The sequence below is a fragment of the Onychostoma macrolepis genome, chromosome 14, assembly GCF_012432095.1.
Source record: "Onychostoma macrolepis isolate SWU-2019 chromosome 14, ASM1243209v1, whole genome shotgun sequence".
Taxonomy (NCBI): Eukaryota; Metazoa; Chordata; class Actinopteri; order Cypriniformes; family Cyprinidae; genus Onychostoma; species Onychostoma macrolepis.
Window position 1 is genome coordinate 18,609,676 of NC_081168.1, and position 288,358 is coordinate 18,898,033.

The 288,358-nt window shown below is 36.8% G+C and overlaps 3 protein-coding genes across 17 annotated transcripts; 1 reads left to right on the plus strand and 2 right to left on the minus strand.

Annotated features, from left to right (window-relative positions):
- Positions 1-804: 804 nt before the first annotated feature.
- nfkb1 (nuclear factor of kappa light polypeptide gene enhancer in B-cells 1) lies at positions 805-28,246 on the minus strand. The gene is given in 25 exon segments (XM_058797460.1): positions 805-2,781; positions 7,548-7,674; positions 7,947-8,113; positions 8,911-8,971; positions 9,070-9,206; positions 9,794-9,896; positions 10,557-10,726; positions 10,839-11,040; positions 11,146-11,260; positions 11,812-11,953; positions 12,089-12,256; positions 12,344-12,439; positions 12,553-12,588; positions 12,591-12,695; positions 13,394-13,532; positions 14,299-14,390; positions 16,411-16,515; positions 18,226-18,384; positions 18,849-19,012; positions 19,137-19,285; positions 23,328-23,426; positions 23,656-23,696; positions 26,005-26,104; positions 26,865-26,899; positions 27,876-28,246. Coding segments are annotated over 24 exon segments (2,802 nt in total). The 5' UTR covers positions 26,895-26,899; positions 27,876-28,246; the 3' UTR covers positions 805-2,686.
- A 781-nt stretch (positions 28,247-29,027) lies between these two features.
- Positions 29,028-39,204, minus strand: ube2d2l (ubiquitin-conjugating enzyme E2D 2 (UBC4/5 homolog, yeast), like). 2 transcript variants are annotated; one of them, XM_058797461.1, is made up of 8 exons: positions 38,837-39,204; positions 32,713-32,776; positions 32,590-32,621; positions 32,380-32,457; positions 32,071-32,176; positions 31,852-31,945; positions 31,692-31,748; positions 29,028-29,909 (listed from the first exon to the last, which is right to left on the minus strand). In XM_058797461.1, exons 1-7 carry the CDS (start codon positions 38,858-38,860, stop codon positions 31,700-31,702), a joined length of 447 nt encoding a protein of 148 aa, XP_058653444.1. In that variant the 5' UTR covers positions 38,861-39,204; the 3' UTR covers positions 29,028-29,909; positions 31,692-31,699. The 2 variants fall into 2 exon arrangements, with proteins under 2 accessions (XP_058653444.1, XP_058653445.1); XM_058797462.1 differs by lacking the exon at positions 31,692-31,748 and having other exon boundaries at positions 38,837-39,166.
- A 5,663-nt stretch (positions 39,205-44,867) lies between these two features.
- Positions 44,868-167,428, plus strand: LOC131553612 (transcription factor COE3). 14 transcript variants are annotated; one of them, XM_058798381.1, is made up of 20 exons: positions 44,868-45,023; positions 45,090-45,264; positions 46,556-46,670; positions 51,768-51,810; positions 52,534-52,670; positions 71,388-71,544; positions 73,802-73,865; positions 75,128-75,183; positions 77,831-77,904; positions 83,157-83,225; positions 132,498-132,579; positions 132,662-132,779; positions 134,391-134,524; positions 135,140-135,266; positions 146,937-147,025; positions 157,815-157,880; positions 158,382-158,556; positions 161,674-161,859; positions 163,641-163,856; positions 164,736-167,428. In XM_058798381.1, the coding sequence occupies exons 4-20, from the start codon at positions 51,793-51,795 to the stop codon at positions 164,765-164,767; spliced, it is 1,800 nt and encodes a 599-aa protein (XP_058654364.1). In that variant the 5' UTR covers positions 44,868-45,023; positions 45,090-45,264; positions 46,556-46,670; positions 51,768-51,792; the 3' UTR covers positions 164,768-167,428. The 14 variants fall into 14 exon arrangements, with proteins under 14 accessions (XP_058654364.1, XP_058654363.1, XP_058654365.1 ...); XM_058798380.1 differs by lacking the exon at positions 46,556-46,670; XM_058798382.1 differs by lacking the exon at positions 46,556-46,670 and having other exon boundaries at positions 134,394-134,524.
- Positions 167,429-288,358: the final 120,930 nt, after the last annotated feature.

The following is a 288,358-nucleotide window of genomic DNA, read 5'->3' on the forward strand; positions in this document are numbered from 1 at the left end:
CATTCAAGATGTAGATAAGTTTGTTTCCTATGAAAAATTTAGCATTGCATCACTTGCTCACCAATATCAGATCCTCTTCAGTGAATGGGTGCCGTCAGAACAAGAGTCCACAAATAATCCACACAACTCCAGTCCATCAATTAACATTATGTGAAGTGAAAAGCTGTGTTTGAAATCAACAAATCCATCAAGATGTTTTAACTTTAAACTATTTCTAAAATATGACGACTCTATCCATAATATTCTTTCCTTAGTGAAACAGTCATCTTGTCTGAATCAAGAGAGAAGTATGCACAGATCCAGCACTGTTTACAAGCGAAAAAAGTTCAAAACGGTTCTAAGCAAATATGTTGTTAGATTCTGATGTAAAAAGACAACAAATGGACATTTTCACTGGAGGAAATGTTATTACGGACTTAAAAATGCCTTGGTGGATTTGTTTCAACATGCAGCATTTTGCTTCACAATACATTAATTGGACTGTCGTGTGGATTGTGAGGTTTTTACTTGCATTCTGATGGCACCCATTCATTGCAAAGGATCCAGTGTGTGTTTAGCTATACTTATTCTTACAGTCTTATACAGTTTAGTAGTTTAAGTTGAAGAAAAGTTGACATTTTGAAAAATAACAATAGGAAACTACAATATAAATGTGTAAAGACAGGTACTGTATATGAGAATTCAAAGAACCGAATGCGTTTAAAAAGGTACGTTTGGACACCATCTGCTGGTGGTTTTACAGAAGACAACACAATTATGGAATGAAAACAAATGTGTGTGCAATATGGAATGTTAAAGCAGCAGTACACAATTAATTGTTTTATTATAAAAGTATTACAATAAAACCAGTTACAAAGCACACATTTTCCCCTCTATACAACACTGTTTCACAGGGTACAGACATAAATACCAATTTACAGCCAAAAAACAAAAAACAAAAACACTTTATATAGTGCCTGTCAAACCTTTAGTTTGGGGTTTCAGATGGTTTTGTTGCTTCTTAAACACTATTCACTATAGTATGAAAAAATTACGGCAGCTAAACACATTTTGGTGACACGAGTCCCCAAGTCAGTTCAAAGGTCGGAGGCCATGTTTAGAAAATTTCACAGAGCAAAAAAAGAAAAAACTGTTAATCCAGGGTCAGTTCTAAATGAACTGAACTGATCCTAGATCAGCATATTATCGGAGTGATATTTTGTCTTATACAGCCTGAGTTCACACAGCAGAAGGGAATGAGATTCATTTTTCAACAGAAAGATACAAATGTAACCAAAGGGCATTTGAGGCATCTGGTTATTACAATCCTCATACACACATACTGTAAAGCTCCTCAAAGTCACATACACGCACATACACGCACACAGTTAAAATCTAGTCAAACACACGCCAATCACTGCACAGGACTGACCCTCCTGTTTTTTAATCAATCAAAAGTGTGGAAGAGAAGGATAATCTCTCAGAGCTTATAATTTTTTTTTTTTTTTAAAGGGGACATCGGATGCCCATTTTCCACAAGTTGGTATGATTTTTTACTGTCTTCATGAAATGTATGTAACATACTTAAAATTCCTCAATGGTCAATCTACGTAGAAACCGGCTACAAATTGAAACCGCTTACTGGATGACAGACTCAGACAGCCAATAACAAACTGGCTGTGTGTTTTCTTTTGAGCTTTTCTGAGCTGGCAGACATGCCAGAATTCTAACTAAATACAAAAAAGGCTCATTTTTTTGGTTTTAAATTTCATCCGATGTCCCCTTTAACAGAACCTGTGAGCAAAAAAATAGGAATTATAGGTAGCACCACTAAATCCAAAATAAATTCCCCCAAATAATGCTGTTTATCACAGCTGAAGGGGTGAGGGACAACAGTAGAAAAGGTCTTTTATAAAGGGAAGAGCTTTTTCCATCATCCAACAGATCCGATTGGTCCAGAGGGTCATAATAATCCAGTAGACCTCCTCTTCCTCTCCTTCTTTTCCCGTACGTCATTGTATTGCCGCTCCAGATGAAAACTCTTTGTAAGCAAATGACTACAGAACAAGGTTTGAATAATAATTTATATAAATTGAGGGTGCTGTTGTTAAACCGGATTATTTATTAAAATATATTAACAAAAAGAAACAAATAGCTAAGGCCAGACTTACCAAACCAGACAAATTTTGTATTTATAAAAAATTGAGGCAATAAACGTTTTAGCAAATCAAGCTTGAGAACGTAAAATGTGAAGTCCGAGACACCATAAACCTAAATATTGAGTTTCTTAATGTAACTATAGGTGTTACATATGGTCTCTGGATGTCAACTGCTGCCTCAGATTAAGCACAATTGAAACTAGCCACTTGGAAATTAAAAATGACCAAGAAAATATAGCTCTTATAAAAGGACAAAATAAAACGTTAAAATAAGTGCTTTTTGGTATTATTCATATTAAAAGCTAAAAAAATCAAATAAAATAGAATAGAAGACAATCCCTGTGACCAGAAAGCTTAAGGACTCCTCAAAGTTCCCTCATTTGCAATTTTGGGTGGAGCATCCACAGTGGGCTGGTGGCCAATCAAAGAGTTTGGAGGCGTGTCCTGAGTGGCGCTGCTGCTGTAGTGAGGAGGGAGAAGCTGGTTTTTAGGGTCAGGCCTCAGTTTGTGAGATTGTGTTTGGAGTCGGCGAGACTGAGGCTTGGGCTCTAGAAAGAGGTCTCCACCCCGCTGTCGCATATGCCACTCTCCTCCTGATGATGGCCCAGTGTCAAACCCTGAATGGACTTACAGAGTCCTGGACCTGAGAAATTGTCCGTTTTAAGAAAAAGAAGGGTGATTATTAATATTACCGTAAAAGCATATCAAATATATTTTTCCTAATAACATACACTATATGGACAAAAGTATTGGGACACCCCCTTCTTTAGAACAGAAAAATGCATTCCCAAAACTGTGGCAACAAATATGGAAACATAATTCATGTGTTCAAAAACTGTATTACCATCTCTGTTGCAACTGTTTTGGAAGTGTCTAAAATGACTCTACCCACATGTACTAGTCATTGGAGTTTGGTGATGAGTTTTTGGCTCAAGGTCTGCATTTTAAGTCACACCAGGGGTGTTCTGATTAGGACTTGGCTTTCTGCAGACCAGTCAAGTTCTTCCACACTGACTGAATCAATCATTTCATTTTGAACCTTGCCTAATACATTGTAGGCATTGTCATGTTAGAATAGAAAAGGGTCCTGTCCAAACTGTTGCTATAAAATTAGAAGCACACAATTCCCTAGAATATCATTATATGCTTAAACATTAAGATTTGTACTCATGGAAATTACTAAAGTATAGTCAAACCTATTCATTAGAAGGGGTTGTCCCAATACTTTTGGCAATATAGTGTATATATGAAAAATAAACATTTATACAGAATAAAATACTTTTATATAGATAAAAAATGAGATTTTCCTTCATAAAAAGAATATTATATATTCTTATATACAGTACTGCCGTTCCCTATATGCAGAGTACGGAGTATGCGTAGGGCACCAACTCCCAGGGGGCACCATCCCGGTTCCTCAAAACAAAACAAAAAAAGAAACCTGCCGCGCCCCACATCCACGCCCGGGACTGCTCACACCTCATGTTTGTGGCTGAATGCAAATGATCATAACTGATGGACAACTATGCCCGTGAAAAGACATCAGCAACCCGGCGCCAAGAAAAAAAAAAAAAAAAAAAAAGATGAAAACGAAGCCCGTGCGTCACATTCAGGTAGGCTATATTCATAATCTTGTGAAGCTTTTTTGGGTGTTGAGGTTAATAACGTGTTTTAATGTCTGTAATAATTTCACCACCACCAACACATCTAATATTCTCTCCGAGTTTCCATGTTCACTTACGAAAGTTAGCCATGGTTTTAACACGAATAAAAATTAAAAATAAGACAAAAATCATGGTTCTTGTAGCCATGGTAACCGCAAATTAAACATGGTTTTGCTACTTCAAATAATAATATACAAAGAAGTATTAAGATAATATTTTTTGTGGTCATAAAAACAAACCTAAGCCAACAACATCGGCCTTTAAAATGACTTAAAATGCATTACATAAAAACATTGAGGCAACCCTGCTGAAAAAAAAAAAATGGACCATCGCAGAAAATTCTAATGTCATCACAAATAACTCACAAATACCATTTAAAAAAAAAAAAAAAAAAAACCGTAACACTTTCTATGAAGCCCGTATTTATAACATATTATAATGGTATTCTTAAGGCATTCTAATGAATGCATAATGCATTGTAAAAAACCTTATAATGTGTTATAAAATCTCATGAATAATCATAACAATTCTAATACATTATAGTACTTCCGTATTTGTGGTTATAACTTTTAAGAGTATGATTATTCATAACACACAATGAACACCATATTAAATTTACTTCATTTATAATGGACTATATCATAGCTTGACATTGTTTATTTATGATCTGCACAGTACCTTACTACATCTCTTGAGTGCAATCTTAGCTGGCTTATATATATATATATATATATATAAAAAATTGTATTAGTACACTTAGGTAGGGTAGGTAGAATGTTCACATACTTGCAAAGTTTCCTATACTCAGTGTGTCTGTTGAGGAACCATCAAAATTATGTTAGCATAAAGTATATTCAGCAGACACACTACTAATACTCTCATGACTGCTAGTTGACATGTAGTTGCAGAGTTACTTATCAACAGCTTTCTAAAGGGTACCATCAAAATAATCAAACTGATATGAAAAAAAAAAAAAAGTTCATAGCAAATGTGTCATTACACATTCATATGATCTGATATCTGATCTTATGGCTGTTTGAGAGAAAGAAAAAAAACATTGTCATTATTATTACTTATAAGTGGTCTTTGTCTGCTTTAAGTAAAGTAACATAAGTAACGTGGCAAGATATGAGACTTACAATACATTATAACTATGAGAAATACAATCCATTGTAACTTAAGCAGATGGATCGTGTTCGTGTGTTATAAATCATCATACTCTTAAAAGCTATAACCACAAATAAGTAACTATTATAATACATTAAAACTGTTCTTATGAATATTCATGAGATGATACAACATATTATAAAGTTATTTATAATGCATTATAATACCTTAAGAATACCTTTATAAATGTAGTATAAATACGGGCTTCATAGAATGTGTTACCAAAAAAACTTTTAACCATTAAAAAATGGTTTTCTTCAGTGTGTTTTGGGATATATTGCATTAGGATTTATTGGTTTTAACAAGCCACCAATAGAAGGTGACCAATTACCAGTAGAGACCAGGGTCCATTACAGTTTCCATTCAAACCAATACAAGTCCCATTATAACCAGTAAAACCACTACAAATTTTGTGATGGTGTTTGTTTTTTTTTCAACATTACATGTTATTACAAATGCCTGCAAAGGGCCCCAAAGATGTTTTTAGACTCTCTTATGCTCATCAAGGCTGTATTTATTTGATCACAAATACAGAAAAGAAAAAAAAAAAACAGTAATATTGTGAGATATTATTGCAATTTCTAATATTGGATTCCTATTTTAATATACTTTAAAATATAATTTATTTGTGTGACACAGCGCTGAATTTTCATCAGCCATTACTCCAGTCTTCAGTGTCACATGATCCTTCAGAATTCATTCTAATATGCTGATTTATTATCAGTTAAAATGAACAGCATTTATTCAAGATATAAAATATTTTCTAATAATATAAGTCTTTACTATCACTTTTTATCCATTTAACACCTCCTTGCTGAATAAAAGTATTAATTTCTTAAAAAAGACAATTTTTTTTTTTTACCAATCCCAAACTTTTGAAAAGTAGCATATTGTAACAACATTTTCATTTTGAATAAACACTGTTGTTTTTTACTTTTTATTGATCAAAGTATCCTGAAAAAAAAGTATCACAGGTCCCAAAAAAATATTAAGCAGGACAACTGTTTCCAATATTGATTATAAATCAGCATATTAGAAGGATCATGTGACACCGAAGACTGGCGTAATGATGCTGAAAATTCAGCTTTGCTTCACAGAAAAAAAATATATTTTGTGGTATATTAAAATAGAAAACCTATTTTAGATTGCAATAATATTTGGCAAAATTACAGTTTTTCCTTGATGATCCTAAACATTTGACATCATAACATTTCCTAAATCCTTTTGTTTCAGGTTTAAAATAGTTTATGACTTTCGGATCCCACTATATTTCTTGAAACATCGATGTGTTTTCATCATACTGCTGTTACAGACGTTTATTAATCTCTAAAACATGGCACAACAATACAGATAACCACGAGAAGGAAACTGAGAAATAAAAACTGAACTTTCCCCTGGTGGCTCACACACGCTCACTCGACCCTGACAATGACTGTGTCAACCCTTCAAATCAAACAGCAAGGTGGAAATACTGGTTTCAAAGAAACTGCTCCAGAGTCAAAAACCAGAAGTGCCATATCTTGCTTTCACTTCTGTTCCTGGGAATCCCCCTCTCTATTGTCCGCTTCCCCTGAAACACGGCCATCACTGCAGAGTCTATATGTGAACACTACCACAGTGTGACGGGTCACCCTGAGACCGAGGGGAACTCCCTCAGAATGCAGTGGCTGTGCAGTTTTGTTGACATCATGCTCAAGTTCACATGAGGTAATGTCAGGGAGAACCACAACATCATACCATTGTTAAGGAGAGGGGGGCAGGGGACCGAGACTGGCAGTGATTTAATCTGGGGGTTTTACAAACCATATTGTGGGACAAAAAAAAAAAGCCCCAACAGAACAGTACAGTTCAATTCTCACTCATACTACGAAATACCACAGTGATGATGTGCTCTTGGGAAAAGAACAAAAATGCTACACCGATGAGCAAAAAAAACATGATTTGTGAAGATGGTTGAGGTTTACAGTATGTTCTGGTACGCAGAGCAAAGGAAATATTAAAAACGGTCATCTAGCCTTTAGAAATAAAAAGCAAAAAGCCACTCAAGACCATGCGTTACTGTGATTTTACCACAGTTGAATCTTTTATAAAATACATAAACGGTTTTATAAAATAGTGACAACTGAAATGTGATTGAAATATGATCATAATAAAATCATAATAAAATTCGCTTTTGCCATCACAGGAATTAAATACATTGCTATTTTAAATTGTATTAGTATTTCTCAATATTACCGTTTTTACTGAATTTTTGATCAATTCGGTGAGAATAATTCAACTGAAGTTGTCACATGGTTGTGTAAATGTTACAACGGCTTTGAACTCAATTTATCTAATCTGAAATAGCATTCAAATTATTTTTTTTAAAAGCAATTTGACTACTTACTCCTTTACAGAATTTAAAGTGCACTTACTACAGGGAAAGTCCCTGTGATCAACCGGTGGTTATGCATACCAGAGCACAATGGTAATGTTTCATGGATCACTCTTTTTGGGGGGGCTAGAACCAACAACTTTTTTGCTTTTGTTCAACTACCTAGGCCACATCACCCAGAAAGCATGTATCAATTAATATTACCTGTGAGCTGAGTTGTGGTGTGGACAGCTTCAGGCTCCTTACACACGGCCTGGAGTAAACTGACAGCACTGCTGTTCCCAACATGCTTCAGTCCCTCCACCAGCTCACGCACCGTTCCTCCAGACACCTGCAGAGGAGACAGATCATCAGCAGCTCAAACCAGAGCAACTACAGGATACACAAAACAAAATAAATGTTCAGCCTACTGATACAGTAAATGTTAGAGCAATTCATCTATTTAATGTCGATCTGAGAAACATGGGTTGAACTAAACTAGACCCCGTAATTCTGGACATTTAAATCAATTATAATATAATACAGAATTTTTTTATTCTCTGGTGTTTATTTAAGAATTGTGCAAAAATAATTTGTAGTCAAAAAGGCAGTAAATTAGTTGACCTCATAGCTGTCCAGCAGCTTTCCAGCAGGGCAGGAGCTGAGTCTGAAGGCACTGGTCAGGATGCCAAGCCCCAGAGCAAGAGCCAGACTCTCCCAGCCTCCCGTCTGTTCTTCCAGTGCTTGGCACAACTCCTGCTTTGTGTCAGAGCTCAAGCTCTTCATGTCACCTGCCAACACAAGCCAAACACGCATTTAAATGCACACAAACACAAAATCGTTACCTGTTCTTAACAAATTTAGTGGTTAAAAAGTTTAAGGGTTTGTACACCTTTCAGGTTTAAAAAAATAATAATAAAAATAAATAAATTAAAAAAAAGATTTATACAGTGACTGCACTTATCAAGAGTAATTCCTAGTTGATTAAATATTTAGAAAAGGGCATAACTTAAATAAATATTTTTCCAAGTTTTTCACAAAAGTGGAAACCCTGAACAATACAAAAAAAAGTATAATTCAGAAGGAGGATAAAAACTGATTTTTTTGTTTTTTTTGTTTTGTAGAGCCTACTACACATTTTGGGTCAGTAAACCAAAACGGAAATTTTGTAGGATTCTCTGATAAACAGAAAGTTTAAAAGAACAGCATTTATTTGAAAAATATATATTTTTTAACATTATAAAATGTCTTAACTGTCACTTTTCAATTCAATGTGAAGAGTTCAGATGTAAAAGCCTCTAAGTGCCATCTGAAATTTTCTCAGGATCTCATGTGTAGGTTCAGTAATTTCACTTTAATGGCAATGTATAGGTTCTTTTCATTGCCATTAAAGTGAAATAACTGAACATAAATATAGGAGCCTGAGAAAAACGCTAATTTTAGAAGAAAATTTTAGATGGCACTTGCATCTGAACTCTTCATGTGTTCTTGTAAATAAAAGTTTTTTTTTTTTTTTTTTATGTATTTTTAGTATCTTATTGACCCCAGACTTTTGAATGGAAGTTTACATTTATCTCAGAGTTCATACCTTGTGGTGGAACGACAATGGTGGCGGGTTGGTACTCTTCTCCATTAAGAATATCATAAACCTGACAACACAGATACATTATATACAGAACCAATCACAACCTGCAATTACATTACATAACACAAAAATTTATCTGAAGAAATGGTTCTCTATCCTTACCTCTGGGGAGGTTGCCATGTTCAGAGGAGTTGTCCCAGGAATATAGCCTTCGTCTTCCTCTTCTTCTTCACATGTACCACACAACTCATCATCTTTGAAGAACAGTGGTTCAAAATTTTCTTTATGAGGATCTGCTCCTAAAAGCAATGTACACAACACTAATTGGTAACCTCAAGTCGTTGTTGGCTATCATGAAAAGTATATGAACGGTGGCAATACCGGCGTATTTAAGAAGAATAGTGTATGCAGCTCTACACACCCACATGAAAACAGCGGCGCAACCAGTGTTTATATAGAAAAGGCAACATATCAGATGAATTCCGTGAGCAGAGGACAGGAGCGCCGGAGTTTATGGCTGATAGAATAATTCTCTAGCATTAATTCTGCTCATAGCTTGTCTTGAAAAAAACGGAGACAGTTTGACATTCGTCGAAGGGGTAGTCATACTGCAGGACTGTGCGCCAAATATTCTGACACTGCCAGAATTTCGTCGGAGGTGAAATTTGATCGCAACAGCCATTAATCAGCTGTCGGTGAACATGTCAAACCAGTGATCAAAGATTACAGACTTTAGCCTAGGATTATAGGAATCTTTTAGGATTTTCAAAATTTGTCTCAGACGACCAAATGGTGGCCAAAATCGCACAGTGTGAGCCAGGCTTAAGTCATAAATCTTTCAGCACAACTCTCATTAGTGACGCCTGTATTAAACACACTTCCTCACCTGCAGCCATCAGGAGCGCGCACAGTTTGGTTGAGTCCCGTCCTGCAGCAATGTGCAGAGGAGTTGAACCGTTATAGGTGACACTGTCTACATATGCGTTACCCTGTACAGAGAGAATGTTACACACATAAAGTGTCATTCAACAAGACACAATTAATGATTAAAACTTCATAAGAACATTATTTTAGCATTTCAAGTAATTACTTTTATTCTGCAAGGATCCATTAAACCGATCAAAAGTGATAAGGACATTTATAATGTTAAAAAAATTTTTTCAAACCTCAAAAATTTCTACTAATCAAAAAATATTGAAAAAAAATCTATCACATTTCCACAAAAATGTTAAGTAGTTCATTAGTTTTCTAAATTGATAATAAATGTTTCTTGAGCAAATCAGCATATTAGAATGATTTGTGAAGGATCATGTGACACTGAAGACTGGAATAATGATGCTGAAAATTCGGCTTTGCATCATAGGAATACATTACATTTTAAAATATATTAAAATAGAAAAGAGTTATTTTAAATTGTAAATATATCACAACATCACTGTTTTTACTGTATTTTTGATCAAATAAATGCAGCCTTTGTGAGCATAGAAGACTTATTACAAAAAAATGTAAACATGAAAACATAAAAGATTGAATTATGGTGGGCTTCATGCGAAAAAATGCAAAGGTTAAGAGTATGTGGAGCAACACTTTACAATTTTAGGAATATGTAATATTCACTAAAGCAACATCCTTCACACCCTTCATTGTACCTCCAGCAACAGGCAGCCGGCGAGGGAAAGGTTTCCCAGTTCTGTGGCCAGATGAAGTGCTGTGCGGCCACATGAGAGCTCCTGGAGCTCCACATCTGCCCCTCCATCCAGCAGGGCCCGCACACAGCTCAAACTGTTTGTCTGTACAGCCAGGTGAAGCGGACAGACACCTGAACACACACACACACACACACACACACACACACACACGTAAACACACCTGAGCATACAGGACAGCTTCAAATCATCTTAAATGGATCTCACGTAGTCAGCCCGCCGTACCTGCTGTGTTGGGGATGCTGGTTAATTGTGCCATTGATTTGTGCTTCAGCAGCAATCGCAGCACGCTATCCTCTTTCTGCTGAGCCGCCAGGTGAAGTGCCGTGTTTCCATGGCGATCTGTGAGCGTGAAGTCCACCTCGGCCTCCAACAAGGCCTCGACTGCCTCTTTTTGCTGCGTCAACACTGCTAGGTGCAAAGGAGTCTGGAACAGATGTATCAGATGTATCTGTTTTTGGAAATGTCAAGTTTTGGTTGCAATGAAAAACAGAGATCCCATTCTAAGGTATAGTGCGAGTTTGTAGTATACCTGGTAAAGATCATTCCTAATGTTAAGTAAATCCTCTCCGGGGAGAGCCGAGATGACTTGTGCTAGATTTCGCACGGCATCTGTCTGACTATGGATCACTCCCAGATGTAAACCCCTAAAAGTCAAATCCAAAACAGAACATTTAAAGGGGTGGTTGATTGCGAATTCACTTTTTTAATGTTAGTTAGTGTGCAATGTTGCCGTTTGAGCATAAACAATACCTGCAAAGTTGCAGCGCTGAAAGTTCAATGCAAACGAAGATATTTTAAAATTCTGGCTGTTTAATGCCTACAAAAACGGTTCGTAGGGACTACAACGAATTACTTCCCGGGTCCGTTATGTCACGAACCCAGATAAACCCCGATTGGTCACCTTCTATTGGTGGAAGGGACAGAGCGGTGTGGAAAAAAGGTAAATTATGTGAAAAATAATGCGTTTTTTTTTTTAAACGAAGCATTAACATGTTAGACTGCACCCCATAAACAATCAAGCCTAGAAAAAAACCAGTCAACCACCCCTTTAAGTAAGTAAATCTTTGATCTTTGGGAAACAAAGACAAAACAACATCTGATATCATTTATTTATACTGACGTGTTTTGGTGAGAAGTGGGAATTTTATGAAAATGGAACTTCTACAGAAATATGAGGTTGGTTTTCCTGACTTACGTGTCTCCGTTCTCGTCTTGAGTGGTCATGAGGGGGCGCTGTGGAGCCAGAAGCATTCTAGCATCACCGCTTACTGCGTAATGAAACAGAGCTTGAGCCTGTCTTCCAGCAAACTCAGCCAAATGAGGCTCTAACACGCAGCCTAAAGAGAGCAGACGCACAAATGTACACATTTACACAGATATCTACATGCATTATGAAGCTTGTCTGGATTTTAGCCCAGTTTGACCAGAGCTGGAAAACCTTAAACGAGCTCAGGTTTCAAATGAAGTCTAACCTGTGGAGTTTAACTCTAGATCTTCTGTAGGATCTGTGTCCTCACTTGCCACTCCCAAACCAACAGTTTCCGGTTGGGCACAGATTCGCACCGCACCACCTGCTGCCGGATCATCATCGTTATCACTGTCACTGTCCTCATCACTGTCTTCCACTGGTTCTTGATACGCTGTAAGATGAAGTGTGTATGTATGTGTGATTATACAGTCAAAACTGCTGTAATAATAGCAGCCTGATTGACAGCTTGGACACCCACTATGCTTGATGGCGGTCCCGCCTCCTCCCATGCCTGAGGAGAAGTTGTATCCAGACCCGTAATTGTTATAGGTTGAATATCCCTGGAAGAAATGTCCTAGACAACAAAGAATGTTTAGCTAACATCACTGACATTTTATGCATGGTGGGATTTTCAGGCTTCTAATAAAAAAGTACTGATATGTGAAGTGTAATGCTATATTAATATACCTCCTCCTCCTCCGCTGGGACCACCCCCTGCTGTTGACCCACCCCTCCTCCTCTAAACATGCCCCCAGCTCCGCCTCCTGCTCCACTGTAGTCCTGGAAGTTTGGCAGAGTCTTCTGTCTCTTTCTCTGGACTTCTTCTTTGTCTAAAAACAGTTTAGAAGAGAAATTCCATGACAAGAGTAAACATAGGGTGTAGGGCTGTCACTAATGTTTATTTTGGTAATTGAGTAATTGGTCAATAATTCTGGCAATTAATCGAGTAATCGGATAATTACAATTAATTTTTTGTGGTAATAAAAATAGATCTAAGTGAAAAAAAATAGCCTTTAAAATGACTTAATTTACATAGGCAAAATGCAATTAAGTATTTTTTTAAAATCGAGTACTTGAAATGAATCGAGGAATCATGACAGCCTTAATATGTATGTGGACAGACTTTGGACCTTTCACTCAATAGTTATGTAGTAAAAAAATATATATTTTAAAACATTTACATACAGTATTCATGTGTGTGTGTGTATTAGTATAAGGTATATATATATATATATATATATATATATTAGTGCTGTCAATCGATTAAAAAAAAATTATTAATTGCACATTTTTTCTGAAATTAAATCGCGAAACAGCAGTTATGAGTGGGGTGGCCAACCCTAGGCTAGGAAGAAATGTCCGTTAACGCCCTGCATTAACGGCGTTAAATAATTTACATTTTGACAGCACTATTATACATAGTATATAAGCTTTCAAAAAATAAAAATAAAATAAATAAATCCTAAAAAAGAAAGTTTATGTTGCACAGTCACAATCAAAGCTTTATAGAGTTGGTTAAAGACTATACCTATAATCTGTGGATGGTAGGTGAAAGGCTTGGGTTCGCTTGTTTCATTGTCTGACTTTCTTTTCAGCTGCACAAACACAGAGATGGGCTTCTGGAGGTTCTGGTCCCGATATTTAGGCGTCTTGAAGACGATGGCAAACTAAAGGATGGAATTGAAAAGTGGATTATTCATTCAACCAGATTTAATTTTTTTTTTTAATAATACCATAAAATCACAGTCATCTAAAGTCAAGATGTAACAGTAACTTGTCTTGATGAATTAATATTTTTATTCAGCAAGGATGCATTAAATTGATCAAAAGTGAAGGCATTTATAATGTTACAAATTATTTCTATTTCAAATTAAGGGTGTTCTTTAAAACGTTCTATTAAACTTCTGAGAAATAAGTGTTACAGTTTCCACAAAAATATTAAGAAGCACAACTCTTTTCAACATTGGTAATGATAAGAAATGTTTCTTGAAAAGCAAATCAGCATATTAGAATGATTTCTGCAGGTTCATGTTCACTATAGACTGTAGCCTTTGGCATCACAGGAGTAAATTACATTTTAAAATATATTCAAATAGAAATCAATTATTAAAAATTTGAATAATATTTCACAGTATTACTGTTTGTACTGTATTTCAATCAAATAAATGCAAATTTAAAAAGTGGCGTATAAAGAAAGTAAATAGGGTCAGTTTTGATTTAATTTTGACTTAATAAATCCCCAGTAGCTGTGCTTTACCAACTATTTACCCAGAGAAGTTAGGATTTATCCATAAGAAAACAGACCAAAGAGATCATTAAACCAGAAAGCAAGTCACTGAACATAAAGGATCACGTTTCGACTAGCAGGGTCAAACTGTGGCTGCAGAAGTACAGTGTAGCCATATGTGGCGGCAGACTAGTTCTTGTGCTGACCTGTCTGTGGACGTCAGTGGGGGAGAAATCCCCGTAGGCCTCCCAGGTCAGACCTGACTCATCATCTTCATAAAACCGCACCTGGATATCATCTGTCACAACAACAAAAACAAACAATGACATCACATACAGTACAAGGAAAATAAAGAAAATGAAATTATTGTGAACCGGTGGGGAAAGAAAGAGGAAATGATTGTCACCACACACACAGAGTACAATTTGAATATCTGTCATCAGCATGCAACACCGTTGTTACTTCTGCAAAAGTCATGATTTACCACAGTACAAACTTCATGTAGTGGTGCAACTGATATGCACATTGTGGACACATGATCTAAAAACATATCCATACTAGGTATCAGATGGAAATACCCTGGTATATATACCATGATACCAAATGATTCAATAACCATGTAACACTGTATTTACAAAGAATATCGTTGGCTGGTATCGTCGCTATATGATTCACTCTATATGATTGTCATTTAATGTGTTGCAATTTATGTTACAATATCATAGGTGGGTCAAAAATGAAACTGTGATATTTTAAACCACTAATTTTAAACCACTCAAGAGCTTGCTGTAAATGTTTCAGAGGATTTAGCGCATAGTAATGGTGAATGATGATCATTTTGTATTTTAAGATCATCTATTTATCCTACATGACCTGCCCATGAAGATCCAGTTTTCATTGTGAGCGAAGGGAGGAGAAAACAATATAACAGAAATGGCGAGCGAGTTGTTGAAAAACAGTCGTATAGTGAACTTTCTTTTGCCGCATAATTTGCATATGAAAAGGGGAATTCCCTATAGCTGGAAAACTGCAGTGAAAACTTCCTTCAAGAGTGGCAATGTGTGTCCAGCATCTATCACACGAGAACAAGGTGGCTTATCAGCTGTAGGTTAAAGGGTAAACTGTTCGAAGGTGGCTACATTCAGAAAAATGTATAACACGGCTTGTTCAAATTTTCCTGATCCCTAAATCATCATTATACCCTTTTCTCCTGAAATCAAGAATTCTTGTACCAAAAACAGTCACTTTTTAGTTTCAAAAGACCATTCTCCACACTCTCTTTCTGACCCTTAGCAAAGTCCTCTTGAAAACAATTCAGTTCCCTTTGGTGGCCATCTTGGTAATGCCCCCGGGCAGCTTTTTCCAGCCAAGCAGGTACAGCTCTTGCCTGCTTGAATGCTAAGAGACTGAAATCTCTGAAACTGTTTGTCAATATTATGCTTAAAAAGCATATTTCAAACCAGAAATACAATTGGACAACAATAAGATCATAACCTTACTCCTTTAATTGAAATCATGCACATTAATACCATTTTATCAAGCTGGTCCAGCTAATTTCAAGAATAAAACAAACAGGTGATGGCTCTGTCAAAAAGGACGACTGGCCCATAAGGTGGGACTTCCTGTTATTTACCAAAAAGGTGATTGGCTCTGCAAAATTGAGCATTACAAGTTATCCTATTCACTTTTATGCAAGTGCATGCATTTCCTACTCTTAAAATGTCTCTGTTCTGTTTTTGCTACTTTACTTTTAAGATATAATATTGTTCAAAAGTTTGGGATTGGTAAGATTTCATAATGTTTTGAAAAGAAGTCTCTTTTGCTTACCAAGACTGCATTTATTTGATTAAAAATGAGTAAAAACAGTCATATTGTAAATATTATTACAATGTAAAATAACCATGTTCTATATTAATGCATTATAAAATGCATTTTATTCCTGTGATGGCAAAGCTGTTATTTCAAACATTTATTTTTATTATTATTATTATCAAATGTAAAACAGTCATGCTTTTTATTAATTTTGTGAAAACAGCAAAAATTCAATGCATCCTTTCTGGAAAATAAAAAAAATCTTACTGACCCCAAACTTTTGAATGGTAGTGTATATGCAAATGATCTGTAAATCTAGGAATTTGTATGTTAATGCCATAGTAATTTCTGAATGACCCTTTAATATCTCCACTGTGAACGTCATCAAACCCTTTATTTCAAAGCAGCATGGAAAATTCATGCTCTTCACTTGTGTCCTTCATTCTGTTCAGCAATAGCAGACAGGCGGAGCATGCAGTGACTGTTAATTAATATTGCTTTCTGACCTTTCTGGACTTTGTCACACAGCAGATAGACCTCCTCTCCTCCTGTCACACAGCCAGCAGTCCGATCCATCCGCACTATTTTCAGATTGGAGGCATTTGGGGCCTCTAAAAAGCCACAAGAGAGACAAAGACATTAGAAATCTTTCTGTTTTTCATTTTTGTGGAGTTTCCTCATTTTCCCTTTCCTTTCTGTAGCAGTCTCGTTTTACAAACATGAACTCTGACAGCGCTAAGAAAAGAGGTAGAAATGGAAACAGAGAGAAGTACAAAAGGGAGGGGAAATCGAAAGTGTAGGCCTAGTTTCAAAGAGGAAGCAATACCCGATAGTTCTCTGTCAGAGAGTGCGAGTAAGAGTGAGACAAATGGAAGAAGAAAATGAGACAAAAATATCAATAATTAGCCCCAAAACGCAAAATCATGTGACAATTCTGTTGACAAACTTCTCTTCCTCTTCTTAGTCACGGCAGTTTCTGTTGCTAAATTATACAGATCGGGCTAAAAACCATAATTTCTAATGACTATAAATTAGAATTGCCAAACTATAACTAAACCCATTAAATGAACCTATTTCGTTACTTTACAAAAAAATAAAAGAAGACCGTAAAAAAAAAAAAAAAAAAAAGTTAATAAAAATGTTAATAAAAGCTATATTAGTAGGGGTGTAACAGTTCACAAAATTCACGGCTCGGTTCGATACGACATAGTGATGTCACGGTTCGGTATGTTTTCGATACAGGGGGCGGGGCAATTGGTTACATCGCAATGTTGGAAATATTTCTGTTTTAAACCATGAAGTGAGCCAATGGATATCACATTAGCACGCGTTTGCAACAGGGTTTGCACACGTGCAAACTTTGCTCAAGATTTATGCCGGTAAACGTCTTAATCTCAGTCAATTCACTATAAGCAGAAAGTGAAAGTAAAAACAGAATGACGGAGTAATGACGCCACATATTCTCTCAGAGACAAAGAGAGACAAATCTACTTCAACATGCTGATAACGGTATAGCCTACAGCTGTTTTCATTGATTTCCTTTATATTTCTCTTGTGGCCCATACATACTGGGAAAAAAAATAAGAAACGTATTTCGTGTTAAACAGGTTGTTTTTGAAAGTCGGTGCTTGAAATAAAAGCTTTTTATTTCATTGATTTTTACTGATGACTGCAGTGTTAATATTTTAATTATAGGACTATAATTCATTATAGGTAGCCTATAGCCTAATAGACCCGTTTTAAAAGACCTTTTTTAAAAACATTTTAATTGAGGAGTGAATATATCCTAATCTTATCCTCGCAACGCGTCAGTTATGCGTTAATTATTGCAAATTAATTGCACTTTTAATTTAATAATAAAAGTAACTTCATAATAATAATAATAATAATAATAATAATAATAATAAGCCTAATAAAAATAAGAATGTAACAGGCCTACATTAATTGGAAATGCCAAATAAGTTAACAATATCTCTGGCTATCGTCGATACAAGATCATCGTCTGTCGACGCACCCCAGCAAGGGGAGGTCACGGGGCAGACAGCACGTTGCCTGTTACGTCGTTTGGGCTGCCTTGTTGAGCACAGTGGCACTGATATTTCACACACTTTAAGCTTTTATTTTCCAAATGTAATAGGATTAGTCCAACGAATCGTTCAGTTTGTAATGCGTACCGAACCGAAAGCATCGTACCGAACGGTTCAATACGAATACGCGTATCGTTACACACCTATATATTAGTATCTCAATTATACTAAAATAACACTGCTATGAATGCTTTTGATCGGAATGGTCAGTATATCAAAGAGGACAACACTCACTGCTGTCAAAGATGGGGTCCGAAATGACCGGATCCAGTCGGCGGGAGAACCCTCCATCACTGTCAGGCAGCAAGGCTGTGAACATGAGCCGTACCACGCTCAGATCCATCTCCTTCGACTGATGAATAGATGCACTGCTAATCAGGTTCCTCTCAGCATCTAAAATACATGAACACAGAGTCACAATATGCTGAGGTTATTTATATTCAACACCTCAGGCATTCTCTTAAACCTCTCTGTTAACCAAAGCATTCTTAGATCATCAGGAGAATTATATCCATAGTGACTTACAGTACAGTTTTTATAGGGTCAGTGCCCATGTACCAAACTGTCTTGGCACAAAGTGAAAAGTGATTGCTCCTTGTAGAGTCTGAACCAACAACCTATTGGTTACTATCCCAGATCTTCAACTTTTAAGCTACAATGACCATAAGCTCATCAGGGCTCTACAATTAGGATGGTCACTTGTATTTTTGGCTTGAAAAGTACAAACCAATTGTAATGCATCCCATTGCATACCATCATTTTCGCTGTGGTGAGGCAGGAATAAATGGATGGATATCCTGAATAGAGACATAATCTGTCAGGAAAATTTCATGCACATATAAACACACTTCTCCTACCTGTGAGTTCTCTGGGCATGCGGACCTCTCCTTGTAGGGCATCTATCTCAGGATGGATAAATATACCGTAGTTATACCCCAACCTGTAGGCCTCTATCATCCTCTCTTCCAAAACTTTGCTTACGTTCTTCTTTGTCACATGTAAAATGCCCAAGTTAGGAAAACTGTAAAACAATTGCAAGTGAACATTAATTAGGAGCCTCACTGTTATCGTTGCATGTACCAAGAGTGCTGTTGCTCAGAAAAAAAGCATTCTGAATAACTGGATGTTGAGGGACAAATTCAGACCTGATGCTTGAATCTTTGGGCAGCAAGTCGGCAATGCAGATTCCTTTATCACACTGCTTGCCCACCAGGCTGTGAGCATGAAGATGGGCTTGCTCAGTGTTGGTCACCAGCTGAACTACCACTCGCGCTGCACCCTGGTAGTTACAGATCTGTTGCCCCAAAAACAAACAGAACAAAAACATTAAAAAAAAAAAAAAAAAAGGCTAATGCAACTTTAATCTGCTAAATACCTATATACTGTATATATCATTTATTTCAAAGTTAAAAAATTAAAATTCTTTATATAATTATAATAAACGTTATAATAATATTCATATTAATAACAATCATCATCATCATCATCATCATGTATAAATAAACAGCATTATTTTTGATAGATTGTCATTATTATTTCACAATAAATATATCATTAACCATTTATATAATTTACTGTTATATAATAACGATCATCAACATTTATCAATAAAAACAATTATTCTTGAAAAATCATCATTATAAATATAATATATATAATTTAATGTGAAAAAATAATCTAATCAAAATCAATTACTTATAGATTTTATTTTGCGCTAAATACATTCATTTATACAATTTACTGTGAAATAACAATATTTATTAATATTATTAAACAATAAATATACACTTAAATTATTGTATATTGTTCAAGTAGGTAGACTATATACAATTTGACGTATTTGTGTAGCAGTTCCGCAAATACTTCACAAAGTCTACTTCAGAAGACATTAACGGCAAAGGAATGTCACAGGTATGTTAATCTCATTTTGGTGGGGGAAATCCCAGCATTCAAAGTGGGCGGATCATTTATGGACTTTTCCACAACATAATTTGGCCATTCTTATCAACAACGTCCTCAACACACAGAAAGAGCTCAAATGAAAACAAAAAATGCCACAGTAGACTGAATTACAAGCAAATCCCAAACATTAATAAGAAAAGACTTAAAACAGTCTCTTCTTGACTCATATGACAAGGTGTGTGGTTTGACTGTTTCTATAGGCCAACTTCAAATATGGTTCAGAAGACACTTTCTTTGGAGACAAAATGACTCATCGTCATAGCAATATCAACCCCCAGAAAAAAATACCCAGCAAATATCAAAGAATATGAACATGAGCCCCTCTAGAAAAATCGTTTGATGATAACATGAAAGCAGTGATGCCATGCATGAAAATGCATGTGCACCCATACATGAATAATGATCCTCCGTTTCACCCTTTCAGATCCGGCTGAGAGTCAAACAACTGAACAGTTGACGTGCTGTATGGGCAACAGCTGAGCTAATTTCCTCCTACCGTGAGCAATGATATAAAAATTCATCAACCCAGAAATCCCTACAATAAACCTGTATTATGTACATAGCAGAGCGATAAACGAAACGCCCTTATAGTAGACCACAACTTAAATACCAACATGAAAAACATAGGGAATTCCAGCGCTTGTGTTGAAATAACCAGTACTGACCATTTAAAACAATAGACTGCATATACAGTACAGGTTGTGGTTACAGTGGTAAATCCAAATACATCTTTGAGAAGTTTTCACTTTTTTTTTCAACAATAGCACCACTAGCAATGGAAATTCATGAAATATTTTATGTTTCCTTATGAACCATTGTATTTTTATTAACTAACATTAGCAAAGTTTAATAAATATTCTAACAAATTTATTGCTCGTTGTAGGGGTGTCCTCGAATAATCGACGATTCGACACTTCGATTCGAGGAGCCTGATTCGACTCCCAATCTCACTGTCGAATATTTGCGGGGTGTTATGATCGTGCCATTTTGGCTATATGGGGGTGCTCAAATGTCTTATTTCACAACGAACTACTGGTTTTCTCCCAATAAATGAATATACAGCCTATTATGATAATCCTGTAAATAAGAATCTTAAAAGAAAGAAGCTTTAAATAAATATTTTAACGTGCGCGAATAAATCCAACTTCCCATATAGATTAAAATTTTGCTTTCTAATCCGTCACCGACAGAGGAGCATCTTGGCGGCAGGGATTTAAATCTTTAACAAGACTCAAATTGACACAGGCAGAGTGGAAGACTTCATTTTTTTTCGATCAGGTAGGGTACAACAAGTCATTTCAAAACTTTTTTGTGCAGTTAGCCTAGTCCAGATAGTTGTAATATTAACGTTATGTTATATAAATAACGAAGCGTATTCTATGTGAGATGAGTTAAATCCCATTGATTAAAAACCTGCTATCATATGCTTCATTCTACTGGTCATCTTCAGCGTGCGCAGCTCAAAACAGAAATGCAGAACGTTATAACTACGATCATATACATAACGTTATAATGAGAGCACTATTGTAAAACAAATTTGGTGAATTCTTAAGGGTTTCGCCCCGCCCCCAAATATATGATTCGACTATCAGTCGACTATCGGCATGATTCGAAAATTCCGACTCGACTATGGAAATCCTTAGTCGGGGACACCCCTAGCTCATTGTTATAGTTACTGTTACTTCGTGCATTAACTAATGTTAACTAATGGTTAACTAACAGAGGAGAGGAGAGGAAACAACAAATAACTACAAAATCTGTACACAGAATTGGTTTTCAGCAACTTTAGTGCTTGGGGTTCTAATGTAATACATTTTAATATAACAGTCAGATATAATGCAACATTTACTTTTGATTAAACTCAAGTTTCAAAAATCTATTTTAATTTTTGACCCTTTGTATTAAAAGGTTTGGGCAACTCGATTTACACCAAATGAAAGAAATTTGATCAAGAACTTGGAGCCTTAGTAAAGCCCACACTTACTTGGAGGTGTATGCACACACAAACACACACACACACATCTCTTTAATGTGTGTTTGTGTGCGCTGCATGTCAGAGTGTGTCTGTGCAAGAGGGGGCGAGCTGCTGCACACTTCGTTTCCCATCTCTGACACCACATTACATAGAACGAGTCTTCCCACTAATTACCCCAGTGACACACTGAGGAAATTCCCAAACGGACTGCCGTCATGAAGGTAACAGAGAACAGTGTCCTTCTTTCATTTCTCTCCTTGTTTTGTTTCACTCACTTTCTCAACCTTCAGCCACTGTGATCCTAAAATAAGTGACCTGGCGCAGAACGGCAGTTGTAAGAGCCAGCAGCTACTATTTTTAGTTGAGTGCTCCAGCAAATATTGCATCATTGGTATTTATCATCTGATGAAAGAGCTGCCACATCAAACAGCTCTCTCTCTAGATCTCATAAATATGCAAACTAGTTTCCCTGAAGGAAATATCAGTGTTTGCAAGCTGGCAAAAATTGTATTATTTACTCATGAATGGTGACCACGGGCTATGAACCTTAACAAAATTATGATTATTCCAAGTCTTCTGACGCCATACATGCTTTTTGTGAAAAACAGTCCAAAATGTAAATGATTCTGGAGCTTGACAGCCTCTGGTTGACATTTACAGTCATTGTACAAAAAGTGGAAGCATGAACATACTGCAAGACATCTTTTGTGTTCCACTTAAGAAAGATAGATAAACAGGCTTAGAAAGCATCAAAATTAGGTAAACTATTCTTTTAAAGCTTTAGGTTAGCATACGTTCTATAAGTAAGCAGACAGATCACAATTCACTATGCTAAATATTAAAGAAAGTATTCATAATTCAGTTTGCAAATGCCATGATGACATCATTGCTGTCAGTTACACAATGTTAAGTCTCTTATACTCACCAAGCTTGCATTTATTCTATCAAAAATAGAGTAAAAACAGAAATATTGTGAAATATTATTATAATTTAAATGAACTCTTTTCTATTTTAATATATTTTAAAGTGTAATTTAATCCTGTGATGGCAAAGCTGAATTTTCAGCCGTCACATGATCCTTATTATTATTTAATGCACCCTTGCCTTTTAAAATTATTAATAAAAATAAAAAAATAAAAAATGTACACATTTGAATGGCAGTGTTAAGTCAAAGGGAGATTTTTAAGCTTTATTTTTTCATTTCATTAAAGAGGATAAAGTCTGCCAAGACCAAAAAATAAATAACAGCCTGTTCTGTTTGATTAGCACTTGGAAAGGAAACAGAAGAAAATATGTTTATTCTCTTAATCTAAATCCTTCTGCCCAACCAGAAGCGAACTGTGAGAGAATGGTTTGTTTATCACCGGGAATAAGCAGAGCTCTATCTTGCTGAACCTACCTTCACTTGTGGGTAAGACTTCCTGTTCTTCTCACTGGAGGCCCCTGGGAGTCCTCCGTGGGAGGGGCCTTCACATCCATAGCGGAACCTGAAGCCCCTCTGGAAATGACAATGTCAGACTTAATATTTTGCTATAATGAGTTTGTTATTGTCACTGCCTGCTGCCAGAGTTACCAGTCTCTTCTGAGCCGTTGTGCCATTACAGTGTGTTTAGCTTGCCACATTAGGGAAATTTACTTGCAAAAGCAAGAGAACATTTCATTGCTGTCTTATTTAACTAGTTCAAATCATTTAACAAGAGCATTTGCAAAAATATTATGTGCATTACCTGTTTTGGTTGTTCGACGATTCGTAGATAAGGTCCGTCGACTGCAAAAGAAGAGATGCAAAAAACTTGAATTCAACTGTTAAATGAATTTCCCTCGTCAGTTCTTCTGTTAATTTTCCACTCAGCAGTCACTCTCAAGTATCATTCATACTTTCACATCTTTACGCTTGCTAGATCACGATTGGTTTTGAAACAGAAAACCAATGACATCCAATGTCGTTTAGCATCATTTTATGCCAAAATTGATCCGAAATGTTTGAATGTGTCATATTTTGAATGAAATTTGTGAACGGCAGTGAATACCAACTCAAATCTGTTCTTCACACAAAGCAATCAAAAGGCAAAAGGGCAGTGTGAACATTGTTCCGAATATCTCCTTTTGTATTTTATGACAAAAAGGAACTCACTGCATTGCAAACAGAAATAAGCAAACATGACTAGCTGACCAGGTGTTGGAAAATCAGAAGGATTAGAATTCAATCTCTCCATGCAGACTTTCTGGCCATCAAGCATATCAGAGCATTCGCTGAGAGGCGGGTGTTCTGCAGATATTTCAGAGCCAAAGCTCTTGCTGCACCACGTGTTTCCACAGAAGCGCAAGCCTCTTCCTCTTCCTGTGCACTACAAGGACTGAGACCACATCCTTGTTGAAGAGCAGCTAAATCAATCAGCTGCTAAAACTGCAGAATTTAACCTCTTATAGCACAACTTCTGTGTGTCCACTTCTCCCATTACACTGACATAATGAAAAGGTCCAGATCTATGAGCGTAACAGGGACAGGCACTTTATTTGGTCAGATATAACTTGGTTGTATTTCCAACATTACTCATCGTTTCTTTACTAGATGAGGTGTCTCAGGTCTAAAGCAGATGTCAAAACCACAGGTGCACTGAACTCAAAATAGCAATACATTATTCAATTGTCAGATTGAACACACCATATCAAAACACAGTAATAACTGTAATGCTTGAATAAACCGCATAATTGAATAAAGATGAACTCTGTTCGAAAATTTCTGTTGCTCATGTCACCTAATTACCACCTCACACTGAGAGAAAAAAAAAAAAAAAAAATGATGCTAGTTGCTTTCTTGCTGCTAATGTGAAGACCCCCCTCCCCCATAATAACCCCATGTACTAAAAACCTAAATGAACAGTTCACCCCAAAATGGCAGACAATTTGGTGAAAATTTACTCACTACTCAAGCTATTCAAGATGAGTAGATGTAGATGAGTTTGTTTCTTCAAATGTAGCATTACATCACATGCTGATCAATGGATCCTCTGCAGTGAATGGGTGCCGTCAAAATGAGAGTCCAAACAACCGATAAAACATCACAATAATCCACACGACTCCAGTCCATCGATTAACATCTTGTAAAGTGAAAAGCTGCATGTTTGTAATAAACAAATTTCTCTATCTCAAGTCCTCTATCCATAATATTGCTTTCTTCAGAGAAAAAAAGGCATCTCGTCTGAATCAGGAGAGAAATTGACCATTCTTAACAAATATGTTGATGGATTTTGATGTGGAAGGACAACAGGGTACCTGGAACAAGTGTTATTATGGACTCACATTTTAGCCAGAAGGACCAATTTAAAGTTAAAACAACAAGATGTTGGACTGATTGATGGACTGTCATGTTGATTACTTGTGGATTATTGTGATGTATTAATTAAAGGTTTGCCCTCTAATTTTGATAACATCCATTTATTTCATGAGATCAACTGGTGAGAAAGTGATGTAATGCTAAATTTTTAATTCACACGGTGACATTTTTCTAAATATCTTCTGTATTCCACAGAAGAAAGAATGCCATACAGGTTTGGAATTTTTATTTTTGGGTGAACTATCCCTTTAAGTAGAGGAACATCTTGATTTACACAGTTTTACTGTGCTCAGGTAATCAAGCACACGTGTTCAAAGGTGGCAGCCCCAAAACTTCACTCATCTCAGAGAGGTTTCTGATGCAACCACATGGCGGTGAAGAGCTGTTCATGGTTTTCAGTCATGTCTCTGCAATCCAATGAGGAAGTGAAAAGTGTGGGGGGAAAAAATAGATCAGCTCCTGTAGTGCCATCACACACAATATACGAATGACTGTGTGTGACATCACTGAACCAAGGAATGAGATGTTTCTGGGATTTTCTGTCTCCACTTCTTTAGTTTAGTTTATTGGATTTAGACCTCTTTCTGCAGGGTGACTGTTTTCTTAAAGGTATACAACAAGAAGAAAAGGGGAAATGAAGGCTCGTCTTACCGCATCCATTCTGCAAAGTTCAGCAAGCTATCTCATTGTCAAGACCTTGATTTAACGACAAATCTGAAAACTCAAAGAAGACTCTTACCTGTCCTCATAACATTATTGTTGTGCATGGCCGGAAACGGTGTCGGGTCCATGGTCATCCATATCGTCTCGTCTCTAAATGGGTCAATTTGTCCTATATACTTCAGTGACAGAATAGAAACAAAAACAATGAGACACACATGCAATTGCATACAATTATGACTATTTTGAATGCTTTACATTTAATTTTAGCAACCGTGTACTTTATAAACAGCTCCATGACTTTGTGTCATAAACACAGAGGGTTTTTTCAGCGTTGCATAAGGACAGAGTTTGAATTTAGGAGTCAAGATTACTAGCACAGGTGTAAGATGCATCACTGTAGTCAGTGTAGACAGACAGGCAGTAATATGATTTTGCGATATACGTGGATACAAAATTGAACAAACAGTAATGTGTATAGCTTCATTTGGTGCTGTGTTAAGGGTGAATCGCAACCACAGAAGGCAGGAAAAAGGAAAACCTCCTCAGCTTTCTAAGAGACACTTCCTGTGTGATGCTGTGGTATTTACACAAATTAATATGTCCTGTTTCAAATGTAATCATTTACTATCAGGCTTACATGCCTTCAAAGGCCTAAATCTGTTACAAGCAACACAAAAAAGAACTCTGAGGTCTGTGTTTATCTTATGAAGATAATTACAAGGCATGAGCTTCTCTATCTGTCTGCTATCAGCTATCATGATAATAAACATTTTCATAAAATAAATTAGCAGCTAGCAACAGAAGCTTATAAAGTCATCAAAACTGACCCGATTTACTTCATGGTCTTACAGTTGGCGCCAAAAACTCTCAGAAATATGTAAAATTGGTTTCGAATCCCAATTGTTACTTTAGATATTTTAGGAAACATTTCCTCACCTCTGCATGGTATGGATCCTCTCCAGCCATGATTCCTGTGGAGAATATTAAAACAAATTAATTCACATTTCATATTCAGATAGTCTCCAAAAGTAGTCAAACACTGGAAACAGAAAATATGAAGGGAAGTGAAAAGCTAATTCGTTATTAGTTACACAATTACTATAGGTGTCTTGTTCATTAGAGAATCCGTGTTTTAAACGAATCTTTTAAGTGAATCGTTCTCGTTCACTTCCATGCTCTAAACTTAAAATTTCGTTACATGAAGAAGTAACTCCGCATTTCTGCCTTCAAAGATTGAATACAGTGCAAGAAATAGTATTCAAGTGCGGTGTTTGAATATACGCCTTTTAATTAGCGCTTTTTGAGTCTGAACAAAGCTGGAGACTTTGGAGTGAATCACTCACAGAACAAACAACAACAAAAAATCGCATTGTCTCGCCACCTGTGGTGAGACTTGAGACCTGCAGAAACGAATCAGTGAGCAAATCATTTAAAACATTTGCGTTATTGGAATGAATCAGAATCCCAACCACTTCTACACGTCTCAAACACTGAATGACAACAAACTCAGACATCTATTTAAAAGATGCCCGCTAATCTAAAACAAACTAGATGCATCACTTCGCGTTTGGAACATCAGAAAAGTACTGTTCGAACAGAACTTCTATTTTAAACAACTCCGGATGTTCGGACCGAACGCGCCTTGATTCCCAATATAATGTATTTGTACATTGTGACAAACAGTCAGCATAATACTTAGGCTATCAGTTACTCAAACTTTCTAATACCAAATTCCACCATAAAACACATTAATGTGCATCACGAAGTGTTAGTACTCACCCAAACCAGCTTATCAAAAGTCCTTGATAGCTGAAATGTGCATTTGGCCTCTGAGGCAGAAGTAGGAAGTTCAGCAGAAGCACTTGATACAAAGTATCACAACAACCTTTAGATGGCAACATGGGCAACTCGGACAACAAGCATGGCTGGATCTACGAGGCTGCTTACCTTTCCTGATAGATATCCGAGATTCAGAATCAACATCAAACAGCTGGGATTTGGGATTCAGAGTCAAGTTTTCTTATTCCTTACAACTTATTTCTCCATGTTGCGCTGAAGTCAACTAACGTAAGCTGATAGAAAGTCAGTTCAAAGCAGGTTCCTTATTCAGATGATTGTTGCGTCTGCTAGACATGGATATGCAGAACATCCACTAAGGTTAAACGGCAGATCGAGAGATCGATCAATTAATCGATTTTAATCGCCTGTCGCGAGTGGTCACAGTAAATCATTTCGAGATCAACGCGATCGTTTGAATAGACAGCTTGACTTCCTTACTGGAAATTCCCTGTGACGTAACATACGTTCAACATATCTTGCTCTCAAACACGTCCTCTTGCGCCCACTTCTGGACAACGGTGCAAGAACCCAGTGCTATAGGCCCATTTCAACATGAAAACAAAAGAGAGGGTAAAATGGTTTACAGGTCTGGCCAGTTGATTCTAAAGGGGCTACGGGCACATTTAAGATCAAGACCGTCTAAGATCAGCAAACAAAGAAACAAATAAAAATGTATATTAAGCAGCAATGACTAGTAAATATAGCCTACTGTAAAAATATCCCATGTAATTGGATTCTGTGATTAGATCATTTAAAAAAAACTTACAGTCAGATTACAGTTACTTCTTACTGATTACACAAACATATATTCATGTACTACCATCAAGCCTTCTAGTGTAAAGGTATACTGGTAATATAATTATGTTTAACAATAAGTTTTAAAATAGTAAGGTAAAGTAAGGGGATTAAAAATCTCAAACTGTGCTTATTGAACATGGTCACTCCTCTATACATTTGTCCAAATATACATCAATGACAGTATCATTGGTAGCGGGGGGTTCAAGCTGCTATTCACCTCACAAATGGGGGTTCCTCCTTCAGAGAGCTAATAATAGTCCAGCAGTTGTTGGGAGATCTAGAAACATGTGTCGAACAACTACAGTGTCAAATTCAGTTCATTCACTTAATGTTATTGTACCAGATTAATACATTTTAAGCTAAATTGGCTTGCTATGACACACTGAATACAGTGAACTGAATCAAGTACAATTGTGATAAGCAAGAACTTCTCTCAGTGGCACTGCAGAAGGAAACAACAAATGATAGTTTAGCAACTTTATTGAGCAAACAAAATGAACAGCTAGTAGAGCTATTAGTTGATCGGTCATCCATTGAGAGCTTCCAATCACATATATTCAGTGCAATGAGAGAACAGTGTTTAGGAGGATAGACAAACTAATAGCTCCCCACTCTAAAAACATCAAAAAGAGGAGAGGAAAAGGAGTAACAAAATAAGTTCTCAGACTCTAAAAGTGGACATGTATTCGCTTAACATTGTCTGCAGATATTCATTTTTGGCAGACCACAGACCAATTACTTTAATTGTTCCATTAACATGCAAAATATATATTTTTTCGTAACTGCTGATACAATGACATGACTGATTTGGTAAGAAACAGTCAGTTATAAGCAAGAATATATTTCACAGACCATAGTTCTCATTGCTATTGTAAAAGCATATAAAAACATGAAGGCCAACCGAGCAACAGATCGACTTTTCGAGGTACGCTGGCACCTGCAGCATCGCTGTTTCTTTTTCTTAAGTAGCACCTCTAGCCAGTGGCGTGAGTCAGAAGCGTTCGATGGTTTCACCTTAGTTATGTTTTTTTTTTCTTTTTCTTATCTCAATAAAAAATGGGTGAGCTCGTAGTTAAAACATGCTTCTTTGACACGAGCATTTTTCTGAACATAAAGTTGGTGATCTTTGCAATGTCGTGGTCTTTTTACAGCATGTGAATGGAGGTTGAAGGGGGTCAAAATAACCAAGCAGAACTGATATGGTCTGAATACACGGGGAACTGTCAATTCATTGAGGGGAAGAAAAAAAAAGTTTTTTTTCCAGCTGTACTGCAGATTGGTCTGATGTTCTTCAGGTATCACATGGCATACTTTTGAGTCCATTCCCGAGCTATTCTGTTGTACCTGTGTGAGAGAAAGAGAAAGAAAGAGAAATTAAGTGTGGCATTGGCGCAAACGCTGTTGCAGAGGCAGTGTCACACATGCTGGGTAAGCGGACCGTCTGCCAACTTGGCTCACGCCAACATAAACACAGTGCAAACAGCTCAAGGTCAAACACAGTGGCATCCTCTTCACATCTACACTGCAACTCCAAACATTACTTCTGTTGTTTACTTTGGTGAGAGTTAAAGCCTGAACTGTTCACCTCAACTAAACATTTGTCATTAATCCTATGATAAAACCATACAAATAATAATAATAAAAAAAAAAAACATAAACTGACTATAACTGGCTGGTATGTGTCACAGAATTTCTATAGAATTTTTCATAGAAATTAAGTCATGGAAATGAATTAAATCGCAACCAAATTAATAAATGCAGAAATAAAGATTATGCAGGAAAAACTAATTTTTTGAGCCATGAATCACACCAGTTTATTTGCAATCATGTCCCATGCACAATATTAATTTTAGTAAACAAAAATTTGGGGTCACTGAGATTTTTTGTTTTGAGAGAAGTCTATTATGCTTGGCAAGACTGAATGATAGTGTTTGTTTTATGTAGGGATGTTCATTTCGGTTATTTTTCCTAACCGACAACCGACGTGTTTCCTAACCGATTATTAACCGTTAACCGACAAGATTATTTTAAATTAGAACTAAAATTTAATTAGAAAGAATAAGTGTCTGTGACCCGTTAAAAATACTAACAACCCTAACCCTTTTACAATTCCGATTATCTTCATGACTAAAAGGAGTGCTTCCACTGTTAGAAGGGAAAAAAAATAAATAAAAAAAATCAACATATCTCCAGCGACGCACACAGTTTAGCATTCTACCTTGACAATGCAGCCTGTTAATTATCATTATTAAAAAAAACAATCAGTCAAACATATGAAGAAAAAAAAAAAACACTGCTCAGTTTAAATATGTAGTAAAATCTGTGCCGTTACGCGTTATCACCGTACCGCCGTGAAGTTATGCAAAACATTTTGTTTTACGTGGATATTGGAACGCGAGTGAAGTAGGCCTATAGCTACATAAAAGGTAAATAATATTTTGGCATTCAAATACATCGCGAATACGGAAACATTTGATTTTGTGTCGAACAAGAGACCCAACATTGGTTTCAGTTTCGTTTTAGTCTTAATTCGTTTTGGTTTGGTCGCTATAGCTTCTTACATGTTTAATTCTTGTTCTTTTCTAAATAGCCTACTGTTAATTGAAAGGATCTGTTGTGGAGTGAGGGGAACTAAAATAGCATAGCTATGTTTACAGTGTTTATTATAATATTTGTAATTCGCGTCAGCCTATTTCTGAATGAAATAATAAAATGCGACTTATGTTTTTTTTTTCTCTCTCTCTAAAAAACGTTTTTTTTATTTTCTTTTTTTTTATATGCGTAGCTTATTTTAACCATGCATTAAACCTTTTAAAGTAACTTGATAAATTACTGAAAAAAATAAATAAATAAAATAAATAAGTGACTTTAAACCATTTAACTGATTGTATTAATCGGTCAAAATTCTTAACGGTTGGTTAACGGTTAAACGGTTAAAATGAACATCCCCATGTATAATACAATTTTAAAAAGCTGCATCCAGTAATGAAGACTATCAATAACATTAGTGCATCCAGTAGTAGGAATGCCAACCAGTGACCAACAGTGCTGCAACCTGGTGACGTCTAAAGATTAGTAAACCTTTCATGCTCACACAAAGACACTCTCCCATGATGCCTTGCTCACCTTAACCCCTATAACATGGCATATTTCTCTGTCCATTCCCTGGCTAGTTTATTATACCTGATAAAGAATAATCAGCCTAGATTAAAACTGTCTTTGTTGTTTGTTTAATATATAATTTTAAACATTTTATTTATGATGACTAAGACACAAATATACTTACTTTTCATTGTCTGTTTTATAGATACGTGCTATCTCTGGCACTAATGGATCATCTGGGTTTGGATCACATAACAGTGAGCAGATGGACAATAGAACTGCAACAGAAAGAAGAGAGAGGTTGGCACATGGCATAAACATTATCAGTGCACATCTTGGCGATCCCATAAAAAGACTCTTAAGAAAAAGGTACATTCAATGCTCTTGTTTTTTGTTGGCTCACCTTTAGAGATAGTTAACGCAGGAGACCACTGCGACCTTAGAATATCCAAACAGATGCTGCCATTACTGTTAATATTTGGGTGATAAATTCTTGTGGTGAATGCAACCTATAAATTAGAGGGTGAAACAAACGATCAGACCACATACATTTCATTTTACTGTACATCTTCAGAATATAAGCAGGTTTCGGTTGTGGCGTCTGACTACAGTATGTGCAAAACATCTGCTGGGAATACAAAATATCATGAAACAATCTCAATCTTACAGCCAGAATAACCCATAGGTTGTTTAAATAGTTAATTATTCTTGCCTTAGGTGGTTTGAAAGGGTAGTCTGTAGGAAAATGAATGGTCAAGAAAAACACCCCCCCTTGATATGGACTGTCATTCTGTAAGGAAACAACAAAGCAAAATTACTTGATAGTGAATGCAGTGGTAAAACAATGCAAACGTCACATGCAAATAAATGTCACAATTCATCATTAATATGTATATGCAAATAAGAACATATATCCACTTACAGGTCCCATAATTGTTGCTTGCCAGTGAAACACTGCAAATAAAGAATAAGAAACATCTCATTAAGTTGAGTTCAGTGACATGCTTTGAGGCAGGTAATGAAAACAAAGAGCAAAATAACTCACAGTCATCTCCAACCGGTCCTGCTGAGCACTGTGCTGGAGGGTCCCGGCCCAGATCAGTCAGTTCCTAAAGAGAGAGAGAGAGAGAGGATGCATCAGTAGTGCACAGAATTTTTCAAAATAAATGTCGTCTTTCATCCATCCATCCAGTTTCTATACATTTCATTCTTGAAACAAAACATCAAAATGAAACACTCTTTGCATTGCTTCTATAATCTGTTTTCTATAGGCCTATATCTTAATATATAAAAGATTTTAGTTACAGTAAAAAAACTGACATACAAATTATTGACAGCATTACATAATGCAGGATACATCAGATTCCAAAAGTAATTTCACGTCACCTAGCTTTGTGACATTCTATACTCAACTAAAACTATTTTAAAGGGAATTCTGTCTTTAAAATTATCATGTGTTTTTATCATTCTTTTACATGCAGTTTCATAACCTTAAAAAAAAAAAAGTCAAAATTTTGTCATCACTGGGCCATTGAAAACCTTGTATATCCAAATTTTATAAAATATAATATAAAAATATAAAAACAGAACTGTGAGATGTAACTCAAAATGTAGAGAGAAAAAATCTAGGTTTACAATTGTGAGATTTCAGAGGAGGAAATGGACAGAACTGCAAGATACACACACACACACACACTTTTTTTTTTAAACAGGCTTCTACAAGACACTCAGTACAAACATTCAGTCATCATGGTGGGTATCAAACAGCTGGTTCATAATGTTACCTAGAAAATGACTAATTTAAAAATGTAGAATTTTACAATAAGTCTTATGCCACTATCAGGGCATAAGTGAGACATGACACCAGTTATAATGCCCCAATTGTACCACACTCTGATGGATAGACTCTTTTAATTTGCTGGATGAACAATCTGATTTTGACTCTCAGTACATTATCAGTCATTTTGTCATTTAACTGGTTCTATTAAAATCCACATTTAGACACTTAAGCAGCTGAAATCTAGGATGTCTCTGTAGGAAATAGACTTGATGAGCCTTTCATTTTAATCCAGATTTTACACTGATGCATTCACCTCCCTGACAGATTACGCAATTTATAAACTGTCACAAGAAGGCTCGTCTGTCCCAGAGGCCCAAACTGTTGATTCTGGAGAACAATCAAAGCAGAGACTCATGTGTCATCAGGATTAGATGGGAACAGTGGACAGATTATCCTATAATTTCACTCACTCTCACTGATCTGAATACTGACAGCTTTCTCCACTCTGGAAAAACCACAGGCAGGAAACAACAGTACTGTCATCTTCTTAATGCAATCAACAGAGGCTGATTGAGCAAAATGTACTTTTGGATTCTTCACAGTCACCTAAAAGCCACAAACAGCAAAAAAAAAAAACTATAGTTCAAACTATTTTAAGTCTGTTGTGACATAGGATATGGTCCGGTAATAATTCCTTTTTTATTTATTTTAATTAACGACTTTATTCAACAATACACCTCCTCCGGGTCACCCTAGCGCTACGGTGACGCAGAGGAGATGATAATTGTTGAATAAAAAACAATTTTTTGCATACAAAAAGTATTCTCGTAGCTTCGAAAAATTACAGTTGAACCCCTGATGTCACATGGATCATTTTACTGATCTCCTTGCTACGTTTCTGGACGTTGATCGTGTTAATTCCATTGCCGTCTATGGGAGGGTCAGACAGCTCTCAGAATGCATCAAAAATATCTTAATTTGTGTTTCGAAGATAAACGGAGGTCTTACGGGTTTGGAACGACATGAGGGTGAGTAATTAATGACAAAATTTTCATTTTAGGGTGGAGTAACCCTTTAAGCAGCAAATCACTATATTAGAATGATTTCTGAAGAATTGTTTTACACTGAAGACTGCTGAAAATTCTGGAATAAATAACATTTTTAAATATATTAAAATACAAAAGAGTTATTTTAAATTGTAAGAATAATTTCACATTACAGTTTTACTGTTTGTTTGTGCTTTTTTTTTTTTTTGATAAATTAAATGCAGCCCAGACGCTTCCTTTTACAACCTAAATGTTATTTTAGTGGTATTTTTATTATTATGATTTTTTTTTATTTACGATTTTAAAATCAATTGTTTTAAAATACAAGAATCAATATTAATTCATATTAAATACATTGTTTATTTTAGTCCTTGCTCATATATATATCTCTTTTATTTCAGCAGAGGGCGATGTGTTGTATCGGTAAATATTACATGACGTCATATCTCTTACTAGTGAACACATGAAAGTGAAAAATGGCGGATGGAAAGACAGCTAGAGATATACGACCTGCACCATCACTCTTTAAATGCAAAGTGTGGAAACACTTCAGATTTCACAAATTACCAGGGAATGAACAGTTAGACATGTCTAAAGCAGTGTGCAAAATCTGTCGTCTACTGGTATCCTACTGTAGTAACACAACTAACATGAGCGCGCATCTTGCTCCACATCATCCAGAGCTAAACGCTAAAGAACCTGTGAAAGCAGAAGCACCTGCATGCCAACGAACTCTGAATGAGACATTGAATAAGCTACCCAGCATTTCAGATAAGGCAAGGCGGATCACTAAGTCAATTACTATGTTTATATGTAAAGACATTTGACCGTATGCCGTAGTAGAGAATGATGAATTCAGAAACACGATTCACACTTTGGAGTCGCGTTACGTCATACTGTCAAGAAAGTTCTCAAAAACAGTCTCACCTCAGAACACGCTGACCAGCTTTAGTTTTTGCAAAAGAATCTTGACGTTTCCAAGCAATAGGTTTGATTAACAAGAACAGCCATGTAGAAGTTGCTCAGAAAGAAGCATTTTGTTTTATTGTTATTAATTATATTATATATTTTATTTAATGCAGTCCAGTATTTAAAAGAATGGCTTTCAAGTTAAGTTTGATGTTAAAGAAAGCTTTCACGGACTCTTCATTTTATTTTATTTCAAAAAGTATTTTTCTATTGGACTTTTTGTGGCTGTTACTGAAAACTGAAATAAAACGGGAAAAATGACTGCTAAGATGTGTGTGTTTTTTTTAAATTGTGACAGTCTGTATATTAAGTGCATCATTTAACTTTTCCCATGGTCTAGAGTTAAAAAAATAAAAATAAAATATCGCAACACAGAAATATTCAATACTTGTAGAATCGAAACTCTTAATTTTATTATTTTTTAAATCGCAATACATATCGTATCGGCACCCAAGTATCATAATAGTGTCGAATCGGGAGGTAGGTGTATCTTCCCATCCCTATTAATCATGCATATTAGTGTAATGCTGATTACATTGTTGTAGCCTAGTAATCACTGCTGTGTCAAAAAAGAAACATACCAAAATAATCTTTATCAGAAATTCAAAATTATCATAAAAAAAAAAAAATAGCAATAATGGCCACTCAACTCCTACATATCAGCACTTGACCAAGGTCTTCAGGCAACAGTGTAGGTTTCAATGTTTGTGCTTTGGCTACATTGCTAGGTGAAATGGGTCAAATGGGTGTTCACAATAAGGTAAGTGCTGGTTTAGGTAATAATGACAAATGTCGGCACAATAAACCGGTCCTCTGATCTCTAGCCACACCTAGGAATTAAGACAACAAGGAAATAACTACCGTTCTAGAGCTTTCGGTCGCTCTTTATGAGAAAATACAGTGACTATATAAACCACTTCTGAGAAAATAGCACATTTCTGAGAATTCATGTATGGGAAGTGCAGACAACCCTCTGACGGCACTTGCCTGTGCATGTAAGCATGTGAGCAGACAGGAAATAGAGGTCAGAGGTTTTTTTGATGATGAGGGTATCTAAGGTGGAAACATCAAAACAAACACAGGTAGACTGTTTAGTTAATAATATTGTTGACAGGCTGCACATCTCTGAATATAAAACCAGCTGATACCACACATTTCTATTCTTTATAGCTGAATTGACTGTGTTGCATGATTAACACATTTTGCAACATCAATAGAACTGAATTGAATCAACACTGAACTAACTTGATCTGAAGATCAACAATATTGTCTTCTGTAGAGCTCTTATAACTAAATTAAATTTGTTTCATAAACTAACATCTTGTTAGACCCACTTTTTAAAATTAGTCATATTTTGATTGTATCACTGACTGTTATTTTGTGTTTATTACTGTGAATCTGTGAAAGGTGACTTATGAGAACATCAGTCGCTCAAACCTGAGGGATTATTAAAAATTAAACCACAGATATTATTTTTTTCCAGCTGATACCAGTACTGATTATTTTCCTCCATCAACAAAATGAAGAACCAAATTTATTTCTACTTTGTCACATTAGACTGCAACACTAAAAATATTAAACACTTTATTCAATAACAATTACATACGTTATTAAGAACAAAAAAAAATATGATTATTATTCTCGCTGTAGTTTTAAGAAAACTGAATCTGAATTCTTCTAGCCAAGCTCGACAGAAATGGCATAATTTAGCTTTATAAAGTGAAAAATCTGTATTAAAGTCTAAGATTCGCTTAGATCTCTGAGCTACTAATGAGGAACCAACCAAACTAGGAACTAAACAGTGTCACAATCCACATGAGAAGAACAACAGGGTTGGAAAGTAAAATCAAGGCCATTCTTCATTTGTAAACAACATTTCAGCTAATTGTTATATGGCACACAAATCAACAACAACAAAACAACACCACACAGAAAACCAAATTACAAGCGTTTCAAAAAGTATGGTTAACTTCATTCTCGGCCATCCTTAAAGCAGCGTGGATGACGTGGAGGTGAGCCTTCTTGGGAATCAATGTATGACACCAATTCAGCTAACCGATATAGGACAGTGTGAACATCAGCACTAGTGGCAGCTATTTTTACATCTGCATACTTCAAATGAGGGTGTGGGGAATAAACCAGCCCTGCCATCACTTTAGAGATACACGGCTGGTATTTCCAACCAGACGTCTGTGTGCCAACCTAGCATAAACGCTGTCCTAAAATTCTCAGTTCGATTTTCAGTTTCTGCCATACTTCACATTTCCCTATTAAACAAGCCAAAGCCCTGAAAACTGCTTAATATGGGTGTAACGAGACACACAAGTATTTGGCCATCAGCCCACAAACAATCTGCTGTGTCGGTCTAATTCATAGAAGCTCTCAAAGTCAGCGAAAGAGGAAAAAATCATCCTGTCGCCAAGTTCAACAACTATTGTGCAACTACTTCACACTAGTACGGGCCGGATATTTCTAAATGGAGTATTGAGCACTTGTAGTAGCTTTCCAGGAAAAACTTCTAGCAATGACGCAAAGTTGTTGCCTTTACCAAAATGAAAGAACATCACTAATACAAGGGACAATATTATTAACCCATAAGAACTGATAAGAAGCCAGTGTTACATGCCCATAATATGTATTCTAAACCAGTTAAGGCAAATCCTGTCCCAACAAGTAATGTTTGTGACTGAGATGATTCATAAATATTATTCATCTGAATCAACACCATGAGTCCAAGCATGAGAAATCACATAAGGTTCTGTTTAACTGGATGTGACTCACAGAGGAAACACATCCACTTAAATTCTCCTTATCCACCTTGTAAAATCTGATTCCAGTATTTCCTCTTTCTTGATATAAGAAATGTTGTAAATAGCTATATTAGACTGAAATGCTGTAAAGCTATTTATTACAATGTGGCACCTGTTATTATGGGGTATAAATGTAGATAGATAAGACTGATAAAAAGGTAGATGCATAGACAAACAGATAGATAGATATATAGATGGATAGACAAACAGATAGATATATAGATGGATAGACAAACAGATAGATATATAGATGGATAGACAAACAGTTGGATGGATAGATAGATAGATGATAGATAGATAGATGGATAGACAAACAGATAGATAGATAGAATAACAATGTCAGCATTTAAATTTTAATGAAATAATACAGAAAACAACATTTAAACGAACAACAACAACAACAAAGACAACAATAATAATAAAAACAAAAACAGCCAAGCTTCATAAACAAGTCTGCTATACTCATAGCATTTGCTAACGTCTTTATCTTTTACACATCAAGCAAAAACCAAAAGGGTTTAGGTAGCGAATTTAAAACAAATATCATAAAATATAACGATTTACCTTGTGAATTCGTTTTAATGCCATTCTGTGTGTGTAATGGGCTCCTAAGGCCGAGGAAAGAGATTTATCCGGCTAGCTGCGGTTAGCTATGCTCGCTAGCCAGCCACTAAAGATCCAACAGAAACCCGACGAGTCCGAAGCGGAAACGAACGAAATAAGCCGTTAAAATGGACCAACAGAATCCCAGCTGTCCGACAGACAATAATCCTGACGAGAATGAAAGTTATATTGAGCATGAAAGGGAAAGCCTGCGTTTCAACACTGAACACTTGTATAGGTATGTGTGTGTGTCTCCACCTCCTCTCTCTCTCTCTCTCTCTCTCTCTCTCTCTTTACAAAATGTCCTCTTTCTCATTCACTCCCTCTGTCCTGACGTCTATGCACAGCATCGGTTTACGGAAATGTTGTGTTAAATGCTGGAAGCAGTGACTAACATTGAGGAAAAGACATTACGAAACAGTCCTACAAAATATGAGGATTTGTGCCAGGGTTACTTTCTCTTATTTTAGTAGTTGTGTCTCAAAACCTTGTGAACTGTCTAGTTCCTAGAGAGAAAGTCAAAGTCACATGTATTGTTCCACCACAGGAACAATTTCATCTTGGGAATTTAAATTTATTATGAGCTAAATGATGGCTGTAACTCTTCTGAGCTATAAAACCATTAGTAATAATTCACCCAAAAATTAAAATTAGTTGAAATTTAGCTTTTACCATCTAAGATGCAATTGAGTTTGTTTCTTCAATAGAACAGATCTGGAGAAATTTAACCTTCACTTTTAATCAATGGATCCTCTGCAGTGAATATAGGTGCCATCAGAAGTAATTCACGACTACTGTCCATCAATCAACGTCTTTTAAAGTGAAAGGCTGCTTGTAGGAAACAAGTGCATCATTAAGACCATTTTAACTTCAAAATGTTGCTTCTAAAAAAAAAATACAGGTCCTCTAATATTGCTTTCTACAGTAAAAAGGTTGTCTCGCCTGAATCAGGAGAGAAATATGTATAGATTAACCACCCTTTACTAACGAAAACATTCAAAACAGTTTTAAATAAATATGTTGATGGATTTTTAAAGTGAAAGGACAACAGGGGATGGATTCTTTCACTGAGGAAGCGTTATTAGAAGTATTTTGGCCAGCAGTTGCAGTTTAAAGTTAAAAAAAAATTGTTTCTTAAAAAGACATTCATTGATGGACTAATCATATATAGAATTTTGATGTTTTTATCAGCTATTTGGAGTTGAACTCTCATTCTGATGGCACCCATTCACTGCAGAGGATCCATTGGTGAGCAAGTAATGTTACATTTCTCCAAATTTGTTCAGATCAAGAAATCTACATCTTGGCTGAACTGAGGGTATTGGTAAATTTTCATTTTTGTATGAACTGTTCCTTTAAAACCAGTAGAATAATTGCATCCTCCTCTTCTATCTTTGGGTTTAGGCCTAAATGAAAATTGCATTCATCTTGATACACGATTTTAAGCTTTTTGCATGCTTTCATTAGCCTTTATAGCCTGCACCCACATTATATCAAAATAATTGATAATAGTACAGTGTTTCTTAGTATCTTACTTTTCAAAAAAAATTTTAAAAAACATAAGACAATGTCTTGATTTTCCATTTTTACATTCAGGGGTAGCAAATGGACAAACAGCTTGAATGTTGGATTTCCACATGTGGGAGGGAATTAAATGCCCCTTTTCACTGATTGGTCATGCCAAAAATGAAACTGTGCTGTCGTCTTCAGTACTGTGCAACAGAATAAGAGTCCTCAGCTGTTAAAGTGTTTATTGCAACTCCTGCATGTCGTCTCTCTCTCTCATCAAACAACCAGACTAACAATTGAACAGGGTTTACTTCTGTGTAGGCATATAGATTCTCCATGGCAATTATTAGGTGCTTATTGTCGGGCTGTGCAATTAATCGAATTCGATTCATATTAACTGCCGCTCCATCTGAAAGCAGGCGATGGCGATCTGCTAATCACGAAACCGGCTTTACTGACGAAATATTTAATAATTTGCACTTAGTGCAAATAGCCACTGCCTTTCTTATGTTAAGCTATCCTCTGTCATGGTTCTTGTTTATTTATTTATTTAGTATAATTCTGGACATTTTTCTTTTGCTTTGGCAATTCTGCATGTGAAATAGCCTATTTAAGCCAATAAAGTAGTTTTAAGTTCAATTGACTACATACAGTATATTTTCAGTGTCTGCATCCCATTGTATGCATGGTGCCTCCAAAAAACCAAACTGATAACAGTGATCTTTTTTTTATTATTATTTCAAAGAACAAAACAGAAAATATAATTGTATATACAAATATAGATTAAGACTATAGACTATAAACATGACACATGAGACAGAAAAAAAAAAAAATTGCATCTACTCATTCTGAAATTCACCTCCATCACTGATAAAACAATCAACCTAGCAGTAGCTCTCAAATTCTTTGAATGAATAAAACCCACACAGGACTCCCCTCCTGCCATTCCTGACATATCCAGGTGGGCAGTTTTTTAAATATCTCACTGCACCGTAGTCACTGGGTCAGTGAATACGGCACCTGGAACTCCGGTCTGTATTGTTCAGAAAATGCACTCCAGTTCACGACACCTAATTTACATAAAGGAACAAACAATATTAAAGCAATATTAAATCATTTTGAAGAAAGGCAAAAGAGCCATACAAGGAAAATATTTTAAATGTATTTTTAAATATGTGACCCTGATTCACAAAACCAGTCATAAGGGTCAATTTTTCGAAATTGAGATTTACACATCATCTGAAAGCTGAATAAATAGCTGTAGGAATCTGAAACCAAAATGAAGATTCATTATTTATGAAAGACTGTAACCACTTAAGTTTGATGACCCAGTTCATAATATCAAAGTCAATTGTTTTAAGACCACCCTCTTCGTAATCTTTAATCATATCACTTTTACGTATATAATCACTTTTCATTTTCCATATGAGATCAAAATTTAACTTATTTATTGCCTTTATCTTTTTAGCAGACACTGCTAAAGAAAAACATGGATAGATGAATCTAGAAAGACTTTCAACTTTAATAAGATTCTACAAAAGATTGTTATGTCTCTCTGCAACCAACTGTTCATTATTACATTTCTCTAGATTTTTATCAACATTTAAGTTTTCTAAATTATCTGTTTTCTTAGATAACCAAATACCTAAGTATTTAATTTCATTGTTTACTGGGATATTATATAATGATATACTAGTGTGATCATGGATAGCCAATAGCTCTCATTTTGACATATTCAACCATAAACCTGAAGCTTTTGAAAAAATCATTATAGACTGGAGTGCTAAGGGAATTTGCTGTTCATTATTTAGAAAAAGAGTCGTATCATCAGCAAATTGACTGATAATAAAATTATTCCCTTCTAAGTTGATGCCCGATATGTTGCCCAATTTGATTAAAATAGACAACATTTCTGCAACCATCATAAAAAGTAAAGGTGTACCTTGTCTAATACCTCTTTTGACCGAGAATCTTGAACATGTACCTTGAGTAAGAGCTACAGAACTGTTTATGTCTTTATAGCATTCTAACAATATTCATAAATCTGGGCCAAAACCAAAGTGTTTAAGAGTTTGAAAAATAAAAGAGTGTTCCACCATGTCAAACCCATCTTCTTCAATTAAATGATTATATTCAATCAAATAAAAAATTAACCTAATATTATTATGGATTGATCTATCCTTTAAAAATCCTGATTGTGTCACACTGATAATTTGTGATATTCCAGTTTTCAAGAAGCCAAAGTCATAGTACATACTTTGTAATTTAGAAGTGTTATGGGGCGCAAGTTATCTAATAATCTCTTATCTTTCCCTGATTTTGGTAACAAAATTATAAGGCCTTGTTTCATAGTTGGTAAAAGTTCATTATTCCTTATACACTCCTGTAAAGCTTCCAACAAAATAAATTTTAGATCCTCCCAAAAATGTTATAAAATTCTGTGGTTAAACTATCAGGACCTGGTGATTTACCGTGTTTGCTCTGTTTAACAGCTGCATTAAGTTCTTGTATGGTTATGTCTGATTCACACACTTCTTTAAACACTATCAATCGACGGGATATTATTTTTTATAATTTGAAAAAAAAAAGAATTAGAATTACTAGGGGAAAATGATGACGAATATAATTTAGAGTAGAATTTAAACACCTCATTTTGATCTGAATGTTCTACTTGATTCACAATTAAACAATTAATTGAATTTCTTTCTTGACGTCTTTTTTCCAGATTGATAAAATATGAACTATTTTTCCCCCCTCTTCCAGACACTTAGCCCTGGATCTCACATACGCCCCTTTTGCCTTTTTAATATAAAATTCATCTAAAATGGAATGTAGATTAATACGTTTTTGTCTCTCCTCTTCTGACATATTAGGTTGACAACAACATTTATTAATCTCTTGAATCAACTGAAATTATTTTTCTCGTTTCTTCTTTATCCGATTTTTGCTAAATGTAATTGAATACTCTCTGAATTTATGTTTTAAGTATTCCCATTTAATACCACTCGGCATTCTTTTTACTTTAAATTCAGCTATTATTTTTTTAATATAAGCACAAAAGTCATTATGATTTAGTAAATCTGCATTAAATTTCCAATACCCTTTAGTTTTAGAAGATTTCTCATTTTGTTCTAAGATTAAATTGATTACACTATGATCTGTTAAGGGGGCACCTGAAATAGCCTACTACATTTAGTTGCATAAAGAGTATCAGATCCTAGCCAATAATCGATTCTCGATTTTGAAGTGGCATTTGGTTTGAACCACGAAAAGTGTCTGGAAGTGGGGTTTAATTTGCTCCATATATCAGTTAATGAATTTGATAAAACAGAAATCTTGAATAATATAGTTCATATGAGAACTACTAAATTTAGAAGGATGTCTGAAGTAAATTCGTCTGGTGTCATGTTAAAATCTCCAATTAAAACATATTCTGTAGGATATATAGATTTGAGGTCATTTATGACATCTGTTACTGTCTCCAGAAGATCCTTATTCTGGGAGCGGACATTATATCCATACACATTAACCAAGATGAAAAATATTTCGTCTAATTGTAAGACTACTGCGAGCCAATGACCATCTATATCGGCCTTGTGAGTAATAATTTTACCAGGGCATTTATTCACGCAAACACCTGCAGATCCAGTACTTGTGCATAGATTTGGAAGAAAGAAATACAAAACGCAGCGTTATTCTATGTGTTGACGTCATTTTAACTGAAACAGGAAGACAGGGCGGGACATATCAAGCAGCCCCGCCCCTTTTTAAAATTGCCGTTCGTTTATATCACAGCTTGGGCTAAAGCCGTTCAGAGCCGTTGAGCTCCGTAAAGCCGCATTTCCCTGCTGAAAAACAACAACAACAATAGAACCCTGCCCAAAACACAATAAAAAATGTAATGGATTTAATGGTTATAATGGGAATTGTATTGGTTTTAATGGAAACTATAATGGTGTCTACTGGTAGGCTATGTGATGGATTCTGTTGGTGGGATGTTAAATCCTATTGGAAAAATGCCCAAAACACACTACAAAAAGGAATTTTGTAATGGCTTTACTGGAAAAAGCTAATTGTTTATAATGGCATTTTAATGGAAACCACTGGAATTTATGTGATGGTTTCTATTGAGCTTCTATTGTTTTTTTTAGCACGTGCTATCCTGTCTCGACCGGAGCAGAGTGTGCCACAACGCGAAACCAGACTTATTTTTTTCCTCAATGGAAAGCATATTTACCCTGTCTGAGTTGTTCCCTGTCCCCTATATAGCGCGCTACGTGCCATTCACCGTACAGAAAATACTAATTGTGTGAACAAGGGATTATTTCAGATGCAGCTTCAGCGTCTATTTATAGTGTAGGGGGCGAGCGCTTCGAATTCTAGAGAGCATTTGATATAAAGAGACTATGATTTGATTGGACAGAAAGTTTGATGAGAAGATGAAGTACGATGTGACGTCACAAAATCGTTGCGCCGTTTTGGCGGAAGTGAAGAACTGCAAGTTTTGAATGTTTATATCTTCTAAATGCGAATTGTGATACTGTTTTTGGAGCACACTGGCATACAGATAACCTTGAGACTAACATATTGATACTAACACCCAAAAAACTTACATTTTGATTTCATGGGACCTTTAACGGTTAGTAGCCTAAATGTGTTTCTGACTGTTTGCGCGGTTTCAAAAGCCTATATTTCTTGTGTTAAGGTTTGGGGTTTGCCAAGCTGATTTAAACCGGCCAACCGCGTATTGTTTGAGAAGGGCGGGTCGCGAGAGGTCGTCACAAGTGTGAAGCGCGCCTCGGTGTTGAGTGTTGGTGTAGTGGTCAGTTTGTCCGCAGGAGGAGTGACTGAACAGGAATAGAGGAACACCCGACACACAGGTAAACGATAATAGGTGAAGTACAGAACAGTGTGAATTATACAGTGACTTTTAAGCCCAAAGTATACTTCAATTTTTACGTGAGGGACAGCGTACAGTACGTGTGACGCGAATTGCGTCATCAGAACAGTATGCGCGTACGCGCACCACCAGATTTTTGTAAATTCTTCAGGTCGCACATGTGCATTTAAGTTATTTTGCAGTAATCAGTTTTTCCACATGGTGGCAACACTGTCCCCAGCCATTGTTACTAAAGAGACAGAACAAGAACAACAGAATAACAGAGAGTGCAACAACAACAGACGCTCCAGAGGGTATTAGACAACTCAGCTTTGGTTTAAAAGAGTTATTTATAAAATACTTGTTATCAGTCATAACTGGGGAAAAATAGAGCAGACACGGATGGATGAAACTTTCTAGTGCGCATGTGTCGACCGCCTGCGTTCGCTTCGCGCACAACGCATACGCTAGCATACGCCTACAAAAATGAAGTAGGCCTAGGCCTTTAGGGAGGGAATATTCATTGAATATGCACATCATTTGACACAGTCAATGAAATGCCAATCACTACACACACACACACACACACACACACACCTATAGTCTATATTGACAGTATACTGTTTTTTTAACATATTGCAAAAGCTACAACTGTCAAAAAAATAAATTGTGCAAAAATTGTACCTTTAGGGGTACAACAGCTTGTCACTGGGGCAGTAATCTCAAAGCGACATCTTTTTACCTCCTTTACCCCTAAAGGGTTCATTAGTACGGTACCGTAACATATTATTCAATATTATTTTGAACCCTTTAGGGGTACAGAAGTTACAAAGGTGTCCCTTTGAGGGTACTGCCTTTTTTGTTGATAAATAGCCTATACAGTGCACAGCATAAATGAGGACCCCCCTCTGAAGCTTAAAGGGTTACTCCACCCCAAAATGAAGATTTTGTCATTAATCACTTACCCATATGTTGTTCCAAACCCGTAAAAGCTTTGTTCGTCTTCGGAACACAATTTAAGATATTTTAGATGAAAACCGGGAGGTATACGTCTTCTACATTTGTTTACGTTTTGATTTGAACAAAAACAGCGTATCCTTATGGTGCAGCTGACACAGAACAGCGTATGCTGCTTGCTACGCTGACACAGAGGAGACGAATTTTTGAATAAAGTCGTTTTTTTTTCTTTGCATACAAAAGTATTCTCGTAGCTTCATAAAGTTACTGTTGAACCACTGATGGCAGATGGACTATTCTGATGATGTTTTTTATACTTTTCTGTGCCTTGACAGTGTAATTGTTTGGCAGTCAATGGGACAGTCACAAGCCTCCCGGTTTTCATCCAAAATATCTTAAATTGTGTTCCGAAGACGAACAAAGCTTTTACGGGTTTGGCACTACATGGGGGTAAGTGATTAATGACAAAATCTTCATTTTGGGGTGGAGTAACCCTTTAACAAATTCAGCAGATACTTGCAATTAAAAAAATTACAGCAATTAAAAAACACGTTAGGGTTGTTTGTAGATATATTGTTCCAGCAAGTCTGCCTGATCAATTACTAAAGAAGCATGTAAAAATTATTCTTAAAAATAAAATTTTCTTATCAAAGTGATAAAATGTTGTTGCAAAATTATAAAATGTTGTGTTGCAAAGTCCCTTTAAGGTACTTTTAAAGTCTTTGGTATAGTGTTGTCACGGTACCAAAATTTCAGTATTCGGTACCGATACCAGTCAAAATCCACGGTTCTCGGTACCAATTTCGTACCACATGCTAATTAAAAACACACTATTTTTAATAAAGTCAAACAAAAATAAAATGTACAAAAATCAATGCCATTCTTTATACTTTATTTAAATTGTGTTTCAAGTTTTTCCATAGTAATAAAAGTATGAAAAACAGTAAACAAGTTTCACCCAAATTTAATTTGTCTTTTAATTAATTAAATTTAAACACATTGTATTGTTTTGGTAAATAAAGGGGATTTACTATTAAAATTAAACTATGGAAGAAATATTGTGACTTCTTTAAAAAATAAAAATAAAAAATAAATTTAAAAAAATTATATATATGTAAAATTATATTTCTGGCACAATGTCTTTAAGATGAACTTTTATTTTGACGGGTTGCCGTGAATACCTTTACATTTCTGTGTAGCTATATGATATGACGCTGGTTTTACTCAATGAAACGGTAAAATGCCCGCGAGGGGACTCTCAGAGCAGTTCTGTAGATGTTGTTTATGTATTTATGTCCTCATTGAGACGGCAGATGATGAATCACCGCGAGCATCAGGCGCGCTTCAGTGTATGTAGTAAAAAAAAGAAAAAACCGCGCGTCTCTGCCATTCATTCACTCACACAGAGACTCGCAGAACATGCGGGATTCATATTTGAATCGACTTTTGCGGCTTAATATTTACAGATACTAGTCCACGTCGCGATTTGATTTAAGTGCAATGACCTACTTTTGATTAATTCATCCAAACTTTGACAAACTCCGTGACATTCCGTGCTAAACTGTAAATTCCGTTTTTATAACTGGATTCCGAGATTCCGTCCGCGTTTTCTGCATCGCGGAAATCATCGGGCCGTACGAGTCAAGAACCCGGGTTGACCGGGTACTCGGTACCACCGGTACTTAAAAAAACCTGGTACCGTGACGTTTTCACTTTTTTAGTACCGACTTGGTACCGAAGTACCGGGTCTTTTGACAACACTACTTTGGTACACCATTCTGAAAGTCATCCAAAATAAAACTGAAATAATAATAATAATAATTATTATTATTATAAAAAATAAAACATAAGTAAGTCTGGTGTAAGTTTAAGGCATTTGTTGATCAACAGATAAGTGTGTTGAACCAAAACTTATAAAGAGAAGTAATGTTTTGACAATTAAAAGTGTTATATAGCCCACTGAAACATTCAGACTTGATGCTGACAACAATGGAAAAACTTGGAAGAAAATTGACTAAAGAGGACAATGGTACAATAAGAATACCAAATCATTGTTTTAAGTGTAAAAATATAGCAAAAGTAACACAGCAATTCAAAAACAATGGACTTGTGACAAGGCCCCTGAAATAATCAGACCTTCACCCTAAGCTTTCATTTAGTGATGGGAGATTTTTGCTAGAAAAAGAGCAGGAGAAATTCCAAGCAATGTCTCAGAGCTGGCAAAAGCTATGAGTGACTGTTTATCTCACAGAGTAAGATGCAGCCTGCAAAAGTGACTTGCATGATTGTTGTCCACACTGGAACTATACCTACTGTAGCACAATAAACTCATTTAACCTTTTCCAAGGTCTTTTTTATATACAGTATATAGAAAATATAGACTTCTGGGAATTCATATTCTGGTCTCATGAGACCAAGCCGATCATTTCAGATCTAAAAGCATCCAAAATGATGGAGACGTAGTGTCTGGTTCCCACAGTGAAGTTCAGTGGTAGGTAGTAAAGCTCTTATGGATGTATGCATGCTGAAGGTGTGAGGGAGTTGTGTTTTATCAGTGCTTTCATGAATTCACACCCCACTGTGTGATGTAATACAAAAACCTGAAACAGAAGATACTGTCCTCTCCTAGTTCCCTGCATTGTTGGCCATTTTTTTTCAACATGACAATGATGATATGTATTCTCCCAAGATAAAAAAAAAGCTGAAGGTACAAAAGCTGTCACTGGGGCGATACCTTTTCAAAAGGTACATGTTTGTACCTAAAGGGTCCATTTTGGTACTTTAAAGGTACATATTTGAACCTAATACAAGCTTTTGAAAAGGTACCGCCCCAGTGACAGCTTTTGTACCTTTATTTCTGAGGGCGGATTGAAGAATATGATGAATTTAAATGCATTTACATTGAAAAAAGTACTTGTTCATGAAAGAGGATAAATAAAATAAATTATCTTGCTTTATCAGTGCAGTCACAAGTGAAACTTAAATGAGTTTATATAGTTGGAAATATACAGCGATATAGACTCGAACATGTAAGGTCACATAGTAATTTTTAAAGCGTTATCTATTGATTCTACAGCTTATTTATATTATATACGATATGTATATATTAACATTCATTTTAAATAAATGATATATAATAACTGTTAAACTAAAATTGCTTGTGTGTAATGGGTTAATAATAATATAAATCATATAATTGTATAAATCATATAAAATAACTAAATTTTTGGTTTTGGACAGACAGTTTTTTTTTTTTTTTTTTTTTTTTGTATAGTGACCTTTAATTTGGAGCAAGAGAAACTGGGGAGTGACTTTTTGTGTCAGACATGTGACACTTTGCTCACATCTGATTGGTCCAATTTCAGTTTTAGATCTCTAATCCTGAACATAACCTGCCCAGGAGCAGGCTAGCAGTGGAGTGTAAGTTACTATGGCAATGAACGCAGCTAAAAGCCAAGTCACTTTCATGGTACCTAAAACCCAGAATTGTTGCAAACTAAACTGAAACTTACCTGGGGTCCGTTTCCCAAAAGCATCATTTGCTGACTATGGTCGTTAGTTCCAGTGAACTCTATTGGTAACGACGGAATTTGTGACCATAGTTGTTTTTGGGAAACGCACCCCTGGCTAGCCAGCTAATCCGGCTTCATGGTACAGGCCCCAGGGGCGAAAAGCCAATCACATGCCTTGCAACACAGAGCAAGCGTGATTCACTTCTCGCGGGAGACCCAGCAAGATTATAAAACTCTTTTGCTAAAAGTTAAGAGATTGAATAATATGAAGAATTTAAAGCCATTTACACTGAAGAAAGTACTTGAAAGAGGACAAATAAAAGAAATGATCTTGCTCTATCAGTGCAGTCACAAGTGAAACTTGTGAAGTTAGTTTAGTTAATATATAACAATAGAGACTCGAACATGCAAGGTCACATGTAGTCATTTTTAAAACATCTATTGATTCTACAGCTTATTTATATTACATATGATCTGTATATATTAATATGCTTTATAATAATTGTTAAACTAAAATTGCTTGTGTGTAATGGATAAATAATTATATAAATCATATAAAATAACTCTAAGTAATTATCATTAAAGCCAGACAATTTTGTTGCTATTTTATTATTATTATTTTTACTACATAGTGACCTTTAATTTGGAGGAAGAGAAATTGGGGGGTGTTTTTTTTTTTTGAGATGTATCACTTTGCTCACATCTGATTGGTCCAATTTCAGTTTGAGCTCTCTAACTCAGAATATAACCTGACCCAGAGCAGGTTAGCCGTGGAGTGTAAATTACTATGGCAATGAACACTGCTAAAAGCCATGGTACCTAAAACCCAGGATTGGTGCAAACTAAACTGAAACTTACCTGGCTAGCCAGCTAATCCGGCTTCATGGTACAGGCCCCAGACCCCCTCAGACTTGAGTTATCAGGCTCAGATAGTGAAAGAAAGTTTTATGTGATGATTATAAAACACAAGGCTGGAGGAAGAGGTGTTGGGACAGACCACACCTATATTCAAACTTGTTATACAGAGGTTTTGATCTACAGTAAAAACTTTGGTTTAAATTCTTTGGACAAAATAAAAAAAATTGATTTCTAATTTGTATGGGTTGTTGTATATTGTAGTATGTTACATGATTGCAGTCAATGCTGTCTTTCTTTCAGTACTGATTTTAGCATTAAATGAACATTTTTACAAGACTTAAAGAAACAATACAATATGATTTCACTTAAAATTTTTGAATGATATGTTTTGAGGCTGTTGGGATAGGAAGAAGTAAAGAAAGTGCAGAAATCAAGCTATTACACAAATCTGTATCACTCAAATTTATGTCATTATTAAGAAAATATCATGTTTGAATTAGTTAGTAGATTATGCTTATCAGAGTAATCATACATAAACTGCACAAAACTTCACAAATTGTTCATAAAATAGTTTTTGTCTTTTAATTACATATTTGCTTAATTACATACATGAACCAATATTCCAACACTTTAATTTAATTTTTTAAGTGTGACGTGTTAGATCTGTTTGTTTGCTCCGAGCAATTAAAACAGAACTCATGAAACACTTAATGAAACAAGTGACCATTTTCATTGGTCTCAGACAGTCATTCGCAATGACTTTATACTTCACACTAATTGTTCTCTATTACATGTTTTAAGTTAAGTAAGCTGTTCAGAGGTGAAAATATCTGTGCGTCCATTACAGCATATTAAATGAATCTTATTGACCAGTTTGTATTTTCAATACTTTTATTCTGTTAAATATACGGTTATTTTACAAAGTAATGTTTTCTTCAGCAGGTGAATGTTAAAGGTGAAAATAGAAAGCAGCACTTTTTCTGACAGGAGTTTTTTAGTTTTTTTGTTTAATGTTAGTTTGGAACAGTTAGAAATGTTCTTATTTACAAAATGTATAAACATTTATTCTAAAACGTTCAGGTAGTTTATGAATTGTATTTATAATCAAGGAAACATTTACAAGGTCAAACTGAACAGTAGCACAAATGTCTTCAGGTATATGCTTTCTGTTTTTTAGGAATTACAGTTGGAAACAGACTTGAATGCAACAAAGGACAGAGGTTTGTAACTTTCCTCATAATGAATTCACGTTCATGAGCTTGCAGCAGATTTTTAACACTAGATGGCGCTAAGAACCTATTCAAATCTCAGAAGTTCATGGCAATATATTCTATGCAGCTGAATGTACAGCAGTAAATCAGTCCTTGCGTTTAATCTGGTTTCAATATACGGTGTAATGCTTTTAATGTTTTGAAAGAGTTTACCAGTGTTGATACCCTTGTGACCCTGGCTGTAAAAACTTTTGTTTTTACTTTCTACTGTTGCTCAGGTAGATTGATGTTTCTGTTTGTAAAACCCATATATATTAGACATTATATAGTAGTCAACATTAGAAGTGGATCAGCAAAGTTCATCAAAGTTGTCCTAAGACAAGAACGCATTTTGGTTTTAGGTTTTAGAACAACTTTGATGAAAGGTTTTGATCCACTTCAAATGTTGACGATACTGCATATCAAAATAAAACACAGCCAAAATATCATTATGTTAAACTGTAGCAATTCTAAATGACAGAATATGATTTATGGGCTATACACACGCACAGAGATCAATTCATTGACTTTTTTTGTATTTTAAATATATACTTTTTATTTGGTATATTAAATTCTGTCTAATTACACAATGTATATTGCATAAAGAAGGTTGGATGCTTGCAAGATGCTTACATATTTACATTGTACATATTGTACATCTATGTAACTTTTGTATTTCAAAATGTATTTCAGGTTAGATTTATCACCCTCATAGCAGCTGAAGACTGCCTCAGACTCTACTACAATATATTTTACTGGTTACAGGCAAATTTCTCCATCGCAGACCTTCAGTCGGTGATGAGACACAGGCAGAGGTGGACAGTAACGAAGTAAATTTACTTGAGTATTGTACTTAAGTACACTTTTTGAGTATCTGTACTTTACTTGAGTATTATTTTTTCTGGAAACTTGCGACTTTAACTTCACTACATTTGAAAGACAAATATCGTACTTTTTACTCAACTACATTTATATCAAGCTCCCCAAGTAGAAAGTCGTTATATTTAGCAGTTTTTACAGTGTGTGCATTTTCAGATTCACCGAACCCTTTTTTCTGCGAAAATCCGGCCTGCGATCTGCCAGGACCTTCCTGTGTTGCCAAGTGTTACAGTATTTCTAAGCCTGAAGTTTTCCGCCTAGCTTTGAATGGACATTTGGCTGATTTTTTTTTTGCGCAAATCTGGGGATCCTCGGGATCTTCCCCGCTAAACTAATGTAAACGTCCGCGCTACTGCACAGCTAAAAGCACTCTAAAAAGGCATGTGTTAACTCTTTAAAGCCCTTTGGAAAATTAACCATGTTTTTACTATAGTAACCATAACTATGGTATTTGCAATTTTTGCACAGTATCCACAAATTTACTATTATCTCACTATAGTAACCATATGCTATTTGTAGTAAAACTTCAGTAACCACAAATTTACCATAGTTTCATTATATTAACTATAGTTTGATTTTTGTAGTTAAACTATGGCAATACAAATGGTAGGCTAATATATCTGTCAAAAATCGCTGCCCTCACTTTACTAATATATATATATATATATATATATATATATATATAGGCTATATATAAACTTAGGCCTACTGGTAAATTGCTGCTAAAAACTGGTCAGGGAAGTATATGAATCTGAACATTATTTTATTGTCAAAACACTGCACATAAATGCTTCTTTTTTTTTTTTTTTTTGTCTGTGCAAACAAATGATCAAAAAGTAGGTTAAATGAAAACTTTGGAATCTAAACTGGGAATCAATAAGAATTGAAATCAATAAGCAGAATCAGAATCGGAATGGATAAAATTCAAACAATACCCAACCCTAGCCACATGTTGTGAAGTTCACTGATTTCTGAGTATTTTATGAACACTGATCAGTTGATGGCAAAATTCAAAAAGACGGTTCTTTGGCGCAACCTGCACACCCATGGCCATACTGAGAGAGTATGATCCAGTTTTCTGAAGAGACTAAAGGTTTGTTTTCTTTTCAATGTTTGCTTTGTTTGCCTAAAATGAACCATATCATAGACTTCAATATCGCTTTGAAAAAGAACTTTGTAACTTTTAAAAATATTAAAATGAGTTCAATGTAGTTAACACTCCTGGTGTTAAATAAAAAAATAAAGATGATTATCTTCATTCAGTTGTTCCATTTCTATAGGTTTGGTAACATAAAAGCTCTTAATTCCAAAGATAATACAAGCTAATCAGTGTATTCAGTAGGTTGCATTAGTGGCATAAGGTATTGTAAGTATACAACAATGCGACAATAAAACAATGCATTTACTTTTTACTTTTGATACTTAAGTACTTTTAAAAACATGTACTTCCGTACTTTTACTTAAGTAAAAATTTGTCTTTACAACTTCATTTGTAGTGGAGTAGTATTTGACCAGTGGTATCTGTACTTTCACTCAAGTAAGGAAGTTGTGTACTTTGTCCGCCTCTGGACACAGGAAAACCAATAATGTTTCACAGTTGGTTCCAGGTTTGAATGCACTCAGTTTTTGAATAGACTATTTCTATAGAATATAGTATTTCATATTTGTTTAATTTGGTTACATTGGTATATATGATATATATATTTCAAACAGACTTTAAGATTTCTTTTTAAACAGGTTGGTTTAGTGAAGCACAAACAGAAAATGATTAATAGTGTGTAGAACTTTATTATTTTTTAAATGTCTATAATAAGTTATTTAATACATACACTTTAAAACATTCTATACTTTACTATCACTAGCATATTTAATTGATATCTTTTTTGATTTCAGAAAAAGCTTGCTGTGTTTACAGCCAAATTTTAAAAGTAAAATATTGGTAACCTAACAGTTACAGCACAGTAATACAGTATATTGCATAATAATTCGACAGTAATATGATAATATGAAAAGAGAGTGCAGAAATTATGGATTTCTTGGCAGGAAATATTGCTTGATTTTTTATTTATTTATTTATTTTTGATCTCGATGGCCACTAGGTGGAAACTACCGCTTGAATCTGACAGCATGATTTATGGGTTGATAATTTACAACTTCATTTAACCTGGAACAGTGAGCTTCTACAACTCTACAAAAATAAGTTTGTGTGTGTGTGTGTGTGTGTGTTTAAGATCAGTTTCAGAATCTTTTTTTCCCCTTAAATGTTCATTAATATTTGTAGCCTGTATAGGAGTGTACAAGAGGTTTTTGAAATGGTCGGATGTGCCCTATTTTTAAGGATGACCAAAGGTTCTCGAGTGAGTACAGGTGTGATGATCTAAGAAATTGTAAGATATGTTGCCTCAGATATGTTGTCAGTTTTAACAGTATCTCTTGCAGGTCATTATTGGAACACTAGGTGGAGCTCTTTACCTTGCAAACAATAGCATGATCCTGATCATGTTCAGCTGTTCTTTATTTACTGTTCACATGTCATGAGTTCTGATACACTTTACAATCTTAATCATTTAAACCTCATAATGATTCTGCTTGCTCAAATTATCACTTTTATTTCTGATGTCTAGTAGAGACTATGATCGTTTTGGCCTGTTTCTAAACAGTCAATTTTATTGAATGTCAGTTTTTCCAAAACAGAGTCTTGTGCTTTTATGAATGAGCAGCTGATTTGGTATAGTGATCGTCTAAGACACGTTTTCTGTTGTGCTTTATTTATTTAATTTATGACCCATATAAAGTGCTTGTGCAAGCTGCCTAATCTCTGATCCGAGAAAATACCAGTAATTTATATTTAAACTCTTGAGGTCCTAATTTAATATCAATCAGTCATTTCGCATTTAATGGATCTGAGATCCAAAAGATTGCAGGAGACCATCTTTTGAAGGGAGTGAGATAAAAAATGAAATTGATAATGAGAGATAACGACTTTCTCTTGAGAAAGAACACCATCAAGAAAGTTATAACTGCTCAAACTAATTTCATGATTATTTGATATGATGAATTTCCTGACAGGAAACATTGCTTGCTTTTTCTTTTTATTTATTTTAATATATTTTATTTTATTTATTGATGGCCACTAGGTGGAAACAACCGCTTGAATCTGACAGAAAGACTGATATATATACATATATATATATATATATATATATATATATATATATAGCCTACTTAGAACTTCAATTAACTTTGAAACTGTGTGCAAAGACAAGATATATTGTTTTTTTGTTGTTGTTGTTTTTTTTTCTCGGGTTTTTTTTTTTTTTTTGTCTTTAAGATAAATTTCAGTTGTAATATATTCAGTTATTAGACCTAATCCAAAATATCACTGCAGTTATTTCCCCCCCCCCCTAAATATGTTCTGGAATATTTGATCATTTGTGCGCTCCGAACTAGCCTACAATGCAAGTATATGCAAGTGTTTGTAAAAGTGTTATATTGGATCAATGAATATTACACTCCAATAGCAAGATACAGTCTTACAACCGGCCTGTGCTGTTAAAATAACTTACACGATGCTTTACAATGTGACGGCGTTCCTTTCCGCGGAATACAAAATATTAAAGAGTAAAATTTTTCCATGTTCTTGTCGCCATGGACATGGAGAACTGCCAAACAATCGAAAGTAACTGACCAAATACGGCTTTATATCGTTTTAAACATGTAGGGCTTCCGAGACATCAGATGTAGCAGAAATATTATATATCACGGTCCGGGAGAGTTGCGAAAAGCGCATCATGAGACATTTTAGTGAATCTTTATAGATGTTCTGGTCTTGTGTAACATAATATGTTAGTTTGGAAGTTAACATGATGTTGCAGATGCTGGGCTTTGGGAATTGACCCTTCAGCCTCTTCTAAAACATATAGAAAATATTTTAATAGGCATATGGACCTAAATAGTCTTGTATGTTTTAGTTTCAGCATGTTTCACAACGTAACACGTTTATCTCAAACCTCCTCTCAAAAACAGAACAAAATAGAATATTTTATTAGTGGATAGGGTCATGCTCATTTGTGTCCGTTCAGGGCAGACGGGGATCGTGTTGTTTTGGACTTTGTCTTTCAAAAACACCGGCCGCTTTTGTGCCGCTTCGAGTATTTTGTCTTTGAGTGTGAAGTGTGAACGCATGCTTTCGTTTTCAGCCTGCAAGATGATTAGTGAGGATGCTTTAGCAAAATAATTACAAACATAGGCTCACATAATTATTATTAATAATAATAAAGTAATAATGTGTGAAATTAAGAATCTGAGGGAAAAACTTCTGATAGCCTAAAAAACATAGATGACCGCATTGTTACGACAAGAGGACTGTTTGCTTTAGTCACCTTTTTTAAAAATTTTAATATGAAATTGAGTGTTTTTTTTTCTTTCTCCTATCTCATGGGGTCGTTTTCCCGCTCTGAGCTCTGTAATAAATATTTAATCCTGAGTCCATTTGGTGGAATTCAAAATAATGCCAAAGAACACTAGAAATCCTTGATAGAATGCGAGTTTGCACAGTTCAAATTTATTTGGGGGTTAGGTTATATTCTGTATGAGCAAAAACTCTAATTACTCGTTAAATTTGACTTAAATTATATAATAATTGTTTTTAATATAATTAATTTGATGTATTTTGTATTTGTCAGGCACGCTGTTAATAGCTAATAATTAATAATTATGATTTATCATTTTATTATCAGTTCATGCAGTTGCAAATAACCCCGTGGTTTGTCAAATTTGAATATTTCTTCCAGTTGATCAATTGAGTATAACAGGCAACATATTCCCTAGTCAGGAAGACAACTTGATTCCTCACTGTTTTACTCAAAGAAGATAATTATGTTTGACAGTGTTATGGAATATTACTGCGCTTTGTCATCTGTGGAAACACCACTGAGTTCCAGGGAACGTATAGTATAGTAGCCTACTTACTGTAAATGTTCAGTCATTGTTTAGAATCTCAAATCATACCCGGCTGAACTTTTAGACAGATTTGACTTTTGGAAAACGACATGCTATAGTCGATTACACTTTAATCATGCTAGGCATATGAAATGCATCGTGACTGTTCCTAGGTATTAATGGCATGTTTCAGGTTAAATCGGGAAAGCATGAGACCACTTCCACTGCCAGAGCGCTCAGTCCCTCTAACATCAGCTGAGTTTTTGCGGCGAATTTTGAAAATGACGCAAGGGATGACCGCGACCAATCAGAGCTCAGAACGGAGATTGGCATGTAAACGACTTTGCCTTTTAAGGGCAAGTCTCCGCCCTCGTCAAGTCCACGCTTGTCCCCCCCGAGAGTGCTGGAGCCGCGGAACCCGAGAGAAGGTGCGCTCCGCTGGGACAGAGGAGGCATAAAGAGACGGGGAGGGAGGGAATGAGATTTCTTGCTACCCAATCCCTCTTTTCCCCAGGGACAGCAAGCCTTCCCTGGTCCATCCCTCCCTCTTGTTTGGTAATCATTTCATTTTACTCCTTTTTGAAGCAGTCGCCCGTTTTATCCCACTTTTCATTTCACAATCCCGTGCGCGTCTGTTCGCCTTCTTCTTCAGAGCAAGTTCGCGTTCTCCCCTCTTTCTCCCCGCGACGAGAAGGTCTGCTTGATCCCGGCTGATCGTTTCCTTTGAGATGCTCCACAGCTCTTGCCTTCTCTCCACCCTCTTTTAACTAGAGACCGGTTAATCTTGAGTGAACTGAACTTGGGTTTGGAATCTAAAAGAAAGAGGAACACCCAAAGGGATACGGCAGCGCGTCTTTGGATAAGGACCTCTTTCCCCTTGTTGCACTTTGGGGAAGATTTTTTCCCTTTCAGTTGGTTTTTGTTAATCCAGGTGGTGCAGGAGGATTATTCCACTCGAGCTGGTGTAGAGAGACATCCCCCAGAAGGCTATTTTCATGTTCTCCATCCAGGACGGTCTCCCACGGGGAGCCTTGACCATGAAAGAAGAGCCCCTTACGAGTGGCATGACGCCGGTGCGCTCTTGGATGCAGAGCGCGGGGATACTGGATGCCAACACAGCTGCGCAAAGGTAAACACCACCAACAAGCTCCAAGTTGTTCGTATTCCAAGTAGTTGGGTGCGTGAAACGGAGCGTCCGATGCGCGTTAGCGGAAGCGCTTGGCCACAGTCAGAAGTGTTTCGAAATCAATTGTTTTGAATCTAGAAGTGCTAGCACAGGGACGTCGCACGTAACACGGTCGTTCTTAAATCAGTTTGTCAGCTGTTAGTTAGTTGTAGACGTGTTGAAAACTGATTGCGCATCGTTGCGCGCTGTAGAAAAAGCCACTCGTGCCGCTCCAGAAAGGCGTACTCTGGTTACGCTGCCTGTCACACATGAAAAAACATTGTTCTACCTGATTTCTTTGTGGGTGAAAGAGAGCTGGAGATCTTTCAGATTGTCTTGTGTAGGAATGTTCCGCTCATGCCATTTTGTTTACCTTGAAAATATCGATATTTCAAAATCGCACTCATCTAATGATGATTCACGTGCATCGCAGGGGACAGAGATGTCTAGTGAGAATCAATGACGAGCCTGAGTTTATAGTTTATGTTTGTAAATAAAATATGCAACAGCCTACATTGAGCGCTTTTGCAATTTCCTATAGGTGATTCAAATTCATCGTAAATCATTTATTCGGATTTATCTCATTTATGTGATGTTAAAGCATGCTCAAAGTGCAAACGTGCAATTTGTGAGGTTATTGCGCGGTCATAGACAAAACTATCAGGCCTGTTTTTTAAAAAAATAAAGAAAAGTCCAATTTACGTACCGCAGCGTGTCTTTCTATTTCACTATGGTGTAATGCAGACAAAATAAACCATTTGCGCTTGAAACAAAGTTTTTGGACAGAGTTCCTCCGCATTTACTCTCCCTTGGGCTCCTAGAATGATGTTTAAACACTGAGGAAATGTATACTGTTCTGTCTCACCCTTCAAATAGAGACCTGGGATTTTGAGAAATACGTGTAGGTTAGACTCAAGTTGGCTTGCAGAAGTTTTACGCAGAGGGACAAAAATTAGTTTGAGCATTTCATTTCCCCAAAACAGCTCAAAATTATTATTACATAGGCCGTGATACCATGTTATAATTGTTATAAAAATATAGAAGCAGAGAAAATGGGAGAGGAAAGAACAGGGAGCATCACACTAATTCTTTAAAAAGAATTGCATACTAATAGTATAATAAGTAAGGGACTTTTATTATTATTTTCTTTTAGAAAATACACGTGTGTTTTAGGGCTAACATTTCCGATTTTTTTGGTCACTTTATACACGCACAGAGAGAACCTAGCGAGAACTTGTGGAATATTGGATTTGCTAATTTAGTGTCTTTGTTTTTTGGGGGATATTTAAGTTCAATTAAAAACTTTGTGTATTTATTTATTATATAAATTGAATTTGCTGCATCAAGCATTACCAAACGCGTGGTCTAAAATAAATGAATAAATCATTGCGATTTTATGTTTATATGTAGCATATATATTTATAGCCTACTAAAGTGAGCAAAAACACACTTAATGAGAGGGGTTATTTTCTGCTAGTGTGTGAAAAAGGATGCATGCTGAAATCAAAACGTCTTCAGGACATGAGCTTGCAAGGCGTTTTTTAATGTACAAATAATTTTACTCTTCATTAAAACATGTAAACGCAGCAGATCATTACATGTTTTCGCGATTCCCTTAAATACGCTCGGAGATAAATCCCCTCGGTATATTAATATTGCATATTGTGTAGGCTGGATAAAGGAGATGTTTCAAACTTACAGCGGAGGTCAGCTGCCATGTGCAAGTGGCCAAAATCACCTGCCCATCCGCAGCCTTTAGTATCGCTAACATTGAGCACCTTGTAGCTCACCAGTATTTGCAGACCAAACTGCTGATGTTTTATTGTGATATTAATTAGAGACAAAAATTCAAAGTCTTTGGGCATCTAATTACCCTACATGAGATTAAAAACTCACATCCTGAATTTTTTATTTGGTGGAGAAAAAAAGTCGCGTTGCATATAAGTTGCACTGCATAGTGCATACAAAAAGTCCCTAACATATAAGCAATGTGACAAGAAAAAAAAACGTGTATTTATTTAATTATTAAAAAAATAAAAATCGCTCAAAATATCACGCGCATTTCATAGTCATTTCTCATGCAGAAAGTTATAAATGGAGTTTAATAAAGAGCAGCGTTTTTCATCATATAGCAGCGCTGCAGAAAAAAGTCATTTGCAAAACAGCTTCCCTCATAATAAATAATTTGCTCTAGCCAATTATCAGCCTCATACACAACACAAAATTCTCCCGCGCTCCTTACAAACGCAAACCAAGCGAACGTGTCGTGATGCCATCTTAAACTAAGACTAAAAGATTTAAAAAGGCGACTTAAATGATTAAAAAGTTTTCTTATTTATTTATCATTATTATTATTTTTATTTTGCCTAACAATTAGTTGCTATAATCCTTCATTTGTTAGTATTTTGCGTATATTGATTTAGTGAACTGTCACATGCACATCTTCTGCTACCTTAAATATATCCTCTTCCTCAGTTTCCTTCTCTCCCTTTCACACTCGTTTTAATACATCCTAGTGCATTTTTGCAACACATATTTGCTCTATTTTAATCTCAAATATACACTGATGGCAGGATATGGGTTTTATGGGTAGGGGTGCAGTAAAGTGTGTTCTCTTAAGAGACAATAAAGTGAGTGAATCTGGATGAAAGAAGCAAAAGTGAGAGCTTAATTTGATTTGAAACTTTCATGTGATCCTGTAAATAATACCATGTGTTGGCTGTGGTGGTGATAGGTAGGTGTCCAGGGCTGAGCTTGGTGGAAAAGTGCAAGCTTTTTTTGGATTAGTGCTGTCAGTGTAGAGAAGGAAAATCATTATTCGGACACATGCATTGAATTTTAGCTCTTCAGAAATGAGGATTTGTGCACAATCCCATACTTATTACCCACATTATTTTAATATCTAATCACAATTCAGTAACACTGTGCATATTTGTATTAGATTTGAACTTGTTTGCATTCCTACACAAACTGGATTGATGTAGATGGAGTTGGCTGAACAGGTTTGTGATGCTCAGGCAGCTCGGGGGTACGTTTGTGGGGTCCATCTCCCCCCGAGCATTTCTCTCGCTCTCTTTCTCTCTTTCGTTCTCTCTGGGCCTAGGGGTGAGTGAGAGGGCCGCACAGCTGGGGAACAGATTTCGATTGACCCTTTCACCGATTCCGTACCCCTACACTGTAAAACCTGGCAAAGTGAATTATGTCGCCTCTGTTTTGTCCACTGGGGTGGGGGTGAGAAGGGGGGTCAGACTAATGAAGTCCAGACCCCTATAAGCTTTAGGTAAAAAAAAAAAAACTCTCCAAACCATCCCAAAATCCCTTGCATGCAATGGTGTGATACATTCTATTTTTATATGTTGCAAATCTAACCAAATATGCAACGATGACATTGAACGATACAGGAATTGCACTTGGCCCCACAAAAAAAGTGCAAGTTAAAAACATTTCCACATTCGTAAATACACTAAAACACTCACCGTATCACAAAACACACCTGATTTATAGGGTCTTGCTCTGTTCTTTCTCAGTTGACGCCGGAATGTAACACAGAGAAACAAGTGTTTTAGAAACAGCTGCCCCATAACATGCTAGCGATTAGCGGCCGGCTGCAGGGCCACCTCGGTAATGACCCCATTAGAAACGTACAGGTGACCAGCTAATGATTTCAGCTGTAGGCCACTAACGATTTTAGAAATCACTGTAAGTTTTTTTTAGGACAGAGCTGTGAGAGTGCGAGCGACAGAAAGGAACGAGTGCTATAATTTGTAGTGTGTGTGTGCAGGTCTGGCAGGTGCAGTCGGGGCTAAACCTACAGCAAACATGCACAAGTGCAATACTAATAAAACACACACAGACGCCACAGTGCAGGGGCAGCACTTCACACACACAGCGCTGACTCTTATGTAGAGCTCAGCTGAGGAGAGACATGTGACCGGTGCATTGATCGAGGCATCCAAAGGAGATCAGTTACAATGAGGTCATGACTAATTTTCACTCACTTATGATGGAAAGAAAAACAAATATATAGCAATTTGGGGGGATGCAATAATCAAAAAGGAATCCACTGTGATTAAAGCAGAAAGACTCCATGTAACCAATGCAAATATCTGTTTTCACCACTTGATGCACTTCTGCGTTAGACAGGCAGCTCTATTCTTTGTCACATGTTCAATTAGAGTGTCCTAATCGCATGAAACATTTGCCTGTAATTTAGCCGTCCAGCTCCAGGAAATAACTTCTCACTGTGCAATGGTTTACTTGTCTCGGTGCAATTACGAACAAATTAGAAATTAGCTGGAAGCGTTTAGCACTGGCTGGTTATACGCTTTTACGATTAAAGAAGAAGTGTATTATGTTTCAGACGTGTTGCAGTGTCTGACAGTGCCGTCAGCTGTTTGAATTTGTTTGTGTGTGTGTGTGTGTTAATCTTCATTGTTAGTTAAAGTGGCTTTATATTACGATTACGATTGCAATCATTGTGTGAACAGTTGTTCTTTGCCATTATTTGCATGTAAGACATATTTTCTAAGATAAAGAAAATTCTAAGTTATAGAGACTTAAAACTATATCAGTTTTTTATCAACAACAACTAGGAAAACCTTATACAACCTATATCTCATGATACACATAGAACATTACTTTGCATTAAAAAAAGTCTTGGTTCATGAGCGTATGTGCATTATGTGATGTGTCCTCGTTTTGTCACAGCTGTGGAGCGTTCCATACTGACATCCACATAGCGAACGACAGCGAGCGATAAACACACGGGGCTGAATTTGATTAGATGTCTAATCTGTTAGTGAGCCGTGAGTCTATTGACTCAGATCCTCTTGCGCTGAGAGTCTCAATCAGTGAGCAATGATGGCACATCAACCCCCCTGACTACACGGAGCACCTTCTTTTTGGAGTAATATGTCAAAGAGATGTTCAGCTAAATTTTGATGGCAACGCAATGTTTTGTGTGTGTTAAAGGGAATGTCTTTACTGCTCATTGTTTTTTTTTTGTAAAAATTCAGATTTTGTTCAGTGCGTTTGTCTGAAACATGTTTAAGTGCTTTTAATTGGTAACTATTATTTCCATTTAGATTGAAATTATCCCAAATGAACAATGATAAAATATATAAATGATTAAATGGATGATTAATGACATAAAAGCCAATCTGGTATTTTTGTAGGTCTATTTATTTATTTTTTGAGAACCAAGCATTATACAAAAGTACATATAACCAAACATGTGATGGGTGTATAGAAAAAAAAAAAAAAAAAAGAGTAAAGGAAACCATTGTATATATTAAACAATTGCGTAGTTTTTACTTTTAAGTATTGTACTTTCACATACATTTCAATTTTAGTTTTAAATAGTCAAATGGCTTTTTGACTTTATTAATATAATAATGAACAAATAAAGAGTTTATTTGCAAAAACAGATAACTCCATTTTTTCAAATTTTCAAAAATCATGTTTTTTTATTATGATATCATGTTTTTATTGTGTTAGTTAGATGTATTTTTTAGTTTTTTTTTAACTTCATCAAAATAACCCAACTGTAGTTTGATTGAGATTAATTGGAATGCACAATGAAAAAACATGATTTTTGAAAATTGTTAAAAATGGAGTTATCTGTTTTTGCAAATGAACTCTACAAATATAATAATAAAAAATATAAATACTAATTTTTTATCAGCATTCAACAAGAAACACCTTAACATCATTGTACTTTTAGAAATGAACTCTCTGATGCATGAAGTCAAATAGCAGATTTTTTCAAAGTGTAAAGTTACGTGCAAACCAACTTAGGTTATAACTTTTGACCCTTACCCATAATTCTATGTGTTTAAATTTTTTTTTTTTTTTTTTACTTCTATTGAATTGCATATGCATATTTCAATGAAAATACATAATTTAGGGTTTATATATATTAATACATAAAAGAAAATATTTTTTTTTAAAGTAAAAAGAAACATTGATTCATTTTTTTCTTTAATAATTCATGCACCAAAGGTTAAGGGAGCACAGTCAGGAACAGAGAGGCATGGAAAGACACTGTCTACTTTTGGATGTCTGTAAAAGTGTTAGTATGTTTATATGTGTGTGTGTGTGTGTGTGTGTAAATAAACTGGTGAGCAGGCAGTGGCAGTGATGCAGGCAGCTGGTGATGTATGTGCCAGCTTATCGCTGGGAGACGTGACAGACAGGCCGTTTGTGTTTGTGTGGCAATAGAAATCATGGAGAAATGACAGGCCTTTCTTTATGCAAAGATCCTCTCCGACACGTTCGCTTTGACTTATGGCCACCCGTTACTGTGCAGTGGTGACAAATGCCTCTATTACTCTCTGCACTCCGTCATTCCAGGAAGGTTTTCCTATGATTCCTCGTCGTAACATCCAATTAGCGATAAAGAAACAAAGATGCCGACTATCCATAAACGCAATCAGCACATCTGGCGCAGCGCTTTTACCTCAGATAACAACCATGTAAAATACGCATTTTTATACTTTAGGGGGATCTAACTGCCCATTTTGACAATTTACAATGCACAAGGCTTGTGTCGAACAATTAAATCACCGCACACTTGAGTCGAGAGAGAACGAGAGCTACAGAGATGACAGGCCAAGTCAACCAAAAAAAAAAGAGACCTGGTTTGACCACAAGTGGGACTTGGGTTTCAAAACATCCTCGTCTTCTCTCTCTCTTCCTCTTCTCGTTCTGTTTCTGCTCTCCACTAATCCCAATATGCTGCCCGTGCTCCTACAGCGCTTTAGTCCTCAACTCATTAAATCTTATTACACAGCTAATAAGCGCTAACCAAACATACCGCTGCCATGCTGACTGCCCGATACCGCCCCCAACACCACACAGCACACACACACACACACACACTCGTAAGCATGAGCAAATGTATGCCACAGTAATTGTATCTTTCTGCATAAATTACTCCCCACGTAAACATAGAGTATGTGCATATCTTAGTATCCGCCGTCTTCAAAATAGTTGAGCACAGGAAGGCAAGCATGCTCCGTTTCTTCCCTTCTCTTCTCTCATTTGGTCGTTTATTAGAGTAAAGGTCAAATTAAATATGATTCCCTTATGATGGTTAATTTAGAGAATGATCTCCCTTTGCAGATCTCTGATGAAAGCGGTTGCATTATCGACCAAATCTCAGCTGATACCATCCAGCCTCGTAACCTTTGTTTTCGACGAGACCTTTCTGAGAGGGAAACCATCAGGACGGATGCAACAAATGAGAACAAGAAATTCTTAAAAAAGTTAAAATGAGGAAGGAAGAGCGTTAGAGAGAGAGAGAGAGGAGATTTACATTTACTTGTTGGATCAGCACGTTGGCTCCCAGCCAGGGCAGAGATGATTTTTCTGCGTCACATTTGTATAAACAGAGCGCTGCTGTACGGCTCATTAGTTCGATAGTGAGAGAGAGAGACGAGCTGTAGTTAAAGACTTCCCTCTGTCACAGTCCATCACAGGCGTGATTAATGTCACGGAGATGTGGGGCTCGGTCCGTGATGCCACCCATATGCCACACACACACACACACTGCTTGTGTCATATATCTTTGTTTCGCAGTCATTTTAACAGACACCTCATGGAAAACTAGTTAGAATACTGCTTAATACAGTTAATACAAAATTCATGCACTGCTGTTTTTGAAAGAAATCAATGCTTTTATTCAGCAAGGATGTATTCGAGTGATCTTAAGTGACAGTAAAGAGATTTATAATGTTACAAAAGATTTTCATTTTAAATAATTGTTGTTATTTTGAACTTTCTGTTCAACGGAGAATACTGAAAAAAATATGTATCATGGTTTACACAAATATAATAAGCAGTTGTTTTCAACACTGATAATAATGAGAAATGTTTCTTGAACACCAAATCAGCATGTTAAAATGATTTTTGAAGGATCGTGTAACTGAAGACTGAAAATTCAGCTTTGCATCACAAGAATAAATAAATTACATTTTAAAATATTAAAATAGAATTAAAAAAAAATTATTATATATATATATTTTTTGTTGTTGTTGTTGCATGAGAAAATACTTTCGAGAAAAAAAATCTTGAAACGCCAGTGTACTTCAAAGATATTATGAAATCAGAATGACCCTATTCATATTCTTTACTTTACTTTTTCATTGATGTAATTTTAGGGGCTGCAGAGACTCACAATATTAAATTATATAAATAATAATATTAATTCCTTTATTTTATTAATCTTAATCTTATCCTTTTTATTTATTTAATATGGTTTCCTGACCTAATCAAAATCTATTTGACAGGTATTAAATCTGTATTATTATATTTTTCAACTACACATTGAGAAAAATTTAATAAAACATATTTAAATCAACAGTTTGCAAGAGCGAGTGTGGAAAATCCTAGTAATGTATGTGAAAATTAATTCTATTTTATAGCTGGGATTCGTCAGAGCTCAATGTGTTATGACATTGTTCATGCAGGACTTGCATGTTATTAAAATTGATTTAGCATCAGCTCAAAAGTCATGCATTATAAACCTGATACTTTGATGTTAAGTATGCATCTTTTAATGATGGTTAATAACGTCATTGACCTCTGAAACATTTTCTGTTTTTGCTGACGTAACCTAGGCCAGGTGGGTGGGAAAAAATAGTTGTAACTAATAGTAATAAAAAAATCCTGATAGCTGATATGAATTTTTTTTAAGACTAAATATTCTGTTTTACTCATGTATGGGAGTTAAATGTGTTGTAAATGACATATTTGCAATGCTTTCTGTAAAATTGACAGATTTAACATTTTAATCAATCATTATGATCGATCATTATTTTTCACTGCGAGATGATTGTTTTATTGAGATGTACATGTGAAGGCATCACGCAGCTCACTTTTTTACTCACACACGCGTCAGCTAACTCCTCAATATCTCAGCAGATCCTGCTGTGTCCTGTGTATTGGCAGTTCTTCTCCTCTGCACGTTCATTAGCAGATGATTTCAGAGTTTGAGTCTCTGTGCTTAGTATCTATTTCCCTCAAGTGTTCAGGCCCTTGAGCTGTGAGGATTTTAGCCTGGGGTTACTTTTTTCATTTAACATAATTAGACTTTGCTGTATCGCATTAAGCCTGCAGTGTGCAAAGGGCCGCAGACTGAGCCACCGACTGGCGCTGCATAGAAAGACGGCGCTCTCGTATTCGGAAATGTCATCAGTACAAACCCTTCAGCTTCTGCTATGAGTGGTTTATTGTTAAAGCAGTTCTGTGAGACTGTATTTATTGAATCAAATAAAAGTGGAGGGTGTTTTTACGTCCAGAATTGTGTCAGAACTAGGGTTGTTTCTGGCTTGCATGCTTTTTTTTTTTTATTTCTCTCCTCTCTGTGACGAGAACATGTCAAACAGTGTGTTTAACGGAGACCGTTGTGAGACCGTGTGCTGTAGCCGTCTGTTAGCGACTGATTTACACAGCTCTGCTGTCTGTGTGTGTGTGTGTTTGTCACCTCGATAGCAGTTATTTCAATACAGAGCGAGTGAGAGCCGTCCAATCGTGCCTCTGCCTCTGACTCATAACTGCTGGAGTGGATATGGCAGCAATCAACATAATTAAAATAATAACACTAACAAGCTTTCCGAGTCGATCGCTTCCTGCGCGTAAAGATCCGTGCCTTTGCGAGAGCGTGCGGGAACACTGTCTCTCTCCCTCACCCCATCAGAAACATGATGCCTGGCCTTGTAACCGAGCTGATGGGGTAATGGAGAGGAGCTCATGATGCAATACGTGTGTGTTTAAGTGTGATACTGTGTTTTTTTCCCTCTTGCTCCCCCACAAATGTGTAATTTTGTAATTCTGTCTTCCTAAGCGAAGGTGATAATTTGTGTTTACATGTGCTTGTGCATTTCATGCAGTGCAGGATTTGGGCCCAGACTGTTGATGTATCCTGTTGTGTGGCGTACTATATTTAATATGCAATTATTATATATGTAAAATTAGCTAAAATTTGCTTTTTTAAATATTATTTTTTGTAGTGCAATACAATAAAAAAAAAAACTGAAAGTATATAAAAATAAATTGTATGTATATATATATATATATATATATATATATATATATTGTGTTGTATATATTGTAATTTTTATTTTTAATTATTTTGTAATTATTATGCTTGGTGCTAATTGTAAGGCTGTTTAAAAAACATCTATAAATTTGACCCTAAAATCTTGATGCTTTGATTTAAAAAAATTGTATGTATTGACTACCCAACATAAATAATTATTTAAAATGTTTTTGACAATATAATATAGATATATAATATAATTCTAATCTGTTTTACTATCTTATTTTGTATTTTTTTTTCTTATCGCATTTAGAGGGCATCTGTCAGACTTAGCACCGCCCTGACTGGTCAGACTGCTAAAGATCTTCACTGCGAATCAATTACTACAGATGAAGAAGATCATATTTCCCATTTACGTTGAAGTCATCCGCTTTAAAAGTGCTCCTCCCTGAATCCCCCTCCCACAGCCTCTTCTGTGAAAGCTGTTTTTGCCTTCAGTGTAGTAACCTCAACTTCACGAATGAGATTTCACCAGGCTCGGATACAAATGAAGCATTAAGCCCTGGTAATAGTACTGGGGAGGGGTCAGGCTTTATTAATGTCCTATCAGGGGAATATCTCAACGAGCGGAGACAGAGAGCAGGCCGCTTTCCAAAACACTGGCTCCCCACCCCGAGCTCAGCAGATGAACAAATATTTATGTATGAGCATATTTTTGAGATTCAAATGCATTTCGGCCCACCTCATCAGAGTAACGAGTAAATAATGAACAGACTTAACAATGACAGCTGCAATTTATGTATGTGAACGTTACACACTTTTTCATTTAATGATTTAGGGAATTATAAATATTATGGGCCACTTAGTTTGACTAGATGGCGATGTCATTTATTTTTATTTTTCTATTAATTATGTGACAAAACGTTCTTCTGTCCCAGCCTAGTATGAAGAAACATACATACAGACCACCGCCGTCAAGTTTGGGGTTGGAATGATGTTTTAGTGATTTTGAAAGAAGTCTGTTATTCTTAATTGAACGTTTAAAATAGCTGTTTCTATATTAATATATTTTAAGATGTTATTTATTCCATTGATGGCAAATGTGAATTTTCAGCAACCTTTATTCCAGTCTTTAGTGCTCAAGAAACATTTCTGATTATTATCAATGTTGAATACAGTTGTGCCGTTTAATATTTTTGTGGAAAACATGTTACCTTTTTTTAAGTATTATAAAAAAAACATTTATTTGAAAAATAAATCTTTTGTAACATTATAAATATATTTACTGTCACTTTTGATAAATTTGCATCCATGCAGAATAAAAGTTAGTAGTGCACATTAACTATTTGTAGGTTGATTTTATTTTTGTATAAAAAAAAAAAAAATATATATATATATATATATATATATATATCTCAACATTGACTCAACCAATAGTGTGCGTTTGGGGTGGAACTATCTGTTTGGCAGTTTGAAAGTGTTATTTTTTATGATTCTCGTACAACATCACCTTTAAATACATAAATGTTTAACTAAAAATTATATTATAATTTTTTTTTTAATATAAATTTAGTATTTTTAAAAGTATTCCTTTGTTAAATTGTAATGTGCTAAAATAAAGTGTCAGATTAAGTGCTTGACATCGGTTTCTGCTCGAGGAAAGGGATGCATGAATTACCACCCTATTAAAAATAGACCACCTGCATTTTAATCTTCCTTCCTTTACTTCAGGCCTCCATCTCTCTGAGGCCCCTGCGTCCACTGATCCAGGTATGGAAAGATGATCAAGCGTTTGCGTCAGTGGGCCAGGGCTGACGGTTTGATTGATAGGTGGATGTGTAGGGTTGGCGTGGAGGTGCGGGCCTCCTCCTCTCGGGCTGCGTGAAGCACCTCGGTCTCTGTCAGTCCGTCGTTTGCCACGCGTTCTAATCGATGCTCAAGTGCGAGAGTCAGGACGGAGGCTTCTATCGGCTGAACCCTGGGGAGGCCCGAGCGGGTTTGACTGACAGGTCAGGGAAAGAGGAACGCAGCAGTTGCCAAGGCGAGCCGTACCCAGTAGCGATTGGCAGCCGCAAAGGCAGACGGTGCCTTCTGGGGTCCCCCGCTCCGCGCCAGATTCCAATTGTTGAGGTGGCAGAGCAGAGAGGGGCAGACAATAGAGTTCATGGCACACACAGGGCATGAGAAAACATGCCAAATATCTCTCTTCTAACACCTCTCAGTTATTTCCTGTTATCAGTCTTTGTAACAGCTCTAATTTCCTGTTTGTGTTTCCTGTAGCCTTTATAATTTAACGTATTTTATTTGGAATTATTATACACTCTTTGTAGAAAAATGTTGTGATTCACATGCCGAATGTATGAAATTAGACACTGCGGTGGCTTGTTAATGTTATGTATTTATATGCAATGTGATAAGTTCATGTGAAACTGCCATTTCGTCTTTCTGCAAGCTCATATTTTGAATGATTATTTGGGTTACAGTACATTAATCTCTCCGTCTCTCTCTCTCTCTCTCTCGTAGTGGTGTGGGTTTGGCAAGAGCCCATTATGAGAAACAGCCTCCCTCGAACCTGCGCAAGTCAAACTTCTTTCACTTTGTTCTGGCCCTGTATGACCGGCAGGGACAGCCCGTCGAGATCGAGAGAACCTCCTACGTGGACTTTGTGGAAAAAGACAAAGTAAGCACTCTGTCACTAATAGACGCCACTACACAACGCAACAGGATTTGTGATATGCTGGGGTGCTGCATATTGAACTTAGAGAACATGCTAAGAATGTACCGTATAATGGTATAAAAAAAAAACGTAAAATGGTACAATAAAATTTGACCTCATCTCACACTTCAATTAGTTTCATTATTGTTGCACAGGTCAAATTCATTCTTTAAATATATTTTCGATGTGTATCTGATTCAAAAAAAAAAAAAAAAATATATATATATATATATATATATATATATATTTTTCAATTAATACTCATTGATCTTGCATACTGATTATTTGGAAAAAAAATTGGAACATTTTCCAAACCCTCTGCAACAATGTTTAATGTTTACATATTTTCAGATAAATTTAAGATAAATTTAACAATATATCTGAATGTAGTTTTTTTAGGTTAAGAAAAATCACTTTTTGATCACACACACATTCATTATTCTAAATGTTTCCTAAAATATATTTGCAACAGTTTTGAATGTATGTGTGTTTTATTTCATCAATAAAAAAAAAAACAATTAAATATGGTTAGAAATATTGGTAAGATATTCTATATTTTAAATCTATTCTATATTACATTATATCTTTTGCCTTCTTTATGCAGATGCATTGTGTATATGTGAGATCTAGTTCAGGGTATCAAACTCACATTATCACACAGAGTTGTGATTCTCAGTAGTAGCGGTACCAGGTAATACATCTAGGGGGCACTGATGAGACCACTTTTTTGTTTTTTTTTAATGAAATAAATTATAAAATACCCAGCGTTTCTAACAGCGGATTGTGGTTTGGCTTATTTTTGCCCCACGTTATTTTATTATTTGCTTATCCTTCGAGTGTGATTCTCAGGATCAGCATCATGGGAATAAATCTCGCTCTTTCCCAAAGTATTCCTCTAAAAATTGCCTTTTCACAGTACCGCTAGCTCCATTCTGGAGTGTAGTCATGTGTTTGTACCTGCTAGCCCTGTGGTGTGTGTCGGAGGGTAGTCCTGCTCACCCCGCGGTGTGTGTGTCGGGGGGTTGTTCTCAGTAAAAGGTTACAGAGAACAGCTCCGCCCACGGTCATACGGGACGGGGTCCAGCTGGCACGGTCAGCGCTCTGTCCTCGCTGTCCGCTCACCTCCGCCATAACCCCCCCACACACTCCTCCACTCCACCCTGGGTCGCTGCCAAGACGCTACCACTAAACTTGGCAGTGAGGAGATAGAGAAAGACTGACGACATGTGTGGGTGTGTCGTGTTCCTGCGTCTTATTGGATTGATGTCACATCAGGGTAAAATAACTCACCTGAAGCCTGGATGTGATGATGAAATGTAAACCTCACACTTAGTCCAAAGAGTGAAACCAAACTGGTCTTGTTCAGTTCAGTTTGCTGCGATTATTAGAAAGTGAATGATTTTGTAAAAATTCAAATTCTAGTTGGTTTCATAAAAGCACCCCTTTGGTAGCTATATATCAATTTACACTATTGTTCAAATGTTAGGTGTCAGTAATATTTAAAAAAAATAAAAATAAAAATTAATACTTTTATTCAGCAAGAATGCATTATATTGATCAAAATGGCAGTAAAGACATTTATAATGTCATAAAATATTTTTTATTTCAAATAAATGCTGTTCTTTTGTACTTTCTATTCATCAAAGAATCCTAAAAAATGTAACATGGTTTCCAGAAAAATATTAAGCAGCACGTTTTTATTCAACATTGATAATACTAAGAACTGTTTCTTGAGCAATAAATCAGCAAATAAGAATGATTTCTGAAAGATCATGTGACACTAAAGACTTAAGTAATGATGTTGAGAATTCAGCTTTGCCATCACAGGAATAAATTACTTCTTAAAATATTTTAAGATAAAAAAAATTGTAAAAATTGTACTGTTTTGCAAATTTACCATGTTTTTGATCAAATAAGTGTAGTCTTGGTGAGCATAAGAACAATTATTGTTCCGGTTGACCGGTTGTGTATAGATGACGTATAGAAAAAGTATATAGAAAAATGGATAGTCAAACCTCAATAAATAAAATATATAGTTGTGAATGACTTTAGTTGTAGTTTTTGCTAATATTGTCATCAGAGTCATTATCAGCAGTGAATCACAATTCAGATCTGAAGGTCAACATGCTGAGATTACCTGTCTTGATGGTCAGTGTTTTAATAGATGACAATTTCTTTTTCATTCTCATGACTTGACCTACTTGCTTGTGCATTTTTTTAGGAATACAATGGTGAGAAGACCAACAATGGCATCCACTACAGGTTACAGCTTCTCTACAGCAACGGTGAGACCCATACTGCTCCTGCAAACCCTTTCCATATCCCATCAATAACAAAGACATATTGCGAGGCAGAGCGGGGCCAACTGTAAACGATATGTAACCACAATCATGCAACATGTCTCATCACATCTGGGAGAGTATTTGAGAGCTCCATCTGTTTATCCTGAGAGGAGTTCATGCTGTTGAACACATTTGCCACCCTTTCACAGTTTACGCTCATGTCTAATGTCATTCCACGCTACTCACCCACACAGACACGTTAAACAAGGCCTCATTTGAGATCTTAGTTCTTAGTAAAGCACACACACACTGGCTACATTAAGATCAGGCATTATGTTACACTCGTCAATATTTTTGATTTAAATTGTTTATATGAAGAGTTCAGATGCAAAAGCCTCTAAGTGCCATCTGAAATTTTCATCTCAAATGAGTATTTTTATCAGGCTCCTATGTTTAGGTTCAGGAAATGTATTCTAATGGCAACGTATAGGTCCTTTTCTATTTTCTATGCAATTAAAGTGAAATAATTGAACATAAATATAGGAGCCTGATAAAAATGCTCATTTTAGAAGAAAATTTCAGATGGCACTTAGAGGCTTTTGCATCTGAACTCTTCATATATAAATTGTTTATAAACTGTTAATATAAATATATATATATATATATATATTACATTTTATGGGAGTATACATGCAGTATACTCCCATAAAATGAAATAGAGATATTCCTGCTCTAATGATAGCAGCCAGTGGTGAGTGATTTGTCTGTAGATGTGGATTCTCTGTCATCCACCAGACAGCAGGGCAGGAGAAAAGCGAGCTCTCACACTTTAAGGCGGGAAAATCATAAATAATAGAAAAACTCTGAAGCTGAGCCGAGTTTGTTTTTGCTAAGAAGCGTTAAAGGAATAGCTCAGTCAGCATGACAAGCATAACAGAATGTGCATAAATGTACTGTAGGGAAAAGAATAATAAAACAAATTAATTTCCAAGACTTTCCATAAGAAATGAGTCCCTTTATGTAGACTTTTCAAAACAATTGGGCTTTGCGTTTGGGACCGGCTTTCTGATCTGTTTGTTCCAAGAGCCTTTTAATTTGAACACACACTTGATTCTAGAAGTATTTATGTTGAAATATGGCACATTAGATTTTTTTTTTAATTATTATTGTGCAACTGAGCAGGATTTTATTATATGCAGAGCCTTTTGTTTACGAGATGCATGTTTTTGTGTCTAATACGTATTTATTCCATTTTAAACCTCCAGGTATCAGGACAGAACAGGATCTGTATGTTCGATTAATAGACTCCATGACTAAACAGGTGAGTACACTTTGAATTTTTTGTTTTTTCATTGAAAATCATTCTCTCAGAAAGTGTATAAAGTGTAAATATCACCATATAACAAATGTATAACTCTAATGAATTAAAAATGAATAATTGTACACCTACTATAGTATATTCAGCATTACAAATCTCAACCGCTTGATTGCTATATTGCCAAAAATGTAACCTATATTATTGCCTAGTGATGTATTAATATTTGTATATATTTATTTTGTCACAAAATGTAACTATATTGCCCTGCTATTTATATAAAGTTTGATATATATATATATATATATATAGTATGTACAGCTTTATCCACATACATGCAGTATATTCCCATAAAATGAAATAGAGATATAGCTTAAATGCTTGTTTTTTTTTGTCGCAAAATGCAACTATTATCACCCAGCTCTTTATGTAAAGGTGAATATATAGTACATCCTACTTAACTGCATGCTTACAGTATATTCACGGAAAGCAATGTATACTATATAGCAAATCTAAACTGCTTGATTGCTTGTATCATCACAAAATGTAAACTATATTATCATCCATCTCTAATCTGCTAAAAGGTATTAAGATATCTGTGAGAGGTGCTATACAAATAAATGTGACTTGACTAAAAGTGCATGTGATGAACCCCGCACGCAAATAAAAGTCCCATTAGAGATGCCTCTCATACTCTCGACTCAGTCCTGCACCTGCGTTCTTCGTTCGGTCATGAAATGGACCAGATTTCAACCCCCCCTGGTCTTCGTATGGCCTATCCTTTCCTCAGCCCAGCAGGTCCCACTGTCACTGTGTGTCAGCCTGTCTCAGATCAATATGGCAACCAGTTCCTCGACAAAGCATCAACCCTGGAGACCAATCAATAGGCCTTAATGTAGCTGCAGAGCCGACACGCTGGAGACAATAATCCTCCCGACGACAAAAAAGGGCTGTAGCTGTGTGCGCCCGTAAAATCCCCCCTACCCGCACATGCAGGCTTTACATATGTACATTAACAGCGAAGCTGCGAATATCGATTGAGAACAACACGCTTTTCTTCTAATTGCGAATACGAGAGAGAAGGATCTTGGTTGAGTTATGCCGCCTCCAATTTGAACGTTTCCCCAAAATTAATTTAGTGAAATAGTTATGAACTGCTAATCGAAATATTTCTTGTAAGGTGAGATGACTTAATTAAGGTACCAGGAAAGAGCGTGTTTGGAGTTCATGGAAGACTTGTAACACTATTCCATATCACTGGAGTCAGACATGCTTGAAGAACCGGGGTGGGGCCACTACTTTGGCGCCAGTGATGTGAATCAAGAACGATGATATATAAATATCGACCCGATCCACCTCCCGACCCCCTCCGATCCCAAATCCCCTCCCCCTTCGACAAAAATGGAGGATGGTGATGAAGAGGAAGAGACTTGCATAGGCAGCGAAGAGAAAGATCAATAATGTAGAAGTGGTCGTTATACTAAAAGTATTGTTCCCTAGGGCGTTGGGTCAACCCTGTCTGGCCGACTGACCAGAGTTGAGTAAGATGGAGGATAGTTTGAGGTGGATTGTGTTGTATGTGTGTGTGTTTATGATGGATTCGTCTTCACTGGTGATGGGGATGAGGTCTGGTAGGAAGGGGGGTGAGTCCTTTAACTTCCTTGATATGCACCGATCATCCGTCATTCAGGCCAGGCATGACAGCCCGATGACGGATGCCTGGGAGGAGGCTTCTCTTACGGGGCCTGGCTGGCCATCTGGCTGCTCGGGGTGGATGCTGATGGGGAGAACGGGAAGATTGTTACTCCACATGAGCCCCAGCAGAGTCTGGATCCCCCTCGGATCGCCGCATACGTCCAGCCGCCGATGACCAGATTTAGCTTTTAGCATATGTTAAAGTTGTCAGCATGCTTCGAACCAAAAACATGACTAATGACCAGTTGTCAGCATCCTGAACATCTTGAGCAATCACTGGTTTCAAAATGAGCTAAAGGAGGAGTTCCGCCAAGTCACAAGACAAGAGGACTGAATAGCAAGGACTGAATAAATTGATCAAATATGACAATGAAGACATTTATAAGGTTACAAATCATTTCCATTTCAAATAAATGTTCTCACTATGAATTTTCTGCTCATCACCATATCTTGAAACGGTTTTCACAAAAATATTAAGCAATATTAAACTGTTTTCAACATTGATGATAATAAATGTTTCTTGATCGCCAATTCAGCATATTAGAAGGATTTCTGAAGAATATGTGACACTGGACACTGGAGTAATAATGAAGAAAATTCAGCTTTGCCATCACATGAATAAATTATATTTTAAAATATATTAAAATAGAAAACAGTTGTTTTAAATTGTAATAATATTTCACAATATTAATGTTTTTAATGTATTTTTAATCAAATAAATACAGTCTTGGTGAAAACATTTTAAAAATCTTACCAACCCCAATCTTTTGAATGGGATTTTGAGGTAAACCAGTAAACACAATTAAAGCACTACTTTTTGTCCCCTAAACAATAATTGTGGAAGTTTTCATTAGTTTTGTTGTAGCCAACACACACACACACACACACACACACACACACACACACACACACACACACAGTAGAAATAACATGAATTTCTCCCTCTTTCTTCCTTTAGGCAATCCTTTATGAAGGCCAAGATAAAAACCCAGAGATGTGTCGCGTTCTCCTCACCCATGAGATCATGTGCAGGTCAGTTCATATTTACCTCTAATTTCTTATATAAGAACAACCTGAGACTTCTATTACAAACACAGCTCTGCTCATAATAGAAGCACTATCATATTGAAATCAAAATAACATGCAGTTTTTGCAGTATCTTTTAATGCCTTATTAATTCCTTTTTTATTATTTAACATGAAAAAAAAAAATTATTACGCCTCATATTACTGATCACAATTCAGTATCACTGTGTGAGAGAGGCTTCAGAAGAATATTAACATATGGTTTGGGAGTTCAGCTCACGGGTGTACTGCAGGGTTGCATAGGTGGGCCTACACGATTCTTCCCACTCCACTGTGAAGTCCTACAGGGCTTTCCTCATTACATTGACCTTAATGCAGTGTAATTATGGGTTCACAGTGGGCTCACGTGGCTGGAGGCCTGGATAGAGGTGTACTGTCCATGAATTTTTGCCTGATGGCCATTGAAGGGGGAAAAGGATCTGTAGGGAAGCAGGGCTGGGGGGTCGAGGAAGTTAAAGGGGCTCAGATGCTAGTGTCTTGGGTAACGGGGGGCAAACTTAGAGTTAATAATGTAGTGAGGGGAAATGATGGGGCTTCGTTGGGCACCCGAGGGCCAGTGGGAGATGCAAATCCTACAATAGAGTGCAGCAGTGATTATGTATTTTTGTAGGCCAACCCTAAAGTTATAGCATCACTCCAGCTCCCTCGACAAAAACCTTTCCTACACGTTTTGTTCATCATTATAATCTTCACAAATGAACACTTTTATGAATTCTGAAGCCTAAAAACAGTCACCAGAAGTAAAAGGCTAAACAAAGACTGAAAAATGGGCTAGTCCATTTTTAGATGTGTTTTCTTGTTCGGTGTGATTGTGTTTATTGTCCCCAACAACCCATTTAGCCACTTGCTAGCATCCACATTTTTCAACAAAATTCAAATCACAAGGGGGGTAATACTGATATGTTTTGTCCTTGTAGAATAAAATGTGAAAATATCTTGAGCTTGTGTTAACCAGAGACCTTATTTCAGGCATTTAACCAAAAATCCATTCAAAAACCCATTGACTTTAGGACAGTGGACCTGGAAGTGTTAAAATGCCAAGTTTTTTTCTGGGTTTTGGCTTACAAAAATACGTCATCCCTGCAGCACTCTATCTGGCGAGAAGGAAAAAAAAATTGACTACCGATGCACTTCACGTCCAATATTTTTTTTTTATGTTAAATGCTAATGTTTTTTGATTTGCCAAGAAAAGAGACAGTCAATTATTATGGGGAGCCTGTCGAGTTATTAAAGTGTTGATGGGAATTTCAACACATTCCGAATCATTAAGATGGACTTTGCTAATTATGTTCATCACAGAAGTGATTCCATCTGGCTGCCACCAGCACTACATAAATCTCACAAATGCTTCACCCTATAAAGTGGACATCATCACTTCTAGAAAACTCACCTGTTTTACACCACACAGCACTGGATGCTGGGTATTCTGTGCTATTTTCTCCCTCAAGGAACTGGGCTTTCTCTGAGATGATTTCGATACAGGTTCCATTTCCATAATGATGGCTCAGTTTGAGTCGGTCATTATGTGATTGAGTGTGATTATTAACTGCCTCCCCTGATGAATGGTGTGTTTCCATTCGCTAATGAGAGCGAGATGAGAGATATTTCCCCTGTCTCTCACTCCCAGGTGATAGAACTCTTTATCAGGGCCCTGACGGAGTCTGCCTCACCTGCAACACCCATCAACAGACTGAAAGCACAGCAGCTGTTCATGGCAAACTTGATGTTCTTGTCCCAGACGTGAGGATGAGTGTCCTATGGTCCCTTTCAGTTTTAATAAATAGCGTTTGTTTTGGAGATCGTTTCCTTTGTGTGGTAAATGAGCTTAGAAAACAACTGTGACAGATTAAGTGGCATCTCTTGTAAGCAGAGTTACAATATTGCCATGTGAACATCATACTCACAGTCACCAGAAACTTTAAGGAGAATTGTTTTCAGACTTAGCTGGTTAGCATGGCTTGTTTTGCCCCTGCTGGTAGACACTGTAACTACACTGTCTGCTAACAGGCACCTCTATTGGAAACCATTAAATTTAGATTATATTCAGGCAAAATTATATATATATATATATTACCAGTTTCTGATTATTTTGAGAGCATCTTAAATGAATTGATATTAATATTAGAATTGTTATTTATTACAATTTTCTTGTCAGCTGCTTTTGGCGTTATATGTAAATTAAATCAATTAACAGATAAATAAAAGTAAATCATAAATAATAGTTATATCCAATGTGTCTGCTTATTTTTAAATTTTTATAAATATTGTATATATATATATATATATATATATATATATATATATATATATATATATATATATATATATATATATATATATATATATATATATATACACGCGCACACACACACACACACACACACACACACACATAAATATATATTTTGAAGATATGCTATAATGTTAAAGGATTAATTAAATGTAAATTTTTTACATACAAATAACAGTTCTTTCTTTCTTTCTTTCTTTCTTATTTATTTATTTATTTTAGAAAAAAATACTCTCTTTAAAATCAGGGTGCAAATTTTGTCCCTGAATTAAAAAGTTTTGACTGCATGCTCTCTATAATGTACTGAAGTCATTTGTCATGGGACAGGACTTGGTCTGCGTTTAACCATTCAAGGTCCTTCCTGCTCATCCCAATGACTTGAAACTGGCACTTCAGAGTCTCCAAATAAGGCATCGCAGCAGTTAGTTGGCATGGCGCATCTACAAAATCATGGCGCGCGGTGCACAGTGGGCATGGACTGGTCTCTGTCCGCCAGTCTGGATGAGGATGTTGAGTTGGAGAGCTCTGCCACCGGCTCTCACCCTCCAGTCAGGCAGCCTGGTGCATATGATTAGCCCTGGCCGCATCCTCTATGTGCCTGGCTGGGTAATTACAACATTTGCCCTTTGAAAACAAGCCGTCTATTGACATCCATTCTCTCCGTCCTTCTCTATCGTTTCATGTCTTATCTTACTCCTTCAGCATGTTCCACTCTATCTGATGTTAGTCTTAAGATTCCCCAGGGAAGCTTTGAAGGCTGTTTTTTTATAAGCTCCGCTCTGATATTGCGCCCTCGTCTGATAAACCCACCTTTCTAGTTTTCAAGTGAATCTACTTCAGGATACCAGAGGTTCGTCTGGTGGACTAGTGAGGGCCATGGTGGAGATAGCAAGCTGAGTAGGTAGCTCTTAAAGCATCTGTTCCTCAATCTATGACTAATCAGTAGAAGCGGCTGGTGCCTCTTTACAGCAGCACAGCTTGTCCTGTGCTCATTTTAGGGGTTTGAGGTTAGAGAAGCCGCATTTGTTTTCGTGGTTTGGCCCTTCGTCATTAGCCAAGCCAGGGCTAGCCTGCTCAGACCCTGGAGGGAACACCATTAAGGCCACGTTACGGACGCTCCGCCAAGGTTTGTTTTTGCGAACTGGGGCCCGGGCCTCCCTCCGGACCTGGCTGTGCTCCTGGGGTCCAGTTTGTTTATAACACTTCTTTCGCAGTTTGAGGAGGTTGTCACCACAGCCTCACCATTGGGTTTCCAATACTAATTGGTCTCCTGGAAGTTTGCTAATGGTTCCAAGTAGCTGGGGGAATAAATTATGGTGGCGCGCTCTATGGCAACAGTCACACACACAAAGAACAGGAAAACAACGAACGGTTCATGTTTTTTCAGGTTCTTAAAGATCAAACAATGTGATAAATGATTTATAAAGTCAGATCGTTTTGCATTCAGTGGCTCTGAGTGAGGATTATTTGTCAAATGGCAATCTAATGCATGACAGCATGAAGCAAGTAGGATGAATATATCAGGAGTCTTAGTGGTCTGAAAAATCCATACAATATGATTTGAAGTTATTGCTTAGCTAATCTTAATCGAGGGTAATGATTTTTTTGTTTCAGCATCTACTTCATCATTTCATCAAACTGTTTAGTGAAAAATGGAGTAGATACTGCAACTCGGTGTCTCACACTCTGCTATTCAGGAGCAGCACTGCTTCATGATTAATTTTGACTATGCTTAGTCATTATGCATAAAAATACCATTTTTTTTCTTTAAATATTATATTATATTATACTGTATTATATTATATTATATTAATATAAACTATATATGTTTAAGAATATAAATGTAAATATTTTTTATTTAAATATTTAAGTACACTGTGATTATATTATATATTATATTATATTAAATTATATTAAGGACTATACAAATTATTTATGTTTTTTTAAGAATATAAATGTAAATATTTTTTATTTAAATGTATTATAAATACAAATATATTGTAAAAAAAATAAAAAATAAAAAACACTGTGAATTTTTTTTTCTTATATTTATAGCCCTAAGTTCCTAGGGGTATCTGTGTCTCTTGCTGTAAGAACTCAGTCCTGCAGGAAACACTACTGCAAAAATATTTCTCTTCTGACTGATGATCTCAAGCTGATGAGATTAAACTTAATTGGAACCATTTTCACAAAGCAGGCGGCACCAGTGGTCTCACCAGTTTGGTTGGCAAAGGGTGAATGGGCTAGGCGGGATGTATTTAGGGGAACCACATGCCACCAGATGAGGTGCCAGCCTGTGGCGAGGGCATGGGCAAGGGCAGAGGTGATGACAGTGTTGGAGAGGAGCATTTGGGAGAGAGCCGCTGCACCAGGACTTCTCTGGGTGCTGTCCAAACTGTCAGAGGCTGGCTGAGTGACCTTGGCGGGGGCCCAGCCCAGCTGGAGCACAGGGCGAGAGGAGAAAGAGGGCGACCTGTCAGGCAGCCACCAGCTTGAGAAAGACTTGCCGGTCACCACATAGCTCCATCCTTATCTCTAAAGGAACACAGCAGAGCATTTCTTCTAAGCATGAAAGCAAAGTGTTTTGTACACTCATACATAATTCTGTGGTCATTGAGCGCATTTTTGTCCTTTTTCTTTGGTTCCAATTCAAGTCACTGCTCTCAAATACTGCATTTACAAAATCTAAGTGAACATCAAGCAGCTTGACTAATGATACAGTCAATGTTGTATGTTGCTCTCTAAAACAATAGTAAATATAAATAAATATATAATTATATATGTAAAAAGAGAGAGATAGATATCTTTACGTATTGATATCAGTGCTGAGGTAGAAATTCCTAAAACATTCCAGTATCGATCCAACCCTATTAGATAGACATGTAACTTATGTCTTTTATCCATTTCAGCCGGTGTTGTGACAAGAAGAGCTGCGGGAACCGAAATGAGACGCCATCTGATCCTGTCATCATTGACAGGTAAGAACATCTTTCATCTTCCTCTTGCCCTCCAAAATGGAAAGACTCCTGCATCTACGGGCATCTGGATATTTTATTAATGTGCATTTTGGGGGGCAAATCCTGCATCCCACAGCAGGACACAGCCGCCAAGTGAGCGAAAGACAGTTTGTGTAGACATGCTCCTCTTGACAAACGCAGCTCTTGCAGCAACCACATTTGGGATTCTGAAACATTTAGAGATACTGAATATGATTCCAAACAATTTAGCTTTTTTTCCCCAATGGGTTAATGTTTTTAGTTTTAGGTTTGCTAACTGCTTATTCTGTTCTTAATACCTTCTCTCAAACTCTTTACCCTGTTGACTGGACTTCTACCCTCTAAAAGCGTCTGTAGGGAGGTTCTGTAATGACTGGAATGGAGTGGATGCAATTGTGTGAGAGAGTGTGCACTTCCAAACAGGACAGCAGTGAGAGTGTCCTCCTAGGGCACAGGGGTCATTACCAAATCCATGTTGGCTCGTTAGACTGGCCTTGGAGCGTATCCAGCGGACAGAAGTGAAGGGAGCCGGAAATCAGTGACCCTCCCTCTTTCTCAACACACACACACACACACACACTTACAAAAGCTCGTACACACTACCACACACAAAATCTTCTCACCTCTAGCTGCCATGGAGTGCATCTGATTGGTGTAAGGTCCGAACCTGCAGAGATGATGTCACCTTTTCATGCTCTCGGTGTCGTTTATGGAATGTACCATTATTTAGCCACTCAGTAAATGACAAAACCCTGCAGCCATTATTGCGGCCGCACCAGCAAACAAACTACCAATAATGCCAATTTACTAACAACCGACGGGGCGAGAGAACCATCAAAGGCGCAACAAAATACGACAAAAGCGTGCGCAAGAGCGTTTGAATTTTTCATCTCTCTACAATGAGGCTGATATTGCCATCTGAAATGTTTCCTCTGGGAGTAGTCGGAATGAATGGCGCTATGTGGGGGCTGAATCGCTGATGTCTAGCGTGTGTGTGTGTGTGTGTGTGTGTGTGCCAGCCACATCCCAACTCCTCATTACGCTGACCAAAACCCATTCTAAAGTGTTTACGGGTGACAGCGGATGCGTGTGATTTAAGACAGACCGGTCCATACGACTGCATTTTAGCGCCCTATTAAGATGGGCAGTATTTATAGGAGCGCCGCCCTGAGCTCCTTAAACCAACAGATAAATCAGTTCAGCGCGAGGGACGGCCGCCGGCCCGCCATGCAAATCAGCTGTAGCGCCCGTCACTGTAAAAGGCTTAATGACGGCCATTCATCCTGCCCTCCACAGTCTCTACCTTTGTTTCAAGCACAGATCTGCTCTGTAAATCAAGACCTGCTGCGCACGGCTGTTCGGCCCCATGCATCACAAATAAGAGCCATCGCATGTGCACGCTTGCATTAACACAACCAGACCTGGTGGCGTTCAAAGGAATCATTTTTCACGCCTGCCTCTCCGTTAGTTTGGTCTCATCAATTTTGCCCCATTGATCGTGATGTTTACTGCTAATGGGGGCGATAAACAACAACAAACAAAGAGCTTCACTTGATTCTTTTTGATTTCGGCCCATTATTGGCTGTCACGGGAGATAAGGCAATTACGGTGACACAGTCACTTCCTGTCCTGTTCCAGCTTCGCGAGTCTATTCTCGAGTCCACTTAGTTGGGGGTTAAGTATATGTCAGAAAGGTCAGGGGTTGTATCTCATGACTCCTTTACTTACACAAACCGGGAAGCACTTGCATTACATGCCATTTGCAGATCAAGAAGTGCTCAAGCAATGATGGGCTGGGTGAAATATCGCTCTGCAAGCTTTAAAACAGGTGTTAGTACAAGCTAATATTGCAATTAGATCGTCCAGAGAGTTCTCTTAGTTGGACAATAAATTGTGCGGTGCTGTCAGTGCTTAGAGCAGGATGGGGGAGTTTGGTCTAATTACCTCCTTTTGCCTCCCACCCATCCAGCCTTGAATGTTATGGTCATAATTCCCTTCTATGCTTTTCATTTCGAGTCATGCACAAGGAGTGAAGCATTGAAATGAGACTGTAGATAAGGGTTAACATCTATGTCCATGTGACCTTACTGACCTTTGCTCCATGTCTGTGTTTACAAAGTGTCTCTCCTCTTGTCTTTGTCAGGAAAGCATGTTTTCATGAAGGTCCTGTATGGCACAATGTAATATTATTTTATATGCAGTCAGAACCAAAAGTCTGGGACAACATTGGAAGTCTTGGAGTAGACAATACTTTCTACTCCAGAAAATACTAAATGTAAGGGTATTGATAAAATATTTTTGACATTGACTATATTCTTTTGTACAGGTCAGTCTCTTTTACAATTTAATGTTTTACACAAATTGTTACACTGATAATATGATTTGTAAAAAAAATTATATATATATATATATATATATATATATATATATATATATATATATATACACATACACATACTGTGTAGTTTCAGTTTCAAATTTATTTCAGGAATACATGGACACTCGGCCCATAGTTCCACAAAATCATAATGACATGGCATATAATCTTTTCTTCATTCCATGATATACAATGCCAATCTCCATGCATCCCCCGAATCACAAACACTTGACACGTCAATACATACATCACCAACAAGAACAAGATCACCGAAGTATTTCTTACGTAAATCCTCATACAAGGAGCAATCATACAAAAAATGCTTCTCATCTTCTATCACAGAAATATTTGATGTTAACTTACAATAACTACAGATTCTCTCTGCCATTGGTGTATTACTCCATCTGCCTGTTTCTATAGCAAGATGATGACTTGAACATCTAAAAAGGAACAATGATCGTACCAGTTGCATGTGTGTGTGTGTGTGTGTGTGTGTGTATATATATATATATATATATATATATACACACACACACACACACAGTATATATACAGTGGGTTCGGAAAGTATTCAGACCCCCTTAAATTTTTCACTCTTTGTTATATTGCAGCCATTTGCCAAAATCAATTAAGTTCTTTTTTTTTCCTCATTAATGTACACACAGCACCCCATATTGACAGAAAAACACAGAATTGTTGACATTTTTGCAGAATTATTAAAAAAGAAAAACTGAAATATTACATGGTCCTAAGTATTCAGACCCTTTGCTGTGACACTCATATATTTAACTCAGGTGCTGTCCATTTCTTTTGATCATTCTTGAGATGGTTCTACACCTTCATTTGAGTCCAGCTGTGTTTGATTATACTGATTGGACTTCATTAGGAAAGCCACACACCTGTCTATATAAGACCTTACATGTCAGAGCAAATGAGAATCATGAGGTCAAAGGAACTGCCTGAAGAGCTCAGAGACAGAATTGTGGCAAGGCACAGATCTGGCTAAGGTTACAAAAAAATGTTCATCACCTGTCCAATACAGTCCCAACAGTGAAGCATGGTGGTGGCAGCATCATGCTGTGGGGGTGTTTTTCAGCTGCAGGGACAGGACGACTGGTTGCAATCGAGGGAAAGATGAATGCGGCCAAGTACAGGGATATCCTGGACGAAAACCTTCTCCAGAGTGCTCAGGACCTCAGACTGGGCTGAAGGTTTACCTTCCAACAAGACAATGACCCTAAGCACACAGCTAAAATAACGAAGGAGTGGCTTCACAACAACTCCGTGACTGTTCTTGAATGGCCCAGCCAGAGCCCTGACTTAAACCCAATTGAGCATCTCTGGAGAGACCTAAAAATGGCTGTCCACCAACGTTTACCATCCAACCTGACAGAACTGGAGAGGATCTGCAAGGAGGAATGGCAGAGGATCCCCAAATCCAGGTGTGAAAAACTTGTTGCATCTTTCCCAAAAAGACTCATGGCTGTATTAGATCAAAGGGTGCTTCTACTAAATACTGAGCAAAGGGTCTGAATACTTAGGACCATGTGATATTTCAGTTTTTCTTTTTTAATAATTCTGCAAAAATGTCAACAATTCTGTGTTTTTTTCTGTCAATATGGGGTGCTGTGTGTACATTAATGAGGAAAAAAAATGAACTTGAATGATTTTAGCAAATGGCTGCAATATAACAAAGAGTGAAAAATTTAAGGGGGTCTGAATACTTTCCGTACTCACTGTATATATATACACACAGTATATATACAGTATATATATATATATATATATATATATATATATATATATACCATAAATAAACAAGTATTTATTCATATTAATGTTTTATATATATATATATTTTTTAATTAAATTATTTTATTTACACCTTTTTAAAAATATACAATATTAAATATATTTCTTTTTATATGAAATGCATATATAAATTTAAAAAATGAAAAAGAAAATGTGTATGTGTGTGCCAGAACATAACCCTATGTATGTTTAACCGTCTGTATAGGATTTTGTCTTCATGTATATACAAATGTGCATGTGTGTAACTTAATCTTAACCCTTAGTTTGACTGTTTGTATGCGTTAGAGCTGTGTGCGGTTGTACATATATGTGCATGTCTATGTCAGTGCTTAACCCTGTGGGGGTGGCTGCTGGTTTTTGGTTATCAGCCTCTCTGGACTCTTCCCAGCAATCGGGTTCTATTGATCGAGCTGCGCGCCCATCGGTGCCGGCCAGATTAAGAGTATAGATTTGCAATAAAAGAAGGACATTACTGGGCAGCCTGGGTAAAATTGAAAAAAATGATGAGCTCTTGGAAGTGGAGATGAGTCAGAGGTAGAAGAGAAGGGTGTTAAAGAGGCAGATTTTATGTACGTGTGTGTTAGAGACACATTACAGGCGGATACTGTACATGTATGACATTATACACTCAGGACTGGGAAGTCTTTAATGTGCTTTAATGTGGAATATCAAGAGGAGTGATGCAACTATTTTATTGATTAATAATTTTTAGAGTAATAATTTCCAGTCACTTTTAGTCGTCACAAAAGGATAATTTTATTGTCACATGAAATGCTTCTTAAAGGAATAGTTCAACCAAAAATGTAAATTCTGTCATCGATTTATCATCCTCCACTTGTTCCAGCTGACGGTAGCCTTTAACTTCCATAATATTTTTTTCCATACTATGTAAGTCAATGGCTTCCGTCAACTGCTTGGTCACCAACATTCTTTAGAATATTTTTCAACAGCTAAAGAAACTCATCCAACTTTGAGGTTTGCTATGCTGTATATTGTTTTAGGTTGAATTCATACTAGGTCTGTCCGTAATGCAGGTATGTTTTAGTGCGTGTGTATGTGTGAAATATGAATGATCATGGTGTGTTGTAGGGGCAGGTGGCCCGTTTGGCTGGTTCAATAATTCAGTATATCCTGTCCCTCACAGGGGGACCTGCCTTGCTCCCGATTCCGCTCTCGTACACACTTCTGTGGAATAGAGAAGAAACAAAAGTCTGAATAGAAAACGAGAGCGATTTTTGAGCATTCTGCAGTGGCACGGCTGTAGCCCTGGTGGTGGCACTCTGATAAAAACAGTGACAGATGCAGGTGAAATGAGGCCAGTCGCATGACGATGTGGAGCGTAAAGTTCCCATTGCGATTCTAGAATGGTCATCTCTCATTAACCCTGAATCTATTGAGCCATTTTTACCCAAAGCACCCCCATCAACTGAACACAATCATTGCTGCGCTTTCAGCCTACACTCTAAAAGATATTATGTTTTTGTGCTTTTTTCGTATAGTAAATGTAGAAAGATGAAGGGAGAATGGGATAATGACGTGTTGCAGGCCTGATTCAAACCTATACCGCCACAGAAGCACCACAGCTGAGTGTGTCTTGGGAAATGACTCTGATACATATCATATCTGATCGTTTCAACACTAATCTCGCAGCCACAACCTAATGCAAACGTGTGTTTTTATCTTAGCCATAACGCGATGATGACCTTGAGTGGCCGACTGAGAGGATTGAAGGGAAATACGGCAGGCGCTGTTTGTGCTATAGACCTCTCCTCTTTCATGCGGGCTATCTGTTTCAACTCTCGCTACACCAGCTACACAGCCAGGCCTGCAAATAGAAAGCCACACAACCACAAGCACCTTCCCTCTCAGTTCTGTTGTTACAGTCTCACCCTCTGCTGCACAGAAGCCTCCAACAGAAGGTTAACTCACTGTAACTTATCTGGAGCACCAACGTCCTCATGGACTTGGATGTTTACTGGCTTGTTGTTGCAGTATCATCCATGTGTGCCACATATGAAGACTTGCTTTTAAAGCTGCAGAATTGTTAGTTTGTTCAATCCTAAATGCATCCTATATTCATAGCCACCCTTATGTGTGAGCAGCACCTTTTTAAAACATTTGTAGTTTGGCCAGACCATGACCTGCATATAGACCCATGCTGATCATGTCCTCTATAGGAAAACAAGACCCTTCCAGCTTCATGTGGTAACATGAAATAAGCCGGTTTAAATACCCCCCCCCCCTAAAAACAAACAAAAACAAATATATAATATATAATATAAAACACACACACAAATACATACAGTTGTGCTCAGAATTATTCATACCCAAGGTAAATATGATCAAAGGCAGCTGTGAAAATAAATCTGTATCATTAATCCTTTTCGATCTTTTATTTTAAAAAAATTACAAAAATCTAACCTTTCATTGGAGAATAACAATTCAAACTCTCCTCCTCACCGTGCATTAGGACGATATAGACATACGTCATCTTCCAGACAGATTTGTAATGTCTTTAGTTGATTGAAACCTCTTAATTATTGCCCTGATGGGGGAAATGGGGATTTTTAATGCTTTAGCTCTCTTCTTATAGCCACTTTCTAAATTTGTGAAGTTCAACAATCTTTTGCTGCACATCAGAAATATATTATTTGGTTTTACTCGTTGTGAACAGTGATTAAGGGAATTTGGCCTTTGTGTTTCTCATATTTAGAATCCTGTGAAACAGGGTGGACAATTTAATGCTCCTAGTCACCCTGGTGTGATAAAAAATGTAAATATGAATAGGAATATACTTCAGAGATATTTTACTCATAGGAATGTCTAGGGGTGTCAATAATGGTAGCTAACATGCATTGGAGAAAAACATTTATTTCATAATGTGATTTTCCCCCACTTTCACTTTCACTTTTTTATTTATTTATTTTTTTTTTTTACTTCAATTAAAGGTTAGACTTTAAGAAATTTTTAAATGAAAGATCTAATGGATAAACAATGCAGACTGATTTTCACAGCCTTCTTTGATCATATTTACCAAGGGTATGAATAATTTTGAGCACAACTGCTCATATATATATATATATTACCAAAAACCTTTTCATGTTTTTTTCATTATGTTATCATGTATTTATTGTGTTTTATTATGTTTATTGTGCTGTTTTTTAAAGTTATTTTTTAACCTAGTCAAAATAACCCAGCTGCATTTCGATTGAGATTAATTGGAATGCACAATTAAAAAAATGTGATTTCTGTATATGTATATTCTTTCTTATTTCTTTTTTTCATAATATATCTCAAATAACTCATATTCTCATAATTTGTTTTAGCAATTTTGTTCTTATGATTTGTTTTATCCTTTAATGTTTTTACATTCCTCACTGATTTAATCATTTCATGTATTTAAAATATTTTTAAACGTTTTCATTTTTTTATTTGACTCAAAAAAACAAAAAATAAAATATTCATAAAATATTTCATATATTATTTTTCTCACTGATTTTTATTTTATTTTATTTTTTACAATTTGTTTTTTTATCAAATCTATTTTTTTTAAATCTTTTAGTGTTTTTGCATTCCTTACTGATTTAATCAATTCACTTATTTAAAATATTTAAAAATGTTTCAATTTTTTTTAAGTTTTGTAAATAAATTTATTTGACTAAATCAGGGGTGTAGAAATTATCTGAAAAGTTGGAGAACATATTATAAACCATATCATCCTGGCTAATACATGGCTCATGAATATTATCTTTAACAGCACTTTTAATTTGACACAGCATCTTAAAAATATGGATATCATGGCTTAAGCCAATGCCTAAAAAAGCCTTGACGAAAATTCCACCTCCTTGCTTATAAAGTTGTCATTTTGTACATCCGGCTACAATTGTTTCTTCACACTGTGGTCACCTTGGTCATTTAAGCTATTCACTACATTAAATTACGCCAACTAAAGTAATTTTAATGGTCAGATCAGGTAGAAATGGATAACAAGTGCTTATTTTTCAGTGTGCTTTTTTTGTGGTGAATCATACCTATATCTGTTCTTCGTTGCTGCTACAAGACACAAAAAGCTATGTGCAAAAGGTCTGCACTTCTACTCACTTAAAAACAGATGAAGCAGTCGGTGAGGCTGGCAGGAGTTACAGCAGAGCGAGGGGCATCTGTAGTGCCTGTTTACAGCTCTCTATGGGGAAGAGTGTGTTGTGTTTGCATCCAGAGCCTGAGGTTAGATGTGTCTGGGAGCCTGTGGGGCCGACAACATTAGGCTCAGGCTTAGTCACAGCCTGCAGAACGGCCCCGGGCCCTGCAGGGATGGATGTGCTCCTGAGGGCCCGCTCTGATGGAGAAAGAGAGAAGCAGAAAGGCAGGAATAGAAGGAGGAGGAACTCAAACAAAACAACAACTACGCATCTGTCAGTTCTTACACCATTATGCAGTGTTTCGTGCAACTTCTTCAGGGATGCTGATAGATGCTTGGAGCCAGATTCTCCAAACAGCCAGGTGAGCATCTCCTCCTTCCATTGAACGGCAGAGCATGTTTGGGGTCATGGGAATCTGATCGCACCCCCTCCAGCAAGCGTGGAAGTGTTGCAGCTAAATCCACCCCTCCAGTGCCTGTCACTAATGCTAGCATTATCCCTCGCTACCCCTCTGTGAGGGAAAAGCTATCGATCGCTTCTTCCTCATCCCTCTGTCGACATATTGCTGCCTCCTGCGGGTCTCAAAGAAGGAACGCTGGGTGCTGTGTAATCTGGGAAACTAAACACAGTCAGGGGCCCTCTTAGCCACACCCCAGTATTGACTAAGATCATGTTGACTTGTCTGAGATATCGCTGAACTGGGCCTGAACTCAGAGTCTAACCCATATTCTGATGCCAGAGAAGTACAGTATGTGATTTCAGACTAAAATCTGATAATTATGCTTTGTATTTTGCCTAAAATTGCCCCGTTACTGTGGTAAAATCACTGTAATGACTCATATAACATCTCTAGCAACAAATAGTTGATAAAATGTGAATGTTTTATTATCCAATATGTCCGGCCTGCTTTCTAGCTACTGTCTGATAAATTTGCCCAAATGTATTTACTGTATTTATTTTTTATTAAGTTTTTTTTGTTGTTGTTGTTCTCATAGAATGTCCAGATATTTTTTAATTGTCCAATGTCTTAAGCAACAACAACAAAAAAATTGATAACATTTGTAAATTTTAATATCTAATATGTCCAGCTTTATATCTATTTTCTGATAGCTTTACCCAAATTTTTTGTTGCAGTTTTTCTCATAGAATGTAGGTTTTATTTATTTATTTGCAGGTTGTTCTCTTAAAAATGAAAAATAAAGATCTTTCTACATATAGATACACAGTATCATCCACACAAATCCCCACACTATCATGGTAACAAACTTGTCACTAAAATAATGCAATGAACATTAATTTAACAACAGAAGATGCAACAAATAACTGATTAAAACACATAATTATTCAATAAAAAAAAAAAAAAAAGTGAAGTGTTACACAGGGAATTTTGGAAACATTAATTTATGGTTAATTTCCAAAAGTTTTCAGTTTAACAGTATTTTACAGCAAAATTAAATGAAACACCATTTTTTCTATTGAATATACAGTAATTATTTATTTTAGTATCCAAATATATTCTTTTCTCTTTTTTCATGAAATATTTCATATATTTTTTCTCAGATTTTTTTTTTTTTTTTAGAATTAAATTTTTTTTTTATTGTTTTTGCATTCCTTACTTGCTTAATCAATTCATTTATTTAAAATATTTTTTAAACATTTGATATTTTTAAACATTTGAAAAAATGTATAAAATTTGTAAATTTCAGTATCTTATACATCCAGCTTTATATCTGCTTATGTCTTTATATCTACTCTCTGATTTTTACAATATATAATAAGCAAACTGTTACCCTATTAACAGATTTTTTTACCATAGCATTTTTACAATTTTGTACTGGTAAAATTCTTATTTTTTCAGATCTGTAGCATCAAATAATTGATCAAATTTGTTAATTTCAGTGTCCGATACGTCCACACCACTTTTTATCTACTCTCTGATAACTTTACCCCCCTCTTACCTTAGTTACACGAACGTCTGTCCAATTAAAAACAGTCCTAACGAGGCCCTGCTGTTTTGCATCAGAGGGTACGGTGCCATGCTTCATTAAGGTGGCTCTATCCATGGTGCTGATTCTGGCTAGCAGATGTGAAGGGGGTTTGCTTGCTCCTCCTTAAGCTGCTGAAAGTGTAGAGCAGTCCTGTCGCCCCATGGAGATCCAGATCAGCGTGGGGCTCTGTGCAGGTCATGGTCCGGTCAAACTGCAGATGTTCTCGAGAGGTGCTCACGTATAAGAGTGGTTTTGAATACAGAATGCATATGCGGTTAAACATATCAAATTTAGTTCTGACCTAAATCTAAATCGTAGTTTATATTCTGTTTTTCTTTTAGGGTTTTGTCATTGTAGTAAGCATTTTAGTTGTATGTCATGGCCTAACCAGATGTAAAGCTTCTAGTATCGTAGTTTTTTGTTGTTGTTGTTGTTGTCCAAGGTAATCATTTTTCTAAATATTTTCCCCCTATTTTCACGTTGAATGTTTGAATATATTAGCATTTAGTAGTAAAATAGTATTTTAACCTTATTCAATATTCAATTATTTTCTCTCTCCTTTTTAATTTTTCTCAAAGAATTTCTCTTTTTGCATTTTATTCCCGTCTTTTAATATTTACATCTTTTCCCCTCATTGAACATCAATTTTTTTTTTCCAGTAAATAACTGGATATTTTGTTATTTTTCTCTTTTTTGGGGTTTTTTTTTTTCTTAATAAATAACTGAATATTTTAATTTCAATGAATCTTTTCATTGGATATCTGAATATTTTTCTCATTTATTTGTTTTCTATTTTATCATTTTTATAATATGTATTCAGTATTCAGTTTTCTTTTTTTCTTTTTCATCTTTCAATATTTACGTCTTTTTTCTCATTAATTTCTGATTTTTTCTTTGTATTTGTGTTTTCGTTTTCAGTGATTAACTGTATGTTTTGTATTTAATTAAATATTTTCTCCATTTTATTACATTTTTTGTTTAATGGAAATATAATTATGTATTTATTAAATTAATATTATTTATTTATTGGATTTTCTATCATTATATATCTGAATATTTTTCAAATTCTCATAGAATTTCCAGTCTCACTCTAAAATGTCACATCAAATGTCTTGTGAACTTAGTTTAATGCTAATATAGAACTGTGTGCCGTGGGATTTTAGACCATTGAGAATATACTATAACCTAACCAGAACAATGGGACAAAAATAAGAAACCAATGGACCGACAGAACATATAATAAAAAAACTTCAGTCAACATTGATAGGATTCACTATTTCTCTCTTTTTGTTTTGTCAGGTTGTCTATGATTAGGAAACAATGTTATGCAGTTGAACACAATAAACATACAGTAAACAATAACGAAAGCATAAGAAAGGTCATTCCACCTCTAGACTTCCCAACTGGATCAGGGAGTGATTTGTGAGCTGAACTCTACAGGTCCAAATCTAGTCAACCTCACCTCCGAAATCCCACACAGCTGAACAGCAGGAAAACACAGCGGTATAGAACGTCCTTGATGTGGTTTTGAATGAGTGCGATTTATCCTCCACCACTCCATCTATGCTTTCTTTTTCCTTTCCTCCCTACGTCCTCTGGGTCTCTCGCTGTCTCAGGGTGCAATCTGGCCTTGACATGCCCAGACCAGCATATAAGCGGAGAAAGAAGCACAGACCAAGGGAGAGGGGTGTGGAGGACAGAAGTGATGGTGTGGATGAGGGTAGAGGTGGGGTGGAGGGCAAACGAGAGAGAAAGGCAGGGGCTGGATGGAGGCAGGTGGAGAAATGGAAATGGAGTGAGAATGGAAGAGGGGGAGGGATGGCGGCCAGAGGAGATTGGAGAGAGAAAGAGGAGCAGATTAAGAGGGTATTGATTTCTATATAAAGATCCATAAATCTGATGTGGGCGACCGTGGCAGCGTAGTAGCCAGCCACAGGAGACTGCTTTAGGGACTGACCGTTACATAATCACAAACATACTGACAGACACACACAGATCCTTCCATTGAGATGTTATATTGTTTCAATGAACTGCTGATTGACTTCTATTGCAATTCAAAATGGTTATTTTCTCATACCAGTTCAAATCAGCCAACTACAATGAAATTACAACACAAAAACAGTTTCAGTACCATTCGAATGTTTTTGAAAGAAGTCTCTTATGTTCACCAAAGCTGCATTTCTTTGATGAAAAATACAGTAAAACATTTAAATATCATTCCTGTAATATATATGTAATGAATTCATCAGCTATTATTCCAATATTCAGTGTCACATGGTCATTCAGAAATCATTTTAATATGCTGATTTTTTTCTGATTTTCAATTTTGAGAACATTGCTTAATATTTTTTGTGAAAAAAATATATTTTTTTAAGATTCTTTGATGAATAGAAATTTCAAAAGAAAGAATATAATAGAAGTAGGAATAGGAATAGAAATATTTTGTAACAATTCAAAACTCTTTACTGTTACTTTTGATCAATGTATTGCACCTTTGCTAAATAAAAAGTGTTAATAAATAAAAATAATGACATTTTAAAAAATTACTAATAAAATAAACATTATAAAAAATCTCTTACTAATTCAAACTTTTAAACAGTATTGTTTAATATTTTATAGACAACAATTTACATGTAATTTACATTTAATGTTTTCGTGATTCAGTAAGTGATTCATGGTTGTTAAACTCCACGGTGTTTTTTTTTTTTTAGTCTGCTATGTGAAAACCCTAAATCTAAATGTTTTGAAAAGTAATAGCACACCCATCCTCAAAAAAAAACCCCACATGATTTAAAATGTTTGTTGCACGAGCAGTACATTTAATACTTGGTTAGAAGTGTGTTAAATCACAAACCCTAAGTATGAAGAATTGTAATACTGCTGTTTGCCTTAAGTGCCTTAGTAAACACCACTAATTAGTGTCCACCATTACATAGAGAGCTTTTCCCAGTGCAGGGATTGCTTGTGATGAAGCCTGGCTTGTGTCTGAGTTGTGGCGGTGTAGTTTATTGTGTTGGTGTTTGTCTGGGTTGGCCTTTGTTGTGTTATGTGCAACTGACATAGATCTCTAGAGCCAGAGGATCATGTATATTTGATGCTTTGTTGTTGTTAGTAAGACCCCATAGTTTAAACCTCACACACATGTACAGTATGTATGTGCACAGTTACAAATGCAAATACTTACGTTCATAGTATTATATACAGACATTCTTGCATAGGCATGTCAATTCTTATTCATACTCACACACAACTCTGTGCACACACTCGTTTGCCCACCTGAAGCTATATACACCTCTTGTTAGAATTTTATTGGCCCCGTAAAAACACACCGTCTCTCGCTTTCCAAACGAATACTGCCTCTACACGCAATTACACACACACTTTCTCTGTCTGTCTTTCTTACACACACACACGCCGTTTCTATATTTCTCAGTCTCTCCAACAAACACACACACACACACACACACACACACACTCACACAAAACACAACACAAATCAATACCAATTTATAATTCAGGATTGCTGGAGTTTGGGTTTTAGGGCAGGCCAGCATCCAGCCTTCATAAATATTACAGTGTTATTGACTGGATCCGAATGAATTGGAGATTTTTTTTCTTTCCCTCTCCCTCTCTCCTTGCCCCCTTTCTTGTTTCAGGGTGCCGAGCAATAAAGCTCGCTTTTATTTATTCCCTTTGAGTTGGAGATGAGAGGCCTAACTGGACAACAAATTTGATCCCAGGAATGAAATAAAGTGGCTAATGGTGGGCAGAAGGGGATGCCCCCCCAAATCTGCGGAGAGTAATGTAGCGTGTGCTGGGATTGGGATAAGTGGGGCGATTTGTCTGAGCCGTGTCCCCTCTGGTAGCCAGAACCGGGTGCACTTTCACATGGATTTATGCCCTAAGTAAAAACACATTGTCTTGTAATACATTGATCACTCGGACCGAAGCCAGGGGTGCAGTCTCCACCGCCAGAACGGAACGAGTTAGTGGCCAGTCAGATTGGGTTTTGATAACTTCAGTTAACTGTCATTTATTTTTACAACTTTTTTACTTTAAAAAAATTCAACATATTAAAATTAAATTATATTTGAAAAGAAAAATCAAAGCTTAAATTTGTAAATAAAATGATGTTTTTTTACCACTTTGAAAACTATCTTTTTAGAAATGTTAGAAATGATTTTGACAAGGATTATAAAAAATGTTATTCCGTAATGATGAAAGCAATGTTTACAGTAAAATTCTACTTTAAAATCTGATTGGACAAGCCATGTTCAAAGATGATGTAAAAGAGTACCATAATAAAATAAAACCATATAGGGCCTACAGTTATGCTAATGAGTTATACTGGTGGATTAATTTATTTTGAATTTTAATATCAGTGCATGATTATTGAACATTGGTGTCTTTTATTCATTCAATATCTTAATGTCAATATCTGAAAGCAATAAACCATTTGAGGTTGTGTCACAGTTAATTTACCATAATGAAGTTATGAAGATATATAAGATATAAGATATTTCTATATTTAATATTAATATTTCACAACTTTTTTAATATTAATAAATAAATATGTTAATATTTTACAGATTTGTACTATTAGTGATTCGAGGCCATAAAAATTCAGTGTTACTTGGGTGTTGTAAGCATTTGCAAGTGCATTGCTATGTGGTTGATAAGGTTTTTTGAGAGCTTTTTAGGGTGTTGCTTTGTGGTTACTAGGGTGTTCTGGGGGGTTGCTTGCTAATTGCTTGAGCGCTCTAAATCTCTAGGTATGGCTCCCTCCTTCAGTGTAAGTCTGGGACTTTTTGCATCATTTTATATGGACTGCCGGATGAAATATTCTGGTTAGGTTGTTAAGTACAAAAAAGGCTTGTAATATATACACTTGCCTTTATGCTTTATTGTATTTCCTCCAATTGCAGGTAATACATCTACTATTAATAATAATAAGTAATTTTTCATGACACTCTGAAGTGAATTTTTATGAAAAAATTATATTTTTCAGTGGAGTGTCTCCAGCTGTCATTTTCAACAGTTGGGGGGGTACAGAGCTGTCAGGCACATAGAGGTGAATAGACTGAGTGAGTGTGTGAGTGTGTTTGGGGAAGATGATGTCTCTAACCCTCTTCTGCTAGTGGTCCCTGGCATGTTGTATCCAGACACAGTGTGAAGCACTCAAGTTGTCCAACATACACGGAAAGAGCTGGTTGGTTAAGTCCGGTGAAAATACACACACATACACACACACATATATATACGCTTCAGTTTTCCCTGACCTACCCCTCCACCCACCCCCACCTCGCATCTCCTGGGGAGTCTCAGCCGATGAAAGAAAATCAATCATGTCATAAAACAGGGAGCAAAAAAAGAAAAGAAAAAGAAAAACCTGTTTTTACCTCTGCAAGTAAAACCACCAGCAGCTATAAACTTTCCTGATAAAACCCCAATGCCATGCTACACACATTCACACACAGTACAAATAAAGCACAGGCAAATTTAAGTCAGTTTGACTTGCTGTTTGCAACCCAGTTTACTTCTATAATTTGATTGATTTCAGAGAAAAAAATGAGGGCGGGTAATTTGTCCAATGGGAATTGATTGAATGTTAAAAGCCAAGCAGGTTTTAACATTCTTATTAGCGATTACAAAGTCAAATTATTTCTTTTTTCTTTGAAATAACATGCACTGATGAATAGTTCACAGTGAGACTGGGAATGGTATTTTGTTTTCCATATAATGCATATAAAATGTTTTTGATATATTATGGAACCATTTTGTTATATGTATTGCAATAATTTAATGCTTTTTCCTGTATGAAGCTTACACAGTTTTGAAACAACATAAGTAAATGATCAATTTCCATTTTTCAATGAACTTTCTGCTTAAGGCTTGTGCACTTTCACACAAAACTTACAGATTTACATATCTTCACTTGCACGCATTCAGAAGCATGCATTTTGCACATACACACACACTCTCACACTAGTCCAGAGGCCAGGTTGCAGGGCTACTGACTCCAGAGAGATGGGGGGATTTAGGTTTTCTCGTTCTCTTCTAGCAGTCAATACCGAGCTCATCAACCGGCCCGTTTTAATCCCTTAATCAACCACAGCGACTGACGCTTAATTGGGCCAGGAGTCCAGTAAAGATCCCTTCCTTCACCTCTGATCCTGTCAACACTTTACATAAGGGCCACCGCTCACCCCTCACGCATCTTAACCGTGCTGCGGATTCTACCAGTAAGACCAATAGTCAGCTGAGAATAAGAGTTTCTCGATCAGGGCTTTACCTTCTGTGTGATTGACTGCAGTTTTAGACATTGCTGCAATACTAACAAGCTTACTAAGATATCTCCACATGAGTTAAGCTAGACCTTAGAGACATTTAAGCCAGGCTTGGTAAATGTACCTGCTGTTTTGTATCGCTCATTTAAGGGCAGGTTTTCTCAAAGTTCCTTAATGATAAAGGATACATGCAGAAGCCCAAGTAAAACCATCTGTTTTTCGCACACCACGGCTTGAGCTGTGAGGTACCATCTATGGCGTCTCCAGCACACATCCCTACAATACTCTTGCAAACTGCCCAACAAAAAATGAATTTATTGATTTCTTTCTGACCACATGCATGATTTTTCCTATTTTTCCCCCTCACCTGAGCCGAGTGATCTATATGTCCCCTGACCTGGGGTAATGGCCAGGCTGACCATACATACTGGCTCTGAAAATACCACCAGACAGGTTGCAGTTGGTGTTATTGATCATTCTATCTACAGTCAAACCAAAATGTACATTTCTCACATTATCACAGTTTATTCGCTAATAAACAGTTAAACTGTGTCAGAACAAATTCATCTTGATAATGTCAGATAACTGTAATAGAAAGGTATGTAATGAGTTAGGCTGAATAGCTGCAGCTGTTAAATTTAAGTACACAATTAGATAATACCAATTTAGGTCAACCAATGCTCAATTTTGTTCAGTCTGTGGCGTAAAAAGGTTGCATTAGCAAGTAAAGAAAAACACTTAAGCAAAACATGGTCAGGTCAAAGTGTCTGAATAATTTTTGGTCCCAAATTTTTATCAGTTTTACTGGTAGTCCACTGTATGAAGAATTGTTGGGTATAATATGTCACAGTTTACTTTATTTTGCTATCCTCACTTACATAAGTGAACTATAGTGTCCTGCACCCATTGGTAAAAAAAATAAATAATAAATCCGGTGTTTGACTGTATCTATCACTCTATATTCAAAACTAAAAGACTTTTTAAAACATTTTTAGTACGTGAAAACACCTTTTTTTTTCTACCGCCAGTAGGGTCTAACTGTTGAAGTTAATGAGCCAAACCTTGACCCTGGAACGAGCAGCTAAAAGCCATTCAAGCTAGCATTAGGTACCAATGCACTGTGGGAGATTTTTCATGTTTTAGAGAGTGGCTTGATTTTGTCAGATGTTTTTGCTTATTTTCATTCTTCACCCCATTATACCTAATCATTTAAATGCGATCGCTTTGATAAGTTAGCGTTGGAGGGCCAGTAACACTTTTTAGCTTCGCCATGTGGGCCAACTGTGACCGACCATAAGCCATTGTGGGAAAACAAATCCAGTGCTTTATCAGGCAAATTCAGGGGTTGGTTCTCATCAGGCACAGTCTGTAGGCAGTTAACGGCAGCTTTATGACGGGAGCAGAGAGATCAGTCTCTGTAGACGAGTCCGAGTAATGAAAGGCAGGCCGTTTGTCTCTCTCTTTTTCGTCTTTACGCTAAAGGCTCTGGCTGCATGGAACTGTTCAGCAGGCCCTGGTGGATGCTAAAGGATTGTTTGTTGCCTGCTAATCATGACCGCCGTGTCTGCTGAAGGAGCATTTGGCAGTGGCAAACGAGGAAGAGAGAGAGAGAGTGGGCACCGCTGCTGCCCAGGCGTCTTTAGCGGCAGTAAAACCCTCTTAGTGGGTAGTGCCATCTGGCCGAGCCCCTTGTGGGGGCGTAATGTGCCCGAATCGCGGGGTCGAGATGCTTTACTACCCAAGCCTGCCGGCTGCAGATGGCACGGGCAGAGCCACTAGAAAACGCCAAGGTCGGGCACGCGCTGTGGCGTGGGATTCACGGCGCTAAATGGCATGGAAAGCATTTGATGGTGCGCTGGACAGACAGCGAGGCATCTGAGGGCCCAGAATGCATCTCCCAGCATCCATCAGCACAGAAGCTCAACGCCTCGGTGCGCAGAAGCAGACCTAAATGAACATCAGGGCCACTGCTGCTTTATTAGACAAAAATGAAGCACTGAAGTGTTGTTTAAATGCCGCTGAACGATTGCAGCACAGAAGTTTCAGGTCAGAAAATCTTAAAGATTTTAAAGTTCTCTATGTCTGTTCTTTCTGGTTTATTAGACAAAACTGAAGCACAGAAGTGTTGTTTAAATGCAGAGTTGGGTATAACACATTCAATAGTAAAACAGTAACACAGTCAATAAATTATGTTACTTAAGTTACAAATGCAGTGTTAAAAAATCTGAAGTAAAAATCATGTTTTGTGTGTCAGTATGCCCTTTAATAAATCACTCGAGAATGCGAGCTAAAATGTAGGCCTTTAAATGTTTATATGTTTGCGCTTCTCAAGCTTGGTTTCACGTGGATGGTTATCGTATAAAGTGTGATGTGCGTGGGTGTGACCACATTACAGATAATGAACTCGCGTCGGTTTTATACGGATTACTTTGTCAGAGAATATTTGTTTTCGACATGACTTTGTTTAAAAATAGACACTTCAAGCTTTCTTTAGATATATTTCTCATGTCTGTGTGTCAAGTAGTTGCTGAGTTTTCTTTCATTTTAGTGACGCATTTCAGGAAGATATTCGCGGAGACTGAGAATGCAGAAAGTTCACTCTATTTGTTTTCTTTATTTTACAAAGGCACAATGTTTTGTTGATATGATATGAGTGTACACAAATAAAAGTAGACCATTTACAGTTTCAAATGATGTATTACTTTTCTCTGTGCGATCAAAAATTACTAAACATTTTAAGTTCTTTTCGCTGTTATCAGAAAAAGTGCAAGTGATAGTTCAAGTTGCTGTTTTGATACTTATGTTATTTTTTCGGTCAATATTAAATTACTGAAAGAACTATGAGTTTAACTTTGTAGCGCATTTTTTAGGTTTGATAACTTGAAAAGTAAAGTAAACTTAAAAGTAACTCGAAATAAAGTAATTAGTAATCTGATAACTTTTCAAATGCAGTAATCAGTAATGCAATCAAACTACAATTTTAAAGAAGTAATTCGTAATTTGTAGTGGATTACTCTTTTTGAGTAACTTACCCAACACTGTTTAAATGCTGACTGATGACATGTAAATTTCAGGCCGCAGAAAATTTGTGTCTCTGCCATAAAAATGTGATATAGTGGCTGTGTGCATAAGTGTGTGTATTTAGGTATTTGTGCATGTGTGAGTGGGTTCTGGGCCCACTCCAGAAATCCCACGTCACCCGTGAGGTTCTTAGGGACTCTTTATGTTGTAGTGGGTGGCAGCTGGCAAAATGAATAGCCATTTTAAGAGCAGTGAGACAAGAACGGGCACAACGCACAAAGGAATTTAATAACTATGCAGTCACCATCAAGCAGAAATGAAATAGAGAGAAGAAAAGGTATTGGGAGAAGTAATGTTTTTATTTATTTTAGCCTGTTTTCCCTTCACCCTCCATCCAGACCTCCACAAATGGGCCGGGGGTCCCAGAACTCACACTGCTCCCGGCCAGAGATGAGACTGAAAATTAATTTTGGGCAGGGTGGGGGTTTCATTAAATTCTTTTTTTGGCTCATTTCCCTGAGTGGTCCCTGAGCTGAACACCCTGGCATCAGTGGCGTCTGTGCCAAACCAGCCCCCAACGCCCAGCACCTATAAGAGAATAACCAGGCCCACGGTGCACAACAAAGACAAGACGGAAAGTTGATGCTCAGATGTCCAGACACAAGTCTTAAAATGTCCCATTATTGATACTAATTTAACATCATCCTTTGTGTTGTATATGGTACACATTATATAAACAGCATGATGTGGCTAATTCAAAGTTTAGAATAGTGTCATGCCACTTTCCAGCACACTTGACTATTTCCTTTTATATTTTATATTTTTATATTATGAAATGTAGCAGTATAAATTGACTGATTTTTGTTATTTTATATATTTATTACATTTTTAACATTTGCTCAGTGAGATACTTCTAAATATATTTGACTTTTTTTTAAATTGTTTCAAATTATAATTGATTAATTAACCTTTTAAATTATTATTATTTTTATTTTTTTCAGTAATTTTATTTTTATCTTTTAAAATTTAAAACAGTATTTTTGTTTCATTCTAGCTGATCAACAGGATATTTTTTTTAGTTAATGTTCTGTTATTGCACTTTTTATTCCAATAAATATGCTGTAGCAATAAATCATATTTTTGTGAATGTTTCTGAGAAAACAAATATTTACATCTCTCTAATAACGGCCAATTAGGTCATTTTAGTAAATAGATACTTCCGTGGCCTCTTGTGCGCGCATTTGGTGTGTGAAGCCTCTTTCGTGCGCTTTATACTGACACTTTCTGAAAAGCTATCAGAAACCATCTAGCCATGCTTTTGTTATTTTTTGCGATATATTTTAGAGCAAATTCCTACCTTTTCTCTCAGTTGGACTCAGGAAAATTGAGTTTTCAAGGTGAACATCCCATTACTGGAGAAGGTTGACAAATTAATTTGGTGTGCGCCTTGTTGCAGTGTGGGTAGTGATAGAGACCAGCCTGTCAATTTGAGAAATGAGGGCCTGCTCAGGCAGCCAGATGGGAGTGAAATTGAACAGCACATTAGCTAATTACTTATGCAAATCACCCGGTCTTGCACCTTAACTTAAGCACGGTGGATGATACTCAGGGCGGCTGGAGAGTTTTAGATAATACTAATCCTACTCCCATCACCCACACGAGCACATCTTTACCTGCTGAGAAAGCTCTATGAGGAATTGCTCACAAATAGCTGAATGCACAAACATACGCACACACGCAGCTTTCCCACTCTCGTGAGCGCACGTGCGCACACACATACATGCAAAAACAAAGAAACACTTGTGAACCCGAGAGAAAACAAAGAGCTACTGGCGTAAGGGGGAGAGAGTTTATTAAAACTGTTGAACTGGTCATATCTGCCCGCTTGCCAACAGTTACTGTTTGCGCAAGTGCTGTCTGTTGCTTTTTTTAAGTGTAAAGGCTCTTTCGATGCCACACGTCAGCGTTGTTCAATGCAATTGAACTCTATGGAGTGAAGCGTTAGCTATGGCTTTACCTTCGGCTATTATTTAATACTTTCTCATCTTGGGTTTGCTGTTTGGTTTTCATGCTTTTATGTTAGTAGATTTTTTCCATTCAGTGGTACATTGAATCACATTAAAGAGCCTTAAAGAAATTGTTCAGTTGTTGTTGTTGTGGGGAAATTCAGTACAAGCTCAGTTGACAGTTGTTATTATGGCATAATGTTGATTACCACAAAAATTATTTCTGCTTGTCCCTCCTTTTCTTTAAAAAAGCAAAATCTGGATTATCGTGAGGCACTACCAATGGAAGTAAATGGGGTCATTGTACAATCCTATATATATACCTGAAATAAAATAAGTTTTTCATATTTGATTTTATTTCAGTTATCATATATAATGGCCAAGGCAACATTTCTTAAATAACTAAAATAACTAAAACTAAAATAATTATGAGTAAAAATTATATACACATATGTAAAAATAAAAAAACACAACAATAATCAATTTAACAATAATTAATAAAACTTTAGCAAAAATGAAAAAGAAAACAGGAAATTTAAACTATAAATGCCACTGCCAATATGCAAATGATAATATATATATATATATATATATATATATATATATATATATATACTCTGTTTCAAAACGTTTGTATACGGTATACGGTAGCCAACCAGTGTGTGTTAATATGCTTTTAGTGTGGGGAAAAAATGCCTGTTAACCTTTTCTCTGGAGTAAGATTCAGTTTTACAACTTTGTTGATACAAAAATTATTATTTTTATTTTTATTACAGCTTTATAGCTTAAATAACTCAATAAATACCAATTAATGTAAGTGCTCCAAAGTCTTGCCCCATTCACCATCATTATAAGTTTTAGTTAAAATTATGTTTTGTTGTAATAAACTGTTGATTGAGCTTAACTTGTACTGAGGTCAGAATATTCTTTTAAAAGTCCAAGAAGGCTGTTTGTCAAAAGTCAGGTGTTTTCTTAACACATTCAGACAGGACAGGTTGCAGATGGGGCGAAATCTCAGCTTTTAAGGGTGTCAATCACAAATCGCCCACCCCCTCCTCCTTCTCAAAACCAGCAGTGGGTATTCAGGGGTCTGCATGCATTGCATCACTCCTCGTGTCGGCGAGGGGCTTACGGAGGGCTTAACCACTTCGCCGTGCCCTCTCCCCTAATCACAGTTCGCTAAGCCCACCTGTCAAAACACGCCGCCACACCAGCTACAGATCTGCCTCAGTCCCCCTTAATTAGCTAATCTAGCTCGGGCTGCGCGCTGGGAAAACGGACTCGGAGGGAGAGAAAGAGACTGGCAGCAGTCGGAGACTTCCAGCCCGATTCAGCCAGAACTCTCTCTAATACCGAGCTGCATGTGTGTGTGTGTGTTTAAATGGACGTCGACTTATGCTGTACAGTGGAAACTGTCGATCTATTGATTTGAGTGCGGCTGACAGGCCCAAGGCACAAGCTTAAGTATTATTAGCGATTTTGCAGTTTGGCAGCTGGTCATTAATTAATGCTCGATTTCTTTGACAAACAGACACTTTCTCAGGCTGTTATTACTGTAGACCTTCTTCATCAGACCTCTGGGTTCTCTGAAATTCAAATACCATCAAGCCCACAGTTATTCACATTTCTCTGATGTCTCTGTACGTTTTGTTTTTCCAAAAGAAATGGAAGTGATAGCCTTTGTGACTCTTGGCTCCAGAGCTGGAAGTTTGCGTCAGGGGTTCGTCCGCCCACAATCTTTGTTACTCGTGAGCCATATCCTGTTTGATTGAAAAAAAGAAGAGTTGCTTTCAAAATTCATTTCAGTTTGATAGTGTTAACCGCCCTAATGCTTTCCATGTTGCCATTGTAGATTGTTAGTACAAATCGTGGGTGTGTTTTGCTCATCTTTGCATAAGATTGCATGTCCAGATGTTTCAGGCTCTATTCTTGTGTCTCGGGTCTGTGCTACAGTGTAGGTTGTGTTTTTAATTTAAACATTGAGAGTTGTGCAATTATGTATGTGTTTCACCTTCACCTTTGGTGGAAGTCATAAAGCTACAGTGTAGAAAAAGGATACATATAATGCTAATTGTATTTCTTTGTGTTCTTTTTTTTAAAAACAGTTTTTATCTTCTGTCGCAAATGTCATTTAATATAATATAATATAATATTCTGTCAATATTTTGTCATTTATTAATTTTAGTCTATTTGATTGGCATATAATTGTAGTCAACAAATTATTCTTGATAATGTACAAACAGACCAAACAAAAAAATCTGATTTCAAAAAATATAATATTTTACGTTTCTGTAAATCTTCATGCTTTATTAGATATTGTTATTAATTTGTATTTTTTATTTTTTTTTCAGTGATTTTCATTGACAAGATTGTTAAGATCGGCTAGATTTATGGTACTTGCATAAATTTTCAGAAATTCTCAGAACTAGTAACATCCTTGTTTTATGTAGTTGGAAAAGTTTATATGTGTAACTGTTACTGACGAGAGACACTCCCATTCCCAGAGGAAATGCAAACAGAGAAATAGAAGAAGGAAGTTGCTGTTCATTCCCAAGGGAAGGACTGGACAGTTTTAGTGGAGTTTCATGGACACCCTGACGTTCACACAGTCAGAGCCAAGGCTGCTGTCTGATTCAGCAGTGATTTTCATCCCGGTACACTCAGCTAACCTCTGACCCCTTCACTCTGCACTTTAACCCTCTCATGCCTGACAGACACTCGCCTCTTAAGAAGCAGCCCTGAGAAACCCAATATAACTTCCTCCTCCAAACAAAACGTCTAAAATCCCATGCGTTTCGCAATCATGACGAATCGAGAACTTTAATTAAAAGCAGTTGTGTGAACAAGTTTCAATCGTAAGTACAATAATAAGTTTGTGAATTGGACGTACAGAATATTCCCAGAGAGTGGTCATCAGTAACAGATACCAAGACGCTGGCAAAGTGTGGTGTTTTTTTGAGACTTTTCAACATGAAACAGACATTAGGAGAGAACAGCAGAAATATGAGGAGGGCAGCATCTGTGGCGCGCTGTCTAAAGCTTTAAAGACCATTTTGCTTGAAGTGAACTCCAACATAAATAATCCAAATGTGTGAGAAATAGGAGTGTGGAATAGGTGTGCAGATCCTGGGGGGAAAACAAATCATTATTCAGAACGAAAGAAAACCATGATCAGTTTACAGCTCGGAGATGTGCTTTTGAGATTATCTTTTTTATTTCAAAGAAGTTGTGTTTACTTTGACTGAGAAATATAAGAGTGCTTCATACTAGATTTTTGGTGCAGACCCAACATTTCGATGTTGTGAAAGTTGCACTTGAAAAGGAAGTTTGAGGTTCGATATATGTGAACGCTGGTCTGGTACTATTTTGCATCCACACCAAATGAACATGTGAATGCAATCTGTCCTAAGTCATGGAGGCAAACTTCTGATGATAATGTATCAGTTACAACATGATATGTTTATTTATGTATTTTTTAAATTTGAATAATAATAATGATAATGATATTATTATTATTATTATTATTATTATTATTATTGTTGTTGTTGTTGTGATTTAATGTGTATGGAAGTAAAATATTTATAATAATGATAATAATAATAATAATAATAATAATAATAATAATAACAACAACAATAACAATAATAATAATATATTATTGTTGTTATTATTAGTAGTAGTAGTTGTAGTATTGTGCTTTTATGTGTGGAAGTAAAATGTTTATAATTATAAATATTTATAATAATAATAATAATTGTTATTATAATAATTTATTGTTATACTTATATTAACTGTTATGATTAATCATTATTATTTTCTATATGTTTAAAAAACAACAACAGCAACAGCAACAACAACAATAATAATAATAATAATATTATAATTATCATTATATTAATTATTATGATTAATAATTATTGTTGTTTTTCTGTATGTTTAAAATGGGGGTTAAAAACACAAAATTGACAAAAACATGTATGTGAATATGTGAATGTGAACGTTTGAAAAAAGACCAGTCGGGGAAGAGGGAATCTGATGAAATCGAGCTTGAATTCTGACCCAGCTTTTCAACCAAAATAATGTGTTTCATTTGGATAAGATCCCCAAAGTGTTTCTGTCTCAAACAATACAGAAATTCAGCCTATTAAATGTAAAACCTTATTATTCAGTGGAGGAGATCAGATTCTGATCGGTCTGTTTATGAATGTTGTCATAATACCTATTAAGTGTATTTATGGTGCAAACAAGCATAACATTGTCATTGGAAGTTGGCAGAAATGGAAATGGCAGTGAGCGAGTGAGAAAATGCTTTTGGCAGAGCAGCGCAGCGACTGGGCAGCGCACAAGAGCCTTGGCAGCGTTCTGTGTTTTCCTTCAGTGGTGAAGTTGCAATGCCACCAGGGAGGAAAAGGAGTTTTACTGGCACTGAGTGCTCAGGTGCATCCACAACACAAACACACACCAACATCCATCTGGGCATCATTAGATATCATACCAGCACAGAATATTATGTGTTGCATGCGGTGATATATGATTATTATTAAAATCCATACACACAGCTGAGGGAAAAACATGAAAATAGGCTGTAAAGTGTGATGTCTTTATTTGAAATAAGCATCAAAAGGGATTTTGATTAAATCTGCAGGCTTGTACTATACTGATATTTTCCATTCTCGAGCATTAGAAGCATTAGCATTTTTTTTTTCATCCTGAGCTGCTTCACTTGCTCATAATTAGAATGGCATGTTTTATTGACTGTAATAAGGGATCATATTTGAGCACTAATTCAGAGCTGCTCTTATGGGAGGAAATAACTGTCATTAAGCAGGCTGAGAGCTGCCTCTAAATCACCCGGTCAGGCTACACGTACAGAAAAATGCCAAACAAATGGGTGTCGGGTAAACATCGGTAGCTTAACGGCAATGAAGCGAAGCTGTTATGTGCCGCGTGCGCATTTGAATTAATATTTACTTGTTTTGAATGTCGAATGAACTACATGCGAGAGCTTTTTAGAAACGAGCAATATATGTCAAGTGTCCTCAGTCGTAACTGACTAGAAAGTGAGCATAATGTTACCGTTGGCAAACAGTGAGCAGTTCTGGCCTGACATCAGTGGTTAGTGTACACTTCTGAGATCCAGCCGCCCATCTGTCCAGGGTCCTTCTCCAGGAGCAATGTGTCCTTGGACGGACCCCCCGTCCTGGGCATGCTGCGGTAGTGGACTCCAGTATTCACAGACTAGCGGAGCCAAAGCTTCTCTCGGGCCTGCCAGCTCACACTTACCCATGGCTGGGCTTGAGTACGCTGCTGGCGGCCATGACGGTGGCGCCCTGAGGGACTGCTGGCTTTAATAGAGGAGAGATAGAAATAATTCCTGTGATGAGATGATTTCAAATGCAATATAGAGGATTTATGTATTCTTTGATTTAGGTTCAACATATTTACCTTATTTTAGCTAAAGATAGGAAATGATGCCAGACTCAGCCTTGTGTTGCTAACTCTTTACATTTAAGTTTACATTTGCATTTACATTTAGTCATTTAGCAGATGCTTTTATTTAAAGTTAGCTGCATTTCCAAGTAGCAATGACAACACCGGTATTTTTTCCAGCAATAAACTACTTTATCCAACAAATAGCGGTGTAGCAAAATACTAAATCGCTGTTTTTATATTGTTTAGCTGATCAACGATTCAAGTAAATCAAATGGATCACAAATGTGCTGCATTTTTTGTCTTCTATGTAGCAAAATCTTTTATATTTCCTTTAATAGCTTCAGTGTAGTTATCTATTTTAGTTTGCAAGCATTGTAACATACAATAGATATTATTTTATTTTATTTTATTATTTTTTGAGAGAGAATTGAATACTTTCAGCGTGGAATCATTAAATTGATCAAAATTGGCAGTAAAGACTTTTACATTGCTACAGAAAATGTCTATTTCATATAAATTCTGTCCTCTTTAAGTTTCTATTCTTAAAGGAGTCTTGAAAAATTATAATTATTTCCAAAAAAGCAAAACTGTTTTCAACATTTATAATAATAAGAAATGTTCATCAGCTTATTAGAATGATTTTTGAAGGATCATGTGACACTGAACAAAACAGTTAATTTGATTTAATATTGTAATAATATTAAAAAATATTAGTTCTAACTGTTTCGATCAAATAACTGCATTTTTGATGAACAAGAGAACTTTCAAAAACATTAAAAAAATCGAACTGACCCCGAAATTTTACACAGTAGTGTAGCTAAGTTTGACTTTAGATGTTAACTTTTTAAAATTATGAAAATGATGTCATTAATTACTCACCCTCATGTCGTTCTAAACCCGTAAGACCTTTGTTCATCTTCGCAACAAAAATTAAGATATTTTTGATTAATTCTGAGAGCTCTCTGACCCTCCATAGACAGCAAGGATACTACCACGATCAAGGTCCAGAAACGTAGTAAGGACATCGGTAAAATAGTCCATGTGACATCAGTGGTTCAGTCGTAATTTTACGAAGCTACGAGAATACTGGCTGCTGATTACGTTCTGGGGTACTCTCCAAAATGGCAGAAGATGGTACCTTGGGGACAAGAATTGTTGAATAAATTATGTTATTATTGTTTTCTTTGCGCACAAAAAGTATTCTCGTAGCTTCGTAAAATTACAACTGAACCACTGTGTCACATATACTATTTTACCGATGTTCTTGCTACGTTTCTGGACCTGGGAACATTACATTTGCTTTGCCGTCTATGGGAGGGTCAGAGAGCTCTCAGAATTCATCAAAAATATCTTAATTTGTGCTCTGAAGATGAACAAAGGTCTTCCGGGTTTGGAACGGCATGTTTCATTTTTGGGTGAATTAACCCTTTAAGCTTATGTAGCTAGAGTTTTAAAGTACTTTCTCTAACACAACTCACCCTTGGAAGTCTTCCATTATTGTTCTAACCTTTCATACTTCAAGACTTGTCTTTATTTGTTGATGTCTTCTTTTGTTTGCGTGTCTAATTTATGTATGCAATCTGTTCTTCAGAATGAGGGTGTGTCTGAATTGATAGATCAGCCTGGTTTCTTAAAGCAGCGTGCGTACGGTGTTGGACAGGTGAATATGCGCTGGTGTGAACATGTTTAAAGCCTGTGACAGCGTAGTGTACGGTGCTTAATAAAGGCCGTCCTGTATAACGGAGATGGAATGCTGGTAACTGTGATCTCAGCTCATTAAGAGTGCTGTCATCATCCCTCACGCAGACACACACGCGCTGTTCGTCACCTCACCTCAGCCTGTAATTAATCTTTACCTTTAAAGGGTCTTACCAGCCCCTCCTCTTCCAGTCCAAGGTGCATTAACACCTCCGCAACAGCTCTAAAGAACACGTCAGTTTGTGCCAAACTGTTTTAAAAGGTAAAAACAGCTTGATGAAGATGCACTTCAGAAAAATCAATAAGCGTTATACAAGAGACTTCAGACTGACACTTCGAATGGGGTCCGAGCCTATATCTCGTCTCTCTGTGAGTGTTGGTGTGTGTTCTCAGTGAAAGGAAAATGAGATTTGTACCTGAAACTACAGGGATGCAGTTTGTGATTCTCACTAATGCAATTCGGCCGACTCTCCCTGTACGTGCAACTGGGTAATGTTGCGTCAAGTTCAAACAGCATAGAGTAATTTTAAATAAACGAAGTTCAATTTCCCGAACCACATCATTGTTCTGCTCTCTCCACGGCGAAAAACGCTCCTTTCATCTCCTTTTGAAGAATCACTCCATTTTTCGTCAGAAAACTGACTTGGGACCGGGCCAGACGGTAACACAGAAGCTGATACCCATTTACACGTCTATCTTGTTTTAAACTGATTCCAATAAAACAGCTTGCAAATTTAATGACAGTTGAGATGCAGCCTGGGCTCCTGGAGTCTTTGTATTCCGGTTCAACTGGAGCATCAGTTTTCACTCCTGCCTGTACCTGGATCCCCCACCTGAATCAGTTACACACTGCGGTTAGCAGTGGAGGGGAAAGCAGTTTTTTTTAAGTAACAAGTTACAATGTTGCATTACCCATTATAACTGTAATTAAAATACCAGTAACTTTTGTAGTACTTCTTCCTCATCACGGTCTATTTTTTACACTGAAAGTGATTTTTTTTTTAAATGGGAAGAGTATAACATAGGCTGTTAACCATGCTAGAGTTAATTGTGTATTGTCCATATAACCAAGAAAAATTTGATTTTAAGACTTGCTTTCAGTTATAAATTAGTGAAAAAACAAGTGAAATTAAAAAAAAAAAAAAAATAGTAAGCCAAAACACGTATATTCAAGAAACAATCTATTCTTAATATCTTATGCCATGTTGCTTCTCAAGTAAAATTAGTATATTTCCTATGCAAATGTATTATATTATATTATATTGTATTGTATTTTACATCTTTATATGCCTATAGATTTTTACTGGAAAAAAAATTAGGGTCAGTATGATTTTAAAAAAATGTATTCATACTTTTATTCCACAAGGGTGCATTAAATTGACCAAAACTGACAGTAAAGACCTTTACAGTGTGTAAATAAATAAATGCTGTTCTTTTGATCTTTCTATTAATGAAATAAAAAAAAAAAAAAACATTGAAAAAAATTATCAAGGTTTCCACAAAAATATTAATGATTTTATCATTGACAATAATAGGAAATGTTTCTTGAGCACCAAATCAGTATATTAGAAAAATTGCATTAATATATTAAAATAGAAAACAGTTATCTTAAATTGTCATAATATAAAAAAAAATATATATATATATATATATATATATATATATATATATATATATATATATATATATATATATATATATATATATATATATATATATATATAGTATTGTTTTTGCTGTATCTTTGTTCAAATAAATGCAGACTTGGTAAACATAAGAGACTTTGATAAAAAAATTTACCAACCCCAAAACATTTGAACACTATTGTATGTAGGTTACATATTAAATAACATAGAGCTGCAGTGTTAAATATGACCCAGCATGAGGTTTCCAATTGTATTTTTATTAAACAGTGTTATTTATTTGAGAGCGTAACGCCTGTTACTCTCACTGTGAGAATTTAGTTTTGAAGTGTAGCTCATTACGGCTAGACATGATCTGAAGAACTCTAAGCCGTTATAGTGTGTAATGCAATATTCTCTGAGCGCGTGGTTTGTGTCTGGCTCAGATTTTGCGGACGCTGCTCATTGTCTGGGATAATGCAGACTGCCACGATGGCCACATGGCAGGAGACGTCCACCCCTGGCAGGGCAGAACTGCTGACGGGGTGGCTCTGATATAGCCTAGAAGAGATGAATCGGACCCAGCGACAACAAAAGCCAAATGACACGAAAAGAGTCGGACGCATGGGACTTCCTGTTTCCTGTACAGGCGCACGTCAGAGTTTGTTTACCGGTGGCTGCGCTGCCGGCTGTAATCAAAAGAAGGGTCGGGAAAACAGAAAAAAAAACAAAGATTGACACCGACCATACAGCCCTTGACAAGCCGCCTCGACGCGTTTGTTCAGCAAAATTAAACACTCCGGACTTTTTTCACCTGCTCTGGCAAGCAGCGGCGCATATGGCCCGCGAGTTAAAAATAAAGACAATGCGCATATATTATCATACATAATGCAGAACGACCCCCATTTAATATGCAAATTCCCTGAAATATTACTGAACACCTTCTGTTCAGAGCGAATACATTTGAATTTGCAATTAGAATTATCCTGTATAATTAATGAAAAGCGTCAATTTTTGGCTGCTTACTAATTTGATTAAACATGTTGATGAGGCATTTAGCAGGCCGACTGAATGGAGACTGAAACCGGACTAAAGCGGAGGAGAGAAAAATCCAGAATCGGTCCAGTTCCCCCGCGACCTTTCTGACCTGACTGCCTGGCTCGAATGTGCATGCATTTGCATGTGTGTTTGTTTGTGTGTGTGTGTGAGGTGGCTTTGGAAAAGGGTGGGGGTTACAGGCAGAGCAATTAGTAGGGCTGCGTTTCGTCTGGCCATGTGTCGTAGATGGCAAAGAACAAATTGCTTCAATTGCGCCATGGCTTCCCCTACAAATCAGGGCTGTGTAAGTGTGTGCGTGCACTTCCCTCTCTCTCTTTCTGCTCACTTCCCATGTTTCCTTTCTCTGCGAGAACATGGTGACATCATAAAACGTTGCAATAAGGAGAAACAGGTGACTTGAACAACAGCAACTCTGCTCTGAAAAAGGCCCGGTGACGTGTTTACAACAGAACGAGGGGTGCAGCTAAAACTTTAGCTTTCTACTTTAGTTTTTATTCACAGTAAGCACAAATCGCAGCTTTGAAAAGCATTCCACAATGTTCCTAAAATATCATTGTCTATTTTTGCTGCTGAATAAAGAGTTTTATTTATCTTTCAGGTACATGTTTCCAGCTATGGAAGATTATTTCTGCCGTTATTCTGTATTTAAAGAAATAGAATTAAAAAAAAAAAAAAACTTTTTATCGCACAATGTTTTTTGTTTTGTTTTGCAATTGTAAGTGCAATTAACAAGCTTGTTTTAGCCAAGGGATAAAAATCAAAAGGTAAATGGGATGCTCAACTCTGATTTTTTTTTTCCTTTTGCAATTGTGAGTTTATGTATATCTCACAAATCTTTTTATATCACACAATTCTGATTTGTGAGAGATAAGTCAAAATTGTGTGATAAAAAGTCGCAATTCTTTTTTTTATATCCTGGCAAAAACAAGCTTGTTAATTGTGACTTTTTAATCTCACAATTCAGACTTTTTTTACTTGAAACTTTTTTAAGTTTTCTGTTCAGATTTGCGAGTTTATATCTTGCGAATTTATGTTTATGTCCCACAATTCTAAGTTTTTATCTTAGAATTTGCAGTTTTTTTTTTTTTTTTTTTAAATCCGAACTCTGAATTGTGAGAAAAAAGTCAGAATCGAAAGATAAGTCGCAATTCCTTTTTTATTTATTTATTTATTTTTTTATTCCATGTCGGAAGCTTCCATAGCCGGCAGTCCCCGATGAGTCACTTATTCCATTCGGAAGACCAAGAAATCTTAAAAACAAACAAAACGCTTTTATAATGCCATGGCAGTAAAATGACATTTACTCTCTGAAAGGCTCCAGAATTCCAAGATGTATAATTTCTCATGCGCTCTACTGCTTTTCAACCATCACATTCATCCAGTATCCAAAATTCAGCCAATCAGATCGGGGCGATAAGCCTGTTCCCAGGGAATTCTGGTGTTGTGCGTGCGAGTGTGCGCGTGTTTGTTTATGCTGACCGTTTTGATCTTGACTCAGCCTCCTGTTGCTATTTGTTACGGCTCTGTTTGTTTTGCGCTGTATACAGTATCCATATTATACATACACAAACTCAGTTGCTAAGATGACACCGGACTGGCTGAAGATCTTGAGAATGAGAGAATGAGAGAATGCGAGTGAGCACGCCCAGCAGCTGATGCTGAGATAATTCCTTTGTCATGAGAGGTATTTGGCGAGATCAGTGCGGTGGAGGGTGTGTTGGTTTGTGACCTGCGTGATTGAGTGCGTATGCGCGAATGGAGTGTGTGGGGCTGGGACGCGTCCAAGATTCGCACCTGCACTGCTCTCTTTGGGCCCCTTCTTCCTGTTCTTTTTTGCTCTCCATCCCTCTCTGTCCCTCGGCACGCTGCCATGCTGAAATATTGGTTGTTTTTATAGCAGTTCGGTTCCACTTACGCAGAACTTTTCCCTCCTTAGAGTTTCATTGATTATTTGAATATTGAAATGCAGGGCGTTTTTCCTCCTCAGCTGTTCTTTTAGGAAAGAACTTAATATCTCAATAGTTTCTCATAGACAACAGTCAGGAGAGAAACTTTGTAGTCTCCTGCTTCTCCGATTTTTCTCCTGTGAAAAAAATCTTTTCAAGAGTGAGTGGTTTTTGTGACACAAAAATTAGTTGCAGGTCTTTCAGCAATTTGAGTACGGAGCTTTTTCATCAAATTAGCTATGCAATTCACAATTGAATTCCTTTTTTTTACTATTATTTATTTTTAATTTAATCAAAAAATTCTAAAGTAATTTAAATTAATGTAATGAATACATTTATATTTACATTTATTATTCTTTACATTTAATTCACAAAAAAAAATTACTTAAAATGTTTAAAATTTATTTATATATTTTTATTTATATATTTTTCATTTAATTAAGACAATTATAATTATTCTTTAGCTTTCTTACCATGTGTCAAAAACATGGTGACATCATAAAATAAAAAATAAAAAGATATATATATATATGCATATACACACACACACATCTTAATTTTAACTTTCTATAATTATTTTGTAATTTAATTTAATTTAAATTGCTTTCATTTAAATAGTTATTAAATTGCCTTTTTTACCTTGTATGTCGAGCACTGTGTTATTTTTTTTGTGTCTCTTTTAATTATTATTTTATTTTTGGAGATACAAAGTTTTAATGAAACATTAATGAGATCTACAATATGTCTCTTGAGCTTTGTAAGAGCAACGTCTGAGCAGTACAATTTTTCCTCTGGGTGATGAAGTCCTCCACAGGCATGTGGGCTCTGTTAACTCCTCTCAGACTGCTGAGGAGGTGCTGTCACACCATAGGGCCTCGGGCCTCCTCGTCATTTTCCTCAGCCCCTCACTCTGTGTTATTAGTGCCAGAGAGACCAGCTGCTCCCACAGCTGTAAGGGAGGAGGTGATTTATTAATTGAGTGGCAGCTTTTTTTAATCTCACACGTTCTGACGGGACGTGACAGGAGTTGTTCTCTCTGTTTGTCCTCCTTGGAAAGTGGCACCGTCCCCATGCTGCTCTTTTGTGATATGGGAACTTGTGTGGAACAGTCCTGAAAAGGAGATCCCAGCCGTTGTCCTCTTAATAACGCAATACATCACGCATGACGGGACGAAAGTCTAATAGACTATATAGGAGAGTGTAAATCTCACTGGACACCGCTAACATCACTTATCAGATCTTCCAGAACTTATCAACACATCCGCACAAATGAAATACGCTACAACCTGGATCCAGTGCCGCACCAGGATCAATATGTTGACTTGTCTGATCAAATTCATTCTCTGAGATCTTTTTATTTTCTATTTCCTCTCTAAATTACTCTGGCCACTTTTATCACACCAGAAAAAAGAAAAAGTTCTGTTTGTGCCGCAGTGATGAGAGTATATACTCCTGACACATCTGAGGGCAATTCATATTTAAATCCAGGCATTCTCAGTATATTTCATTATAAAATAACCTATATTGTCTATTATTAATTTATTCATTCTTTACATTTATTCATTCTATCTCATATAGATTTAGATTTTTTTATTTATAAAATTCTATTTCATTCATTCATTCATTCTATATCATATAGGTTTAGATTTTTTATTACTAATAAAATTATATTTATTTATTTATTATAAATGTATTATAAAAATAATGTGCAGATTGTATAGATTTATTGGAGACCGATTATTTGGGATTGTAGATTAATTGATAAATTATTATATAAATATCATTAAATAATAATAATAATAATCATCATCATCATTATTATTATTATTAATATGTTTAATACATGCAAATTATTGTTTTTAGAAATTATATTTAGCTTCTGATAAGAATATGAAGGTTAAGCCAGTTTAAAATAATTACATCTTATTAAATAACAATAATCATACAACAAATTAAAGACTCAGACAATGAACACCATATAAAATCTACTTTTACATTTATAATGGACTATATATCTTGACATTGACATTGACATCTTGCAAGTGGTTAGGTGTGGAGTGTTATTTGAGTGTTCCCTGTGAGGCTAATATTAATTTTGATGTGAGCTAATTAATAATTAATTATTAAAAAAGTTAATAATTTCAACTGAAAAAAAAAAATGCAATTTTTGCAACTACATGTCAACTAACTCTCATTAGAGTATTAGTAGGCTTAGGTTAAGGTTAGGGTAGAATGTTGACGTACTTGCAAAGTTACTTATAGTCAGTTTGTCTGTTGGGGAACCATCAAAATAAAGTGTTAGCATATATTTAGCAGATATACTACTAATACTACAATGACTGCTAGTTGACATGTAGTTGCAGATGAAAATAATCAAACTGATATTACAATAAAAATAGTTCAAAGCACATGTGTCATATTACACATTCATCTGATCTGATATCTGATCTTATGGCTGTTTGAGAAAAAAATTATTATTATTATTATTACTATACTTATAAGTGGTCTTTGATTGCTTTAAGTAGCATAAGTGCTTTAAGACTTATAATGCATTATAACTAAGAGACATATAATCCATTGTAGCTTAAGTGGATACAACATGTTCACTGTGTGTTATAAATCATCTTTCTCTTAAAAGCTATAACCACAAATAAGTAAATATTATAATACATTAAAACTGTTCTTACGAATATTCATAAGATGATATGACATGTTATAAGGTTTTTATAATGCATTATGCATTCATTATAATGCCTTAAGAATGCTATTATAATGTATTTTAAATATGGGCTTCATAGAAAGTGTTACCACAATTTTTTTCTGTTATCTCTTACTGTACAGATAGTGGTGTCCCCTTCTGACAGCATGTTTTCTTCTATAACCACTAATAAGCACACAGCACTTGTATGCCAGCACAGACCAAACAGTCTACCTCAGTCACGCTGGATTTAATGGCGCACAAATCACATAACCCCGAACCCCACAGCACGCTACAGTTTAAATCTACGATCCCAAGTGACCGGCCTCCGATAAATCAATACGCTATCTGAGCGTAACCGCCCGGACGAGTACATAGACTAAATCCATTCTGCTGTTTAACAAACAAGAGCGTTTGTGTTCAGCAGGTGTAGGTTTGCAATCTGGAGGCAGCCGTGGATAAACGCTTGACCTCTCTCTTTCCCAGCATTGGCAGCTTTCTATCATTGTCATACTGTTACTCGTTCACGTCTGAGCTCACTCATCACTCAGGGCTTTTCTGGCAACTTTGAGCCTCACCAGACGAGATGCTGATTTGAGAACACGGGGAAAAAAGAGTGGCATTCATCAAATTTCCGCGGAATGTAAATCAAAACATAAAGTCTTCACCTGCAGGCCTGGATTCCAAGCAGCACTGTTGAACAGATTCTCATTAAGTCAAACTCACCCCAGCTGTGTACACTCATAGTCCGCCTGAGCGAACAAGAACCCCAACTTTCCTCTCGCTTTGGAATCCTCTCCGGGGACTGGAACCAACGACCTATTTCTGATTGGCAAGCCGTACCCTGGTTCAATGTGTTCTTCCAAACAAAGCCCCATCAGGAAGAAAAGAGGAAACTTGCATACGATTGAAAAGATTCGGAGAAGATGTTGGCGATTGTGTGTGTCTGTGTGTGTGTTTCTCTGGAGTGTGTAACTGTCCTCAGTTCTGTCCAGGCCAGCACACAGCCAGATGGTGATGCTGGGTTCACCTTGTCCATGACCGTCTCCTCAATGCAGCAGAGAATGAGGTGTGCCAAACAGATGGATAATATCTGCTCTGTGATTTTAAAACCTGCATCTGGATTTTTTTCTCTCTTTATCTCTTTCTCACTCACACTCTTTTCACCCTGAATGAAGAGCGAACTTTCATCTTTTCTGGCAGCCCAGCCCCGTTTGTGGTAATTCGATTTTGTTTTCGGTGGTGTTCGCGTTCAGAATAAGTTCTCTCCCTCCATTATTTGTGTTCCCGTCGTGTTTAATTAAACCCAGTGTCTGATGCTCCCCAAAATGGCTGCTGCTCTCTAAACACTTCAAAGCTCGTGCAAATTACATTTACTATGTAAGCATTGCATCATGTGTGCATTTCAAATCAACATACTTTATCTAGGGCTGATACGTCGGCTCTTCTTCGTTTTGACTTTGTCTTTTCTTCTGCCCCACTTCAAAAACAAAGCAAAACACAGTCGAAAAACAGCCCGACTAACCTGGAGGTGTTTGTGTTCCTTGTTTACGAGGTTACGAACACACACGGTTTTGTAAAGCTGTTTGAGAACGGCTCAAGTTGCACGTGTGTATGTGTTTGTGCGGATTTTTCTCGATTGACAAACAAACGACGGACGCGGTGCTTGAAAAGGTTAAAGTGGTATGAGTGATATTAAAATGAGGCGGATGAGAGGCAAGCCCTAGGCGTTATTCAAATGGAGGAGTTATTTTTAATTTTGGTTCAATAAAGCAAGACGTTCAGCCATCCCTACCCAGATACTTAATTAAATACTTCACACACTATATTAGTTTTGTGTTGCCTGCCGCCGGTTCGGAATGGTAATAGCCATAAAGAGAAACATTTGTCTGACAGATAAAGTGAGGTATAAATCACTTTTCCCCCGAAGAACGATTTTGGAATAATAAAATACTCCTGTTTGCTGGCGTGAGAGAAATTATATTAGTTTCTACTTAAAGAGGCAGAGGCTATTTCACTGGCTGACTCTTTTATTCTCCCGGTCTTAAAGGACTCTCATATGTATTGTGGTGCACTCACTTAGCCCTCTGATTTACCTCGCGTTTGGCTTTGGTTCAAACGCTGGAACATCTGACTGTGGAACTGGATTTCAATCCAGCATATCTCATATATTTCACTAAGTGTTAAGATTTTTCTGATTGTTTAAAAGGGGTGGGAATACTGTCATCATTGGCTTTTTCATGTTGTTCCAAACCCATGTGAATTTAGTTGTAGGAGATGTAGGGGCTTCATACTTCTTGGAATTTTGGGCTTAATTTTGACAGTGAATTATCATCATTTACCCTCATTGTATGAACATTTTGAGAAAATGATAATGGGAATGAATTGGACTGGCCAAATTTGAATGTGAAAGGATGATTTCTGCAAAAGCATTATAGACATATAAACCTTTTTAAGATTTTTTTTTTTTGCCTTTATTGTGATAGAACAGATCAGAGCTGACAGGAAGTGAAGTGGGAGAGAGAGGAGGGGGGGATTGGGAAAGGTCCTCGAGTTGGGATTCAAACTCGGGACACCCGTAGCGCAACAGTGCACTGTAAAAAAAATTCTGTAAAATTTACGGTAAAAAAATGGTAGCTGTGGTTGCCGGAATTCTACCGTAAAAAAAACGGTAACAACATTTTAGATTTTACGGTTTTAACTTAAATTTACAGTTAAATACCGTAATTTCATTAACTGATATAATGTTAATATACCAACCTATTGAAGTACTGAAATCTGTTTTGGACCTTTGAAATACACTGATAACCACCAAATGCAGGTGGTGATGAGAAAGTCACATGATGAACCAAAGCCCATCACAAACAGCTTTTAAATAATAACATATATAGAAGGTGCACAGTGTCATTCACACAAGCACTAAACACCATCATGGTGAGACTCATTAAACTGAAATATGCAATAAACATTAATTTAATTAGATGTAACATACAACCCTAATAAACATAACTGATAAGAAAAAGCTAAGAAGAAACATAGTTATTTCAAAGAAAAAACATCAAATTCAAACAAAATTTGAAATGCAATGCAGGGAATTCTGGCAACGTCAGTTTACGTTTTTTCCCTGTAAATTTTACAGGAACTTACCATTAACTATTTAACAGGTTTTTACTGTAGCATTTTCACAGTTTTTTACTGTTAAAATCACAATCATTTTTTACAGTGTGCTGTATGTCGGCGTACTGCCCTCGAGGCTATTGACATCGACATATACACTTTTTTTTTTTCTTTACATGCATGCAATTATGAAATACATGAATAGTATTTTATTTGATTTATTATTTTTAAATATTTTTTATTATATTTAAATCATTTTTATTATTTTATTTTCAAAAAGAGTGACTGGAAACAGAGACTGTCTAGAATCTAGATAAAAATTATAAAAAGGCACCATAGCAGTGTCATATAAGTCCATTCATATGTCCTATAACTTTGTTTTAAGAAATAATGGTAACACTTTAGTACAGGGACCAATTGTCACTATTAACTAGTTACTTATTAGCATGCCTATTATTAAAATATTGACTTTAATAAGTAATAATAATGTATTCTGCATGACCATATTCTACATCCCTAATCCTACCCAATACCTAAACTTAACAACTACCTTACTAACTATTAATTAGCAGCAAATTAGGAGTTTATTGAGCAAGAGTTGTAGTTAATTGCGTGTCAATAGTGAGAATTGGACTTTGAAATAAAGTGTGACATAATAAAAATGTGTTATGTTTTAAAACCTGCAAATTGCAAAATGTTCTTGTTTCTCTATTTTTTATATTCCTTCTTTTTTATATTCTTTGTCCTTGATTTTGTTTAGATTCTGTGATATTTAATCTATACTCTACTTATGGCCTTTGATTAAGGATTTTTTTTCAGCAAACACTGATCATTTGATCTAACAGCTAACAGTGAAAGCACTGACAGTCGCTGTAGCGTGCAGTGACCTCACAGCTTCATTCACTCCCTCCCCTGAGTAAGATATCTCCCCACGGACAGCTTCCACCAGCCGAGCGGTGTCGGACGCCCATATTTCTCACTCTTTCTCCCATTCGGAGGGTTTTAACTGGTGGCATCTGGTTCACTGTTTCTCCCTCTGTTCCCCAATATGCTCCCAATCTGTCCACAGGGCCTTCACGCACTCTAATCTACAACTTCATCTTCAGTGAATATATCTGTTCGCTCGCTAGGCTTTGACAGGGCCGCTGCCGAGGATTAGTGCTGTCTGACAGCGCGGGATGTTCGGGATCCCATGGACTTTAGAGTAGTTCAGCCTAAAATGAAAATTCTGTCATTATTTACATAAGATCTGTATGAATTTCTTTCTTATGTTTTTGTTTTTGAATAATATATCATAATATAAAGCTTTTCAATATAATAAAGGTGCATGAGGAAGCGCCAAAATGACCAAAACGCACCATAAAAGTTTAATAAAATTGGCCTACAAAAAAAAAAAAGAAATAGTAAATAAAGACTATTGAAGCATGTTTTACTGCTTCAAAATTTCATGTTTGCTGTTCCTTTGTAATAGTTTGTGAAATTTACTAGCAATTTCTGAAGATAAAAAAGTTTTGTGCCTTCATTAAAGAAGTTGCTTAACAAATCATTCTTGCTTTCAGTGAATTGTTTGATCCAGTTCACAAAACTTTTCTGAATGATTCATTCATGAATCAGACTCATCCAGTGCTCATGTTCAACTCGCTGACTCAATGATTCAGTCACAGTGGTTAATGGCCCACTGAAAAAAAAAGTGGAAAGACGTGGGTGAGTAAATAATGACAGAATTGGGTGAGCTAATTTTTTAGAACAATCTTTTTACATTATGCTGTTTATTTTCCTCAGTTGTAATGATGCATGGGAAAGAATGCCACTAAGAAACCGCTCAGCATGCTGTACGCTGGTGTTTTGGCAGTGAGAGAGAGACTTACTGTAGGCTTCCACGGAATATCTGTTTCTGCTGTGCTTTAATGAGGGAATATTCCCGAAATTAATACTGCATGACAAAAACTCTTTTTAAGTCTTTATGGCTCTTCCTGAGATTAAGTGGCCTCAGAAAACACCTACCATTTCTCCTCGTCTTTCCACCCACAAAAAATCCTTCCACGCTTCCTCCCTCTCTCCTTCCCCATCCGTAGCGGTTCCCTCTGTCTGAGTAGAAAAATCCAGCAGGCCTGTGGGTGAAAAATGGGGCCATTTGGGCTTGTTTGTAAGTTCTGTCAAGAAGCAGCACCCCTGGCCTGGCCCGGTTAACAAATTGGATGTTTAATCTGGTGACATTCCTATCTGGGCCAAGGGCTAATGTATGTGTCTAAGAATAACCGGCCAGCAGGCCTGATAGATGGGAAGCTATTATAGGCAGTATTTAAATCTGAGCGCACAATTCCTCTATTTCCATGGTGGAAGAGTGACAGCTTGATTTCAACACTGGGGGGCTTGGATAGAGCTGTCAGCCTACACACATCAAGGAGGGATTTTCTTTGTTTTCTTTTCTTTTCCTCCATCGTCTCTTCCTTCTTCGGCTTGATTGACTGGACAGGCTGTTAACCGTGATGGTTGAGATGGAAGACAGTGTTGTAACGGGATTCGGGAAGTAGATATACTGCTTACAGGCTTACCACTTCAGTTCTTGACTCGGGGAAGGATGAGGAGATGGTCAGTTGGATCAGTGAAGGAGATTCTGTTTTCATAGTCATTTTATATGTGTGTGTGTGTGTGTGTGTATGTGTGTGCATTTTTGTGACAAAGGAGGACATAAATTTGTATAATGACAAGGGTATGACATACGTAGGTATTACAAGGAGAAAGTGACTTTTCAGGACATTACCCCATGTCCCCACTTTTCAAAACGCTTATAAATCACACAGAATGGAGTGTATTGAAAATCTGAAATAGCAGAAAGTTTCCTGTAAGGGGTAGGGTTTGGTGTAGGGTTGGTGTAGGGCAATAGCACATACAGTTTGTACAGTATAAAAACCATTACGCCTATGGGATGTCCCCACTTTTCACAAAAACAAACATGCGTGTGTGTGTGTGTGTGTATGTATGAATGAAACACTATATTTATGAAATCTGATTTACCTTATTAACATACAGTATATTTGCCTGATTTGCAAGTTTAGATTTTTTAAATTATGTTACAGATAATAATATTAATTAATAATTACATTTAGATATAAATATAAAATACAAAATACATATAAAATATAAATGCAATGCACGTATTACACACACACACACACACACACACACACACACACTCATGAGGAGATATGCTTATATAATACAATAAATGAATAAAGTCCATTTGTATTAAATATATTATACATCATATATGTTTATATAGTTTATATTTACATTTATTTAGAAAATAAAAATAATAACCTCTCCTCATAAATAAACAAATGAATAAAAACTCCTACAAAATGATAATAATAATAATTATATATATTTAGTAATAATAATAATAATAATATATATATATATATATATATATATATATATATATATATATATATATATATATATATATATATATATGTGTGTGTATATATATATATATTAGTGCTGTCAAACGATTAATCGCATTTTGTTTACATAATACATATGTGTATACTGTGTATATTTATTATATATATATATATATATATATATATATATATTTAATATATAAACATAACATATTTTTCTTAAATATATACATGCATGTGTTTGTATATATATATATATATATATATATATATATATATATATATATATATACAAACACATGCATGTATATATTTAAGAAAATATGTTATGTTTATATATTAAATATATTTATATATAATATAATAATACAAATATATAAATGTATATACATGTAAATATTTTCAAAATATATACTGTATGTGTGTGTCATTACATATACATAATAAATATACACAGTACACATACATATGTAATCAAAAACTTTTATTTTGGATGTGATTAATCAAGATTAATCGTTTGACAGCACTATATATATATAATTGTATTATTATTTTATAGGAGATCAGACCCGATGAATGATGGTGGTCAAGTTTTCATTATATATGAAAGTGCTTTCTTAGGAATCAGGTTGGATTCCCTTTCTCACCAATAATTTCCCTTTTCCTCTTCACTTACTATTTTAAAAAGTGTTTACAAATTGTAAAAAGCATTATACCCAAAATTTGAGTTTTGAGAATCTCTTTAACCCGTTAGTAACTTGATTTCTCAGTGTAAATCAGGTCTCAGACTGTTCTCAGAGCACAACACACCGTGTCGTCTCCCCTGCTGATCTACTGTCAAGTCTAACGTTTGATGTACAGCAAAATATTATCGTAACACATTCACCCAGTCTCAGATGCATCAGATGGTGACCAAATCATCTGTAAGATCTACTTCTGTTTCCCTGCAGTCTGTACAAAGTCACTTTTGACATTTGACAGTCAATTAAGGAGTATGTTGTTTCATAAAATATATATTTATTGGGCTGAGTATAATGATTCAGACTTCACAAGGAAATGTGGTTTCTGTTCACATAATGGGCCGTGTGAAAGTGTGGCAGGTTTCTGGGGTTTCGTTTATGGGCGTAATAAGTGACTGTGCTCTGTTCAGGAAGTGCAGCTTGCAGTAATTTCTGATCCATTCCTCCGTTGTGAGGTCAGCCGTGCTCACGTGTTTTACGCGCTCTCTCTTTACTGCATTATGTCATGGATTGATTTTGATTGGAGGTACAAATTTGTACTTTGCCATGGCAACAGAGGCCAAAATAATGCTTAGGAGGGTCTTGAGGAAATCTGATCGCAAAGGAGGAGCAATTGTGTGAGTGTGATTTGAGTTGCTTCATCTTCTGTCTCTGCCGTTAAGTACAAACAGACACAAGGACACTGTTCACTGATCCAAACAAACATCCCACCATCAGGGTTTTTGCAGGATCTTCTCATTTCTTATCTCTCTGTCTGTACCTCCTTCTTTCCCATTTTCCCAGAGTGCAGATGGTGAAGTCATGGATTCATTTTCCCATCCTTGTCTCTAGCAATTCAGCACTTTGTTATGAGATAGTTATGAGACAGTTGTGCTGCGTACTTAATATTTTTGAGGGAAACGGTGATGCATGTTTTTCTAATAGTCTTTAATGAATACAGCGTTCAAAAGAACAGCATTTATTTAACTTTTTTATTTTTTACTTTTGATCAAATGGTTCCATGCTAAATAAAATAATTTATTTATTTAAAAAAATCTTTCTGACCACAAACTTTTACATTTGAATTTATTTTAATAGATTTAAAATATTATTTAAGGGGATATTTGAATTTCACACAGAAATGAAAATTCTGTCATTATTTACACATGTATGACAAAATATTAATTTTATTTTTATTTTTCAGTGTTTGTTTGGTTTTGTCCATACAATGAAAGTCAGTGAGGTTCAAAGTTAATGTGCTGATCCCATTGACCTTCATTAAATATACAAAACCAGTTCTTCACAATGTCTTCTTTGTGTTACACAGAAAAAAAAAATGGAATAAGAGTGAGTAAATGATGACAGATTTTTTTTATTCTGGGTGAACTATCTCTTTAATCTGCCTTTTAACAGGCAGATGATTTTCCTATTCTTAAAAATCCACATACATTCCCTAATGTTCCCTTCATGTTTTACAAACTCCCCAGATGCATACAATATATATATATATTTCCTATTCATTCAAATGAAATGCGGAGGAGATGCTCATCTCTAATACGTGCAGGAGTCTGTGAGCTGTATAAACTGTTTTTGTACTCATAACAAAGGTAAGGTAGATGCAGTGTAAAGGATGAGACTAAGGAGAGAGAGACAAAGATCCGTTCTAGAGACTGTTTGAGTGCCTTATTAAATATTTAGTCTGATTGTACACGGTCCTGTAATTGCCATCTTGGCTAGTGAATAATTGATGACGTGTAGGAGAGCAAAGGAGGGCCCCAGTCTCTCTCACTCTCTCTCTCTTACGCACATATCCACACCTTGCCTTTTTTATACACCTTTATTGTTAATATAATCCTGTCCTCATTAACTAAAACCATCCTGAATTCAGGACATACTCAGTAAAATGATATTATAACCTCTGGTTCGCTTCCGGAACGTTCTCTTTGCTATTATACAAAATAAATTATTGGACTGCACTAAATTATTGCCAGAAATTCTATTACATGGCTTTAAAATAATTACACACGCCGTTAGCTACAACCAGGCCGTTCAGAGGGCTAGACAGAGCAAGCACAGTCAAATGGTTGTGCTTTGATTCCACCTTTTCTGACACAGCGAGTTAAATGGATATCAGTCAGTGTGTTGAGAGAACCGAACATTGTGAATGGGACAAAAAGCAGCATGCTAATGTAATGCAGAGACTACGAGAGCAATCGCCTCCCGTCTTAAGCATCCCAAAGAAAGAGCATCTTTTCATAGAAAGCAATGAGTGCTCGCAGCAAACGGTGGCCGAAAATTGGAGCCATGGCAGCTTTTAAAAATACCTCTGCTGAAATATTGATTTTTTTTTCTTCTTCTTCTTCTTGCCTAACGTAATAAGTGAGAGACTCCAGGGATGTGCGTATGTGTGTGTGAGATGATGGGTGAGCAGACAGAGATGCCCTTTTTCACACATCACGTGAGGATTTTTGTGTGTGTATATGTGTGTAAGACTCTTTCAACAAGATGTATTCTGAACTATAATTATAGTCACATACTCTTGGAAAGTGTGTCTGCATTGTAAAATTATTGTTTTTTTGAAGTTATAAATAAAATATGTTATTGGAGTATTTGAGTATTTGAGTTTTACAAGATAAAAAGTTATTCAACGTAAATTTCATTTTTGAATGAATATCCTTTTAGTTATTTCCGTTTTTTCCCCCCTCTTAGATACCAAGGATATTGAATGGTAATCTGCATTTTATGAGATTTTTCTCCAGTGGCACTAATAATCTCCCACGTGTCTCCTCTAGAGTTTTGGAAAAGATCTCAACAATATCTCAAACTGTGCTCAGATATGCCAAGACACCAAAGTCTGCAGTAAAATGTTTGAAATCTCCATATGAACTTATCAAATTCTTGAGAGACCAAATTATCTGAGCTGTACTACCCACAATAATCTTATACGGCTATACTCATACTGCGCCTCATTTCTTTGTATTTTTATTTCTCTTATGGAGTTTTAGGAGATACGAAGTTGAGACTTCAGTGAAACACAAAAGCAAACCCTATTAGGTGTCCTGAGCTTTGAAAGAGTAACAGTTTTCCTCTGGGACTTCTAATTCCATAATAATTTTGCTCAGATTTTACACTTTGCTCTTTTTTTTATTAACAAGCTCTCAGGTTTTGTCCATCAGAGTGACTAAAACATACCACCAAACATACCATTTGCTCACCAGCATCACCCATAAAACAACCCAAACTCCCTTTCTGCATGTATTGAAGACTTGTAAATAGTCAGGTGTTCAAGGTCAAGTCTAGATGAGGGGCTTTTCTCAGAGCTACAGGTGAGAGACCCTGGCCTTCACAGCCTTCTAGTCTCTTTATGGCCCCAGAGCCCCTTCCTTGCCAGTACCTCGAGTTAGAGACAGAGGGATGGGGAGAGAGAAGTGGAGAGGGTGCTGTAGACCAGCAGTAATTCCTGACTCGGAGTTGGAGGCACATTAGGGACTGACAGGGCCACACATCCCCCTGTAATTGATTGCAGGCCAGCGTAATGAGGTGACGGCTTACAACAGAGACGCCAACTCCCTCATTATCTTTACCCACTTTTTTAAGAGCAGAAAGAGAGAGAGACAGCAAAAGACAGAAAGAGAGACAGAGAGAAGGATGGAGAAAAAGAAACGTTGAGACTAATAACCGAGCCCTGGCTCTAGAAGGTCATTAATTATTTATGTTGTTTTAATAAGTTTTAGATGGGGAGGGAGAGGTTCAGCGTGAGAGTTAGTCTTTCCCTTCTCTCTCTGTCTTTCTCTGTCCACACCTCAATTTCGCCTGTTCTGTCATTCTGTCTTTTCCTATAGCCGTCTGTCCGTTTCATACTGGGGTCTTTGCATCACAGATACAATATCAGTCATTGCAAAGGCCTCGAGGGGACTTCAGGATGACATGTATCCACACTTGGAAATGAAAACGCTCTGTATTTCTGAAAGTGACAATGATATGATACGATTGTTGTATATGTGATTCCTTTTTTTTTTTTTTTTGCTTTTATTCTGTCATTCTGTGCTAATTAGCAAGGATAATGTATTTTAATTATTTATTTTCAATAGTCCAATGGCTGCTATAATGCTGATATGTCTTTTACCTGTATATATGATAGAATTTCTCAAATATAGTTATAAATATACATAAACATAAATATACCATAGAATTTTTGTATATAATTGTAATATTGACTTTTTTGTTAATTACGCAGTATAATGACATTTATTTTTATCGTTGCAAAATATTTGAGAATTGCAACATCTCTAGGGTGAGCATAGAAAAATGACCCCATAAACATGCATTTCTGTGCATTTCTTGATTTTAGTCTAAATATTTTATGTGGTTATGAACAACCGGTTCAAACTTGCTGTTGATACAGCTTAAATTGCATTTAACCCAGAATATTCCTTTAAAGTCTGCTGGTTACACTGGACTCTTTCAGAATCTGCCCTTCTTGTATCTTTCCACTCGCCCCCATTTTCCTGTCTGAGATCTCCGTTCCACCCCGAGCCTTGTCATCTAAAAGCAGCTCTTCCCCCCTCATCCCGCACACTTCCAAACACTGGGCTAGTCCTGCTCCGATCCGAAGGGAGCCGACCTGCTTTGAAGTGTTGCCGCTTTTCCAGGATGAGACCTGGAATCTCACATTCCCTGTCAACTCCTGCCCAGTGGCAGATGGAGAAGTCTAGACCTACGAGACTCTCTCCAGTCACGTGCTTCTCTCTCCCCCTCCACGCCCTCATCTCTCTCTCTTTCTCCCCCTCTTCTCTTCTGTGTTTCGCCACTCTGTTCCAGAACCGCCAAAGCGGGACGGGTTTCAGCCCACGATTCAGGCAGGATTCTCTACTTTCAGATGGTGACTGGGGCGGTGTATAAACACAGTACTCCTCTAATATCTGAGAAGAGCTTCACTTACAGCCCTTGTCTCCTGCTGTGTTTTAATTCAATCCTTATTGATCCATATCTCTCCTTCCAAGGACTCCAATATCATATGAATGGAGCTCAGGGATGGGTTCCCCATATTATTGTATTCCATGGCCATAAAGGGCATTAGCAGCCAACAGAGCAACCCAGATCAAGTATCAGTCGATACCAGCTAAAGAGAGCAGGCTTTCTCCCTTTCTCTCCGTCTTTCTCACCGGATTTCTCTCTTTCCTAGCTATCTCTCCATAAGAGCGCTGATGGGGTTAAAGTATATATGGTGATTATGTCATGCGGTAAAGTGTGGTTCTAAAAAATCGCTTGAGTTAGCACCGTGTGTTTTTAAAGATATTGTTACTGTCTTATTAGGGAGAAATCAATGGCGTCTGCAGATGCTGGCCATTTATATAGCAGACGGGGCTTCTCTCGCTGCTTTTTCTCCCAGCATCCTTCTCTCTGTGCGCTCCGTGGGGCGGCAGCGGCGGAGGTTATCCTGTGGTTAATGTGACATGGCTGTCTGCGACCTTGCTGGTTGTTAACTGCCCGGATTATTATTGTGATAATGTGGCAATTAAAAGGAAAGCACTCCATCAAAATAGTGGGGCTTATGGTCCTGGAGATGAATGCATAGAGATTACCAGCCAGGGGAAATGCATTAAGACTGCAATCCATTTCGTACTGTAGCCCACCTCCAGCAGCGGAGGCTATTACGGCTCATCTTCATTGATATCCATTCCCGATCAATAGCGCCAGGCTGAGGTAAAAATACGAGTAAATCAACAAAGCTAGAGTTGGTCTTCGATATAAAGGAAGAAAAATCAAACTTCAACTCTAATTGCATATCACACGTCTACACAGAGTGTCTTCAAAAGTGGGCTAAATCACTCATTGGCGGCTGTTTACATATGGATGCTGTTGTCCTTGAGTGTTTTCGTTGTGTTCGAGTTGCTTAAAAGTGTTTTTGTCTTTCTTTTGCAGATTTTTCCTGAAATTCTTTCTCAAGTGTAATCAGAACTGTTTGAAAAATGCAGGGAATCCCAGAGACATGAGGCGATTTCAGGTGAGAATGCACATGAACAGACAAAAAATGTGGTTTTACATGCACACAAACAGGTTGTAAAGATGCTTTGGTGTCTCCATAGGTGGTGGTGTCCACCACAGTCAATGTGGACGGCCATGTCCTGGCTGTGTCAGATAACATGTTCGTCCACAACAACTCCAAACATGGGCGGAGGGCGCGACGCCTGGACCCTTCTGAAGGTAAGACGTGAACTTCACCAAAATATGCACATTTAGTTTCCTGTGACGTTATTTATGTTAAATCCATCAAATAATATTACTGTGCCTTATATACACTTTTGTTCAAAAGTTTGGGGTCAGTAAGATTTTTTGAAAGGAATTAATACTTTTATTCAGCAAGGATGCATTAAAATGATCAAAAGTAACAGTAAAGATATTATAGTGATTTCTATTTCAAATAAATGCCAGTCTTTTAAACTTTGCTTATCAAAGAATCCACAATGTATGAATGATTTCTGAAGGATCATGTGACACTGAAGACTGGAGAAATGATGCTGAAAATTCAGCTTTGCTAACTTCGCTATTCATTTTAAAATATGTTAAAATAGAAAATGGTTATTTTGAATTGTAATAATGTTTTTTTTATGTGTGTTTTTGATTAAATAATTGCAGCCTTGGTGAGCATCTTTACTTGTTTTGAATACATCAGAAAATTGTACCGACCCCAGACGTTTGAATGCCAGTATAAGTTTGATATTCAAACCACATTTACTATAATGAAGAAAAAGTCAAGCTTGTTAGTGCTACTTGCTACTTCCTCACCTAGTTCTCAGAGTACAGGAAACCTCACATTTGACTATCTGAAGGGGCTGCACTGGGTAATGTCGCTTTGATATGAAATACTGAAAGTGTGTGTAGAGATTCACCTCCCAGCTGAACTCAGAACAGTCCCTGTATGTGGGAAATTGTGTGATTAGCTCTGTGACTGTTTTGTGTGAAAACCATCACTGTGGAATCACCGGCACTCCTGTGTCCCAATCGAGGAAAAGGAAAGTCGCTGCTCTACTTTTAGTTAGACTCTTCTGTAATTCTCCAAAGACCAACACATGAAGAGGTAGTCACTGATGGCAGTGCATTGTGGGAGATGGGCAGGCTTTCATCTTGAACACACTAGAATACCCATGCAGATATTGTGAAAGAGAACAGCTGTTCCATTACACCCCAACAGGTGAATGCAAATCACGCCCAACGGTTGTTTACTTTCATCTATTCATTTTCACAGGTATCAAAATTTCCAGAGATGTTTACTTGCGCAACAAAGAGAACTTTCAAAAGCAATCAGAAGTGATTTTGAGTCAAAAGTTTGGGAACTTTGCATTCCCGTGTTGATGTTGGAGGAAAGTGGCCGCTGGTGTACAGCACTATATGCAGTAATGTGGTCTGAAGTTGCACCAAGAGCCCCTCGGTTTGCCTGTTAGCTCACCGAGCTGCGACCAATCAATTCCCGTCCATAGCCAGTGGAGACTGGGCCAGTCGTTCAGTCAGCCTGTCTGTCTCCATACCGCCTGCTCAAAGACGGATTTACGATAAAAGACCAAAAAAAAAAGAACTTAATGGTTTTATTGAGCTGAGTGATGCACAGACACCAAAGAAAAAAAATCAAATGAGCTTTTACAGTCATCAGACTTCCTGTTTTTCAGTTTTTTCATTTGCATTTGGGGTATATGGAGAGTAGAGTAAAACACTGGTAAATGCTAATTAGTTTAATGATAACATTTCCCAAAAGTTGTGTGAACGTTGACGCTGACCCGCTCTAACTCAGTGCTTGTGTTGTGATATTGTTTTCCGAAGCAGCCACTCCATGCATTAAGGCCATCAGTCCCAGTGAAGGATGGACGACTGGGGGGGCCACCGTCATCATCATTGGGGACAACTTCTTTGACGGTTTACAAGTGGTCTTCGGCACAATGCTTGTTTGGAGTGAAGTAGGTTTTTTAAGAATATTTTGTATTATTATTATTATTATTATTTAATTATATTTTACTTAATATTATATATTATTAATTTATTTTTATTATATTATTAATTTATTTTAAAGATCCAATTTATTTTAATAATATAAATTAAATTAGTAATATTAAAATATATCTATTTTTAAACATTGGTCTTACAAATATATTACTTAGCCATACCTTTCGTACTTTTATTTTATTTTATTTTATTTTAAAAGAGCCAAATTATTTTACTAATAAAATTGTTAAAAAAATAATTATTGTTTAAATATTTATTATCTTTAAAATATTTATTCAAAAGAATACAGTGCCATCTCTATGCTTTGGATAAATCTAATGAGTTTAAATAACTTGAAAGCTCTGTAGTTTAATGTTTAATGTTACCAAAAAAATAAATAAAAAACATTTTTAGAGACAAACAAGACATTATAACATAACAGATCCTATTACAGTATATGGCTAAAATCTATAACTGTGTCCTTTGAGTAATGAATCACTCTTTAGCTTCAGCATTAACTGTGTTTACATTGAAGACAGTGCTTGTGTATTGAGTGCTGACCACTGAACGTGTGCTCTGATGGCTTCTAGCTCATCACACCTCACGCTATCCGGGTGCAGACGCCCCCTAGACACATCCCTGGGGTCGTGGAGGTCACACTCTCCTACAAGTCCAAGCAGTTCTGCAAAGGAGCTCCGGGACGTTTCGTCTACACAGGTATACAACACTTTGCAACTGCCTGGAGCCCTTGCCACCATCTCCAGCATCAGAATACATTTCTGTCATCTTTCTCAGAGGTCGATCTTTGCATGTCTTCTTTGTCCATTTTATCAAGTGCCTGCCTTTGTTAGCTTAAAATATTATTTGCAGTCCATAAAGACGCTTTCCCAAGATGGCATACCGTTAGCAGGTCATTTCTGACTCCACACTAGCGGTGGTGTCTTTACTTTTGGCTGTTCTCTTGTGTCCAACGGGCAGGACGAGTATCATTTAGTCAAATCGATGCTTTTCATACACCGATTATTCCATCAGAATAATCCAGATGCCAGTCAAAGTAGGCGAAAGGTCAGATCTAGGACTGTTTGGTGTGATAAGAAAATGTCACAGCGATGGTCATAAAAGAGAAAGAAAAAGAGGCCTGTGTTCAGGCTTTCTGTTATACATCAGCTTTATCTCAGTGTGTTTCCCACGTTCTTTGTTCAAAGCACCTCTCATTCAGATGCATTTGCCGTGTAAGCAGCAAAAAGAGACAACTTTACAATGGACAGGACGGCCCTGTCTTACCTTCGACCGTTCCTTTGCAATGCTAATGTCTGCTCGGACCGACAAGATGATTTGACTGACAGGTGTATGCCACGCCGCTTTTATGAATCCTGCATTGTGAATAGCTTGAATTTTTCTTAAAGTTCAAAAGAATATTCTCAGCGCGAAGGAAGCGTGTTGCAAATTGTAAGGATGAATGAAACAGGACCTGTATAATATCTCTGAATCAGAACACAGAGACAAAAGTGAACATAAGGTCATAGAAGATAGAGGATAAAGAGAATATATTCATACAAAATTGATTATACTTTATAAAATATATTTACTTTATTATTAAAAATACAATATAAAATGAATACATGCATATATATATACAGTTTGGAGACTGTATGCATGCATACTCTTGCTGTTTCTCAAAATCATTTTCATTGTACGCTGCAAATTAGATTCACGCATTCATATTTTAGTTTGTGGATTCACTGACGTACATCCAGCAACTTATTTACTGTGCCAGAGATGTGTGATATTCATGAATGTGAAATGAAGCGGGCTTTTAAATACTGAATAGGCAGACTGTGTATAATTGAAGAGGAATGAGAGTGCATCTAACCTCAGTGATGTCTTTCCCACCAGAGACTTCCCATAAGCCCCAGTGAGCTCAACTTTACACTGCATTCCAGCTCGAAAAAAAGCTCACTCCTTATCGTCAGACACTTCCAGATGAACACAAGCCAGTTTGAATATTTTGAAAGAGATACATTTAGGTCATCAGAAATTAAGCGTTCAGGCCGTAGGGAATGGGAGTGGGATACGTACATTGGCGAAGGAAACTGGCATCTCAGTGCAGACACAAATTATTTTTATCATATTCCTTTTATCTGCCTTTCATTAGCAGTAATGGACCCCAGAAATGCATCAAAGACGGTCAATGTGCCCATTCCACTGATTATAGGTTGACTGTCTTATCTGTGCTGAAGTGGAAAGCCAGAGCAGCAGTGTTCAAAGCATGTCTTCTCCGATATCACTGCCGTTAACACTGCCATCACAGGAAGTGATCTCACAGTCTTCAAACTGAAGCATCTGCGGCTAGAGAGATATTCCACTACGGCTTAGTAAAATTCAGAATTCAATTCAATTTTTCAGTAAAAATTTTGTTGGAATTTTTATTTAACAATTACCCTTGCACACCTGTAGGTAATCAATAGATGCGTAGGAAAAACGATCAAAAAAACAGATCCAACTTAAAAAAAGAATAAATCCCACACACTATCCGCAAACTTGCAAATGTGTCAAAATAAAAATTTGTTCACTCACAACGTATTGGTCCATGACATGAAGGCCTGATGAAGGTCATGGATTGAAACATTGTGAGTGAATAAATTTATATTTTGATACATTTGCAAGTGCGGATAGTGTGCGGGATTTATTCTTTTTTGTTTTGATGGAATTTATTTGGCCACTATCCACCACCATTACCAAGCTTGGAAGAGCCAGGATAAATTTTAAAACAACTCCGACTGTGTTCGTCTGAAAGAAGAAAGTCATATACACCTAGGATGGCTTGGGGGTGAGTAAATTATGGGGTAATTTTCATTTTTGGGTGAACTATTCCTTTAAATTGATCATTATTGACCATTCAAAAAAATCCATAGAATTTTAATTAAAAAAATTACATTCAATTTTTTTAAATGAAAAAATAAATTAAATATTTACTATTATTCATATATTGATTATATTAAAATAAAAATTAAACTATATAAAAATTGTACAAAATTACAACTTTATAATGTCATATTTCAACTGAAATTCTGATTATTTCTGATTTTCTGATTATCTGGTTATTGAATTGTAAATTAAAAGTCTAAATATCACACAAGTCTGCTCTGCACCTGCTAGCTGTGGCTTTTACCATTCCTAGCACTACAGGGAAATGTCAAAGACTGGCTCTGTCCAAATTCCCTGAAAGCATTTCACATGTGGCATGGGCTAGTTAGGACATCTTGTTAGATTAGCAGAATGTTAAGTCCATTCTCACTTTCAGTGTTGCAGCTGGTACCTGATAACTATTACGGCTCTGTTGCTTTCTCACATTTACTCTGTTCTCTGCCGCTCTCCCTTCGGAGAGATCTTCACTCTTATTCTGTTAGTTCTCCCTTCTGCCTGCATGCATCATTAAGTCCTTCAGTCCACCAGCTCTTGTCTCTCTCTCTCTCTCTCTCTCTGTCTCAGGGGGTTAAGACTCCCCAGGTGTTGGGTTAGAGGAAGGAGGGCGAGATGAGTGTGAAGAGCCTAAGGGTATTGACTTTCCTGGGAAAACACAGCTCTCTAAAATCAGTAGCCAAATACTGCAATAACTCAACAGCCATTGATCCTCTTTCCCCTACGGCCACATTGATCTATACATTACAAGCTCTGAGACTGGCGGCATGGATCCAGCCTACGCTAACACAACCCTCCCAATCGCCTGTAACTTACTGCCTCTGTCATTATAATCATAATAATAATACATGTGACCAGAAGTAATGTATTCAGTATGATACAGCTAAACGACAGCAAACCGTGCCTCTGGTTTGCAAGCATTCGAGCTGTATTTGGGGCATCAAAAAGTCAGCATTTGACTTGGCCTTTTGGGTATAGCGTTTTATTTGATTGCCTCAGTCAAGAAGATCCAGCAGAAATAAAACTTGTATCTGAAACATCCTCTTCACTTCCTGAAAGGGGAGGGCTTATATTCCCTTAGTGGTGCTGCATGCATTCCAAGCAATTGCACAATATCCTAGAAACAGAGGCTGAGAGGATACTGGAGGTGCGGGACTGTTAATATGAAGAGCACTGTTCTCCTGGGCACCAATGTGCCTGTCAGAACATGCCTGATGCCTTCCAGGCTGACAGCCTTTGGCATTGCAAACAAGAGCTGTAGCATCTTTGCTGGGTGAGACCTTTTGTTTAAAAAGCTCAGGGTTGCTTAAAGGGTGCTGGGTTACAAAATGGGCAGGGGCAGGGTGAACTTCCTCCCTGACCACCTGCTCAACCCATTTCCAGTACTATATTTTGGTTTGTTTAAGTATAAATTGTAGAAAAGGGGTTGTTTTGTGACGTTAATGGCTGTCATGGGGTTGTAGAGTAGGCTGGCGCAGTCCCAAAGGGTTTGGAAGGTAGGGTGTATATGTTTTTGGTCGCTCTAAGTGCACAAGTATATAGATTATACAATTGCCACAACCGACTGTACTATGAAACTGGAATTATTGGAAACTGAAAATTATTATTTTAAATTAGAATTATTTGTAAATTTGCATGTTTTTTTTCAACTAATTTAATTATTTTTTCCAATTATTTTTAGGCACAAAAACTGAATTTTGGGTAATATAGGCCCAGTTTCACAAACGGGGCTTACCTTAAGCCAGGACTAGGTCTTAGATAAATTAAAATACTTAAGCAACTTTTATAAAAATGCCTTAGAAGAAAACATTAAGGTGTGCATCTTGACACAGAACAATGACACTGACATATTTTAAGATATGTCAGAGCAAGATATTTTCAGCTGAGACAGCTCAAACATGTATTTTAGTCTGGGACTAGCTTAAGCTTTGTCTGTGAAACCGGGGGGGATAAACACATGTTTATTAGTGCTGTCAAATGATTAATCGCGATTAATCACATCCAAAATAAAAGTTTTTGTTTACATAATATATGTGTGTGTACTGTGTATATTTATTATGTATATATGAATACACACACATAGAGTATATATTTTGAAAATATTTTCATGTATTTACATGTATATATTTATATTATAATTTATATATATATATATATATATATATAATATATAAACAACATTTTTCTTAAATGTATACATGCATGTGTGTGTATTTATATATACATAACGCATATACACAGTACAGACACACATTATGAATACAAAAACTTTTATTTTGGATGTGGTTAATTGCGATTAATCGTTTGACAGCACAATTTTAATTATTTTTATTTATATCTTATAAAATTATTATTGTAATTATTTGAATGATTTTTAAAGTAACAGTTTCTGATAAAATTTTCAACTTTTTTATCTTTTGGTCAAAAACCTGTGTCATTTTCGGTGGCCGAAATTTTGGTTCATCCCGAATATTTGTATTTATCTTTGCACTCCTACCATGTCCGTGTTTTTGCATCCCTACCAATGCAAGTCAATAGGATCCAGTGTTGTAGTTTTTGACCCCATTGATTTCCATGTACAGACAAAAACGGTTGAAACATTCAAACATTCTTCAGAATATCTTTAGGTTCATAACAATGTGAGGAAGGGACTAAGAGACTTCTGGAAATGCGGGAATGTAGGGCTGGAACAGATGTTGGGAATCATTGTAAGGGTGGGATTGGATGTCAAAGCCATACAACAAAGATTTTCTCAATCTAGCTATGTAATTGCTGCAGCCTGAGGCCCAGGGAGTTGATTGGAAAACCACGGAGCACCCAGCTGGTATGCAACTTAAAATCATGGGCTGGTCTTGGAACCCGCTCGCTGTGTTCTCACATCAGCCAGAGGTTCTGGCGCCATCCTCTACATAAGCTCTTTAAAACTGGCACTAAAGCTTAATGGCACAGGCTATGTGGACGCGGTGGCTGATGTTTCTCAAAGACCGTTCCCATAGTCAGAGCTCGGAGAGGGACCAGGAGCAGTGCACTTGTTGCCCAGGCCGTGGAACAATGGGCCACTTTGTTACCTTTTCATCCTCAGCACAGGCAGATGGAACACATTAGCGGAACGTTCCACTGGATGAGCTCTGCGGGGCTGCCGAGCACGTAGAACAGGACCCGGCATGATGTCATCATTTCGTTCAGTTGTTTCACAGCTTGGACGCCGATGTGTTCGAGAGTCTCGCACTAGGAGGTGGTCTGTCAGCAGTATCCTGTCTGTGGCGTATGTTGGTGAGATACTTTCACAGTAGCTCCAGTGCAGCCTTTTAGTGGAATCCGTAACCTGTCTGCTTATATATTGTCAAATTTCAAAGGTTAGAGAAGCAGACATCATAACTTTTCTCTTTCCTGCAAGCCAAGAGTTTGTCAAGAGTATTTACTAATTGATGTTTTTGTATTTGCGTAAATCTTAGGGGTATGCTGAAACAATCACATAATAACACACACACACACACACACACACATATATATATATATATATATATATATATATATATATATATACACACACAGTATGTGTGTGGGTGACAATATTTGTTGGCTAGGCACCAAAATAAAAATTCTTGGCCAGAACAGCAAAATTATTATTTTAAATTATAATTATTAATAATAATCTTAAAAAATTTATTTAATTATTTAAAAATAATAATAATAATTTTAAATATTTGTTTTCTATAACTCTATAAATGCTTTTCTGAATTTTAAACTATACTGTTTCAGATCAAATTTTCCACTTCTGTTTGTCCACTTTTTTTTCTTTTGGTCAAAAACTAAAGATGGTATTTCACGGAATTTTCTCTGGCCAAAATTTTTCTTCATCTGTCTATGAGGCTCTATAAGGCCCAAGAGATATTAAAACCATATTGATGTATTGAATAATGATGTATGTATTCCAATCATATCGCGAGGTAGTTGGCGATTCCCAGCCCTATAATAACTACACAGCACCAACTCTCTGATATATGGAAATGTGTGCAGTGACTTGAATGTAGCGAACATTTCCAGTGTGGAAAGACTGAAGTGGAAGTGACATTAACACACCAAGCTTCTTCCGTTACTCCTCCTCTCTCTCTTTCTCTCTCCTCGGAGACCGAGCAGTGACGCAGCCATGCTGATTACCACTTGCATCCGTTTGCCTTACCGGCTAGATATGTTAATCATCTGCTGGGTAATTGCCTCTGTAGTGCCTTGATTAAGTTGAGTGACACGTCAAGGAAGTGTGCCTCAAAGCCATACTTCCCCCCACCTGAGGAGCCTGTTATTATTTTGGAGTCACAGCCTAAAGTGTCCCCTCATGAAACGACTAATTATCCAACATTGGTTCCACAGGTCTCCTCTTTAAAAGAAAAGTGACTCCTTTGATAGTGATATGATTCTCGGCTCTGTAGAGGAACGACCCATTCCCCTGGTGGAGAAAAGCCCTCAGCAGCTCATCAAATACTCAACCTCCTCTTTTATTCCACTGATCTTACTTCCCGCATACAAAATGACAGACACCCGTGAAGTGGTATAGAACACGTGCTTTCTGAACATCTTGCTCCGTTAATGTGACGTCTGACCAAAAGTGAGAATCATTTGTTGATTATTATCTGTCCCTAAAAAGCCAGACAGTTTTTCATAGTGCGGTGTCACACAGGGGTAAACCGAGGTTAGCTCAGCTTTCCTAATTGCTGCCATAACAGCAAAGCGCGTTCAAGCCGTAATTAAAAGTGTGTGGTTTTTTTAGTGCGAGCGAGTCTGTGTTGTCTGCGTGTTTGAAGAGGCTGGGGTGGGTTTCTCTTCATCTTCCCTGGTGGCTCTCCACTTTAAAGCAGCCTGCGCGCCCTGCCTCTACTGTCAATCACAGTTTAAAGTTCATGAAATTTCTATGAGTATCGATCCAGGGAGGAGGAGGAGGTAGGAGTGTTTGGGGGTTGCAGGGGTTAGGGATGGGGGAGTCGGGCCGTAATGATTGATCAGAACTTGCACTTTGAATCTCACTTCTTGTTTTATTCCTTCAGAGTGGTAAGAAGAAGCGCATTCCGATTTTTCCGTCAGTTGCGGAGCAATGCGTTTCCACGTGCCGCAACCTTTTTGACGTGAGGACAAAGAGGAGATGGATGGGTTGAAATCGATGGCACGCAACAGGGGGTCTTCAGACGTTTGTCAACAAGCCAGAACGGCGACCTCGCAGCGACAGAGTAGAACAAGAAAACAAATCGCTTCCTCTCACGTCGCCCCGTTGCGTGTCGGTAAATGTCTTCCCCCTAAAGAGTAGCGGGGCAATCTAAGTGTGAGATACCCATCTGCAGGTGAAAGAGCCGCTCGGAGCCATTCTCTCCCATATCAATCATGTAGCACATGAAAATGAGAAATTGAGGCATGTTGCGTCGGAATCTGAACCCGCATCAAATTCCCCATTCCATCAATGCGCCTCCCACGGACAGAGCAGGGCTTGATCAAGTGTTTTAGATGGGCCGAGGGCTCCATCTGAAATCGTTCAGTCTGCGTTAGAGGTAGACCACTGAAATAGCCTCTCTCTGAATGGCGCAGACACGCAGTTGCGATTATGGCCTAGGGGGGCATGACTAAGCTTACGATCGCTGCATCACAGGGGCTAAGGAGGAGAGAACGGGAATGGATATGGCACCTAAAAAGCCCCGCGTTGTAAAGACAGACGCCATCAGGGAGAGGGGAAACATGATCAGCCAGGGGGCCGGTTGGAAAGTGGGAACAAGAGAATGTAAATAGAAAAACAGAGGAGGGTAAATAGATGTAAGCCCATTGGAGAGCATGGATATAAACAAGCAGAGACTGAACGTATATACAGTTGGCAGGAGACAAGTTATTGGGGCTGGGCTGGGAAATTAGGCGCTGTGATAGCTTGTGGAGCAGGGTTGTGTGCCATTCAGAATAGTTTTTAAGTCCCAATTACAGTCCTGAATTGGAATTGAATTTGAACTCAGAATAGTTTTTAAATTCCAATTATATTCCTGAATTTGAATTTGAATTGAGGTAGTAAGTAGGATACAGCACTGCAATTCGAATTTGAATGTAAGGCAGTGAAATTAAATAAGGAAATTCAAATAAAGAAAAAAAAAACAGAAAATTTTAAGTATAAAAGCAAAGCTTGAGACTAAATGTTGCTTAACAAAGCCTGATTTTAAAGTTTAGAAAGATGTTTAAAAAGCATTGAAGCTTTAAATATGATGGATGGATGGTTAGATGGACGGACGGATGGACAAACAAATGAATGAACAAACAATGGATGGATGGATGGAACAAAAGATAGAACATAGATAGATAGATAGATAGATAGATAGATAGATGGATGGATGGATGGATGGATGGATGGATGGATGGATGGATGGATGGATGGATGGATGGATGGAATGAACAAATGAACGAACAGTTTAGAAAGATGTTTACAAATCATTGAAGCTATAAATATGATGTATGGATGGATGGATGGATGGACAAACAAATTAATGAACAAACAATGGCTGGATGGATGGAACAAAATATAGACAGAGATATCTAGATAAAGATAGATATCCATCCAAAAGAAATACAGTGGATGGATGGATGGATGGACTAAGAAGATATGTAGATACATAGATAGAATGATGGATGCATGGAGCAAACATAATAGATTAATATATTTATAATAAACTTAATGAATTTAACTGAATAAATTAGCAATTGTGGACAAGGGATTACATGTTGAATTATTTTGAATTGCAGTTCCTTTTCTTGTCATTCCAATTCAAATCCATGTGTGTTGTGTATGGAGCCATTTATTCATTTACATTCTCTGCTTTTTCTTTCTGGTTGTATGTCTTTTCCTCTCTTCTTTTATTTTCCTCCTTCTTTTATTAGTAAGCATTGCCCTCATTAGATCTGGCTATCATGAGTTGGTGTGTGTTGAGTGGGTTCCCAGTCAGCCCTATTTGACCTCTGACCTCTGCAGAGCGTGTAATAAGAACAGAGAGGTATGCTGGGATTGATTTTAGAGTTTCACGCACTACTTCTAATTTGCTAGATAGATAGCGCTCCGGCGAGCTCATATGTGAGGACAAACGCAGGTGTGCTGTGCGGGTTAACTGCATGTCAGAGGTCAAACGCTCAACGGTTTTGCTGATGTGCGTCGATGATGATGGGGGACACGATTCAGACTCGACCCTGCAGTGCTGATGATCAAAATCTTGCCAGTAATAGATGTAGTTATGCAAGCATATGAGGAAATGCTTTTTTTGTGTCTCTTATATGGTGGCTCATTGTGTTGTCCCGTCCCGCTGGACATCTGAAAGAGGAAATCATATTAATCTTTCGCTGTTACCTCACACTCCAAAGCAACCTTCTATTTAGCATCAGTAGATCTCAGTGGAGAGTGTGATAACCTTCAAACGAGAACGAGAGAGAGAGAAAAGAGATGTGCAGCCCCACAGCGCCTGCAATAAGGAGATGATTAAATTAATAATAAATATACATCCCTCTATTCGTCTCCTCCAACACACACACATACACACATACACTCGCCACCTCTTCAGCGAACTGCATTATCTTTCCCTTTTCGCAATCGCACGTCAGGCACAGCAAAGACGCGTGGATGGCTGAGAGGAAGGGAGAAAAAAATCAATACAAATTACGACGGAGAAAGTGGCACTGATGGCTAGAATTGCAGCATATGTTTACACTAAATCAGGCAATCTATCTTCATATGGGCTGTGTAATGCAGGCAGGGTCAGGGTTCGGCCCGCGCACACACACTCTCCAATTACTCCCACTTCTCCGCGGGAGGCAGCCGTATCGATTGGCTGAGAGGACAGAGGCCCTGCAGGCAGCCAATGGGGCGCTGGGGTCAAAGTTCAGGGGGATTTTAATAAGAGAAGTAATGGGCTTAATTTCTTGGGGGTGTGATAGAGAGACAAAGCCCTCCCTCTCATGTCCCCTGTCCGACGGTTCATTAAAGTGTAAGTTTTATGGGATTGCTTTGTGAAATTGTTCTCATGGATGCTCTTCTTCCGATGTTCCTGCATCTCATTCCTTACATTCTTCTTTCCTCCCTCATCTTTTGTTCTTTCAAGGTTTTTTTTTTGCTTATTCATTTATGTTTGTTTGTTTGTTCATGTCTTCATTCATTCATTTATTATTCATTCATGTTTGTTCATTTGTTTGTCCACTCCTTCCTTCTTTTCTTTCTGTTTTGCTTGTTTTTTTTGTTTACTTGTTCAATCATTTGTTCATGTGTTTGTTTACTCCTTTCCTTTACTACTTCTTTTGGTTCCATTTTTCCTTCCATTTTTACTTTCTTTCTTTCTTTCTTGATCTCTCCTTCTGTCTTACTCTCTTTTTTCCTGACACCTTATATCCAGATGGTGGTGATTAGTGCATAGCAGACTGTCCAAGAACGACACAACAAAACAACGGCACGTAGATCGCTTACTGAGTCTAATCACACTGCCGTTTGATCAAACCTCAGTTCTCCCGACTTGGAGAAGGAACGTGATCGTTTCCACAGAGCCTTTCTCAGAGCATCCAGAGAGACTGTTCCCTCACTTTCACGGGGGCATTGAGTAACAAAGACCCCCACACACCCCCTCCTCAGCTACCGCTGTCACTCCGCGAGCTCTTTTCTCCTCCTCACCGTGAAACCGGCTCAAACAAATTTGATTTAGCAGCTCGCCGAGACCCATTCCCGAGGAAAGAAAACAAATATTGTTATAATGGTAATAACATCTATTTGCCGCGCACGACAAACGGCACCGGGCCCTTTGAAAAGAGGCCCCTGCTCCTGCGCAGCCACCTTATTCTTATTCATGAAAGCACCGCTTATGCATATTAGTGCAAACTAGGTATTCTACTCGCTAGCATTTGGACTGTCAATCATCCTTACGGAATACAAGAGGCAACGGTGACAAAAGCGGACCGGGCAAGAAGGCTGACAAATTGTCCCCAAAGTCAAATTTGACAGCCTTTTATGATTAATGGGCTTGATTATGGAGAAATATCTCCCTAACTGCTTTCCGGGTGTTTCTTTCTGCCGTCGTATCGCGACAGAGATGGGAAAGAGGGGCTAAGCGGAGGTGCTGTTTGCGGCAAGAGAATGAAATAAACGTGAGCAGGGTTGAGTGAGAAGAAAAGAATTGAATTAGGCAGGAAAGGTTAGAGTTTGGGAATAAAGAAGTGTAAAGAGGGACAGGAAGGCCATAGGGCCTCACTAAACACTTCATAAAACAAATTCACACTGGGGGAGGCCTGGATTGATGCCACAAGGACGAACGTAAACAAATATACAGGGAGAAACCTACACAGACACACGCTGATATTTAACCCCATGGCAAAGAACTCTGGGAAATGGACAAGATGACATAACGGCCTGTTTCTGAGAGAATTGCAGTCTATTAAATCAAATAAACATCTTATTTTCGGTTTCTCCCGCAGCTCTGAACGAACCTACCATAGACTATGGCTTCCAGAGGCTACAAAAGGTCATCCCTCGTCACCCTGGAGACCCGGAGAGGTTACCTAAGGTAAGTGTGGTCGCCAGAAAATGCTTTCGCTGCTTTCAAAATCACCCATTTTGTTTTCCCTGGCCGTGCTTTGGATTTACACAGGCTCTCCTGCATTTGAAAGAAACGCTTGACATAAATTTGAAAATACGTGTAAAGCATTCGCTAGACGGGAGTTGAATATTTCAGCCTCAGATTTGGCGTTGCAACTTCGTTCTTGCTGAAAAGGACGCGTGTTTTCTTATGTCTGTGAAGCAAACCTTGATTCTGAAAGCCTGAGGGTCTTCTGTTTGATAGCGTAGAAGAGCAGCTCATACTGGCTTGTGAATGAAAAAACAACTGTTTGTGTGATGCTGGCTTTGAGAGGGTGAGATGGAGGTTAGATCGGCACTGTTATGCACGCTGGTGGCACATTGCAGCTTTGGGGCAGCAACAAGCAACAAATCAAAGAACAAAGCTGATATGCAACGGGTGCAGAATGTGTGTGTGTGTATATATATATATATATATATATATATATATATATATGTACAAAACACACATGTGTGCGCACACACATCGAGTCGAGCGCAAAAACTCAATGTGCCGTCAGGTGCCCTGGGCGGTTTGCCGCCTGGTTAGTATGAAAAGATTATTTTCCCCTAAAAAGGCAGGAAGCTAAGTGAGAGAGATTCTTTTGGGCAGGGTGCTGGTGTAGGAGGGGATCAGATCTGATGCGGACTGACACTTTAAAACAGCTGCCAAATTGAAACCATTTATCAAAATCTGACATCTGAGATCCAGTCACCAAAAAAGCAGTTTATTTGTAAATTGATACTAATAGTGAGCATACATTGTCTGGCCGCTTTGATGCTGCGATACGTGGCAAGGGGAGACCGCCAGCTATCACCTCTTATATACTTATACATTCAAGAGGAAAACTCAATAAGAATGTAGACAGATTTTTTTTTTCACGCCGTCTTTTTTCTGTTCCTGGTGCCTTGGTTTTTTGACACAGTCCTATAAATAAATAACCAAGCAAATACATAAAGCAGTAAGTAGGTAAATAAATAACTAAGAGAATGAATAAGTAATTCAGCATGCAAATAAGTAAATAAATAAACAAATAAAGTTTAGTAAATAACTATTCCAAGCTGTGCATGAACAACCTCGTTTGTCCGTTTATCACTGTTATAGCTTTGTGTATCATATGTGTACATATGCAATATTAATGATATGTGCAAAATGTATTATGATATATATACACATATATTTCTTTTTGCATAACAGATGCGTTTGACTGTGTTTTAGCATATACTTCCAAATCCTTGATCAGATCCGCAGTGTGTGTGCCAGTGATGGCCCCAGCATTTAGAAACCCAGCTGTGTTTGTCTGACGACCTTTGCTGGGGCCAGGCGTGTATCAGGTTTATCTATAATTTCATTTCCAGTCCCGGGTTTGGCCGTGAGCACACACCTCTCTGTCCAGATAGATCAGGAATATGGATGCGATTCAGGATGCTGCTCTGTCCCGCAGGCAGCTGTGTTTCTTGCTGGCATTCGGGACACAAGTTCACAGGCAGTCCCAGGTTAGCGTAAGGTTAACGACCTGTGAGATCCACTCTAATGGACACCTGGATTATGGCGTGTCTTATAAACTCAGAAGGGGTTTGAGTTTATAAGGGGTTTATAAACTCAGAAAAATGAATGCATATTAAATGAACCAAAAAAGTCTTGTTTGCATGCTGAAATATTTTTAAATGGGCTTTCTGCTCAGTCAGAGAGAATATGCACTTACGTGTCTGAGAGAATATGCACTTACGTGTGGCAGCTCTCAGAAGCCCTGGACAAAGCAGATATAGGAGACTGGGGCTAGTTGTCACAGTTTGTACTTGAGTGAATATTTCTCAGAGTGCAAATCTTCATCCTAAAACGCAATTAAACTTTACACACTGTTTAGACAAGCTGGTATTTTGTGACAACATGCCCCAATGGCAAGGCATATTGTTACACTATATGGGGTAGGTTAAAAGAATTTGATTAACAGCCATTAAACTATATTAGGTAACAAAAATAATAAAATAACAAAATGTAAAATGTAACAAAAATATAAAGCCACTGTTTTTTGTTAATAAACAGATATTTAAATTAATGCATTTCATAAAATTACAACATAAAATGTTGTGACTTGATCATTTTAATTTTAGTTTATGGAATACAATTCTAAATTCTAATTCTAATTCACATTAAAGAGTGTTTTACATGTGAAACCAAAATAAAAAGCTACTGATAAAATATACATTTGTGCAGTTGTGTTTTTCACTCAAAACCTTATACAGAAGTTATTCAGATATCGTCCTTGTGACTACGAGCCCCATCCTGTTCATACTACTATGTGCCCTCTTTAAGGAGGAAGTAGATTATTGACTTCCTCTGCCTTGTCATGATGGCACATTTTGCTTTATCAGTTGCTCTTTATTAGCACGATAAGCTTATATGTGTGTGTGCAAGTGGCAGGTTGCTGTTGTAATGTTGTATATGTATGTATGTGTGTGTGTGTGTGGTGGACCTCTGTTCACCAGGCTCAGTGTGTGTATGTGATTTATCATTGTTAGGGGACCTGTCGGATGGCTTGCTCTCCCGGGTCAGCTGATCTGCTCTCGCTGGGCGCTTGAGAACCATCCTCCCATAATTGAGCCCCTGGAAAGAAAGCAAGGGGAAAACACGAGGAAGAAAAGATAGGAGGAAGATAGAAACAGGCTTGTCGGGAGACAGCCTTCAGGGCTAGAGAGCCGAGAGCCGGGCCAATCTAGAGTCAAACAGACTCACCTTGTTACCTGTACTGAATGAACTGTAGAGCGTCTGAGCGACTCCTTGTGACCCATTCACCCACATACACTTCACACACACACAGACAGCGGGGGGCCGGGAGTGTTGAGATGGTTTCATGCTGTGAAGCTGTGCTGTGGAGGTCTGTGAAAAGGAGAAGGAGAGGAACACGGCATCTCGATGCGCCGTAACACGTGCTCTCTGCCTTTTGGCAGGTAGAGTGAAGAGATTAACATGCAGACATGAATCCAGCTCATCCAGAACACCTCTCAGGGGAGGGAGCCGCTCACATGCCTCCCTGAGCGAATCTCTCGCAGAGTCCAAACCCTTTCCGGCCTGTCTCTTAAAAATAAAGGTTCCATTTAGAACCGAAAAGAGTTTTACTGAACGGTGTTCCACGAAGCACTTTTTTATATTTCATAGTTGTCAGCTGATGCTAATGCTAAAAACAATGCTAAATGCAAATAATAAAATGCAACTGCGCATAATAGTGCACATAGTTAGGATATTAAAAAAGTGCTTTTTTAAAAGTGTGGGAGATATCTTTTGTTTTTGACATTAGGAATGCATCGAAACAAACTTTATGGTACTTTAGTGCAAATTTTACACATCACTTGGTAATATGGCCAATGCTAATACAATATTTGCCTAGGTGTTTGTTCCAGTGTTATTTTAATATTATCTATGTACTATTATAGTTTTATTAAAAATTTTTATTAGCTTTTATTTTAAGTTTTCATTATCAAAGTTTTTATCATTTTTATTTTGTGAATATGACTAACTAGGGATATTTTATTTCAGTTTCCGTTTTAGTTTAATTTTAGTTTACTTCCAGTTAGTGATTTTAGTGCTTCAGCATAAACATATTTCCATTTGTTTCCAAGGCATTTGTAATTTTCAATTAGTTTTAAAGTGTTATTTTATTTTAGCTTTGTTTCAATTAACAAAAAAGTTTTAGTAGTCATATTTCCGCTGTTGTTTATGAATTTTGCAAGTTTTCAATTTAACGTGTTAATGTTTGACTAACTGTCCAGAGGTTATTTGAGTTGCAAGACCAAAGAAAGTTGTGTACATGTGAAATTATCAATATATATATATATATATATATATATATATATTTTTTTTTTTTTTTTTTTTTTTTTGCTGACCCCACTGAAAGTCATTAAATTTGCATCCTGATCTGAAAAACATCAATTAAAATAATATTTATTAATTGTTAATACTGTAAGTACTATTTAGTGTCCCAAGAGCTAAATAGACAACTCAAGATACCTTTAAAAATTATTTATCATTTTAAGAGGGTCTTAAGAAGCTGCAAAGAAGAGTATATGGAGGAATCAGAGATCACAAAGTGGGCGGATTCCTCCAATCGCTGACCCTGCAGAGGATCACTCACGGTCCTCTTGGTAGCACAAGAGGGACTCCTGCCTCGTCCTTAACCTGTGACGCAAGGGACCCTCTGCAAGGTCCCATCACCTGATCCCCAGCATTGCCTGGGGCTCCCGGGTGAGGAAGAGAGGGTGTCAAATTGGGGCTTTGCTAAGAAAGACCACCACCCCAGAGTAATAAAGATCACAGGATGACTAATTGTATGCCTGGCAGGCGGCAGATCTTTACACCTCGACAGTCAGCTAATAAGACAAAAGGCCCAGCGCCTGTCTCTCTCAGGGCCAGGTGGCACACCTCTGAAGCCCAGAGCGGGGTCAGGTGCTCGGGCCGACCGGCTGTAATCATCAGCGGGTCTACTTCAGGGCAACTGCCACCTTATCAATCATTGATTGCATTTCATTAGGGGTTCAACAGAGTGAGTATTGAGCCTCGAAGTGATATTGAGGTTATAGTGCAGCTTGACTACAGGGAACGCAGCGCTGATTTGTGCTGGCAGACTTAATTTGAGAGTGAATGTGCCGGACTTTTTGTTTGGGCCAAGAAAGTGTGATGTGAAGTAGTTTGTAGAGATGTGAGAGGGGTGCGTGTGTAAAGTAGCCGCAGGTCGTTCTGTAGACGCCACATAAATAATAAAGTAAAGCTAAGTCCACTGAGCAGAACTGTGCAGTTTATTCACCTCGTGGCTGTTTGAAGTCATTTTATACCTCTCTCACTTGCTTTTTAGTTTTTCTACATACCTCACTTTCTTAGATTTCTCAAATAATGCATTTATTTTTATATTTTATACTTATGCACTTATATTTATTAATTTATTTATTTATTTTTTATCCAAAGTGACTTTTAAATGAGAAATACACAGCTTGTGAAACTAAATTAAATAGATTTTGTTACTATTAATATTATTGAATTGTATTGATTTCAATTCAAATAAAAACATTTTCAAAGCACTTTTTACTAATACGACTTTGCATTATTATTAATATTAATTTTAGCTGCTGCAGTATAATAAAATCAACAATAAAATACATAAAAATACTCAATTTTTACATTTCTCATGGAAATGTGTGTAATGGAGAGTGTTCTGGGTTGTTGCTCAAGTCTATGGGACTTTTTTTTTAACTTTTATTGTCCACCAGGCAAATATTGTTAAATCTGGTCACTTGCAAGCCTCAAAATGACTTAAGTTTATACTTAGGGTTAGTGGTTTGATCAGATCTCTAACCTGAAGTAAGACTCTTTTTTTTTTTCACCAAACCAATAAATCATGCTTGACCTTTAATAATTTCTTTATCAAAATGAAATTAATATTGCAAACTCAGAACATACAGACTAGCAACTATGTTGTATTTGTCGGCGTGTGTGAAGATGTGAATAGCTAAGCACGAATGAATGTGTGTGTGTTTTTACATAAGTGCTTGTGTGAGCGTTCATGTTGTGCCAAAGGGCCCGTGGCAGGGTGTCGTAGCCAGCGAGCATCAGAGACATTAACTAACTTCTGTTTTATAATGGAGATTAATGAACTGAGCCGTGGCCAGGGGGAAGACAGGACAGGAGAGGAGAGCAAAGGAGAAGGAGGGTATGAAAAAGAAAGAGAGAGAGAGGGGTGTGCTGCCAGTGCCAAGGCTGTGTTGGTGACAGATTGCCCACTGGGTGTGGATGGCAGAGCGCTGTTGAACCAGGGACAGGTTGGGCGACTGGGGCCGGACACAGGGAACTGCAGCGGGGAGGCAGCCTGGAACAAGAGCCCCATACCTGGACAGCATCAGGCATGAGAGCAGGGGAGAACCAAACCATGGAGACACGTACAGATGGGCAGAGGAGGGAGGGAGTACTGGCGTGTATAATAAAGAAATACCCACAGGAACACCATAAGAGAGAGACGACCAGACGTACAGTAAAACAAGAAATACTTTATGAACGGGTCCACGCACACACTTAAAACAAAGCACTCATTAACACAATAACAGTCATACAAAAAATGAATACATAATAAAAAGCATTAATACTGTTTTTCTATAACCTAATATAAACAGGTTGATTTTTGTCATTTGAAATAATATTTTTGAGTTTAATGTTTTTTTGTTTGTTTTTTACAGCGCAATAAAAAAAACTAACAATAATCGATACAGAAATACACTTAAATATGACACATAGCTCTTATTTTATAATTATTTCTTATTTTTATTATATTATTTTATTATTAAAATATTTTCATTTATCAATTTGGCAGATGCTTTAATGCAAAGTGACTTTTTAAAATGTTACGCTTTAAGCTAAGGAGATGTGGTGAAACGTTGGTGAAATTGTTATAATAATAATTCATTTTTTAACGATTTAGTGTGATTAATAGATTTGATTATAGCAGTGTTATTTTAGTATTATTGAGATACCGTTATTGTCCTTATTAATATTTTGAATCAGTTTATTTTATTTTTGAATAAGTAATTTTAAAATTTGTTATATATATATATATATATATATATATATATATATATATATATATATATATATAGTTCTTGTATCAATTGTTCTATATGTTAACGTTTATTTTATTTCTTTCTACTGTTGTTTTTTTTTTTTTTTTTTTACTGTTTTTGTTTTAGTTAACAATAATAACCCTGGATTAAAGTGAGTAAATGCTTCACAGGATGTGTCTTTATTATAGAAAATGGTACAGTAATGAGTAGTCTTGCTTTATTTGTGTTTCAAGGTGCTCTCTTGTTTTTGTTCTATTCTAATCATTTCTTTTTTCTTTTATTCAATTTGTTTTTTATTTATTTATTTTTTTTATAAAATGAGTCCCTACTCATCGCACTGTAACAAATGTAAAGGTTGAATAAATACATTAGACTGAATAATGCAAGAACAACAGAGCACAAGGTCTCAGCTGTAACAGGGACTCTCTCTCTCTCTCTCTCTCTCTCTCTCTCGCCCCATGTTTGTCATTGACTTGAGCCATCTGTGAGGATCGTTACTGCTCGTTGTTGATTGGCTGGGGGAGGACTGTTAGTTCTAAGGTCATATTTTGTCGTGGGAAATGCAAGTAAATGAGGATGACGAGGAGGAAGCTTAGTGCCCCTATCTCCATATGCCCCCCAATCCTCTCTTGCCTGCATGTTGTGCACTACCACGCAAACACAGTCCCAGATGAGCTCTTAAAGTTAAACTCCAAATAAATATCACAATATTCGGTGGTTTCCTGAGCCTGTTTCTGCCTCTCCGCCTGATCTGAAGGCCACTGTTGTTCTTCCTCGTACATGTAACAGTTTCCACACAGTGTGTTCAGAAACTCGGCCAGAAAGTGTTCAGTTTCAGGGCCTCGTGGCCTGGCATAAAACAGTCACTAAGAGCTGCACTTCACAGATGCAGGCCCGGCTAATGTTTGCATGACATAGATGTGGGAAATCCGAGAGCTTATGTTCCAGCATGAGCTCTGTATTTCTGCATGTATTAAGGTATATTTGTGTATTTTAGGTCCATTTGTGCTTGTATGTATGTGTGTGTTTGTGGCCTAGATACAGTTTTGAGGGACAAAACGTCTAAAAGTGCCCATGAAAAAAATTATTATTTTTTTTTTTGTATCTTCAGAAGGTGAAATGTTTGTAAAGAAATTAAATAATGTCTTTATTCAGTTCTAAAATTGTAAAATAAAAAGCTTTTAAAATAAAGCTCTAAAATCAAAGCTTAAGGTTTGTGTAAATTATAGTCAGTATTATTGATAAAATAGTTTATTATTTATATTATAAAATGATTTTAAAATTTATATTCAATTTATATTAAATAATATTTTTTACTTAAATGTATTTACGTATTACTTATTTGAGAGCTAATGTTCTTTATTCACTTCTAAATATTTTTTAAAGTTATGAATAGATTAGAGATAACAACAGTGCACAAAAAATAAGATTTACTTGCTTTTAACTTAAATTTATTTACTTATTATTTTAAAGTATGCTGTATTTAGTTTAATATAAATTTTTTCACACTTCGTTGGGAAGTCTGTAGCTTAATTTAAAAACAATACACTGAAAAGTGAGATTTTCTTAAAGATTTTAATTATTTTCTTAAAATGATTTATAATTTATTTAAAGTATGTCTTATTTAATTTAAAATTACTTTTTATGCTATTTATATATACTAACAATTTACTAAACGTCAACAATAACACTGGTAAGTAATGAAAATACACAACCTCATGAATTATTCATGTCCTGGTGCATGCTGGGAACGCCAGCATTGTAAAGCTAAGTGTATCTTACTTGATTTTATACCTTATATAAATATATACTGATATAATATACTGATATTTGTCAATAAATATTAGCAGGGTTTTCTTTGGGATTGATATAGTGCTTGATTGTAAATATAACAAACAAATTTACCTGAATTAGAGCTTGTATTTCAACATGCATAATATAGAATTAGTGCAATATTTCCAATGTGTGTGTGTGTGTGTGTGTGTGTGTACAGACACAGGCTGTTGTTCTCACAGTACAGTAATGATAGGTTTGCCAGCAGCCCCAGCTGCCTCTTACCTGGCAACTCTTGAGGGAGAAAAACAACTAGAACTTCCCCTCTTCATCTCTCTCTCTTTCTCTCTCTCCTCCTAACATACTCACTCACTCACTCGTTTCCACTTTATTTGTGCACATTTCCCTCACTTTGTCTTCTTCTGTCTTCTCTCCGTCCCTCGAGTCTTTTTTCCTTTGTTTTCTTCCAACCCTTTCCCCCTTTGCTCATCTTTCAGCGCTGTTTTCTGTCTGCATCTCTCTCTTTCACCTCTCGTCATGAGATTTACAATTACTCTGCCGTTTCCTCTCTTTGTCCTGCTCTCTGTAGCCAACCTGGGTTTTTTTTTTTTTCTATCGTTTTATCCTGATTTCATGAACTGCATCTGTAGTTCTTTGGGTCAATCTTTTTTCTCTTTGTCTGTGTTTACTCTATACTTTCATCTGTCTCTCTCTTTGTTTTCTGTTCTCTCCTCATACAGTCATGTGAAGTGTGTGCGTGTGTGTGTGTGTGTGTGTGTGTGTGTGTGTGGTAGGTTTCAATGTAATACCCCAGGGAGCTCCAGTAGAGGTTGCCATAATACCAGCTCTGGCTTCCTCTGTATCACCTCCACACCTCTCTGTCTGTCTCTGAACACTGTGTGTATGAGAGAAAGAGAGAGAGAGAAAGAGCGATCCTCCTCTTCAGCCTGATCATACAGGCTCAAATCTAAATGTATCTATATACCAGCCTTGTCATTATAAACATTTATGCTTTCTATCTTCTGTGGGACACAAAAATAGATGTTTCGCAGAATGTTTGAGCTGCTCTCTTCTCTTCAGTAGAAGTAGATGGTGACCAGAGTCTCTCAAGCTTCAAAAGTAGAAAAACACAAAGCATGGTCCATGTGTGCTTCATTAAAAAATTGTTCGGACAATTGTTCCTTTGTAAAAGAAACACTTTGTAAATAAACTCGTTATTCACAGAGCAACCTTGCATTAATAGCTGTGATCACTCTTCATTTCAATTTTTCTTTTTCTTTTATTTTGATTGAATTAGAGTCAGCAAGGTTATTTTTAATGATTAAATGGATCAAAAGTGACAGACATCTTTCGCAACAATATAAATGTCTTTATTATAAATTAAAATAATTCTCTTATTTTAAAATTTCTATAAATCAAAAAATTCCTTTAAAAAAAACAAAAAAAACTTTTTAATAGTTGTATATTTCTGAGCAACAAAATATTTTCTGCAGGACAACATGTAGTATTAAAGATCCCATGATTAGAATATATATATATATATATATATATATATATATATATATATATATATATTCATTATTTCTTTGCAATAATGTGTACTGATGAGCTCATAAAAACCTTACAAAATTATTGCAAAAAGTTAAATAGATAGAAACAATGTAATGGGCAAGAGTGATGATTTGATGCTTCCGCCTATATAGTGGAAAGGAGATGCCCTGGAGGTGAAGACAGGAGATAAAATGACGAAAAATTACACTACAATTCAGTGCAGATGTAGCAGATGGAAAATGATTATGCATAAGAAGCCATTGAAAGATGCTTGTGTCCTGTCTTGGTTTTGGTACTCTTAGTGAGACCAGAATGAGTCTGTGGGCCAGAGGAGATGTGTGACTTACACAGGAACACTACAGGATAACACGCACAAACACACACAGTCACACACGCCGTGTGAAGAATGACAGTGGAGCATATGTGTACAGTCTGAAAGGATCGCAGCCCTGGATCACTGCTTGTGTGATTTGGCACAGGTTGAGCGTGTGTTCTGTGTGTATTTGTGTGTGTGTGTCTATGTGTGTGACAGGTTGGTGTAAATGAGATTCCGACAGCTTCTTTTTCTGTCCGCCTCATCACATGTTTGATTTCTCTTTTTTGAACATGACTTGCTTATATATAGTAAATAACTGGTTAAATTTAAAGCATAAAAACTATTTAATTATTTATTATAATTATACTTTTTTATGGTGCTCCACTTTGCTGTTTATGGATTTACTGTGCTGTTTATGGATGCAAACCATGTTGATTTACAGAGGTGGAGTATTGGACTAAACTGTGTTTGTGTGTGTGTGTGTGTGTGTTATTAGGAGGTTCTTCTGAAAAGAGCCGCAGACCTGGTGGAGGCGCTGTATGGAATGCCTCATAACAATCAGGTATGAAAATTACTACAATGAGGCTGATGGTTTTATATGCAACCAGCTGATTTATTTTATTTCATTTTATATATATATATATATATATATATATATATATATATATAATGTACACACATAAAGTCAATAATATAATATGTAAATATTTTGTAATTATTATAATGTAAATAAAATGGTAATAATGTAACAATAAGAACATGATATTTATTTAACAACTTATAATTTTAAATAATTTTATATTTATATAAGGTAAATAAAATAATTTTATAAATATTATAATTTAAATAAGATTCTAATAATGATCAAAAATAATCCTTAAATTGCTTACAATGATAAAATATTCTGGGATTAATAACTAATAATTAATTGTATTATTAATTACATTTTTTCAGGACATTATTGTTTTCTTTCATGTAATGTAATATCTTGAATCAGAAACCAATGAGAAGCACTGTGTATCATAACACCTTTCTCTCTCTCTGTGTTCTCTGGATTGGCCAGGAGATCATTTTAAAGCGTGCTGCAGACCTGACGGAGGCGCTGTACAGTGTGCCGCGGAGCCATAACCAGTTGCCCTCGCTGACAGGCTCCGGCGCTCACTCGGGCATGATGGGAGTTAACTCTTTCAGCAGCCAGCTCGCCGTCAACATCTCTGAGGCCTCACAGGGAGACCAAGGTCAGTGTGTGCTGCTGTGAATCCCACATCACACATTCAAACACATGCATGCACGGCTGTCAAGCAATAAACAAAATGTATTGCATATATCAATATTTGGAAGTCAGTATATTGTTTGTTTTATATCGCTGAACACGAAGCCTGTCACTGCAAACAATTTTACAATCAAGACTCGAATTAAAAGCGGTACTTCATTTACATACAGATCAAGGGGCACGATTAATTGTGTTAATGTTTTTATCACACTATTTTCTTTCGAACTAATCACACTAATGTGTTGCGTTGACAGCCATACAAAGTGTTTGACTGGGTTTGATTGAGACATGACTTCACGAAACACAAAGCTACTCGACAACCTCAGCACTTAAATTCAGTCACACGGTCTGTCAGTCCTTGTCTGGATCTGTTCATCTGTCGTTTGTGAGCTTCACACCCACCCGCAGGCCTGGACCAGCAGCACTGTACATGACGATCGCGTGGCTGTGTTTTGGCAGGCCTGTCACCCACAGCGCTCAAAACTGCCACTCACACTCACCTGCCCATAGAAACGACACGTTCATCAGAGTGTGTCTGTGTGTGTAGACACTCCCTGTCACTCCTGAGAGAAGTGTGAGCGGCACAGGCTGCGAACGAGCTGAGAGACTCTGGTTGACAGCGCTACAAGAATGAAACACGTTATTTGCAAATGCAAACACAGTTTATGAGCACAGCATGCACACATTTTGGAATATCGGTGTATTAAAATCAAGATGCAATCATGGGTTTACAATTCTGAGAGTTGGCAAACATATAGCACTCATTAGCTGACTTCTAAAGCAGGATACAAGAAACATCATAAAGCATTTAAGCAACAATAAAATGAAATGTTACAAAAAATATCTCAAATACATGCAGTTCTTTTCTATTTTCAAAGAATACTTTAATACAAAAATATTAAGTGGCACAACTGTTTTCAACATTGATTATAATAAGAAATATTTCTTGAGGACCAAATCAGCATACTGGAATGATTTCAAAAGTATCATGTGACACTGACGACTAGAGTAATGGTGTTGAAAATTCAGCTTTGCATTACAAAGTAAACTCTGTACTTAAAATGTCTTATGTAATTTCCACACCGTTAGCGTCACTAAACAGAAATACCATTTCCTTTGGATTTGCATATATGTATCTCATGCCCTGTGTGTGAGCATTTCCATGCACAAGTGTGTTTTCAATATCACAGCGTCGGGCCATGTTTCTCTTCACCCACCAGCTCTGACACTCATAGACAGGAAGTGGGAATGGATGTGAGATGAACAGATCACTCTCCTTATATCAGGGAGAGAGAGAGAGAGAGAGAGAGAGAGACACACACACACACAGGAAGACAGAGGAACTCTCTCTCCCTTGACACCCTCTGCTTTCTCTCCTGCTAGCACTCATCCCGTTTTCCTCTCGTCTGTTTTCCTCATTCACGCAGGAAAGGAACACCTACAGGAATCCATGAGGTCATGGGAAAGGGCTGTTAGCCATTATAAAAATATTGCATTTCATACTTCATGCTTGTATGCAGTGAAACTTCAGCAGGATTTAATTCGGTTAGCCTGCTGCTCCGCTCGTTCATCCATCAAACTAATTATTGTTTCAAGTTCTAATTAAGTTGCAAACTGATTTACAGAAAACACTACCTCTTTCCTGCAGCTTATCAAACCACATAGGAGCACAGTTTGTTTAGGGAAGGTCTCGGATTAACCAGCATCGACTCTGCTGACGAGTGATATTTGTAGCTTATAATGGCAGTCATGTTGCCGCTCATGTGACTCTCACATGTTATAAAGGATGTTGATTTTGTCAGTTAGCAAAAAATATTTTTTTCTTGATCTGGATTGTTTAGTAAAACATATTTAAAACAAGATTCATTTGCTTTTTTACTAGTGAGCTTTATATATTTCAACAATTATTTAACAGTTTGGATCAGTAAAAAAGAATGACAGTAAAAAATGACAGTAAAGACCTTGTTACAAAAATATTTTATTGCAATAATTGATGTTCTTTTGAAGTTTGTATTGATAAATGGTCATTATTATAATTTAAAAAAATCAGCTTTGCCATCACAGGAATAAATGACATAAAAAATATTATTTTAAAATTATCTTAAATTGTAATAATAATTCATAATGTTACTGTTTTTACAGTATTTTAATTAAATAAACTACTGACCCCAAACTTCTGAATGGTAGTATCTATATGTGTGTGTGTGTGTGTTGGGAGGGTGTCTGTGTGACTTCAGAAATTTGGATTAATGCTTAAATGAATTTTTGCAGTGCACTTTTTAAAAATATTTTTATTTTATTTTTATTCATTTTATTTTTAGTATCATTTTATTTTATTTATCCCCCTTAAATTCATATTTTCTCTTCTTCCTCTTACTCTCTCGCCCTTTCTGTTCGATATGAGAATTAGGCTTAAGGCCCAGAGAGTGGACATAGATGGATGCCAAGTGGTATTCAAAGCTCCCTCTCTCTTCACTTCCTGTTTAGTTTTGGCTGACTGTGAATTGTACAGGAGGGGAAAAAAAAACAAGAATATGACGTTTCCTTAAGAAATGTCTTTTTAAAACTTACCGCCATGCTTGCAAGTATGTTGCGATGACTAACAGGCCTTTGTTATGCAGGGTTATTGCTGGGGTGTTTTTGGTGGTTGCTAGGGTTTCTTACTGGCTTAAGTCAACTCTCAAGTCTCTGTGATATCCATGTTTCTCAGTATGGCACGGGTCCTGTCTGTCTTATTGTCTGCCAGGCGAAAAGAGCCCAAAACACCCAATACACACACACACACACACACTGCTTTTATGGGAACATAGACAAAGTTTTGTTTGACTGCTGTACTGAGTGCTTTCTTAACAGCATCCGGACATCTTTAAAATGTTCTCACACTTACCGAGGGATCCCACCCACTAGAAACACAAACCCAGCATGTCACAGACACACATTTGCCCAACCGCAACATCTACAAATCACATCAAGCATCTTAATAAGCAGGCTCATAATAAATCCCAGCACTGACATGGTTTATATTTGAACTTCAGTCTACAAGAGTGTCCTCCTTAACCTGTCGCCATCTCTTACATTCCAGGTTACTCTCGTAACTCGAACAGCGTGTCTCCTCGCGGGTACGTGCCGAGCTCCACACCCCAGCAGTCCAACTACAACACCATCACCTCCACCATGAACGGATACGGAGCCGCAGGGATGACCAACCTGGGCGTTCCTGGATCCCCGAGTTTCCTCAACGGATCCGCCGCCAACTCTCCTTACGCAAGTGAGTGTTCTGTTGATCAGCTAACAGATCCTGACATTTCTGCTGAAAAGACCAGCATATTGGCCTTCTTGGCTAGTTTAACCAGCAATACTTTTTACTTTTAGCTAGTCTCAAGGCTTTAACAGCTAAGGGAGTTAATAGTATACACTGCAATGCCATGTATACTATTAAAGAAATGGTCTTTTAAGAACTGTTCACTGAAAGTTTCTTTGGGGAACCAGAATTGGTTTCTCTGTACTCTTAGAAATAAAGGTTCTTCATTGGCAATGGTTCCATGAAGAACCTTTAACATCCATGGAAACTTGCACTTTATAGTGTTCCTTGTATTGCAAATGTGTTCTTTAGATTAAAATGTTCTTCACACTAAGAAAAACATGGTTCTTTTAAGAACTGTTCACTGAAAGGTCCTTTGGGAAACCAAAAATGGTTCTTCTATAGCATCTCTGTGAAACCCCCCTTTTGGAACCTTATTTTTGTAGAGTGTAGAACTACTATTTATGGTAGAACAGGTATTTTCTTAGTGTGAAGAACACTTTAATATGAAGAACATGTTCCTACTATTAAGAACCTTTTCATGGAACCATCAATGCCAATAAGAACCTTTTAAAGAGTGTAGACCGATTCACCAACTACAACCCAGCCTGGAAATGTTAGATACTACATGCTAATCATTTCAGCAGGGTTGTTAACTCTTCACTGCATGTTTTGGATTCTGATTTGTTGGATTTAACCAGCTAAATTCGCCTATTGTGAGTCAAAAAAGCTTGCATTTTGTGATTTTGGTGATCACAACAGGCATATTTGGTCAGCGTCTAAATGCTAATCTGAAATACTAAGGTTGTTTGTTTGTCTATTCGTGTTCTTTGAGGGAAAGGTTGTTGTCTGTCTGCTGTTCCATGCACTGTGAACGTCTCCATCCGAACTAACTCCACAAACACTCATATTTTTTCATCTCCTTTCATGTCTAACACTTTAACGACTCCTCCATGCATCTCACTCCGTCACATGCTCGCTTTCTTGCTGCGGTCAGGATAGTGAGCTTTCTGTCTGCAGTTTCCTGTAGATACTTCTGCTGCTACTGTACGTTATTGGGGGGAAAAAATCACAATGCTGGAGGCCTGACAATTACAAATGAGGTTTTATATACCCAATACTGTTCATATATTCGATATATAGCAGCTGTATTTTGTGTGATTGGCACTTGTTTGGCAGGCCAAGCTTTGTGCAAAGCTGTTTCATGGCAGGTTTGCTTTCCATTCATTACAAAAATGGGAAACAAGTTGGCAAGAGTTTTCAATTGGAATTTCATTGAAGAAAATTCATTGTGGGTTTTGCTCCAATTTGGTGAGAAAGCTCAAGCTTTCTTCTCAAGATTCAGTGCCAAGATTGTTGGCTAGCGTACGATGGTTTTTATTACCTGTCTTTCTCTCAAAGCATGCAGATGACCGCATATTAGATGTCCTGATAATATCATCTTCTGGCATGCTTTACTTATACGTGTCAATACAAGAGCAATACGAGTTTTCATGTTGATGCTTCTGCAAAAGTGTGATTTGGCAGTCAAATGTGGACTATATTGACATAAATCCTCTTCAAGAGTTCTAAGTTATGGATCAACTTTGCCATGCAGGTAGCACACGGTTTCATTCCCATAATGCCTCACTCTGCCATAGCCCTTCCCCTTCAATTAACCCTCTAACAATCGGCATGACCCACCTCATAACGCTCATCTTTGTGTGTGTGCGGGTGTGTGTTTCTCTGTGTGTGTGTGTCTGTTTCAGTCACCCCTTCCAGTCCTCTATTGGAGCTTCATGCCTCCTCTTCCTCCTCTTCTTCATGCATCCCTACTTCCATCTCTCTGTCTGCGGGCCCTTTCTCATTCTCTCCTGTCCATATGATCTCTGCAGTCAAACAGAAGAGCGCCTTCGCGCCTGTCGTCCGGCCACAGACCTCCCCGCCCCCCACCTGCACCAGCACCAATGGGAGCAGTCTACAGGGTGAGCACCCCACCCCTCTCCTGCCTCTGAGCCAATCAGGAACGAGTCACAAAAAAAGGGCACTACATTTTTGAGGACAAAGTTGATCCATAACTTTCTACTTACAAGATTGGTTGCTTTTACAGCAAAAAATAATAAAATACAATGTAAATAATTTTCTCACACTGGTGGTGATGTCTGTTGGGGCAAATTAGTGTAAAATAGTATCAAAATTTAGTCAAAAACTTGAAAGAAAAAAAATGTATCACAGTTTTCACAAAAGTACTATCGATAGTCATAAGAAATGTTTCTTGAGCAGCAAATCAGTATATTAAAAAATGATTTCTGAAGGATCATGTGACACTTAAAACCGGAGTAATGATGCAGAAAATTCAGCTTTGCCATAATAGTACATTTTTGAGGTTGAAGTTGATCCATAAATTTCTACTTCTAAGATTGGTTGCTTTTACAACAAAGAAAATTACATTTCAATAAATAAATAATGAAGAAAAATGCTTTTGATTTGCATGCAGGTGGTGATGTCTGTGGGGGCAAATTAGTGTAAAATACTATCAAATGTCCCGATTTGCATGAAGTCAAAAACGTATTCGTAAAAGATGATCATTTCCCATGTTACTTGCATGTTATGAACCCACAATTCTGACTGCAGATTTATTTCTAGAAGGAAACTCTTACCTTTAAAGCGCTAAACTGTAGAAGCGTTTGCTTAACAACAGCTATTTGCTAAAAATATTCCTCCATCCAGACCGACTGTGGAATGAGCTGCAATATTGACCTTTAATAACCATAAACCATGCAGTCGTTTTATGGTTCAAACAGATCATGTGTTATTTGAACCGTCTCATTTATTGTCGACTGACCTCTTGTTGTCTCTTGCAGCTATGGCCGGTCTGATTGTCCCTCCCATGTGAAGCGGAACCTGATCTTCCTCTAAGGCTTCATTGAGCCCACAACAAACTCACTGGCTCACCAAATCTGTCTGACACTCTCTTATCGAACATCACCAGTCCTACGAGGAGCTGCCCGAAAAGAACATCTACACCTGGATCGCTAAAAGAAAAAAAATGAAAAGTGTACCTGGCCTGAAAATGTCCCATGTCCTGAAATGTCAATAGATGTGTTTGTTTTGCCCTCTATGACTTCATCCTTGGAGACTCGCCATAGCGGGTGGCATTTCGAACAGGAAGCATAAAAGCTGGATATTATCGCAATGTGAACGAGAAGCCGAGGTTTTGATACGTCCACGGCCGTAGGGGCTTCTTTGCATGGCTGACGTTGTCTGTAGACTGTCCGTTTCATACTGTATGTCTGTCCTGTTTCCACTGTGAGAAGAGAGACGCCACTCATCCAGATGGGACTGCGACAGCTCAAAACGCCATTCGGAAACCATTCATTCCTAATTACTAAATGCAGTGTGTTTGGTTTTCAACATCAAGCTGATTTTATTTCCTTTCGCTTTTGTTTTAAACCATCAAATGAGAACACAAACAAACACGAAATGATCCCAGACTGAAGAGCGTGATATTTAGTAATCATCAGGATGATGATGGATGTCAGTCATTTTTACTCATACTGTTTCTGTAGTTCCAGTATAGTTCCAGGTGTGTGGATAGGTAGATTTAAGCCAGGAATGCTTTCTGCAGTTTTAATCACATTTAGGTACCAGACTTATTGTTGAACTTCTTATTGTGCTTTTTTTTGTATGTATTTATAAAGTTTTTTTCGGGATTTCTTTGGTGAGTTAGGCCTGAATAATAGTATCAAATATCTATGTCAACACATTTGATGTCTTAATACCTTTTAGATATTGTAAAAAGAGTGAAAAATAAAAGGGATTACACTTTTTTTGTAAAAATAAAAATGACAATGACAAAAAAAAAAGGTCTGGACATGACCAGGACACCTGTTTTTTGAAAGCAGGTTGCAAAGCTCCACCACTTTTGTATAAAAAAAAAAAAAAAAAATCTTTTTTCAATCGTATATTTAATGTTTTCTTTTTGCAAAAAAAACATTTGTGTTCTTGTTCCCTCCTCTTGTCTCGTGTGTTCTCGTGAAACGTGTATGATCATAGTTATTTCCTAATGCACTATTTTTGTTGGGGCACTTACAAAAGCTATGTATGTTAGCAAGCAGATGAAAATAATAATAATAAAAAAAGAACAAAAAAAAATTGAAAACCTATACAAATATGCACCAGTATGTTTTCAGACGATTTTTTGAATCGATTACTCTTTGCTTTGGTCATGATAACTGAAATGGCTAATCGTTCATCATGTGATTTTGTTAATGTTTCTAAAATGTTTCCATAATACTTCTCTGTCCTTGTTGAGGTTTATTTTGCATTAGATATGCGTTGTTTCGACTGGTATAAAGTCAACATTTCTATCTAATGTGCTGATAAATATGCCACGTGTTTAATGTATCACATGCCCAGAAATGGATCAAATCAGAGAAGTCCAAACCTGTTGAAACGGAGAACATTTTGACGTGGAACCATTCATTGACGTCAGTGTTGCTGGTGATATTGTTAGCTGTTGCACACACATGCACAAGTTATGCAATTTGTATTTAAATGCAACTCGCAATCCACACTTCGGTGGATTAGCTGTGAAATTAATTAACGGAAGGAGATATAATGATGCCTTAAAATAGGATGTGCTCCAGGACAGTGGATCTCAAATCACAAATATTAAAAAAAAAACAGTCTGTGATACAATGCATTTAAATACTTATGGAACGGCAATGTTTTAGGTCTTAGTAGGGAAAAGGTGGAAAATTATTGTGGAAATATGACTTCGGTAATCATTGTATTGCGGGTTGTCATCTTCACAAAGGAGGTTTCTTAGTCATGTTTGGTTTTGTTTCTGTTTGTGATTAAATACCACAGACTGACCACTTGGAAACAATGTAATTTTAATATTCCAGTCATGATTCTTCTCTATTTCCCTGAAGTGAGTGAAGGTGTGTTTGCTAAGATGAAATGTGAAAGAAATTGTGGTTTCTGAAGACCTCTTTTAATTTCACAGGTGACCTAATTACTTCACATTCGTCCTTTTGGGGTTTAGACATAAATGGGGTAAAGAAAATACAATTTGACAGTGCCCTATTATATTAAAACAGCTGAATTCAATCTCAAAGTTCACTTGAAAACATCTCAGAGATCCAGCTTGGCTGGAAACACACACACACACTCACACACGTCCATCCATTTCACCCATGCATTCAGTTTCCTAATAGCTTGTGAAAGGTTTTTTTTTTTTTTGTCATAGATGTAAAGAACTGGCTTCTGCTTTCTTTTTCAAAACCTGTTTTCTTTGGAAATGTTAAACTCGAGGTGAAATGGAGAAAGGTACTGCATCTTTGTGAAATATGAAATATTATATCAAAATATATCAAAGCACAATGTTTAATTAATGTCTTTAGAATTCAGATAGGGAGATGTATTCTACTTTCCTTTTTTCTCTCTGACCATGCTGTAAATAATTGCATGTTTTTCCTTTGTTTTTATTTCAGTTTTTTTTTTTTCCTGTGATCCCGTGCTTTTTGTACAGAAACAGAAAATAAAGATTACATTTGGCTTGAAAATATTTTGTCAAGCATCTTTATTGTGTAAAAGCACAGTCTCTTTTTCACTTTCACAATGTTTTAAAACATCAACAGTCCATCGAGTTATAAAAGTCACTTTTTATGCTGTGCTTCTCAGCATGGGGTGAACCATCTCAGGCCAGAAATCTCTAGCTCCGCTCCAAACTTCACAGCGAGGCTCATCCTTCCAAGGTTTCGACCTTTTGGTCTGCTGAGCCTGCCAGCACTGCTCAGTTGATGGGATATATTTTTGAAACCTTATCCAAAGACCACATTCAATTTTTTTTTTTAGTTTTGGCCCTCAAACCCAATGCGCTGAACCTGTGTAAAGACACAGTGACCCATGCAGATCAGAATCAATCATTCCTGAAATCACTCCAGCGCAGTAATTTTCCTGAGCTTTCTGCTTGGATAAGACAGAATGAGGGAGATATTCCGAACGTGATTTGTGCTCATGTCAAAAGAAACATTTAAGGAAGGGGAAATATCTGAGACATGAAGCTGGTGGCCTTTTGATTACCTCTAGTATTTGACAGTCTCACAAATTGCACAGTCGACACTGGCTAGTTTACAGAACGTCTGTCTACACTTGAAATCATTCTTACTCTTATCAGCTACACCTCAAAGCAGAATTTCAATGGAAAAGTCTGAAGTGCGAACATAGCAAAAAGGGAAAAAATTTTACTAATAATAAGAGCGAGAGTTTTTAAATTTAACATCCTTAATACTTTTTTCCAAAAAATTAAAAATAAAATTTTAAAAAATTTAAAAAGTACAATTACTGTCAGTATAAATACATATTAATATGTTATATAAATGAAAGACTAGAGAGAGAACAGCAAATAAATAAAATAAAATTAATTAATTAATAAAAAGAAAATAAGCAAAATACTAATTTATATTTAGAGTTTTATACATACACATTTTTGGTAAAGCCAATTTTTTTCTGAGAAAATATATTTATTCATGTGGCACTAAACAAAAATATACATTCACATATACATGTATAGTATTGAGGGTTTTAATGCATGCATTAAATGATGTGTGCATTAAATGTGCGTGTTGATGTGAGCATGCTCACTACGATGTGTTTTTGCACATTTACAGTAAAGCGTCAGCGGGTCATTTGAAGTCTTGTATCTTTATCTTGTTGGTCTTCACTGAGCCTTTGATGCCATTGGGCAGCAGAGCTTGTATCAAAGCTTCAGCGCATGAACAGGAAATCTGCCTTCTATCTCCAAAACGTGTGGGAGTATCAGAGCTCCGTCTATCTCTCAGACCATGAGACCAGACACACGCCGCTTCCAGACTCCGCAGCCCTGAATGAGCACGTCTCAGCAAGAACCACGACCCTCCGATTGTTGCTCAATGAATATCCACTTGTCTGTGTGAGTGGGAGAGTGTCTTTCTTCACAGATGCAAGGCTGCTATCAGTGTCTGAGTTTTCCCATGGAGAGTTTTGTGTGTTAGACTGCCATCCATACATCAGCCCTACGATAACAGATCCACGCTTCCAATACCTTCACTAACAATCCGCTGCAAAATGACGGACATAGTGTAAAGGGAGAACATTTACAGCTGGTTTGTCAATGCTTAAAACCACCAGCACATTTAAAGACTCAGTATTTTGTGTATCATGTTGTTGTTTGATGGATATTTCAGAAGAAAAAAGGGGCCTTAGATGAAAATGATATTTGCTAGTAAAGACTGTGGTAAGGGAGTGGGAGACACTGTGTTTTAGTTTCTTAAAGTGGATGGCAACGAGAGAGTAAACAGTATGTAAAAGCCTTAGAAAATGTCATTTCAATGGGAAAACCTTCTGGCAGTTTTTTTTATTCGACTTGAGCAATGCACGGCTTTCCTCGCACACGCACTACCAGTCAAAAGTTTGGAGACACTTGACTGAGGTTCTCATGATCTTAAAGAAACAGATCACTCAAAAATTAAAAGTCATCATTCAACAAAAATCATTTAACTCATCATCCTGTCTTTCTTCAATGGAATACAAAAGCAGTTCTTTGTAAAAACAAAAACAAAAACAAAAAACCCCAAAAACAGTGCATATGAGCAACATCACACTTGTAGCCGTGCGATATGACTGTATAGCAGCACGGCTGTGATTTGGCCATAGGCTGCAGGCCGAGTGCTGTAGGTAATCACAGCGTGCCGATATACAGCCATATTGCACAGCTACAAGTGTGATATTGTGTTCATAACTGTTCAAACGCACAAGTGTGTAAATAAAAACAGATACAACAATGGACCGTTTAAAAGCTGAGCCCAAGCCTCCATTTCTAATTCAGAAAGGTCACTTTAGAACTAGTAACGAAGGAACATTGAGTTGCTTCATTGAAAATGTATTGTATTACTGTATTAAAAGCTGTGTATTATGTTTAGTAGAATATTATGAGTGAGAAATGGACTGAGTGTGATTACCTGCATCTGATACAACATTCATTCTTCATCTTATATTCACAATAAAACATTAGTTTGAATGTCCGCTGAGGAAAGCGATATCTTTTTCGTACCATTCTTTCATCTGTTAAGGGTGATTTCCAATGACAGCACTGCTCAGTGCATTTGTTGGCTGCATCAGCGCTCTGATATACAGCATTGATGTCACATACAATATAACGTGATGAGATTTTGCCCTCTGCGAAAACTATTTGCTCTTGACCAAATAATATATTAATGAGAACAAAGACTGCCCATTAAATTTTCCCAAAACGAATCTCATGTTTAACTGCTATAGAGACATAAGAGCCAGCAGCAAATTCCATCTACACTGTAAAAAAAAAAAAAAAAAGTTGAGCCAACTTAAAATTTTAAGGCTACCAGCTTCAGCAGATTTTTGGGTTTGCTCAACTTATTTTTGTGGGAGATTCTCCAATTTTTGTTGTATAAACTTAAAACGACAAGTTGAGAAAACTCAAAAATCTGCTGAAGCTGGTAGCCTTAAAATTTTAAGTTGGCTCAACTTTTTTTTTTTTTTTTACAGTGTAGACAAGGTAAGGCTGCTCTGCGATTAAAGCCCTGGAGCACACATCTCCGAAAACATCGAAGCAAATTTTCAAATAGACATCTTTATTAACACATCACATATTTGAAGTACATTCTAGCTTAAACGACTCTCAAAACTACATTCTATGACACAAAAACAGTATTATTTGTAAAATTGTAGTGTATTTGGGTGACCACCATGACATTCGTTGTGAGAAATACTACAAGTGGAGTGATACAAACGGTGAAATGGTTGGAGCTCTGGTATTACTAGAATATCGCATGCCTGGAAAAGGCTCTCAGCCAATCAGATTCGAGAACCAGAAAGAACTGTTGTATGTATATATATATATATATATATACACACATATAAACACACACACATACATACTTACATATATCACACACATGCACACTTATTTAGAAATGAAATAATTCATACAAATACAAATTATGATAAAAATTTATTGTAATAATACAAATTATAACTGAAATCTACATTTTTACTGGTTTTTACTATATACACACACATTTTTGTTTAAACAGCAACTATTTACTATTATTAAAAGAAATACAAATAGGTCTGTCCAAATGTTTAACTGATAATGTATCTTTTTCATTTTTATATGATTGTTGTTCACTGATATGCCCATAATATCTACAAATAACATAAGAAACAGTTCTCAAAGTCTTCCTTTCCAGGTGTGTGGGTGAGTCAGAGAACTTGATGCCGTCACTCCTCAAGTACGGCCCATCTGTGTATATGTTGAATAAGGAATGAGCACACTTCCTGTGTGCTGCTGATGTCATAGTGACAGTCCAGGCCGTGCTTGCTGCTTCTGCGAGGGGATGGGCGGCAATAAAACGGGCCCAGAGGACTGACAGAGAACTGTAAGTCATCTTAAACAGGAAGTGCCTGAGGCCTCAGGCTACGATGACATAGGAGCCCTCCACCAACTCTGCACAGTTCAGAAGGTGCATAAATCACCCGTGCAAAAGTTCACCTCCAGCCAGGGAATCCACAATCACTGAAGGAGCTCTGGAAATATCACATCGGACCATCAAAACCATGTGTTGCACTACAGACCGATGGAGCACATATTTAGGAGTATCTCCCGCAGTAGGTTGCAGTTCCCTCCTGGATTTGACGATTGTGTTACAGTGTGGCACAAGCAAATGGCCTCTGCAGGTGTGAGTTATTGAGAAGTGATCCATCATTCTTGTCAAAGCCAATCTCGGTTTTGATCGTGATTTTTGAGCTACGATTAAATGTCTGGTAGAGCTACTAGCAAATTCCATACAGAGCAGGAATGGGAAAGATCTCAGTGACATCGATGGGTCATACGGTGATCTAAAGTAAGAGGAATTGACGTCGTTTGATGTGCGTTTGGTTATGAAGTGAGACATGCATTGCTGAACACTTGTTACTTGCTTTTCCTCCACCTGTCATTGAGTATGACAAGTGTTACCGGATGGCTCTCGATGAATACTGCTTTAAAGATGCATGTCTTTCACAGCCTAGGTGGAGGCAAAAATCACCTGTCAGAAGAACTGTTTAAACCAAATCAGTTTATGGCCGGAGAAACTCTCAATTTAATTACAAGGCTTAGAAAAAGTGTGTGATCGCAGTGGTTTTTATTCCCGGTTAGTCCCTCCTTCCTGTCATCACCTCCACCTAAAACCACACCTCATTCTCTCACCACGATCGCTCCATCTCGAAAGCACTCGCGGTATCAGCTGAAGAAATATTATCATTTCCGTTGCCAATCGGGCCTTGTGTGGCCCTGAAACAAGAGGGGCGTGTGGAGAGTGTGACCGGGTCACCGAGACGAAGTGTCGCTGGATACGGTTGTGAGATCTGGTTGTAGAAGTGCTGTCACACCCCCCTTGGCGGGAAACTCGATCCTAGCGGCTAAGAGGCGAGCTGGAGAAAGCCCCATCACTCCTGCAACATCCCCGAGAGCTCGCGTCCCGGGAACCTTGTTTGTGTTGAAAGAAGAATAACATCCCATGTTTTGTTTTGCTATGTGTTTTTTCTTTTTTAGACAGGCTTCGTTTCGTTCGAAGACAACCTCGGCGTAAAACGCCTCCTTGAGAAAACATAAAGAAAAAAGTGCACTTTACACCTGTTTCCTTTTTTCATCTGTCTTCATTATTCTGTAGGAGGCAGGATGTTTGGTTTGGCTGCGAACTGCCTCATGACTTAATCCCTGGGTGCTATTGTTAAATTTTCGAGAAAAAGAATGAAAACCAAATGTGGTGTGGGACCGAGGATTGAGTTTCAAGCCTGCGCTTTAACAATGTTATATTTCCAGCCGTTCAAGCCAAATAATTCACGTATGTTTCCCTTGTAATATTATGCCAAACATGAGATCTTTGCTTTGTCAAATCTGGTAAATATCAAACCCACGGTATCAATAGGAAAACAGTTTTAATAAGCATTCCCAGAAGAGGTCGGAGAACACCTCTCACCTGGAAGCGATTAAACGGGACAGGAAATGGAGGCAGGGAGTGAGTGCTTCCCAATAACGCCAACCCCTGAAGAACAAAAATATGCAGAATCATCATAAACCATTATCTGAGAGGAGATAGAATTGCTCCAGACATCTGGGGCACAAGATATAGCCAAACAAATAATTTATACAATAAATATCTTTTCAATATGTGTCTTTATAAGTTGCAAACATAAACGCCTCATAAAACTCATGATGACATCATCATTCTCAAAAACCTGTAAAAAACATAAAAAATATATTAATTATAATACATTTAATAACACAGTTTTACAGTGATATTATAAAATAAAATATGTTTTAAAATAAAAAGTCTGTTAAAATAATTTTTGGTAATTGAAATAAAGCTGAAATAGAATAAAATATAAATATTAGATAAAAAAGAAAAGTAAAACACTTGGTAACTAACTGAAATAAATAAGTTGAAGTAATAACATTTCTAAAACTAAAACTGAAATAAAGCAAAAAAGTACATAACAAAAATTTATAAAACAAACTAAAATTAAAATGAAAACTGAAAATATGGAAATAAAAACTAATTAAAATATTAATTAATACTATAATAATATATAAATAATTATAAAATAAGAGTTTTGTATAATTTACCATGAAAAGTTCCGCTGCAATTATATTTTGAGTGGATACATTTCTTCTTATTTTGTTATCATTTATGTACATTGAAGTAAGTTAGTTTATTTTATTTTAACTCCACGATGGTAATTCTAAAGTTTAAAACAGAGAAATAGTTCAAGTAAGATGATATATTACAGCACCATTACATCCAGTAACAGTAAAACAGTAAAATATATAGGGGCCAAGTTGCCGTCCCAAATTTGACAGTAAATGTAACAGGAAAAGTATTAAAACTAAATTCAATTTTGTTATGTTAAGTCACCCCACGTCCAATGTAAAATGCGGGTCCTGCAGCAAAACTGGTTAGGAAAAGTTTTTTAGAAGAAGATTCTCGGTGAGCAGGGAAGCCCTTCCCGATTGAAATTCAAACAGCAGAGACACTGTGATCATCTCCCAGGTACAAATCAGAGTTAATAAATCAATCTGCAGCCTGGGTGTGCTCACAGTCACTCCCTCCGCTCCTCGCTAAACAAATGGATTCTGCATGCTTAATGAGAACACAGGGAGGAGGTGGAGGGGTGGAGGTAAAGTAACTAATACCTCTGATGGAATCAGCAGACGTGAGCTACAGACACCTGCCAAAAAAGCAAACAGCGCCGGCCAAGTCAGGGATTTGGCCAGCGAGGCCACGGCGGCATCCGCGTAGGAGAGATTCTCGCTCCGTGGCAGATTTACAGCGGACCATGAGACTTTTCTTGGAGAGACAATGGACTGTCGGAGCACCCAAAGGCACGCAGAGGATAACTACAACAGCAGATCGTAAAGAAAGTCTGATGATGATTCTAATCCAGGCCTTTCTATAGATGTCAGACTTATTTAGTTAATACAAGGTGATGAAATGAACAGATGAGCAGCAATCAGCACTGCAGCTGCAAAACACATCCTCTCACACATGTTTCAAACCTGCGTTCACTCACTTCAGGTGCTGGCTGGATCATTGCTGCATGTCTGCTGCAAGTTTTTGGTCTATAGGATCATGCTGTCCGAAGCAAATAGTTCAGGCAGTTTCTTGGGGAGATTTAAGATGTCTTTCTTGAGCACTGAAACAGTTTCTTAGATTTCAATCACAATATTTAGCATGACATTTTTAATGTATTATTTCTGGCTCTCAAAGAGGTTCACTTAAGGAAATGCAAAAATAAAGCTGAGCAGTGACAGCCCACTTTTTCAGCGGATTTGATTCCGGAAGTATTTTCCCCACTCATTTTCTCCTTAAGGATTTCAAATAATATGTCAATAACTTATGAGCCTTGAACCAACTCAACCAGCTACAAGATTAATCACAATGTGATCAGAAGCAAAAAGCATCTGAGAATCACAGGGGGAAAAGACTACTTAAATGGATTTTTCACCCACAAAAGAAAATTATTTTACTCACTCTCAAGTTTTTCCAAACCTGTATGAGTTTCTTTCTTCTGCTAAACAGAAAAGATATTTTATGGAGAGAGAGAGAGAAAACTGTGGAAGTCAATGGGGACCAGCAACTGTTTGGTTACCCACATTCTTCAAAATATCTTCTTTTGTAAGGTGAGAAAATTAGAATTTATTTTTTATTTTTAGGTGAACCATCCCTTTAAAGAAGCAATAAAATACACATCCTATGAAGCACTGATGCTGTAACTGAAAAAAAAGAAAGTATAAAAAATTATTGACTTGATTATAAAGGTAAAGGTTTACTGAAGTTTTCTTAAAAAGGCAAACAAGCACTGTAGGGATCCAACAGATTGATGGACCTAAGAATGTCTGTCTTGATACATTATTAAATATAATAGATTCAAATATATCCATTTCTCTATAGAAAATGAATGTTATTTCTCCTGTAACCTGCACTCAATACCAAACACTCACACACACTGCTCTGCCAAGGCCACCATATCTGATAATTGCTCAGAAACATCCTACCATACTATAGGTAAACCAGCATTCTCTCCAAGCATCATCTCTTTCTCCAACCATGAATATTTATCTATTTGACACTGTTCCAGGTGCCTTCTGGGTAAAAGCATTTGTGAATGTTGGTGACAGACTAAATGAAAGCGTGTTTGTGTCTAAGCAGAAATCCAGAGACTGAAATTAGACCAACTGCAAGAACATTAAAAGGATTCCCAGGGAATACATGAACCGATAAAATGTATACCTTGCAATGCAAGTCTCTTTGGATAAAAGCGTCTGCCAAATGTGTCATTGTGAATGAAAAACTTGACAATCACCAAATATCTTAAAAATCTATGATCTTTTAGAAGTTTTCACCTGGTCATATCATGGCTCGATGCACTTTAAATTTGATAGACAGAATAAAGGTATATATTTAACTCATGACTTTGTGTACCGTAATAAAACACATATGTGGAAAATGGTAGCGATATGCATCAATGTTGCAACAGCACATACATATGCATGAATGGCTGTTTCTATATAGAAAATATTCCATACAGTGCTGCGTCCCATGAGAGCTTTCATGGGTCATTGTGCATGTTTACACAGCAGCCCAAACTCTCAGCGAAGCACTGTCGTCGAAGCCGGCTCTCCGGTAACTATGTGAGGTAGCTCGTGGCGAGCAGTGCACTCATATATATTTCAGCTCAAGCAGATTGTTGAAGGACTTTTGAAACAGGAGATTTGAGATGACTCAACTTTCACTGCAGCCGTATAAACATTCACTGCCGCTCTGCCCGAGATCCATCAGTCTGCCCTTAGTGAAAGCGGCCATAAAAAAATCCCCTCCGGGAACAGTGAGAACGTATGAGAGTTCCAGCCTGGCAAGGACTAATATTAAAACAACAAAGCCCCATAATTATCATAGAATTCCAAAGAAGGCCGGCCCTTAATTAGGCCACACAGGATCCTCTTTATAAAGTATGGAAGTAATAAATAAGCCATTAGCTGGGCACTAAAGGCGCAAGAAATAAAACCCAGTGCAGGAGAAGGCAGAGATTGGCCTGAACTCAAAGACTGATGGTGAATGATATACTAAAGCCCCTGGGTCACAGATCTTCATCACTATTCTGAAACACAGCTCAGAGCTCGACTGGTTTCTTACTGCACTGTGATTTATGGGTCATGTGACCAGCTGAAGATGGGAGGCTCCGCCCACACCTGTTAGCTGATGTATGGCAATAGTAAACAAGTATGTAATACAAGCCATTGTATCGTTATTTACTGTTAGTCGTAACGCACCGCTGGTTTACTCGATGACTTCAGGATTATTTATCACTAATATCGCTCTCGTATCCAACATGCGGTCAAGCGCGGTCTTGTCAGGGCTGCTTTGGAGGTTGAGAAAAATCTCATATCTATGAAATTATGAAACCTCTCCTTTAGGAACCGTACAGTTTTATTAGTTTTACAACTGCTGCCGTTAACGAATGGCCGCCTTCACATAGCAAGTAAAAAACAGCAAAGTTAATGGCTAACAAAGGAAGTCAGGAGCAACGCTAGGCTGATTATGGCAATAACTCTCACAGATACTAATTACAAATGGCTGTAAAATAAGTCAAACTGGTCATCCTAATGAGCACACCAGAGACCTATTGCTAAATTCCATTAAAAAGATCTATTCTTTCTCCTTTTTCTTTCCATTTTTTTCTGCGGCATCAGTGTCATGTTATCAGACGTAACACAACAAATACGGCATGTCTCTTAAAGGTCATTATGCAGTAAAAAGTTTCCTTAGGTAAATTATTCATGTAATTATCCAATTTAAGATTAAAACAGATATGAAAGAGAGGAAGAAGGAACCACACAGTGTCAACATATATAAAAGCACGTCCACATATTTCAAAATGAGCTGTCTTAAGCTTTTGCTAATTACATATGTTTTAGACTGGATCAGAGAGATAGTTTTGCTAGCTCTACAAAAAAGGGAGAGATGAATGCATATGCATATAATAACATTCAAAAGTTTGATGCTAGTTGGGGTTAGTTTAAAAAAAAAAAAAAGTATACTTTTATTCAGCAAGGATACGTTAAATTAATCAAAAGTGACAGTAAATTATATTTCAAATAAATGCTGTTCTATTGAACTTTCTATTAATCTAAGGAGCCTAAAAAATGTTTCATGGTTTCCACAAAAAAATTTAGTGACACAACTATTGCAACTATTATCAACATTGAGCACCAAATCAGCAAACTATAATGATTTCTAAAGGATCATGTGATACTGAAAACTGGAACAATGGCAGATGGAAATTCAACTTTTTCATCACAGGAATAAATTACATGTGAACATATAATAGACATTGTAATCATTTTTCACAAAATGAGTTTTAATGATTGTTTTTTTTCCCCCCCGATCAAATAAGTGCAGCTTTGGTGAGCATCAGATACTTCTTTCAAGAACATTTGGAGTCTTTCTGACACCAAACTTTTGAATGGTAGTGAGTGATCACTTCATGTGTAAACAAGTTCAGAAAAGTATTTGGACATTCAAGACACACTTAAAGACACAAAAGATGCTAGAGAACTAGCTTCACTTTTGCATTGACTTTAAAACAACTAGCTTAAAGGTCATAGATTATATAATAGCACACACACTTTTCATATTCATTTTATATTCACCATTGTCCAAATAATTTTTTTTTTTTTTCATATAACATTATTCTGTCTGTAAAGTATGCTTGTACTTTTAATAAAATAAATTCCTCTTGGTTTGCTTTTTTTGTTGTTGTTAATGTATGCAATAATCATGATCATCATACATTTTTAATTGTCCCAATACTTCTAGGGGCCAATTTATGTCGTATTAACTCATTTGCATTCAGAGTTCAAATGCTACAGAATAAATTTCCCTTGTTGAGTGAAAATACAAGTCCATTCTCCTCCGTGTTGTCAGTGCACGACTACAGAGAACAGAGCAGCTCCTCACCACCTCCACTAATGTGGGTCACGCAGCAAATGAGCGATTGCCTTTGCAATCGCAGCACCGAAACCACGAACAATCCTTTCTGTAAAGCTCCAAGAGGCTTTGAGCGTTAAAGTAAACCGCTCTAGGGAGATGTGCTACAGGCCGGTGAAGAATAGGAGGATAGGTGGTAGATTAAACTTATCTGAGTACGAGCCAAATCGGCTGTTCTCCTCCAGCTGAAACTCTGACGGAACCCTTTTGCCGTGCCATCCTTCGACTGCCTGCAGTGGACTCCAGAGGACGCTGAGCTCCACAGGGTGGGCAGATTCTAATAAAAAGTAGTTGACATTTTAATTGCATTTTTCTCATCAAGGACTAATATGCAAGATGGGTCTGGCATCTCTTTGGAGAGCAATGTGGGTGATGTTATGATCAGTAATTTCTTTGATAAACACTCAGAACCCCCATTGATACGATCTCACTGCGAGCTGCTTTGTGTGGAAGCGTATCTCGGCTGCATTTGTTGCCAAGCCCAACTAATAGAGACATTTGATTGGAGCACAGTGCATGCAGAACGTTCTAGCTGTTTTAACAAAGACACTACAGTATGCAGATGCACAAACTAATGTGGAAAAGTTTTCAAATTCATATTGTTGTGCTAAAAGGATTTATAATATTAATCAAGGCCAAGGAGAGGGAGGTCAAAGACTCAATTTAGTTGTTTAGTATTATGCGCTAAAGCTTGTCACGCTAAATGAAACCATGTCCAAATCATGTAGCGCTGTAAAAATGAAGAGCTCTTAGCGTATATAATACCTTTATTGGATTATTTTGTTACACTAATCTGTGAAGAATATAAAGTCAGATTAGGCAGCTGCCCCCCAGTGTGACAGTCACCAAAGACCTCTAAGATCGTCTGTATTAGCGTTTCCCAGAAGGCCACACAGTGCCGTTTAAAGACATAATGGCTTTCAATTAGGAGTTTTATAAACATTGTAAACTAAATGTCTTTTTCCACTCGTACATTTTAGGCATTTTATTTTAGACGGAGAGAATGTCATTGCTGTGTTTACGCCGAAAAGTTCGAGAAGCAAGCAGCAAGCTTTTTCTCATGACAACTATCCAAGAAGCCACCTGGATTAGCTCCGTTTTCCGTTGGGCACAAACACACTCATACACTCAACTTCAACATTACCAAGTTGAAATGAATTGAGTAATTTACCATCTGGTTGATGCCATCATTTCCTGCAAGGTTGTTAATTGTTTCTCATTACACGCCTGCTCATATCCACTCGTTTCCGATTTGAAATATCAGTTTTCATTTAATCATTTGCATTTTTGCATCAATATATCCTTTTGAAAGAAGACATTAACTTTTTTGTTGTTTAACTGAGTGCAGCTCCTCTACGAAGGCGCGGAAAGTGATTTATCGTGGTTTCAGGGTTAAAGGTGTAAGCACTTTCCGAGGGGCTCCCAAACGGATTAAACGGCGGTAAAAAAGAGAGGTAATTGGAACTAGTCGGAATAGCTACAAACAAGAACTTCTTCCCTCAGAAGCTTTAAATTTACTGTTTGAATGGCAGAAAACTCAAAGATTTTTCAATTACCAATTTTCTGCGTACTTCTCTTTTCTTTTTCTCTTATGCATTTAAATTGGATATGATCTCGGAGGAAATGGTTATCATTTTAATGACACTCTCCATTCATTAAAGACTCCAGATCTCCAGCCTTCGCACTCTCAGGGGGAACCGCCGAATAAGAGCCAGACTCAGAGAAAGAGAGAGAGACGCTCCGTTCAATTACCTCTGTGTTGGCCCTTCCTCACGGGGCCCCTCTGTGTGGCCCTTAATCCTATCCTAAGGAGTCAGACCCAGGTGCAAAGAGAACCAGAAGGAAACAAAAGATTTTAAGTGCTTTTTGCGTTCACTTTTACAACAGGACAAGCACATAAGAATGAGATTTTCATTTAATGCTTTTATTTTCAGTTAATGTATCTAAACATCCTTAAGATCAACTTACTTGAAAACTAAAACTGCAAAGTATATTAAAAATATTAAAAATATATTTACATTTTTTTATTATTGTATTTAATAACAGTTGTATTTAATAATTCTTTTCCACAATCAGATTCGTGCTTATGCTTAAAACAAGGGGGATACATTTTAAAAGTAAATTTATATTGTGTTAAATATGTTGTGTTTGTTTTTTTACTCGAAAATACAGACAATAATACTTTCATTGGCAATGTTGTTTTTTTATACTGTTATAACTGTGTGAAATAGGAGGTATGATCATTTTGATAAAAATGAAATAATTGACTGAGTTACCTCATTGAGAGAAATGAGAATCATTTGGCTTTAGTCTTTGTGGGCCTCATTAATTGGGTTTAATCAGAGGATTTCAAAGAGAATATAAGATCAAATATCAAACATGTTCAGCTGTCGTGATACACACAAAACGCGTTCATTCGTTTGTTCCTCTAAATTTCCTCCTAACACAAGTTGAATAACATCAATGCAAAAAACACACGGCCTATCCTTTGTAATTTGCATTTTAAGGCATGTCTTTAAGTCTGCAAATGTGTTCTTTTTGTAAATAAACCTACACGCCAGATTTCCACCTCACCTCAGGGGCAACAAAGCAACGTGTTTTAAATGGGGAGAAGAAACAACATTTGATCAGGGACTAATCACAAATTTCACTCTACGATGCTTTTAATATTTCAAGTTCCTAAGCAATATGCAAATAAGAACCGCATTAATCGTCGGGCGCATTAGTAAGTCAAGGCACACAACGCAGCTTCGGAGATCGGCTTTATTCATTGTGTAATTAGGACCCAAATGTTAATGAATTATGCTAATTCAGTACAATTAGCATATAATATTGAAGACAATCAACAATTAGCATATGCTATTGGAAACAATCAAAAGGGCTGCATTCCCATATGGATCTCGCACCCTACATATAGGAAGAGGCCGTTATGGGGGACGCGGAGGGGGTAAGTGAATTATAGCACTTTCTTCCTCTCATTCTCTCTCTCTCTCGCCCCCCGCGTGGCAGACATGACCTCTATAACACAGTGAATATATGGTGTGTGTGAGAGAGCTAGCGGCTATGTCTGTTTGTGTTTGTGCACATACAGTGGGGCCTAAAATCTGAGTGAAAATAATTCTTTTTCACATTTTTCTATGCAATGTAGTGTGAAATAGAGTGAAAAGGACTGAAAACTGAAACGTTAATATACACTGCCATTTAGGTTTGAGGTTTTTTAATGTCTTTGAAAGAAGTCTCTTATGCTGACCGGGGTTGCATTTATGTGATTAAAGATATAAAAACTGTGATATTGGAAAATATTATTTTAATTTAAAATAGCTGTTTTCTATTTGGATATATTTTAAAACGTAATTTATTCCTGCGATGACAATGCTACATTTTTAGCATCATTACTCCAGTCTTCTGTCACATGATCCTTCAGAAATAAATTATAATTAGCTGATTTGGTGCTCCAGAAACATTTCTTATCAATGTTGAAATCTGTTGAAATCTTTTTTTTTTTTTTTCTCACCCCAAAAATTTTCTTACACAAAATTTGTGTAAACCCTAATGATCATATTTTCCAGTATGATTTGTGAATGATCCAAATACTAAGAAATACTACGAATACTAAGGACCTCTGAAATTTAAATGCTTCAATTCTTCAAGAATTTCTCACTCAATGCTGATAATGTAAACTGTACTGAAAAAATGTATGCAAAAGGAGTTCACATGATCATTAACAAATTTGTTTATTTGACCAAGAAATAGTACAAAATATGAAATTTCTTATTAATTTTCCATCATGTTAAATGTCCTAATACTTTCTAGATTTGAATGTATGATTTGACTGTATGCTTCTTTCACAAGGAGCCAGTTTATTGTTTTATTATTTTACCTGTCTTTTTAAAAATATTGCGACATAAAAAAGGCCAATTAAACACTTTCTTTCCACAGAATGTCCTAGTTATTTTTTAGCAGATAATTCAACCCTCAATGAATTTTCACCTACACTATTGTGTTTCACAGCTTGACCTGAGCCATAAAATTCACATAATATATCCATCATATGCTGCTCCAGTATGTTCCAGTTTAAGCCATTGCAGCAATCAAGACTCACTCCCATTAGAAAGCTCTGGTATTTCCTCTCTCGCTGAGATTTCTCCAGTGACCTTGGGCAGGTTGCTCCAGGTGCGCCAGCAAGCCTGTAGTCAGTGGACCCTGCCGAGGCCCCAGCGCTCTCATGCTCTGGGTGTGAAGGCGGCGAACAGCCTCCGAGATAGAGGTGGAGCCAGGTCGGCCATTTGGAACTTATTAAAACGGCGAGGCGGGGCGAGGCCCAGGTTCGGCAGGCCCCCGAGGGGCCCCGCACTGTCTGAGCTCATTTGCAGAGTGTCCTTTCCCACTGACAGCCTTCTAATTCGCATTTGAATTTAGGTCACATTGATCTGGGCCTGCGTCCAAAGCCGGCGCTCCCAACGGAACCTCCTCACACAGGCAGGACTTTTCTGTCCAGAGAGAGAGAGAGAGAGAGAGAGAGAGAGAGAGAAACTGCCTGCAGCGCTACGGGTGTGAGATCTGTCGGTGAGCGTTCCTTTCTCTGGACACAAGCAGGGACGGAGCGAGGGAAGAGGAGATGGATGGATGTATAGAGATGGAGAAAGGGTGTGTGTTAAACCAGCGACAAACTGTAGAGGGCCTACAGAGAGAAAGAGAGAAATTCTCAATGAAGAAGTGCTCTCTGAACCACTCCAGATGTTTAACAGGTCATTGGCTGTAAGGGTTATATATGGAGACATGTGTTATGATATAAAGCTGACTTCATACATAAAGAATATAGCTAGCAACTTGTCATCTTTAGTTGAAACATAAGGCAAGATGCAGAATCTGAGCTCTAGCTGAGCACACACGTGTATGTGCTTGTAAAGGCCACATTCATGATATCTAGCAAAAATATCTAGCAAAAAATATTCATAAATAGATTAAATGATGTCATTTAGAACTAAAAATCCTTTTTGTTTACATTGTGTTCTATTCATGCACAACGCAACAGCCAATCAGAACACTAGTTCTCAGCAAGAAAAGAAATTGTATTGTTAAGACTTCTATTACACTTATGCAGACTTATTATGATTTGTTTCACGAGTTTGCCTGCCCATTCAGCTCTGCCAGGTAATGGTAAATCTCGGCTTGAGCTCCGAGTAAGAAACCCCCCCTATGATGATACGGTGTGGATGGAAGAGAAGGGATTTAAAGGAGGAGAATGGGTGGTGGAGGGATGCCGGAAGAATAGTTGCTTGGACGGAACAATGACTGCTGCTTCTATACGGTCGAAACGATGATTGGCAGGACTGGATGGTTAAGCTCCTCCCGAACCTGCGTTGTGAACTTCATTTAATGATTTTTCTTGAGAATTATCCTGACAAGAAATGTATCATGGTTTTTACAAAAATATTAAGCAGCACAGCTGTTTTCATTATTAATAATAAGAAGAAATGTTTCTTGAGCAGCAAATCAGCATACTAGAATGAAATCTATCTATCTATCCTTCTATCCACCCTCTCAATTAAAAGTCTGCCCTGATAATTTATTTACAAAGCAGTGTTTCAGACTGCCTAAAAAACACTCTCCTAAGTCTTTTGTGCTGTTTACAGAGCCTAGGGCTGCCACAAAGACAGCTGTGATTTCTCAATGCACCTATTTCAGTGATATCTGTCAGGTATTAGGAACATTTTTTTGCATTCACTAAAAAAATAAATTGCTTACAGCACCTTTAATTTAAAACAGTAGAAGCTTTTAAACTGGGGGCTAGAGGAAGACTTTACACAGCATATGAAAGCACCAGAGCTTGAGAATTCTTGAGAAAAAAAGACTTTGTCACTTATGCAACTGCATATAACAAAATTTAAAATAACCCCCAGCAATCTCCTAATTGGTTCTAACTGCCTCATACACTCATATAAGCAATGAAATAGTCTCCTTATACAGTACAGACCGACAAAGTCTGGTTCTGGTGTCTAAAGGATGAATGAAGGTGATAGTCAAATTCAAGGCTGTATGGAGTGAGATCCTCACGGCAAGCATGAATCCGACTCTCTCCTCCTTTCTGCTGGGCTCCCCCTGGATAATTCACTGCACAGACTGTGCTGGGAGTTTTTTTTTTCTTTGTATCCATTACCATTTTTTTGCTTTTCTCATGAAATTCACAGATACGGAGGAGGCTCTGACCTCAGCAGCGCGGATGTCTCGCATTCCTCAAGAACTCAATTAATCACAGCATTTAAAATAAATAAATTAAGGCCGTCGTGTAGCAGTGCAGAAGCAGCTGCATCCTTACAAGTGCTCCTGAGAGACCAAATTAAGCCACAGAAATGTATATCTAATACACCGGCCCACTAATGATGCCCGTTAAAAGAGCGGGTATGTAGGCACAGCTTAAAAATTACACGGGTCATTACGGCAAATTGAAACCAAGATTTATCTGCTGCCAGAGGAGCGCATAATTTGTTTTACCTGGTAATCACAGAAGCCATATAATTAAACATGAAAACAAAAAGCACGAGAGCTGTGGAATGAGACAGTATGGAGTGATACTGTATGACAGGATGTCAAATGCAAACAAATTCTAGGTGGCAGCAAGTCATTGAGAATGGACTGAGCGTTAACTTACAGTACGTGGAGTGTGAAAATATAATTGTAGTATCCAGAAGTGCAGGATACCTGAAACGAAAAAAAGGCATGGTTGTTAATGTTTAGGGGATTGTTTGGGAATTTTCTGGCTCCAAGTGCGGGATTGAAAACCTGAGACACAAGAGAAATAGATTCCTTAAAAAATGATGAACAGAACAAATATTTCAGCTGTAAATCTGAAAGAAGCCTTATTGTGGATATAGAGTTTGTCATAGAGTTGGATACAGTAAATGCCTTTACATGCCTATTCTTATTTAGGAAACTTTGCCCATCCAGTCACTGCCAAGTAATAATGAGAAAGTGGGACAAATGCTATTATTCCTAAACACCAGAGGAACAAAATACTATACTCTACATGACCTTCTGAAGGATTCCAACACTGGAAATCAATTGATGTTCAGTCTATGAGCCTAATTATTTCAGACAGACTAAGGAAATCCTAAAATTCTATCATCATTTACTCACACTTGTGTCTTTTCAAACCTGTATGAATATACAGTTAGGCCTATATATACGTATATTGTATAATGTATATATAAATTATGAAATATATCATTATAAAATACTGCGGTCCCACTTTATATTAGATGGTCTTAACTACTATGTACTTACATTAAAAATGAGTACAATGTACTTATTGTGTTCATACTGTATTGCAAAACACTTTTGCTGCTATTGAGGTGGAATAGGGGTAAGGTTAGGGACAGGTTTGGTGGTATGTGGACAGTAGGTTTAAGTGTGGGTTAAGGTGTAAGGGATGGGTCAACAGTGTAATTATTAATGTAATTACTGAAATTAATTACAGATGTAATCACATGCTGGTATTTATTTTTATTTTTTTTAAATATAAGTACAATATACCAACATGTATGTACACAATAAGTGCATTGTTTTAAAAATAAGTACATAGTAGTTAAGGGCACCTAATATAAAGTGGGACCAATACTGAAGTTATATATTTATAAATAATAAATATACCAAAAAAGTTTTCAGATTCTTATATTACAGCTCTGTGTGCTGTCTACACTGGTTCACACCAGTGTGCAAAGCATGAAAAGTTCATTTATAAAGGGAAATAAAACATATTCATTTTGTGAATGAAAACATGATAGGAACGTACTTCTATTGCAATGAACAGTGGAATTACACTAAACAAATTATTGAGTAATCTCTTAACTTTGGTAGGGACTAAATCTACATCCATGACCTAAAAAACACAAAGACAATCAGAACAGATAACCTGAGGTTAATCCAATTGTAAAAGCCAGTGCTTCTCTGCTGCATTCATGGGTGCCATGCCTACAGTGTGGGATGGGAAAAGAAGGAAACATCTGCATTTTAATAGATTTTTTTCACCCCTGTCTTTCAACATCATTAACTTTATTACGCCGGACACTCCTGTTGCAAAAACAATTCAGCATAATCATTTGCGGTGCATCTCCCCTGTGAGGGCATATATCCTCCTCCTCCTCCTCCTCCTTCTCTCTGCCTGGCAATTACCGCCGAGCCACAGATGCATATCTCAGGCAGCACAAACTAGATGCAGCAGATAATGTGATTACTCAGTCATTACATATTGGAGTGCATTCATTACGGGCAAAGACCAAAAATCTGGGCATTGTTGACAATGCCTGGGCAATGCCCAAGATGTACAAGGTTGCAGAAAACATAATGTCCATAATTTCATGTCGGCAGTTCAAGATGATCAGGCCGAATCGCTGAGGAGATTCAAATGCATGCGATTAATTCATTATGCAAACCGAATTCTGATGGGATGTGAGGTTGTCGTTAAAAAACACAGGAGAGAGAGATGTTTGTTTTTTAGATGAAATGGTAATGTGTGAATGCAGACAATGACAGGGGGTCCCTTCGGTGGAGGCGGGAGGATTGTGGGTAAACAGGTTACAAAGATGGTAAATGGTTTTAGCAGCCACCTGCAGAACGTTCATTAAAGCGACCAAGCTTCTCCGAATCGTTTTCGGCTTAACGCTAATATCGCAAAAAGTTGTTAACAGAATCATGATCATAATCTAGGACATTATAATCCTATAATGGGGCTTACCAGTGAAGAACACACTACAGCCAAATCACTCTACAGAGAATCCCGGTTCCCCAAGACTGTCATAAAAAAGCAGTTGATGAAATCCTGCCAAATTGTCTCATTTAAGCAAGATTAAAAAAAAGTTGGTCAATCCATGAATCATTAAAGCTGTGGTGTTATTTACGCACAAACTTCAAGGCCCGAAATTATTTATTGTACAGTACATTATTGAGTGTGCGGTGTCGTATTTGTGTATGATGAAACCAGGGCAGCACTCTGCAGAGCGAAACAGAGCAGATGTTGATTATTTAAGCCCAACTGATACGATCTGCACATATTCAAATGGGAACGCCCGACTGTAAGGAGCAATTTCATTCAGCAATTTACTGCAATATGTTAATGCGGAAAGAAAGGGGGATTAATCCCTAAATGTATTCAGTCAAATGAAATGAAATAACATATATTTGAAAGTGTAATTTTTAACACACCTTATTATTTCAATCCCGGTAATTGAAACTGCAATCCCGGCAACTTGTGTTAAATTAATGTGTGGCAAACGGCACCTTTCGTTTGCCAAGCCTGAGTGAGTTCCTGCATGAATTGAATTTAATTATTCCTGTGGCCCAATATATTATTAATCATCTATATTGATTTCTGAACTCCCTTGCTGCTTGTGGATATGCAAATCGGACCGTGGCAATATTGGGGTGGGATCATTTGCATGGAAGCCCATTATTATTTTATAAGTAAATTTTAATGTGGACTCAATTAAAACTCAGTGAGTGGAACAGTTAAATTGGCCCAAGGTATAGGCTCCTCGCATACAGGCGCAGGACTAGGATGTATCAATTAGTGCAGATCAAACTTATACTCATCTGCAGAGAGATAGAGGGGGGAGCTGCAATCTAATCAGACCGGCTCTCAATGAAGGAGCCCTTTTAGTGATTTTCTCCGCAGAGCACGCCTAGGTTGCAATGAAACGAAATAGTATCTGTTGGTCATTTGGACTTACTCAAATAAGTCTTTGAAGTAAACTATAATTGAGATGTGATTAAATGTTGTAGCACATTTAATTTATTGATCACAAGGATCGTTAAGATGAAGGCTGGCGAGCTATTTGCAAGCCCGTCCGTGCCTCAAATCAGACAAGGCTGTGATTGTAAATATTATGTGTGGAACAGAAGAAGAATATGAAAGAACCAATGCAAGAATGACTGTGAAGACAATCTAATTTGTTAAAAAGATTGTTTTTATTGTTTACATTAAGGGAATAGTTCACCCAAAAATGTAAATTTGCTGAAAAATCGCTCTCTGACTATCCAAGATGATTCAAGATGTAGATGAGGTTGTTTCTTCATCTGAACAGATTTGGAGAAATTTTGCATTGCATCAGTTGCTAACAAATGGATCCTCTGCAGCGAATGGGTGCCGTCGGAATAGGAGTCCAAACAGCTGATAAAACCATCAAAATAATCCACACGACTCCAGTACATCAATAAAACGTCTTGTGACGCGAAAAGCTGCATTTGTTATAAACAAATTCATCATTAAGATGATTTAAACTATCTATACATAATATTGCTTTTTCACAGTAAAAAAGCCATTGTGCTTGAATTAGGAGAGAAATATGCACAGTTTAGAAAACAATTCTAAACAAATATGTTTGTTGAATTTTGATGCGAGAGGGCAACAGGGGATGATGGGCAAATGGACAAATTTTAATTTTTGGGTGAACTATTCCTTGAACATAACCATTTTCAATACATAAAAACATTGTTGCACTCACTTCTAAGAGTACTACATGTTTGGCAGAAGAAGACTGTATTAAAACATATTTTTCAAAGCAAAGGATATTTAAGGGTTTCTTTTGTGAACTTTGTTCTCTGGCTTGCGCTTGCTAACAAATCATAGCCAAGATGTTATTTATGATAAGAGGGCTTTTCAAATCCCTTAGCCAAAGTAATAGTGATCGTCTTAGCAATTAAATGACACCTGATTCTGAGGGACCTGAGCATATCTGCACAAATCAAATGATTTTAATAGTGCAAACGTGACCTTTGAAAAAGCACTCGGTGCATTAGATGAGCTCTTCACCTCTTAGTGTAGTTTCGTCACACATAGCCCAGGCTGGGAAGTTGGGAATAGAGGTGGACGGCTCTGCTACAGCGCTAATTGTGCACAGAAGAGAAAATAGATTAAAACACTGTTCAGGCTGATCTTTATCTGAGAGGTCAATGTGTGCACAAAGCTTTATTCTCCTTTTCCTGACCCTTCCTCAGAGGCTCGTTCATATTTATTTCTCTGTCACATTACAGCAAGGTCTCTCACTTTCTCTCTCATGTCTTGCACATTATTACTAAGCATTCAGTTCATCAGGATATCATTTTCACTTTCATTTTTAAAAATTCAAGAATAATTCATGACTAAAACAACAGAGTTGACTGCAGCGGGGTTAAAGCCCCCTCTTATGGAAAATTTGCCTTTTCTGGTTGACTGTTCCCAAAGTGTTTGAATGAATGAATAAGGTTAGGGTTAGGGATTATTATTATTATTATTATTATTAAATATAAAACAAAACAATATGTAAAGTCGGCAACACCATAATGAAGAGCCTGCGTGCTCGAAACGTCACACGCTATGCGAGTTTAAAAAAAAAAAAGATTTGGATACTTTTGGAGCTTTGGTGTTGCCGACTTTACATTTAATTTTTCTACTTGTTTTTGAATCGAGCACCCATTTGAGATTGATGTGAATGCTTTTGTTTGCTTTTTTAGCAAAAAAATATGTGAAATTACAAAAATAGAAAATGTAGTGCCTTACACACCTGAATCATTTGTAGGTGTGTTGGATCAAAGTCTAACATAAACATGAAAAATATATTTAAAATGTATTAAAAGAGTACAAAAACTATAAATCCAAAAATAAATGGTTGATTGACCAAAACACTACTAACAATTTTTTGTAATCATGCAAGTTTGAGTAGCATGGAGGATTTATAAAATTTATGTGAAATTGTGAAAGAAATTTTATTAAAAATTACAAAGACAGCAAGGGGTGGGGGTTGTTTTATCCCACACTTGGGGTAAAAAGTCCCCCATGGAACAACAAAAAAATAATAATAATAGTGTAGATACAATGACAATAGTAATTACTTTCAATTCCAATATTGCAAATACACATGTCCCAAAAACACATTTTTCCAAAGGGTATACTACCGATTTATTTCAAAAACTTGTGGCATTTAAAAACAAATCAAGTACTTCTGTATTGTTTAGTTACACTGTAAAGAGATTACTGTAAATTTTAATTTTAATGGCTGGATAAGTTACTGTAAAAATGGTTACAGTATGATTACTGTATTTTCATTTACAGTACTATAATGTCCTTGCTGTATTTCCATTTACAGTATCATTACCGTATTGCCCTTTACAGTATCAGTACTGTTTATTTTCATTTGGTTTAAACATTTTTTACCTGTAAAAAAAACAATCCAATTGCCTAACAGCACTGTAATCCATTATTTTTACCACCCCAACCCCATAAAAATCACAATAACTCATGAGAATTAGTTCTAACAATATTCTTTAATTGTTGAACATTTTCTTTTTAAAAATACAAATTACAAGTCTTGACCTCTAGGATGCACTAGCTGAGAAAAGGGCATCATCACAGTCCCCTGGGCAAAACATACACATACTGAAAAGCACAACAGGCCTTATAAAAAAATCCAAATTAATAAAATAAAATAAAATAAAAATTAGTTTGTATTGTTGCGTTAAATTTCAGTAATTTTGCCAGTCAAAGTTGAAAAGAATTCCGATGAGAAAAAGCAGGAGGGGATTCAGGCTGATGTTTTTTCTTTGCACCCGCTTTCCAGAATTCCATCTGATCTGTGACTTTCAGTGCATTTGGTTCCACAAAGGTTGATTGTGTGAATCTGCAAGCACAAGAAAAATAAAAAAGCATTTTTTTCAAAACAGTGTTTACAGAATTTGCCTCAACTGTCAAACCCGGTGCTGTATGCACTTTGACGTTAATAAAAATGTTACATACTACATCTGAACGCACCTACAAGGAAGGCACATTGATAATCCATCACATTCAAATTATTAAAGCTGCATTTTTTAAGATGTATTCTCAATCAGTAGGGCAAAGTACTAGAATACCAAACTAATGGGTTTGATTCCAGGGGCAGTGCTAGAGTGAGTGGATATCTGGGGTTTAGCTCAGAGATACACAGGATACACTTCAAATAAAATAGGCTATGCTGAAAAGTTTCATTGGCTAAGTGGCTTAATTTTTTTTCTTTAAGAGACAAGTATAATTAATTATAATTTGCACTTACAAATTTCATAAATAATATTATGAAATTAATGTTTTAAATATATAATTTAGAACACAGAAATATGAAATGACAAAAAAAAAAAAAAAAAAAAAAAAAAAATAGAATGATACTTTTAAAAATGATACTGAAATTACCAGTAAGTGGCAACAAACCACTACCTTAATGACTGAGTCTTCATTTATTCAGTCAATTCGTTCAAAACTGCTTATTCGTTCATTCAAGGAAGGAAGAAACTGTTTTTATGAATGGGTCAGTGAATGGCTGATTCAAGGTGTTCAAAAAAGGTTAATTCATTCAGTAATGAAACACCGCTGAGTGCAGAGATGCATAGCATGGCTTTGTTTAGAACAGTTTTCACGGAATAGAGCAAAAAGAAAATATTTTCTCTACGATTTAAATCACTTAATATTAACTTCTTGTTTATTGAATTTTGTTGGCCTGACACTAAGTAAAGTTTGCTACAGACCATGCTAAATGCTAACCAATCTGTTCATATAATCATTCTAAATGCATATGTGTGTCCTAGAAAGTCTGCTCAAATAATAGGCCTATTTATACCTATATTTGTTGCTATACAGAAACAATAATCTCATTTTGACAGATGGTGAGGTCGGTATTATCAATTTATAGGTTACAGTAAGTTTAAGATACCTGAAGCAGCTGCATTTTGCTGTTTAAAGGGGTTAGTTCACCCCAAAATTAAATTCTGTGATTAATTACTCACCCTCATGTTGTTCCAAACCCGTAAGACCTTCGTTCATCTTTGAAACACAAATTAAGATATTTTTGATGAAATCCGAGAACTTTCTAGCCCTGCATAGACAACAACACAACTGAAATGTTCCCAGGCCCAGAAACGTAGCAAGGACATCGGTAAAATAGTCCATGTGACAGTGGTTCAACCGTACTGATATGAAGCTACAAGAACACTTTTTGTGTGTAAAGAAAAGAAAACAACAACTTTACAACTATTCTTCTCCTCCTCATTCTGTCTGCAGCAGATGCGCATGCTAACGCATGTATGTTTAATGTAAGCAGCACCCTGCACATACGTTGTTTACATCAAGTGGAAGCAAGCGCATGCATCATGATACTCTCTCCACAATGGCGGCACGCCGCTGCAGACCTCATGAGGAGGAGAAGAATTGTTGAATAAAGTCGTTATTTTTGTTTTCTTTGCACACAAAAAGTATTCTCGTAGCTTTATATCAGTACGATTTAACCACTGTATCACTTGGACTATTTTGTCAATGTCCTTGCTACATTTCTGGGCCTGGGAACATTTGAGTTGTGTTGCTGTCTATGCAGGGAAATCTCAGATTTCATTAAAAATACCTTAATTTGTATTCCAAAAATGAACGAAGGTCTTACAGGGTTGGAACAACATGAGGGTGAGTAATTAATGACAGAATTTCCATTTTTGAGAGAACTATCCCTTTAAGTGCTGGTTTAATATAAAAAATTTTAATGCACATGAAAACTCAATCCTGATGCACACAAGACAAGGTAATAAAAACATTGGGGGCTTTAGCCCCCTTAGCCACCCAGCGCCGCCCCCGTTTGATTCCAAGGGAATGGATAACTCAATAAAATGTGTACTTTAAATAATGTAACTTGCTTTGGATAAAAACACCTGGCAAATTTATTTCAATAACACATTTAAAACAACTGCCATTGACCAAAGTGCTTTCCAGCATCATTACATAGTCATACAAACAAAATAAAACATAAAAAATGTAAAACCTGATCACTCTAATCAATAGAATTTACATTTATAATAAATGCATATTTATTAGCAAAACTTGCTATATTAATATATTGCTAGCCCGTTCCTCTCTTTAAAAAGTAAACCCTTTCTGTGAGTTAGTGGAGCTAATTTGGCTAATTTAGTAATTAAATTAGCAAAACACAATTGGAAAAACAGCTCCAATGCAGACGACATGACCACAAACTTAAAATACAAAAGATGTTCTTAACAGTGGTGTTCTTCACTCAGTATTTCATGTTAGCTCGCTGGTTTATATTATGTCTGTCAGTAAATTTAGGGATTGTCTCTAAAGTTGCATACGACATTGGTGTACACATTTCTAAATTAAATAGCATTTGAGGAGAATTACCTTACTTGCAATAAAGAGGCAGTGTAGAAACGTTATTATGCTTCCCTGTGTTCAACTAAGCTAGTTAACTTCGGCTAACTGACATTAACTTACCAGTTGATGTTATCATCGATAAAATGGCATTCACAAGAGGAGGATCCAAAATACACCTCCGATATTGCAGACAACATCCAGACTAGAAACTTGAAAATAACAAACAAAAAAGTATTTGAAAATACTGTTTAAAATCTCCACTGAAACAGTGGTGTTGCCTAACGTACAATTTACCTCAGTATTTCACGTAAGTTCGCTGTTAAGGTTAAGTAAGGTTATAAGGACTCGACAGATTAGATAACTTGCATTAAAGGGCAGCAGAATGTACAAACCTGTTTCTCGGTTTAACTAAAGTTGGCTGCACACAAGACGATTTTCAAATCTTAAACGATTTTATAACCATGGGAGACCACAAACATGAAAACAGTTCAACCGATTTTTAGCCTTATAATCATCTGAACGCACCCACCAGACAATTCAACCAGACCGCAAGACCACACACTTGAAGATTGTAGGAACGATTTCACAGTCACACGAGATCTCACTGACACTTGCGAGATCAAACGTGACTAGACAAGAGTTGTCAGCTGTCTCTCCTGGCGCGCGTTCTGTTTCACAATGAAAAACAAACTATAGAAAAGAATATGGGTGATATTCTCTGCTTATGTCATGTTTGTGGCTGCCAAGTTTCAGCTGTAGAAGCAAGCAACATCCGGTAGGTGACACTTGCTCACTCTCATTGGCTATCGCAGGTATCAAGTTAGAGGCAGCCCGATGACGAGTAAATATCAAACATGTCTGATATTTACGATTTGAGTTCGGCGACGCTCCGTCTCGATCGGGGACAGATAAATAATGGTAATTACACCACACAATAGAGGATTTCTGGAAAAGAAAAATGCTTGCGACAAGCCACAAATTGGGCTACACCCCCCGATCGTTCGGGGGTGCAAATCGGGTTTAAAATCACCCTTAAAATCCTCTAGTGTTTAGGTTTGTTTCGACTAGTACATATTACATATTACAGTAAAATACTGTTCAAATGACAAAAATCATTTACAGTTTACATCCATGTGGGTGCTTTTTTATCCAAAATTCTATCCTATTGCTCATTCAACACTCATTTGAAAGTTTAGTCATACTCATTAAAACTGAAAGTCATAGTCTTCGAATTCAGAATATATGTGATAATTTCTGTGATTTCTCAGTATCTATGTGCAAACACATGTTAGATCAAATTACCCCAAAATCGACAAACCCATTTCTCACAACAAGCTTATGTATCAGGAAAAAATTCTCAGCAATTTTTTGAGTAAATGCTGCAGTGGTGCTAATGAATAAAGAATATAAAAGGACCTACATCTTAGGGGAACAACAGGCCCTCACAGAGGAAGCCCCAGGTCAAGATTGATCAGAGGAAGTGATGTCACTGTTATCAATGAACACAGCTCCTGGCAGAGGAGGAAACAGATAAGGGCTGCAGTATCAGCCGGCATCATTAAAGAACATTTTGTCCTTTGTCAGTGAGGACCAGTGAAGGTGGAGCAATCTGTGACAGTGTGTTCGTGTTTGATTCAGTTGTCTGTGCACATCTTGGGTGGTGAGAGCAACAAAGACTTATCTGCAGCATAAAACATCGCTATCAATGTAGTGTGCAGCAGGCTAACTACACAATTAGTCAAAATAATGTTCTGCAAGACATGTGCTCATGAATGCTGATGCAATGCACATTAATTCATTACTTAATTGTGCATACATTCTTAATTTAGTAGAAGGAATTGTGTGTTCTGTGCAAAGAAAACATGACTCTGAAAAAACATTTTGAAATTTAAACTAGAGTTCAGAACACACACACACACACACATTAAAATAGCTACTGCCGTTGTCTTGAAAGAGCAAAGTTTGTTATTTTTCAAACGAAGTCAGTTGCACAAGAAGTTCGCCAGTGATATTGACAACATTAAACCTAATTGCTGAGCTTTCTCAAGTGGTTTATGGCCGATTACTGCCCTAAGTCATTTAACTTTCCTAATTTCATTTTCGTGCGCGTCTCCTGCTGTGTGTTCTGTTACGAGTGAAAGGTGCATGTGAAAATCACATCAGCTCTGAGCAATCAAGTTCATCATTTCCCATAAATCAGCAGTGTAACATCAACCGGTCAAGTTTTATAGAGATGCTGCAAATGCCAAAGCACTAAGCCAGAAATATCACAGAACAATAAATGGAAAACGCTTCAGTTATGGACTCTGTTGGGGATTTACTGAAATCTTTCATAGACAAAAGAATGTGAAAGTGATTGTAGATAGCATTATTTAACTTAAGGGTCAATATAGAATGTTCTGTGCTGAAATATATCATGCATTCACATTGCCTTCTAATTCACTATATTATGTATGTCGGCCAAAGACTAAAAGCATCAAAACAATAAAAGTTTACAGTAATACAGCTTCATTTTTTTTTTCTGAGCTCTATTTGATTTTATTTTTCTCTAAGAAAAAAAAAAAATCACTATCATAAATTTTTAAGAAGACACTAAAATGTTATTCAGTCTAACAATAGTTCATATAACAAAAAAAAAAAAAAAACTTGTCAGGCATATTTAGAACAAGAATCAGATGACATTAAAAGACCAATCTTTAATCATTTAAAATATAATACAATTTTGTATGATAATTTTTTCTTTTGTATATTTTAAAACATGTCATGTTGCTGAATTTTTACATAAATTTACACTGAATGATGGAACATCATTTCACCCATATTTTGAGATGTTACATTTCATCCACATTTTGTCACATTTTTTATTTTAATTAAGGCAAGTTGCCACATGTGTTTTAAAACATTATACATTTAAAACATTTATTTTTTACCATATTTGTTAGCCAGCAAATGTTGCCTTTTATATTTTAGCTTTTTTATTAAAGGGTGGTTTATTGCAATTTCACTTTTTTAATGTTAGTTAGTGTGTAATGTTGCTGTTTGAGCATAAACAACTTCTGCAAAGTTGCAGCGCTGAAAGTTCAATGCAAACAGAGATATTGTCTTTTAAAATTCTGGAAGTTTAATGCCTACAAAAATGGCTGGTAAGGGACTACAACGAACAACTTCCTGGGTCTGTTACGTCACTGACCCAGATAAACCCCGCCCTCAGGAACATGTAAGGAAGGGGGCGGGGCCATGCTGTGCTGCTTTAGAGAAGAGGAAGAGAAAACTAGGGGTGCACGTAAAAATCTATTCATATATGAATCGCAATTCTGTCTTCTAATGATTCTAATGGATTCACAAGTTTCAAAATTAATGTTCTAAAACAGCGGTTCTTAATACTGTTCCTCGCGTCGCCCTGCTCTGCATCTCTCTCTCTCTCTCTCTCATTCAGATCATCAGATCAGCTCCAACAAACTGTTCCAATTATACATTTTCACATAGCAACGAGAAGCGTTATACATGGATGCGTGCGGTTGCGGTACTGTATTAAAACTTTAATCAGAATAAAAACGTATATTAAAAGCTAACATAAGCAGTAGCATAATAACAGCGTATCTAAAGGTATGAGACAACAAACAAACAAACATACCATTAAGAGCCGTGCTTGCACAGGTTCTGCGTGATCCTCTTCACTAATATCCTCTGCGTCTCAATCGGGCTCAAAATGTTAAGCAATATAGATGTTTCTATATTGTTATAAATCATTGTTTACAATACAACCGGAGCACATGCCACTGAGCTGAGGGGCGGGACATTTAGACGCATGCTCGGCGGTTTAGTGAATCACAACACACTGAGCCAGCTAACCAATCAGAGCCCATCACATATTTCTGAGGGAGGGGCTTCATAAAAACAGGAAGTAATCGAGGCGTTTGTCAGAGAAGGGACAGAGCGGTGTGGAATAAAGGTAAATTATATGAAAAATAATGCGTTTTTAAAAAAATGAAGCATGAACACATGTTAGACTGCACCCCATAAACACAATCAAGCCTAGAAAAAAAAACAGTAAACCACCCCTTTAACTGTTTGTAATTCCTAAAATATTTCGCAGAGAGACCTAGGCTGTTTAATGGCAGATTCCACTGTGACGACATCCCCCACAATTGGGGTCAAAAGGTCAACAGACGCTCAATAAACGGCATAATTTCTCTGGGAAATAACTGTGGAAATATTCAATAAAAATATTTCAAATAGACTTTTTTCGGAGACAAGATTTTAAAAATAGGCAAACTGAAATATTACATTTAACTGCCAAAAAAAAAAAGTAAAAAATAAATAAATAGACAACCTTAGTCTCTTCTAAAGATATACAGTAAGGACCAAACAAAATATCACGTCATGTGGTGTAATGCATTGCAATGTTTTACTCTTTTGGTGTAACCATGAATAAGTATGTGAAATAACTATAACTGAGTTCAGAATTATTGCAACAGACACATTACTGTGGATAAACAAACAACTTCCTAAATGTCTCTCCTTCTATCTAATGCAACCACACACAAAACAGTATGTACCATTTTCTGACAGGCTGTAAAAAATCATATGTGTATTTGTCAGCAGTACCGAACATACTGGAAATCCACATGGAAATGCAAGCTTGCTGATATGATAGCGGAGTAATATATGACCCTTCTACTCAAGCCTTGGGGACCGTCTGCCATTGCAAATCAAAATGCAGGACCTGCTCTTGGCTTTCTGAATATCCCACAATGCCATTGGGCATTTCCCCCTCCTGCCCCTAAGGACTCAGGGAATTTCAGCCAGACCATCATTCCCACATCATTTGGAGCCGTAACGCTCAGATGGAGCCAGAAGTGTGTGGAGACCCCGTTACAATAAACCAGGAGCATCAGTGATCCCGGATACTCTGACCATCCTGGTCCCTCAGCTCCAAGCCAGTGATTTAAAACTTATACATGAATGCCCTCTAGCTCACATAAGCCCAGCAGGTCATTCATCCAGGACAGAGGTCAGTGAACCAGGACAAAAACAAATCCCTCACTCGGCCCAAGCTTTCCTACTAAGGAGAGGGAGTGTGCACATATGAAAGGAGGGAAAGAGAGAAAAGAGGGGAGTACAGTAAAGTGCATGGGTGGGATTGTTCCTCATGTAATGCTGGAATTCCGAGGCTCAATAAAGAAGTATATCCTAACGTGTTCCAGATGTGAGAAGCCGGTTCCCAGGTCTGGATGCTCACTGCTGTCCTTTCCCCTAGTATAGCTCTTGCTGTCGGAATATCGCAGGAATGGTTCTTGGCAGCGGGAGCAGGTTACATTACCCCTCTGGCTTTATTCTCTCATTTCTCAACCCCTGTCATAACACATCCAGTCAAATCAAATCTGCTCAGATCAGACAGCATTTATCTTTTTATGGGCATGTAATATGTTTTTTTGTTAATTTGTGTAACTGAATTTACCATCCAAAATATTTTATGTTGAATATCTTGGAGAGAAACGGACAGGTCCTTGATTCTTTTTTGCTGTGCATTTCCAAAATAAATATATTCTTCATGTTGATTGATTGTGTATACAAAACTCTGGTGCCTAATTCATACAGAGCCCACCCTGCCTTTAACAAAGCAATGAAGCTATTTTTTAGACATCCAGATCAGGATGTGGAAGTTTAGTGTGTGTGTGTGTACAGTTTTTCTTTCTGCACACAAGTCTGAAAATTGCATAATAGTACCTGTTGCTCTAACCAGCTGATTGAAAACAGATATTTAATCTTGAGTATAGAAGTGATATATTTGCTGACAAAATCAGTTACATATGCAATAAAATGTCAATTTAAAAAACTACAGTAAAACAGTCGTCTCTTTGAGTAGACACATCTTGCCAGGATTTTACTATATGTAATAATATTACAGGAGCAAGCAAGGTGTAGCCACAGAAATAACACTCTTGTATACAAGAGTTGGATAAACTTGATATTGAGCAACTTACATTTTGTTACAAAACTGCCAGCTTCTTTGTCTGTTTTCACTCAGCCAAAGAAAATAATTTGAAACAAAGTCACAACAGAACCTTTTCGCTTCTTCGAGAATCACGCAGCATTTGCTGTTTCATTGCTGAATGAATCACTGGTTTTGAACGAATCGCTTGAGTGAACAATTCAATGATTCATTCATTAAGACAATTACTTGTTTTGTTCCTGAATGAAACAGTTGTTTTAAAGTGAAGGGTTGAATAAATAACTTACACAGCCAGTCATTTGTTTGGTTGAATGAATCTGTGGTTTTAAATGAATCATTTGAGTGAATGGTTCAATGGTTCACTTATTGCAACAGTCATTTCCTTTTTTTTTTTTTGAATGATTGAATCAGTGGTTTTAAGAATCGGTTGGGTAAATAATTCAGTTCATTGCTTTTACAGTCAGTCTCTTAAAACATTCTTTAATTAATCAGTGTTAATAAATGAATCAGCTGATAATTAATTTAATATAATATAATTTAATGTGCCACCTACTGGCGTAACTGTGTAACAGCAGAAAGAGCAATTGAAAAACCCCAACCACTAATGCACAGTCTGAGGGACTGTCTGAAGCCTTGGTGATGACGCCCTAATTCAGGTCATAAAAAATAGCTCAAGAGTCATGTAGAGTAGCGCTGAGGTAAGCGATTGGGTTTTTAAATTGCACTTCATGTCAAAAAGGTTGCCTACCCCTTGTTTAGTAATTCTCACATTAGTGAACAGAGGTGTTCGTTGTCCATTAGTCACATTAAGATAACGGAACTACTGCCATAGTCTGCAAAGAAGTAAACAGTTCCTTCCATTTACAGTGCAAGTATAGAGTTCTCAATTAGCATTAACACAAACTGACTGCTTTCAGACCTGTTGCGGTTCTACTGACCTGTTACGGGTGCGACCCCTCACCTCTCAATCTCCCTGCTTAACAGTCTCATTTCAAATCACAATCACTCTGAAGTGAATATGCAATTTTCACTGGCCAAATGGCAATCCCAGAACACCTCTCCAAAAAAAGGAAAGCAGAAACAGTCAGTGTTCTTGGAACTTAGCGATTGAGTTTCACTGGACGCTTGCACACAGAGGACTGTCCCTGGCCCCTGTGGATACGCTTGGAAGTCAAAGCCCATGGACGAACAATACGGAAAAGCCCAGGCATAGTCCATTAATTTCACTTTTTTTTCAATAAGTAAACTTTAAGTATTCGTGAAATGAGTACTAAAGCCTCTTTAATGGTGTTTTCACAGCTGGCTGGAGCCCTCCTCCTGCTCGGCAATAAAGGTCCTTCCTGAATGAACATTAACATGGGAAGCCAGTAAGATCATACTTGGCTGACGTGCCTCACCACTAAACACCTTGTGAACCCAGCACTTATCCTGCACAGCCAGAGCAGAAATCTGCAAGCCATTCACGATCTGGGCCTGCGTTTGCACTAGTAGCCTCCAATCTTTAACTGGTGACATATGGGCTTTTAATCATGTTCCTCTCTTCCTTTTTCTTGTTCTCTCTTTTTCTCAATTCCTTCCAAATCCCTGATTTTTCAGTATCACTTTTGCTAATGCATAAAGGGGGGATTTACTCAGTTCAATCATTTTAGCACCCAGTTTACTAAAGGAATAGGGTAGAAGTCCAAACAGACTTTCAAGAATATGGTGTAATCTACCGTATAATAAGCCAACTTTACACAAAAATTAGTCACTAATTTGACTTCATTTAAATACTACCTGATTGAAATGGAAGACAGGTGATTAGTGAATAAGACTGTACTACAGTCTGCAAAAAGTTTATAAATTCAGCCCATAGTCTGTAGACTTCTTCCATTTCTTACCCATTTTCTCTCTCTCTCTCTCTCTCTCTCTCTGTGAAATGGTGGGACATTTGGACGTATTATCTGCTCCTAGACTGATGGTTTGGACTGTTAACATGTTAAACATGTCTGGGGATCACAGCACCTCAGACAGGCTATTCAAGTTCTCTGCATGTGAAACCCTCACACACACACTCACACACTTAAATATATAGACAAATACAAGAAAAAATATTTTTAGTTATTGTCTAATTAGATCAGTCAAGCTCTGTGAGAAAAGGCTTTAAAAGTGATCAGGGCTGAGCTGAATATCTTCAGCATTAGAGCGAGATTAACCATGAGAAATGGCTGACAGGCTGAACAACTCAAAACCTCCATTAACAAAATGTTTTGTCTAATGAAATCTGCAAAGAAAGCAGAAAACGATCCCAAAAATGTCACTCACGGAATGACATCATAATAAACAATGTGACCGAGGCTGGGGATAAACTTTATTTTTCTACACAGAATGACGTTATCTGATCTGAGCATAATTATGACATGAGAAAGGTGTGTTATGGGGAAAAATGAGCCTTTTCAAATATGTAACGTTTTTTCCTCTCTCTGTTTTGTACAAGTGTTTTTAGATGGCAGCAGTGATTATACCTAGTATCTTCAATATGTTTTTTGCACATGCTTTATCAAATACAGATTTTTAAGGAACGGTTCATTCAAAAATGGCCATTTTCTTGTAGAGGTTGAAGCGTCTAATCTGTGAAAGTACAGTAGTTCCATTACAGTAACAAGCTACTTTTTATCACAACAGAATGCTGCACCATTGCTTTGTCATACTGCAGTACCTCAAAGATATCCAAGACAAGTAATCAATTAATAAAATCTTAACTGTCATTTTGCATTGGGAAGTGGCATTCATTTTAGTAAATCAGTTTGTTCATTTGATTAAAAAAGTCCATGCATAGCAAAATATTTCATTAAATTATGTTGTTCATTATGTTTTTTTTTGTTTTGTTTTTTGCTTTTTGAATTGATGAATCAAATAAAATAACTCTTAAGTTTTACATTTGAAAAAAGTATATATTTTCTAAGGATTAATTCTAAAATAGATGCAGAGAGAAAGAATTCAAACTCCTTGGGTTTAAAATGGCATAAAGGTGGGAGAATGATGACAAAATTTTGAAATAACTGTGCCTTTAAACCCCATATCACTAAAAGCATTCAAGTTCTGTTTGTTTTGTTAGTTTAGTTTTTGTTTGATTGGTGAACATATAAAGTATTTTAAGGGTTTCGTTGTTGCACATTCTCTCTCACACACACACACACGTCATTATGTGCATAGTTGTTCTTCTCACCAACACAAACAGACGACGGAAATGACTTAGGCTGTGTAAAAAGTTTGCTGTTCACCACTCTGCCATTTGCCAATTAAAATGAAACATGAGTGTTCTGGATTGGACTGCAGTTCTGAGAGAGCGGCCAGGATCCAGCACCACAGTTTGGGCCTTGTTCAAAAAGAACAAGATAAAACACAAGATTTACACTTCAGTGGAACAAACGTCACCACATTTACGATGATGAGGTCTGACTTTATACGGAGGGAGAAAACAAGAAAGAGGCGGGTGCTTTTAAACTGAAAACATGATGATAAACCTGACAGCTGTTGGTGGTCATTCTGCGAAGGACACAGAATGACACCCGGCTGATGATGTCATATCGGCTGTGCCACTGTGACATCATGGACTGGACGTCATGGAAAGAAATGCTGGCTGTCATGCAGCTCATCAGATGTGGTTTTGCTGGAGTCGTAAATCAAGCCACTGGTGGAAACATTTGTGAGCCCAGAGCTGGGGAACACCTCAGGTGCTCTGTAAAAGGCCACCACACACATACACTTCTCTTTATACATGGCTTAAAAGAGGTGTCATTTTAAATGTGTCAGTTTCTTTATAAAACATTTTAAAGGAATAGTTCACCCAAAAATGAACATTTGCTCACCCTCGGGCTATCCAAGATGTTTCTTCATCTGAACAGATTTGGAGAAATTTAGCATTGCTTGCTCACCAATGGATCCTCTGCAGTGAATGGGTGCCGTCAGAATGAGAGTCCAAACTGCTGATAAAAACAGGCACAATAAAATCCACACAACTCCGGTCCATCAAATGATGTTTTATTAACAAAGTTTGGGAGGAGCACATTCCTAATTAACACGAGAGGAGCACAATCAGTAATCAGCCCAGTTAACAAGATAAGAGGTGTGTATATATACACAGCAGACTCACCTCTGTTCCTTGACAGTTTTCCAGCATCCCTCCGCCACCCCTTCTCCGCACTTACATCTATTCCTGTCCTAACCTGTAGGGGGGTACTCAGGGTTCGGGCCAAAGTTCCAAGCTCGGAGACCTCCCCTCGGACAGCACGCCAAATACGCATAAACTCTATTCTATTTATTATATGTAAGTGTGAACTCGTGAATTAAGAGAGTGTGAAGTTAAAAACTGCATGCTTGTAAGAAATAAATCCATCGTTAATATGTTTTAACTTTAAAACATCACTTCTGGACAAAATACAAGCACTTCCTTCAGTGAAAAAGTCCATCTCACATCAAAATCTACCAACAGATTTGTTTAGAATGGTTTTCACTTAAACAGTGATTGATTTAAAAAACAGTTTCAAGTTAAAAACGTATTAATGATGCATTTCATTAAAATTTTCATATTTTTAGTGAACTAATCCTTTAAACGCTAATGTATACTTCCTTTAAGGGGGGAAAAGTACAAAAAAAATCTAAAACTTAGATATAAATAAGAGTCAAAATATAAATGAGAGCAACACATCAAACAAACAAACAAACAAACAAAATCTTAAACATGTTTGGTTATACATTATGACATTCAATTAATATTTAATTTAAAACAAATAAAACAGCTCCATAAAATCACCAGTTACAAAGCATTATTGTTCAATAATTCAGGCTTCACACTCTGCAGGTATTTTTGAGTTTTTACCCATGATACAAGCCTTTCAAATACTTACAGTAATGACATACTGTGGTCACACTTTGTTGGACTTTTTTTTTACTACAGCTACAGTTAGAAAGTGAAAAAGGGAGCTTAAAAAGACATCATTAAAGTGGACTGTTTTTAAAAGAAAACATAACATTTAATGAATATGCTGTCAAGTTTTTTAAATATTCCCGTTGTAACAATTTTTATTGCACAGAATTAATTAGACCGAAGTTTAAGTGCTTTATTCGACGAGTCTTTCAAGTACATTTCCCTGCATTTGTCTTTAACCACTGTAAATAATACCATTCTCTCACTAAGTAATAAAACCTCTAAGAGCTGTGTAGCTGTAATTTTTCTTTTTAATACTTTTTGGATGTGTCCTCAGACTAAGAAGCAAGAAGTCTTTCCTGAGCCAGGTTCTGGGCATGAATCAAGGTGCAACCCTTTTCCTTAAACCAAATCTCATTATCTGTTCCTGGACTCCAAACGCATATCCAGTTCTGTCCTCACACTCATTAGCATGTCTGTTTACTTTGGATAACCATCATTCACTTGACTTAGGCTTTTGGACTTTTTTTCTAAACCAGAGTAAAAACATTTCAGGGAAAGTCATCTGCTGTGGTCACTGAAAAATAAACAGTAAAGGCTGATGAGAATGGGAAGTCCTCAACCTTCTTTTAGTTCGAAAATCAGTCAGATTATGTAAGGATCGAGTTTTATTTCCTTCCTTGAATTTCAAATTCCTAATTTCTCATCTAATTATAACATCACGCATCAGCATAATTAATAATTGCCATTAATCACCTGTTACAAAAACAATAAATTATGGTTCAGATATGCGGATGTGGGATTAAATGAAACTGCAGTTAATACTTAAATCAAAAATGATTTAGTGTGTATAAAAAGATTTTACACCATGATGCTAGTGAAGATCCAACGGGCGTGTTTCCAAAACTCCTTAATCATTCTAGAAGACTGCTAACTCTGTGTGTTGACAACACGAAAACTGAACCCGGGTAATTGTATAATCTTTTAAAATCCCTGATTTGTGAGGACATTTGTTTACATTCCGTTAGTGAGTTCATTTGGCAGCACATGCACTAGTCATAGTTTGAGAGGATTAGATTCTTTGTAACAGATTTTAGCTGGAGCTCTGCCATGTTGTATGTGACATTTGTAAATGAAAACCTATAAAATTACATCATTAAAAAAAAAATCACTGACATATAAATGTATTCCATTATAGGAGATTAGTGTTTTATCCAAAAAAGTGTCCTTAAAATTAAAGTCAATTACAATTACGTAGAAGCCAGCCACACAGAAAACACATTGTTGTAACTTAATCACATTTAATGTTGTCTTTTCAAACTTTGTATTAATGCTTGTTAGTGGTGACAAGTGACTTTATGAGTTAGTCATAATTAAATCAATCACTCAGCCAGTTTGTTCAAAAGCACAGATTCATTCAGTAACTAAAAAAGTGACTTTATGTGTCTCTGACTAATTCATTTAATCGATTTGTTCAAAACAAAAACAACTAAAAAAATAAAAATCATGAATGATGTGCACAACAATCAATCTGTTCAAAACAAATAGTGAATCTTAAACCATATACTGTACACAACCAATTTGTTCAAAGATGCTCATTCATTCAGGAATGAAGAAATGGCCTGTGTTCATGAATATCTCATACAATCATTTACCCAACTGATTTGTTCAACAACACCGAATCATCCAATAATGAAACACCACCAGCAACACCTTATTTTTTAACTGAATTGTTGCATAAATCACACAATCGTGCAGCCCATTTATTACCTCTACTTGCTGTCTATATACAGTTGCTTTTGCATCTAACTGTTACAAACTAAAGGAAAAAATAAAAGTGTCACAAGCAGCAACAACAACCTTTCCAAACAAAAAAAAAATCTTCACTGAGAAAAAAGTGCTGACCTTAAAACTAAAAAGTGAGTTTTAAACACTAATTAAAGGACCACCAAGTTCCTACACATCTACAGCGAACATTTGGTCGCAAATAAACGCCTTTAATTAACATCCAGATTTATGCCTTTGGAAATGTCCTGCTCCCGCTGTAAAAATAAAACATCAGCAAGGTGTTAAAATGGTTAAATGTTTTTGTAATAGCCATTTCAACGTCAATTCATTTGACAGAGGCATTCGTTATACTTGAGGCTCTTTCTGCACGATTTCTAGTGACATGGGAATTGTAATTCAAACATGGCCTTCCTGTGCATTTCTCAGGTTGAAATGAAGGCATGTTTTTCTGTGGTCAGTGAACTCAGCCTCAGAATCTCACTGCGCTCTGAATGGGAGAGAACGTAAGGGGCAGGTTATTGCCGAGCTTTCATGTGTCAGCAATCACGGGGTCGGTGATGTTATTGTGCTGGAGGGAGATTGGCACGCCGTTACAGTAGAAATGGGTTTGGAAAGATGCCCAGCGACACGAAACTTTAAACATATTAAGAAATCCGGGCTTTTCACTTTCCTCTTGTTAAGAAATAGGATTTATTTCGACAAATTTCGTGCTCAGTGTGCAAACTTGGAGTATATCTTGGGTCACAAAATTAAAACGTTCCTGTCTTTGTGGATAAAGAAAGGGGTAGAGCTAGCAACTTAGATTCTACAAACCAATAGATTCTACAAACCAAAATCTACAGTTTATTTTTTTCCAAATACACCAGTGTCCTATCCTGAATATTTGATTTAAACCAACACAGAATTGGTGGAAAAAGTCTCACACTGTCAACACATCAATTTATATTCAAGCTGCTCTGTTTTTCTCGCTCTGTTATTTATCAGCCTCAGCATTCAGATGTTTCACCAAACGCCAACAAGGTGAAGAGAAAAAAAAATCTGTCTAATCCGTATGTCAATCTCCCAGTTGATGCTTATGGGATTTCTCCCCAGGATTGTCTAACCTCCGTTCAGGGAAAGAACCATTGGACACACTAATTTGTCTCCAGCTCTCCTGATTCAGGCCACGTTCAGAGAGTAGTCCATTATTGACATATTGCCAATCAAACAGACTGACATCAAAGACTCACTCAGGCAGGTTCATGCAAAAGAAATCAACACTGTTACCTTGGGACGACAATACGCTGTGGAAACCCTGACGTCTGCATCTGCTCCGTTATCGAAAAGATGCTCTTTTCAACACACCTGGTCTATATGGATCCTCTGGACAAGTACTGCTGAGCAGTTGTTTATCTGGTTTTGTGTTTTACAGTTCAGGAAAGGTGATCAGTTTCTCACAGCAGGACAACTGCCCCTTATTAATCTTTCCCTACTGACAGCCAATCTGTATTTTATCCAGGGTTGTGCAAAATATTGAATTGAAAAAAAGGATCCTCTTCGGTTTGTGAGCGTGAATTTGAAATGGCCACAACCTACAGGAAGTAGAATTGGAATGACAGGAATAGCAATTCGGAGAAATTCAACATTGGTAATGCATTTTGGAAATAAATCCATCAGTCCATAAAGCTTACAAACATTCAAACTTCTTTCCCCCAAAAACTTTTAAACAAGATTAAAAACACTTATATACGGTTATTATTTCTTTGAATTTAAATGCATCATATCTACTTTCATTCAAATTTGAATGGCAATTCTACAGTCTGTTTACTACCTCAGTTCAAATTTAAAGGGATAGTTCACCCAAAACTGAAAATTACCCAATGATTTACTCGCCCTGAAGCCATCCTAGGTGTATATGACTTTCTTCTTTTAGATGAGTACAATCGGAGTTATATGTGACACTTGGGTCATAAGGGTCAGTTTTTGGAAATTGAGATTTATACATCATCTGAAAGCTGAATAAACTTACCATTGGTGTATGGTTTGTTAGGATAGGACAATATTTGGCCGAGATCTGGAATCTGAGATTCTGAGCCTTTAAATATGTCCAAATGAAGTTCTTAGTACTGCATATTACCAATCAAAAATTAAGTTTTAATATATTTACTGTAGGAAATTTACAAAATATCTTCATGGAACATGATCTTTACTTAATATCCTAATGATTTTTGGCATGAAAGAAAAATCAATAATTTTGACCCATACAATGTATTTTTGGCTATTGCTACAAATATACCTGTGCGACTTATGACTGGTTTCGTGGTCCAGGGTCAGATATTAAAAAAATGTCCTGGCTCTTCCAAGCTTTAGAAAGGAATTGAATGGTGTTCAAGATTTTGAAGCAAAATAAAGTGCGTCCATCCATCATAAAAAGTGCTCCACGCAGCTCCAGGGGGTTAATAAAGGCCTTCTGAAGTGAACTGATGCGTTTGTGTAAGAAAAATATCCATATTTAAAACTTCATAAACAAAAATCTCTAGCTTCCGCTAACTGCTGTACATGCATTAATAAGAGAGAGGTGTTCCATCGGATGACGTAGGATGTAGCATAAGCTCCGGGGAAGCGCAGAGGAGAGAGCAAAGCAAAACACCGGTCACAAATTCAAAGCGCAAAACAAGGATTTGTAAAGAAAAATGTCGGAGGATTTTGATATAAGCCAAGAGGAGAATGTTTTTAATTTGTTGTAAACAAAACTTGGTTCTCGCAACACTAGCATAATCTCACTGGAGCTTACTCTACGTTTACGTCATCTGCTGGAATGGCACTCTCATGAACGTGCGTATGATAGTTAGCGGAAACTAGATATTACACATTGCTACGCTTGAAATGCAGTGCTTCACTTCAGAAGGTCTTTATTAACCCCGTGGAGCCATGTGGAGTACTTTTTATCATGGTTTCATGCAATTTATTTTGCTTCAAAATCTCAAACACCATTCACTGACGTTAGAGCAGTGAAGCGATGATGAGCCAAGAAATGTTTTAATGTAACACCGATTGTATTCGTCTGAAAGAAGAAAGCCATATACACTTAGGATGGCTTGAGGGTGATTAAATCATGAGGTCATTTTCATTTTTGGGTGAACTATCCCTTTAACTCAAATTCTGAAATTAAAAAGTACTGTTTTCGGACAACATACTGTATATGTAGCTAATATTCTATATGTTGCTTGAAAAAGTAAGAAACTTTTGTGTGTGTATATACACGCACACACACACCAATCACAAACAAACACTAAGTTAACATATAGAAATATTACATTAATACTATTACTATTACTATTACAAAACACTCTGGTGCTGCTAATGATAAATGTCTAAAAATAGAATCATGGTAGAACCATTGCTCTTTTAAGTAAATTTCTTTAAGTGTAGTAATCCATACTCAAAGTCACAATAAGGTCACCATCCAGTTAGGCACATCAGCCATAACTCCTTCAAAAACAGCCAGAAACCTTTTAAGTGATTGATGATCTGCTGACTTTCTCAGATCACATTGCTAAAACTGCCCGGTCCTGCAGATTTGCTTTATTCAACATCAAGAAGATCAGGCCCTTTCTTTCGGAACATGCTTCACAACTCCTTGTTCAAGCTCTTGTTCTGACCAGGCTGGACTATTGCAATGCTCTCTTGGCAGGTCTTCCAGCCAGTTCTATCAAACCTTTACAATTAATCCAGAACGCGGCAGCAAGATTCATTTTTAATGAGCCGAAAAAGAATGCACATCACACCTCTGATTATCAATTTGCACTGGCTACCATCAATTTGCACTGGCTACGAATAGCTGCTCTCATAAAATTCAAGGCATTAATGTTTGCCTACAAAACCACCACTGGCTCTGCACCCCATTACCTAAATTAATTACTTCAGACTTATGTAGAAGCTTGCATTCTGCAAGTGAATGTCACTTTATTGTGCCATCCCAAAGAGGCACAAAATCACTTTCACGGACTTTTAAATTAAGTGTTCCCTCCTGGTGGAATGACTTGCCCAACTCAATCCGAGCAGCTGAATCCTTACCCATCTTCAAGAATCGGCTAAAAACACATCTCTTCCATCATTATTTGACCCTCTAACTCTAGCACTCTCTATTGTAATTTTATTCTTCAAAAAAAAAAAAATAGACTTTAATTAGACTTTATTCATTTACAGTTTGTTTTCTTAAAAAAATTTTTTTTTTATTTATTATACAATTAAAAAAAGCAAAAAAGGCCTCTAACACTAGCTTGTTCTATTCTTTTTTTATTCTATCTGTTTTCTTTTTATTTATTATAATAAAAAATAAACCTTGCTACATGTACTGGGTTAAGCTAACTGAGACTTGTTATAGCACTTGCATATCATTGCTCTTTTCTTGATTTTGATTGCTTCCATTATCCTCATTTGTAAGTCGCTTTGGATAAAAGCGTCTGCTAAATGACTAAATGTAAATGTAAGTTTGGATCTATTCAAGATGCTGAGCTACCATGCCAGATTGCATGGTCTCCATTGTGCTCGCATGAGCCATTCCAATACAGTTCAGCAGTTTCAGTGCACAGATTTAAAGGCCTGCAGTGAGGGACAAACTTTATGGAAGTTACAAGCCTGGACAGAGACAAACCCAGAGGCGAAGTGGCCTGCAATGAGAGGACTGCTGGGGGCCGTTCCGGGCAGTGGGGCTGCTCCCAGCTGCCCCCAAGATGTAAATGAGGCAGAATGTGGAGGTAGAATGAAAGCATCTCCCCTCCACTCTGTCCACTAGTGGAGCGTACCAGGGGAGAGAGATGGATGCAGTGTCAGCCGTTTGCAGATTCACCCTCATGATCAGAACGAATGCTTCCGAGCCCAGGGGTCTGCACTGAGAGAGCGTTAGTGTGATATACGAGTGCAGTGAGACGTCCACAGCCGACCCCTGATCGCCACTGCGGGTGTGTGGAGTGTTGACGGGTGTTTATTTAAGCTTTCTTGGCATACCATGCTCTCCCGCAAAACACATCTCCTGCGGGTTCACTCTCTCGGCAGCTTGTTTCTGCTGTTCTCTTGGCTGGAGGAGTAACTCGCCCTCTGTATCAGGTGGCTCTGTTCGGGTTGACAGAAACTAGATGGACCTGTGAGAGAAATATGGAAATAAAAGTTCCGTTCCAGATACTAGTAAACTGCTTTGCATTGCTACTGCCTGCTGTGGAAGCTTGTTTCCACGGTAATTGCAACATTTTATCTCATAGACTTTTTTCTTGTAATTCTAAGAAGAAAAGTCATAATTGCTAGATAAAGTCAGAAGTCAGAATCGAGGGATATAAACTCTGAATTGTGACAATTTTTTATTTTAACAAAAAAGACACAACTGCAAGATGTAGATGTCAGAATTCTAAAAACATCACGTAAATATTTAGTGTGATAATATCAAAATGAAATATTACATATAAAATCAGATTTTTTAATCAATACTTTTTAATGATAGCATATTGCTAAGCTTAATACACAATACTATAATAACCATACAAATGCATATAACAATAAAATTAGTGCTGTTAATCGATTAAAAAATTTAATCGCATTAATCACAGTCATGGACTGTGATTAATCATGATTAATCACAAATTTAAAATACTAGGATTTACCTGTAAATGTGTTGAAATAAAGAAATGCATGACAAACTAGTGTAAGGAAACAGAACCTTTCACTCCTCCGCCAGATATGAGACATAATCCTTATTATTCTTTTATCATTATTCTTTTGTTTTTATTCAGCCATTATCAGCCTTTATACTGGCAATAAAACGTTTACCAAGCCACATCGCTTCAATCCCAGTATACATTTACCCAACTATTATCAAAAGTATTTCTAAATAAATGCAAAAAAACATTCTTGCGACCTTACATGAAGTATTGTGACAAAATGCATTATGAAGAAGAATTGGACCTGTTCTGCACGTGCATTAGAGCTAACATTAGCATCATGCTACATAAGACAATTTATGAGATTAATAGTACACTTTTACTTGGAACTCACTTCAAACCACCATCGAGTGTTTGTAATAACGTCCTTTTACGATCACATGTGGAATTTGCTCGTTTACTGTTGTTAAAATATGCTATTTATAGCCTTTTATATGGCTGCACAAATTAGCATTTCAGATGTACACATTCACCTCAAGAAAATCACATACAAATATCCTATCGTAATCATGTGTTTATTATCATATATAATCTATAGTGGCTATTGTCATGTTTATTTCTGCTGTGTAAAAGCCTTAACATGTGCTCTGCTGAAACTCACGTTGTTTGTGATGTTACCGCCTCTCAGTTCTTAAGTTGCCAGGTATACATTCCAAGTATAATACACATTAGTAAAAGGATCTATTTTCATTTTTATTTGTCTATAAACACCTTGGGCAGCTGTGGTACGTTATAAAAGTAGCCCAAAAAACCGCAACCCACGGCTCTGTAATTTTTCCCGTGACTGTATTTTCAAAATAGCCCACTTGTGGCGTTACCCTGGCAACACTGGTTCGCTGTACCCTTATCACACAATGATAGATGACCTTCCGCGCTGCGATGACGGGAAGAAGTTGGAGTCAAACCTTATCAAACGATTAATTTGAGTTAAAAAAAATATTAGCGCATTAAAATTTTTAGATTAATCGCATGCGTTAACGCGTTAACGTTGACACCCCTAAATAAAATACATACATATCAATAAAACATCACATTGTAAATCGTTTAATTTGTTGATTATTTTTAGTGAAATAAACATATTTAATTGACAGTAATATAGTTAGTAATTGAGTAATCAAGTTAGTTGCAGTGCACCCAATGTATTATCATCAGAATCTAAAATTGTTTTACATTGGCAAATTAGTGGCTAATTCATGTGAATTCATACAATCTCATTTTCAAATTTTCGTAAGATCTGGTTACACCCCACTAACGGTTAGACTTAGGGGTGCACCTTCATGTATACTTTTTTTCACCAAAAATTGTGCATTTCCTTACATTTCATGTTATATGAATTCATACGAAATCACCAACTCGTAAAATAGTAAAAATTAGAACGTGGACTAAACAAGGTGTAGATAATAAAGACTTTAAAAGACCTGAACAGATAATATACATGTATTTGGTTGTAATTTAAAGTAGAATCCAGAGAGAGGAATTTAAAAAAATGTCTAAACAGTTAAATAAATCCCTAATCTTCTCTCAAATCTAGGGCCAAAACATTTCAAGTGTGAGTGTGTTTAAAATAGCTGACAACGGTTCACAGAGCAAAGAGAAAATATGCAGTAGGATGTCATTTAGTAGGAATGATGGGAGATAGGAGCTTTGTTCCTATATGTCATGCTGTAAATACTGGCTGGATTGTGACAAGCCCCTCCACAAAAACAAGGCATGGTGCACATCTGTTTCATTGATGACTAAGTTCACAAACACACATAAAATTACTCGGTGTGACTGTGAGATTAGAGATACAGAAGCAACCTTTATATTTGTACACAATGCATGAAAAAGTCCTGATGCAACAGCCAATACATTTTGTCAGAGATCTGGAGTGAAAAAGTTTTTATATAAATAATTTTTACATTTTCTATAGAGTTAAATCTTGCTACAAGATGCAAACATGCACTGTCATACAAATTCAAATACATTTTAAATATATATTTATTTATTTATTAAAAAAAAAAAAAAAAAAGAATGGCCAAAAAATATTTGCTAAAATATATTTCAAAATATATTTACATAAATATATTTTCTACCAATATATTTTTGGGCTTTTTAAGCATTTTAAAATGTTGCACAGTTGAAGATTTTTTTTTTCTTTTTCTGAATGGTTAAACCATGTATTATGCCACAGTACCAAATAAATCTTTTTATAAGTTTTATTTACTCAGCAAAGTCAATTTTAGTTACATTTGGCCTTGTCAGTACAAAACAGTCGAAAACTTCAGGAGAAACCTACACTCTCCACACAAACAGGAACACACATGCGCTCAGAAAACAGTCACAATCCCTCAGCATTGGTGGTGGAACAATTAGCGACACATTTCCACGGCCAGAATATTTACAAGGACTGCCAATTCCCAAGTCCGTTTTACATTCAGCGTCTTTTCCTCCTCAAGGTAACACGGTGCGTTAAAACGAGGAAACAATGATCAAGTGCCCATTGGGTCAGAACCAGATTGAGATGGTGCAGTTCTCCCAAAACTCCTATTAAAATGTCAAGCCGCAGAAAAGAGAGAGCACGTCTGCCTCCCTTTTAAACCACAGAGGAGAAATTAACTGTGGCCTCTTTGCAAGCCATAAATTACAGGTTTTAAACAACAGGGAGTCAAGGAAACTCTCCATCACTGTTGTAATTGCTCCGTGAGTGCCACGCTCTTGTAAAGAAATTAACCTCGGTTTTGCAGCGGCGCATGAAAGAACGGGAATAAGAAAGAGAGGGAGCGTAAAGAGAAAGAAGGAAACGTCTTAACTCCAATGCATCTAAATTGTCTGGACTGAAGGAACCACTTCATACATAAATATTAGTGTCCGTTTTCATGTTTCTCAATGATACAGGATACCCTCATGCATTAAACTTTAAGTTTCTTCTGAAAGAGTCAAACCACGAGAGATGCATGTGCATTTATTTATTCTTAAAGAGCTTTGAGTCTCTTTACACCTGTCCAGAGTGCACGATTGGTCATAAATAAAATAATAATAATATACAGCTATGCATTCTGATTGAATCACGAGTCAGGGGCTCTCTTATCGCTCACCAACATTACAGTTTTGATGACTAAGTTGAAAAGTTTTGATGAAACTTCTCTGCATATTTCTCTGCTCATGCCGACAGCAGATGTGTCTGTGCTTTCCTGAGGATCCTTGGACCCACAGTCAGGGTCCGACCCAAAATAACATCAGCTGGAACATGTTTCCTCTGGTCCACAGCCGAGAATCGCATTTTCCCATGTCAGAAGTCTCGATCTATGTAACTAACACTAGTGCGAAAGACTGGACTACACAAAAAGACGTCTATCGACTCTCTATCAAAGTCTCTCTGGAGGAAAAGACATCTGATTTAATGCCAAATCCACAGTGACGACAGAGTAAATGTTAAAAAAAAAAAAGTTTGAAAGACTGAAAGTTTCTAAGAAGGTGTTTTGAAAGAATGCTGAAATGTCTGAGAAAATAGCTGTAGCCTAGTGGAGTATAATGAATTATTAATATTCTAAAATTGTTCCTCATCACACATGAACTATATACAAGCAGTGGATGTAAAGTTATTATGATTTTATTCGAGCTGTCAGTGTAATTTGTTAATTTAACAGATTTAGTGCTTTCAGAAACAGCTAATGCATTTCAAAAAATAATTTTTAAAAGTCAATAATGACCAACATCTTGGCTCAGAAGCATATAAGCTTCAGACTGACAAAAAAAGACGGCTGATGTTACGTTGGTTTTTACATAAAATCACACTGGGCTCATATTGTTCATCTGACAAGCAAAAATCTTGACAGAAAGGACAGAAAAAACATCACACGGTGTGCACTTCGGCTGTAAAATGGATGTGTCTGTATGTCAGTAATACATAGACTTAAGTTTGAGATATATTTTGAAATATGTTGACTTCCAGAGCCAGTTTATTGCTGTTTTTGTCTGCCACAATATAATAAATGCAATCAGACTTTAGCCATAAATATGTTTATAAGAAACTGAAAAAAGCACAAATCAAAACTTCTCCAGGACCCAAAAACACCCTCAAACCCCAAAGGGTTAAGTATTTTTGATATGTAATAACTGGATTATTACTCAGAATATCATGCAATTCATCTGAATAAAAAAAAAAATATATATATATATATATATTTAATTAAAAAAAGATTGCACCGATTGCTCTAATTTTGAATTGTAAATTGTGACAAAAAATAAACCTTGCAGTTCTCTGAATGCAACATGTATTTATTTACTAATATCAAAATCTAAAAGACCTTATAAAATATCTAAAATAACCTTCAGTTTATCAGAGATCTGGAACAAGCAAATAAATAAAAGAAAAAAACATAATGAATGAATGGACGTTTTCTGTAGTTAAATGTCTTTAGAAGGTGCAAAAGTCACACATTTGCCATACATTTGGTTTAGACTTAAATTCCTACAGCAAATCTATATATTATGTCACAGTACGAAATTGTAAATTGGATTAAAATATATATATATTACACAAATAACATCTAACAAGTGACTAAAACTGTTATGCCAGAAATGTTTTAAATTATTTTTCAAATAAGTTTTACAATAATTTCTCCTCTACAGTCTTCTACACATGAGGACAATCGATGAGTCCCACCAGCATGTACTATCACAGCTGCGCTGTAAGATCTACTGTATTAACACATAAATATTAAACTGTCTCGTGCTCTCTGCTCTGCGCTGGGTCTCTAGAGTTACGCAGGACTCTGTTGTAAGAATTTCAGACACCACAGGGACAAATCTGCTTTAACACTCCACCAAAGTCAAGCGAAGCACTGACCCAAACACACACTCATACACCATCAAGCACTCTCTATGTGTCTTACACACACACGCTCACAAATTATGCAGGAGCACCATGAGATATAGAGACAGCGAGAGCTGTGAAAGAAGTGTGAGGGGTCCTCCAAAACAAGCTCTGAGGGACTCTAGCCTGTCTGCTGCAGGTACCATTAAGAATCAGAGAGAGAAAAACAATCTGAGGGAGAGGGAACGCGACATGGAGGGAAATCAAAGCCACCTATGTGACGACTGCATTCAAGGTGGGTGCATGTGAGAATGTCATTTTCACTATTACCGGATACAACGGAAATTTAAAATCTTTCTGTTGAAACGGTTAAGTCATACATTTACAATAAAATTGAATAGCTGTACTAATAATAGAACATTTTTTTTAATGTATATTGTTTAATATAGTATAAATGTATTATTTTTAAAATATTCTATTAATGTTAATTATTATTATAAATTATATACACACATAATCTTTATATATGTAATTTAAAATTATAAAAATACTAAATTCATATTTAAAATGTATTAAAATAATATATATACACTGTGTGTGTGTATATATAATTAATTATTACTGAATTTAGGTTGCGTACAGAAACTACAAGGCAAGAAAGAATATTTTTCCCTTGCAGAATATTTGTGTCTCACTTATTTCAAGATAAAAATAAAAGTGAAAAAAGGAATGTCCTCTTCAAAAACGCAGCAATTAGCAGCTCTTTGTAAAAGCAAGACCAACAAGTAAACAAATAGCGTTTGAGTGACGGTGGACATGGATCTTTGTATCCCCCACCCCCTCCCTTATGTGGATGTTCTTTCCTTTGTTTGTGTGTTGTTCATAAATAGAGAGCTCAGAGAAACATATCGTGGTGTAAACAGTCCCCTTTCTCTCCTCTTCATCTCGTGAGAGGTGAGAATCCTGTTTCAGCAGTCTCAGCGTACGGCGTCAGAAGCGCCATCGCCGATTAATTACGATCTCCGTGCCAGACATGTGTTAGAGTGGAGAGAGAAAAATAATTACCTCCACACACGCTTCTCACCGGATACAAAGACACAGATACAGTTTCTCCTCAGTGGAAGAAAATCACTAACTTTTTCTGTTGCAGTGAAAAGGCCTCTGAACTGCAAAAATGGGAATCAAAATACAGTACAAGTGTGATATTATGCAACTTTGCTAAAACGTATTAATGTTGTGATTTAAGATGGCCATATTCATTACACATGCAAAATGCATTTCTGTGTAGCCTAACTTGTTTAGAAATTCATTCGGTAACACTTTAGTATAGGGACCAATTCTCACTATTAACTAGTTGCTTATTAGCATGCCTATTATTAACATATTGGCTGTTTATTAGTACTTATAAAGCACATATTCTGCATGACCATATTCTACATCCCTAGTCCAATACCTATTCTACCTTACTAACTATTAATAAGCAGAAAATTAGTAGTGAGAATTGGACCTTAAAATAAAGTGTGACCATCCATGCTTATGTAAACTGTTGCATTGAACTTAATGTGATAATTTATGTATAAATTGATTTATAAATTATTTGTACAATTCAACCTCCTCATGTCTGATAAATAAGTCCCAGTGTATTTACATTTTTTATGTTAAAACACTTTCTCCTATCTCAATTTAAGTAAGCCATTCAAAGCTTGATATCCTCAACTAGTTTGGCTCAACAAAAGTCAGATGGACCAAACAATATAAAAGATGGGAAAGTTGGACTGTCAGAAGTTAAGACACATAAGATGTAAAATACAAAATTGGGTTAAAAATGCAACACAGCAGTTTTAGTTTTCAAAATGATAAACACAAAACCAAGGGGTCAAGGTTTGGCTGGTTAGCATGACCTTGTTAGTTCATGCTGGTCGATCTCGTAAATACACTCAAAAAAAAAAAAAAAGAAGAAGGTTACACTTTATTTTAAGATGTCCTTGTTACAGTGTATTTATACATTTAAGTACTGAGTAATATTAATTAACTAAATGTACATACTATATTGTTAGATTTAGGATTAGGATTAGTTTAGGGTTACTTGCGTGTAATTTTGCATAATTTATTGTTATTATAATAGTAAGTACATGTAACGTGTAACAAGGACACCTTAAAATGAAGTGTTACCAAAAAAACTCATAAATTTGACAAAATCAAATTTTTATCAGTTCACACACACACACACACACACACACACACACAATTAAAAGGTTGATATTACAGTGAAGCTATAACTTAAAATTTCTGAATCAGTAACTTGACATGGGAAAATAAGTAAGTAGCGAGCTATTATTTTTTGCAGTTGCATTTGGCAACATTAGTAGTGCTGAAATTACGCTTCTCTTTGAAAGGTTGACATTACGGTGAAAATATAACTCAAAATTGCTAACGTGACATGGTAAACCCCAAATTGCTTCCAATCAGATGAGCTCATGAAGTTAATCCTCCCAAGAACAGATCAATTTTCCCAGACTTTGTGATGTTGTGAAAGACATGAATTGAAACCGGAGATCTGCCATTAGCGGTCTCCAGCGGCTCGACAGCCGTCCCAGAGAGATGAGGAAACCTCAGTGTGGAATCTGACATCAGTTCGTGCGGGACAGGGTGATGTCAGCGCGACACACAGCTGAGCTCACACCGGGGTGAAAGCGAGGCGTCCTCAGTGACGTGTTTTAGAAAAGCTGCAAAGGGGGCGATTCTTTAATACATGTGGTCTGCCCTTCTGATCTAATGCCTGTTCTTCTGTTTGATGCACATGTGTCATAGAACCAGCATGGGCCTGTGCCGGTCACAGCAGGGCTTTAAGCACTATGGCTCGCTTGTGTGTGCGCGTGTGTGTAAAGGTTACAGCGCGAGTCCTCTCTTTCTCTCAGCCACACGGCCCTGTACGGCACGGAAAGTGTCGCTAAATGTCAGCTCGTCCATATGGCCCCCTGGCCGGCAGATGCCACTTCATAAACCGACCAATCACGTCGTGGCATGGGCAGGGTCTCCTGGGCCTCCGTCGTCACGGTAGCAAGCCAGTTACACCCACACACACATGCCACCCGCAGCAAGCCCTCACTACAGGGCCGAGCGCTGGACACCTGCTCAGGAGAGAGAGAAAGAGAGGGAGGTTCAGTGCACATCTGCTCCTGTGGGCACCTCAGACCTGCAGCCTGCAGTCCTGTACAGCTCTGATTAATGAGGCAGAGCGAAGGTGAAGGGCCCCAAACAACAGGGGCACCACGACTGCACCGCAGCACACACATGCACACACTCACTGCACCGGCTGCGTGATTTATCCAAACAGAATGCGAATATTGTGCTATTATACTGCTTTCATGAAAATACAAGAATATAATTTTTTTGCATACTGGTTTAGTCAGTAACATGCATAAATGTGTAACAATATAATATGATTAAAATGAAAAAAAAAAAAAGATTAATAAATGAAAATTCAGAATAAAAAAAAAAGCCTTTGAATAGTTCAGAAACTTAAATAACACCATCTATCACCATCTAACTGTCTATCTATTCTATCTAGAAAGTAAATATTGAGGAATGTCATGAAAATATAAGAATACATTTTTTTGCATACTGGTTTAGTGGTTTGAAATGAAATGTTGCTGTTGTTGCATTTCTGCAATGTAAACAGTATATACATACGGTATATACACACAAGTCAGCATAGAATTAAAATTTGCGAATCTAAAAGAATTAATTCTAAAAACGTTTTTGGTTTTATTGTGCATGATTCATCTATTTGATGTTATTTCAAATAAAACAGTTTATCCCTGTAATTTCTTATTTAAAATAATCTAAAATGACTTTTCCTCAAGCCGTCTTATATTTCAAACCCTCCCATCCAACCACCTGCCTTATCTGGATCCAATCAATTCCCAATGGATAAAATAAAGTTCTGCTCTACTTTTTTCTGGATATCCTGTTTCGCTTGGAAATATGTCATATTACAGAAGTAACATGAATTGAAAATGTCATTTTTGTTGACTTGAAACATAAATACAGTACTTTTAAAATTACATAATTAAAGTTTTGTTAATAGTAAAGGCACGGTTTTAATTTTTTTTCATTATTTCATAATTTCATAATTTTCATAATCTATCTATCTATCTATGTTTTATATTCACTGTGCAGAAACGTACTGAGCATGCACACAACTAAGTGTTTGTAACCACACTGCTGCTAAATAGTTACATAAATTTGTTTTGTTTAACTAATTGTTTGTGTGTGTGTGTGTGTGTGTGTGTGTGTGTGTGTGTGTGTGTGTCTTCATGTCAGGGGAAGTGGCCTTGCATTAACCCTTTAGCAAGGGGTCACAGGTCAGCCGGGGGAGATTGAAGAACACTTCCACCTCCAGGCTGTGCAGGGGAACGTTTAGAGCGTACGGCAGTGTTATGTTAAAATGGATGTGTGGGAAGAGGTCAGCTGGTCAAAACTATCAGAATGAGCCGTCCAGGCAATGAAAACCTAAAAAATAAAATCACCTCCCTTTCCTGTATTATAACAGCCTCAGATTTCGCATAATATCCAATATCTCTCTTTTTAAACAACCCAGCCATTCATCAATGCCAGTTTCAGTTTATCCACAATAAAAACGTATGAATATATATAGAAAAACAGGTTGTGGGCTGTGGTGTTTTCGCTGACACACACAAGAATACACTGCAGCGAACATGTCAGAACAACAGTCTTAGAGGAGTTATGAGGGCTTTTTTTTATATTGCACAGTTTCTATATGCAGGTCAGTTTGATATTTTTGAAATGATCACTTTTATACTTAAATGAAATCAAATATATTGCAACATAAAATAATTGTTGTGTCGATAGTTTTCAGTAATTGTTTAATTAATTAAAAATGTTATTAAAAACAAAATCGAAAGGGCAATGCTGATATTTATAAGTACATGTCATAAAAAAGTTTCTATTTAAAATTTGGTTCAGTTTAATTAAATTAATAAATAATAAATAAGCATTTTAATTTGATATATTGACCTGTTATAAGATATGGATCTGTAAAATATATTATATATTTTAAATATAACATACCTTCTTTGCATTTCAAATGAATATTAATTATACATATACTTAAGTAACATATATATAATTATAATTTTAATAAAACTAAACCAAATACGTTTTCATTGCCTAGGCTGCTTGCTGTTTTTCTGACCAGAAACAAATGCACACAAATCAAGCAAGCAAACCAGAAAGAGAATACAAAACAAAACTGATCAGAAGTATCTCTTTCAGGCTGTTAATATGACATGCTTGATTGCATCTATCGAACTCTTCATTACGTAAGACTTTTGAGATACTTCAACCACTTTTTACCATCTTTCTAACTGAGCACAAGAGAGACATGTTGTCCCCAGAGGCCCCTGCCTCCAGGGCCCCCGCCCCAAACACAGCATTTTATATGTAAATGAATACCTTTTTCTAAAAAAGCTCCACTTTGAGTGTAAAAGATTGTTCTCTTTTGATCCACTATTGCTGGATTATTCATTCTAATTGGCTGCCAGGGTATCAGATATTTGCCCATATCACAGGAGACTCCGTGTGCTGGGGCAAATCCACAGCAGTGGGACATGAAAACACGGTCCTCCATGACAAATTAAAGGACAATAAAGTGAGAGTTATTAGAAAGACAAAAGATCTGAAGAAGTTGCAAAGTTTCTATGACTCGAAGAATATTCCCCAGTCTCTGAATTTGCCCGAGCCCCCCTTTAAGATGGAAAACTTCTAACTAATTAAAGTTTAATGAAACATTTTGATGTAGCGAACACAAATTGAGTTGTGTTTGGAAGAAGCAAAATTTTTGGTTAACAGCACATAGCAACAAAGACGTTGATGAACTTTAAACCAAAACATACAAAGCATATATTTTTGAGCACAAATAGCACTCAAAAACGTTTTTTAAAATAAAAATATGTTGTTTTATTAATAAAAAAAAAAAAATGTTTTAAACTAAATGTATAATATATATATATTACTCAGTTTAGCAATTAAAAATTACAGCATTTACTGTTTTCATTTTTTTGCGATAAAAAGCATGAAATGGTCTCCAAGCTTTGCTTCAATGGTGGTCCAACAGCGTTCATACCTTTCTGACAGCTTTTGCTGCAAGGTCAGGATTTCAATAATTCATTCACACTCTGCAGCAGGTAAGAGATAGCCGTGCTGACAAAAAGGTGATTACTTTGTGGTCTGGAAAAGTCCCAAGCATGCCTAGAAAATATTGTGGAAAATTAAAAGCAAATAATTTTGTCACTCAAAAGGTAACATTAAGATGATATTAATTGTAATAAATTGCCCTTAGCAGCTGCTGCTGAAACATGTATTTCTGTAAGGCTCGTTTCGATTTCATATTTCACCCGCATCTCTGAAATCACAACCAGATGTTGTCATCGGCTCCCCTTCCTGTTTCCTCTGCCCAATTCCCACCAAGCGCTGGAACGTGACACTTTCCCTGGAAAATACAATAAAACAGAAAAGTAATGTACGGCTATTTCCTTTCATAAATTCTTTGGCCCTCTTGCCATGCTAGTACAAGTCTCATGTACATATATTTTAATGGAAAGCAAAGCAGTGGATGGCTGTAAATCGGAGGCTGACAGCTACCACTGGGCTTTCACGGCGTACCTGGGCGGCAGTGATTTATGAGGGGCCGTCGTGCTCGTGCGTGTAATTCCTCCTCCCAGCCTGTCGGCGGACCACATCCCTCAGCCAAGATAGATGTGGGCTTTACCTCAGTTGCGTTTGCCTCAGATCCATCAATCCTCCTCATAAACGGGTGGATTACCTGTTGACAAACCCATCAGACTTCGATCACAGTTGGAAAGGAAGAAATTGGGAGGGATTTTAAATCTCCTTAATTGTTGGAACGAGGTTAAAACTGACCCAGTTTGCGCTTGACGTACCTCGGCTAATTTCGACTAAAATATATTATCAGCTAAGTGCCGCCTCAGTGGCCGGCAGTAAATTTTTATGTATTTTCCCTTCTTTTCCATTCGCTAAACACTGAGAGCACATAATTTAGCAGCGTTAAACATCATTCAATGGCTTTTTTGGATTGTAATTTCATATAAAGTTCAGTTGTTCCTCAAGGGTTGGACTCAAGCAGGCATTACAGCATTTGACCCCTCATAAATGCACACCTCTTCAAACAGCGCTGCGGACCATGACATCATTTCCCTGTGTGGAGATCAGAGATGTGTGAGGCAGGATTGCTCCCCAGCGTCGAGCGGGCTCTGCTCTTTTTGCGCTCTGAGCTAATTGTGTCTCTTGTCTGTGAAGTTGCTTGCGGTTTCAAAGTCAAGTTAAAGCACCCTCGCAGATCGCACTCGACCCACAAGAGGCCGAGGACATCGAGCATGCTGGGAGGTGGGCTGGGCGTTTGACGTCAAGGTGTTAAAAAGCTCACAGGGATGAAGAATGTCAAAGAACTTTGGCTTTAGCATTCTGAAATAACTGTTTGCTATGTAATCAAAGCAACATTTGTTTTATGTGAGAGGTACATTTGATCAGGTTTGAACAGAATGAAACATTCATTTCTTTTTTCAATGGTGCTGATGCTCGGTTGGAAGACCTGTCAAACTTTTCAAAGTGACATAAAGGATGCAACTGAGCATTACTACATAACCTGTGCACAAACCACCACTGCACATCATGGTTTTTGTTTAAATATGTTTTTTAGACTATTTTTTTGTATATTTCACTATATTTTGAAAAAATATTTGATTCATCATCCTTATCACAAGCAGACTAATGTAGCAGTCATATTTAATATATTATTAAAAATAATCAAATTGCATAATGAATGAAATAAATAGATAAATAGCAGGAAAAAGAAATTAAATGTAAATATGAGACATATAAATATATTATTTAATTGTAGAAAATAAAATACAATTCATTGTACAAAAAATAAATTAAAAAAATGTTAATGAAGGACATAAATAAAAAAAAAAAAGAATAATAATTTAATAGAAAATTAAATTTGGAAAAACAAAAATCGAAGAAAGAAATGAAAAAAAAAGTGAAATTAAAGGATTGCAAATTGAATGAGATAAAAAATAATTAATTAATCGTAGGGAAATTTAATATAAATAAATAAAATATGAATATAAAGTCAATCAACTGAATCCATGTTTCGTCTCAGCACTGAATCTGGCATTTCCAGTGTAGACAGTTTCATTGATTATAATAAATGAGTTGCAATAGTTTTAGGGCAATTTTTTTGCAAACCAAAATTGGATTTTCAGTAGTGAAAAGATGCTCCAGTACCAAACCCCAGCACCCTCTCTGAAAAAAAGGGGGCCTGGGTGAACAACGTGAAGAAAAAAAAAAGTGCTGTAAGCAGGTCCAGGTTTAGCTGAACCCCGTATGACCACCTGCAGTCCTAAATTGGGCAATTAGAACAGCAGAGTGTTTTCTTAGTGGGTAATGCTTGGTAATGAGTTCAACAGTGCAAATCCGTGGAGAGCCCACCCCTCCGGCTGACACCCCCACCCCAAAACAAGAGAAAACACACAACTCTCTACACCTCTCTATCAATCACCTCGTCCTGTCACTGTCTAATCTCGCCTGCTCCCCGGCTCCATCATCCCTCTCTCCTTCTACATTCCTTCGTTTCATTGACCGGATCCCTAAAGCTGAAAGCAGGTTCGGTAAATCCCCCCTCCCTCCACCTCTTCTAATTAAGATTTCTCTCACCCCTCTAACATGTTTTTTTTTTTCTTCTGCTTTTCTCCCCATCTCCCTTACCAACTCCAGGCCCTCAACACAAGCTGAAAACTTCTGTGGCTGACAAGAAATCAATGGCGTCTGGGCGTGGGGGCTCAGGTATCGGATTTCAGGTGGGCCCAGAGGTGCCCGAGCCCCGCAACACTGTCCATGGCCGTTAGCCTCCCGCGCCAGAGACGCAGAGTCTTTGGCTGCTGGATAAAAATGTCAAGCGCTAATAGGTTCCATTGTGATTAGCCGATATAGAGTTCGCAAATCCTCAGCAGAAAACGTGTTAGAAACAATCTTTACAAGGTCTTACGGCCCCCCAACCACCACCAGCACCTCCATCTCTCCATCCTTGCTCTTCCAAGATTCCGCTAAGCCTCTCGGCGCCAGGATGATTGTGGTTAATAAATAAATAAACAATGGACGGGAAAAAAGAATCAATTAAATGAACGAGAGTTAGAGTGACAAGAGATGTCCGAAAGACGCAGGAATATGCATGAAGAGAGAAGGATGCTGGTTACCTGAGGATGCGCCCATCTGCATCTCTCTCTGGCCTCTGCTTCACCGGGGGGCGATGAGAGCGAGTTACACACTCTTATTCTTCAGCTTCTCTTTCATGTGTTCCACTGCCAACCTCCACTTCAGCCGCCCGACCATCAGAAGGAATACAATCGGCTTTTCATGAACATCTGTTCCAGCGCCCTTGTCTACAATCCGCTGTACAAACGAGTCTCTCTGCAAAGGAAAGAAGCTTGAGTTTTGGCTGAAATGTTGCATGTTGAAATAATGCAGAGTCAGTAAATTATTCTGAGAATTGGAAAGGTTAAGAAACAGTTTGATAGTTTTTCTTACAAAACAGGAGATAGATAGAGATAGATAGATAGATAGATAAAATTGAAATATGGAATGAATAGAATCATCATAAACATGGTATTTTTGGCAAACTTTTTACCCGAGTGTTTGTTTTTTGATTTATATCTGTATATGCTGAAGTGAGACATCCTTAAAATTTTCAGAAAATTATTTATAACTATCTATCTAGTAGAATCAGAATGGGCTTTATCGCCAGGTATGTTTGCACATACAAGGAATTTGTTTTCGTGACAGAAGCTTCCACAGCTTCAACAGTGACAAGACAAAACACAGATAATAAAAGAATAAAAATTGAAAAAGTAAATAGGGAATAATAATTGTTGTTCCCTATTTACTTATTCTATTTTTATTTTATAGTAGTTCATTAGTGATTGGGTTAATAAAGGTCAGCCACATCCTGTAAAATAAAAATAAATTTTGGCATTATATTCAGCTTTTGCAAATAAATATATTTAGGCCGCTACTATTTAATATCCATGTATTGATTAATGAATCAGTGGTGCATTCAAATAGTCTTAGAAACCCTAATTACTGTTTCATGGGATATACAAAATCTGCAGCAAGTATAATTGCCTGCTAATTATTTATATCATCATAGTACGGAGTAAGCCCCTTGATCATGCAGTTATTAGTTTAATGTAAAGGTAATAAAGAGGCCGGGTATTAAATTGAACTAAGTTATTAAACAGCTGGCCCTTGTGAACGCAACTGTCACTTAAAATTATTTGCGCTTTCTTAAATGCTTCCCATTACCCCTCACAAGACCAGAAGTCCTCTCTGTTACTGCCCGACCCAAATCAGCCCACAGTGGACAGTGTACAGTCATCTTATTAGAGTGGATGGGATGATTTGGAAACATGTTAACGGTCGTGCAGCTGGGACTGACAGGAACATCACAGTGTTTATGTCAGTGCTGTTGAGGGTGGGGAACACAGATGACGGCGTGTGTGAAGTTGACTGTTCAGCAGGGAACGAGATAGTTTCAGAAGGCTTGAGAAGCTCATTAAAGCTGAGTAGCACTGGATCCCGATTCTACAGTTTTCTGTTAATGCAAACGCCACCGGGCCGGACAACAAGCTACTGCCGTAACATCCACACACTCAGCATTTAATTGGATGAATACAAATATAGCTACTGCACCACTGGAGTAAAAATATGAAATGTAGCCTACTAAATACTTAAAAAAAATACTAAATACTTTTAAAGTAAATTAGTTGAAATTAATAATAAATCTAAATTGTATTCAAATTAGTATTAGAGAAATTACTAACCACACACTCCACATTCAACTAAATATAATTAAATGATAACATTATAAAAATTTTTTTATAAATAATAATAATAAGGTTAAATGTGCTTGACATCTTGAGGTAAAATTATATCTGAATGTAAAAATTTTACATTAATGCATATCTGTATTCTTGTTATTTTTATTTTATTTTTATTTTTTTATTTTACAAAATGACCTACAGTAACCAGTTATCAAATACATTTTAGAATTCTCTTTGCCAGTTTACTTTGGTTTTTCATTATCCACTGAGACTGAACACACTCAGCATGTACATACATCATTTAGTCTGCATATTATTCTATATGGTTTTAAAAATATGAAGATTTTCCATCACACTTTCTCATATAATAATAAGAAACAACCCGTGTCATAGCACCTCATCTGTATGTCTGTCATTCTCCCCAAAATCAAATCACTCTAACTTTTACGGCAAATTGCAAAATCAGGGCACTTCAATTAATTTCAGGAGCTGCGGCGAACCCTGAATAACATTTTCATCTTTACACTCACCTCTCGACCTCCGCCGGCATCCTTTTCGTAATCACCCATTTCCTTTAACGGCAGCCCGCTATCCTTCCCAAGCTGCTCTGCTTCTAATGAATTTCCTGTCATGTAGCCTCAAAAATGTCAACACTCAATCACACAGTAATTGAATCCTAAACCTGTCCAAATATCTTTTTTATATACTGTAAGCTGCTGCCATTAGAACATTCTTTTGTTTGCAGCCTTAGAACTTTAAGCCATTCTTTATTGTTCATAGGTTTCGTAATGTATCCAACATCTGTGCGGGGAAGACGGGGGCTGTGAGTAAAGCGAACCATGTAAAAGTTGTTGAACATCCAGAGCTCATTTCTAAGAGGGGGCCATTTTGGACTTATCATATAGCACGGACAACTCCCAGAGCGATTGGCCCGTACAGAAAGGTCTGAGAGAGGGCAAGAAAAAGCTGAGCTTTTATAGATTCACACACGACAAGCTACAAAAATGAAACATGGTCCAAATGATCACATCATCTGGAAATGTGAGGAATCAATGTAGTATCATACTAATTCTGAATAATGCTATCAAATGTTATTCTAAAGTTCTCTTTCTCTCTTTTTTATGTAATTTCCAGTTCAAATAAATTAGACAAATTAAAAATTATTTATTCATTTATTTAGGTGAGATTAGATTAATGAAATTGATAGAATTGACAATGAAATTGATCAATTGTAATAAAATATAAATAACTAAAAAAATTGGTTCAGTCAGACCAAAATTTATTCAGACACCTTCTTACATTATCACAGTTTATTCTCTATAGTTTATAAAATGGCAATAAAATATGACAAGAACTCAGTTAAACTGTGTCAGAACAAATTCATCTTGATAATGTCAGATAACTGTAATAGAAAGGTATGTAATGAGTTAGGTTGAATAGCTGCAGCTGTTAAATGTAAGTACACAATTAGATAATACCAATTTAGGTCAACCAATGCTCAATTTTGTTCAGTCTGTGGCATAAAAAGGTCGCATTAGCAAGTAAAGAAAAACACTTAAGCAAAACATGGTCAGGTCAATGTGTCTGAATAATTTTTGGTCCCAAATTTTTATCAATTTTACCAGTAGTCCACTTTATGAAGAATTTTTGGGTGTAATACGTCACAGTTTACTTTATTTTGCTATCCTCATTTACATAAATGAACTATACAGTCCTGCACCCACTAGTAAAAATTATATCTGGTGTCTGAATAATTTTTAGACTGTATATACCTGAAAGGATACTCAACAAGATACTCTCCATTTAATCCAAAGCTGAATGAAACTCCATCTGAAACAAAATAAAGGGTAAAAAGTGTTAGAACATAATTTTATAACTAGAACATATGGCTTGATGTACATTATCTCTGCGAAATATGTTTTGATTTATACTTTTTTCTCTAATTGGCATGGTCCTGCCCTGTACTTTTCAAGGTGTGGTGGTTGTTTTCATCACCCGGGGGCTATTTCGCTGTATGGCTGTGCTCCCTTCCAGCTTCCCGGGAGACGTCTGAAGAATGGACCTGTTTGTGGACAGGCTCATAAAGGCCTATCCGGACCTCCTTTTTTATTTGGAGCGTGTGCGGCTGTCTGTGAAACCAGGCCTGGTCCTCGGTGAGCACTTAGCACCTGTAATGAACAGTTGTGAGTCCTCACCCAGCAAGCGTGACCCTGTAGCGGCTCTACTACAGCCCTGCGGCGGGACCCCCGTCTGTGGGTCACACGCTTTCTATTTTCCTTGGCCTCGGCTGTTCATATCAGCTCAAGCTTTCAAGGAGAATCAATCACAGAGGGTGCACACAAGCTATTCAATATGAACTAATTTGATTTGCTGTTATAAGGCAATAAATAACTGCCATAAAACAACACTCTAACATTCGCCGAGACAAAAGTACATTGTACATCCTTAATTGACTTCAGATTTTTTTCCCCCTTTTTCTTCTTTCTCCCCAGAACAATGCAGGCCATCTGCAGTCACTATTAACATTCCTCAACATTTTATTTCTGAACGAAACACGACCAACTTTGAGTAGAGGGAGGCGAGAGTGAAAGATAAAGAGAAGAAAAGGGTCAAGCAGAGACCAATGTGACAATAGAAGAAAAGGAAACCCCATTGATTTCCAGTTTTATGAAATGTGGCACCACGATTGTGTTTTTGCCAAGCTGTGTCAGGTGTTTGGACAGCGGAGTAGATTAGGAAGGATGAGATTTATTGTGCTGCTCTCCAGGGGTCAGGTCAGCATGTGTAATACGATGTAATCGCAGGTGTTAGGAGGACAGGGGCCTGGACAGTCTCTTTCTTTTTGAGGCATATGAAAGCACATGAGTTGGAGGAGAGTAACACTGACTGTGCTGTTACTGTAATGAAGGAAATTGATCATCCCACAGTCAATGGATTACTAAAGAGCTGTGAGGAGAGATACTAAAGAACTTCGGATGTCAAACAGAGGTGCTCATGTCATTCACATATGTTTTTAGGGACACCAAGAAATCTAAATCTATCATCTATATGATGAAGTTTATACTATTAAAAGTTGACCAAACAAACTTTTAGCACACATACACATTAAAAAAAAAATGAAGTATTCTTCCATTTACTGTATATATATTAATATTTTGACTTTCAAAAAGGGTCTATTTTGCTTTATTTATTTATATAGTTCAATATTTTCCTTTTTAAAACATTTTTAAAATGTTTTTGAAAAACGTTTCTCATATGCTCACCAAGGCTTCTTTTATTTGATCAAAACAGAAATATTGTGCAATATTAGTACAATTAAAAATAATGGTTTTCTATTTTATTATTTTACTCCAGTACAGTGTGGACACTTAATTTCTAGCGATTATCGCCGATTTGATTGCACAGATACTATTTAAACTAAACTGAGCTAGACAATGACATCTCTGAATTCAATAATGAAATGCCTTTAACTGAAAATTGAGTGTATAATCTTATCATTATACATTACTGACACTCTATCCTCCAATTTGATACTGTTAAGTGCTTTGGCACAATCTGTATTGTTAAAAGCGCTATATAAATAAAGGTGACTTGATTTGACTTGACTCCAGTAATAGTCATTACTTCAGTCCTCAATGTCACATGATTCTTCAGAAATCATTTTAATATGTTAATTTGCTGCTCAAGAAGCATTTCTCATTATCATCAATGTCAAAAACAGTTGTGCTGCTTAATATTTTTGGAAACTGTTACATTGTTAGCACTCTCTGCTGAAAAATAAATCTTATGTAACATTTTTCTTTACTGTAATGTTTGATAAATTTAATGCATCCTTGCTGAAAAAAAGTATATATATATATATATATATATATATATATATATATATATATATATATATATATATAAAATATACAGGTTCCACTTTATATTAAGTGGCCTTAACTACTATGTAATTACATTTCAGTTAATCATTTAGTACAATGCATTTTTTACATTGTACTTTTATTCATAAAAATGTAATGTAATTACATCTGTAATTCATTTCTGTAATTATATATATAATTACACTGTTGATCCATCCATTTCACCTTAACCACTCTTAAGCCTACCCATACCACCAAACCTGTCCCTAACCTTACCCGTATCCCACCGCAATAGCAGCAGAAGTGTTTTGTAATACAATATGAACACAATAAGCACATTGTACTTGTATTTTGATGTAAGTACATAGTAGTTAAGGCCACAAAAATGGATAAATAAAGAAATTCAGAAGTATTTTCTGGACTAAAAAGTGGGACAACTAGGCCTCACCTCTAAATTCTATCGCGATAAATATATTTTATGTTTAAGCATGTGTCTTCAGTACCCAGTGCAATAACATCAGATAAAGAAGAATAACAACTTCAGAGATGTTTCCTTCATACCCTTGGAGAATCCTCAAGACACTGATGCGCTGGAAAAATTTATCAAACCTGAGTGTTTCTAAATCCTTTAAGATCCCTGCCGTGTTGTACCGCAGTGTGTGATCCTGATGAGAAATCCACTATGTGGTTTTGGCTCGTTCAGGGAGAAGGGACACGACCGCATCTCAGGCAGTCCTGATGAAACACTGAAGAGATTACTCCAACTAACACAGGGAGCATCGCTCATAGCGCAGACACTGATGATCATTAAATGGAGATCAAACACTGCCTCTATCCTCCCTGCCTGCTTGTCATCCCCTTCTTGCTGGTCAAAGGGGACAGGTAATGCATGCGGCCACGCTTCATTTAGGGCTAAACCATTTTACAGGTCTGTCCCGGACCCCTGGTGTCTTCAGCGTACATTTGTGAACATGAATATAGATTGATTGGCCCACTTAAAACCATATTTTATTCAAACAGGAAATGGAATCTGAAATCATGAACATAACAGCTACATTTTTCTTGTCGTCTGAACCAAATTGCATCTTTTGACGGGAAGAATGATTCGATGATTCATAGGTGAGTCAAATCCAAGTCAAAGTTGAGCACATTTGCTCGTGTGTTTTTTTTTCTGCGTACACACAATGGAAACATTCTTCAAGCACAAGGCGCAGTTGTGGGACGCTTTCCGCTGCCTGCAAGCTCATCTAAGCAGGGCATTGTTTTTGACACATTACAAACATCTTGGTGACATTATTCTACTTGTGTTTTCAATTACTGGCAATCGGCGGAAGCCTGGAACTCTGTCCAGGCCTCGTTCCATGGAGGTCAATGACAGAGCTACAGCACAGGATGATTGTGTGCCGCTAACATCTGAGTGCTGATGTGGTTTGTGAGGTCGTCTTCTTCCGTGGGAAGAATAGATCTGGAGTATCATTCCTTTGAACCGGTCGCCGAATAAGTGCCAAGAGGTGTGTCTTTCTGTCAAAGAAAGTAATCTGTTTAAATTTTCTACACAGAATAAATACATACTGAAGGTATGCAGAAGTTTACTATAAATACATTTAGTGTAATGCAAGATTCAGATCCCCAAAGCCTTAAATACCAGTGGGAAACTTAAATAAATTAATTTATTTAAGCCAACTTTATGAGTTGGGAGTATGTCAGTTAAAGATTTATGGTGAAAGCATTTGGTTATTGACCATAATAAATTGTAATGTTTACAATACAGTTTAATTTGTATGCATTGTGTGTATTGTTGATAAAAATAGAAATACAGCTAGCCAGTGGAAGATCAAAAAATAAAAAATAAAAAGCTTGTTTATGTGACAGTCTTTTGGTCAATAACAACATTTCCAATAATTCTTTGAAGCAGCAAAATAATTAAAAAATTTGTAACCAAGTTTTAATGGTAGTATCTGAGATACTACATTTATGAGGTACTGACAACAATTGCAAACATATTTATTTTAAACATCATTTAATTATGTTTTTGTACATATCACAGCAGTTCAGAAATTAATTGTCTGATGAGTGGTGCTGAAATGTTAAAGTTCTATCGCATTTCGAAAATAATGTACCACCTAAACTAAACTCTATGCTAAACCTAACTAATATTGTTAATAAAAGAAAATATGAGAAAAAAAAAATGCATTTGCTAAAGCAACCATGCTATATTAGCTTGCTTCTACAAGGCTTATCATGAATTGTGTTTCACAGGACTCCACATCGCCAGTACAATGCAGTACCAGGTGAGCAACCAAGCAAGTTTACTGTGAAAGAAAAGCCATAAATATGGAGCTGGTTATGTAATGCAAAAGTCCAAATGTATTAGTTTACAAATCATGAACAATGGTAAAAGTGTTGTGAGGTTTTGTTAATCGATAATCTTCCTTTTAATCATTATTTGTGCACAAAAGAATAAAAGCTGCGGTCATAAACCTAGAACTATCTTAAGCTGGAAGCTGCAGTAAATTTTATGTAGGCTATCGTGGCATTTTTGGAGTTTTTCAAAAACAAGTTGGGAAATATGCATATTCAGACAGAGGAAAAAAGTCATAGAACTGCACCAGAAAGATCTCCTAACAATAATACATTTAGATCAGTGTCTCCTCCTGCCATTTACTACCCTAATCCACCATATTCCATCGAAACCACCACCATACTGAATGCAAAAAAGGACCTCCCAGTGGAAGGATGTATTTTAGGTCAACTACATACATCGCCATCTGTTCTCCTCCATGACTCAAAACAGGAGTGATAGAAGGAGATGGGGGAAAATGGTGGAGAGGAGAAAGGTATAAGATGGAGGGAGGAGGCGCTGTGTATTGGGAGTGCAGGGCAGGTGGTGGTGAGAGAGGAGCAAGCGAGAGAGGCCGGTGTGGAGTTGTAACTCGGTAGGGGAATTCTCCATCGTGACTCGGAGGAAGGCATTTATCATCCTCCAGACCCTCTGCCTGCCTTTTGAGTGAAACCTAATTGACACAGAGGACGGCGAAAATCCCACAACATACTCCTGAGCATGTTGCCGAAACGGTTCAGGGATTGAGGCGGGGGACGTGCGCTGTGTAAAACTGTGGTAAAACAGAGCCGTTATGCAGTTAGTGATACAAAACACCTCTATAGTCAAGGCCTGGATTTGCTTAAAGCAGATGCAAAGTAAAAGCACACGAGAAGAGACAAAAGTCTCGTCAGAGATGCCAAGCATCTCAAATGTGGATGATAGACGGTTGCAGTTAGGGAAGGAATCAAAAAATAATAATTGTCAAATCAAACAATTGTCACATATGTAGCAATCTGCATATTCAAAAGCAAACAATAGCAGACATTCATTGCAGCTGAAATGGGTGCAATTAATATTCTGTTATTTTTACATGAAGATCAATGAGTAATCCAATGCACCTTTTATTAATAAATCTTTTTAATGCAATTTTTGTTTAAAAAACACACAAATTTCAGAAATTTGATTAAAGCTGTTCACTCATTATATTTACATGCACTTTAAAAGCAAAATTTCAGCCTGACATTACATTTTATGTAATTTAACTATATAAAAAGTATTCATCTTTTTAAAATGCTAGCGTAAAGTGTAAACAAGTGTAGAGAATAAAGAAGAAAAATCAGATAGTTGTTGTTCTAGCCAATTAGTAAGCTGTTACTGGTAATATTGCAATCACATTAGCGACATCAATTTCACAAGCAAAAATCATCCGCTGTCTATTGTCAATAGTGTAACAATGAATGAAGTACAGCTCTCACAGAAGTAACTTTCAAATTATGCAGCTTTCTGTTGGTCATCAGTGAATTTGTGTAACAAACTATACAATTTCAATGAATAACATTAAGTGTGACCACTCCTTAAGTCATATCTCATCACGCTCATAGGGACTTCACAGCAAGTCGAATAGCATTTCTAACCAGCATGCACCTGGCAGTGATCAGTAATCACGTAGTTTACTAATCTCAAACAAGCCCATTTTCAGGTCCATCTCATGTGCAATGACTGCCATGAGCACAGCAGGACAAACTCCACTCCGAGAACCCGTTCTCGGATCAACGACATTCTCAGGGTCACACGGAGCAGGAAAACCAGAGACTGAGAAGTTTACGGATGATTTGAGTGAAGAGACAAACAAAAGGACATAGAGAGAGAGCAAGAGAGAGGGAGAAAGATCATTAGAGTTTCTGGAAACAGTTCAAGTCATTCTCATGTACGAGAGGCGTCCAGAGGGACTGTTGTGTGGGCCTTGGCAACAGCGGTTCCCCCGGATCTGCAGGTGGGTTTTACTTCAGTCTCTATCAGTCTCCATGGGTAACGCACTCAAAAACCATATTGTTTTCTCGTCTTTTCGAGGGTGCGTTGCGGAAAAGTTTCAAATTCGAAGGCCGCTTCATTCATGATTTATGTCACATTTGATGCTAGTTTAATATCAAATACAAATACATCTTGCACTAGTACAGTGTAAAACCATCTCCAGCCGAAAAGGAAATGTGGAGCAGGGGTTGGTAGGGGTCACAGGTCTGGGGAATTGAGGGCCTGCGGCCTAGTTGACAGGGGAAAATATTTTGTAATCTCCAGGGTGCAGCTCGTTCAAATTCAGCACTGGTTTTGCTTTACTCCCAGGACAAGAATTTGGCTTCGATTTCAATAGCTTTTCCAGATGTTCATTTTGCAATTTTTTTTTACTCTTTTCCCCTTTTTTTCCAATGCAGTCCATTTTGAATTTTTGAATACCACAATTAACATTCATAAATCACGTCAGGGACACTTCCCCTTCAATCACAGGGGAATATTATGGGAAGGTACGATAACTCACAGCAAAGTGAAGGATTATGAAAAATCTTATGAAAAAGTGCCTTGATTTGGCCAAACAATACATTACAGATAAGAATTATTATTGATTGGTTAACTTGGAAAGACAAACCCATGTTAATCATCCAAAAACACTCCATCTGAACTCAAAACAAATACAAACCACAGAAACACCTCGACGTCAACGTGAAAAAGTTGCTTTCTGATTAAAACTCATAAGGAAGGAAATTAAACAGTACATTGACATATATCCAACGCACTTTGTTTCAATATTTGTCTCAACACAAGCGCTGTCACGCATGGATGGAGGTAGAGGAACAAGAGGGGAACATGAGACCTCGGGGAGCACGGCACACGACCCTGAGATGACCCTGACATAACCATGGTGAGTGAGAGACAGAACGCAGAGTCTTAGAACACACTTACAGGTCAGCCGCTAACACAGCGTAAACAATCATTCAACCCGGCTTTCTCTGTGACTTCTCTGTCTCGCTCTCCCTCCCTGTGTTTTCCTCCATTTCTTTTCTGCTGCTGTCTTCTGGGGCTCCATGTTGTCAGCACCAGCAGTTTCTACCAGGTAATTGATGGGTGTAGAAAAATACGTTCTAATTTCACCCCATCAGCTCCTCCATGTTTCTGTTGACAATAACTCATATGCATGCTACATTCATACTCACAACAATTAGACATCCATCTTGTCCTTTCTTTCTTCTGTTTTTTTTTTCTTTAATTCTACGTGTGCGAAAAAGGCAACATTGTGAAATAGAGACAAAAAACAGCTGCTGAAACAAATCTGTTTATATTATGAAACATATGTGAACAAGTATGTTAAACACTAATTGGCCTATATTTAGATTTTTAATACAAATAAGAAATGTCTTATTAACTATTAATTTGAAACATTGCATGAAAATATGACTGTATGCATTAACATTAGTTAATGAATTAGGTATCGTTAGATTCATGTTTGCAACATTTAAAAAATGAACACATTTTAGAAGTACTGATCATTTTTAAAATTGTTTTAACATTACTGTAGTAAGTGCTATCAAAATGGCATTGCTCTTTCAGTGTTCTGGATATTTAATGCAGCTGCTTTACTTTAAAATGTGGATTTTATATCTCAGATGTTTTGGTCTTCAAAGATGATGATGAGAAAAAGATGAGTTCATGTTGAAATCTGCGGCTTTTGACCGCAGACTTCAGCATATCGGCAATTTTGCTCACAGTTTTAGACATTGCTGAGATATCTTTGTGAAACTCTAGAGGAAACATCTGTGAGATTACGAGGGTCTTTTTCTGAAAGGGAAAATTGTCCAAAAAATAATCCATTTACTGTCTATTTAATCTCATTGCTGTCTCATAGAATCAATTAAATAAAATACCTTTTTTCAGGTGTCTTTTCTTTCAAGTGAGTAAATAATAATATTTTGATCATTTCTGTACTTTACTATGGTAGTTTCTGACAAAACTCAAAGTACAACAGTAAAAACAGTAAAACTCAAATCTAATTACCTTCTTTAAAATAAGTTATTCAGAAAATCATTTAAATGAGCTTCTTTTGTGGGTGACAATGGTGGATTTCTGCAGAAACCACTGTAAATTTTCATATCACTTTTAAGGGTGGATAAACAAGCACAAACAGTGATGATGTTCCTTATGACATTTTTGATTTTCTTGATCGTCTGTGAAGACCTCGACATAAAACTAAGGAACCTCCCGAAACCCTCGCACGGAGAATTGACAACAATCCTTTCAGCCAAACTCACAACAGATTAAATAATGCATGACAGACGCTGTATTCATGCTCTTTCTCAGCTCTATCACTCTGACCTGTCGGATTGTCTCAGGACACTTACCAGAGGCTGAAAGAGAGCCAAGGCTCTTTATGAAGTCAGTTTGGAGTGAATTACATGCAGAATGGCAAAGAGGTGATTATTTTTTAGCTGTTGGCCTTCGAGGTGAGCAGGGAGAACTTGCTGATAGCCAAACAACTTCATCTGCTTACATGATTATAATTGCTGCATGTGGGACCGCGAACGGTGATGCAGACTCCCCCTCCTCTGCAATGCCCTGGGTAATACACACCGCTGGCAAATGATTGGAGAGAGCGAGAGCGAAATGTTATCATTAACGGCTCATGTTGCTTGTAAAGACAGGAAATATTAAAATAAATAAAAAGTAGAATGCATAATCTACATAGAGATTTTAATCAAAATAATTAGCCTGGCCACTACAGGGACCTGTTTTGACCTTTGTGCATTAGAACGATTAAAACCTCACCTGTGCGCTGAATCTGAACCAGTATGCCTGCAGATACAAGTCGAGGGAATAAAATACTACTATGGCCTTTGTGCAACAGTGATTGCTTTTGACAGAGAGACATGGCTAGCATATCAGAGCGGTGCACGCTTACTTATATAGCTAATCTATAAATGACCACCATTTAAACTTAAGCGTTGCACTATGGGCATTGTGTTAATGCTGCAGTCTGCAAGTAAGTGTGTTCTGCTAGGGTTTTGCTCACAAGCAGTACATCAATTCTGTCTTTGTCAGTATCACTGACACTTGTGTATGTGTAAGTGTGCGTTTCAGATCATAGCGATATACATTACAGCCAGTTAAGCTTTATAACATTACACATCTGTTTAATCAGCAGCTACAAGTTTCAAGTTGAATTTATTTATATAGCACCATTTACAACAGCAGCAGCTGACCAATGTGCTTTACAGCATCAAATAAAATAAGTAGTAAATAAACCAAAGTAAATAAATAAAAAAACAATAAAATCACAGCTAAAAAACAAATTACATTAATATTAAAAAGAAATAAAATAAAACAAAATATAAGAAATAGAACCAGGAATTGCCATTAAGTCGAAACCGGACATGAAACATCAAGGAACACTGAAAGCAATGGAGAAGTAATGAGTTTTGAGTCGAGATTTAAAAACCTGTAGAGTAGGAGCAGATCTAACATGAACTGGTAAGCTATTCCATAGTTTGGGGCCTACAACAGTGAAGGCACGTTCCCCCCTTTTCTTTATTTTAACTCTAGGAACAGTGAGCAATCTTAGAATACCAGATCTAAGAGCTCGAGAAGGGTTATGTAAGGAAAGCAGTTCAGATAAATATGAGGGAGCTAAATTGTTTAAAGACTTAAAAACAAAAACAAGGATTTTAAACTCCACTCTAAACCACACAGGCAGCCAATGCAGTGAAGTGAATTTACGTAGGCCCATTAAGAGTCTTGCTGAAGCATTTTGGACCAACTAGAGATGGACCAGGGTAGTGGCATTCATTCCACAATACAGTGAATTACAGTAATCTAAACGTGATGATATAAAAACATGAATTACTTTCTCAAAGTCTTGAAAAGAGAGGAAAGGCTTGATTTTAGAGAGAAGACGGAGATGACAGAAACAGGATTTAACCACAGCATTTACTTGACTATCGAGTTTCAGCTCACTGTCAAGCAAAACACCTAAGTTTTTAACAAGGGTTTTGGCTTGGGATGTAACAAAGTGATTACTGAGATATTTTAAGGGAATGCCACTAGAGGGACCAAAAAGTATAATTTCAGTTTTCTTTTCATTAAGGTTTAGAAAATTTGATGACATTCAGATTTTGATACTTGCTGTGAGATTCATTTAACTTTAACACTAAAGAATAGTTAACCAAAAAATTATTACAAAAAAAAAAAAAAAAATGCCTATGCTGAATGATGATGTCTGAAATAATTTTTTTTTTTATGGTCCATTTTTTGATATTTGGATTTAAAACGAGAGCAAAACAACTTTTATAAATCATACATTTTATCTGATAACGCTTTTTGTTTTTATATGCTTATATTTTTCATTTGTTTCTGCCATTATACTCTTGATTCTGAATTTAACTTTTAGATTAAAATTGCAATCATTTAAAAGAATGTTTCCAAACATATGAACATCATTATTTGTTCCACGGAACACAAAAAGAGAATTCTTTTAAAAACTGTGAATGGGATTTTAAATTTTTTTAGACTGACCTAAATTTGACGTCTTTTCCTTACATTAAAGTATTATAGGACCTTAGAAGTCTTGGAATATTCTGTTAAAAGTCTTCTATTCTATAAAACTCTTACGTACTAGTTTATAGTTTCATCTGTTTTAAGGCTTGAAGAAGTATCTCTGTTATTATATGAACTATAGCTGGCTAAAGATCTTTAATTTCTCCTTTTGTTTTTCAAGGGAAAAATAACAGCATTCCTGTTAGGAACAACATTAGGGTGAGCAAATAATGACAGAATTTGAATTTTTAAATTTTGAAGTACTCCTTTAAATGACTAACTGCAATTTGAAAAGTTAAGCCCAAACCTAAAACTAAATCAGCTAATAAAGATAAAGAAATAGAAGTAGATAAAGTGTGGGATAGTGATAAATTCTATGGTTTTACTCCTACACTGTGAGCAGATATCAAAAAAGAGATTTTCAAACACACCATCAATCAATGTCTAGGAAAAAGTCATGATCCTACTGGTGGGAAGAAATGAACCACCCAAAGGCACTAAAAAAAAAAACAATTACACACTGAGAGTACTTCAACATACACAATTGTGCTTAAGAAAATCACTTCACCACGAGTTTCTTCAATTCTTTGTCATTATATTAAATAGAAATAGAGTTGTGGTAGCCTATATTGTTTAAAGGAATAGTTCACCCAAAAATGATTCTGTCATCATTTATTCAACCCTCATGTAGTTCCAAACCCATATTACTTTCTTTCTTCTATGTTAGAACTATCTCTGAATTGTTATTTCTAAGGCTGTGGGTTCAACCTCAAGCACTGGTGACCCTAAAGTTGTGCCTCTGTGTTTAATGACTAGTTGCTCCAGGACACAATCCTCAACAAGGGAGATGTACTGACCTAATGGTAAAGGACTTGGATTACAGCCACAAAGACTGCGAGTTCAATCCCAAGTACGCTTGGCCCAGATATTGCTTTAGAAAGAGTCATTTAACCATTGGTCGCTTCAGGGCAATGTCCCTTCCAAAAAAAAAAAAAAAAAAGTAAGAGCTGCCGTAACTTAATTGTTAAGGATCTAGGCTGACACCACAAAAGTTCCATTGTCAATCTCAGGTAAGGACGACCTAGAAACTTCAAGTTATGAGGCTAAATTTAACATTTTCCTCCATCACTATTTTGAGCTGACATCATTATAGTCATCATTATAGTGCAGGTGAGCGTGTGTGCTGATACAATGAGTTACCTGATCTGGGGGTGGGAAAAAATTGTGTTTTAATCTCAGATTAAGATGACCCCAAAGCACTTAAAGGGGTCTCTCTCTCTCTCTCTCTCACACACATACACACACACACACATATATATACAGTATATATATATATATATATACACACATATATATACACACACACATATATATACAGTATATATATATATATATATATATATACACACATATGTGTGTGTGTGTGTGTGTGTGTGTGTATACAACCAATTCGAAATGTTGGGATTTGAATAAAATTAAAACTAAAAGACTTTCAAATCACATGAGCCCATATTTATTCACAATAGAACATAGATAACATAACAAATGTTTAAATGGAGAAATTTTATATTTTTATCCACTAAATGAGCTCATTTCAAATTTGATGCCTGCTCCAGGTCTCAAAAAAGTTGGCACGGGGGCAACAAAGGGCTGAAAAAGCAAGAAATTTTGAAAAGATTCAGCTGAGAGAACATCTAGCAACTAAATAAATTAATTGATATCAGGTCTGTAACATGATTAGCTATTACAGTTTTTTTCAATTGTTTACACGCAATTTTAAAAACCGGGTTCTTTTTTTCCAAATATAATCACAATTATCCAAACACCACACTCAATTTGCATAATTCCAAGATTGTTTGCAAAATGACACACTTCAGTCAAAACAAACACACTTCAGTCATATTTGTGAAAATGCTATTAGTTTTTATTTAACCAACACAGTCCTCAATGATCAGACACTATTGCAGCCAGTTTCACACTGCTGTGATAAATAAAAAACACATTTGTAAAAAACGAATTTTAGGAAATAGCATGTGCTAGATTTTTGGCCAGACATTGTTATGTAAGGAATCATTTAGATGGGAAAAATATTGTGACAAACCCACAACATTCTTCATGATTAGTTTGAGATATAGGGAGAATGTACACAAATAGGCCTATAAAACTTACAAAGCACTGCACAACACTGATGCTGCTGACTGAATATTTCAAGTATTTATTTCAATACTTACAATATTTCTTACCATAATCAGTTACAGTAATCAACCAACAATGAAATCAATGAAACATAAAATCTGTAGACAAATAAAAATTACTGCATGAATTACAGTACATACACTTTGACTCTGAAGAAAAGTAAAGTAAACAGAAATTACAGAAAACTACTGTAAAAGCAACAAGAATACTGTAACTATTCATCTCTCCGTCTGGCTGGATCAGGCCATAAGATTTCATCCACATCACAGGCTATGTCTTCATTGGCAAGGCACCGTTGGAAGAATCGCCTTGTGTGATGAATCCACCCCTGCACAGAAGCTGCTTCAATAAGATCACAGGCCTGCTCCATGGCCTGAATGAGGGGCAAACGGTCATAGGGCCGCAGGTCATATACCTTCCACCGCCACGCTGAAAAAAACTCTTCTATAGGATTCAGGAAGGGGGAGTATGGGGGAAGGTATAAGACTTCAAAATCAGGGTGATCATGGAACCAATTCTGGACCAGAGCAGCCCGATGGAATGAGACATTGTCCCAAACGACAATGTACCGCATATGGTCCACTTGGTGTAATGCTGTGACAATCTCATGCAATCGGTCAAGAAATGCAAGAATTAGATTTGCATTATAGGGTCCCAGATTTGCATGGTGGTGGAGGACCCCATTTTGTGTGATAGCAGCGCAAATGGTGATGTTACCCCCTCGCTGCCCTGGCACATTGGTGATTGCCCTGTGTCCAATTACATTTCTCCCTCTTCTTGTTTTCGCAAGGTTAAATCCAGCCTCATCCACATATATAAATTCATGTTGAATTTCTGCTGCATCCATTTGCAAGACTCTCTGAAACACATTAAAGACAATAAGATGCTATTCAATATCTATTGGACAGTATTTTTTTTGTGACAGAACATTATGAGCAGTGCACAATACCACACCATAGTAAGATGAACAATACATACCTCCACATACTCATTGCGCAGATGTTTCACTCTCTCTGAATTTCTGTCAAATGGTACCTGATACAGTTGCTTCATGTATATTTGATTTTTCTTTAGGATTCGACCTAATGTTGACAGAGAGACTCGTTGAATGTTACTGAAAATATTGTCATCATTGATGATATTGGCTTGGATTTCTCGCAGCCTGATACAATTATTGGCCAAAACCATGTTCACAATGGCAGCCTCTTGTGCACGAGTGAACATAGGGCCCCTTCCACCTTGGTGTCCTCTACCCTCAATCCTATGTAAAAAAAAAAAATTATATATATATATAAAATACATATGCAGCCTACTGTCAAATGTCACAGTAAACATTATTGATGACAAGTACAGCAAGCTTCAGTTTCAATATACTGTGTGGTTAGCTTACCTGTTTTCTCGATGAAATGTCCGAATTACTGACGCAACAGTATTTCTGCTGAGATTTGGTTGAACTCTTTGTCCAGCTTCCATCAGTGTCAGTCCATGGTTGATAACATGGTCAATAAGTGTTGCACGGATTTCTCGAGTCAAATTTGGTCCTCGTCTTCTTTGTTCAGGTTCTATCAACCCTTCAAGTCCTTCTCTACCTCTTCCTCTATTTCCTTCTCTTCCTCTACCTCCTTCTCCTCTTCCTCTACCTCCTCTTCTTCTACCAAGGCCTCTTACTCTATCTCCTTCTCCTCTTCCTCTACCTCCTTCTCTTCTTCCTCTACCCACTTCTTCTCCTCTTCCTCTACCCACTTCTTCTCCTCTTCCTCTACCGCCTTCATCTCCTCTTTGAGCTCCCCCTCTCATTCTCACTCTTCTTCTTCTTCTAACTCCTTCCATTTTTGTTGAAGACAGGTGAACTCACCTGCTGCCTTTTATAGCACAACTGAGTGCTGCGTTTTCAAATTAGCACATGTGTGCTTCCACACCTGGTGGTTGTGATTATCCAATTCGTTCATTAGTGTGGTCATTGGCAATCCAGTGCTTTGTAATGACAAGGAAGTAACCTCACAATCCAAGTGTCTAAGGTGTGAAAATGTGTGTAGAGTTTTACAAATCACTGTGTGTAATGTTTTGCAAAAAGGGTGAAGCAGACATTGTGTGTAATGTTGTGCAAATCTGTGGAGGTGTTTTGCTCATTGGAGTAGAATTTTGCAAATTGCGTGGAAATTTTTATTTTAGTGTGTAAACAATCGTAAAAAACTGTAAAGGGATGTCTTAGAGAGGCAGAGTCTCTCAGAAGTAAAGATGGGCAGAGGCTCTCCAATCTGTGAAAGAGTGCGTAAAAAGATTGTGGAATACTTTAAAAACAACGTTGGTCTTCGAGCCCTCAGACGACACTGCATCACTCATCGGCATGATTCTGTCATTGACATTACTAAATGGGCCTAGGAATACTTCCAGAAACCACTGTTGGTAAACACAATCCACCGTGCCATCTGCAGATTCCAACTAAAGCTCTATCATGCAAAAAGGAAGCCATATGTGAACATGGTCCAGAAGCGCCGTCGTGTCCTGTGGGCCAAGGCTAATTTAAAATGGATTGTTTCAAAGTGGAAAAGTGTTCTATGGTCAGACAAGTCCAAATTTGACATTATTGTTGGAAATCAATGCCCTCGTCCCAACTATTTTGAGACCTGTAGCAGGCATCAAATTTGAAATGAGCTCATTTTGTGCATAAAATTGTAAAATTTCTGAGTTTAAACATTTGTTATCTATGTTCTATTGTGAATAAAATATTGGCTCATGTGATTTGAGAGTCTTTTAGTTTTCATTTCATTTCATGTCCCAACATTTCCAGAATTTGGGTTGTGTGTATATATATATATATATATATATATATGTGTGTGTGTGTGTGTGTGTGTGTGTGATTAAGATAATGTCTCAGATTAAGATGACCCCAAAGCACTTAATAGGGCCACACACACACACACACATACTACAATAAACAAAAACACTACAATAATTTGTGAAAAATTGCACAAAGAGTCCATCCTCTCTTTGAACTGGTGTGGGTTTACTGACAAGTCCAATATAGTTTTTGTCTACACAGCAGTCAATAACAGTCTCTTTGCAAAACCTGAAAAATATTGTAAAAGGTTCACAAAACAATCAACACTGAAATGTGCTGCTGAAACCATCAAGACTGGACTGAAATGATATGGGATCTAGCTAAAAATAAACTTCAGCCACTCAATGTTAGGATTCTTCAAGAATAGCACAACTACAATCATTTCTTGTGTTGTTAAGGAATAATAGTATCCTGCTTGTCATTACACTGTAAAAGGATGAGACAGTTTATTATATCGGATACCCATTTTCCACAAGTTGATATGATTCTTTAGGGTCTTAATGAAAAGCCTATAACATACTTTGGTTAAAATCTCTCAATGTAGTGTAAAAAACACCAGCTCTGTTCATAGCAAGCCGTTTCCTTGCTAATGCACTCTGCTCACCCCACCCCTCTCTTCTGTGGGGTGACGAGCAGACTGTAAACTTTAAACGCATTTAGCCGCGAAACTTGCTAACTAGCACATTATTAGGAAAGGCAATTTGCAAAGATTCATAAAAAAAAACCTTATACTCACTTCTTCTGTAGATGAACCTGGATCACAAATTATTCGCACGAACATAGACTCATTTAGCCAGATCGAGCATCGACGCATTCCCATCAAAAACGAAGTAAATGACGACTGCTATGTTCATTATTACATCCAACAACAAAACACCTCAATCACTTAATTGGAGACATTCTTGTCTTCCCCTGCACCAGAGTCGACACTATCGCGGACAGCTCACAGCTCACTCAGGGCAGGTCTAAGGTAAGACGGCCTTGTGAATCAACAATTGAGGGAGGGGCCTGTGCAGAACTACGTCATTCTGACAGGAATCTCAGAACAGCCTGATTAGAGAAAAGGGATTTTAAAATAGGGATTTTAAAAAACCACTGGGTGTATTTTTATCATTATAGGGTGGATGTGTACAGTACACACACTTCCAACACACATTTATGTTCAAACAACATGTAAAGTGAATTTTGCATCTGATGACCCCTTTAACACTGAATAGCCACTGCTGACACATAAATGTGTTCATCATTCTGACATCAGACAGTTGTCAAAAGCAGAAAATGAATAGTTTATTGAGGGAAAAAGTCGTAGTTAATGGTTTGTTAATAGGTGACCAAAAAAAATGTTACCAATGAGGATCTCTATTTGCAATCTTTTAGCTTTATATTTTCTTTTTTTTTTTCATTTGTCCACTTCATAAGTGCTGTGAGTTTGGTTTTAGTGTTTATCAAGTATTTTTGTTTATTTTTCCATAAATCTTGTTTGTTTTGTAAAGTTACACCAGAATGGCACCATAGAAGAAGTAAAGAACAAGCCATTTTTACAGGTACTGTTTAACTTAATACATCTAATAGAAAAGGTATTGTCAGAACACTGATTCACTAAAAGCTTTTTCAAGATGGAAGGAGCTTGAGCGTCCCATCCTCTCCTCCCTAATCACCATGTGGGATTTGATTAGCTGTGGCAGAGGAATCATGGGTGGCATTTTCCAGCCCTGTTGGGTGTCTCAGTAAAATGATTTACCGCTCTTTCAGCTCCTTCCTTCTTCTTTTTTTCTTTTTCCTCCTCTCATTCCCAGTGGTTTTGATCTATTTTTTGCTGCTGCCTGCCAGTCGTTTATCACAGGAAGAATGGCTAGGAAAGTAATCTGGCATTAGCGACCAGTGACTAATACCTCAGGATTAAAACAGAGAGCCAAAGTTTGTTATTTGAATAAATCATGGCAACATGTCACCGTTATAAATGAAAAAAAAGATAATCTTGGTAACGCATATGGAAGGCAGATAAGCATCACTGGGAGAGTGTACAGGTTACTGTATTGTAAAAGGTTTAACCATAACAGCTGGGTTTACAATGAATACAGCAAGAGCCAAAATATACTAAAAGCCTCATATGAGATGCCACATAAAGGCCTGTTCACACAAAGACCAAAAAGTATGCACAAAAACAATGCATTTCTTAAAATGTATTCAGACTGAAATATATTGTGATTATCTATTGTTTATTTGTATTATTCTGATTACATTTTTAGTTCAGATGCAAAAACAAGTTATTCAAGTACTTTTTATTTTAAATTTAAAAAAAAAATGATTTAGCATGAAGCAGTGTAAATAGTGTTGATGCAAATAATTTATACTTTTATGCGGTTCAGTGGAATCTGTCTTGGTGTGTATATTGACTGAGCACAACATCCAGTCTCCGTTTCTATAATCAGACATGAGGATATGTGAAATACAGTAATAATTTCCTCAATCTCAAACCTGCACAAAAACTCTATGCCACAGGCCACTGGTCAAACTCCCATCCTGTATTATTCATGACACACACTCTGCTCTGAGAGTTTGCTGCCTCGGTGTGTGTGTGTGTGTGTGTGTGTGTGCGCGCGTTTTTGTGACAAATGAGGACATAAATTTGTATAATGACAAGGGTAGGACATAGGTATTACAAGGAGGTGACTTTTCAGGACATCACCCCATGTCCTCACTTTTCAAAACGCTTATTAATCACACAGAATGGAGTGTATTGAAAATCTGAAATAGCAGAAAGTTTCCTTTAAGGGGTAGGGTTTGGTGTAGGGTTGGTGGAGGGTGATAGCACATACAGTTTGTACAGTATAAAAACCATTACACCTATGGGATGTCCCCACTTTTCACAAAAACAAATGTGTGTGTGGGGGGGGTGCGTGCGTGCGTTTGCATTTACCTTCCCCACAGCATCTAGTAAGTATTAACACAGCCGAACCAGAGAAACAAGAGGTGAATGAATGGAGCAACTGAACAAGGCACATTTGGACTGAAATGAAAGAGAAATAAAAAACAAAAGCATGTTCATCACTTATCATGGTTTTACCATGGTAGTTACTATATGGTATTTTGTTGAGAATGTAGTAATGCTGAATGTCCAAATAAACATTTCTATTAAAAAGGTAAGGTTTTTCAAAGTTTAAGTCAATAAGAAATAATTTTACTTCCATACTGAAATGTTTTTCCAAATAAAAAGGATATGCAGTGAGATACTATATGTAGGGACTTGATTTATCAGTTGGGAATCATTGGATCATGAAAAGTGGTTTCCATGTTTTATCATTTTTCATGGATTTATTTATAAAATCAGGGGATTTGTTTTTTTGTTTGTTTGTTTTTTTATCACAGGTGGTCAGGGAAGGTTAGGGAGAAAAATTATTGTGACATCAACCAAAAAGGTTTTAATGAAAGATAAAAAAAAAAATGTGGTCTTTGGTCTTTACTGTAGGAATCATTATCAATATCGGACCAGAAATATGTATTGATGTACTGAGAATTCATCTGATTTTATGCTGGCTTTAAGCTAAAATTTTGGTCCCACTTTATATTAGGTGGCCTTAACTACTGTGTACTTACATTTAAATTAATCATTTGGTACAATGAACTTATTATGTACGTACATGTTTTTACATTGTACTTATATTTTTAAAAATACCTTCATATAAGTACATCTGTAATTAATTTCTGTAATTACATTTATAATTACACTGTTGACCCATCCCTCACACCTTAACCCACCCTTAAACCTACTGTCCACATACCACCAAACCTGTCCCTAACCTTACCCGTATCCCACCGCAATAGCAGAAAAAGCGATTTGCAATACAATGTGACCACAATAAATACATTGTACTTATTTTTTGATGCAAGTACATAGTAGTTAAGGCCACCTAATATAAAGTGTGACCAAAAATTTCTATAGCAATGCTGCAGTTTAGTTTATTCACAGTAAAGACTTTCTTATACATAAACCACCACAACAAATACCACATTTACTATGCAAGAACGGCATTTTTGTGCTTACCACTTTAATTATCATCATTACATTAAATTATCCCAAACTCCTACTCTCTATGTTTGTTCACACTCATAGATTTTTCTCTTTTTGTCTCTTTCCCATGTGGTTAGTTGCTGCGCTAGTCCCGGAATGCTACATTGACATACTGTACACTTAGCCGTCTAGCCGAGCTTTACATTCACACTCAACTGAAAATGTGCGAAAGAAACATTAGGGACCATTTAAAAAGCACTTTGAGGAGCAAATCCCTCTTGGCAACATAAAGTTCAATTAAGCAAACAACCTCTCTGCTCGTTAACCCTGCCCCACGCCTCACAATTGATCAATAAGGTCATAAAACGTGTGCTAAAAACTAGCATGCGGTGCAGCACCTCTCCTGTAGTTCCTGTATTGTTAGATCTAAAAATAACAAATTAAAGTGTGAAAGAGAGGAAGAAAGTGAAGCTCTGAACCTTCAAGATGATGATGGCACCTCTTTAGTCCTCCTGGTGCCTTTACTTTTAATGTGAGCATTAGTGCATGGTGTCTCTCTGGACCGCTGCACTTCTCTAGCTTAATTATTAAGAGTGCCGACTAATGAACTGCAGGATTACTGAGGTGATAATCGCTGTCTTGGTAGGTGCATTAAGTCTTGTTCTATGTCATTGTGCTCTGAGGACAAGAAGAGAGAATGGCAAATGGAGGAGGGGAAGAAAAGAAAAGAGAAGAAATGTGAAAGAAAAGCATATAAGAGAGACAAAGAAATAAAAGAAAAAGACTATCCGTTCTCTGCGGCATCTTCTGGGACACGACACCGTGGCTCACGCTCCCAGTGTGAAGGCTGTAACCTGTTAATATGGGCGCCGAAATGAACATGCGATGCTCACGCCCCACTCACGGAGCATGTGTTAAACAGGCCTAACTTGCTAAAATTTGTCTGAAGTTTAAGTTACTCAATATTAACTTCTTGTTTATAGAACTCTTGTATAAAAGCAAAGCAGGGCTCATGCCTACGGCAGAATCACAGATGTATTCAGCAAAGCAGCAACCATTTTACATTGCTTATCTGTAAAAAGCTAGTTATGAATTTAGTTATTTATTTAAATTATTACTATTTAAATATTTTTGGAGTGCGATGTCAACGGCAAGGCTTTCCTAATGGCAAGAACAAAGTTAATAACTGAAGTCATACAATTAAAAAGTTAAAAAACACATTAAAAACATCAGTTAAAAATATCGCTGAATAAAAACGTTGTCTATCAACATTAAAAAAGTGCAGTCCAGTAAAACAATTTTGACAGTTATTGCAGATTACGACTTTAAATCCTGATTAGATGAGCCATGTTCAAAGCCAATGTAAATATATTATTTGATGGAAGAGTGGTATTACAAACTAACAATTTTTATAGCATTTATTAATTTAGGTAATTAAAAAAATTAGATTGTTATGCTAAATGTTATGCTAATTTTCACGTTAAAAATGTATATGCAGAATTTACCATCTAAAATACCATAAAAATATATTTTATCTTGTTTTTATTTCATGTTGCCATATAGAGACTAAAAAGTTTGACCATATTTGATCATATTTGTGAACAAATACACAATAACACATTTTTAAAGAACACTTGATTGTAAACAAATGTTGTTGAGATGTTGGGCAGATGTCTTACAGAAGACCATACACACTAAATGTAACATCTTCCAGCTGTAAATGCATATATCAAAAACATGTTTTGTTGACATACGTGGGTATCACAGGTGTTGAGACCCAAAAAGGCAGAGCACCGCATATATCACTTGTATTCATTTCTCCTATCCAGCAAATACAGACAATGTCCGACCACAATATTTTATACACCTTCTGTTAACACCAGGTATTGTGCATGAGAGCACTTGAGAATACACATATGTGACCCAGTTCTATCCACAGCCTTTCACATTTGCCTTTAATCTATGTAGTGTGTGTGTCTGTGTAAAGGCCAGTGTTAGCCGTGTGTTTTACCACCGTGTGCCCTGTCAGAAAAAGAGGCCCCTCTGCGTGGGCTTGACATTTCAGCAGCCTGCCGTTGGCCCCTCCTGCGATCTTTGCACACACATGCGCTCGCAACTTCCCACGATGCCTCTCTTCGTTCCCGCCCACCAGGGACGCGCTCTGGTCTCATTTACCCATGAACCCCGGCGTTCCTTCCCCCACCCCGCCACGTCTTGCCACGGACGATTGTATTTTTGATGTCCAGAGGGGCAGTGCTCCGATTTATCATCTTTTAATGTGACATCTCACATTTATCACTCGGGTGTTAGAACACGCAACAGCCATCGAAAATGAGCTTCATTAGCTGGATATTGTGGCTGTAAGTACGCCGGCTAATTAAATTCAAACAGACTCCGCCGACCAGAGAGGCAATTATATTATATGCACACAACATGATGAAGTATTCCTTGCTCTGTTAAAGAGGCAGTGCAGCATGCAAATATTTGTGTGTCGCTGACCCCTCTAGCGGTCTGACGGAGCCGGCCTGGGCATCGCGCTCTGTTTGATTGTGTTAATTTGGCTTTTTGAATAATATATCAGGCCTATATCACAGCCTACTTGTGCAATTAAGTACTGCCTGAGCCCTGACAATTACAGCCTGTGACGAGACTGTGCATTGATTTTTTTTTTTTTTAAGTCTCATTGTTTAATCTCGTCTTCAAGGCACTTTGGGGATGGTAAGTGGAATTATAGCTATTCACTTTGAGGTAATAAATTATTAACCTGTAAGGTCAGATTGTCCCTAGGTCACATTCTGAAATCTATATCGGTAATGTTAGCTAAAATCAGAATTGTGCACCATTCAGAACTAAATTGAAATTGTCTTTTAAATTTCAATTTAGTTTCTAAATTTGAATTGAATTTGAATTATGCTGGCAAACAGAATGCAAAACTGCAATTCATATTTGAATGTAAGAAAGTAAAAATTACGGTAACACTTTATTTTAGGGTCTCTTAACTAGTTGCTTATTAGCATTATTAGCTATTTATTAGTAGTAATTGCGCACATATTAATGCCTTATTCTACATGACCTTATTCTACATCCCTAATCCTACCCAATACTTAAATTTAACAACTACCTTACTAAATATTAATTTACACATGTCATTAAAGTCGTAGTTAATAGTGAATAAGTGTTCCCTATTCTAAAGTGTTACCAAAATTACAATGAATGGAAAAAAATAAAATAAGTTTGTCAAGACCAAATTTTAAAAGTTCATTACAGTCAGAGAGAACAATAGAACGATAGATAGAATGATAGAACGATAGATAGATAGAACAATAGAACGATAGATAGAATGATAGAACGATAGATAGATAGAACAATAGAACGATAGATAGAACGACTGATAGATAGATAGATAGATAGATAGATAGATAGATAGATAGATAGATAGATAGATAGATAGATAGATAGATAGATAGATAGAACGATAGATAGATAGATAGATAGATAGATTGATTGACAGATAAATTGACAGAAACATAGACAGCGAGATGTATTACATTAAATATCTATCTATCTATCTATTTATCTAGCTATCTATCTAGCTACCTAGCGTTATATGTCATTCAGCCTATCTATAGACAAAAGAATGTATACAATGTTTGTATTTAGTTAATACATTTCATCATATTTGAAAAATAACAATTGTGTTCTTAATTTCCTAGAATGCATTACCTGTTTAAATTTCAGATTTCAGTAAATTCCACTTCCTTTCATTCTAATTGAACTTCCTGTGTGGTAGCGAATTTAATGCAAATTCACACTCACAAAATGATTTCTTCAATTATGAATTTGGCATAACCCTTGTTTAAATAGTGTGAACAAAAGTGTGACAAGCTCATAAAGGACTGAAATAAAGAGTCCCTCACAGAATCAACAGTCACATAAAAAAAGTAGAGCAAATAAGATCTCCTCTCTGCTTTCTTTTCTCCTCGTACAGCAGTTTTGACAGGCGCTTAATGGCTTTTCCACAGCGGAGGGCCCCAGGAATGTGCAGGCTGGGCTCCGGGTAAAGGAGCGGCGCAGGACCGGGATGGCCACAGATGTCACACCGCGGCCTCGCTGTCTCTTTTTCCACTCCATTGAGCTTGTTACAGCCTCTCTCCATACGCACCCTGCCTCCACATCCTCTTCCGAACACGGCCCTCTCCGCGTGAGGTGGGAGCATGGGAGGCCGCTGGAAATGGGTTGTGAAAAAGGGCTCCCAGGGGTCACGTGAAGAGTGAAGGGAGAGAAAGAGAGGAGAGAACGACCCAGCACACCTGCAGGACGACTAGGCGCTTCGCCGTGCTCAGGCCAATCCAGTGGACCGGTGGTCCTCTTGTCATGCCTTTTGCCCTCGCCCCCTTCCGGCCTCCCACCTGTCTCCCATCATGCCCTCAGTATGTCTCTGCCGGGCACCCCCCAAAATCAACAGCACCTCTTGGGCACAGCCTCCCATTAAAGACATCTGTGCATAGGCGATGAGCAGATAAATCATTTTTGCAGAACAATTTTGATAAATGAGCTGTTCACTTTGGAGTGCCTGTGCTTCTGCGCTCCTTTACCCCAGTGGTCCACGGTCTCTGTTTCCAACATGCTGCAGGCTTATTTTAAACCCATGTATACACACACACACATACACGCCAAAACCACCTCCTGCCAACAGCAAAGGTAGAGGAAGTTGGAAAGAGCTTTAAATAAGGAAATGTTTTGAGGCAAGTATTGCATTATTTGGCAAGAAATACTTCCAGTTAACATTAACAACCTAATTTAGACATAAATTAAAACATTGGGGAGACTGGGGCTAGTTGCCACACTAGGAAGTGGTCACCAGGGCTATATCTCAACTATAAGGAGTCAAAAGTCTACAGAACTGTGTGTTTTCTTTAACAGCGATATGTTGGCTTTACCCGCTTATAACAATATCATCATATTTTTTTAATGGGTAAACAAGGAACATAGTGAAACCACTTTGGGATCCATTACCGCTGTCAAATATATAACAAAGATAGATTTTAACTAAAACTTGTAACTTTTTTCTTGCATGTCATGTGCGGGGCTCCGTAGTTTTATATGTTGCAATTTTAACATAATTTATAACGACAATTTCCACATTCCAAGTTTTTTTTTTTTTTTTTTTTACATTTTAACACACAGTATGTCTCCACTTCTGTTAAATCAACTTTATTTTAATTATTTATTTTGCAATTACACCTGTACTTAACCACTGTAGACAGGCCTAAATATAAAATATAATGAAATATTGCAAATATTTGATAACAAATAGGGGGTATTTTTGTAACTTTCAGTCCTGGTTAAGTTTTGAAGCTGTGCTCTGTAACTTTTGTGCATAGTGCAAAGAAATATATGAGAAAGGCTGACAGTGATAACTCACCTTTCATTATTCATTCAATTGACAACCCCATTAAGCATTAAATCACAGTCATAAACATCTGAAAGTGCAATTCAGTACACATTAATTATTTCAATCATCTTCTAAAACCTTAAGAATAAGATATTAGCCAACAAAGCAAAATAAAAACATTAAGAAAATGCATTTTTCCTTGAAAAATTCTGTCTAAAAAGTTTTTTCAGGCCTTTGGAGGAAGGAAGCAGCCAGCGCAGTGATTTAATGAAGTTGATGGCACACTTATGCATTTTAAATTACTGCTTTTCTTCACCAGTTCAATTATCCGGCACAATATAACAATCATAAAATAAATTAGGCTTCGCGCTTGAGGGAATTAATGAGGTATCTTTGATGTAATAAAATCAAACAAATATCTAATTAACCATAACCATTACATTATGGTTTACAATTTTTATTAGTCATTGTTAATGGAATAAATCATTAAATACTGCACTTAAAGTCGAGAAGCACTGTACCACAAATTAAACACATTTTTTGTGATGTAAAAGATGTGTTATATATTTGGTGTCTGTGTGGAAGGTTGATTTCATGGCCTGTAGTGTTTGATATAGTCAACATGCCACTTATTTGTCCCGTGCAGGGCACTACAAAGAAATAATGCAGCTTAGCAGCATTCAGTTATATTTAGAACATTCAGTTATATTTTATAGCATTTCAAGCAATTCAGTTGGATAATTTTTTTTAAAATCAGGTCAGATTTTAAGAACCTGTATTTAGCCAGGTAGTCATAAATCTCAATGTACCTTAGCTGCTAAATTCAGAATAAATCAATTAAAATTCCATTTTCTTAAGAAAGACTGGGGCTAGTTGTCAATTTTCTTATTCCTGAGAATTATTCCCAGGATATGCTTACTTTTGAAAATCAATGTCCATATACTTGGCTGTGAAAAATGCATAACTTCCATCATTATCTGCCAGAAGAAAAAAATATATATACTCTATGGTATAGGTAGGATGTCACATTGGGAATCATTAGATATCTTATTAAAACAGTAAAGCAATTCATGAAAGAGCAAAAAAAAAAAGCAAAGAGTATAATTAATTGTGTGTCGTTTTAACAACGTTAATTTGACAGCTTGCCCAATCCTGTGATTTATTTAAAAGAAGAAGAAAAAAATGTATGAGCAAAGTCCAACCTTTTGGTTGAAATCACCCTTCATTATATAGCTGACAGCTGGCTTAATCTATTCCAGTGTGATTTTATTATGGTAACTTGTTTTACCAGCCATGTTACGAAATGATGATAGTTTGGAGGACAGAAATAACAAAAATTGTAATTTCAGTGTTTAACTAAATGTTTGAAATCAACAAAATCAAAAACTGGACTTTTAATTCAAAACATTATAGTCTGAGATATAGCACTGAGATAAAGCATGCTGGGAACTAAAAATCCACTGCCTATTTTCAATTAATGCTACAAAAATTATTTAGGTAGTTTCAACTAATATTAAGCAAACTTTAATTTTACATATTTAAGCAGACTGGACACAATTAAATTGAACAGTATTGAAACGCTCAGCAAATTTGCTTCTTTAACTTATTTTAATGAAGTAAATTTAACAAGCATCAAAATCATTTTTACAGTGTATATCTAGCAAATAGGTAATGCACATGACAGACTTCATCAGAGACATTAAAGTGGTATGGCCACTTTAAGAGCTCACATCACTGAGACACACCCACACACCTGGACCTACAACTGCACACACACACACACACACACACACATCATCATCATCATCATCATCATCATCACAAATACTCATTTACTACTACCTTGCTAAAATTTTCAAAACAAATCCAGGGGTAAACCATAATCATTCAAGGAAATGCCATTTCATTTTTCATAACTACTGTCAGATGTATCATTTCTCCCATAAATGAGAATGGAATTACTTCTAATGTTCTCAATTCAAGAAACAAAACTCTGTCAAAAGCTCTCATACAAATCTGATAAATGTAATTTTATCCTTTTCCCCCACAGAGCAGCGGTTTCGGCCCACTGTGTGCAGACGTCTGGCTGGTCTGTGACAGTAAGCATACTTGTATTGGAGTGAAGAGTGAGCAGTCTGTGTAAACTGCCTCCACCAGAGGCCTGTGGTTTGTTGTCCTACACTATATGCTAATGGCATCATAATGTTATTTAGATCAATCAATCCTCCTGAGCCCGCTGCATGACTGGATCTGTGGCGCTAAGGTCAAGAACAGCAGGGGGGAGTTGAATTTGCACAACATCGCTACAACGCTAAGCAGCCCCCAAGAGGAGCAGACTTTCTCAGTTTGACTCTCTCTTTATCTGTCTGTCTTTCTCGTTCTCGCTCACTCTGTCTGTGTCTCTTTGCAAGACTGGCCTTTACCCCTCTGTTTCCCCGCATCAAATCAGAAGGCAATGTCAGCTCTCCCACAGACCCTGCTGGGATCACAGTGACCACTGACACACTCGACCAGAGCAAGGCCTGATGGGAGCTCAGAGTGTCCAGATCACATTCACTGACTTACACCAGCCATTATGTCTGTGTGTCATTAAGTGGGGTCAAATAAACATTTGAAGGGATATTTCACATATACAATGGCCCACAAAATAACATGGGCAGTTTTTTTAGTTTATACAAGTATAAAACAAACTAGTCTTATTATTATTATTATTATTATTATCATTAGCTTTTAACTTACTTGTAATTAACTAATTACCAAATAATTATATAATAATTTAATAATAACTATGTTACTGTGAGTGTGTGTCTATATATATATATATATATATATATATATATATACAGACACACACACACACACACACACACACACACACACACACATAAATATGTATACATACACACATACATGTGTGTGTGTGTGTGTGTGTGTGTAATAAATAAATAAAACAAATGTGTGTGTTATTTTTATTATATATATGTGTGTGTTTTATAGACATCATGTTATATACATTTTATTGTATACGTATTATACAGCTGCTTTACAAATAAATAAAAAGACATAACATTTTGATTTGTGAGTGACAACTGACATAAACTATCACACCTATATAAGACACTGGATGACAATAAAAAATAATATGAATTATTGTTTATAATATTAGTATAGATAATATGTGAAATGAACTGAAATAATTGATTATAATATGTATAAATAAGAAAGTAAACTAAGCTCTAGGTTTAACACTACTTGCTCTAGGTAAAATACTCTATTACAGTGTTAAAGAATAATTAGCAACTTGGAGACTCACATATAATGACTCTCCACATAAGAATGGATCTGTGTTATAGTATTACAATCAATATTCATTAGGCGTGAAGTACTCTAGTATCCTCTGCTAACATTAGCATAGTATGATAAATAATTTGTGTGGAAAAAACAACTTTTTTTATTATTAACTTCAATTTGTCATACGCACTAAAAGCCTCCAGTTTCTCACAAAAGCCACACATAGGAATTGATTTCACGGTAGCTAATAGTGTTAGAATTACAGGCATTAATACACAAACGTAACATATGGACCTGGTCACTTAGACAGGTGTCAGCAATTTAGAACAGCTAGACCCTATTTTTCATGCTCTACGGGGCTGAAACCGGGACGGCGAGATGAACGCTCCACATTTTGTAATGAAAGTGTAATGAGTCGATACGCGTACATCATGGACGCACATCGACGAGACGTTGGGCGTCCAGGCTCCATCTTCCACTCACAAATCATAAAGCGCATCCAAACGCAAGCACACAAACATCCATGGACTTACACACACACACAAAACACACAAAAACTCCATCAGTCTCCCAGGAGGCCCATAGGAGTTCTCAGTACTATCCTGTCTCCCCTGACGATTCAGTTCACCAGGTGTTGTCTGCAACAGGCAATTAGTAGAATAGGTGTACCTGTCAATCACGGGGGCTGGAAGATTAGCTGCTTGCCCGTAATTAGCGGGTTAGAGGCTTCTTGGCCCAAAGGATAAAGGCTTTGCCAATAATGGGCCCTGGGGTATTAATTACTGAAGGTCGAAGCTGCAGTAAAGGCCAGGATCTTAGCAGCAAAGCACGTAAGATGATTGTTTAAATTTCAAAAATAATACTGGTCTGACAGTTGTTAGTGTCCCAGGGGGTTGTGGGTACAAGGTAGCCGAGGTAATTAGTTTGAAGAGGAAAGGGCATGGTTGCAGGCGTGTTTGTGAAGAGCGAGAGAAAGAGAGAGAGAGTGAATGAGATAGGGAGCAGTCAGAAAAATGAAATAAGACAACGGCGAGGGAAAGCGCCGGGATGAAATGAAAGTCGACGCAGCGCATTTTTCCACCCCTACTTTAAACTGGCTGCCCACCCCTGTGGTCTCAGTTACCGGCTCTCTCACGGGCGTCATAGCCATGGCTGCCGACCTACTGTGTGGCACGGGAGTGTGTGTACACCTTATGTGTGTGTGTGTGGGTAGGCGGACAGGCAGGCAGGGGGTAAGGGGTCTTATTAAAGTCCTAAAGATGGACTGACAGATGCTGAGAGGCGAGGAAAACAAAAGAAGCCACTCACCTCATGTCGGCGGCCGTGGAGCGGCAGATGCCAGTGAAAATAACCGCGGCGAAGGGGTTCAGCCAGAGTTCATTCGGAGGAGAGGTGATGAAGTGGACCTGCCACCGGCTTACTGGGCCCTGGAGGCCCCGGGGGCGGCCCTGTTTCTGCCTCCTCGTAACGGCATTAAAGCCACCGAGAACCACGGCCGCATTTCACGGGCCTCCTGCAGTGGCCAGCGTCACAGCTGATGGGCGGCCGCACCTCGGTACACACGTAAGCGGACCACGGATGAAGCGCTGTTCTAGATTAATGTGCCGTCTCGTTCTTGATAATGTTTGTGAGCGTAATTTACGATGCCTCTAAAATGAAGACCCGAAAAGAATGGAGGGGAAATCCCTGACCTGTCTCCAGATTTCAATATCCCACTCTGTCTCTCGCCAGGTCACAACAGGACGCTTCGACTCACACTCGTGCACTGGCAGGGAAAACGACGGCCGTTACAGTGTGACTGCCATTAGATTTATTCACTCAAAGACAGGCTTGCAGTTTGGCGAACGAATGAGAACATGATCAACAGAGGCTGAGGAAAGAAAGCAGAGAAGATAAAACTTGAATAGAGGCAAATTTTATTCACAATGGTCTTTGCCAAAATTCCCTTCTCCCCAGCCGGCCTGAGAATCACTTGTCAAAGGAAAAATCTGGCGAGGTGAACCTGTTGAGGCTGGTTCTCCATCCAGAACCTGCACAGAGTTGGTCAAGAAGGCCAACATCTCAGACTCGGAAAGCTAAACTCGAACCGATGGCCAGCAGAGGGCAGTGAAGTTTCCGCAGGTTTAGCCAGCAGGTTACTAATAAATCTGTGCTCATGTAAAACTCTGCACCTGTGACTGGCCACGGGGTCTGATCTGAGACGAGCCATCCGGTGCACAGTAAACATGTCACTGGCCCTGCTCCTCACAGTGCAGTTTATCCATACAATTAGACTGCAGCCGTAAATAAACATGAGGCAGATTTTTGTGCACTTTACCAGCAGGACCCTGACAAAACCCCGTCCTCTCCTCCTTAGGGGAGAATGTAGAATCAGGTAAAGCATTTTGCATCGGCATCTGCATCTGCATCGTTTTTACTAACCAAAATTGGATCTCCTTACTATTCCTTAACATCAAAGTTCAACTAAATCTCAAGCGAGCTCTACTGTAGATCACATTTCAATCCTAAAATTATTAATATATTGGGTGAGAGAGAGAGAATTTTTAGCCACAACTTTTTACATTATTAATATTATTAAATCTATTTATTTTGGGGTTCTCATTTCAATACTGTTAATAATCATATTATAGTAAGGCAATGATTTTAAATCAGTATAAATTAGGTATAAGGTACAATAACACAATAACATGATTTATAGATTTTATAAATATAAGTGTTTTATTGAATTGCAGTAATGCCTATGAGATTTTTATTTTATTTATTTTATTCTATTTGAATTATGCATTCTAATGTAAAGTTGGGTTTGCTTAAATGACATGAAAATAATGTTAAAAAATGAAATGGCAAAAATATAGTTCAAAGACTAAAGTAATTTTTATTTTATTTTTTGTCTTTCTTTTGATGTTACAGTAAAATATGACCTAGGTTTCAAAGATTCATCTCTCTAACATTTTTCTTGACATTTTCTGGATGGGGTAAAATTGTAAACTCTTGCAGTATATTAGACAGTTCACTAAATGATTCCAAATTTGTATAAAAGCAAAAATGATTTGCCTTTTTTTAGAGGTTATTGAGTTTAGAGAAAGAAAAACAGCTCAAGTGATTAAAAGAAACAAAGAACCAGAGTCGAGACACATGTGTTGCGTAAACAGGGTTTATAAAGACAAAGATAACTTTACATCACGTAGTACTCATTAAAATGTCCTTTATGGCAATAAATATAGCAGCCGGTAAGGTTGAACATTACCTGACATTCGATATCTTTAACCTAATGTTCTCCACAGGGAATATCATAGGGTACCAGTGAGTGTTACCCAGCATTCCCAGCAGTCCTCTGTGACAGAGATTAAAGAAGAGTAAACAAAATGCTCTGCTGATCTCTCCTTTTCTCTCTGACACACGTTATTACACTGACACCTGTGCGTAACATGTGGAACTTAATGTCTTTTCATTTGCCATTTGTTTCCTCCTAAACAAGGCAGGGCTGTGGGTGCCGTGTGCTTGGTGTAAAAGACGCCTGGGGAACGCCAGCTGTGGATTTACAGTCAGGCACGCAGTCGTCCAGAAACCCGTTGTAAAGGCCCAGCAGCTGATAAGAGAAAATCAGTTTGTTGTCTCGATTCTTGTGATGCTGCAGTGTGTTGAACAGATTTGTACGGGCGAGACTGAACAGGTGCAGGGACGACGAGGCGTTGTTGCAGAGACAGAGCCCATTCCTGCCTGTGTGCAAGAATGCGTTTATTTTTGGACATCTAACAAGCAATAATTATTTTCCTTTTTTTACACAGTCATTTAAATCTAATTTTAAAAAGGAACACAGAAATTGAGCTATATAACAATTAAAATGATTATTAATTAACTATTTATTTTTCTCATACATAACAATAAATAATTAAAAACATTTTTTAAAACGTCTGTGCCTAGTAAACTTGTCACTGGTCCTGATCAGAAAAAATAAATAAATAAATAAAAACTAAAACAAATAGAGAAAAGAAAGAAATATATATAATTTCTATATATATATATATATATATATATATATTTATATATATATATATATATATATATATTAGCTATTTATTTAATAATAAATATATTATACATATTATATATAAAATGCATGTGCCTAAACTGTGAGGTGCTATATAGTAGTAATACATTTATAGAGATACACACTTATTTTGATATAATATATTTTTTAATTAAAACATGAATGAATACATTATTTAATTATTCTTTTAAATGAATTTTTTTAAAATATTCAATTATATTAAAATAATTCTAAAATAAATTTAAAAAATTATTATTGCTATGCGCTGATGTAATTTCTCCTCTCACATTTAATACAAAGTGCAGTTTGAGCATCTCAGTAGGTCATAGCCATGGGACCAGTTCTCTCCGCCTCCTCGTGTGGTTGTTGTGGCAGCCGGTCGCCAAGGGGAAGCCCAACCCTCAGCACACCCTGAAGCTCTGACTCTGGTTTTGATTCAGTCACCTGGCCAGCTTTAGTTCATTGCAAGCCCACACTAATCGCTAGCAGAGGCCTTTTCTCATTCTTCCTGCAGCTTACTGGTTTTTCACATGCTGATTGCATTCCTACTCCCCCTCTTGTTCCGTTCTGGGAAAATCTGGACTGGCGGATGTGTGCGACTGCTTCCCCCAAGTTTCCCACTTTGATCCAATACGACTCGCATGTTTCCTCTAATTAAGAGGGATTTCATTCGCCTTTCCTGAATAAAAAGAGAAACCTTAGTTTTCGTTCACGCTTGCATCCCACTCCGTGTTTATTTTTCCTTCGTTTCAAAGCCCAAGTTGATTCTGAATCCGGCCCGGGACTGAGAAAGCAAAAAGACATTAGAGATAATGAGGGTAAACTTGGAGTTCGTCCACCTCGAATTTCGAGGTAACGCTGGAAAAAATCTGTGAAACTTAGTGAGATAGAGTGAAATGTCGTAAAAGTGCTAAATCTTTCTCTCTCCCTTTCCGCCCATGGCCGGTTGGAAGGGACCCAGGGCCATTAGTAGGCATCAGTTCTGGCTGGTGTTGGCTGGAGTTAATAGTGTGTCTCCAGTCCATCAGGCCAGTTTGCCGGGTGGCACAGGGCTAACTCCTCCTCGGTGGCCCCTAACGGTTTATGGGGAGTCGCCTGCACTAAGCACTGCTCCTCTATGGTTCTGCAGTCTTCCATTATCCCACGCTTCCAACATCCTTCCTGGATCAATGACACAATAGGGCTCTCAGTGCTAGAGTTTTCCATATTCATCAATGATTAGAGAAACTAAAATAGCCCAAGTCGCCAATCCCTATGGCTTCTCTTTGACTTCACCAAATCGGAATCCTGGCAGTAAATGTACTGAGGTGAACCTTAATTTCCATGTAACATTTCTCATATTTGTAAAAAACTAATTTTGGAAGCCATGCTAGTACAGTAAGTAGTCATTCAGCAGACACTTTTATTCAAAGCGACATACAGTACACTTATTATAGGGTCAATCCCACTGGACCAACCTGAGGTTAAGTGCCTTCCTCAATGGTGCATGACTAGGTCAAAGTGGAATCTGGACTTTTTCACATTTGTGTTGATTGTAAGAGAAAATGTATGGAATATATTTAGAAAGAATGAGACAATTGGAGCTGAGAGTACTATGCTCTGATTGAGAGCTTAAAGCAGACCCTGCTAGAAAATCCAGCTTAAACTGAAAAGTTGGGTTTTGAAATTTGGTAGCCGGTTTACAGATGATTGTTAGCTAGTCTAAGCTGATTATCGGCTGGTTGACTAGCTAGTATGTTGCAAACACCATCTTGACCACCTTAAACTGGATTGGAGCAAATGTTGCTACACCAAATAAAAACCAAAATGAAAACAAATTGGGAACACTGAAACTAAACCAAAATACATTTTGAGGACTCCAAGACTAACTGAAAATAAATATGGGCCACAAATTATATCCCGCAATCCCAAACACATCCCACAACATTTTTAAATTATACCAGTTAGTAAATTAACTTGGGCAGAGCACTAAAACTAAAAGTCAAACAAAATTAAGAAGACAAATTGAAAACCAAATAGAAATAAAAACCAAAAAAAGGAAAATGACCAGCTTGGACTAGCTAAAGATCAGCTAGAGCCAAGCTACCATGTTCCAAAGGTCTCGTTCATTTTAAGATGGATGTTCAAGCAGGGATTAGCCATCTTTATAAACCGATGGTTGTTTTAATCTCTAAACAGATTTTATGCAGTCCTGTTAATGACTTCCCTCCAGTAAACTCCCTGCTGTCCTCCGTTAAAGGGATAGTTCACCCAAAAATCTAAATTCTGTCATTAATTACTCACCTTCGTTCATCTTCGCAACACAAATTAAGATATTTTTGATGAAATCCGTGAGCTTTCTTACCCTGAATAGACAGCAACACAACTACCACGTTCAAGGCCCAGAAAGGTAGTAAAGGTAGCAAAGACTGACACAGAAGAAAATAAATTGTCATTATTTTTGTTTCCTTTGTGCACAAAAAAGTATTCTCGTGGCTTGATAAAATTAAGTTTGAACCACTGATGTAACATGGACTATTTTAACGATGTCCTTGCTATGTTTCTATGCCTTGAACGTAGCAGTTCTGTTGCTGTCTATACGGGGTCCAAAAGCTCTCAGATTTCTTCAAAAATATCTTAATTTGTGTCCCAAAGATGACGAAGGTCTTACAGGTTTAGAATGACATGAGGGTGAATAATTAATGACAGAATTTTCATTTTTTGTGAGAACTATCCCTTTAAGCACAACAAAACCCTGCCCTGCACAGCTATACTGTATGTATACACACTGTACGTGCACTTTTTCAAACAAGTGTCTTTTAAAAACATAATCCAATGGTAAACCATCCATATTTCCTTAATGGAATTATTACCTGAGTCTAGCATGGATCATCATTTGTGGTAAAGCAGTATGCAGTGCAGCATAAAGCTAAAGGCCCCCTGGAGTTATTATTCCATAATTTTGATTTAGTATTCCGGGAATCCGCAGAGAGGACTGCGGGATTACTACTATGGCCTTGAGTATCTTAGAGAGGCTCGGGTGGCTGTCAAACTTTCCACACAGTCCCTGAAAACACTACACAGGCAGTATATAGCACAGCAAGTGCATTTATGCGCTGATTGGTCCATGGGAATACGTACTGAAGAAACAGATGTACTCCTGCAGTCAACAGGATTTCTCATCGATGGACAAGGACACTGCGTTTTCATAAGGGTGCATGGCCTATGGGTAACATAACCTAGCTTTGACGCTTAGCCAGCCGCATTTTTGAACGTACTTCTCTCCAAATCAAATACGACCCTTGTCCTTATTCTTTAGCCAGAGAGAGAGAGGGGAATCAAGGGACAGTGTTGTTTTCATTAATGAACAAAGACTAAATGAAAACATTTTTGTTAACTAAAAAATAAAAATAATCTGGGAAAAACTTACAGTAAAAAAAATCATTTTCATCACCAACACCAATTAAAAATAAAATAAAAATGGCCATAAATTAATTTTAGTTTTTGCTTTTCATACATGGCATACAATTTTTAACATGAAGATGCCACTAAGACAGCAATAAACACTAAACTGTCCTCAAATGTAACATTATGCAAACTAATGCTGATCTTGCAGAATCAAGACCTTCTTAGTTTTTTTTATTTTTAATAAAAAATAAATAAATAAATAAACATTTTATTTTCTATCTTGTTTTCAGTGGGTTTATACATTTTTGTAGTGGGTTTGTACATTTTACGGTTTAGGTTTTTTTTTTTTTTTTTTTAGTTTTCTAGTTTCACTTGATTTAGTTTTTATTTTAGTTATTTAAGTATTTTAGGGCTGCCAAATAAAAATGTTAAATAACATGTATACATATTTAAACAAAACTTAAACCAGAAAACAAAAAGAACTAAAAAACCAAATCATATGACTAAATTGAAAATAAAATAGAAATAAACAAAATTAAAACCTAAAAAAAAAAAAGGTCTGGTCAGCTTTGGTCCTCTAGGATGTGACATCCTCTCTAGATAATTAAGACGAGAGAGTGTCAGTCACCTTGCTGGCCGGGCATTTAATTAAGACATCGGTGAAGCTCTGTTTGGATTTACTCTCTCTCACACACACACAAACACACACACACACACACACACACAGAATTTTCCACTCACTCTGGAGAATACAAATTGTAAAGCAGCAGTGAAAAGCTCAAACAAAAAAAAACACACCACAGACCTGACTCACTCTGACATACCCCTTATGCATAAGTAAGGCTATTCGCTTCTATTGTCTTTGACAAGTTATATTCTGAATATTCAACATACAGCTCTTTGGTTTTCTGGCCTCTGGTCCCAGATATGAATGTTAATATTGACAAAGGCCGAGGCATTTTCCAACACCTCAATTCTGCCACAGGTTTTTCTGGGACGTTGCTGAAAAAAAAGCACAACCTCTCAGAGAAAAGCAAGCAAACGCTGTTACCTGGGCCCCTGAGCACAGAACGCAACAGTCGGGCCCCTTCTCTCTCACACAACGTCCCATGGGGGAAGTTTTTTACTGGTTATAGCAGTGAGAGAATGAGGCCTTGGGCAGTGCAACCGACATGAGTGTTGCACAGAAAACATGTAACTGCAAGAAGCTGATGAAACCTTACATGCTTGAGAGTTTTGAAGCTGCATATGCACTATGTCTGCTGATTATGAATAGAGTCTTTTCATTAATTCGACTGCATAAAAACACGGGACATGAAATCTGCAATCTGCATGAGAGAGAGAGAGAGAGAGGTGGATTAGCTCCAAAACACCCTGAAGGAAGTGGGGTGTACTGAACTGGAACAAACCAGTCTTCGGCCTGAGGGAGAGGAGCATGTGTAACAAAGCAAATACAAAGCTGCCCATAGGCCTCCGAGCACCCCCTCGTCTTGAAACACTCCACCATGTCACCTGTGCATGAAGCAATCTGAACTCAGGAGGTTGGAGCGTGTTTGATTAATCTGAAACGACTGACATGTATCATTGGTGCAAATAAGAAGATTATCATTTCGTGTTGTTTACGGCTTTATTTCAAAGACAAGTATAGTGAAAATCATCCAAACCGAGATTCAAATCCATTTTGATGGAACGATCGTTCTGTGTTTTATTGCATAGCACTGACGAATGGCCTCAGAGAGGTTCCCATCACAGGAAGTGACATGCAATATTATCTCTGGGCATGACAGCAGCATAAAGTATTAGAGGATGGCTAGCATCTGGATATGAAATTAAGCTTTTATTGCTGGCGCATAGTGTCGGGGAATACCGTATTTCAAGAGGCTGTATGGGACAAGGGATTGATTTCAGGGATATCTGCCTTTTTAGAGATGTACAACCTGATTTGCCAATTTCTGCATGGGCTGCATAGTCAATTCAGTATATTGTAAAATACTATTAATGCCGTAGATTTCCTCTAGGATGACCAATAACAGAATGCACTACCAAAAAAAACAAAAATAATTATGATAATTGGGATAAATGGTATGATATATATGCAGAACAGACACTGATTTTAAACCCAAGCATGCATCAGTGGCATTGAGTATGATATTTAACTTCAGGTCACTCCAGGGGAAATGGCACTGTATTCACAGCACTGGAAGTCACTTTAGATGAAGGCAAATCAACTAAATGACTAATTAGCAGATTCACACAGAATCTGGACTCACAGAATTGACACTCTGTTAAACCTTGTCTGTTACTGACCAGTTGTATATTGGCAACTGTTGCCATTCACCATTTTAAACTATGTTTCAGCCTTTGTTTTCCAAAAGAATACCTGCATCTGCGCCAGGAACAATTAATGGAACAATTAATGTTACTAGATACTGTACAGCCTTTCATACACATATTGATTACTGTAATAGTAACTCTGCAGTTCATATGGAGTGTCCCAGGTGGAAAAGACGTAGTATTAAAAGTATGAAAAATATACTTGAAATTCAAGTAGTATGTTCATAATACATTTCCCAACATTAAATAAATATTTAATTAAAAATATACTGAATTGCATTTTAATATATTTCTAAAAAGTATACTACTTTTGTTAGTACTTTTATAGTATAGTACAGTACTAGTATAATATAGTAAAGTATAGTACTTTTGTATTAAATATATGCTTAGTTATACTTCTAAGAAATATGCTAAACACAAGCATACTTATATATTCCTAAAAAGTATAGTAGAAATACTATGTTAATAAATATATTCTTAGTTTCACTTTTAAGGAATATACTAATTTTAAGCATACTTTTAGTGACGTTTTAGTGTATTTACAGAAACCACACTTATGTTACTCTTACTTAAAGTATATTTTATGTCTACTTTGTGTAAGAACATAAAATGATTACACTTTTAGTGGGTTTTTAATGTAGCCTACTTTATAACCATGTGCAGGCCTACTGCAATACATTTTAAATATTTATGTATTTATAATATTAATATTTGGAAAAGTACGATGTTTTGGAAAAAACAAAAACATTTTTAACATTTACAATGTACAAACATTTGTCAACTATTATTAAGCTTTGCAATACATAAAATATGTTGTTTAATATGTTTTTCAGTTTTACTTAAAACGTTTTGGTTGATATGCTGTTGTCCATTACATGATACATTAATTGTAATAAGCTACACTGTGAAAAAAAAAAAAGTTGAGCCAACTTAAAATTTTAAGGCAACCAGCTTCAGCAGATTTTTGCGTTTTCTCAACTTGTCGTTTTAAGTTTATACAACAAAAATTTGAGAATCTCCCACAAAAATAAGTTGAGCAAACTCAAAAATCTGCTGAAGCTGGTAAAAATAATTTTTTAAAGTTCGCTCAACTTTCTTTTTTTTACAGTGTACTACTAAAGATTTCAACATCATATCTGAAATGTAAAAAAAAAAAAAAAAACTTGCGTTTACTTGTGTTTAAATTCAAACAACACACTGACTAAATCTGATTGGTTCCAGAGCCACTGAACGGCTCTGATTGGCTCGTATGATAATGAGCTCACACCGGAGACCTTAGTAATTCAAGTATGAACTATCCTGTGCAATACAGTAAATATTCTTACACTACCCTAAATCAATGAAAAAATTTACTGTCCCAATCACCCAAATGTTACTAAAAAAAAAAATGTTTGGCTCAGTTTACAGAAAAGTGTATGTCACGCATCCTTTCATTATAATATAAAATAAAATAAAAAATCCTCTTCAAACTGGTACTTAGCATCTTCAGCATTACTGAAATGTTTCATGTGTTGGGCTGATGTTTTTAAATTATGGCAAGAAACCTTGCACAAGGCAGAAATTCAAAATCTGTCCCAATCACCCTTAATTCAACATAAACATTCTTTTATTTGCAAAATGAAGTTGTGTATTTATTTCTGATTTCCTGAACAATTTGGCTTCATTGTAATGAGGTTAATGATCTTTGAAAAACCATGTTATGAACATACAATTATTTTGTCTTGAGCTGATCACCCAACTGTAGTTGGTGTCTATATTTGTTCAAGCTTGACAACCTTATCGCCTTTATTTTTTAATATATATTTCTCATTACAGATAAGAACAAAGATCAAATTGTAAGAAGGGGTTGCTTATAAGAGAGCATACAGTACATCTGAAACTGCTGAGGCTGAGAACTTTTTTGACTATATTACCGACCAGGTACATTGTACTCAGTGTACTGTCATTCTTAAAAAGAAAACAAATCATCAATCATCATTTGTCTTTTGTGTGTGTGTGTGTGTGTGTGTGTGTGTGTGCGCGCGCGTGTGGAATATTAACATTTGTTGTTTTTCTGATCAGCTGCTATAGAAGACAAACTGAAATCTGAGTGCAGAGACAAGCAAAGGAATAGTAATATATTTTAATATCATATCACCTCTTTTATAGAGATTTTTGAATCAGGCCTATTGGAGGGTGATTCAGTCAATCTTGGAAGAAAAACATTAGCAATGTGTCCATTCCAGGTGGCTAATTTGTGCTTCCTTTCAGTCATTCATGTAAAAATCTGTTATTTAATTTTGTTGTTGTTGTTGTTGTTTTGGACGACTAGGACAACTTATTATTATTTTTTTTAATCAGAGATGAAGAGAGTGCATGTTTGCATTACCACAACAGACACATTCATGTGAAATGCCCTAGGTTACAATAAATCACAATTATCAACATATCCTGTAAGACTCGCAGGTTGCTTTATTGAAATAATTTGTTATCAAATAATATCAGTGAGTTTGTACCTGATCTCTGCTCACTGTAAGTGCTGTTGTTGGGCTTCTTCTAATCCTATGTTCAATGTAACTCATAGCAGGGCCGGAGTGGGATCAATTTTCAGCCCGGGAGTGTAATGCTCAAGACCAGCCCACCACCTATCCCCATCCAACCCCCTCCCACCGTGGTGGCTTCTGGGAATCTGGATAAATGAAGTGACAGATCTGTTCTTACTATCCTGTTATATTTATTTTTGACATGTTTCAATAAAAAATATGAATAATGTAAATATGGCCATAAATATCAATAACAAATCACATACTGAGTTTTCTGCAACAAGTAGTCCAACTGTTACATTATGAAAAAAATGGTTTGCATTCAAACGAAAACAGTGCAGTAAGAAATATACTTTTTGCACTATTGTTTTTTTATATCCACGTCAATGTAATAAATAAAATAATGAAATAAATTATATGAAACATTTCTGCAACAAAACATACAACTTGATTATTAAAAAAAAAAAGTTCAATTCAAAATTGAAAGCTGCCAAGCAGTCATCAATAACTAAATGGAAAATCAGTAAGCATCTCGAAAGAAAGAAAGAACAGGCTAAAATCACTTACATTTAATTGAAACAATCAACAGAAAAAAAAAACTGAATAAAACTGAATACTAAACCGAATAAAAAAATTCCTTCAATGTAAGTCAGTTTGGATAAAAGCGTTTGCCAAATGCATAACTGTAAATGTTGCTAGTGTACCTTGCTGGAGTCGCCAGTTCACTTGTGCTCGTTTGTCTTCTTGAAAAAATATTTGTCAGTTTGGCACATTTGGCCGCGTCATCCTCCAATGCCTTTCTTTTTTTTTTAACCAGGCTTTTTTTTTTTTTACTATCCATTTTATTCTTCCCGCGATTAGCGCACTCTCGCTACACCACAGCATTAATGGTTTCGGTTTGTCTCCATGGCAACGACCTGGGACACGCGCTTGTGTAGAGGGAGAGAGATGGTGCGCGCGCGCGCTCTTACAACAGAAAACGTCACATTTTAATGTTAAATTCAAATATAGTGATATTAGCTTAGTTATCAGCCACACAGTAACTTAAACACATAGACGTTATTCTGTGTATGTAAAAAAATGAAAATAAAAATAAAATAAAAAGCTCGGCCCAATTTATGAGCGGGGCAGAGCGGCCCACCGGGAATTCTCCCGGTTCTCCCGATGGCCACTCCGGGCCTGACTCATAGAGTGCTGCACAGTGACATATTCAATCATGGATACAAAACTGTTATTGGCTTTATATCAATTATTTTTCCCTTTCACAGATCCTGTGATAAAGCTGTCTTCAAATGTCTGAATTGCAAGCCCTTAGTTGCAGAAAATGCCAGTCGTACTCAAAGTAGTGACCTCGTCCCACCGGCTCCCCCTTGGTCAGTCGTCACTCTACTTCTGGCCAACCCTTCACCTCTTTGGCTGCAGTGGGTACCTTTTTCCCATCGGGTATCCTGCCCCATCCTCAGGTACTCTGGCTCCACCAAAGATGCTCATCGATGCAGCTGTGCCCAGGTCTCTGGAACCTGCGACGACGCTCAGGTCTATCAGCCCTCTGTCTGTGCCTTCGGATCCATCAGCTCTGTCTCCATCAGTCGGCCCCAAGATGTCGGCAGCCACACCATCTACATCTTGGCTCCTCCCTCCCTCGACTCTGCCGTGTGTTGTCAGCACTGGGATGCTCTGGGTCTGTGCCATGTGCCAAACACCAGCTAAGCCACCAGGGCGTCATCGTCATCCTCCCATCACCATCCCTTCGCCACATACTACCATCATCCTCGCACTTTTGCCTCTCACCATCCCTACGCCATCTCCTCATCCATTTCCAAAACCCCCTCCATCCCTCACTATTCTGTTGCTTGAACTTTATCATCTTCATCTTCAGTCTTTGCACACACACAGCTATTCACTTCATTTTTATTTATTTATTTTTTCTTCAGAAAATTGCATTGTAATTTTTATTTATTCATTGATGTAAACTTCTGTACTTTTCAGTAATGCATGTATAACTGAAATGTTCTACAAATGGATAAGATAGCTCTGCCATAGCATTTCAGTCTTTTTTCATTTATTATGTTTTTTGTATAATGTATTAACATTTACTTGAGTATGTTTGTAGTAATACAAATATACTTTAAACATACTTGTATTTCAAGTGCATTTTTAATACATTTAAGAGTATGTTTTTGTTTTTCACCAAGGTATATATGCTGCTGTACTTTTTTAATGTACTTTATGAATATTTGTAATGTACACAAGAATATATAATACATTAAAGTTTTCTAGATATCAAAGTGTCTACGTGTATTTACTGGGGGGAAAAAACAGCTTTATAGTATACAAGTAGTGTAATGCTAATGTATTTCTAATGAGCCGAAATACAACTGAAATGTACTTGAAGCACATTAAAATGATGCTTCACATATACTCTAACTGTTGTTCATGAAGTATTAAAAGTACATTTTAAATGTATTTTAAGAAATACACTTAAATTGCACTAAATGTACCTGAAGTGGTTCCATTTTAACACATATTAAATATATTGCAAATAGATTAAAATCGAACTTAAACATATCTTGAAATGCACTTAATATACTTAAAGTTGTTTCAAAATAATACATTTAATATGCACTTAGTATAATATAGTTTAAATATATTAAGTGTGTCTGAAAAAGCACAATTTAAATATACAGGTGCATCTCAATAAATTAGAATGTCGTGGAAAAGTTCATTTATTTCAGTAATTCAACTCAAATTGTGAAACTCGTGTATTAAATTCAATGCACACAGACTGAAGTGGTTTAAGTGTTTGGTTCTTTTAATTGTGATGATTTTGGCTCACATTTAACAAAAACCCACCAATTCACTATCTCAACCAATTAGAATATGGTGACATGCCAATCAGCTAATCAACTCAAAACACCTGCGAAGGTTTCCTGAGCCTTCAAAATGGTCTCTCAGTTTGGTTCACTAGGCTACACAATCATGGGGAAGACTGCTGATCTGACAGTTGTCCAGAAGACAATCATTGACACCCTTCACAAGGAGGGTAAGCCACAAACATTCATTGCCAAAGAAGCTGGCTGTTCACAGAGTGCTGTATCCAAGCATGTTAACAGAAAGTTGAGTGGAAGGAAAAAGTGTGGAAGAAAAAGATGCACAACCCACCGAGAGAACCGCAGCCTTATGAGGATTGTCAAGCAAAATCGATTCAAGAATTTGGGTGAACTTCACAAGGAATGGACTGAGGCTGGGGTCAAGGCATCAAGAGCCACCACACACAGACGTGTCAAGGAATTTGGCTACAGTTGTCGTATTCCTCTTGTTAAGCCACTCCTGAACCACAGACAACGTCAGAGGCGTCTTACCTGAGCTAAGGAGAAGAAGAACCGGACTGTTGCTCAGTGGTCCTCTTTTCAGATGAGAGCAAGTTTTGTATTTCATTTGGAAACCAAGGTCCTAGAGTCTGGAGGAAGGGTGGAGAAGCTCATAGCCCAAGTTGCTTGAAGTACAGTGTTAATTTTCCACCGTCTGTAATGATTTGGAGTGCAATGTCATCTGCTGGTGTTGGTCCATTGTGTTTTTTGAAAACCAAAGTCACTGTACCCGTTTACCAAGAAATTTTGGAGCACTTCATGCTTCCTTCTGCTTACCAGCTTTTAAAAGATGCTGATTTCATTTTCCAGCAGGATTTGGCACCTGCCCACACTGCCAAAAGCACCAAAAGTTGGTTAAATGACCATGGTGTTGGTGTGCTTGACTGGCCAGCAAACTCACCAGACCTGAACCCCATAGAGAATCTATGGGATATTGTCAAGAGGAAAATGAGAAACAAGAGACCAAAAAATGCAGATGAGCTGAAGGCCACTGTCAAAGAAACCTGGGCTTCCATACCACCTCAGCAGTGCCACAAACTGATCACCTCCATGCCACGCCGCATTGATGCAGTAATTAAAGCAAAAGGAGCCCCTACCATGTGTTGAGTACATATACAGTAAATGAACACACTTTCCAGAAGGCCAACAATTCACTAAAAATGTTTTTTTTATTGGTCTTATGAAGTATTCTAATTTGTTGAGATAGTGAATTGGTGGGTTTTTGTTAAATGTGAGCCAAAATCATCACAATTAAAAGAACCAAAGACTTAAACTACTTCAGTCTGTGTGCACTGAATTGATTTAATACACGAGTTTCACAATTTGAGTTGAATTACTAAAATAAATGAACTTTTCCACTACATTCTAATTGTTTGAGATGCACCTGTATTTCTTTTTCACCTGGGGTGTTGTAGAAATGTTACTCTGGTTTGAAGTTTAAATCACTTTTTTGCACAATGTACCATTTTTTTACAAATGTTAAGTCGAACCAAGTACAAAGTGAAGATGTTGATTTAACTTCAAATGCTTTGTAATGTCAATACTCACTTCAGTCCAAGATAATTGAATACTTTGAGCACATTTTACTTAAATAATAAAATAAAATACAATAAGATCTACACTATTTTCTGAAATCTCCTATTCATATTTAATGTGCTCTAAATGTGTCTGACTTGGCAACAGTAACCAAGGAGGGAGGAGCTTAGCAAAGTCAATTGCACAAAATTCTAAGCTGATTATGCTTTCAGATACAAAAAAAAAATGTGTATTACATTAAGCTTCATTTAACACATTTTACTTTATTTTAAATCAATTATGCAGATTTTACTCAACGAGAATGCAAAAAATTGTTGCATCATGGTTACAGATAAAAAGTCAGTAAATAAGCAAGGTAGTATTAAGTCTGTCAAAAGAGGGATATTACATAAGGGACTAAGTGATATAGTATGCTAGAATAACATACTAATGTGCTGCTGGTTGGAATAAGCTATGAAAAAAAGAAAGAAAGAAAGAAATGTGCCCTCTGTACAGGGCCATGTTGTAATTTGCATTCAACCGGCAAAACTTTGGGAGCGAGCACGAAGGAGCCCCTGTTTACTTTGCTGATCTGTATGAATGATATAGTGTAGTCCAGGGGAGGTGCGGATGAATCATGTTGATGGCCCGACTGCTGTTATGAAAGAGAGCCCGGAAAGCCTTTACTTCCTGTATGACACACTCTCCATTTCCTGCCTGCACACATTTCTCACACAGAGGGTGGCAGAGCCGTGCTGCACTGGGACACTTACGGAGCTAAAACAACATCCTGAAGGAGGAGGTTACCGGGCCTTAAAGCCAGCGGGGTTTGCCGTCTGGGGAGCGCTTGTCAAGGCTGCGTTAATAAGAACAGACGGAAGGACCGCGGGTGAAACGCCCCTCCTGACGGCCGCTGACTTTTAAATAATCCTGCAAACTTCCAAAATCAACCAAAAGAAGGTTAATGATGCCCACCCAGGTAGAAGTCATTATGCCGGTGTCAAAAAGTAGATTATTGTGGCCCTAGGTATCGTGTAATATGTACTAACAATTTGTAATTTCGTTCTCCTAACGGCTGTGAAGAGGGATAGCAAAGCTTCACGCCCCAAATTGGTTTATGGCAGAACTTTTAATTGAAACAGATCTGTTTGCTTTGTATATCACTCTTTAATCTATAGTTTCATCTCTCCCATCTCACTGAGGGACATCAATTCACTCTTACACTCTACTGTTTTACTAGTTTGAGGTCAAGTCTCGCCGGCGCGCTGTAATCATTAGCATCCTCCTCGTAAACTCCCTAATTTGTGCTTTGTAATCGCTCCTCATATCCAAATAAAGCAATACCCTCCTTACCTGTCATAAGGGTGGGCATCTTCGTCTAGCCCTCAGCGCTACAACATTAGGAGGGGTTAATCTACACAAGATCCGCCACATGCACTGCTTATACTCGGAGTTAATAAGACTAAAGCATTATTAGCCCGGCTCCATAACATTCCCCTGTAATAACGCCGCCGGCTGTCAATCATCGGCACAATTAAATTGTTTAATGAATAAATTTGCATAGATAATAGTGTGGCTGTAGGAAACATCTGGTTCCAGTAGTTTAATGACATACCTTGCATCAGGCCCCCATATGGAATGCTGAAGAAAATGCTGTTTTGATGCTAACTAAATGAAAAGTATCACTCAGATTAATCTGGGCTTTTTGACAGAGATGAAATCACTTAGTGAGAGTGATTCTGGCATGTTACAAGCCTCACAGTTAATTGCTTCAGGAGGAGCCGGCCTCGTGTCTCGCTATCGCCGGCAAACGGAGCCGCCTGCCCGAGAAGTCACAGTTTTTTCCTCGCTGCATTTCAATATTGCAAAGGCATCAGGAATTTCGAGACAGCGCCAAATTAAATGCAAATTGGCTCGCCGGTGCTATCACATCTGGCTGAACTATTCCTTAAAATCTTTATGTGCTGTTTTTACAATTAAGATGAACAATTGCCACTACATTGCTAATTTCTTCTGCATGAACACGCAACGCTGCCAAGATATACATTTGAAACTTATGGGCTGAGAATGGGATGTGCTTTTAATCATGCTGGAGGAGCTGCAGAAACACAGACATCAGTGTCATTACCGCAAATCATGCCGTACTCAGCATCGCCATCATTACAACACAATCGCTTGCCATTTATATATGTATGTGCATTTGAGGAAACAAAACGTCTGCATCTACATATTCTTTCCCCTTCCCTACTCTGAATGAGAACCATCATTTTCAACTGCTTGGAGGTATGATGAATTTTAAAAAGTTTCATGGTCATATCAAACTGATAAAATTGCCTTGAACCACAAACTGTAAATCAGTACACCTGTCAAACTGGAATTATTTTTGTATCTAAGACATTGGGATACACTGTTCACACATACTGAGATTGTACTCTACTTATATAATTTGATCCCTTCAGCTTCGAAATACATCTGCATAGTAAAAGATTTTTCAAAAGAAAATGAAAAATCTTTTCATTTGATGAACACTTCACTTCACTCCACAATTATTTATGATCAGTCAATAACTGACAGGTATATTTTCTCCATCTAAATAAAGATTCTGAGTTTAAGCTCTGTTTAAACTAAATGCTTTCTATTTCTGTTTTTCACTTCTGGGAATTATATTATCTTAATGGCTATAATTTATATAAAAATAAATAAAAAATAATAAATACATAATACACATATATACAAAAAAAAGTCACTATACTGTACTCTATAATTCTTAACTGAATTTAAAGAGCAATACAAGGCAAAAATAAAGTGTTCAAAATATACACAATGAGCTCACAAGGCAATTAAATTGATACATTAAATGTCTAACATTATTTCAAATTGCATTACAATGTGTCTTTGCTTTTGGTTTTCTTTCAATAGCAGAGCTGCTATTGTACTTAAACTTAACAAAAAGTTTTGTTGTATCATTCAGCTGCATGATAGTATACAAATTTGCTATGTATTCAGTAATCTATGTATGAAGAATGGGAAGCAATGTTTTGACAGCACAACAATGTTTACAACTATCTGTGAATATTAAACTGATCCCAGAGTATTAAAAAAATACAATAATATGAGCTTTCTTAGTCCCTAAACATTCAGGCCCATGCCTTACATGGGAAACAGTCCTAAAGTAATGCCTGCATCCTTATTTATTCCAAAGAATGTAAGCTATAGATGTTCTTTGAACATCTGACATTCAACTCAGAAGTTATTTCAAAACTTCCAAAAGAAGGCCACATGAGACTGCAAAGCAATTTACTAATCAGTAGCGTTCCTGTAACATCCTTTCACGTCCCTGCAGCCCGAGACCCACAGTCCTGGTGCGGTTAAAGGTCTCCTCCTACTGAGGATTTTGGAGGAGCGCAAATATTTTTTCCCTGAGGAGCATGTTTAGAAAATACATGATGAGATGGCCATCGTAATGAGAAAGACGTCTTCAGCCAGGCGATTCTGACTGAACCAGGAACGAAGGTTCCTGATTAAAACACACTGTGAGAAAGATTAAGAGAGGAGAAAAGGCAGCTAGAGCTCATGCACTTAATTGTATTTCTTTTAAAACACATTAAGTTCGGCGGCTCAGCAGAGAGGCTTGGGAAATGGGGAGCTGGATTAGGTGCTGCGAGGGAGGGGGGCTCATTAATGTTGTTATTATGTTTGGTACATGTTTGTTTGAAGATCCTGGTGCGCTCTGTGTTGACATATTGAGAAGGCTGCCTTGAGGGACCCTTTACACGCAGCCGGCCGCGCTCGCATTCAAAGACTCATTGTTGCGGCCCACGTTCAGGGCGATAGGGGTCAGTGGCTTTCTCGTGAAGTCCGAGTCCGAGACCCTGAGGAGAGAGGTTTTATTTAACAAAATTACAGTACGTGAGTCAGTGGATTCGTATTGTCATTGTTAAAAGGCGACCGCAGCTGGCTGAGAGGACACTCCTAATGACCTGAACTCAGTTACCGACATGTACCTGTCCGCTCAGCTATATCCGATACTCCATCACGAGTCTCTAAATCAACAGAAATCATTGATTCACGCAGGTCCCAATTCCCGATTCTGATCAGTAGTTTGAGTCGTTACCCAAAAACCCTGAGGACACATTAGGGCTACTTTATTTAAAGAGCAATTCTCACGGTGCAACTTATCAGAAAAAGGAAAGTGCTCCCGGCCTGGGTAGCCATGTCTTCATGCCAGAGGTTTTAAGGGCTTTAAAAATGAGTTTATGGTTTCGGAAATATGTTTTGAACAAGAGAGGGTCTCCAAAATAGACAAAGGCATATCTGCCAAGAGCAAGGAGTGGCTGGAATGTCCTTGTTTTTTTAGCGTGGGTTGAATGAAGAGAGGTTTGTCTGGCTAGTGTTCAACAAACCCACACATGCTCCTTTGAGTGCATTTGCGCTCAGCACACACACACAAACATACAAATACACATACAGGCCTGCATTGTCTGTTCAAGTGCACTCCCCACGCTAAGACACACCTCAATACCACCGACCCAACCTCAGTCCGGCAAATCCATCAAAAACACATTGCGTCAACAGCTGCTGAATCTCTCAGAAAACCCCCTCTTTAGTATTTTCATCATATTATTTCTGAACGCTTGTGCTTTATACCCAAGGGGTCAATACTACTTGGAGAAAGATATACGTTAGCATTCTTAATTTCAATGGCACTTGCTTGGCTGGAGCAGGACAGGACTTGTTCTGCTGCCATGTTGTTCTGAGCCGATGACCTGAATTGAATCATGTGACTCATGACTCTAAATGACTACAATATTCAGGCACTGATAAAATTTAAAAATCAGGAACTGTTTTTTGCATAAATAAATATATAAATTTAAATGTGTCAGTCCATTTCACAAAAACTGAATAAATTAATAAAAATCAGGGGGAAAAAATCTAATAAAAAACTGTTGCTAATAAATTTATACACTGAATTTTTTTTTTTTTTTAAAAGAAGAAATTTTTAAGTAGAAAGACTGAAATAGAATTTTCTCATAAAAAGTACTCCAATAAAATTTGTCTGTAATTATATGTTTGTAATGTAAATTATGTTTTCCAAAAAAAAAGAAAAAAGTCAGTCAATTTCACCAAAATAAAAGTAAATTTATGGGGGAATAAAAATGTGTTAATTTCACAAAAAATAAATAAATAAATAAAAATCTGCTAAAGTATCTACTACACTTAAAGAAATCTGGTGTAGGAAAAAAAATGGTGTAGGTTTTCATTCAGAAATTGCTACTGAATTTCTCAATTACAAAGAAACAGCAAGTAAAATATTGAATTAAACATGAAATTTTAAAGAAAAACGATTTAATAGTATTTTCTTGTAAACATGCTCTAATAATCTTTGTTTTATATTTCTCCAGTAATTTTTGTTTAATATTTGCAGTTTGAATGTTGTTGGCAAAAAAAAAAAAGATTAGATAAACATTTGTTTTGAATCACTGTCAAAATGGCCATGCTAACCAGCAAAACCTGGACCATTTGATTTGAACAAACCAATAATCCCACCTTTAATAACTCCACTAAACAAAAGTCAACAAAAGCACCACAAAATCAATCAACAAATATCTAACACAAAGTTGTCTTTGCACATTATACTGGGATAAAACACAGTATTACGATTATTTTGACAAAGTAGCGTACAAAGTATGTGAGTAAAACATTTCTGCCATAAATTAAACACATAGCAATCAACTTTTCAAACTTTCACTGCTTTTCTGGAGTGTGTAGCCACAAGGACACACACTGGTGGTATAGGGCCACTGTGAGGTGCCACCTTGGCACATCGAGCACCTTTGGCGGCAGACGAATTCTGCAAAAGACAGGATGGAGCGACACACAAGATGACGCTTCCTCTGCTCTAAAACAAGGGGGCTGAGCGTTTTCGCACTCCATGAATGCATTGCAGCGTGGCTCGGCGGGCTGTTAATCTGTTTGCACATTTGTGGCGCTAACAATGTGTTGACAACACGCTGACATCACACAGATGTCAGACGCATCTGCCTCTTCTAGCCCATGAATATTAATGCAAAGTGCTTTGTCTCCTCCCGTTTACAGCAAGCCCTCGCTTTCTGTCTGCACTCATTTACACCAGCTCGCACTTGTTTTCTTTACCTCTGCACTGCTCTTTTCTTTATTCGCTTTCTCTCGCCCCTTTTCATCTTATTGTTTGATCAAGTGATATGCTTCATTTCCCACTGTGCTGGAAACATCTTGCTCTAATTGGGAAATGTTTCACTTCTGCTTTAGCAAAGGTGTCATTTTTGTTGGTTTGTGTATTCTCTTTCATAAAATGTGAAGGAAAGCATGCAAACCCTCTGCGGTGTGATAAAGAAGAGGATTTGGCTTTTAACCATCAGTTTTTTGCCTTTTAAGGCTAGGGTGGCAGTGATGCACCCAATCAAAGCGGCTAGAAAATACTACATATTCAGTGGCCAACAACAAATACGATAAAGCTATTTTCGCAAAAAAACAACATAAGTGTAATAAAATAAACACTTAAATGTATATTTTAGATGTTTTCTTTCCACTAGTCTTAAAGAAGACATGTTATTGAAGCAAAAAAAATAAATCTCAAAAAATTACCAATGCAAGTAAAAGCAATGTTTTTGCCTGCAGTGTCATGACTTAAATTTGCAGGCCATAAAATCACGTACATTATCATCTGATGTAAGACAACACAGCATTTGCCTTTTCACCAACTGGGATAAAACTCGAAAAAAGGTATGAAATCATATCTCACATCAATATTCATATTTATGCCAAATTTATGTAAAAAAAAATGACTATGGTGCACTGAAACTGCAAACCAGCAACTTTCTGCATCTTAGGTATTCACTAAAACATTAACTTTTCTTTCAATCTCCTCCACATGCCCCTGTTTTTCCAGTGTATTGTGGGGGCAATAAGGAATCCATGGTTAAAGGGAGTATATTCTGCTCTGTGCTGGGATTATCCGTAAAGTGTGGGGGATAATTGCCCTAATCAAGAGAGGTTAATTAGCCTGACTGTGTCTGCAACCAAGCAAGAGTGTTATCAAAGCGGCGCCGCTGGTGTGGTGAGGTGACACAGGCCTCACCTCTTTTGCAATTAGGGCATCTCTACAGAGGCGATAACGCAGGGTTAAATATTCACTGTGAGCACCGCTGTGGAGCTGAGAGCAGATGAGGTGTTGTGTCAGACTCCATGCCCCCGGGAAGAGGCAAGAACTGCAGAGGAGTGCAACGGCATGTCATGTGACTGCTGGACAAGGAGCCTGATTGGCTAATGCCAGATAAGATGTAATCAAACACACTACCACAAGGAAACATCACTCTACCTAGGTTTTTGTCAATTCTTTTAAAAAAAGGGGCAACACTGCAATATAAAATATAATTATGAATACTAATTACTATTATGAATGACACTGAGTGACAAGATATATTTACATTAAACTAAAATAAAGTTTTCTATTCTACATGTAATATAAAATCTGCATTTTAAATTAGTGCTTTATCATGAACTAGTGTTTTGAGGAAATCTACTGCGAGTGAATGAGTCCGACTCACTCATAATACTCAGAAAGATGAAACAGAATAAAAAAAATTGAATCATTGGAGTGAATCAAAATGCCTGCTACTGAGTCGATTTCCGTTCGGTGTAGTCGATTCCAATCCAACCCCTCAAGTCATGCCTTTGGATCGTTTGGATCAACTTCCATTTCTTAATCTAGCGACTTTTATCCTGCACCCTTCTCATGTTTCATATTTTAAATGTAATCGCCTCCTCTCAGAGGACTGCATCACTGTAGTGTTACTAAACTTAAAAATGACACATGCTGGCACACTCCAACCTTTCCTCCAGTGTTGTTTGTTTACATTTTTTTGTATATGGTGCGTGTTACGCTGTCAAAAATCATCAAAACTCCTAATATACAATAGACAATATAAAATAACAAAGTTACAAAACCCCAGCTAGTGAAGAGCGCTTTCGAAACACTGCTTCATGAAGCTTTGAAACATTTGCAAATCTTTTGTTTTGAATCAGTGATTTGGAGCTCGAACATAATGGTTTTTAATTATTTGCAGACTAGGTTTGTAAAAGTTACCAAAAAATACCGAAGGTGTTTTGAGCACTTCGAAACAGTGAATTGGTCAATTGAAGCAATTGGTTCATTTAATTCAGAGCTTCAAAAAGCTTTGTTTCCCCCACCATTAAATCCAGCTTCAATATTTATTTACAGTTTGAGGTAATACAGTAATACATCGATTTGTTTTAGAAAAATTTGTTTTTACAAATCAAAACGCAATTAAGAATGTAATAAAGCACCATTTGGCACATGCCTGATCACTCACAGTATTATAGTATTAAGAAGTATTACATTAACTTCATATTTCGTTAAAAACTAATAATTGTTTACATACATTTCCACTCAATAATCCAGAATTGTTCTGTAGGTAAACACGCTACCGCGATGTGTATCGTTCGTACGCACAGAGAGAGGCGCTCTTCAGCTGTTATGACCAGCGAAGAAGAGCGATATTATGCAGGATTGCCATATATGGATGTCAAGAGGTTTCTTTTCACAGGGACAGACTTTTACAGACTGAAAGCCTAGTAAAAGCGTTATTAGGACAGTAGTTGTTGGTCTTGGATTTTTTTTTTTTTTTTTTTTGTTAAGAAATTATATTTTAATAAGCGAGTCGCTAAAACGGCGTTTTAGTGCCTCGTTAAATAAATAAATAAATAAATAAAAATCTAAAATTACGAGATTAAAGTCGTAATATTTCGAGAATAAAGTCGAAACTACGAGAATAAAGTCGAAATATTATGAGAATAAAGTCGAAATATTACGAGAATAAAGTCGAAATGTTTCGAGAATGAAGTCGAAATACTACGAAAATAAAGTCGAAATATTACGAGAATAAAGTCGAAATGTTTCGATAATTTAAATCGTAGAAATTAAAGTTATAATATTTTGAGAGTATAGTCTATATTGCGCATGCAAATGGCCTGCATTGAGAGCACTGGGAGAAGTTGCCGGGCCACCGGAATTGATTTGAATATTGTTGAGTCCGAGCGGCCGCATCATCTTACTGGGATGTCAATTTTAAGGACTCGCGGAAACAGTTTAATATCAAGAATATGATATTTATTAACAGACTGAACAGGAGCAACTGTTTATTTTAACATCAGCTCACACACTCAATCGATATTCCTTTGGGGGGCGCTGTAGCTCTCTTATTTAACCCTTTTTTAATACACTACAAATATATGTGGGATTATTAGCAGAAATCATACCATGTGTCATACTCGCGGGGACAGTATGCTTGGAAATAATATTTCATGTCTTCCATTGCATTCGTTATTTGTAGTGCGCTTAAGCTTTGTGCTTTTAGTGCTTTTAATATAAAACAAAGTCTCAGCTTTCAAAATCAGTTTTATAACGAAACACAAATTATGTGTCTTACAATAATGTGATTTTCAAGATCTTTAATGTGGCGTGACAGATCGCTGTATTTATGTGAATAAATTCATTAAATTATTGTGAAAATTCCACCTACTCCGCAAAAACATCCCAAACTTTCATTCCTCACATAGCCTGTTTAATTAAACAGCAATAAAACGTTCTAAAGGTTGAAGTGGACTCAAATTTGTTAACATGTTATATTGTTGCCTTTTCTGCTGTAAACGTTAAGTGACTATTCACAAACTGTTTTATTCATGGTATACTGTAAATGAGGACATAATAACGTCTTCCATTCATTATTTGTAGCGCGCCAGCCAACCAGTAATCGCAACAATTTTGTGCTTTGTTGCTTTTACACACAGCTCAGCTTTCAAATTATGCCAGTTTTATAACGAAATACAAATTATAAATGTGTTTTGCTCTTTATTTCAAGTTTATAGCAAGATATAAATTGAAGGAACGGCATAAAAAAAAGTTTAGCCTAATTTATAATGAAAATGTCTCGTCGTTTGTTATTGTAATCGGAAAGATGATTGACTCACATGCCGCTTAACAAACACATTATTGCAATATAGCCTACATATTGTTTGTATTTCGCTATAAAACTGACAGATTTTGAAAACTGAGATTTGGAATATCTCCCGGTGCTCCCAATCCGGGCCATTTGCATGAGCAAAATATTATAACTATAATCTTTATTCTCAAAACATTTCGACTTTATTCTCGTATATTTCGACTTTATTCTCGATATATTTCGACTTTATTCTCGAAACATTTCGACTTTATTCTCGTAGTGTTTCGACTTTATTCTCGTAGTGTTTCGACTTTATTCTCGATATATTTCGACTTTATTCTCGAAACATTTCGACTTTATTCTCGTAGTTTCGACTTTATTCTCGTAATATTTCGACTTTATTCTCGTAGTTTCGACTTTATTCTCGTAATATTTCGACTTTATTCTCGTAGTTTCGACTTTATTCTCGATATATTTCGACTTTATTCTCGTAGTTTCGACTTTATTCTCGTAATATTTCGACTTTATTCTCGTAGTGTTTCGACTTTATTCTCGATATATTTCGACTTTATTCTCGTAGTGTTTCGACTTTATTCTCGAAACATTTCGACTTTATTCTCGTAGTTTCGACTTTATTCTCGATATATTACGACTTTAATGTCGTAATCTTAGATTTTTTTTTTTCTTTTTCTTTTTATAACGAGGCACTAAAACGCCGTCGTACATTTGGTATTTGAAATGAGCCTTTAGTTTTAATGTCATTCATTTAGATAGACCTAATTTTTAGATTAATTTAGATAGACTTTTTTTTCATTCAAACATTTATGCAAATAAATCGCTTATCACAATCGAGTAAATAAATGTTTTTGTTTGTTTTTTACTTTTACTTTTTTATCAACTATTTTTATGACTCAGAACTAGGGGTGCAAGATTTGAGGATAAAAATCTCTAATTGTTATTATTTTCTGAAAAAAATTGTGATTGCAATTTGAAACGTGATTGCCATGCACTGAAAAAAATTGGAGTAGGATTTACTTGAAAAAAGTTAGGAAAGTTTTTTCACTTAGAAAATGTGAGTAATTTCAATAGAATTCCCAAGTAAAAACTAAACACAAAGAACTGTAGCTTTAATTAGAAAATCTTAAGTAAAGTTTACTTGGAATTTCCCAGTAAATTGTATTGACTGTTTGTTTACATATTTTACTACACAATAATCCTAGTTATCTTATTTAAAATTACCAAAGAAAATCAGTAAATTTAACATTGCTAGTTAGAGTTAGATGAGTAATTTCTACATAATTATTTTAAGTTAAATCGGCCATTTTCAAGTACATTTCACTTAGTCACGGTTTATAAACTTTACTCAAACAACATAGCACTAAATATAACCATGCTATTAAAGCATGTGGTTAATTTACGCACATATAAATAAACAAGTAGACAGCTGTTATCCTTTCTAAGACAAAATGTCCACTAAATAGAAGTATTACCCAAATGAACTCAGAGACATCAATACCTGGTACACCATACACAATGATGGTAACAATCAGTGGTTATTGTTTGAGTATGAATGGGTCATTCTGAGTAGAAAATGAACTCCATATGTCACAAAATAGTAAGTTACTAAACCTAACCTCAAAAGCTACCATAAAATAGTGTAAATACAACTCAAAAACAGTGAAAAGTGTAAACTTTTTAATTATTCATGCCCCAGTGCATGATGGGAAAACGGTATCATAACTTTGGTATTTACTTAAAGTATCCTTGTAAACATAACAAACAATTTCAGGTAAAATATACTTATAAGTTCAAATTTTAATTTCTACAAGCATAAATTGAGTACTAATATAGATTTTACTTTTTTTTTTATTCTTGCCTGAACTAAATAATTTCATGTAGAAATTACATTTGTTTTTATGTAGCATTTACTTCAGCACAAAATCATTTTTATCAGTGTGCTTGTAGTGTTTGACAATTTGGCCAAAATGTTTTTATTATACATTAATATGACTATATATGACTATAATTTATGACTATAAAATAATAATAATAATGAGTATGAATATTAATTATTAAATAACGATAATATAAAATCATTAATTTAAAACGAATGAAGAAATATTACTATTGGAATACTTCAAAAAATACATAACAGTAATTTTATTTTACATTTCAACTTTAAGTATTAAAATATTAAAGTATTAAGTATTAAATATGAACTGCAATCACATTTGCTTTCGAAATTTAGTGAGAATGTCAGAGTTGTTGCTGTAGTTTGTTTGTTTTTGCTTTTTGATGCAGAAGTTGCTAGAATGATGTTTCCCTTATGAGACTGAGATTTTCTACCAGATGAATGGTGGAGGAAATCAGAATGTGAAGGAAGATTCCACAGGGCAAAGGGGAGCCATGCCTGAATGACTCACTGCGGTGAATTGTTTGAAATAGTCCACACTGATGCAGCCTGCTGAACATGCCCACAGGCTATTGCCCATTTCCAAATGGCAAGCCTTCCCAATTAGCAGCACTGCACAGCCGTGAATAGATAAACACATCTGTGCCTTCACCCCTTCATTTCTAATGCTTGGTGAGAATCCGCCACCTTCTAAGCCCAGCAATTATGAAGACAGGTGTGTTTTTGGCCTCTAAAGCCTCTACCCTACCCCTATCAAGACGAATCTTTGAGACGGAAGAGGCGCAGATGCAGACGGTGACAGAGAGAGATGTTTGTTCGAAAGTAAATGGTGTCATCTCTGGCCCCCCTGTGGAGGCACGTTGCCATCACAAACAGTCTCTTAGTAAATATCACTCCAGGAAAACACACCGTCACAGTCCATTTCAGCCCGAATATTTCACGCTGATTCATGGCTAATCTTAAATAAAGTTTTAGCAAAAGATATCCAAGAGCTACATTCCATCCAAGAGCCATGTCAGTAATAATTTTTATAGTCCTTGATGATGAATTGCATCTCAGCATTTCGGACAAAGCCAGAAAAATACGACACTGTACTTCCACAATAAAACTAAATCCTCAGACAGTTCGAGTGCGTTTGCAACACACTGTATGTTCATGGTATATGCTGTGAGCGAGACAGTGTTGATGGTGTGTTTAGGTAGAGGTGCTGCATAGGGGAGCCAAAAGCAGGTCTGATCTATAGAGCTGTAAGTCAGAATCGATCAGGTCCAGCACATTCTGGCTCTGGGGAGATCCGGGATGGATGTCTAGGTCTCCCACAGGCTCTGAGCGCAGAGGCCCGGGACTGGAAACTGAGGTTAATAAAGACAAAGAAAGGAGAGGAATCTTTCTCTGTATTAGCTGAGGGCTGTGAATTTGAAATGGCTTGTGTTACACCACTTTTGCTATGCTAGTTCATTCAAAGGTTTTGGTTATAAACTGAAGACTTGTTCATTTATCTGTCAATTTGTTGACGTGATCTGTTCGGTTGTTCATTTTATATTTCTCTGCAGTAAATAGAGATACTGTAGGT

Excerpts from the sequence above, each read along its gene's own strand:
- ube2d2l (XM_058797461.1), bottom strand. The coding sequence starts at position 38,860 with ATGGCATTAAAACGAATTCACAAG. Across the intron at positions 32,458-32,589 it reads AAGCAACAATTATGGGACCT|AATGACAGTCCATATCAAGG; the intron begins GTAAGTGGATAT and ends GTTTCCTTACAG. Across the intron at positions 31,749-31,851 it reads TATAAAACAGACAATGAAAA|GTATAATAAACTAGCCAGGG; the intron begins GTAAGTATATTT and ends ATTCTTTATCAG.
- LOC131553612 (XM_058798381.1), top strand. Across the intron at positions 71,545-73,801 it reads ACTTTGTGGAAAAAGACAAA|GAATACAATGGTGAGAAGAC; the intron begins GTAAGCACTCTG and ends GCATTTTTTTAG. Across the intron at positions 83,226-132,497 it reads GATCCTGTCATCATTGACAG|ATTTTTCCTGAAATTCTTTC; the intron begins GTAAGAACATCT and ends TTTCTTTTGCAG.